This window comes from Bufo bufo, chromosome 8 (genome assembly GCF_905171765.1).
Source record: "Bufo bufo chromosome 8, aBufBuf1.1, whole genome shotgun sequence".
Classification (NCBI taxonomy): Eukaryota; Metazoa; Chordata; class Amphibia; order Anura; family Bufonidae; genus Bufo; species Bufo bufo.
This window is the reverse complement of record NC_053396.1, coordinates 107,660,277-107,916,747: the sequence shown is the minus strand read 5'-3', so window position 1 is coordinate 107,916,747 and position 256,471 is coordinate 107,660,277. Positions and strand designations below refer to the sequence as shown.

The 256,471-nt window shown below is 45.0% G+C and overlaps 1 protein-coding gene and 1 long non-coding RNA gene across 3 annotated transcripts; both read left to right on the top strand.

Moving 5' to 3' along the window:
- The first annotated feature begins 82,187 nt into the window (after nt 1-82,187).
- LOC120977729 (ankyrin repeat and SOCS box protein 12-like) lies at nt 82,188-229,900 on the top strand. 2 transcript variants are annotated; one of them, XM_040405804.1, is made up of 3 exons: nt 82,188-82,982; nt 83,472-83,653; nt 229,764-229,900. In XM_040405804.1, exons 1-3 carry the CDS (start codon nt 82,358-82,360, stop codon nt 229,803-229,805), a joined length of 849 nt encoding a protein of 282 aa, XP_040261738.1. In that variant the 5' UTR covers nt 82,188-82,357; the 3' UTR covers nt 229,806-229,900. The 2 variants fall into 2 exon arrangements, with proteins under 2 accessions (XP_040261738.1, XP_040261739.1); XM_040405805.1 differs by lacking the exon at nt 229,764-229,900 and adding an exon at nt 85,496-85,615.
- A 7,948-nt stretch (nt 229,901-237,848) lies between these two features.
- Nucleotides 237,849-252,423, top strand: LOC121009397. Its single transcript, XR_005780749.1, has 3 exons — nt 237,849-237,983; nt 250,493-250,496; nt 252,413-252,423. It is a non-coding gene; the product is annotated as an uncharacterized LOC121009397 (long non-coding RNA).
- The last annotated feature ends 4,048 nt before the right edge of the window (nt 252,424-256,471 follow it).

The following is a 256,471-nucleotide window of genomic DNA, read 5'->3' as shown; positions in this document are numbered from 1 at the left end:
TTTTGTTATTAATCGAAATTTAACGATTTTTTTGCAAAAAAATGACATTTTTCACTTTCAGTTGTAAAATTTTGCAAAAAAAAACGAGATCCATATATAAATTTTGCTCTAAATTTATTGTTCTACATGTCTTTGATAAAAAAAAAATGTTTGGGTAAAAAAAAAATGGTTTGGGTAAAAGTTATAGCGTTTACAAACTATGGTACAAAAATGTGAATTTCCGCTTTTTGAAGCAGCTCTGACTTTCTGAGCACCTGTCATGTTTCCTGAGGTTCTACAATGCCCAGACAGTACAAACACCCCACAAATCACCCCATTTCAGAAAGTAGACACCCTAAGGTATTCGCTGATGGGCATAGTGAGTTCATAGAACTTTTTATTTTTTGTCACAAGTTAGCGGAAAATTATGATTTTTTTTTTTTTTTCTTACAAAGTCTCATATTCCACTAACTTCGGACAAAAAATAAAAGCTTCCATGAACTCACTATGCCCATCAGCGAATACCTTGGGATGTCTTCTTTCCAAAATGGGGTCACTTGTGGGGTAGTTATACTGCCCTGGCATTCTAGGGGCCCAAATGTGTGGTAAGGAGTTTGAAATCAAATTCTGTAAAAAATGGCTGGTGAAATCCAAAAGGTGCTCTTTGGAATGTGGGCCCCTTTGCCCACCTAGGCTGCAAAAAAGTGTCACACATGTGGTATCTCTGTATTCAGGAGAAGTTGGGGAATGTGTTTTGGGGTGTCATTTTACATATACCCATGCTGGGTGAGAGAAATATCTTGGCAAAAGACAACTTTGTATAAAAAAATGGTAAAAGTTGTCTTTTACCAAAAAAAATTCTAGGAACTCGCCATGCCCCTCACGGAATACCTTGGGGTGTCTTCTTTCCAAAATGGGGTCACTTGTGGGGTAGTTATACTGCCCTGACATTTTCCAGGGGCCCTAATGTGTGGTAAGTAGGTAAATGACCTGTGAAATCCTAAAGGTGCTCTTTGGAATATGGGCCCCTTTGCCCACCTAGGCTGCAAAAAAGTGTCACACATGTGGTATCGCCGTATTCAGGAGAAGTTGGGGAATGTGTTTTGGGGGGTCATTTTACATATACCCATGCTGGGTGAGAGAAATATCTTGGCAAAAGACAACTTTTCCCATTTTTTTATACAAAGTTGGCATTTGACCAAGATATTTCTCTCACCCAGCATGGGTATATGTAAAATGACACCCCAAAACACATTCCCCAACTTCTCCTGATACCAAATGTGTGACACTTTTTTTGCAGCCTAGATGCGCAAAGGTGCCCAAATTCCTTTTAGGAGGGCATTTTTAGACATTTGGATACCAGACTTCTTCTCACGCTTTGGGGCCCCTAGAATGCCAGGGCAGTATAAATACCCCACATGTGACCCCATTTTGGAAAGAAGACACCCCAAGGTATTCAATGAGGGGCATGGCGAGTTCATAGAAAATTTTTTTTTTTGGCACAAGTTAGCGGAAATTGATATTTTTTATTTTTTTCTCACAAAGTCTCCCTTTCCGCTAACTTGGGACAAAAATTTCAATCTTTCATGGACTCAATATGCCCCTCACGGAATATCTGGGGGTGTCTTCTTTCCGAAATGGGGTCACATGTGGGGTATTTATACTGCCCTGGCATTCTAGGGGCCCTAAAGCGTGAGAAGAAGTCTGGAATATAAATGTCTAAAAAATTTTACGCATTTGGATTCCGTGAGGGGTATGGTGAGTTCATGTGAGATTTAATTTTTTGACACAAGTTAGTGGAATATGAGACTTTGTAAGAAAAAAATAATAATTTCCGCTAACTTGGGCCAAATCAACTTGGGGTGATCAATGACAGGGGGGTGATCAATGACAGGGGGGTGATCAATGACAGGGGGGGTGATCAGGGAGTCTATATGGGGTGATCACCCCCCTGTCATTGATCACCCCCCTATAAGGCTCCATTCAGATGTCCGTATGTGTTTTGCGGATCCGATCCATGTATCCGTGGATCCGTAAAAATCATACGGACATCTGAATGCAGCCTGACAGGGGGGGTGATCAATGACAGGGGGGTAATCAATGACAGGGGGGTGATCAGGGAGTCTATATGGGGTGATCACCACAGTCATTGATCATGCCCCTGTAAGGCTCCATTCAGACGTCCGTATGCATTTTGCGGATCCGATCCATCTATCAGTGGATCCGTAAAAATCATGCGGACGTCTGAATGGAGCTTTACAGGGGTGTGATCAATAACAGGGGTGTAATCAATGACAGGGGGGGTGATCAATGACAGGGGGGTGATCAGGGAGTCTATATGGGGTGATCACCCCCCTGTCATTGATCACCCCCCTATAAGGCTCCATTCAGATGTCCGTATGTGTTTTGCGGATCCGATCCATCTATCAGTGGATCCGTAAAAATCATGCGGACGTCTGAATGGAGCTTTACAGGGGTGTGATCAATGACAGGGGGTTGATGAGGGAGTCTATATGGGGTGATCACCACAATCATTGATCACGCCCCTGTAAGGCTCCATTCAGACGTCCGTATGCGTTTTGCGGATCCGATCCATCTATCAGTGGATCCGTAAAAATCATGCGGACATCTGAATGGAGCTTTACAGGGGTGTGATCAATGACAGGGGGGTAATCAATGACAGGGGGGTGATCAGGGAGTCTATATGGGGTGATCACCACAGTCATTGATCACGCCCCTGTAAGGCTCCATTCAGACGTCCGTGTGCGTTTTGCGGATCCGATCCATCTATCAGTGGATCCGTAAAAATCATGCGGACGTCTGAATGGAGCTTTACAGGGGTGTGATCAATGACAGGGGGGTGATGAGGGAGTCTATATGGGGTGATCACCACAGTCATTGATCACGCCCCTGTAAGGCTCCATTCAGACGTCCGTATGCTTTTGCGGATCCAATCCATCTATCAGTGGATCCGTAAAAATCATGCGGACGTCTGAATAGAGCTTTACAGGGGTGTGATCAATGACAGGGGGGTAATCAATGACAGGGGGGTGATCAGGGAGTCTATATGGGGTGATCACCACAGTCATTGATCACGCCCCTGTAAGGCTCCATTCAGACGTCCGTGTGCGTTTTGCGGATCCGATCCATCTATCAGTGGATCCGTAAAAATCATGCGGACGTCTGAATGGAGCTTTACAGCGGTGTGATCAATGACAGGGGGGTAATCAATGACAGGGGGGTGATCAGGGAGTCTATATGGGGTGATCAGGGGTGATCAGGGGCTAATAAGGGGTTAATAAGTGACGGGGGGGGGGGTGTAGTGTAGTGTAGTGGTGCTTGGTGCTACTTTACTGAGCTACCTGTGTCCTCTGGTGGTCGATCCAAACAAAGGGGACCACCAGAGGACCAGGTAGCAGGTATATTAGACGCTGTTATCAAAACAGCGTCTAATATACCTGTTAGGGGTTAAAAAAACACATTTCCAGCCTGCCAGCGAACGATCGCCGCTGGCAGGCTGGAGATCAACTCTCTTACCTTCCGTTCCTGTGAGCGCGCGCGCCTGTGTGCGCGCGCTCACAGGAAATCTCGGCTCACGCGAGATGACGCCTATTGGCGTTAGCGTAGCCTGGGGGAGCCGCCGCAATGACGCCTTTCAGCGTTAGCGTGGCGGCAAGCGGTTAAAACTATGAATTAACACATGTGGAATTATATACATAACAAACAAGTGTGAAACAACTGAAAATATGTCATATTCTAGGTTCTTCAAAGTAGCACCTTTTGCTTTGATTACTGCTTTGCACACTCTTGGCATTCTCTTGATGAGCTTCAAGAGGTAGTCCCCTGAAATGGTTTTCACTTCACAGGTGTGCCCTGTCAGGTTTAATAAGTGGGATTTCTTGCCTTATAAATGGGGTTGGGACCATCAGTTGCGTTGAGGAGAAGTCAGGTGGATACACAGCTGATAGTCCTACTGAATAGACTGTTAGAATTTGTATTATGGCAAGAAAAAAGCAGCTAAGTAAAGAAAAACGAGTGGCCATCATTACTTTAAGAAATGAAGGTCAGTCAGTCAGCCGAAAAATTTGAAAAAACTTTGAAAGTAATGGCTATTTGACCATGAAGGAGAGTGATGGGGTGCTGCGCCAGATGACCTGGCCTCCACAGTCACCGGACCTGAACCCAATCGAGATGCTTTGGGGTGAGCTGGACCGCAAAATAGCCAACAAGTGCTAAGCATCTCTGGGAACTCCTTCAAGACTGTTGGGGAAGGGGTATAACTGTCATAGGGGAAGGGGTATAACTTGACAAAATAGCCCTGGCATACTCTAGCTGCATAAAATCATCAAAATTCATAAATCAATAAAACAACAGGTAGTAAGTAGTAACACACCACATTGGATGAATTAGAATGAAAAAAATAGATAATTAAATAGGCAAATAGGACATTTTGCCCTGAGTGAATAAAAGACAATAAGAGTTCACATGGCAATAATAAACTAAAAAAATTTTTATAAACATTTTTTTATAAAAAAATGAAATGAAAATAAAAGATGTAAATAGAAATGAGAATGACACTGTCAGTGGCATTAGATTTACTAGTAGGGCGATTAGCCCCAAGTGGACGGACAGCATGGCAGATAGATTTGTGTGGATGGTGGGAATGTTATAAAAAGGGGGGGGGGGGACGACTCTGTGTGGCTTTGGATGGAGACCGGATATAGTTTATAAATTGATCTCAAAAGCTTCATTTAGCCCGTATGGGCTTAAACTATTTATTTGAAATATCCAGAACATCTCCCGTCGCCTAATGTATTGTGTGTCTTCCTTTAGGTTTGCCGGTATTTGCTCGATAGGTATAACAAAAAAAACGCACAAACTCCCCTCATGATGAAGTGCTGCATGTCTTGAAACACTGTGCTTGAGATATTTTTTCTTTATATTTGACCGGTGTTTGTTCACTCTATTGCGTAATGTTTGTACGGTGCAGCCAACATACTGTAAGTGACACGGACATTCTAGTAGGTAAATTACGCAAGAGGATTCGCAATTCAAGGTGCTAGAAATGGGAAAAAATTCTCCACTGCTACGACTCTGAAAGGTTGATTTCTGACAGATCATTCTACAGCACAGACATCTTGAGTGGCCGCATTTATAACTGCCCGTAGACATAGATGGGTCATGATTTTCATGGTTTTTAATCGGGCCATCAATTGACCTTAATTTTCTAGGCGCAAGGATGTTCTTCAAGGTTCGTGCTCTTCTATAGGTTAGGCGGGGGACTTTTGGGATAATTTGGTTCAGTATAGGATCGCTTCTCAGGATGTGCCAGTGTTTCAACAATATTGTTTTGACACTATCATTATTTTGATTACAGGTGGTTATAAAATTACAATGAAAAAGATTATCTGTGTCTTTCTCTTTTTTCTGTATGGGTGCTAGGCACTCTAATTGTGAGAGTGCTGAAGCCTCTTTTCTAGCGCCTGAGACAATGTTTGTGGGGTATCCTTTCTGACTGAACCGGGTGGTGAGTATATCGCACTGGTTCACAAAATCCTCATCGGTTGTGCAATTCCGCCGGATTCTCTTAAATTGACTAAAAGGAATGTTAGTTTTCCATTTCCTGTAATGGGTACTCTTAAAATCTAGATAACTATTCCTATCTACCTTCTTAAAAAAAAGTCCTTGTCCTGATTTCATTTCCATGGGTGTAAATCTCGAGATCTAAGAACTCGATTTTGCAAGGATTGTATGTACCTGTGAACGAGATGCCCCAATTGTTTGCATTGAGGTAAGAAATGAACTTCTCAATAGATGTTTGGTCTCCGTTAGAGTTGAGCGAACACCTGGATGTTCGGGTTCGAGAAGTTCGGCCGAACTTCCCGGAAATGTTCGGGTTCGGGATCCGAACCCGAACCGAACTTCGTCCCGAACCCGAACCCCATTGAAGTCAATGGGGACCCGAACTTTTGGGCACTAAAAAGGCTGTAAAACAGCCCAGGAAAGAGCTAGAGGGCTGCAAAAGGCAGCAACATGTAGGTAAATCCCCTGCAAACAAATGTGGATAGGGAAATGAATTAAAATAAAAATTAAAAAAATAAAAATGACCCAATATCAATTGGACAAAGGTCCCATAGCAGAGAATCCGGCTTCACGTCAGCAGAGAATCAGTCTCTTCATGCCATAGCAAAGAATCTGGCTTCATGTCAGCACAGAATCAGTCTCTTCATGCCATAGCAGAGAATCTGTCTTCATGTCAGCACAGAATCTGTCTTCATGTCATAGCAGAGAATCAGGCTTCACGTCACCCACCACTGGAACAGGCCACTGTCACACATTTAGGCCCCGGCACCCAGACAGAGGAGAGCGGTCCCGTAACAGAGAATCTGGCCTTATGTCAGCGCAGAATCTGTCTTCATGTCATAGCAGAGAATCAGGCTTCACGTCACCCACCACTGGAACAGGCCACTGTCACACATTTAGGCCCAGGCACTCAGGCAGAGGAGAGAGGTCGCGTAACAAAGAATCTGGCCTTATGTCAGCACAGAATCTGTCTTCATGTCATAGCAGAGAATCAGGCTTCACGTCACCCACCACTGGAACAGGCCACTGTCACACATTTAGGCCCCGGCACCCAGACAGAGGAGAGCGGTCCCGTAACAGAGAATCTGGCCTTATGTCAGCGCAGAATCAGTCTTCATGTCATAGCAGAGAATCAGGTTTCACGTCACCCACCACTGGAACAGGCCACTGTCACACATTTAGGCCCAGGCACCCAGGCAGAGGAGAGAGGTCGCGTAACAGAGAATCTTGCCTTATGTCAGCACAGAATCTGTCTTCATGTCATAGCAGAGAATCAGGCTTCACGTCACCCACCACTGGAACAGGCCACTGTCACACATTTAGGCCCCGGCACCCAGACAGAGGAGAGCGGTCCCGTAACAGAGAATCTGGCCTTATGTCAGCGCAGAATCAGTCTTCATGTCATAGCAGAGAATCAGGCTTCACGTCACCCACCACTTGAACAGGCCACTGTCACATATTTAGGCCCAGGCACCCAGGCAGAGGAGAGAGGTCGCGTAACAGAGAATCTGGCCTTATGTCAGCACAGAATCTGTCTTCATGTCATAGCAGAGAATCAGGCTTCACGTCACCCACCACTGGAACAGGCCACTGTCACACATTTAGGCCCCGGCACCCAGACAGAGGAGAGCGGTCCCGTAACAGAGAATCTGGCCTTATGTCAGCGCAGAATCTGTCTTCATGTCATAGCAGAGAATCAGGCTTCACGTCACCCACCACTGGAACAGGCCACTGTCACACATTTAGGCCCAGCACCCAGGCAGAGGAGAGAGGTCCCATAACAGAGAATCTGGCCTGATGTCAGCACAGAATCTGTCTTCATGTCATAGCAGAGAATCAGGCTTCACGTCACCCACCACTGGAACAGGCCACTGTCACACATTTAGGCCCCGGCACCCAGACAGAGGAGAGCGGTCCCGTAACAGAGAATCTGGCCTTATGTCAGTGCAGAATCAGTCTACATGTCATAGCAGAGAATCAGGCTTCACGTCACCCACCACTGGAACAGGCCACTGTCACACATTTAGGCCCAGGCACCCAGGCAGAGGAGAGAGGTCCCGTAACAGAGAATCTGGCCTGATGTCAGCACAGAATCTGTCTTCATGTCATAGCAGAGAATCAGGCTTCACGTCACCCACCACTGGAACAGGCCACTGTCACACATTTAGGCCCCGGCACCCAGACAGAGGAGAGCGGTCCCGTAACAGAGAATCTGGCCTTATGTCAGTGCAGAATCTGTCTTCATGTCATAGCAGAGAATCAGGCTTCACGTCACCCACCACTGGAACAGGCCACTGTCACACATTTAGGCCCAGGCACCCAGGCAGAGGAGAGAGGTCCCGTAACAGAGAATCTGGCCTTATGTCAGCACAGAATCTGTCTTCATGTCATAGCAGAGAATCAGGCTTCACGTCACCCACCACTGGAACAGGCCACTGTCACACATTTAGGCCCCGGCACCCAGACAGAGGAGAGCGGTCCCGTAACAGAGAATCTGGCCTTATGTCAGCGCAGAATCTGTCTTCATGTCATAGCAGAGAATCAGGCTTCACGTCACCCACCACTGGAACAGGCCACTGTCACATATTTAGGCCCAGGCAACCAGGCAGAGGAGAGAGGTCGCGTAACAGAGAATCATGTCAGCACAGAATAAGTCTTCATGTCATAGCAGAGAATCATGTCAGATTTGGAAGGCACACCGTTATTTGAGGGAAATATGATTCCCAGAGAGAGGTGCTCAATGGAGGGACAGTCACGTCTCTATATCAATAAAATATATATATCCACGGCACACTCGTTGCTGGTCAAAAAATAGAATTTATTGTATTATCAGCACCAACTGGTTGTATTACATAACAGAAAGGAAAGGGCCAACGTTTCGGTCCAACCTGGACCTTGATCACGGCCTGTAGACAACATAGAGAAGATATATATATATATATATATATATATATTACAACAATCAGGTGCAGGAGAACATTCAAAATAAAAATTGAATAAAATGAATAATCCTCATTTATATAGACAAACAGTAATGTGCCACAAAGGTGGGTTAGTCTGACGAGGAACAGAGTAATGTTTTCTATTTTTCACTACTCTGTTCCTCGTCAGACTAACCCACCTCTGTGGCACATTACTGTTTGTCTATATAAATGAGGATTATTCATTTTATTCAATTTTTATTTTGAATGTTCTCCTGCACCTGATTGTTGTAATATATATATATATATATATATATATATATATATATATATATATATATATATCTTCTCTATGTTGTCTACAGGCCGTGATCAAGGTCCAGGTTGGACCGAAACGTTGGCCCTTTCCTTTCTGTTATGTAATACAACCAGTTGGTGCTGATAATACAATAAATTCTATTTTTTGACCAGCAACGAGTGTGCCGTGGATATATATTTTATTGATATAGCAGAGAATCAGGCTTCACGTCACCCACCACTGGAACAGGCCACTGTCACACATTTAGGCCCCGGCACCCAGACAGAGGAGAGGTTCATTCAACTTTGGGTTGCCCCGCAATATAATGGTAAAATGAAATTAAAAATAGTATTGAATGAGGAAGTGCCCTGGAGTAGAATAATATATTGTTAAGGGGAGATAGTTAATATCTAATCTGCACAAGGGATGGACAGGTCCTGTGGGATCCATGCCTGGTTCATTTTTATGAACGTCAGCTTGTCCACATTGGCTGTAGACAGGCGGCTGCGTTTGTCTGTAATGGCGCCCCCTGCCGTGCGGAATACACGTTCAGACAAAACGCTGGCCGCCGGGCAGGCCAGCACCTCCAAGGCATAAAAGGCTAGCTCTGGCCACGTGGACAATTTGGAGACCCAGAAGTTGAATGGGGCCGAACCATCAGTCAGTACGTGGAGGGGTGTGCACAGGTACTGTTCCACCATGTTAGTGAAATGTTGCCTCCTGCTAACACGTTCTGTATCAGGTGGTGGTGCAGTTAGCTGTGGCGTGGTGACAAAACTTTTCCACATCTCTGCCATGCTAACCCTGCCCTCAGAGGAGCTGGCCGTGACACAGCTGCGTTGGCGACCTCTTGCTCCTCCTCTGCCTTCGCCTTGGGCTTCCACTGGTTCCCCTGTGACATTTGGGAATGCTCTCAGTAGCGCGTCTACCAACGTGCGCTTGTACTCGCGCATCTTCCTATCACGCTCCAGTGTAGGAATTAAGGTGGGCACATTGTCTTTGTACCGGGGATCCAGCAGGGTGGCAACCCAGTAGTCCACACACGTTAAAATGTGGGCAACTCTGCTGTCGTTGCGCAGGCACTGCAGCATGTAGTCGCTCATGTGTGCCAGGCTGCCCAGAGGTAAGGACAAGCTGTCCTCTGTGGGAGGCGTATCGTCGTCGTCCTGTGTTTCCCCCCAGCCACGCACCAGTGATGGGCCCGAGCTGCTTTGGGTGCCACCCCGCTGTGAACATGCTTCATCCTCATCCTCCTCCACCTCCTCCTCATCCTCGTCCTCCTCGTCCTCCAGTAGTGGGCCCTGTCTGGCCACATTTGTATCTGGCCTCTGGTGTTGCAAAAAACCTCCCTCTGAGTCACTTCAAAGAGACTGGCCTGAAAGTGCTAAAAATGACCCCTCTTCCTCCTCTTCCTCCTGGGCCACCTCCTCTTCCATCATCGCCCTAAGTGTTTTCTCAAGGAGACATAGAAGTGGTATTGTAACGCTGATAACGGCGTCATCGCCACTGGCCATGTTGGTGGAGTACTCGAAACAGCGCAACAGGGCACACAGGTCTCGCATGGAGGCCCAGTCATTGGTGGTGAAGTGTGTCTGATCCACAGTGCGACTGACCCGTGCGTGCTGCAGCTGAAACTCCACTATGGCCTGCTGCTGCTCGCACAGTCTGTCCAGCATATGCAAGGTGGAGTTCCACCTGGTGGGTACGTCGCATATGAGGCGGTGAGCGGGAAGGCCGAAGTTACGCTGTAGCGCAGACAGGCGAGCAGCGGCAGGGTGTGAACGCCGGAAGCGCGAACAGACGGCCCGCACTTTATGCAGCAGCTCTGACATGTCGGGGTAGTTGCGAATGAACTTCTGCACCACCAAATTCAGCACATGCGCCAGGCAAGGGATGTGCATCAAACCGGCTAGTCCCAGAGCTGCAACGAGATTTCGCCCATTATCGCACACCACCAGGCCGGGCTTGAGGCTCACCGGCAGCAACCACTCGTCGGTCTGTTGTTCTATACCCCGCCACAACTCCTGTGCGGTGTGGGGCCTGTCCCCCAAACATATGAGTTTCAGAATGGCCTGCTGACGTTTACCCCGGGCTGTGCTGAAGTTGGTGGTGAAGTTGTGTGGCTGACTGGATGAGCAGGTGGAAGAAGAGGAGGAGGAAGCTGAGTAGGAGGAGGAGGAGACAGGAGGCAAAGAATGTTGCCCTGAGATCCTTGGCGGCGGAAGGACGTGCGCCAAACAGCTCTCCGCCTGGGGCCCAGCCGCCACTACATTTACCCAGTGTGCAGTTAGGGAGATATAGCGTCCCTGGCCGTGCTTACTGGTCCACGTATCTGTGGTTAGGTGGACCTTGCCACAGATGGCGTTGCGCAGTGCACACTTGATTTTATCGGACACTTGTTTGTGCAGGGAAGGCACGGCTCTCTTGGAGAAGTAGTGGCGGCTGGGAACAACATACTGTGGGACAGCAAGCGACATGAGCTGTTTGAAGCTGTGTGTGTCCACCAGCCTAAATGACAGCATTTCATAGGCCAGTAGTTTAGAAATGCTGGCATTCAGGGCCAGGGATCGAGGGTGGCTAGGTGGGAATTTACGCTTTCTCTCAAATGTTTGTGAGATGGAGAGCTGAACGCTGCCGTGTGACATGGTTGAGATGCTTGGTGACGCAGGTGGTGGTGTTGGTGGTACATCCCATGTTTGCTGGGCGGCAGGTGCCAACGTTCCTCCAGAGGCAGAGGAAGAGGCTGAGGCGGCGGCGGCAGCAGCAGCAGAAGAGGCTGAGGCGGCGGCAGCAGCAGAAGAGGCCGAGGCGGCAGCAGCAGAAGAGGCAGCAGGGGGAGCCTGAGTGACTTTATTGTTTTTAAGGTGTTGACTCCACTGCAGTTCATGCTTTGCATGCAGGTGCCTGGTCATGCAGGTTGTGCTAAGGTTCAGAACGTTAATGCCTCGCTTCAGGCTCTGATGGCACAGCGTGCAAACCACTCGGGTCTTGTCGTCAGCACATTGTTTGAAGAAGTGCCATGCCAGGGAACTCCTTGAAGCTGCCTTTGGGGTGCTCGGTCCCAGATGGCGGCGGTCAGTAGCAGGCGGAGTCTCTTGGCGGCGGGTGTTCTGATTTTGCCCACTGCTCCCTCTTTTGCTACGCTGTTGGCTCGGTCTCACCACTGCCTCTTCCTCCGAACTGTGAAAGTCAGTGGCACGACCTTCATTCCATGTGGGGTCTAGGACCTCATCGTCCCCTGCATCGTCTTCCACCCAGTCTTGATCCCTGACCTCCTGTTCAGTCTGCACACTGCAGAAAGACGCAGCAGTTGGCACCTGTGTTTCGTCATCATCAGAGACGTGCTGAGGTGGTATTCCCATGTCCTCATCATCAGGAAACATAAGTGGTTGTGCGTTAGTGCATTCTATCTCTTCCACCCCTGGTGAAGAGCTAGGTGGATGCCCTTGGGAAACCCTGGCAGCAGAGTCTTCAAACAGCATAAGAGACTGCTGCATAACTTGAGGCTCAGACAGTTTCCCTGATATGCATGGGGGTGATGTGACAGACTGATGGGCTTGGTTTTCATGCGCCATCTGTGCGCTTTCTGCAGAAGACTGGGTGGGAGATAATGTGAACGTGCTGGATGCACTGTCAGCCACCCAATTGACTAATGCCTGTACCTGCTCAGGCCTTACCATCCTTAGAACGGCATTGGGCCCCACCAAATATCCCTGTAAATTCTGGCGGCTACTGGGACCTGAGGTAGTTGGTACACTAGGACGTGTGGCTGTGGCAGAACGGCCACGTCCTCTCCCAGCACCAGAGGGTCCACTAACACCACCACGACCATGTCCATGTCCGCGTCCATTATTAGATGTTTTCCTCATTGTTCCCGTTCACCACAATTTTGAGAATGGCAAATTTTGGAATAGTTTTTCAACCCAGAAAAATAAAAGTGCTTTTACGGTCACTACAAATAACTTGACCAGCTAAAACAGTACAGATTTGCTTGAATAGAAATGTGAGACCTGTTTTTTTTTGCACTGTGTGACAGGTTAAGGTTTAATCTCAGAATCAGACTTCTATCTGCACGGTAGCGTGTGTCTTAGGTTTTTCTGAATGACACTATCAGTACCTTCAATGTAAGATATCCTTTTTGGGATAGATTTCAAGTAGGCCTCAAATACCAGAAACTAGTTATTTTGAGAATGGCAAATTTGGGAATAGTTTTTCAAACCAGAAAAAAAAAAGTGCTTTTACGGTCGCTACAAATAACTTGACCAGCTAAAACAGTACAGATTTGCTTGAATAGAAATGTGAGACCTGTTTTTTTTTGCACTGTGTGACAGGTTAAGGTTTAATCACAGAATCAGACTTCTATCTGCACGGTAGCGTGTGTCTGAGGTTTTTCTGAATGACACTATCAGTACCTACAATGTAAGATATCCTTTTTGGGATAGATTTCAAGTAGGCCTCAAATACCAGAAACTAGTTATTTTGAGAATGGCAAATTTGGGAATAGTTTTTCAAACCAGAAAAAAAATGTGCTTTTACGGTCGCTACAAATAACTTGACCAGCTAAAACAGTACAGATTTGCTTGAATAGAAATGTGAGACCTGTTTTTTTTTGCACTGTGTGACAGGTTAAGGTTTAATCTCAGAATCAGACTTCTATCTGCACGGTAGCGTGTGTCTTAGGTTTTTCTGAATGACACTATCAGTACCTTCAATGTAAGATATCCTTTTTGGGATAGATTTCAAGTAGGCCTCAAATACCAGAAACTAGTTATTTTGAGAATGGCAAATTTGGGAATAGTTTTTCAACCCAGAAAAAAAAAAGTGCTTTTACGGTCACTACAAATAACTTGACCAGCTAAAACAGTACAGATTTGCTTGAATAGAAATGTGAGACCTGTTTTTTTTGCACTGTGTGACAGGTTAAGGTTTAATCTCAGAATCAGACTTCTATCTGCACGGTAGCGTGTGTCTTAAGTTTTTCTGAATGACACTATCAGTACCTTCAATGCAAGATATCCTTTTTGGGATAGATTTCAAGTAGGCCTCATATACCAGAAACTAGTTATTTTTAGAATGGCAAATTTGGGAATAGTTTTTCAACCCAGAACAAAAAGTGTGCTTTTACGGTCACTACAAATAACTTGACCAGCTAAAACAGTACAGATTTAGTTGAATAGAAATGTCAGGTCTATTTTTTAGGCGCTGGGTGACAGGCTCAACTTGCCCCTGATGTAGTATATGGCCAAAAAATAACCACACTGTTGATGGTTAAATGCACTTGGGTGACACAGGCTCAGCCTGCACCAGATGTAGTATATGGCCAAAAAATAATCAGACTGTTGATGGTTAAATGCACTTCGGTGACACAGGCTCAGCCTGCGGCTGATGTTGTATATGGCCAAAAAATAACCAGACTGTTGATGGTTAAATGCACTTCGGTGACACAGGCTCAGCCTGCAGCTGATGTAGGATATAGCACAAAATAACCACACTATTGATGGTTAAATACACTTGGTGATAGCTTGTGCTGGCGCACCACAAGTCACAAAATGGCCGCCGATCACCCCAGAAAAAAAGTGATCTAAAAACGCTCTGGGCAGCCTCAAAAAAGTGAGCAAGTCAATATTAGCACTTCAATGATCCACAGCTGCAGATCGATCACAGAATGAAGTCTTTTGGAGGAGTTAATCACTGCCTAATCTCGCCCTAACGTCGCAGCTGCAACCTCTCCCTATGCTTCAATCAGCAGAGTGACGTGCAGCGCAACGTGACCCAAGCTTATATAGAGGCTGGGTCACATGCTGCACTGGCCAATCACAGCCATGCCAATAGTAGGCAAGGCTGTGATGGCCTCTTGGGGCAAGTAGTATGACGCTTGTTGATTGGCTGCTTTGCAGCCTTTCAAAAAGCGCCAAGAAAGCGCCGAACACCGAACTCGAACACGGACTTTTACGAAAATGTTCGGGTTCGGGTCCGTGTCACGGACACCCCAAAATTCGGTACGAACCCGAACTATACAGTTCGGGTTCGCTCATCCCTAGTCTTCGTCCCAAATAAAAATCAAGTTATCTATATATCTTTGAAAAAAGACAATGTTTGTAGACCAAAAGGTGGTTTGATAAATGAAAGATTCCTCAAAAGCTCCCATGAAGAGGTAAGCGCGAAGCGCGTCCCCATTGCAGTCCCCCTTACCTGTTTATAAATTTGTTTCTGGAAAAGAAAGACATTATGTGTGAGAATGAACTCAATACTTCTAGTAATTAAATACTTTTGTTGTACGGGCATGTCTTGATCTTTTTCCAAAAAGATAGACGTGCATTTTAAACCCAATTCGTGCGATATATTGGAATACAGAGCCGAAACATCAAGGGTTAGCCACAAATAGTTGGTCTTCCATTCGATATCTTTTAATGATGTGATAAGAGAAGTCGAGTCCCTTAGGTACGATGTTAGACCTAAGACATATTTCTGAAGGTGGACATCGATATAGTAGGATAGATTACGAGTAAAAGCTGAGACCCCAGAGATAATTTGTCTACCGGGTGGGTTCTTCTCATTCTTATGGATTTTGGGGAGGTGGTAGAATGTGACCAGTGTTTCATCTTTTACGAGGATGTAATACGTCATGTGACCCAGCAGTAATGAAATGAATAGGCCGGCATATCCCCGCCCTTCCCAGTGATGTAATATGTCATGTGACCCTACTAGCAGTCACATGACCTCCCCACTCGCTCTGTCACTTTGTTAAAGCTCTCAAATTATTCATTATTATTGTCTTTATTTTTCTAAGTGTCTTTTATCATATGCTAACAATTGACTTCACCATTTTTATGTGGTTTTGATGTGTCCTTTGTAAACTGCCATCAGGATGACACCTAGCACTAGCCCCTCCCACTGTGGGTGGTACATGGGTGCGTCTTTTTGGCATATTTTTTTTTTTTTATGTCTTTTCCCACTATAAATACCCACCTTTATGTATTATAACCTAACCTGATGAAGGGGAACTATTAGTCCCCGAAACGCGTTGTTTACATGGCTATGCACTTAAATAAAAAAAGGAATATCCAGATCGAAGTTTCATGTCCGTTTCCACCAGTGGATTTGTGCCATTGCAGCATCTTTTCTTCTCTTAAGGTGAAATAGGGCTGAGTCTTTAAGGGGTTAAATACTGCAATTAAATTCTGGGTTTAAAAAAAACACCCATTTTTGGCAAGACCCAACATCTGGGGCCTTTGCTGCATTTGTCACAGTGAAATACAAGCTTTAAATACTGTTGCTATATTCTGGTATTAAATAAACCCCACCCATTTTAGGCAAGATAATACATTTGCGGCCTTTGCTGCATTTGTGACAGTCAAATACAAACTTAAATACTATTATATTCTGGTTTTAAAAAAACACCCATTTTGGGCAGGACCCTACTTTTGGGGCCTTTGCTGCATTTGTCACAGTCAAATATAACCAGTCAATACTGCAGTTACATTGACAAAAAAATAAATTTGGGACCGTGAAGTAATTGTATAAAATTTGCCTGTCACACTATTGTGTGACCTCGAGAAATGTTTCCTCTTTATGACACCGGCACTGCCTTACATTGTTGCCTGACATAAACCATCTGTTAGTTTGGTGGGTGAACGCAAAGAATGAGGAGAGCGTCATATAAGGGACAGGCCCCGCTCGTGGTGCTGCTGGTGGAGCTCCTGTTGCAGGGAGAGGACGTGGTCGATCTGTGCCAGCTACACGCACAAGTGAAACACCTTCCTCAGGTGCGAGTAGGCGACAGAACCTTCAGCGTTATTTGGTAGGGCTGAATGCGGCTCTACGAATGGTGAGACCAGAACAAATACAGGCGATAGTAGATTGGGTGGCTGACAGTGCCTCCAGTTACATCAGATTGTCTCCCACCCAGTCTCCTGCTGAAAGATAAGAATTGGCACCTGCAGCCCATGTCCATTAGTCCTTCACCTTACTCCCTTGCAAATCAACCCAGCAGTCTGAGCCCCAAGCCATGGAGCAGTCTCTTCTGCTGAATCTCCTTGAAGAGACCAGTCCTGTATAGAGACTTATTGGCAATGCTGCATGGGAAATGAAAAGGTAAGAGGCATAAGAAGCTACTCTCTGTCCTCATCTTCTCCTTTCAGACCAGCCATCTCTTCTCTCTGCAGAGTTTGACAGACACATCTTAGTTTCCTACTTTTCCATCATCCTCCCACTTTCCTACTTTTCCATCATCCTCCCATCCTGCCACCCCCCACTACTGTGTCCGCTGTGCACATCAATACTATAATTCAGAAACACATAAATCCCCTGAAAATACTAGTACCAAACAGATAGCGCCCCTTCAATAATTATTGGCACACAGTGCCCTAAAAAATAACTGCACCAAGGAAACAGTGTCCCCGAAACTAATGATGCAAAAAATACCCTGTTGTGTGGCAGTAATAAAAATACCTCCTCTTAGTGCCCACTGCCCCCAGTAGAGCCAATGTCCTCATAGTGCCCCATAATTTGCACCAGTATAAAATACTTTTATATAGTGCCCCCTGTAGATGCCCCCATAGTGCTTCTGCAGCGTACTCAAGTTAGGTTTAAAAATGTTCCTGGGTGTTGTAGTGCAATCGTGACTCTAACCTGAGACAGCTGACTCTCTGCAAGGGCAGGTAATGATAAGTAATGTTCGTGACGCCAGTGTCAATTAAACTGTGGCACGCCGTTTGCTGATAGCAGGAATAACTGAGGAACCACGTGATGTTAAAACAGAACTCAAACTTTAGTAGTCATCATACATGGACATAGATGGAAGCGCAGTTCCTTTGAAGACAGTTGGTTTCAATACATTTAATGCAGGCAATATATAGCAAGGTGACTTCAGAGTGTTAAACACAGGACTTGCAGTACAGGCGGCTTGCACTCTATTCCTGACTGATCCTGGAACATAGAAACTCTTCTCCAAGGCCCGATGCCCTAGCTCTGGCGTATATCCTTGGTTTTATAATTATCAAGTACCTCCTTTGTTGTCTTTAGTACCTCTTGCTTTTCTGGACTTGCCTCTGTCTCTCTCAGTTTCCTCAGGCTGGTTAACGGTGGTGTTCCTGCTTCTGCATATATAAACTCAGGAGGGGAACCTTCTCCTTGGATCTGGAACCTGGTTACAGGGACTGCAATACCCTCTCCTGGTCTGCAGGCTCCAGGCCTGGACTTAACTCAGACATGGTCTAATCTCCAACCTCAGCTCCCACTTCAACTCCTCTTCCTTTCCCTGACTGGGCCTTATATAAACTAGGGCTCCCTAGCTCCCTCTAGTGACTAAGAGCTGGAATGACACCCCTAGCAGGCCTGTACATGCACATTTTACAGTAACAGGAAAGTACATAGCATTACATTACATTATATTTTATGAAGATGACTTATACCAACCTCCCCATAAATAAGGGGAAACGACAGCACACAAGTGACCCTTCTGTAGTGACGGGCATTACAGCCCCCGTACACTACATACCCCGCTGCTTTAAGCTGAGTACGACCTCGTACTCCATCAGGACTCGCCCAACTGGAATCTTTACCTGAAACAGAAAAAAAAACACATGCAGGCATACATATATGTCATTCATCTGCATTTACGTTCATATCAGGTCCAATTGGCAAAGGTGAAGGGTAGTGACAAGGGGCGTCGTTCTCTTCTCTCAGGATAGTGAATGGAACTGGGGCGCTGACCTGGCACAGCGTAACATTATTACCAAGATAGTCCATATGTGCAAATTGTCCTTAATAGAACAGCAGAAAAGATAAAACAGTATAAAAGTTCTTGGAGGCTCAAAGAACAAATATGAGTCCGTACCCAGGTTCCTTTCTTATAAATCGCAGAGGCTCTCGTGCAGTGGAGTCCATCTCTGGGTACATTTCCTTGGAGTTCCGTTGCACAATAAAAATGACAGCTAAAAACAAGTGCTGTAATGCCCCTGATCAACCTGAAAAGGGGTTAAGGGTAAAAGGTACAACAACGGAACAGGCACAACTTGGTGTGTGATAGCAGAAGCAGGCAGGAGGTCCTGGAAACAAACTTGGCTTTGTTGACTTTATTATTTCAGTGGGTGACCACTACCACTGAGCCGTGGGTAAACTGGCAGCAGCAACAAAGGACCAGAACAAAGGACTCCTGTCCTGGAAGGTTTAAACTTTCAAAATCATCCCTTGGCGAAATAAATCAAAGGCCTAGCAGGCTAATTCACAAGGGCGCCTCATAGTTGCCCAGCTCTGCTGGCAAATAAGGGCTGTAGTAGTTCTCTACAGGTGGATGTGCCCACATTACAGTGTCAGGGGGCAGCTGCAAAGTGAAGGGACCCCTAATAGGTATTGGCCCCATAGGCCTAGGGGTAAAGACTCTTGTGGACCGTACCGGTCCAGGCATAATTATTGTAGGCTGTGGTGGACTTGATACCGCCGCCGCAAGCGGTCCGGTGGGCTCTGTGCAGCAAGTCACAGGATTAGCGGGACTTCTTTGGGACCTTGACGGAGCAATGTTAGCAGAAGGTGGTTTACGGGTGGTGACAGGCACCCTTACCTCGTCCTTCTTAGGCGGCGTCTGGATCCTGGCGGTGGCAATCTTGCGCAGCTCCCGCAACTTTTCCTCCAGCCGGACGATCTGGTCACCTATACTTTCAGTGTCAGAATCGCTGTCCTCTGCTGGCGCCGCCGGCGCAGGTACAGTGTAGGATGCATCGGACGCGGCCGCTGCAGGCTCCGGTGGCGCATCGGGTCTCCTACCCTTCCGGATATTCTCCAGGGTAACGCGGAGTCCTTTGAGATTCTCCAAGTCCTGGATTGTTTTCTCCCGGCGAGGCAGCTCGGGGGACGGATAGGGACTCACCCATTTCTCCAACACGGTGGGCTGCCAGAATACATTAGGACCAATGAAAGAGCCCCGCTCTTGGAACGCGTGATGGGCTGGTTCTGGAGAGCGTTCAGGTGCCCGCTCGCAGCCAGAATAGTCCTCTTCTGCCTCCCAGTCCTCCGGTTCTCTCTTGGGACGGGACACGGCAGTTGCATATGGGCCTCGCAGGCTCTCGGCAGGGGTGAACTCTACTTCCTCTCCCTCGCGGAGATTATGCAGATGCGCAGGGAGGTAATCTCTCTTGACAGATCTCCGGTTGACGTATAAGTCTCTGCCAGTAACATAGTCCTGTATGAACCCGTAGCCACGGGTCTTGTCAAAGGACACCACCAACCCCTTTCTCCTTTCCAGGCGGGGTTGGGTATTGGTGTGCCGCTCGTGAATATTCTTGGTTAGTTCTTCATAGTATATTTTAGTTTTGGTATTCTTCTTTATGGCGGCCTCCCGGATCTCTGCCATTAATGCGGACCACTTGAAAGAGGGCTGAAAGAAATCTCTCCAAGAGCCATAGTAGTGCTCTGGTTCTTTCCCCGGTGGCGGGCAGGCAGGTCTCTCCGGTCCCGGAGAGTAGGCCGGTGGAGCCTCTTCTGGCTCTACACCAATATCAGTCGTGTTCAGAAACTCAGGCGCGGACATCCCAGCAGAGCCGTCTTCACTCTCCAACATGCTCGATCCTTCTACGGAGAGCGACAGGGTGGCGCCAATAAGTTCAGCCAGATCCTTGCACTGGGAGGCCGCCCCCCAGGTATTCCAGTATGTGGAAGGCGGAGTCCATGCTGGCAGACATGCAAATGTCCAGACAGGCGGTGGCGCCTGACCTTGAACCTTTTCCCGCTTTTTCAGTAAAAAGGCGCCAACTTTTCCCGCCTTTTCGGGATGAAGATGACGTAGCAGTAAATTCAGCAAGCTCAGCAGCCATCTTTTAGCAAAAAACGCTGTCTATTCACTGACAGCAAGCAGGATGGTAAAAAGTCCATAAAACCACACTCCAATGTGGCGATTTCCTTCCTCTTGATAGCGCAACACTGCACAGTGCTTTTTGGAGGTTTTAGGGACACTTTTTTGTATGTTTTTCAGTCCACAAAGTCCACTTTAAATAAGCAGGCAATTTGTCACTTTGGTCACAGGGCAACTGTATAAGGCACAAAGTTCACGCTTCTTGCACTAGAAAGCGTGCGCATCCTGTTCGTGACGCCAAAAGAGAAGTGCAGCGTACTCAAGTTAGGTTTAAAAATGTTCCTGGGTGTTGTAGTGCAATCGTGACTCTAGCCTGAGACAGCTGACTCTCTGCAAGGGCAGGTAATGATAAGTAATGTTCGTGACGCCAGTGCCAATTAAACGGTGGCACGCCGTTTGCTGATAGCAGGAATAACTGAGGAACCACGTGATGTTAAAACAGAACTCAAACTTTAGTAGTCATCATACATGGACATAGATGGAAGTGCAGTTCCTTTGAAGACAGTTGGCTTCAATACATTTGATGCAGGCAATATATAGCAAGGTGACTTCAGAGTGTTAAACACAGGACTTGCAGTACAGGCGGCTTGCACTCTATTCCTGACTGATCCTGGAACATAGAAACTCTTCTCCAAGGCCCGATGCCCTAGCTCTGGCGTATATCCTTGGTTTTATAATTATCAAGTACCTCCTCTGTTGTCTTTAGTACCTCTTGCTTTTCTGGACTTGCCTCTGTCTCTCTCAGTTTCCTCAGGCTGGTTAACGGTGGTGTTCCTGCTTCTGCATATATAAACTCAGGAGGGGAACCTTCTCCTTGGATCTGGAACCCGGTTACAGGGACTGCAATACCCTCTCCTGGTCTGCAGGCTCCAGGCCTGGATTTAACTCAGACATGGTCTAATCTCCAACCTCAGCTCCCACTTCAACTCCTCTTCCTTTCCCTGACTGGGCCTTATATAAACTAGGGCTCCCTAGCTCCCTCTAGTGACTAAGAGCTGGAATGACACCCCTAGCAGGCCTGTACATGCACATTTTACAGTAACAGGAAAGTACATAGCATTACATTACATTATATTTTATGAAGATGACTTATACCAACCTCCCCATAAATAAGGGGAAACGACAGCACACAAGTGACCCTTCTGTAGTGACGGGCATTACAGCCCCCGTACACTACACTTCTCCCCTGTTCCATTATGCCTGACATAATCTGCCAGTATAAAATGCCCATATAGAGTGCCCCAAGTAGATACCCCTATAATGCTCCTCTCCCCCCTTCCCCATAATGTGTGCCAGTATAAAATGCCCCATAGTACTCATCCCCACCCCTATATTGCACATATAGTTTGTGCCCGTATAAAATTCCCCTATATAATGCCCCCCAGTAGATGCCCCCATAGTGCTCCTCTACCCCACTTCTCCATAGTGTCCCCATGTATGACAGTATATAATGTCAATATATAGGGCCCCAGTAGATAACCTCATAGTGCTCCTCTCCCCCCATGTGTGCCAGTATATAATGGCCCCTAGAAGATGCCCCCATAGTCCTCCTCACCCATGTGTACCAGTATATAATGGCCCTAGTAGATGCCCCCATAGTGATCCTCTCCCCCATGTGTGCCAGTAAATAATGCCCCCTAGTAGATGCCTCCATAGTGCTCCTCTCCCCCTATGTGTGCCAGTATATAATGGCCCCTAGTAGATGCCCCTATAGTGCTCCTCTCTCCCCCATGTGTTCCAGTAAATAATTCCCCTAGTAGATGCCTCCATAGTGCTCCTCTCCCCCTATGTGTGCCAGAATATAATGGCCCCTAGTAGATGCCCCCATAGTGCTCCCCTCCCATGTGTTCCAGTAAATAATGCTCTATAGTAGATGCCCCCATAGTGCTCACCCCCACCTGTATCAGTAAATAATGCCCTCTAGTAGATGCCTCTATAGTGCTCCTCTCTCCACATGTGTGCCAGTATAATGACCCCTAGTAGATGCCCCCATAGTGCTCCTCTCCCCCCTTCCCCATACTGGGCAACAGCATAGTGTTAATAAAGAAATAAACACATATACTTACCTCCATGACACTCTCAGTGAAGTGGTGCAGGCCTCTTCCAGCCTCTATAACTCACTGTACGGCTCAGGCGGTGCGATGCACCGGCCTCTGATAGGCTACAGGCAATAGGTAAGGGAAACGCTCATCTCCCTGTGCCCTGCTGCCGAACCTCTCATGGACCCCAGTCCCACACTGGGCCCCTGTGCAGCTGAACCGGCTGCACAGGCGGTATGTCCGCTCCTGGACGTATTCCCTTTGTACTTTAAGCAAAAACTATTTTTTTCATCTTCAAATAACAGAAATTATGCCAAAGCAAAACTTTGGGCACCCTGCATGGTTATTACCTAGTAACACCCCCTTTGGCAAGTATCACAGCTTATAAATGCTTTTTGTAGCCAGCCAAGAGTCTTTCAAGTCTGTGTGGATCAATCATGCTTTGTGGTTGTGTGGCAGCCAATAGCATGGGCAACATTCCATAGGTAGAATGGAATTTTGACCAGGTGTGCCCAAATTTTAAATGCCACTGTATATAGGTGCAAAGGACTCACTAGTTGTCTGAAACCAAAATTAAAATAAAACCATGCTAATCGTTTCAGATCGGCATAATAAATATACAGATATTTACATATATGCCCCAGTTGAAGGAGAGCAATCTGCATGGATTGATGGGGAAACATGCAGTGAAGGAATGACGGGGGCCACTGCACGTGCACATTGAGGTTGACCGAGAATTCTATACACCAAGATATGTTAAGAGGCATCTGCGACTTTACCCGCTAATGGCAGGTCTAAAATTGTGGGCATGGGGTGGGTGGGGAAGGGGATGGGCTGGCAAGCTCATCTGATTTAACTTTTTCTACACCTCTTTCAGCTAGGAAGCTGTCTTATATTTAGAACTGGCGTAGGACCAACCGAAGTTATGAAGAGGCCAATGCCTCTTCATAACTTCAGTGATCCACAACCAGCTATAGGGCTTTATTAAGCTGCTTTGTGAATCAATTGGATATTTGGATGCATTCAGGTCTACAGTATATACAATATTGCCAAGTCTAACAAGTTTCTGTGTGTGAACTGGTATATACAGGTGAAACTCAAAAAAATTAGAATATCGTGCAAAGTTCAATTATTTCAGTAATGCAACTTAAAAAGTGAAACTAATATATGAGATAGACTCATTACATGCAAAGCGAGATATTTCAAGCCTTTATTTGTTATAATTTGGATGATTATGGCTTACAGCTTATGAAACCCCAAAGTCACAATTTTGAGGTACCCTTTGCTCAGGGGGTATGTATTAATTAGCTGACTAGAGTGTAACACTTTGAGCCTAGAATATTGAACCTTTTTGCAAATTTTAAGCTGCATTAATGCAATTCCTTTTAATTTGCATTATATATATACAGTTGCAAGAAAAAGTATGTGAACCCTTTGGAATGATATGGATTTCTGCACAAATTGGTCATAAAATGTGATCTGATCTTCATCTAAGTCACAACAATAGATAATCACAGTCTGCTTAAACTAATAACACACAAATAATTAAATGTTACCATGTTTTTATTAAACACACCATGTAAACATTCACAGTGCAGGTGGAAAAAGTATGTGAACCCATAGACTAATGACATCTCCAAGAGCTAAATGGAGTGAGGTGTCAGCCAACTGGAGTCCAATCAATGAGATGAGATTAGAGTAGTTGGTTACAGCTGCCCTGCCCTATAAAAAACACACACCAGTTCTGGGTTTGCTTTTCACAAGAAGCATTGCCTGATGTGAATGATGCCTCGCACAAAAGAGCTCTCAAAAGACCTACGATTAAGAATTGTTGACTTGCATAAAGCTGGAAAGGTTTATAAAAGTATCTCCAAAAGCCTTGCTGTTCATCAGTCCACGGTAAGACAAATTGTCTATAAATGGAGAAAGTTCAGCACTGCTGCTACTCTCCCTAGGAGTGGCCGTCCTGTAAAGATGACTGCAAGAGCACAGCGCAGACTGCTCAATGAGGTGAAGAATTCTAGAGTATCAGCTAAAGACTTACAAAAGTCTCTGGCATATGCTAACATCCCTGTCAGCAAATTTACGATACGTAAAACACTAAACAAGAATGGATTTCATGGGAGGGTACCACAGAGGACGCCACTGCTGTCCAAAAAAAACATTGCTGCACGTTTACAGTTTGCACAAGAGCACCTGGATGTTCCACAGCAGTACTGGCAAAATATTCGGTGGACAGATGAAACAAAAGTTGAGTTGTTTGGAAGAAACACACAACACTATGTGTGGAGAAAAAGAGGCACAGCACACCAACATCAAAACCTCATCCCAATTGTGAAGTATGATGGTGGGGGAATCATGTTTTGGGGCTGCTTTGCTGCGTCAGGGCCTGGACGGATTGCTATCATCGAAGGAGACATGAATTCCCAAGTTTATTAAGACATTTTGCAGGAGAACTTAAGGCCACCTGTCCACCAGCTGAAGCTCAACAGAAGATGGGTGTTGCAACAGGACAACGATCCAAAGCATAGAAGTAAATCAACAACAGAATGTCTTAAACAGAAGAAAATACGCCTTCTGGAGAGGCCCAGTCAGAGTCCTGACCTCAACCCGATTGAGATGCTGTGGCATGACCTCAAGAAAGCGATTCACACCAGACATCCCAAGAATATTGCTGAACTGAAACAGTTCTGTAAAGAGGAAGGGTCAAGAATTTCTCCTGACCGTTGTGCACGTCTGATCTGCAACTACAGGAAACATTTGGTTGAAGTTATTGCTGCCAAAGGAGGTTCAACCAGTTATTAAATCCAAGGGTTCACATACTTTTTCCACCTGCACTGTGAATGTTTACATGGTGTGTTCAATAAAAACATGGTAACATTTAATTCTTTGTGTGTTATTAGTTTAAGCAGACTGTGATTGTCTATTGTTGTGACTTAGATGAAGATCAGATCACATTTTATGACCAATTTGTGCAGAAATCCATGTCATTCCAAAGGGTTCACATACTTTTTCTTGCAACTGTATATGTATATCTAGAAAAATGGCAGCACTGGCAAATAGTAAAGAGTTGGGTGCACGCTCCTAAGGGAATAGGCTTCTTACCCCAATGAACAGTCCAGAAAATTAACGTCACTCCAGTAAATCATGAACAAATGACTCTTTTATTCACCCGTGCGGTGCAACGTTTCGACTCAATACTAGAGCCTTTTTCAAGCAGAGAACTCATACAAATGGTGACGTATATATAGGTAAAAAAATCAACATGCAAATCATGTGATCCAATCCAGCTAGTGGGTGTGAACCAATAAAAACACAATACAATTGAAAAAAGTGCATGCAATGTATACAAAATACAATATGTAATAAGGACATGGTCATATATTTCAATCGTGATACATGTTATATTAATCTTGTGCCAAAAAACATACTAATCATATTCAGAGCTGACCATGTCAGGTGTTAGATAATGACCTAAAATACAGAGGGAGGAGCTAAAGAAAAGATAGCGCAGACATACCAATCGGGTAAGGCACACAATCCGTGTATCATCTCGGCGTTGTGTACATCCTACTGCGCCTGCTCAGAAGAGTGCCAATCAGGTAGCGCTCAAGCAGCTGTGGGCGTCATGCGTCAAAGGCGATTGCCGACGCATGCACGTTCCCCAGCTACTGCACCAATAATCAGCTTAGGTGTGTTAAATATTCCACGCATGCCCAGTGTGATCCAGGCACACACGCGCCATCTTGATTAATGGAAAACTGCCCTTTCTCTGCGAATCCACACTGCTACTACCTAAAACCAGCTCTATTGTTGAGTATAACGCCGCCGATAAGTAGGGATAGACTCCATCACAGGGCCACTACCCTACTACTCAGGCTAAAAACCCAGAGGACCACCACAAATCACGCGGCTATCCAAGGGGGGGTTATCCTGAGGGTCGTGCGGACATTGTTCCACTCATGAGGGATCTCCTCCAGCCTGTGCGCATGTGACACAGAGGGCAGATCAACTGTTGAAAAAATAATAAAAACTACACCATGAGAGCTAATATAACAATATAGCATGTACCCTATGGTACTCCTCGAGTAGGGCAGTGTGTACTATAAAAAATACTACATATAAAAATGCCTCCTTCCCGAAAGATGTGCTGCGTCCAACTTGACCTTTATTCTCCATCCCTTCTGTCACAATTGTGCAAATAATCTGAAAAAAAGAGGAAAGAAAAATTATCAATAAAACAAGAAATATCCTAATTCTCCATGTATACACACAGGACACCGAAATGCAGATCACGGGTCCGAGGAGGCAAACCACACTTTATGTAATATCCCCAAAATTATATTCAACATTCAGTCCATTGGGTCTAAGACTACCCAACCTATGTATCCACAGTAGCTCCTTACGTTTTAGTAACTTAGATCTATTGCCGCCGCGTCTGGGTTGGGGTATGTGATTAAGAATCCAGCACCTCAAGTCACTTTCCCTATACCCAGCCTGAGCAAAATGTTTGAATACCGGCAGGTCAAGACGTTTTTTTCTGATACTGTACCGGTGATTGTTGAGGCGGGTTTTTAACTCAGTAGATGTCTCACCCACGTAAAGTAAATTGCATGGGCAAGACAACACATATATGACAAAACTTGAATCGCAGGTTAAATGAAACATATCATAAATCATGACTGTAGTTGTATGTATAAATTTCTTCCCTTTGCGGATATATCTACAATTGACACAGCCTAGGCAGGGGAAACAGCCCAGCCCAGGCTGTGTCAACGTAGTCTGTCTAGAGGCCCCCTTGGAACCAATATCAACCTTAGGGCTCTTTCACACTTGCGTTGTCCGGATCCGGCGTGTACTCCATTTGCCGGAATTACAAGCCGGATCCGGAAAAACGCAAGTGAACTGAAAGCATTTGAAGACGGATCCGTCTTCAAAATGCGTTCAGTGTTACTATGGCACCCAGGACGCTATTAAAGTCCTGGCTGCCATAGTAGTAGTGGGGAGCGGGGGAGCAGTATACTTACAGTCCGTGCGGCTCCCGGGGCGCTCCAGAATGACGTCAGAGCGCCCCATGCGCATGGATGACGTGATCCATGCGACACGTCATCCATGCACGTGGGGCGCCCTGATGTCACTCTGAAGCGCCCCGGGAGCCGCACGGACGGTAAGTATACTGCTCCCCCGCTCCCCACTACACTTTACCATGGCAACCAGGACGTTAGCGTCCTGGAAGCCATGGTAACCATTCAGAAAAAGCTAAACGTCGGATCCGGCAATGCGCCGAAACGACGTTTAACTTAAGGCCGGATCCGGATTAATGCCTTTCAATGGGCATTAATTCCGGATCCGGCCTTGCGGCAAGTGTTCAGGATTTTTGGCCGGAGCAAAAAGCGCAGCATGCTGCGGTATTTTCTCCGGCCAAAAAACGTTCCGGTCCGGAACTAAAGACATCCTGATGCATCCTGAACGGATTTCTCTCCATTCAGAATGCATTAGGATAAAACTGATCAGGATTCTTCCGGCATAGAGCCCCGACGACGGAACTCTATGCCGGAAGAAAAGAACACAAGTGTGAAAGAGCCCTTAACCAGCTGGTCACGCAGGTTCCTGGAGCGTTGATATGAAAATAACGGTGGATGTTTGAACTCAGGAATGTTCTTAAAACAGGTACCCAACATATCCCAATGTTTCCTGATGATTCTATTAATGGAGGGACTTAGTTCATTATATACCGAAACAAACAGAATTCTATCGGGTTTCTGAACAATTTTCTGTTTGGATAACATATCTTTCCTATCAAGACTACGAAGCCTATCCATATGTTCCACCAACATGCTTCCTCTTCTGCTGCAGTATCGGCCTCTTCATCTGCCTCTGGAGTGACAGTGGCACGTGCCACCCCGCAAACACAGGATCTGCCAGCAATGCCACCTCCTGGGTCACCAAGCATCTCCACAATGTCCCATGGAAGCGTTCAAATCTCTATCTCCCAGACACTGGAGCGAAAGAGGAAGTACCCCCTTACCCACACTCGATCCCTGGTCCTGAATGCCAGCATTTCAAAATTACTGGCCTTTGAAATGCTGTCATTCCGTCTGGTGGAGACGGAGAGTTTTAAAAGCCTTATGGCGGTGGCTGTCGCACAGTATGCCGTGCCCAGCCGCCACTACTTTTCCAGGCTAGCCATCCCTTCCCTGCACAACTAAGTGGGGGACAAAATCAGGTGTGCACTGCGCAACGCCATCTGTGGCAAGGTCCACCTAACTACGAATACGTGGACCAGGGACGTTACATTTCCCTAACAGCACACTGGGTAAATGCAGTGGCGGCTGGGCCTGAGGCGGATAGCAGTTTGGCGCATGTCCTTCCACCACAGAGGATTGCAAAGGCACTTCTCTTTGCCTCCTGTTGCTTTCTCCTCCTACTCCGCTTCCTCATCCTCTACTGCCTCCTCATCTGGTCAACGTAACACCTTCACCACCAACTTCAGCACAGCCAGGGGTAAATGACAGCAGGCAGTTTTAAAACTTATCTGTTTGGGGGACAAACCCCACACCGCGCAGGAGCTGTGGACGGGTATGGAACAGACTGATGAGTGGTTGGTGCCAGTGAGCCTCAAGTCCCAGAGCTGCTACGATAATGGGTGAAATCTCGTAGCAGCTCTGGGACTAGCCGGTTTGATGCACATCCCTTGCCTGGGGCATGTGCTGAATTTGGTGGTGCAGAGGTTCCTTAAAAATTACCCCAAAATGTCAGAGCTGCTGCAGAAAGTGCCGGCCGTCTGTGCGCGCTTTCGACGTTCTCACCCTGCTGCTGCTCGCCTGTCAGCACTGCAGCGTTTCTTTGGAACTCCACCTTGCACATGCTGGCCAGACTGTGCGAGCAGCAGCAGGAGATAGTGGAGTTTCAGCTGCAGCACGCATGGGTCGCTCTGCGGAACAGCACCACTTCACCACCAATGACTGGGCCTCCATGCGAGACCTGTGTGCCTTGTTGCACTGTTTCGAGTACTCCACCAACATGGCCAGTGCCGATGACGCCGTTCTCAGCGTTACTATCCCACTTCTATGCCTCCTTGAAAAAATGCTTCGGGCCATGATGGAAGAGGATGTGGCACAGGAGGAGTAGGAGGAAGAGGGATCATTTCATAGGGTTTCAGGCCAGTCATTCACAAGTGTCTCCGAGGGTGGGTTCCTGCACCCACAAACGCCAGGTACACAATTGTCCAGCCAGGGCACAATTCTGGAGAATGACAAGGTGGAAGATGAGGAGGAGGAGATGGAGGAAGAGGACCTTCATTGCCTCTGGGCAGCCTGGCACACATGAGCGATTACATGCTGCAGTGTCTCCGCAACGACCGCCGAGTTGCCCACATTCTAACTTGTGCTGATTACTGGGTGGCCACGCTGCTGGATTCCCATTACAAGGACAACGTACTTTCCTTAATTCCATCACTGGAGCATGATCGGAAGATGCGCGAGTACAAGCGCACGCTGGTAGACGCGCTGCTGGTGGCATTCCCACCTGACAGCGGGGGCACAGTGGAAGCACAAGGCGAAGCCAGAGGAGGAGGAAGAGGTCGCCAACGCAGCTGGGGCACCACCAGCACCTCAGAAGGCAGGTTTAGCATGGCCGAAATGTGAAAAAGCTTTGTCAGTAAGCCACAACCAGCACCACCAGCTGATATGGAACATCTTAGCAGAAGGCAGCATTTCAGCAACATGGTGGAGCAGTATGTGTGCACACGCCTACACGTACTGAATGATGGGTCTGCCCCCTTCAACTTCTGGGTCTCGAAATTGGGCACATGGCCTGAGCTTGCCCTTTATGCCTTGGAGGTGCTGGCCTGCCCTGCAGCCAGTGTATTGTCTGAACGTGTGTTTAGCACGGCAGGGGGCGTTATCACAGACAAGCGCAGCTGCCTGTCCAGAGCCAATGTGGACAAGCTCACGTTCATTAAAATGAACCAGGCATGGATCCCACAGGACTTGTCCGTACCTTGTGCAGAATAGACATGTATACCGGCCTTACCCAGCCATTGTTATACTACAGTTGTGGCCAAAAGTTTTGAGAATGACACAAATATTAGTTTTCACAAAGTTTGCTGCTAAACTGCTTTTAGATCTTTGTTTCAGTTGTTTCTGTGATGTAGTGAAATATAATTACACGCACTCCATACGTTTCAAAGGCTTTTATCGACAATTACATGACATTTATACAAAGAGTCAGTATTTGCAGTGTTGGCCCTTCTTTTTCAGGACCTCTGCAATTCGACTGGTCATGCTCTCAATTAACCACTGGGCCAATTCCTGACTGATAGCAACCCATTCTTTCATAATCACTTCTTGGAGTTTGTCAGAATTAGTGGGTTTTTGTTTGTCCACCCACCTCTTTAGGATTGACCACAAGTTCTCAATGGGATTAAGATCTGGGGAGTTTCCAGGCCATGGACCCAAAATGTCAACGTTTTTGTCCCCGAGCCACTTAGTTATCACTTTTGCCTTATGGCACGGTGCTCCATCGTGCTGGAAAATGCATTGTTCTTCACCAAACTGTTGTTGGATTGTTGGAAGAAGTTGCTGTTGGAGGGTGTTTTGGTACCATTCTTTATTCATCGCTGTCTTTTTGGGCAAAATTGTGAGTGAGCCCACTCCCTTGGATGAGAAGCAACCCCACACATGAATGGTCTCAGGATGCTTTACTGTTGGCATGACACAGGACTGATGGTAGCGCTCACCTTTTCTTCTCCGGACAAGCCTTTTTACAGATGCCCCAAACAATCGGAAAGCGGCTTCATCGGAGAATATGACTTTGCCCCAGTCCTCAGCAGTCCATTCACCATACTTTCTGCAGAAGATCAATCTGTCTGATGGTTTTTTTTGGAGAGAAGTGGCTTCTTTGCTGCCCTTCTTGACACCAGGCCATCTTCCAAAAGTCTTCGCCTCACTGTTCGTGCAGATGCGCTCACACCTGCCTGCTGCCATTCCTGAGCAAGCTCTGCACTGGTGGCACTCCGATCCCGCAGCTGAATCCTCTTTAGGAGACGATCCTGGCGCTTGCTGGACTTTCTTGGACGCCCTGAAGCCTTCTTAACAAGAATTGAACCTCTTTCCTTGAAGTTCTTGATGATCCTATAAATTGTTGTTTGAGGTACAATCTTAGTAGCCACAATATCCTTGCCTGTGAAGCCATTTTTATGCAACGCAATGATGGCTGCTTGCGTTTCTTTGCAGGTCACCATGGTTAACAATGGAAGAACAATGATTTCAAACATCACCCTCCTTTTACCATGTCAAGTCTGCCATTTTAACCCAATCAGCCTGACATAATGATCTCCAGCCTTGTGCTCGTCAACATTCTCACCTGAGTTAACAAGACGATTACTGAAATGATCTCAGCAGGTCCTTTAATGACAGCAATGAAATGCAGTGGAAAGTTTTTTTTGGGATTAAGTTAATTTTCATGGCAAAGAAGGACTATGCAATTCATCTGATCACTCTTCATAACATTCTGGAGTATATGCAAATTGCTATTATAAAAACTTAAGCAGCAACTTTTCCAATTTCCAATATTTATGTAATTCTTAAAACTTTTGGCCACGACTGTACAGCGCAATTGCTCATTGTTGTATTTTTGATATTTCCCACTCTTTTGGGGTGTACCCTAATTTAAACAAAAAATTAAAATAAATAAAAAATAAAACAAAAAACCAGTGTTGGCTATCTCGTCCTCCTCCACCGCCACTTCCACCTACACCGCTACCTCATAGATCAAGATTATCTTTTTTAATTTTTACGTATTTTATTTTATTTTAAGGATTTTAACTAATTTGTCTGATACATTGTTGGATTACATATCCCAAATTTTTGGCTGTGATATACCCCTTCCCTACCTAGTAGACAGGTAAATAAATTTCACTAATTTGTCTGTTACATTGTTGGGTTACATATCCCAAATTTTTGGCTGTGATATACCCCTGCTCTACCTAGTAGACAGGGAAATACATTGCACTAATTTGTCTGTTACATTGTCGGGTGAAATTCACCAATGTTTGGCTGTGATATACCCCTGCTCTACCTAGTAGACAGGTAAATAAATTTCACTAATTTGTCTGTTACATTGTCAGGTGAAATTCACCAATTGTTGGCTGTTATATACCTCTGCTCTACCTAGTAGACAGGTAAATAAATTTCACTAATTTGTCTGTTAAATTGTCGGGTAAAATTCACCAATTTTTGGCTGTGATATACCCTGCTCTATGTAGTAGACAGGGAAATACATTGCACTAATTTGTCTGTTACATTGTCGGGTGAAATTCACCAATTTTTGGCTGTGATATACCCCTGCTCTACTTAGTAGACAGGTAAATAAATTTCACTAATTTGTCTGTTACATTGTTGGGTTACATATCCCAAATTTTTGGCTGTGATATACCCCTGCTCTACCTAGTACACAGGGAAATACATTTCAATAATTTGTCTGTTACATTGTTGGGTGAAATTCACCAATTTTTGGCTGTGATATACCCCTGCTCTACATAGTAGACAGGTAAATAAATTTCACTAATTTGTCTGTTACATTGTTGGGTGAAATTAATCAATTTTTGGCTGTGATATACCCCTGATCTGCCTAGTAGACAGGGAAATACATTGCACTAATTTGTCTGTTACATTGTCGGGTGAAATTCACAAATTTTTGGCTGTGATATACCCCTGCTCTACCTAGTAGACAGGGAAATACATTGCACTAATTTGTCTGTTACATTGTCGGGTGAAATTCACCAATTTTTGGCTGTGATATACCCCTGCTCTACTTAGTAGACAGGTAAATAAATTTCACTAATTTGTCTGTTACATTGTTGGGTTACATATCCCAAATTTTTGGCTGTAATATACCCCTGCTCTACCTAGTACACAGGGAAATACATTTCAATAATTTGTCTGTTACATTGTTGGGTGAAATTCACCAATTTTTGGCTGTGATATACCCCTGCTCTACCTAGTAGACAGGTAAATAAATTTCACTAATTTGTCTGTTACATTGTTGGGTGAAATTAACCAATTTTTGGCTGTGATATACCCCTGATCTGCCTAGTAGACAGGGAAATACATTGCACTAATTTGTCTGTTACATTGTCGGGTGAAATTCACAAATTTTTGGCTGTGATATACCCCTGCTCTACCTAGTAGACAGGGAAATACATTGCACTAATTTGTCTGTTACGTTGTCGGGTGAAATTCACCAATTTTTGGATGTGATATACCCCCTGCTCTACCTAGTGGACAAGGAAATACATTGCACTAATTTGTCTGTTACATTGTCGGGTGAAATTCACCAATTTTTGGCTGTGATATACTCCTGCTCTACCTAGTAGACAGGGAAATACATTGCACTAATTTGTCTGTTACATTGTCGGGTGTAATTCACCAATTTCTGGCTGTGATATACCCCTGCTCTACCTAGTAGACAGGTAAATAAATTTCACAAATTTGTCTGTTACATTGTCGGGTGAAATTCAACAATTTTTGGCTGTGATATACCCCTGCTCTACCTAGTAGACAGGTAAATAAATTTCACTAATTTGTCTGTTACATTGTTGGGTGAAATTAACCAATTTTTGGCTGTGATATACCCCTGATCTGCCTAGTAGACAGGGAAATACATTGCACTAATTTGTCTGTTACATTGTCGGGTGAAATTCACAAATTTTTGGCTGTGATATACCCCTGCTCTACCTAGTAGACAGGGAAATACATTGCACTAATTTGTCTGTTACGTTGTCGGGTGAAATTCACCAATTTTTGGATGTGATATACCCCCTGCTCTACCTAGTGGACAAGGAAATACATTGCACTAATTTGTCTGTTACATTGTCGGGTGTAATTCACCAATTTCTGGCTGTGATATACCCCTGCTCTACCTAGTAGACAGGTAAATAAATTTCACTAATTTGTCTGTTACATTGTCCGGTGAAATTTACCAATTTCTGGCTGTGATATACCCCTGCTCTATGTAGTAGACAGGGAAATACATTGCACTAATTTGTCTGTTACATTGTCGGGTGAAATTCAACAATTTTTGGCTGTGATATACCCCTGCTCTACCTAGTAGACAGGTAAATAAATTTCACTAATTTGTCTGTTACATTGTTGGGTTACATATCCCAAATTTTTGGCTGTGATATACCCCTGCTCTACCTAGTAGACAGGGAAATACATTTCAATAATTTGTCTGTTACATTGTTGGGTGAAATTCACCAATTTTTGGCTGTGATATACCCCTGCTCTACCTAGTAGACAGATAAATAAATTTCACTAATTTGTCTGTTACATTGTCGGGTGAAATTCACAAATTTTTGGCTGTGATATACCCCTGCTCTGCTTAGTAGACAGGGAAATACATTGCACTAATTTGTCTGTTACATTGTCGGGTGAAATTCACCAATTTTTGGCTGTGATATACCCCTGCTCTACCTAGTAGACAGGGAAATACATTGCACTAATTTGTCTGTTACATTGTCGGGTGAAATTCACCAATTTTTGGCTGTGATATACCCCTGCTCTACCTGGTAGACAGGGAAATACATTGCACTAATTTGTCTGTTACATTGTCGCGTGAAATTCACCAATTTTTGGCTGTGATATACCCCTGCTCTACCTAGTGGACAAGGAAATACATTGCACTAATTTGTCTGTTACATTGTCGGGTGAAATTCACCAATTTTTGGCTGTGATATACCCCTGCTCTACCTAGTAGACAGGGAAATACATTGCACTAATTTGTCTGTTACATTGTCGGGTGAAATTCACCAATTTTTGGCTGTGATATACCCCTGCTCTACCTAGTGGACAAGGAAATACATTGCACTAATTTGTCTGTTACATTGTCGAGTGAAATTCACCAATTTTTGGCTGTGATATACCCCTGCTCTACCTAGTAGACAGGTAAATAAATTTCAATAATTTGTCTGGTACATTGTTGGGTGAAATTCACCAATTTTTAGCTCTGATATACCCCTGCTCTACCTAGTAGACAGGTAAATAAATTTCACTAATTTGTCTGTTACATTGTCGTGTGAAATTCACCAATTTTTGTCTGTGATATACCCCTGCTCTACCTAGTGTTCAGGTAAATACATTGCACTAATTTGTCTGTTACATAGTCGGGTGAAATTCACCAATTTTTGGCTGTGATATACCCCTGCTCTACCTGGTAGACAGGGAAATACATTGCACTAATTTGTCTGTTACATTGTCGGATGAAATTCACCAATTTTTGGCTGTGATATACCCCTGCTCTACCTAGTGAACAAGGAAATACATTGCACTAATTTGTCTGTTACATTGTCGAGTGAAATTCACCAATTTTTGGCTGTGATATACCCCTGCTCTACCTAGTAGACAGGTAAATAAATTTCAATAATTTGTCTGGTACATTGTTGGGTGAAATTCACCAATTTTTAGCTCTGATATACCCCTGCTCTACCTAGTAGACAGGTAAATAAATTGCACTAATTTGTCTGTTACATTGTCGTGTGAAATTCACCAATTTTTGGCTGTGATATACCCCTGCTCTACCTAGTGGACAGGTAAATACATTGCACTAATTTGTCTGTTACATTGTCGGGTGAAATTCACCAATTTTCAGCTGTGATATACTCCTGCTCTACCTAGTAGACAGGGAAATGCATTGCACTAATTTGTCTGTTACATAGTCGGGTGAAATTCACCAATTTTTGGCTGTGATATACCCCTGCTCTACCTAGTAGACAGGTAAATAAATGTCACTAATTTGTCTGTTACACTGTTGGGTTACATATCCCAAATTTTTGGCTGTGATATACCCCTGCTCTACCTAGTAGACAGGGAAATACATTTCAATAATTTGTCTGTTACATTGTTGGGTGAAGTTCACAAATTTTTGGTGTGATATACCCCTGCTCTACCTAGTAGACAGGTAAATAAATTTCACTCATTTGTCTGTTACATTGTCGGGTGAAATTCACCAATTTATGGCTGTGATATACCCCTGCTCTGCCTAGTAGACAGGTAAATACATTGCACTAATTTGTCTGTTACATTGTCGGGTGAAATTCACCAATTTTTGGCTGTGATATACCCCTGCTCTACCTAGTAGACAGGGAAATAAATTGCACTAATTTGTCTGTTATATTGTCGGGTGAAATTCACCAATTTTTGGTTGTGATATACCCCTACTCTACCTAGTGGCCAGGGAAATACATTGCACTAATTTGTCTGTTACATTGTTGGGTGAGAAAATCGCATCTTTTGCGCTAGAAAGTACCTTTGCGGCCTACACTGCATTTATGACAGTATGAATCAGGTGAGGCCAGAACAAGTACAGACTATAGTAGATTGGGGGGCTGACAGTGCCTACAGTTCCTTCGCATTGTCTACCACCCAGTCCCCTGCTGAAATATCAGAGTTGACACCTAGAGCCCATGGCCATCTGTCTTTCAACTCACCCCCTTGCAAATCAGTCTGAGCCCCAAGTCATGCAGCAGCCTGTTATGCTTTTTGATGACTCTGCTGGCAGTGTTTCCGTGGGCCATCCACATAGCCCTGCACCAGAAGTGGAAGAGAGTGAGTGCACTGATGGCCAACCACTTATGTTTCAGGATGAGGACATTGAAAGACCACCGCAGCAAGTCTCTAATGATGACAAAACACAGGTGCCAACTGCTGTGGCTTTCTGCAGTATGCAGACCGACACGGAGGGCAGGGGTAAAAAGTGGGTGGAAGATGATGTGGAGGATGATGAGATACTAGACCCCACATGGAATCAAAGTCATGCGAGTGAGCTGTCTAGTTTGGAGGAAGAGGCGGTGGTCGCACAGAGGCACCAGCACAGCAAAAGAGGGAGCAGGGTGCAAAACCGTCTGTTACATTCTTGTGTGACATTTTACCATTTTTGCCGTGAATAAACCCCTGCTATGCATAGGTCACAGGGATATAAATTTCCAAAAATCGTCTGTTACATTGTCAGGTGACATTCTGCCAATTTTTACGTATACAAACCCCTGCTCTGCATAGGTGACAAGGACCTAATTTTTGTAAAATCGTCTGTTCAATTGGTGGGTGACATGAACACAGTTTTGCTGTGAATAAACCCCTGCTCTACATAGTTGACAGGGCCCGAAATTTTTTAAAATCGTCTGTTCCATTTTTGCCAATGAAAAATCCCTGCTCTGCATAGGTGACAGGGACTTAAATTTCTAAAATTCGTCTTTAATTGACGCGCACCACCTCCTTTCATTCAATCCTTCCGCTTTAACAACTTGTCCCACATTTCCGCTTAATCACATTTCAGCCTTTGACCTCCCTTGGATGTGGTATCCCTTTCTCACGCTCCCTCTCCGGCGTGGAACTCTGATTCGCCGCTAACCGTAATCCACATGGTAGGCGCAGAAAAGAACATTGAAAGTTTATAGAGAAAATATCCAATTGGATCGTGGACGTCACGGGGACGTGCGATTAGGCAGCAGTTATCTAGAGTCAACAAAGCGGCAGCAGGGCCTCTCCTGTCTAACGTTTCCAAATCCTAAATACCCCAGTGACATTCCCTATAATTTTTTATTAATCATTCCAATAACAGGGCATCTTAAGAGTCCTGTATTGTTGTTTATCGTCACTGTCATGTCTCCGACAGCTTCTTATAAATGTGTGCTAATTCATATAGGGTTTATCCTGTATTAAAACATGGTCAATTAGCGCCACCTTCTGACCACTTCTATATTGTTCTCTGTTATGTTCAGCCTCTTTTGTTCTCCTCCCCTTTGTGTCCTCACTTATCTACAAGAAGGGGAGTAGTCTCCTAGAAGTTGCCATTTTCCTTCACATGCTCTGCTGTACAAGACTATCTAAACTTCTACTATAGGCTGCATAGCCAGTAAGGCATTATTTCTTGCTGTTCTTTCATGCCTACATGATTATTACTAGTTATAGACATGCATTATGTGTATTTCTGTGTAGGCAGCTAGTTAGTAGCTCAGATGTAAAGTAAGGGCCTAGTCAGCTAACCTTGCAGACATGTTGTATGCTGTTCTTCGATATGTATATTTGCAGTTCATGTACTTATTGCATCCTTTATGTTACTGGTTCACAGTTTCACACCAACTTACTTCAGCTCATTAAAGCTACAGATCATTACCTGGTCTCAATTTACTGAGAAGTAGGAGAGTGTTTATCTGCCTGCCAAGCCCATGCACGCCCCAGGGGTACACATGGTAACGAGGACAGGAAAGTGAAACGGCTGCGACCTGGCGAGTGGAAAATAAGATACAGACTTCAGAGGCCACTATCCCACCACGCAGCTACCTGCATATGAGAACGCAGCAGTCTTTTCACAGTCAAGATCCTGAACAGCAGCATCATGTCACAAAGCCAAACTTCTTACAAGACAAGGTCTAAAGCCAGTCGCTCTACAAGATCCTCATCAGTCAGCAATGCCGCCGCCATTGCACGCGCAGAAGCGGAGGCGGCAAAAGCACGCGCTGCCTTTGCAGAGCAAGAGATGCAACTAAAGCTACGACAAGCAACATTTGAAGCTGAAAAGGCAAGTCAGCAAGCGGCACTGGAGAAGCTCTCAGCGCAGAAGGAAGCTGCCGCAGCCATTGCCAAAGCAGAGGCCCTGGAAGCTCTCTTTCACCTAGACAACGAAAGATGCAGCGGTCCAGCCAGCCTAGATCTCATCCATTAAGATTCCCTGCAGCGCACTTCAGAGTATGTCCATCGACATTCCAGAATGATCGACACTCTCCAGCCGACAGAAGATCTTCAACAAGACCTCTTCGATGGATTTCATCGAACTCGCCTCACAGCAACCCCGGAAGTCCAGGATAAGTCTCTAACCTGCAGGCCAGAGGACAATCCAGGAAATTAACTAAGTAGGGACCACCCGCCTTCTCATCAAGAGTTCCAGCCTGCGCATAATGTTCCAGAAACATCCTTTTTCGTGCCTAGAAGGTATGATACAGTCCAACCTAAAAGAGAGACTACTGACAGGTATGATTATACACCATTTTCTCACTATCACAACACACTGCCGGCTTACTCTCCTCCTGATCAAACCAGCATGCCCATTGTTAAGTTCCTCACAAGGCGTGAGCTGGTTGCCAAGGGACTTGGGAAGTTTGATGATCACCCTGAGAGTTATAGGGCCTGGCGTTCTTCCTTTAAGAACACAATCAAAGATGTTGGACTATCCCCCAACGAAGAGATAGACCTCTTAGCTAAGTGGCTAGGGACTGCATCTGCTGAGCATGTAAAAAGAATCAAGTCCATTAATATAAGAAACCCAGAGATCGGACTAAAAATGGTTTGGGACAGACTTGATGAATGTTATGGTTCAGCAGAGGCAATAGAAAACTCTTTCTTTAAAAGGATAAAGATTTCCCTAGAATAGCTCCCAAAGGCTTCCAGAAACTTAGGGAACTTAGTGACTTATTAATGGAACTTCAAGTAGCCAAATCTGAAGGTGATCTGTCGGGACTCACATTCTTTGACACTGCCAGGGGCGTTAACCTCATAGTACAAAAGTTAACCCCCGGCTTACAAAATGAGTGGGTCAAATGTGGTTCTAACTATAAGAAAAAACACCATGTTTCATTTCCTCAATTTTCTGTGTTTGTAGACTTCATACGTGACCAGGCTAAGATAAGAAATGATCCTAGTTTTGATTTTACACTGGCATGTACTTTTGTTCCAGGTCTTCCTTTACGTAGAGCTTCAGTGGCGGTTCACAAGACTGAACTGTTCCCTTTAGACTCTCTCCACAGGTCTGCTGGTTCCTACCATGCAACAAACAAAGTTAAAAACCCTGGTAAGCAGTGTCCTATACACGAAAACCACATTCTCTCCTGACATGTAGGGACTTTAGAGAAAAACCCATCGAGGAGCGTAAAGCCTTCCTTAGAGAAAATAACATCTGCTACAAGTGCTGTTCTTCAACCGCTCATTTAGCCAAAGACTGCAAGGTTAGTGAAAAGTGTAAAGAATGTGATAGCACAGACCATAGTACAGCATTACATCCTGGACCAGCTCCATGGACTTTACAACAGGCTTACAATACCATTCAGCATGGTGGAGAGGAGGGTAACACTGCTATCGCTACCCTGGAGGTCACTCCACAGTGCACTGAGATCTGCAAAGGATCCATAAGCGGAAGATCCTGTTCCAAAATATGTCTAGTCCGAGTCTACCCAACAGGACAAAGAGACAAAGCAGTCAAAATGTATGCTATTCTAGATGATCAAAGCAATAGGTCTCTAGCCACCTCAACCTATTTTGACATATTCAACATTAAAAGCCCCAGCTTCCCATACTCACTAAGGACTTGTGCGGGATTTGTGGAGACGGCGGGGAGAAGAGCATCCGGTTTCCAAGTTGAAGCGATGAACGGAGAGATCAGCTTGCCCTTACCAACTCTAATAGAGTGCAATCAAATTCCTGATCACAGATTTGAAATTCCTACTCCAGATGTCGCAATGCATCATGCACACCTAAAGCATATAGCCCACCTGATCCCAGAAATTGACCCACAGGCTAAGATAATATTGCTACTCGGGAGAGACATACTACGAGTCCATAAAGTGAGACAGCACATAAATGGTCCTGACAACGCTCCTTATGCTCAAAGGCTGGATCTAGGATGGGTCTTAATAGGAGAAGTCTGCCTTGGGAGTGTGCACAAGCCAGAGTCAGTTCACAATATGTTTACAAGCACACTAGCAAGTGAACGCCCCTCACCTTTCCAACCATGTGTCAACAACTTCCTCATAAAGGAGCTACCGTGTGCTTCCCATCTACCTTGTTCCTTCACAGATGCCTCTAGTGACAGCGACCAAGACCACTTAGGATGCACAGTCTTCCAAAGGACAAAAGATGACAATCAGGTGGCACTATCTATCGAAGACGAGCTGTTCTTGGAAATAATGGAACAAGATTTTGTGAAGGACAGCACTAACAGTTGGGTTGCGCCTCTTCCCTTCAGAACTCTGAGGCTACGCCTACCTAACAACAAAGTACAAGTGCTTAAACGTTTCTCTTCTCTTAGACGTAAATTCCAAAGAAGGCCAGAGATGAGAGAACACTTCTTTTCTTTCATGCAGAGAATATTTGAGAACAATCATGAAGAGATTGCACCACCCCTTGAAGCTCATGAAGAATGCTGGCACCTCCCAATTTTCGGAGTATATCATCCAAAAAAAACAGGTCAGATCAGAGTCGTGTTTGACTCTAGTGCTAAATATGAAGGCATCTCCTTAAACGATGTACTCCTGACAGGCCCTGCCTGACCTGAATAACAAACTGCTAGGGATACTCCTCCGTTTCCTCAAGGATTCTATCGGTCTGATTGCTGATATCCAACAGATGTTTCACTGCTTCCTTGTTAGAGAGAAGGATAGAAACTTCCTCAGATTCTTCTGGTTTAAAGACAATGACCCTTTAAAAGATATCATAGAGTACCGCATGAGAGTACACATTTTTGGGAACAGCCCCTCACCTGCTGTTGCTATTTACGGACTCAGACGTTCTCCTCAGGAAGGAGAGAGAGAATATGGGTCAGATACAATACAGTTTGTAGAAAAAGACTTCTACATAAATGACTGTTTGAAATCTTTACCTTCCATTGATTCTGCAATCAGTATCCTCAAAAGTACCCAGAACATGCTCGCCTGTTCCAATTTGAGACTCCACAAGATTGCTTCAAACAGCAAAGAGCTTATGGAAGCCTTCCCTACTGAAGACCATTCCAATGACCTAAGAGATTTGGACCTGGGGTCAGATACTTTACCTGTCCAACGCAGCCTTGGACTTCTATGGGACTTGAAATCCGATACCTTCACCTTTCAAGTTAGCAAGGAAGAAAAACCTTTCACCCGCAGAGGTGTCCTGTCTGCAATCAACAGCCTGTATGATCCTTTGGGTTTTGTAGCTCCTGTCACTATCCAAGGTAAGGCCTTGCTTAGAGATTTAATCCGTGAAACTACTGACTGGGATGTTCCATTATCCCCTGAAAAGAAGAATATGTGGGTAGAATGGAGAAACTCCCTGACAGCTCTGTCTAGCCTTAATGTCTCACGCCCATATGCTCCTGTGCCATCTACTGATGTCCAAGACCATACACGCTGCGTATTTTCCGATGCTTCTGTTAAAGCTATATCTGCTGTAGCCTATCTCAGAACCATGGACACTAACGGACAATACCACGTTGGGTTTATTATGGGCAAGGCAAAACTCGCACCAAAAACTGAACACACTATACCCAGACTTGAACTTTGTGCTGCAGTCTTGGCCGTCGAAATGGCCGAGCTAATCACGTCTGAGATAGACATTGACCTTAAAAAGGTTGAATTCTACACAGACAGCAAGGTGGCCTTGGGTTACATCTATAATGAATCCAGACGATTCTATGTTTATGTCAATATCAGAGTGCTTCGGATTAGAAAATCCACCTGTCCAGAACAATGGCATTATGTGCCTACCGACAATAATCCTGCAGACCATGCTACAAGAGCTGTTGCAGCAAGTCGTCTCAAAAACACGACCTGGCTCACTGGTCCTGCATTCTTGCGTAATCCAGGTTCAGCTGTTCACCAGAACAACATATGCAAACTAGTGGACGAAGACTCGGACACTGAGATCCGTCCCAAAGTGTCTGCACTTCACACAGTGATATCCTTTGACTCCCTTGGTTCTCATCGCTTCAAAAGATTCTCTACTTGGAAATCACTCGTATGAGCCATTACCCGTCTAGCCCACATAGCTCGTGCCTTTAAAGAGACAAATTGTAATGATGTTAGGCAGTGTAAAGGCTGGCACCACTGCCAAGAGGTTTACACTGTGACAGAATTCCAGCAGTCAAAAAAAATCATCATTCATACCATACAACATGAAGTCTTTACCAAAGAGATTGACTGTATCACCAACCATAAGTCTATCCCTAAAAGTAGCTCTTTAAAAAAGCTTGACCCATTCCTGGACGAGGACGGTCTATTGAGAGTAGGAGGTCGTCTTAAACAAGCAAGTCTCGAGCTCGAGGAAAGAAACCCTCTGATAATTCCTGGGAATCATCACGTTACTACTTTGATTGTACAATACTATCACATCCAAGTGAAGCACCAAGGAAGACTGTTTACGGAAGGAGCTCTACATACTGCTGGATTGTGGATAGTTGGGGCGAAGAGATGTGTGAGTAGCATTATCTTCAGATGCGTCATGTGTCGTAAACTTTGTGGTATGTTACAGACACAGAAGATGGCAAATCTACCTGTTGATAGACTCAGTATAGATCCTCCTTTCACCAACGTTGGATTTGATGTATTTGGACCCTGGTCTGTCACAACACATCAAACTAGAGGAGGCCAAGCAAACAGCAAACACTGGGCAGTCTTATTCACGTGTATGACCATCAGAGCTGTTCACATTGAAGTAATCGAATCTATGGATACTTCAAGCTTTATCAACACTCTTAGACGTTTTATTGCAATCAGAGGTCCTGTAAAGCACATTCGCTCTGACAGAGGCTCCAATTTCGTTGGAGCAGCTAAAGAACTACAGATCTCCTCCAATATTGATGGCAAGAGTCTGGAGAGATACCTGAGAGACCAGGATTGCACTTGGACCTTTAACCCACCTCACTCCTCTCATATGGGTGGAGCTTGAGAGAGGATGATTGGTATTGTCTGCAGAATCCTGGATTCCATCTTCTTACAAGTAGGAACAGCTAGACTCACTCATGAGAGCCTTGTAACCTTCATGGCTGAAGTCACAGCCATCATCAATGCTAGACCTTTGACTCCAGTTCTGAGCGATCTAGTGCCTTGCCAATACATTTTGGCACAGGTGGAAGAAACAGTACATATCCACTTTACAACCACGGAACAAATGGCAAACTGTCAGGCCCAACCTGAAACTTGGGGATGTTGTTCTTCTAAAGGACAGTCAGTTGCAAAGAAATGAGTGGCCCCTGGGACTTGTCACAAAGACATTTCCAAGCGAGGATGGGAATGTCCGTAAAGTGGAAGTAAAGGTCTGCAGATCACAAGAGACCAAGCTGTTCCTTAGACCAGTGTGTGAACTCATTCTTCTGTTATCTCCTGATGACTGATAGTGGTATTAATCAATACCAGACGGGGAGTGTCATGTCTCCGACAGCTTCTTATAAATGTGTGGTAATTCATATAGGGTTTATCCTGTATTAAAACATGGTCAATTAGCGCCACCTTCTGACCACTTCTATATTGTTCTCTGTTATGTTCAGCCTCTTTTGTTTCTCCTCCCCTTTGTGTCCTCACTTATCTACAAGAAGGGGAGTAGTCTCCTAGAAGTTACCATTTTCCTTCACATGCTCTGCTGTACAAGACTATCTAAACTTCTACTATAGGCTGCATAGCCAGTAAGGCATTATTTCTTGCTGTTCTTTCATGCCTACATGATTATTACTAGTTATAGACATGCATTATGTGTATTTCTGTGTAGGCAGCTAGTTAGTAGCTCAGATGTAAAGTAAGGGCCTAGTCAGCTATCCTTGCAGACATGTTGTATGTTGTTCTATGATATGTATATTTGCAGTTCATGTACTTATTGCATCCTTTATGTTACTGGCTCACAGTTTCACACCAACTTACTTCGGCTCATTAAAGCTACAGATCATTACCTGGTCTCAATTTACTGAGAAGTAGGAGGGTGTTTATCTGCCTGCCAAGCCCATGCACGCCCCAGGGGTACACGTGGTAACAAGGACAGGAAAGTCACTACCTCCCCAAATCGGGAGTGGGTAATCGCCGCACTCCCCCTCCTTTACTTGGAAGCTTCGGCTTCAATAATTTGTCCCACATTTCCGCTCGATCACATTTAATTTCATACATTGACCTCCCTTGGATGTGGTATCCCTTTCTCATGCTCCCTTTCCAGCGTAAAACCCTGATTCGCCTCTAACCGTGATCAACATGGTAGGCGCAGAAAAGAATATCGAAAGTTGATAGAGCAGATATCCAATTGGATCGTGGACATCACGGGTACGTGCGACATGGTGGAGCAGTATTTGTGCACACGCCTACATGTACTGACTGATGGGTCTGCCCCCTTTAACTTCTGGGTCTCCAAATTTGGCACATGGCCTGAGCGTGCCCTTTACGCCTTGGAGGTGCTGGCCTGCCCTGAAGCCAATGTATTGTCTGAAAATTTGTTTAGCATGGCTGGAGGGGGTTATCACAGGTTATATTTCCCAATGTTTTGGGGTGTACACTAATTTAAACAAAAAAAATAAAAATTAAAACAAAAAAACTGTGTTGGCTACCTCCTCCACCGCCGCTTCCACTTACACCGCCACATCCACCGCCTCCTCAACCTCCTACTCCATATGGACCCCGTCCTCCTAGATCAAGATTATTATTATTTTTTTTATGTATTTTATGTTATTTTAAGTCATTTCCCTATCCACATTTATTTGCAGAGCACTTGCCATGCTCTTAACCACATTTTGCTGCCATTTGCAGCCCTCTAGCCCTTTCCATAACTTTTTTTGAGCCATTTTGGTGCTCCAAAGTTAGGGTCCCTATTGATTTGGGGTTCGGGGTCAAGTTCGGGTCCCGAACTGGAACTTTTTTGTGAAGTTCGGCCGAACCCCTTGAACCCGAACATCCAGGTGTCCGCTCAACTCTAGTTATGAGCCTCCTATTGGATAATTACTCCATGGGTGATTATCTTTCAGCTGGCAATAAGTTATTTAACCCCAACTGGTGCAATGAGTTGCTACTCATTTATTAAACAACCATGTCAAAAGACACATCTCGTGGTCATGGAAAAGATGTTAGTCTGTTTGAGAAGGGTCAAATCATTGGCATGCATCAAGCAGAGAAAACATCTAATGAGATTGAAGAAACTACTAAAATTGGGTTAAGAACTGTCCAACGCATTATTAAAAACTGGAAGGATAGTGGGGACCCATTCTATTCGAGGAAGAAATGTGACGGGAAAAAATCCTCAATGATCTTGATCCGCGATCACTTAAACGCTTGGTGAAATCAAATCGAAGAAAAACAACAGTAGAACTCAGGGCTATGTTTAATGGTGAAAGTAAGAGCATTTCCACACGCACAATACGAATAGAACTCAAGGGATTGGGACTGAACAGCTGTGTAGCCGTAAGAAAACCACTAATCAGTGAGGCAAACCAGAAAAAAAGGCTTCAAATTGGTAGGGAGCATAAAGATTGGACTGTGGAGCAATGGAAGAAGGTCATGTGGTCTGATGAGTCCAGATTTACCCTGTTCTAGAGTGAAGGGCGCATCAGTGTAAAAAGAGAGGCAGATGAAGTGATGCACCCATCATGCCTAGTGCCTACTGTACAAGCCTGTGGGGGCAGTGCTATGATCTGGGGTTGCTGTAGTTGGTCAGGTCTAGGTTCAGCAACGGTATGTGCTCCAAGAATGAGTTCAGCTGACTACCTGAACATACTGAATGACCAGGTTATTCCATCAATGGATTTTTTCTTCCCTGATGGCATGGGCATATTCTAAGATGACAATGCCAGGATTTATCGGGCTCAAATTGTGAAAGAGTGGTTCAGGGAGCATGAGACATCATTTTCACACATGGATTGGCCACCACAGAGTCCAGACCTTAACCCTATTTAACCCTTTTTTTTTTGTGGCGACTTTTTTTTGGGAAAGAAGGAACCGGCTTTGCATGGGTATATTTCATCCATTTCATTTAATGTTTGTGTGTGTCGTTAAAAGATATTGACAGTATCCCCGATAACAGTGACCTCTACAGCACCCCGCCCCCTTAACATTGAACTCCACAGTCCCCCCTCCTTAACACTGACCCTCCCAGAGTGCCCTGCCACCCTAAAATGGGACCTCCATAGCAGCCCATCCCCTTAACTTTGACCTTTACAGCAGCCCTCCCCTTTAACAATGAGTTTCATAGCACCCCACTCCCTTGACAGTGACCTCCTCAGGGGCTCACCCCCTTAATAGTGACCTCTACAGCACCCCGCCCCTTAACACTGACCTCCCTAGCTGACTGTCCCTTTATCTGTGACCTCCACTGTTCCCTGCCCCTTAACATAGACCTCCACAGCACCCGTCCCTTTAACAGTGACCGCCACAGTACCCCATTCTCTTAAGAGTGACCTCCACAGTACCTCGCTCTCTTAACAGTGACCTCATAATACCCTGATGCCTTAACAGTGACCTCCACAGCAGTTGCCCCTTTATTAGTTGCCACTGCCCCCCTTAACAGTGACCTCCACAGTGTTCACCCCTTCAACAGTGACCTCCACAGCGGCCTGCCCCTTTAATAGCGGCCCTTGCCCCCTTAACAGTGACCTCCACAGCGCCCTGCCCCTTTAATGCTAGGGCTACATGACGACATGTGTTGCGTAACATTTTGTCTCAATAAATTTTATAATGATAGGCTATGGTGTCGCACTGCGACATTCTGCGACTGCGACACGACAGTCCCAAAAAATCCATCCAAGATTCGCATTCTCAGGAACGGTATGTCCTAGAGGGCTAAGACCCGGTCTAAAACCTTCCCGGACACCTGATGTACCTGTGTGCCAAATTTGGTGAAGATCGGTTCAGTCGTTTGGTCGCGCATAAAGAACAGACAGACAGATGTCAGGACAGACAGACAGAATTTATTTTAATATACCGTATTTTTCGCCCTATAAGACGCACTCTCCCCCCCAAAAAAAAGGTGGGGGAAAATAGCACTGCGTCTCATGGGGCGAATGCTGCAATTTACACTGATACACCGCCGCCGAGCTGCTGCACAGCGGGGCCGGCGTGTGTATCAGCGGGGAGGGCGGAGGGGCTGGGGGCCGGCATCTTGTTTTGTAATGGCAGCAGGGCCCGGTGCAGTCACTGTATTCTATTACACCGGGCCCTGCTCACTGTAGTAATCATATAGGCAATGTTAAACTGTAGAATTACTCTCCAATCCAGCCTGTAGTACTTACTACAATCTTCCGTAGCAGGCAGGAGGCTACGTTCCCCATTCCCTTAACAGTGACCTCCACAGTATCCCGCTCTTTTAACATTGACCTCACAGTACGATGCTACCTTAACAGTGACCACCACAGCAGTTGCCCCTTTAATAGTGGCCCCTGCCCCTTAACAGTGACCTCCACTGTGTTCGCCCTTTTAACAGTGACCTCCACAGCGGCCTGCCCCTTAACAGTAACATCCACAGTGAACGCCCCTTTAACAGTGACCTCCACAGTGCCCGCTCCTTTACCAGTGACCTCCACAGCAGCCGCCCCTTTAATAGTGGCCCCTGATCCCTTAACAATGACCTCCACAGTGCCTGCCCCTTTAACAGTGACCTCCACAGCAGCCTGCCCCCTTAACAGTAACATCCACGGTGAACGCCCATTTAACAGTGACCTCCACAGTGCCCGCCCCTTTATCAGTGACCTCCACAGTGGCCTGCCCCCTTAACAGTGACCTCCACAGTGAACACCCCTATAGAAGTGACCTCCACAGTGCCTGCCCCTTTAACAGTGACCTCCACAGCAGCTTCCACTTTAATAGTGGCCCCTGCCCCCCTAACAGTGACCTCCACAGCAGCTGCACCTTTAATAGTGGCCCCTTCCTCCTTAATAGTGACCTCCACAGCAGCTGCACCTTTAATAGTGGCCCCTTCCTCCTTAATAGTGACCTCCAGAGCAATTGCCCCCTTAATAGTGGCCCCTGCCCCTTAACAGTGACCTCCATGTCAGCTGCCCCTTTAACATTGGCCCCTGCCTCCTTAACAGTGACCTCCACAGCTCCCTGCCCCTTTAAGGCTAGGGCTACATGATGACATGTGTCACGCAACATTTTGTCGTACCAATGTCACGCAACAATTTTTATAATGATAGGCTATGGAGTCTCACTGCGACATTCAACATGCTGCGACTTCGACACGACAGTTGTTGTGCCATATGACTGAATATTTAAGGACCTACGAACTGCTATTGACTAATACAAGTCATAAATAGCTTGGTTGTGTTCTGGTTATGATCAATGGTCAGGTAGGTTGATACACTGCTCCAAATTAGATAGATAGATACGTGCATGCACGGCGAGAGAAATAACACTGACACTCTATATAAGGTCAAGGTCAAAGCATAACTCTAATTTATTAGGTGGGGGCTTCACATTATATACCCTCCATATAAGTGGGAGGAGTGGGCTCACATGATTGGTTTTTTTAGCAAGAAGGAATGTAAACAGGAAATACGTTTAAGGCATATGTATGATAGACTTTTTTGCTGCCAATAGTTTTAATCATAGAATGCATACTGGGGGTTGTCTCTCGGACAGACACCATTTTGTAAGTGACAAGCAAGTGTCCATTATATTCCATAACAGTCCCCCCTTGGATTCTTGAATGTAGAACTTTCCCTGCCTAGTGAACCCCTGGGAATACCATTCACAATCCTCTTTACCCACAGTGGCGACAACCTACCCCTTTTGGGTAGACTCCCGGTTAATCAGACTTATGATAGTACCCTGGGATTCATCTTTCCCTATCTCGGTACGACATTGCAATTGGTGGGGGAACTTGTGTTGAATTCTTTGGTTTCCATTTCTTCTTCACCATATAGCAGCATGATGGGCTGTTCAGTAGTTGAAGTCACAATTTTTTCACATATTTTTTGGACGCAGGGTACAAAGCAACATAACACTACTGACATTAATACTAGCATCAAGACTATCACCATACCTATCTGGGTGAGGAAGGATTTCCAATTTTTGAACCATTCAACGTACTCATCCCTTGGGTCTGTTATTCCTGAGTTACGTTTTATTCCTCTGAGAGGTTAGTAAGCTTGTTTATTGCTTCAGTTACCTTCCCTTTGGGGCCAGTGTTATCTGGGATATAGGTGCAGCAAGTTTCCCCAATCATTTTACAAACTCCCCCAGTCTCAGCTAGGATCATATCTAGGGCCATCCTGTTCAGAAAGGCCACAGCAGAAGTAGCCTCTAACTGTTCTGCAATTTCTTTTAGGGCATCACAGGTGTAGTTTACAAATCTTTGCTGATTATAATATATGTTGTTTATCCAGTTGACGTTCTTGTTGATTGTCACCTTTGGGAGTAGGGATTCTAATCCAGCTGCCACCTGATCTCTGGCCTTAAACTCGTTGGGACTCCTATTGCGTCTATATACACATGTTGGTCAAAGCTCCCCTGTGGGGAGGCCTCCCTTTTTGACCTCCCTAAATAGGTTTTTTGAGTATACCCTCTAACTGTGGGGTCACCTTCTAATATGTGAAGGGGCATTATGGCTTTAGCTAGAGCGCATTCACCGAAGCAATTGCCTTCTAACCTAGTTCTTATTTTTCAGTCTCCACAGATCCAATAGATGTCCCCCCAAAGATACCCTCTGATTCTGTGTTTCAGTGGACAGGTTGCTGTAGGATGAGCAGTACACCTCAGTGAAGTTGCCCAAGAATCTCTGACTGCCAGGGTTGAAGTAACAGGTGTAGTTACCGGGGTATATGGTTACGCCTTCACCTGGTTTGGGGGTTTTTGCTACCAGGGGGTATTTTCTCTTCCACTTTTCACAGGCAGAGTCATTCACGCTAGTGTTGGTGTATAGGCTGAGGAAGCAGCTTTCAGTCTCAGTAGGCAGATGCAAGGGCACTGTGCCTATGTGTGGGCGTGCCCCCCCGCATATGTAACAGTTCGTCTTATTGTGTGTGTCAGCATTGTATTTCATCCATTCTAACCACAGGTTGGTGTCAGATAATCCTGTCTCAGCGGCCATAGTGTCTTCAAAGGTGGGGTCTGCTATGGCTGTCATCTGCCTAAGTGAGGTAGTGTAGGGTTTGGACAGACCCTTCTCTATCTTTGTGAGATTATGTAGGTCTTTCAGGTGGAACATGCCCATTTCCCCAGCAGTTACCACTACCATCCAGGTGCCTATAAGGTATGTCCCTGCGTCATTGGTGCTGGGGTTTTCTATTGTGAGGGTAAGTGGCATGTTGGAGCCTGTCTGTCAACTTAGGTGGCATCTTCCACTCTTAAACAGTGTCATGCGGGTAAGCAAGGATTTACCCATTTTGTCTTTTTTGTCTCTGGCACTCTGAGGTCTGTATCCCCATGGGTCACCCGTGTTCCACCCAACTGCTCCCCACGAGTTATACTGGTTATCAGTGACACAGATGTATGTGGATCTATGGCTGCCCGTTTGGTACATGCTACATTGCCATGCTGGCATTGGGCACAATACTAGACTGCAGTAATCGAATTTGAAGGTAGCCACGTGAGTACTGGAGGAATTAAACCAGAAAGTGGTCAATATGTAGCCATCCTTCTCTTTTTGTTGGGTGATGGCCACTTGTCCTCCTGTCTTTGGAAGATTCTGTGTATATGTGACCGTGTAGGTGTAGAAAAAAGTAGCAGAGTGATAACTGTTGCAAAAGGCATCATGCAGATTCAGCGGTGGTTTCTTCGATATCTGGAGCTGGCACTAGTATTCTTTTGCAGTGTGAATCCAGTTAGGTCTCCCCTCGAGTTTTACAGAAGTTGGGGTGGTCAGCAGCACCTGGTAAGGTCCCTCGTATCATGGTTCGAGGGTGCTTCTGATATGCTTCTTGACCACCACCCATTCTCAAGGTTTCAGAGTGTGGCTTCCTTCTAGGGAGTTAGGATCTGGAATGGAAGAGAAAACTTGTGCATGTATGTTAGACAATTGTTTACTCAGAGCTATCACATATTTGGCAACAGATTCATAATGCATTTGCAACTATTGCGGGAAATTCTGTTCCATTCTTGGCCCTGTCCCAAATAGCATCTCGTATGGTGTCAGTTTGTGTAGAGGCCTTGGTGTGTGCCTAAATGAAAAAAGTGCTATAGGCAAGCACTGAACCCAATTGAGTCCTGTCTCCCTGGTCATTTTCAAAATTTTTTACTTCAACACCCCGTTCAATCTTTCAACTTTGCCGCTGCTTTGGGGCCTGTAGGGGGTGTGATACGCCAGGTGCGACCCTACCATTTCCCAGACTTCTTGGGTTAATCTGGCAGTGAATGCTGGGGCCTGATCACTCTCAATGACCTCAGGTACTCCGAACCTACAGACAAGCTCCTGCATCAGTTTTTTAGCAGTAGTAGTTGCTGTCTGATTTCGGATGGGGTAGGCTTCTGGCCACCCAGAGAACAAGTCTATCACTACCAGTACATATTGAAACCCTTGGCACATTGGCATCTGGATGTGGTCGATTTGTATCCTCTGAAAGGGATATAAGGCCTTTGGGCGACATTTCCGGGGCGTGGGCTCGGTTCTACCTGGATTATATTCTGCGCAGATGAGACACGCTTGAGTATGTCTCACCAGGACGGGGGTAACCTGGGGCCACCCATATTTTATTAATTAGCTCTTTCATGATGGTTTTGGATTGATGGGTGGGTCCATGAGCTATTGCGGCTATTAGGGGATAGAGAGTTCTGGGTAGGCATACTCTCTTTCCCTGTGTCCAGAGTCCGGATTCTTCATCGAGGGCTGACTCTTTCAACCAGGTTTTATTTTCCCTGAGAGTGGCCTGTTTCTGAATTTGTTTCAGTTGGTCCCAAGTGACTTCCTTTTGCTCCAGATCTTGTACTGTCAGGATCTGTTCTGTCTGGGCTCCTTCCTCTTCCATTGCTGCTCTCTTCGCTGTTTCATCAGCTAGGGCATTTCCTCTGGCCTCAGGAGTGTCAGTTTGTGTACGGGCCTTTACCTTGATCACTGCCACTTGAGTGGGTAGGAGTACTGCTGCCATTAGGGCTGCTACTGCTGAGGCATTTTTGATTGTGGTTCCTGTGGCTGTGATGTAATCCTGTGCCTTCCATATTAGTCCAAATTCATGAACCACTCCAAAGGCATATCTGGAATCCATGTAAATATTAGCGGTGGAATCTTTTGCCATGAGGCAGGCTTCAGTGAGGGCAATGAGTTCAGCCTCCTGTGCTGACTGGTCTGGGCGCAATTGTCTTACACACAGAACTTCATGCTCACTAGTGACTGACTTGCCTGTATGGAATTTCCCTTTGTCATCGGCATACCTTGAGCCATCCACAAAGAGAATCCAATGAGGGTTTGTCAGAGGAGTGTCTTGGACCAATGGTGGTGTCCCTACTTCATCTTCCATCATTGTGATGCAATCATGATCCTGTAACTGGTAAAGAGAGTCAGTTGAGGTCCATAGTTCTTCTTCCTGAAGATCTTCTTCAGCATGCAGATCAATAAATTCTTCAGAAGTTTCTCCTAAATCTCGAGTATACTTCCCCCTTGGAAGAGGAAGGAGTGCAGCAGGGTTAAGGATGTGAAATTTATGAATGGTGACATTATCTGGCAGGAGCAGACTACACTGCAACCGGAGGTGGCGTTGTGCAGTGAGGTGTTTGGGTTGTGTCTGCTGGAGGATGGCAGAGATGTCATGCAGAGCCAAAATAGTGAGGGGTGCCCAAGCACAACGTCAGATGTGATGTCCAGAAGAGAGCTGGCAGCATGGACAGCTCTGACACAGGAAGGTGCAGCTCTGGCTACAGGGTCAAGGCGCTTAGAGAAGTAGTCCAGTGGTCTGTTGCGGCCACCATGAGTTTGGGTAAGAACTCCAGTAGCGTGACCTTGACATTCCATGACATACAGCCTGAAGAGAAGGCTGTAGTTAGGAATCCCAAGGCCGAAGTGGTTGCAATTACTGTCTTCAACTTGTCAAAGGACTCATTAGCCTTAACTGGAACGGAGAGGTTGTATTCCGGGGAATACAGTCATATAGGGGCTGCATCAGCACTGAGGCATCGGGGATCCAGGGTCGCCAGTAGGAAATGAGGCCTAAGGAGGTCTGCAATTGGTGTGGAGTGTCTGGTATCCATATGTTTGAAACTGCCTTTTTCCTGGAATCCGTCAAGTGTTTACTACTTTGGGCAATACAGTGGCCAAGAAAGACTACCTTGGGTAAACACAATTGGAGTTTGGTTTGAGATACTTTGCAGCCCATTTTGGCCAGGAACTGTAGGAGAGAGATTAAGCAGGACAGACATTTCTGAAAGCTTGAAGCACAAAGGAGGAGATCATCCACGTATTGTAGGAGTTCGACCTCCGGGTTGTCTGCATGCCATGGTTGGAGCACGGAGGACATGGATTTGCTAAAGCATGAGGGGCTATTCTGTGCTCCCTGAGGCATCACAGTCCAAGTGTATTGCTTGCCTGCATGTGTGAATGCGACAATCTTTTTTTAATTATCTCTTTGGTCTTGCAGACAGTGTTCTCGCTTATCACACATGCCAATGTCATGACGTCACTCCCCCCTTCCAGCTATTGCCCCCTGTCTTTCACTCTATATTCACCGATCAACAGAGACATGCATGGTGCGGGGCACACAGGCACACAATGCTTCTTGAGTTTCTCCAGAATGAGGCCTGAGTATTCTCCAGTTTTGTTCTCTACTATACTTTGTAGATCTGACCACATACACCCATATATCTTGTATATTTGATCTAATTTATGGTAAAACGGCATGGGGTGGGTCTCGGGGTCCGGCAACTGACTGACAATTGAATACAGCTGATTTGGTGTGAAAGAAACATATCTAGGTGGCCCCCTGGATATTACTTTGGATAAAATGGTCTCATTTGCATATCTTAAAAATTCAGACTGTTCTCCTGCCACATTCTTCATCTGTTCTTTTATCTCATGTAACTCATACTGTATCCGCCGCTCCTCCTTAGTCAAGTCTGACCGCCGTTTTGGAGTGCTAATATCTGCAGGAGAGGGGAAATTTGTATGCACGGGGGGTTCTGCTGGGTTCTCATCCCCATCATCCTCCTCCTTCTTCCCAATGATCCCTTGAACAACCTGCAGTGGCAGACTGAATGTGCCATCAGGATTTATCATGGGATAGAATGCTTGAACTTGTGGGCTTATAGGCAGGACGGAGGGATCTGGGTTACCGGGGGTTAACAGTACAGCCGTGGGCGTCGGCTGGGAATATGATGGTGTCTCATGCAGAGCTGTGGGTAGGAGGTGCAGGGAGCTACAGGAATGTGGCTATGTGGGCATGAAGAACCACATGCAAGGCACGTAACATGGGAGGGAGGATTCTGTTGCCCACATTCGGCACAGGTCCACCCCCACTTCTTCTTGATGACACAATTATTATAAGGTGGCTGCTGACGGGCATACAGTAATATCTTCCTGTCTTTTCATTATATGTCTGTTCTCCCCCCATCTGTTCAAGTTCTTTGCTGCAGTCAAGCCACACCTCCACTGCACTTACTATCTTTTCATCAGTAAGTTTACCTTTCTTCTCATTCAACAATGCTCTCCATATATCAACACAAAGAGTGCCACCTTTACACATCTCATAATGTTTCTCCAACCTGGGTAAACACTTTACGAAGTGTTTCCCTCTTTTGTCTGCCACGTACTGCTCCGGTGAGCAGCATTCCTTCGGGACAATTTCAACATTTCCCATAATGTAATATCTCCTGGAGCCGTCTAGTCCGTAAACTGTGCTTGCACCCTGTGTTCCTGAACTCCTGAGTTCTTCTTTGAGTCAGACATGTAGTACAGCTTTGGACCAGTTCTGACTGCCTCCTCCCCTTCTACTATCCGGACAGACGCCTCTGGCTGTACCGCAATGTAGGCAAATGAGGTAGGCTTCCTTATTTTGTAACTCGGTAGTTTATACACAGGTGCTCAAGGTCATAACGACGTCAGAACAACACATAAAACACAGTGTATCAAAATCTCATCAATTACTGTGGGGTTCTTACTTGCGTGCCCTCAAATGTGCCCCAACTGCTGCCGCACCCCTTCCTCAGACAGATGATGACAAGAGGCTACACCAGGGGACACAGTATAGGCAAGATTACTCAGTTTTATTACCTCATATCAAGGGTAGCGATCCTGGTGTCCATTGGTGCGCCCCTCCTACGTCTGATCTCCGGGGGTACGGGAACAGGGGGGTCCAACCTTTGAGCCCCACGCTGGGCGCCAAAATGTTCTGGTTCTGATCAATGGCCAGGTAGGTTGATACACTGCTCCAAATTAGATAGATAGATACGTGCATGCATGGCGAGAGAAATAACACTGACACTCTATATAAGGTCAAAGCATAACTCTAATTTATTAGGTGGGAGCTTCACATTAAATACCCTTCATATAAGTGGGAGGAGTGGGCTCACATGATTGGTCTGTTAGCAAGAAGGAATGTAAACAGGAAATAAGTTTAAGGCATATGTATGATAGACTTAGAGGAATTCCTGACAGTTTCAAGTTTTTGCTGCAAATAGTTTCAATCATAGACTGCATACTGGGGGTTGTCTCTCAGACAGACACCATTTTGTAAGTGACAAGCAAGTGTCCATTATATTCCATAACAGTTGCTATGGAAACCTGGTGTAAAACTGTGTGTATGTCAAGACTGAAAAACCTGCGAGTTTCCATTGGTCCATAGGCATCATGTGATCATGCGTATGGCAGTCCAGTATAGGTACAGTCTATTTATGGCTGTGTTGTTACGGAAACCCGTTAAATTAAATGTAAACTTATATTGGCTGATACACATCATATGACTGAATTTTTAAAGGGGTTCTGCAGTTTGTTTAAACTGATGATGTATCCTCTGGATAGATCATCAGCATCTGATCGGCGGGGGTCCGACACCCGGGAGCCCCGCCGAGCAGCTGTTTTAGAAGGCAGTGGCGATCCAGGAGTGCCGCGGCCTTCTCACTGTTTATCACAGGCCCAGTGATGTCACGACTTGTATCAACTGGCCTGCGCGGCTAAGCTCTGTTCACTTGGAGCTTAGCCGCACCCAGGCCAGATGCTGATGATCTATGCAGAGGATAGATCATCAGTTTAAACAAACTGCAGAACCCCTTTAAGGACCTGCGAACTGCTATTGATTAATACAAATCATAAATAGATTGGTTGCTATGGAAACCTGGTGTAAAACTGTGTGCATGTCAAGACTGAAGAACCTGCGAGTTTCCATTGGTCCATATGCGTCATTTGATCATGTGTATCTCAGTTTAGATATCAGTTGTTTTAGAAACCTGGAGTAAAACTTAGTGATGAGTGCGAATATTCGAAAAGCGAATTTGGATCGCGAATATCGGCATTTCGTGATTTCGCAAATATTTAGAATATTTGTGATATATATTTTTAAAAACGAATATTAGGTTTTATTTATTACACAAATTCACAGTTCACATTTATTAAATATTCTTGATTGTGTTCCAAAAGTTCTAAGGTTCAATCTTACTTTCATTGACGAGTAAGTGATTGAAGCGCGAATCTTCATAACGCGAATATATTTGTGATGCGAATATCGCTACTTGTACCGGAAGAATGAGGCAAAGACCTTAGCATGTATAGCAACATTTTCTCGAATATTTAGAATATCGAAATATTCGTATTTACGAATATTCTTTTTTTTTCCACAGTACACATTACAAAGATCGGTATTGTGTAAAATAATGTCATCATCCCTCCCTGTTTCTGGATTGTGTCCCAAAAGTCCTAAGGCACCAATCTTACTTTCATTGACGAGTAAGTGATTGAAGCGCGAATCTTCGTAACGTATATATATTTGCGATGCGAATATCGCCACTTCTACCAGAAGAATGAGGCAAAGAGCTTAGCATGTATAGCAACATTTTCACGAATATTTAGAATATCGAAATATTCGTATTTATGAATGTTCAAATTTTTTTTATTTTGGCAGGTATATAAAGCAAATGCTTTATATATATATATATATATATTTATTTTTTTATTTATTTATTTTATTACGGATCAAAAGAAAAATTGTGCAAATGATATTGATCCGCAAGGTGGACATATATACACCTCCAAGAGTTTGATCGAGAATCTAATTATTTTGTGCAATCAGTAAAACAGGGTACAAGCGTCTATGCAAAAATAAAAATGGTTTATTATACAATAGTTTAGAATACTATCAAAAATTTATCAACGTAAATTTCAATAATATGGTAATATGCAGTACCCAGAATTCGCCACTATATGGTGCCAACAAAAAACTTCTCAACCAACACAAGAATATTATGCAATACGGCTTTAAAATTGTGAGAGATATAAAATCTATGGATTATGCACAAAAACTCAATCAAGAAAACGACAGATACGAGACCTTGCTCTGCCCAAAATGATGACCAATCTCAGATATGGGGTAGTATTGCAACAAAACTTATAAATGATTGGCTTGATATCAAACTAGGGAATATAAAGATTCCCAACAGAGAGTTTCTCCAATATTTTCCCCTTTATTCAGTTATATGCATCGTAACTGAAATCAGCGAAGATATTGATGTAGCAACTAACGTTACACGTCCGCAAATGTGCGGGTATCTGGCTAAGTATCAAGCCAATTAATTTAGATCAATACCACATAAAACAAAAACATATATTACCCAAGGGTCAAGTGATGTGCAGAGTCTTGGGGCAGTCAGCTCTCAAGAGTTTTTCCGATAATCCAAATCTTTCTCCCGAGATCTCCCTTTCTTTCTTTGTTTATTTTCTCTTTCTGTCTTTTTTTTCTCTTTTTGGTATCTGGTTTCTTAACCTAAAACTTATCAGATGATCACACCTTCCTAGTTTGGAACTTTCCAATCATTGTTGGAGAGGCGTGTGCATTGATAAGGAATGTGACGTAATAACACTACCCAGAATGCACTTTTGCTACTGGTGTAGTATTAACTGCTCATATCTAGGTGGCACTGTTGTATAAGCTATAAGCATCATACCATTAAGGGTTAACTCATACATGCCTGATATTTTCAATACTACACACCTCTGACATCTGGAGGCCTTGTCTCAGAGCCGAGGGACAAACTTTGATACATGAATGTATACTTTGAGGAACATCTAGACAATTCTCACACTGTGGAATTCATGTTCAGATAAGAAATACAATGAAGCCTCTAAATCTGCAGGTGCCATTTATCTTCTAACTTTCTAAATGTATAATAGATTGTTACAATAACACTAGCTCTTTGAACAGCGCAGTAATCTTCCCATGGACTTAATTCGGCATACATGAAAATCCATACAAAATAGTGAATATAAATCAACATTGCTCTTAAAGGCAATGAATACCCATTATAATTAAAATAACTAGATATAAATGTTTACACTCATCCCCCTTCATTACAAATATAATCTATTGCAATAAGTTGGGTTATGTTGGAATGTCCAAAAAGGCTTTTCATACGAATCCTTCAGAGACATTAGTTCTTGTTTAAACTGTTCGTTACTCTCATAAAGATTTATTGAGTGAGTCAATAACTTTGAGTGTAAGTTGGTGGTGACGATAGTGTCCTCCACAGCGGAATATAGGTCCGATAAATGTTGCTTCTGATTTTCCATCTTTGCATGAATACTTATCAGGTTCCTTTTCAGTGAACCGATCTCAAGTTCCAATGTCTTAATAGAGATGGAATTAACAGCTGATACACCGGTGGCAATGACAGTGCCCACTACACCAAAGATTATGGCGACTGTAATCGCAGAAATGAAGCGCTTTGGTCGTCGACTTGTTGAAAACTGTTCTCTGGTCATGGTTTTTCTTGTCTGTTCCAGGATCTGTGTAACCCTTTCTTGGGAATAACCGATGTGCATTTGATACCACATCTTTATCTCTGGAGACAAAATCTCAGAAATGTTGAACTGTCTTTCGACGAAGACAAGTGGATCCAAACTGACGTAGATCTTTTGGGATAGAACCCTCTTATTCGTCTAGATGAATCCCGTGGTATCCTGCAGCATGATCCCAGATGAAGGGCCTGGTACAGCGATCGGCTCGGCATGGAACTCCTTCCCCAAGATAAGGACGATGTAAATAACGGCAACAACCCTTGATGCCATCTTGCGCCTGTAATATATTGTATGACAAATATAAGTACATACATTTTCCACTTTTTTTATCACTCCTGCAAGAAAAGAGTTCATACCACCATACATCTTTGATTTGGCATAGTTTATTTTCTTTAACAGAGCAAGTTCTCGATTCAAAAGTGAGTAAAAGAGATAATTAGTTACAGAGGAAAATACATGAAGATAGGTTAGTACATTTGAATATTCATACTATACCAATCCTGGGTTTCCGTCTTTAGCTGGAACCTTGATATCCCTTTACTCATTATGCAGTAATCCTTCCATTTAGCGAAGTTGTGACCTAGGATGACAAACACGTAATTGATTAATATGCACCCATTTCTCTAGATAATTCATCCCTCTTAGGAATTTTGATCTTGTAGACCACAGGTGACAATTTGTCAATGTCGACATAGGGTCCCTTCCAGGAAGGCAGGAACTTCCTTTCTTTCACCTGATCTCGGGCGAAGTTATAGAGATAAACCTGATCGTAAATCTGGTACTCCTTTTGAGTAGTCTTCAGATCATACTAGGTTTTAGCGCTCACGGCTGCTTTCTCCAGATTCTTCTGGGCAAATGCAAAAGCATGCTGAAGGTGCTTGCACAGATTCTCCATGTATTGGTGAGCTGTGGAAGCATTTATCAAATTTTTGTCTGTTGTGCGGTAGAGTAAATGCTGGGGTAACACCATCTTCATGCCTGTGATCATTTCGAAAGGAGAAAGTTTGGTTGCTGCGCTTGGGGTAGCCCTGATGGCCATGAGAACCAAAGTCAACTTCACGTCCCAGTCTTTACCGGATTCATTGACAAATTTCTTTAGAATGTTGACAATTGTTTGGTTGTAGCATTCTACTCCACCACTAGAGTCTGGCCGATAAGCTATATGTAGCTTCCTTTTTACCCACAGTATCTCCCACATTTTTGTCATCACCTGTCATGGTAGGTAAGATAAGGGAAGGAAACAGAACACGACAAGGCAAACAAAACAACTGATTAGGCCCCAAATGCTAGGGAACAGTGGGGTCACCTCCTAGCAATCCATAAAACACTTTCCCTAAGCTGCTATGCCCATGTGCATATCTCAATGGTAGATATGCACATGCCAACGTACCTAAGACTATAACACACTGAACCAAGCCCTCAGCTGTAAAGAGGGAAAGAGACACCCAGCTCCTTCAACACCCGAAGGAGCTAGCGTCACCCTAGAGGCCTAGTAAAAACAGACACAGAAGGAAGAAGGAAAAAGGGAAAAGGACTTATCTAAAGATGTTTTGGAGAAGATGATCCACCAAACTTCCAGAGCTCACACAAGGCAGAACTATAACCCGCAAAGGCTGTAGAGAGAGGGAGGAATAAATAGCCTCACCAATTACCTAAAGAACAACAGCTGGGAGGAGGTGGGATTCTGTTCAAACCCACAACAAAACAAACTGTCAGATCGAGTCATGTGCAGCAACTCTGACAGATCGCCTCAGAACACCCACAGGGCAGGGCGTGACAGTACCCCCCCTTCTATGGGTGACCTCCGGACACCCAGGCCCAACTTTATCCGGGTGTGCCCTGTGAAAGGCATTCTCAAGGCGGCTAGCATTAACATCGGTAGCCAGAACCCACATTCTTTCCTCGGGACCGTATCCCCTCCAATGCACCAGGTACTGAAGGGAACCCCGAAGAACACGTGAGTTGAGAATTCTAGAGATCTGAAACTCCAGATTACCATCAACCAAAACAGGAGGAGGAGGCAAAGGAGATGGTTCTGCAGGTTCCACATATTTCTTCAACAAGGACCTGTGAAACACATTATGGATCTTCCAGGCCTGCGGAAGTTCCAGACGAAACGCCACCGGATTGACAATGGCCGAGATTTTGTAAGGGCCAAAAAATCTGGGACCCAATTTCCAAGAGGGTACCTTCAGCTTAATGTTTTTAGTGGACAACCACACCAAATCACCCATACACAGGTCCGGACCAGTCATACGTCTCTTGTCAGCCATCCGTTTATATCTTTCACCCATTTTTTTTTTCAAATTAACTTGAATCTTCCGCCAGATAGATGACAAAGAGAAAGAGAATCTCTCCTCTTCCGGTATCCCAGAAGATTCGGTCCCAGAAAAAGTACCAAACTGAGGGTGAAAACCATATGCGCCAAAAAATGGTGACTTATCAGTTGACTCCTGTCTACGGTTATTCAAGGCAAACTCAGCTAAAGACAAGAACGAGGACTACTCATCCTGATTCTCAGCAACAAAACACCTCAAATAGGTCTCCAGGTTTTGGTTAGTGCGCTCAGTTTGACCATTCGACTGAGGATGAAAAGCCAAAGAGAAAGACAACTGAATACCCAGACGAGAACAAAACGCCCTCCAAAACCTGGAAACAAATTGAGTCCTTCTATCAGACACCACATCAGAGGGAATACCATGTAATTTTACAATGTTATCAATAAAAACCAGAGTGAGAGTTTTCGCATTGGGCAAAGCTGATAATGGTACAAAGTTACCCATCTTGCTGAAGCGATCCACTACCACCAAAATCACAGTTTTCCCAGAGGAACTTGGCAAATCAGTAATGAAGTCCATGGACAAATGCGTCCAAGGATGAGATTGAATGGACAAAGGAAGAAGAGATCCTGATGGCCGAGTGTGAGCCACCTTCGTGCGTGCACAGGTCTCGCAAGCTGCTACATAACCCTCAACACTTTGGGCACCAGAATCTCCGGGAAATAAGATCTAAAGTGGATCTACTTCCAGGATGTCCCGAAAGGACAGTATCGTGATGTTCCTTGAACACCTTGTATCGCAGTTCAGAAGGAACAAACAACTTGCCTGGAGGACAAGAATCAGGTGCCTCCTCTTGAGCCCTCAACACTTCCGTCTCCAGCTCGGGGTAAAGAGCGGAAACCACCACCCCATCAGCCAAAATCGGAGTGGGATCCTCTGAATTCCCCCCCAGGAAAGCTACGTGACAACGCATCCGGTTTGACGTTTTTAATCCCAGGGCGATAGGTGACCACAAAATTGAACCTGGTAAAAAACAATGACCATCTAGCCTGCCTAGGATTTAAACGCTTTGCAGATTGCAGGTAAGCCAGATTTGGTCAGTAAATACCGTAATCAAATAAATAGCCCCTTCTAGCCAATGACGCCACTCTTCAAAGGCCAATTTGATGGCCAACAACTCTTTTCCCAACATCATAATTTCTTTCAGCGGCCGAGAGTTTCTTGGAGAAAAAAAGCACACGGGCGCAATTTGCTAGGAGAAGGACCCTGCGACAAGACTGCTCCAACTCCCACTTCTGACGCGTCAACCTCCACAATAAAGGGTTGAGACACATCAGGTTGCATCAGAATGGGAGCAGAAGAAAAACATTTCTTAATAGCAGAAAAAGCCTGTAATGCCTTATCCGACCAGACAGAGGAGTCAGCACCCTTCCTAGTCATATCTGTTAAAGGTTTGACAATGGTGGAATAATTCAGGATGAATTTTCTGTAGTAATTAGTAAATCCTAAAAACCGCATCAGGGCTTTCTGATTCTCCAGCCGGTCCCATTCCAGTACCGCACGGACCTTTTCGGGATCCATATAAGAAACTGGAGGCAGAAAGCAAGTACCCCAAAAACGTCAGCTCCTAAACAGCAAACACACATTTTTCCAACTTAGCATACAATTTATTCTCCCGAAGGATCAATAACACTTGTCTCAAATAATCCTGATGAGTCTTCATATCGGTTGAGTAAATTAGTATGTCATCGAGGTAAATAACAATGAACGTCCCCACCAAATGATGAAAAATGTCATTGATAAAGCGCTGAAAGACTGCTGGAACATCAGTTAAACCAAAGGGCATGACTAGGTTCTCGAAGTGACCCTCGGTGGTATTAAAGGCCGTTTTCCATTCATCTCCTTCCCTGATTCTGATCAGATTATTAGCTCCTCTTAAATCCAATTAGAAAACACCTTGGCACCAACAATCTGATCAAATAGATCCGGAATCAAGGGAAGGGGATAAGGATCACGGACAGTAATGAGATTCAGTTCCCGGAAATCTAGGCACGGTCTAAGGGATCCGTCCTTCTTCTTTACGAAAAAGAAGCCAGCGGCCATAGGAGACTTAGATGGTCTAATATGTCCCTTTGCCAAACTCTCGGCAATATACTCCCGCATAGCTACTCTTTCGGGTTGAGAAATATTATAAAACCGAGATTTTGTCAATTTTGCTCCGGGGATAAGATTGACCGGACAATCATACTCTCGGTGAGGGGGCAACTCCTGAGCTCCACCCTCCGAGAATACGTTCGAAAAATCTGAAAGAAACTGAGGCAACACCTTAGTGGACACCCCCGAAATAGAGGCACTAAGACAGTTGTTCATACAAAATTCACTCCAATTACTGATTTGTCTTGTTTGCCAGTCAATGGTAGGGTTATGTTTTATCAACCATTGGAAACCCAGAACCATCGGAGCAGGCAAACCTTTCATAACAAAACAAGAAATGAACTCAACATGAGAATCACCCACCCTCAAATGAATATCCTGAACAATATGAGTTAGAAATCTTTGCGAGAGGGGGGGCGGAATCTATAGCAAACACTGGTATCTCTTTGCTTAATGCGCAAGTTTTAAAACCATGCCTCTGAAGAAATTGAAAATCAATAAGATTAACCCCTGCGCCACTGTCAACAAATACCTTTAACAAAAAATTTCCAGAGTCTAGCGCCATCATGGCCGGCAGGAGGAATCGGGAACTGCAGGTAGGATATGAATATGCCTGCTCTGACTCCCCATTCAAACCACCAAGAGTAAGGGAGCTTTTTTTTCCTTTCAAGGAATCCCCTATTTGTTTTTTATTACCACTTTGACGTTTAATAAAATGCACACATTAACGAAATTACCTTCTTTACCGCAGAAGTAACACAGTCTATTCAACTTCCTAAAATTCCTATTAGCAGAGCAAGAAGTAACCTGAACCAATTGCATAGGCTCCTCTCCAGCCCCTAATTCAAGTGTCATAGTACCCCGAGGGACAGGAGGGACTGATTTCCCACCAGACAACACCCCCTGCCTGAGGGGAACCTTGCACCTGTCCCTAAGATGTCTATCAATCCGTACGGCCAAAGACATAGCCGCCTCCAAAGAATCAGGTTTTTCATGAAATGCAAGGGCATCTTTTAATCTCTCAGATAGCCCCTGACAGAACTGACTACTGAGTGCAGGATCATTCCACTCCGAGTCAGTCGCCCATCTTCTAAATTCAGAACAATGCTACTCAGCAATACGTTCTCCCTGGCACAAGCTGGGCAACTTAGATTCAGCCATAGAGACCCGGTCTGGGTCATCATAAATCAGGCCCAGGGCTCTGAAAAATTCATCCATCGACGGGAGGGACTGTGAACCAGTCAGCATAGAAAAAGCCCAAGACTGAGCATAACCTTTTAGCAGAGAAATAATAATCCCTACTCTTATATTTTTGTCTCTAGATGAAAACGGACGCAGACGAAAATACAATTTACAGGACTCCCTGAACCGAACACTTCCCCCGGAAAATCTATCAGGGAGAGCGACCTTAGGTTCCAGGCAGACCTGGTTTCCCCCGGCGGCGCTAGATGCCAAAGTACTCTGACACCGCGCAACCGAATTGAGGAGGTCCGCTACCTCCAAAGACAATTCCTGCATGCGATCAACCAAAGCATCAATAGTTTCCATTTTGCAAACAGCAAGAGAAAAAAATGACGGTATGGAGGGTTATAATGTCACGGTAGGTAAGATAAGGGTGTCACGGATGGTGTACAGGAAACAAGACAATACCATATAAACAATGTCTCTCTGGATCCACAACTAAGGAACAAAGGGAGACCCCTGCAATAGACCTGCCGCTCTCCCTCACTGCTCAGCCTATGCGAACACCCCAAAGGTGGAGGGGCGCATATCCACGTTCCTCGGCTATCTATTACCTGAAGACCCTACAAAAGTGAGGGGACACGACCACCGGCTCCCTACACTGACACGGAGGGAGTCAGGGTCACCTGGATCCAGAAAAGAGAAAATCATAAATACATAAACAGCACTTAACTTGCAGACGACTGACGACTGAGGACTGGGAACTGGGAACAGCATACACACACTCCAGGAAGTTGTATCAGCCGCACACTACTGCATTATGGGGAGGAATTTAAAGGGCAGCAATCAGTCCGACTGCATGACAGCTGAGATAGACTAACGAGATGAGAAACTAAACCAAAACAAAGAAATTCAAGGAGGAGGATCTGAAAAGCTCCTGTGAGCGCTTCTCAGCTGTCTGGCTGTGACAGTACCCCTCCCTCTAGGAGTGGACTCCGGACACTCAGAGCCCACCTTCTCAGGATGGGACCTATGGAAAGCCCTGATGAGACGAGAGGCCTTAATGTCCGTCACTGGGACCCACATCCTCTCCTCAGGACCATAACCCTCCCAATGAACGAGGTACTGGAGGGAACCGCGGACAAGACGAGAATCCACAATCCTAGAGACCTGAAATTCAAGATTTCCATCAACCATAATCGGAGGAGGAGGCAAAGGCGAGGGTACAATAGGTTGAACATAAGGTTTCAATAAGGACTTATGAAAAACATTATGGATCTTCCAAGTCTGAGGAAGATCAAGACGGTAGGCAACAGGATTGATGACAGACAGGATATTGTAAGGCCCAATAAACCTAGGACCCAACTTCCAGGAGGGAACCTTCAATTTGATATTCTTGGTAGACAACCACACCAGATCACCAACATTCAGGTCCGGACCAGGCACACGTCTCTTATCCGCCACACGCTTATATCTCTCACTCATGCTCTTTAGATTATCCTGAATCTTTTGCCAAATAGATGACAAAGACGAGGAGAATCTGTCCTCATCAGGCAAACCAGAAGAGCCCTCTCCCGAGAAAGTCCCAAACTGCGGATGAAACCCATATGCACCAAAAAATGGTGACTTATCAGAGGACTCCTGACGACGGTTATTTAAAGCAAACTCAGCAAGGGACAAAAAAGAACACCAATCCTCCTGATTCTCCGCCACAAAACAGCGCAGATATGTCTCCAGATTCTGATTGACGCGCTCTGTCTGGCCATTCGACTGCGGATGGAAAGCAGAAGAGAATGACAATTGAACCCCCAAGCGAGAACAGAAAGCCTTCCAGAATCTGGAAACAAACTGCGTGCCCCTATCAGAGACTATGTCTGAAGGAATCCCATGCAATTTGACAATGTGGTCAATAAATGCCTGCGCCAGCGTCTTAGCATTGGGCAAACCAGGAAAAGGGATAAAATGCACCATTTTGCTAAAATGGTCCACCACCACCAGAATCACAGACTTCCCCGAGAAACGAGGCAAGTCCGTTATGAAGTCCATGGACAGATGTGTCCAAGGACGGGAAGGAATGGGCAAAGGAAGGAGAGGACCTGATGGCCGTGAATGAGGGACCTTGGCACGAGCGCAAGTCTCGCAAGCTGCCACAAAACCCTCAACCGACTTACGAAGCGCAGGCCACCAGAATCTCCGAGCAATGAGATCCAGTGTGGCTCTTGCCCCCGGGTGCCTAGCAAGGACCGTATCGTGGTGTTCTTTAAAAATCTTGTGTCTAAAAGCGAGAGGCAAAAACAACCTCCCAGGAGGACAAAGATCAGGAGCTTCTGACTGGGCTGCCTGCACCTCTGCCTCCAATTCAGGAAAAAGAGCAGAGACCACCACACCTTCAGCCAAAATGGGACCCGGGTCTTCAAAATTCCCACCTCCCGGAAAACAACGTGACAGGGCATCTGCCTTCACATTCTTAACCCCAGGGCGGAACGTAACAACAAAATTAAACCTTGAAAAGAACAAAGACCATCTGGCCTGTCTCGGGTTCAGACGCTTGGCTGACTCCAAGTAGGCCAGATTTTTATGGTCAGTAAACACGGTAATAGGGTGTCTCGCTACCTCTAGCCAATGGCGCCATTCCTCAAAAGCCAACTTGATGGCCAACAATTCCCTATCTCCCACATCATAATTTCTCTCTGCGGAGGAGAGCTTCTTTGAGAAAAAGGCACACGGTTGCCATTTGGCAGGAGAGGAACCCTGAGACAAGACCACACCCACCCCTACCTCAGAAGCATCAACCTCAACTATGAAGGGTAATGAAATATCAGGTTGTACTAGGATGGGAGCGGAAGCAAAACTCTCCTTGATATTAGAAAAGGCCTTACGCGCCTCTACCGACCAGGAAGAAAAATCTACCCCCTTTCTGGTCATATCAGTGAGTGGTTTAACAACAGAGGAATAATTCAAAATAAATTTCCTGTAATAATTAGCAAAGCCCAAAAAACGCATCAGCGCCTTCTGATTCTCAGGAAGCTCCCACTAAAGCACAGCGCGGACCTTCTCGGTTTCCATGCGAAAACCAGAAGCGGAGACAAGAAACCCCAGAAATTGGATCGCTGGAACCGCAAACACACATTTTTCCAGTTTCGCGTATAATTTATTCTCCCGCAGGATGAGCAAGACCTGACGTAAGTGTTCCTTATGAGTCTTGAAATCAGGAGAAAAAATCAAAATGTCATCCAAATACACTAATACAAATTTTCCCATTAAATGATAAAAAATGCTGTTGACGAAATGCTGAAAACGGCTGGGGCATTCATCAAACCAAAAGGCATAACCAAATTCTCAAAATGGCCCTCAGGGGTATTGAAAGCCGTCTTCCATTCGTCTCCTTCTCTGACCCTAACCAGGTTGTATGCCCCTCTTAGGTCTAATTTGGAAAAGACTTTAGCCCCAACAACCTGGTTAAACAGGTCCGGGATCAGAGGAAGCGGATAAGGATCACGAATAGTGATACTGTTCAGCTCCCTGAAATCCAGACAAGGTCTTAAAGAACCATCTTTTTTCTTAACAAAGAAAAAACCAGCGGCAACAGGTGACTTCGAGGGTCGTATGTGTCCTTTTCTCAGACTCTCAGAGATATAAGCACGCATAGCGACCCTCTCAGGTTGGGAGAGATTGTATAAACGAGATTTAGGCAGCTTGGCGCCTGGGATGAGATTAATAGGGCAATCATACTCCCTGTGCGGAGGTAAACCCTGAACTCCCCTATCAGAGAAGACATCCAAAAATTCAGAGAGGAAAGGTGGTACAGTCTTAGTAGAAACCTCAGAAACAGATGTTATGAGGCAATTCTCTCTGCAAAAGTTACTCCAACCATTTATTTGCCTCGCTTGCCAATCAATGGTGGGGTTATGTTTAGTGAGCCAGGGTAGCCCCAACACTAGAGGAGTAGGCAAACCGCTAAGGACGAAACATGACACATCCTCAACATGAGCATCACTCACAATTAAACGGATATTGTGAACTATGCCCTTTAATGATTTCTGAGAAAGTGGAGCTGAATCAATAGCAAAAACAGGAATATCTTTTCCCAAAGTGCATACCTGGAAACCATGAGTTATTGCAAATTGATTATCAATGAGGTTGACAGCTGCTCCACTATCCACAAAAATCTCACAAAAAATGCTCTTGCTCTCTAGCGCCACCCTAGCAGGCAGGACAAAACGGGAACTACAAGCAAACGGGAAACCTTCAATTTCCGCCTCAACCCTGCCAATAGTAACAGACGGAACATTTTTAAAAGATTTTTTCCTTTTTGTCTCTTTATTACTCCCAGAAAACTGCCTGAATCTCCTAGAGGGACAAACATTTGCCAGATGATTTATACCTCCACAACAAAAACAAACCCTCCCCTGCGGGCTGAATCTTCTATTGTCAGAGGCAATCAACCCCAGCTTCATGGGCTCCTGCTCAGAAGGGGCTGACAGCGACTGAGACCCCTGTGCACAGAATGAGACCGCTGCGCTGTCCCGGGACTGAGTATGACAGGAAGGAGAGATCTCTCCTCTCTCTCTAAGATGCCTGTCAATACGAACAGCCTGAGACATAGCAGAATCCAAGGAGGTAGGTCTTTCATGAAAGGCAAATGCATCTCTCAATCCCTCTGAAAGACCATAGCAAAATTGACTTCGGAGTGCAGCATCATTCCAACCCGTATCTGCTGCCCATCTCCGAAATTCTGAGCAGTATATCTCTGCGGATTGTTTACCCTGGCATAACAGACGTAGTCTAGACTCAGCCAGAGCAATACGATCCGGATCATCATATATCTGACCCAGGGCTAAAAAGAATTCATCCACTGAACGGAGGGGCCGTGCCCCCTCCGGCAGCGAAAAGGCCCAGGACTGAGCGTTACCCCTGAGCAGCGATATAATGATCCCCACCCTCCGTTCTTCATCACCAGAAGAATGGGGAAGAAGGCAAAAATGGAGTTTGCAAGCCTCTCTAAAACGCACAAAATTCTCACTACCCCCGGAGAACGTATCCGGGAGCGAGATCTTAGGCTCAGCACAAACTCCATGAACGCAAGCTGAACCGGTCACTTGAAACTGAGAAAAAGTCTTACGGAGATCAGCTACCTCCAAAGCAAGACCCTGAAGCGTTCAGCCAAAAGTGAAACCGGATCCATGCTTGAGACGGTTTTGGCGGCTGATAATGTCACGGATGGTGTACAGGAAACAAGACAATACCATATAAACAATGTAAAATCAAGGTTTGGTGGCTCTCTCACTGATAGTACTGTGGAATAGGTGCACTACCACACAGCACTCCCTGTTGCTGTTAGAAGTAAAAATTGAGTTGTAAAAAGGTTTGGCGTCACTCAATATCTGGCGTTTATACTGACAGAAAGCAAACTGTAGTTTCAAAAAGTATTATTTAATACCTCACAACATGTTGTATAAAATAAATAAAAGAATACATAAAACACACTAAAAAATACACGTATACCCTATTAGGACCACTATGTAGGTTAGTATTGATTTCTATTGTCCTTGTGAATCATACAGAGTCCATGATGGGTTATACGGTGATAACCATGGGATGAATACAGTTAGTGTTAGTATGGAAAGCACTATATCGATTGCAGGTTATCAATTGCAGGTTTACTTTACCGCTCCTAGTAGTCAAACCGTTGCTTGGCTGTGAGCCGCAGGAATCACTCCTGTTAGCCGTCCGGCTGTTTGGCTGTGAGCTGCAAGGACCTTTGGAGGCGTGGTTGACGATTCCCCTTGTAGCTGAGTATACTCTGACCTTTCAGGACCTGACGGTGGCGTCCCACGTGGTATCAGTCGGATAGGTCAGGTGACTCTTATTTCAAGCGGGGTTTTCAAATGGATATAAAGTTCATTTGTAGTTATAGTCGTCTTCCTTGTCTTGTCCCACACTGTCTGCCGACCAAAGCCAGACAGTGTGGGACAAGACAGTGTGGGACAAGACAAGGAAGACGACTATAACTACAAATGAACTTTATATCCATTTGAAAACCCCGCTTGAAATAAGAGTCACCTGACCTATCCGACTGATACCACGTGGGACGCCACCGTCAGGTCCTGAAAGGTCAGAGTATACTCAGCTACAAGGGGAATCGTCAACCACGCCTCCAAAGGTCCTTGCAGCTCACAGCCGGACGGCTAACAGGAGTGATTCCTGCGGCTCACAGCCAAGCAACGGTTTGACTACTAGGAGCGGTAAAGTAAACCTGCAATTGATAACCTGCAATCGATATAGTGCTTTCCATATTAACACTAACTGTATTCATCCCATGGTTATCACCGTATAACCCATCATGGACTCTGTATGATTCACAAGGACAATAGAAATCAATACTAGCCTACATAGTGGTCCTAATAGGGTATACGTGTATTTTTTAGTGTGTTTTATGTATTCTTTTATTTATTTTATACAACATGTTGTGAGGTATTAAATAATACTTTTTGAAACTACAGTTTGCTTTCTGTCAGTATAAACGCCAGATATTGAGTGACGCCAAACCTTTTTACAACCATATAAACAATGTCTCTCTGGATCCACAACTAAGGAACAAAGGGAGACCCCTGCAATAGACCTGCCGCTCTCCCTCACTGCTCAGCCTATGCGAACACCCCAAAGGTGGATGGGCGCATATCCACGTTCCTCGGCTATCTATTACCTGAAGACCCTACAATAGTGAGGGGACACGACCACCGGTTCCCTACACTGACACGGAGGGAGTCAGGGTCACCTGGATCCAGAAAAGAGAAAATCATAAATACATAAACAGCACTTAACTTGCAGACGACTGACGACTGAGGACTGGGAACTGGGAACTGGGAACAACATACACACACTCCAGGAAGTTGTATCAGCCGCACACTACTGCATTATGGGGAGGAATTTAAAGGGCAGCAATCAGTCCGACTGCATGACAGCTGAGATAGACTAACGAGATGAGAAACTAAACCAAAACAAAGAAATTCAAGGAGGAGGATCTGAAAAGCTCCTGTGAGCGCTTCTCAGCTGTCTGGCTGTGACAAAGGGAGGGAAACAGAACACAGCAAAGCAAACAAAACAACTGGGAGGCTGCTGTGAGAGCAGGACAGAAGGGGGCTTCCAATAGCAAGGAAATCAGGCAAATCTGCTTTAGAAGATATATTAGTAAGTGTAACATCTTCCTACTTTCTTTACAGTTTTAATAAGTGCTAACAGAGTGGCCAACGCCCTGAACTTTACATTTGGTGTAGTCGAAAGGATGACTTCAAATATGATGAGAAAAGGAGCAACTTGCCAAAATGTAATGGAAGACAAATATGTATTTACGGAACAAAACTCACAGCACACGGATCACATAATGTATTGGGGCAGGTATATAGATGACGTTCTGATGTTCTGGAACGGCACTATATCACAATTTGAAAAATTCACCAAGGCCCTCAATGAAAATGACGTAGGGCTACAATTCACAGCGGAGATTCATGAGAAAAGCCTTAACTTTCTAGATCTAAAGATTAATATAGAAAGTAATGGAGAAGTGACCACCGAAATATATAGGAAGGCAACAGCAACGAACAGCCTCCTCCACTGGGAGAACTGTCACCCAAAAGCCCTCAAGAAACGCATACCTGTAGCTCAATACCTGAGAGCAAAAAGAAATAGTACCAATGAGCTAGCCTTCGAAGAGGAATGTAAAATACTATACCAGAGGTTTCTAGCTAGGGGGTACCCTAGAAAGATACTATATAGAGCCTATAGCAGAGTTAAAAAGATGGAGAGAGATAGCTTGTTCAAGAGGAAGGAACCAAAAAATGAAAAAATAATACGCTGTATAGGTACCTTTGACTACCAACATCAGAAAGTCTATGGGATTCTCAAAAGATATTGGCATATATTAAGATCAGATAAAGATCTAAAAGAAGTACTACCCAGTAGCCCATCAGTGACCTACAGGATGGGAAAAAACCTAAAAGACATCATGGTATACAGTCACTTTGAAAAAAAGACATGCACAAAAAATTGGTTATCCACACAGGGGTCGTACCCATGTGGAGGATGTGTATTTTGTAAGTACATGGTGCCAAAAAAGGAGTTTATAAATCCCCATGATGGGAAAAAATATACCATCAAACAATACATCAACTGTAAAACTACCGGGGTAGTCTATGCAATACAATGCAAGTGTCCAAAAATCTATGTAGGAAAAACTATACAGAGAAGGAGAATTTCCAAACATCTAAGTATCCTCAACACCGATGATGACACACCCCTAGTAAGACACATCAATAAATATGATAAAGGTAATCCAACAGATTTAGAAATCTGGGGAATACAGAAGGTCAAGCTAGGCCCCAGACAGGGAGATGTAGATAATAAACTGCAACAGGAGGTTGCCAAGTGGATATACTGGTTAAAATCCCTGTCACCGATTGGAATAAATGAAGGGTTTACCTTCTCACCATTTCTATAGAACAATGTAACAGTAAAAAGAAAAAAGAAAAAGGAAAGAAAAGAAATAAGAATATAAGAGTTACTTTAACAGAATAAATAATAACAGAATATAGACATGAAAAGAATAGATGTAGGAAAGACCATCCTGAAAATACACAATCGAAAGTAAGAACTAGGATAAAAAATAAAAATACTCACCAAGACGAGTGATGAGAGTGTCCATCCTATGGGGCGCGACGTCTACCATGGTGGGGGCGGTTGGAGAGGGGGAGTTCAAATGTATCAATCAGAGATCTGGAAATAACAAAAAGAAAAGTATAATGAACTTAAAATATTGAAGATAAATTAAAACTATAATATACTCAATGGGGTCACCTATTGAAAAGATAAAAAATTGATGCCAGACAAGGAAATCTCTCAACAAGTGAAAAATAAGCCCTCATATATATAGATACACTATGGGAGAAAGTAATTATGATTGATAAGAGAAAACTGAAAATGAACATAAAAGACGCCAAGCCATAGAATGGATTTATTCAAAAACTATACAATAATGCCGGCACCATGAAGAATCGGTGCAGGCAGGAAATGTACAGGATGAATACACAAGAATCACTAAGCAAATCAGTGATTTAAAAAGAATGGGGTACATATACCTTGGTGGATGATACAAAGAAAGAAACCCAGTAAAGGGATTAAAGTTCTTGCGCCTGCGCCAGTGTAAACCCAGGATATAGTGGGGATAAGGAGCGAGGAAAAAGTTACAAAGTGTACGCGCATGCGCGAGATATGTGGAGTAAGCATCGCAAAGTTATAGATGACGACAAATGAACGCCTAAGTCCGTGCGCATGCGCGAATTTACCAAAGACATCGCGAGAATGCGAATAGGAAGTACGAGGAAGATCAGATAATTCCAGGCGCATGCGCGAAGTTTTGAAGCCGCGTCGCACCATTATGAGTCATCAAACCTTGACGACTGGTGACCAATCAGGAAATAGAAGGCGCGGCAATAGGAAAAAAGGAAAGATGACGTATTGGAATATCACTGGTGCACAAGAACACGTGATCCAACACGAGTCTTCAAGAGATGGTCTCCGCCCCTAACACGCATACCTGCATTATCCCCTGAAGACACTGGTTACACAGCGAAACATGTCGGGATGCAGGGTATCTGAGTGTTAAGTTTTAGACAGTGAGAAGCGGGTAAAGCTCAAATATACGAGCGGATGTATAAAGAGACATAGTCGGCAGTAGATATAGGAATAATACAGGCCAACAATATTAGCTGATAGGAAATAAGAGGCGCATATAAGCAGCAGAGGCTGTGACAACAACGACTGGCAACACAGTAAAGATTACATCATTGACCCTAGAGGTCAGGGTAATGATCTATAATATAGGAGCGCCCCCCAAAAAATTATACAGGTGATGGAAGGAGGAACCTTGATAAACTAATAGGCCAGAAATAACTGCATATATATAAAAAATATTAAATAATATAAAGAATAAGACTGAGCGAGCCCGCACCACTGATAGTTTTAAAGAATCTACAGAGAATATATGTTTATATAAAGGCAATAAAGGACAAACCGTATTAAATAAAATAATAAAAGCAAAGTTTTAAACTAAAAAACAGTACTTGATCCAAAAACGTAATTAGGTCCTTAGTGATCACCAGTTAGTAATCTAAAAAAGTAAAACGTTGACATGTACTGTGAGGTGAAATGTAATAAAGTTGTAAATAATGAGATGTATGCCAGCACAAGAGCCGGGGACAGTGTAACGGCCTCGTGCCAGCGTCTGGGGTATCCCTTGCCCCTTAGGAGGTTTCTACTAAATATGTCCCTCTTATAGAGCAAGTAAACGTGACGCCAGTTGCAGTTAAGCAACGGGAACATAGAGTCCCCTTTGTAGATGGTATTGATGGTACCTAAGGTAGGATTGCAAGAGTGGTGTAATGTCTCTGTAAGTGTTGTATGCACGTGTCACTGTGCTCCTACCTGGATATCGGTGGATCCCAGACGTGGTTTAGTCGAAGCAATGCAAAAAGGGTAGTTGAACTTGGATGGTGTAGAAGGTGGGATAAATGGAGTCCAGACTTTGTAGTAACGTTGAACAATTGCTTTTACTTGGCATAAACGGTAATCCAAACAGTTTCCAAACGGTTTCTCGGTCATCAGCAGGTATTAGCTTTACTTTGGCAGGCAAACACTTCTGCAACAATCTCAGGTCTGCTATGCATCAACTCTCTTGGCTCTGCTATGCTAGGCTGGATAAACTATGAACTTTCCTCTTCTGCTGGAACTTAAGTTAGCTGTAGTCTGTCTTTTACTTTATCCTAGGAACTTCTTGTCCTGCCTTTAGAGTACCTCAAGCTTCGGCTCAGCTTGGATGGAGGCATTGCCAGCCCAGGAGGGGACAGGCAACCATGTAGACTTCAGAGGCTAGGCCTCTAGGCCTCTGGGCCTAGCAGAGCAGGAAGTGCTCTGTTAGCCAACACACAACCTCTCCCTAAGGAGGGGGGGGGGGGACTAGACACTGACTTGGGGCTCTTTCACACTTGCGTTGTTCTGTTCCGGCATAGAGTTCCGTCGTCGGGGCTCTATGCCGGAAGAATCCTGATCAGGATTATCCCCATGCATTCTGAATGGAGATAAATCCATTCAGGATGCATCAGGATGCATCAGGATGTCTTCAGTTCCGGAACGGAACGTTTTTTGGCCGGAGAAAATACTGCAGCATGCTGCGCTTTTTGCTCCGGTCAAAAATCCTGAACACTTGCCGCAAGGCCGGATCCGGAATTAATGCCTATTGAAAGGCGTTTAGCTTTTTCTGAATGGTTACCATGGCTGCCAGGACGCTAAAGTCCTGGTTGCCATGGTAAAGTGTAGTGGGGAGCGGGGGAGCAGTATACTTACCGTCCGTGCGGCTCCCGGGGCGCTTCAGAGTGACGTCAGGGCGCCCCACGCGCATGGATGACGTGTTGCATGGATCATGTCATCCATGCGCATGGGGCGCTCTGACGCCATTCTGGAGCGCCCCGGGAGCCGCATGGACTGTAAGTATACTGCTCCCCCGCTCCCCACTACTACTATGGCAACCAGGACTTTAATAGCGTCCTGGGTGCCATAGTAACCCTGAACGCATTTTGAAGACGGATCCGTCTTCAAATGCTTTCAGTTCACTTGCGGTGTTACGGATCCGGCGGGCACTTCCGGCAAATGGAGTACACCACGGATCCGGACAACGCAAGTGTGAAAGAGGCCTTACTGACTAACTAACTAACCCCTCGCTCTCTAGAGAGGGCTTGAAGGAACTAGATGGTTCCTCTCCAGACAACTATCTCTGCCATTGTTTTGCTGCCATCGGCTGGTAGGCCAGGTACATTACATGTAATGCAACAGTTATAGGAATAAATATGCACATTATTAGGAGATGACATGAGGTACATTAGGAGGTATAAATTAGCACATAGGAAAGTGGAGCAAGGTGCCGATGGCACTCCAGGACATTACAACAGCATGATCTCAGCACAAGCAACGGTTTATAGCACAGAGTCAGTCTAAGTCCCCAAGTATAAAGGGCACCTGGTGTAATAGCTGTTTCCTAAACTAAATTGAGTTGCATTACTGTGCCTTTGCACCTAACAAGGGGTAGTGTTTGCCTCGGATCAATAGGGAATCCATGAACAACCGCGTGAGATCCGTTGATCATAGTGACACAGATGGTGAGTGGAGCTTCTTCTGAGGTAGAAAGTGAACGCAGCATAGTGCTCGAGTAATATTGTAAAGTAAGTGTCAGTTAATCAATTGTTCTGGACACTTCATAAACAGCCCCGAGTATTAACCTGTTACTGAAAGGTATATTGTGCAGTGTGTACCGTGAGAGACTACGTATGAGAAAGAGAGAGACTACCCTCACACAGGTATGTGGCTAAAGACAGGGTTAACCTCATAAGGACCCGTGCCGTACATGTACGGCGCTGGTGCCCGTGACTTAAGGACCAGAGCCGTACATGTACAGCGTGCTGATCGGATGGGTGCAGGAGCTGCGCCCGCCCAATCAGCGGCAGGGGTCCGGCAGTCACTGATAGCTGGACCCATGCTCTATGCGTTGGCATTGGTGAAAACACAGATGCCGGCGCATTAACCATAGATGTGCCGTGGTCAGCACTGACCGCGGCACGTGTGATCTATGTGGAGGGAGGGAGCTGCCATCAGGTCCCCGCGCTGCTGTGACGGGGACCCGATGGCAGGGAAAGCAGCCAGATGCCTTCCTTACGCATCGTAGCTGCCTTCCCTGACAGCCTGTGAGATCCAGACCCCTAGATCTCACAGGCAAGCAGGCTGTAAGTGTTACACTGGTAATACACTTACGGCCAATGCATGACAATACAGAAGTATTCAAACAAAATCTAATTTCACAGCTCACGATCCTCGTTCACTCTGCACGAAAAGGGATGATCCCCACGTCAAAGTCCAATAGATAATCCCAGCAGACGTTCTATTTTTCAATTCCTTAATTTGTGCTGTCATTTTGTACTTTTTATGAAATAAAGAATATAACGAATTGAAAAATAGAACATCTGTTAGGATTATTTATTGGAATACAGAAGTATTGTCATAGGCGTGTGCAGCCTATTGCATTAGGGTGTGCACCCTAAAGCACAAACACACACACCCCGCGCACGTGTGTATGTATATATATACAGTATATATTATATACATACACACAGGCCGGGCCTCACCCTAGCGTTGGCATGACTCCGCCTCTGCGCCTAGGAACAATATTTAGGGGGGGGGGGGGGCACATAAGATACCACAGTCAAAAATGGGGGGCACTAATAATTTTCACCACTTAATCATACTACTGAAAAAAACAAAATAAGTATATATAAATAAGATTACAAAATACGAGAGTATTGCGGTATGCAGGGATACCTTTTTATTGTACTATCCTAATAAAAAGACAAGCTTTCAAGAGTTTTCCTTTCTTCCTCGGTATTGCTTCAGACCTGAGAAAGAGAGAAACACTCTCCAAAACTTTTCTTTAGAGTTTAGCAGTTTCAGCACTATAATAAAATAATTTACTTAAAAAAGAAGCTATTCAGTCGCCTGCTGTGCCGTCCTCTGCTTGCTTCCGCGGATCTTCTCCTGCTTTCAGTCTCTCCTCAGTGCACAGGTGCACTGTTATGGGGATCTGTGGATGACACACTGTTATGGGGGATCTGTGGATGACACACTGTTATGGGGGATCTGTGGATGACACACTGTTATGGGGCATCTGTGGATGACACACTGTTATGGGGGCATCTGTGGATGACACACTGTTATGGGGGCATCTGTGGATGACACACTGTTATGGGGGCATCTGTGGATGACACACTGTTATGGGGGCATCTGTGGATGACACACTGTTGTGGGGGCATCTGTGGATGACACACTGTTATGGGGGCATCTGTGGATGACACACTGTTATGGGGGACCTGTGGATTACATATGACTGAGGAGGGCTATCAAGGGATATTATACAGGGGGTAATATAACTGAGGGGTATCAGGGTAAATTATACAGGGGGTAATATAACCAAGGAGTATCAGGGTACATTATACAGGGGTAATATAACTGAGGAGGGCTATCAAGGACATTATACAGGGGTGATATAAGTTATATTACCCCTGTATAATGTCCCCTGATAGCCCTCCTCAATTATGTTACCCCTGTATAATAATGTCCCCTGATACCCCTTAGTTATATTATCCCTGTATAATAATGTCCCTTGATACCCCTTAGTTATATTACCCTGTATAATAATATACACTGATACCCCTTAGTCATATTACCCCGCCCTGTATAATTTAACCTGATACCCCTCAGTTATATTATATAACTGAGGGGTATCAGGGTACATTATACAGGGGTAATATAACTGAGGAGGGCTATCAGGGACATACTACAGGGGTGAGGGGTAAGATAAGTTATATTACCCCTGTATAATGTCTGATAGTAGCCTAGCCCTCCTCAGTTATATTACCCCTCATGTACCCTGATACCCCTAGTTATATTACCCCCTGTATAATATACCCTGATACCCCTCAGATATATTATATAACTGGGGGGTATCAGGGTAATACAGGGGACAACAGAGGAGGCGTAGCACTGTGGGACAGGGGGTTACAAAGGTACATACTTCTTTTTTTATATGCCCCCCGCCCTCACCCCCACCTCACCTCACCTCACCAACTTGCAGGCGCGCTAGGTACACACAGATGCAGCGTGACGAGACGTCACTTTACGTCACGTCAACTCAGCCTGCGCCGCACAGCACGCACCGTACGGCTCCCTCTCTGCCTCCGCTGGGTCCAGGACTCCACCCCCTATGTGAATACTAGCCAGCATAACAGACAGGGGAATCAGCGGGGGGCAGTGAGCACGGAGGTGACCCCGTGCGCACGCCTATGAGTATTGTCATGCATTGTGAAGGGGATCAGACCCCAAAAAGTTGAAGTCCCCGAGTGGGACAAAAAGTATAGTTAAAAATAAGTTTAAAAAATTAAGTTTTACAAAAAAAATGTAAAGGTTTTAAGTAAAAAAAAAAAAAAAAAAAGCGCCTTTTTCCCCAAACAAAGTATTATTTTTTTTTTTTAAATAGGGGGAAAAAAAATGTAGACATATTAGGTATCTCTGAGTCTGTATTTTTTTTTGTTTCAAAAATGTTTTTGTGTTAAATGTAAAAAAAAAAAAAAAAAGTAGACATATTAGGTATCGCCGCGTCCATAACAACCTGCTCTATAAAAATACCACATGATCTAACCCCTCAGGTGAACACCGTAAAAAATTCTAAACGGTGTAAAAAAAGCAATTCTTTGTCACCTTACATCACAAAATGTGTAATACCAAGCGATCAAAAAGTCCTATGCACCCCAAAATAGTGGCAATCAAACCATCATCTCATACTGAAAAAAATGGTTTATTATGTAAAACTGAAACAAACAACCAAAAATATTTGTTATTGTCACGTCCGTAACAACCTGCTCTATAAAAATACCACATGATTTAACCTGTCAGATGCACATTGTAAATAACAAAAATAAAAACGGTGCCAAAACAGCAAATTTTTTGTTACCTTGTGTAGTATAGAGCAACCAAAAATCATATATACACTAAAATAGTACCAACAAAATTGCCACATTATCCCGAAGTTTCCAAAATGGGGTCATTTTTTGAACTTTCTACTCTAGGGGTGCATCAGGGGGTCTTCAAATGTGACATGGCAACTTTAAATTATCCCAGTGAAATCTGCCCTCCAAAAGCCATATGGAGTTCCTTTCCTTCTGCGCCCTGTCGTGTGACCGTACAGCAGTTTACGACCACACATGGGATGTTTCTGTAAACTACAGAATCAGGGTAATAAATATTGAGTTTTGTTAGCGGAAAACAATTGATTAAAATGGAAAATCTGCCAAAAAAGTGAAATTCTGAAATGTCATCTCCATATTCCTTTAATTCTTGTGGAACACATAAAGGGTTAACAAAGTTTGTAAAATCAGTTTTGAATACCTTTAGGGTTAATTCAGGATTGTTTGCTGAATTTGACTTTCTGCTGTTCTAAGTTGTATTCATTGTTTAGTGCAGGTTTCTCAGTAAGGTCTTATCTTACTGCAATATCCTCTCTTCTCCGTGTGCTCATGTCCTACACTTTGCACTTCTACTTCTGCACTTTTGCTTCTGCCCAGCCCATTAGTTTGTGTCTGTCACGTGGCTGTGATGTCACCTAAGGTCCTTTCAGCTCTAAGAATCAGACAGCGCAGGGTAAACACTCAGGAAATAACTCAGAGGATTGCTGGAAGGAATGAAGGAGACTATGCTTTCATCTGACGAGCACACAGACTTGTAATCTGCGGTATTTTGTATCCTACTTATATAATATTTGGTCATATACATTCTGCCGCCATATAAAGAGCCATCATGTTCAATTTTCTCAGGTCTAGAAAGGAGAAGGAGAAGGCGCTGCGTCATAAAGTTCAGGAAGTTATAAGAGCAAATAAGCCAGAAAAACTCCGTATGTTATTGTCTGAGGGGAAAGCTCAGAAACTTATCAGGAAAACTGGTGGGCTTGTGCTACACAGATGTCTGTTTTCTGCTATAAATTTTAGTCATTTTCAGTGTATTGAAGAATTGTTAAAAGCTGGAGTCAAACCATGTTATGAGCGTAGGCGTAACGCTGTAATTCACACCATTTTTAAAGAGCAGGTCAGCGTCCTCAGGCTGCTGTTGGAATATGGAGCAAATCCTGATGTCGACCTCGACATGACTCAACCTTTATACTATGCAGCAAGTTTTGCAGATCTGACTTGTTTTCGAATGTTACTACTTTTTGGCGCTGACCCAGATTACAACTGTTCACACCCTGAATTCTTAAGCAGTGCTCCAGATGTTTCGTCAATATTAGGGATGTGTCTTGCCAACAACTATGAGGTCCAATTTGTGAAACTGCTCATTCAGTTTGGGGCTAATATGTACTTACCTGATATACAGAGAACCCGGATCCAAGTTGATAATGATGCAGCAAAACTTCTGGACAGAGAAATAGGTAAAGACATCTTCTTCTTCTGAGCATTGAATATGTGAAGTCCTGTATTTATTTCCTATAAATATCACCTTGATCTATTCTTACCATTTCATTCTTTGGGTGCCAATCTCTTAAATAATCAAAATCTTTCCTACAAAAGCACAAACTCTGCAAGCTCCTTGATTTTGGGCTCTAAGACGGAAACAATTACACTATACTGCACGCCTGGACAATTTCCCTAGAATGTAAAAAGAGTATAGGAGCTTAAGGAGAAATAAAAAAATCTATAATCTCAATACATACACAATAAAACCGTTTAGGGTGCTTTCAATTAGGTTGCCACAATATGGATTATTGCCTATTTCTATGATTACGTAACTTACTTTGAGCTCATTTTTATTTCTTTGGACTAGTTATGATTTTTATCCAGCATTTATAGATTGTATTACTGGCTGGTATTGTCAACCTACAATCTCATCCTCATGTGTACTATGGTTTTATCTTCTACAGTTCATCCAAGATCCCTGATGTCCCAGTGTCGTATCACTATAAGAAGGCTAATGAAACAAGTGGGGAAACTTGGTCTCATTGATCAGCTAGAAGTCCCTTATGTACTACTGAGATACTTACAGTACCACGATGAGCTGGATTACAAAGAGAAGCTGCCACGACATTATCAAGCAAGATATCCGGTAGTTATCAAAGCGGAAATCCAGTTTTAGGGACATTTAGGGTCTGGGTATTTATAGATGTTCTCTTAAAACAGTGACTGTCTCACCCTGCTATTGATTAACCCTTTCATGACTGAGCCCACAAAAGGCCTGAATGTCCAGGCAACTTTTTGTGATTTTGTGCACGTGGTGGTTTACTAACTCTAGCTTTTTTATTTGTTTGACTACCAAAATAATTTTTGCAATTTTTCTTTTTTACTTGACACTTAGGACTTTTTATTAGAATGTTTTTATAGGTTTAATTTGGAGGCAAACAGCTAATTATTAAAAAGTAATTTTTTTTATATTATAGCTTTTTATTTCTTAATATTAAAAAGGACACAAAAATGAATTATTGCAATGGGTTCCTTATTTTGTGACGATCATTTTCATATATAACATGTATAGGTTTGAGCGAACAGGGCAGCTATGGTGACAGTTTCTGGACTGTATTTAAAAAAAATATATATTTGTATCTTTAATTATTTTTGTTTACTTATTTTTGTCACATAATATGTACTCGCAGAAGGTTATTAAAAGATCTCTGGAGGACAATGACTTTTTTTTTACTTTTTTTTTCACTGTTTCCACTGTAACTGGGGCATCCACAAGAGCCCCAATTATAGGGGAAAACAGTTCCCTTTGGAGGCATTGTACACAGGCAGAGCTGATCAGGGTCTCTTTAGACCCTGCGGCTCTGCTCCTGTCCCTGCCCCAGACACCCTCTGCGGTCATGTGACCACAGGGACTAACAAAGGAAGCGGCTCTGCCTCTTCCTGCTCTCACCCCTGCGCTCATGCAGCGCTGTCCTACCAGCACAAGAGGTGTGTCTCACAGCTGGGACCCAACCTGCTCCTGCTAGATTGCAGGATGCCATAGATATTTAGAGCATAGCTTTAGGATACTCCATAAATGTCTGCTAGGTGGGAGTCCCACATCTGGAACCACATGGAAAAATAAAGGTGCCCTAATGCGCAATCTGCCAGGTCAGTTAGCCCCTGTAAGACAGAGGTTGATTAGGGCAAAGTTATGGACATATTGTGAATATAACAAATGTTATTAGTTAGAAAAACACTTTAACCCCTTCCGGGCAGCCCACGTCCCATCTGCACATGCCCCGTGCAGATAGCACGTATATAAACGTTCAGGTATCGCTTTATTCCCAGGGCTGATCAGTGAAAGTGTTTTTCTAACTAATAACATTTGTCACATCCACAATATGTCCATAGCTTTATTCTAATCAATCTCTGTCTGAAGACAGGGGCTAGCTGACCTGGCAGATTGGGCATTAGGGCACCTTTATTCTTCCATGTGGTCCCAGATGTGGGACCCCCACCTAGCAGACATCTATGGAGTATCCTGTAGCTATGCTCTAAATGTCTCTGGCATCCTTTGATATGTTAACTACTGTGATCATGAACTCTAAGCAGTGTATTGAATTATGGTAGGACAGCACCATACATTTGCCATTCATTTTCATAAAAAATTGCATATACCATGGTTGTATAAATTTCATTGTTTTTGCCTACATTTGTATTTCAAAGCAATTAAGTGCTCTTGAGGCCAATTTATATCAGCCAAATTTATGCTGCAAGGGCGCTCTTATGGTATGCATTTGTATAATTATAGCGTACAGGCATGGAGTTAGAAATGTTAGAAGTAATAAAAGCATAGATTTTCTGTAATAGAAGATAACATGCTTCTCACTCCACATCAGTCTATATATCTGATAGTATTAGTTGTAGCATTTCTCACTTGTTTTACTTTCTTTTCCTCTTCCAATTATCATCACAAAAATAAATGTCTGCTTTTGCTCTTCTACAGGTATTCCATTGTCGGGGCTATCTTTTATGAAACCAATGAGATCAGGAAATGTCCAGTAACCTCCCAGAGTGAACATTCTGAAAGGAGGGGATGATGAGGGTGATTTTGTTACTAAAGAATCGATAACCTACTGTGATAACTAGTGTTGATCGAGCACCAAAGTGCTCGGGTGCTTGAGTAGAACACTTTGGGATGCTCGGGTGCTTGGCAGAGCACCCAAACACAATGGAAGTCAATGGGAGAACCCGAGCATTAAACCAGGAACCCCCTGCTCTGAAGAGGGGACAGTGTCTGGTTAACAGAAAATTTTCAGAAATTGATGGAAACACCACTGAAATGGTTCGGGAACAGCATGGGGAGGATGTCTGGATGCATCTTTGACTCCCAGGTCGCTGCTGTGAACGATGTTGTCCGAGTAGTACGCCACTTTTACAGACTGACAATTATACGCACCAAACCCAAGATAAAATCGATTTTAGAGGAAAAATTGTTAGGAGACATTCTTTCCTGTATATTTACTTGTATATAAAGTGCAAGTGCTGCCAAAAATTACAAGGAAGAGGCACTCCGATACAACCTGTATATCACATAAAGGAGGGCCTCATTCACATTGTGGTACAATTGTTCAGGTAGTGGGACTCCTACACTCATAAAGCCTATGCACTAAGTGAAAGGGCTGCCCGAAATTACAAGGAAACGGCACTCCAAAACACCCTTTGTTACACATAAAGAGGGCATCATACACACCCTTGAAAAATTATGATTGGTGGCTTACTGGTGACCCTCAAAAACATTAGGAGCAAGTGCCTGCTGGTGACCATCTAAAACATTAGGGGCGAGGTCCTGCTGTCAAACTGACCCTCTAAAACATTAGGGGTGAAGGCCTGCTGCTTAGCTGACCCTCTAAAACATTAGGGGCGAGGGCCTGCTGCTGAGCTGACCATCTAAAAAATTAGGGGTGAGGGCCTGCTGCTGAGCTGACCCTCTAAAATATTAGGCGTGAGGGTCTGCTGCTGAGCTGACCCTCTAAACCATAAGGGATGAGGGTATGCTGCTGAGCTGACCCTCTAAAACAGTATGGGCAAGGGCCTGCTGGTGACCCTCTAAAACATTAGGAGCGAGGGCAGCCTAATAAGCATGTTAATACCGTATGATGGAGGAGGAGGACTAGAAAAGGAAGATTGAACCATATCCCTTTTTTTGTGGTGGAAGGAATGCATGGGAATACAGTGTGTTCAATACTCCATTGTATTCGCAAATAAATTAAAGTGCGTTTTTCAAGTGGATCGCACTGCTCCAGAGCAAACAGAAAATCCTCCTTTCCGAATCAAGCAGATATCACTGGATATGGGAAAGCATTTAGGTCACATAGATCCACTTTCTCCTTTCCTTTGTGAACTCCTGTTAAGGATCAAGGTTGCCGCAAATAGTGATGCACAATCACATAATTGAGCTGTGAAGGTTTTATTGTACTTACAAGATAAAGAGGGTTACAAGCAGTGTACAAGAAATCAATCATTAGCAGGTTGCGCTAAAAATATATATTGCTGCCAGACCCAAGAATAGTCCTTAAAGGATTTTTTGGGTCTCTAACACCAACCCTGCCTAACCAAAAAAATAAAGTTCAATTCTCTACACTATCTGTCCCTTTTACAGCAACAGCTCTCCCTGACTAAGACGAACCACGTGATGACGCGTTCGGCCAGCCAATCACTGTAATGCCAGTAACCAACATGGCTACCGCATTACTAGTAGAGTGGCAGTACTTACCTGCATGTTTATTGGCTGCATTAGCAGCCAACAAACGTGCGGGGAGGACACTCGAGCATCGCGCTGGGTGCTTATGACCCCAAATTGATATTTGGGGTCATTAGCAACCTAGTCTAATAATAGCCATTATAATAGGAGGACTATATGGATAATATCTGTGATTAGTGATGGACGAACATCAGCCAGGACAGTTCGCAAACGCGATCAAATGTTCGTGAACCGCAAGTTCGTGACAGGCCCCATTCACTTTAATGGCAGTCGAACCAGAAAAACCTTCAGCTCATATTTGCAACCACCAAATACTTACAAGAAGTGCACAAATCGTCCCACAATATGAACAGTGACATACCAGAGGGGGATCAATGGCAAAAATTCCCCCCCAAAAAAATATGTATTTTAATCAGGGGCCATTTTAATGCGTCTTAAATTGAAACTCTCAAAAATGTGCCCTGCTGGAGCCTAGAAAAATTATATTTAAGGCCACGGACGTACAGGCCCCAAACATTAGGCATTCACTGGACCGAAAAGATCAAGTGATTATGTGGCTGGAGGTATATTAGACGGACATAAGCTATCAATTTTACTGCAGGCCAGTGGAGTACAGGCCCAAAAATTATTCACTTCAATGTACAAAAAAGATCTAGCTTTGTCTTCTCATTGTCTGTCGCTAGTAGAGGCCTCAGCATGGCAGGCATGTTCCCGCCAGAAGTATCTTGCTAGATGAGCAGCCAATACCGCACTTGCATCAATCTTGACAGGATTCGGCTCCAGATGGAGAGTAATATATATTTTTTAATGCTTTCTCCATTGCAACACCACGTCGTTGAATAAACAGAAGACTGGCCGATTCTCTCCCGTCTTACGCAACATTTAATTTTTATTATTAAATTTATTAAATATTTTAACATTGATTTTATTAAACCAAAACTCGATTAAAATTATAAGAAAGTATACTTAAATTTGCCAACACTGGCCTAATAACTCAAGTATGAACTCTGCCTTATAGGTGGATGTTAGTGTCAAGAAGAAGCGCACTACTTTTACACCCTTGTCAGCTGATTCCACATAGATGTCTGCAGAACCTGTTCTATTACACACTTATACAAGTAGAGCCCCACTGACAGAGTGGAGAGGGTGTCAGCAGTAAGTTTGTGTTGACGTCACTGATATAATAGCCCTTCCTCTGAACCGTCAGAACAATAACCCGCAAAAAACGGATCCTGTCTTTGGAGCATACGGCTTCACTCGGTCAGCATTTGCTCAGTATTGCTAATGCCAATAAAAACAGGAGTGGATCTAAAACAGAGATGACAAGTGAATGGAATATTTGCATGTCTTCTGTGTTTTGTACCCACTCCTGCTTTTGTCTACCAAATCATAAGCCATTTCTAGTGGGACCATACAGGCCTTACAGCTGCTACACAGACAGGAACTATTGTGCGTCTCATTTTTCCTTCCTTCTGACAGATCAGGAGAAAGGTCAAACAAATGATGATGTCAGCCAGGCCGAAAGCCAAAATAGTGGCTCAGTCATGAAGTGGGGAGGGTGTGAACAGCTTGAGAAGTCCACAGAGTGTCCCTATAACAAAGTGGTGAAAAAAGTAGTTGTAGAGCAGCACAAAAATGGACCTTCTGGCCTGTATGGAATGCACCAGCCGTGGAGGGACAGCCAATCCAACGCCGTCCCATGGATATAAACGGTTCAAAGAAGGTAGCACAGCAGCATATCCAGTGTGACTTTTATTGGGGACCAGAGTGCACACACAAGTACGACGTTTCGGCTACGCAGTACCCTTTCTCAAGTATACTGGTACAGACACAATCAAACATATAAATAATATAGACGGCCCCCCACATGTGACAACATCTAACCAGTGACCACATACTATCAATCAATGACACCTGTGTGTTAATTAAAATGATCGCTGCTGCCAATAGAAATAATGCTCAATCAATCAAAAGTACCTGGTATATACTAGATCGGTTCCAGCTGCATCCTCATGTTGTCCATACATGCCAGCGTCTCCCTAGGTGTACTGCGCATGTCAGTGACGTCATCACGTCGGTCTGTGGGCGGAGCTACGCTGCCTCACACAGCAAAAGGACAGCATCCAATTGTAAGCAAGCATCACATGTAGACCAATGAAAATCAGTATTCTGGGTCACATGTCCGATGCATCATCGACCATGTGATGGTCATCTGACTCGCAACAGGTCCTAGAACACCACAAAAAATAAAATGCACCAGATCATTGCTATAGACCGCAATTATATATATATATAAAAACAATATAGAGACGGTGCAAATATGTCCCATATGTAACTAGGCAGGACTAACATGGCAGAGGCAGCACAATTAATGTCACCAATCCCCCATATGTCGAAACCCGACCGAGCCATATAGCACTGATACATGATATGGACAACAGAGGGCTATATACACGGGAGCCATCTAATAAAGAAAGGAGCATTGAGATCTATTATGGAGCATGCGATCATATAAAAGGTGTAAATAAATAGGTTGCTAATAGTACAAAAGTGAAAAAGGGGGTGTATTACATACAAATGTATGTATATATATATATATATATATATATTATATATATATATATAGACCTTAAAATCCCAGTAAAAACAAAATACACTGAAAAGGACGTTAACATTGTAAGGAAGTATTTATCTATCTACATTATTAGCATTAAACTCTATATTCATCCCTGGGGTTGTAGAGCTTGTAAGGTAAAGATCCATTTCAGCTCTTTTTTCTTAACATACGTTCCCTGTCACCTCCTCTCTTGGGAATCGGCATCGAGTCGATGACCAGGAATCTCAGTTGGCTCCCCCGACAGAGTGTCCACAGTCAGTGAAATGTTTGGCCACTGGCTTGTCTAACATTTTTTACCTTATGGTGCTTTAGTGTTTTTAATACGTTCCCTCACCTCCATGGTCGTCTCGCCCACATAGATTAAACTGCATGGGCAGACGATCATGTAGAACGACGTACTTGGAGCGCATGTATAATACTCTCTGATGTTGAATTTCTTACCACTATATGAGTGAACAAAGGTATTGCCTTTCAGCATATTGCCACAATTGCAGCATCCCAAACAAGGGAAATTACCCATTGTTGGGGTTTCAAAAATTTCCGCCCGCCTTGCTAACTTCACCTGTATCTGTGTGGATCAACTTGTCATGTAAAATTGGTTCCACGTTTGTATGCATCAATGGTGGTTTTTCAAATTCACTAATTGAAGGAAGCAACTGTGTAGGATATGCCAGTCCTTTCTCAAGATCTGCGCAATATCCCCACTGTGGTACCGTAGGTGGATACAAACGGTATACGTCCCATGTTTTTGTTCCTAGAGGGAACCTGAACAGTGGACACCCTGTCAGCCATGGAGATCCGGGCCCTCGATCTGTGTAACTGTCTGGATGGATATTTTCTCTGGGCGAATTTATTGCACATTTCATCAATACAATTGGTGAACACATTGTCATCTGACACCACTCGTCTCACACGTAGCATCTGGCTCCACGGTAAGGAGTCCAACATGCGGCGTGGGTGGTTACTGTCGTATCTTAGTAAATTGTTTCTGTCTGTAGGCTTTTTATACAGATCTGTTTTAGTTGACCTCCTTCTAGGTATACCCTGACGTCAAGAAACTGCAACTCCTCGGCCGAGCAAGTCACAGTGAATTGTAGCCCGGGTACCCCATGATTGAGGTGTTGGTGAAAATCATTAAAATCCTCCATAGAGCTACTCCAAATCATAAAAATGTCATCGATGTAGCGTCACCAGCACAGGACCCACCGGCGATACTGAGATGCATAAACCAATTTGTCCTCGACCTCCGCCATGAACATGTTGGCATAAGTTGGTGCCACATTGGACCCCCATGGCCACACCGCGTGACTGTTGGTAATAGGTGTTGCCAAAGAGGAAGTAGTTCCTCTTGAGGACCAACTCAAGGAGGTCGAGGACAAAGCGGTGTGCATCACCAGTGAATCCCGTGCTGGCCAGGGCCACATCGAAGACATTTAATCCATAGTCATGCATAATAGACGTGTATAGAGACACCACATCAAAGCTTACCAGAAAGAAATGGGTAGGTAAACTAATGCTGCTGAGCTTACTTAAAAAATGTCCCGTAGCCCTGACATAGGAGGGAGCTGAGGTAGCATGGACACGGAGTAGTTTGTCAAGAAATATGGCAATGTTACTAAAAATGGATCCCCTGCCCGACACAATGGGTCTGCCAGGGGGGTCTATCAGCTGTTTATGAATTTTGGGGAGAACGTAGATGAGCGGAGTGATGGGGAAAGTTATCTTGAGGAACTGACATAGCTCTGAATCAATGAAACCACGTGCCACCGCCGTATCGACGATATTCGCCACCTCTCTGGCTATCTCCCATTTGGGATCATGTTGAAGTTCAACATAGACCTCCCCATCACTCAGCTGTCTACGTATCTCCCTAATATAACCCTCCGTGTCCATGATCACCACAGCTCCCCCCTGGTCGGCTGGTTTGATAGTGATGTCTCTATTAGGACATCAGTGCCTTAAGGGCCCGTCTCTCATCATGTGACAGATTAGGACAAATCTGCTGAGTACATTCCTGCAGGTTTCTGATATGTTTGGTAACAATTTGGATATAGGACTCCACAATGTGGTTAGTGTGTGGCGGCATGAAGCTGCTCTTGTTACTCAGCTCAAATTTGCCAAGACAATTCAGCAGCTTCACGGCCAGACATAACCCTACCGTGGGTCCTATTGTCAAAAAATGCCTTCAATCTAAGGCGCCTAAAAAAGCGCTGTAGGTCGAGTTCTAGCTCGAACCAATCTGTATCAGCTATAGGACAAAAAGAAAGTCCATGTGCAAGGACGTTGATCTGATCATTGTCCAATTCCATAGATGATATGTTCACCACTAGATTGTTTATTTCTTGTGCATGCGTCTCGTCACCCTCTCCCGGGCTCCCTGGTTGTAGATCGGGTACATCGGTGGAGGCTGATCTTTTCTGGACTCTGTGGTGTTTTCTGCCACCACGTCGGAGTTTCCTCCTATGTGTCCCGCTCTCCCTAAAAAAGCCGGTTTCATGGAGTCGTCAGTGGAATTTGACTCGCCTGTTGTAAACCCAAATTGGCTTTGGTCAAACCTCCTCCCTCTGCCCCTTCTCTTGGGCGGTCTGGTGCGGGTTTGTTGGTTCTGCCAATTATATATCCGTCCAGATTGATAGTCCTCCAGATCACGGTGCCACTTGTCTCTTTTTGTTTTTTCCACTTCAACCTTATGTCGTTGCATGTGTGAGGTTAATTTTTCTTTGTGAGCTGCAAAATCATCCGCAGTCATCAAATCAGGGATCTGCGTTTCCAAGGGCACCAACATTCTTTTGATACCCTTGGCCTCTTTTTGCAGGTATTCTATATTAAGCAGCATCAACTCAAAAGAATATTTGTTATTCATAGATTCAAACTTTTAGCAAAATTCCTCATTGGTGGGAAAGAGGTTGGGACGGAGGTGTGATCTTAAACCTCTAGGTACACGTTGTGCTTTATAGTATTCCCTCAGCGTGCTGAGATGCAATTCAATTGTAGCAAGTCTTTTAGACTCATTTTCATGCTTTCTTTTTAACAGGTCAATAGATGGTATAGTGAGGAATGTCGCATCACTGGCATCCTCATTAATCAACTTGTGGATGTCCTCAGTGTATAAGTATGCACTCATATTGGTCCTCTCAGAGGTCTTACCCGGTCCAGGGGGTGTTTCCATCGGTACACAATGACCGTATCCCCAGTGCACGCTGCTCGGATTCAAAGCAGTGAAAAAAGTAGTTGTAGAGCAGCACAAAAATGGACCTTCTGGCCTGTATGGAATGCACCAGCCGTGGAGGGACAGCCAATCCAACGCCGTCCCATGGATATAAACGGTTCAAAGAAGGTAGCACAGCAGCATATCCAGTGTGACTTTTATTGGGGACCAGAGTGCACACACAAGTACGACGTTTCGGCTACGCAGTACCCTTTCTCAAGTATACTGGTACAGACACAATCAAGCATATAAATAATATAGATGGCCCGCCACATGTGACAACATCTAACCAGTGACCACATACTATCAATCAATGACACCTGTGTGTTAATTAAAATGATGGAACTGTCAATGTGGGATTGGCACACTCAAACATGCGGAGCCCCACAGAGTTGAAACAATTAATGAGACTACGTTATGATAAAATTTGTAATAAAAATACAAATATAATAAAATGCAATTGTAAATAAAAATTGAATAAAACAATGGTTTGTAGTTACTCCTATATTGTTAAGATCAACTGATTACAGATACTAATAAGTATCCTAAACTAGTAGGATGCTCTGAGTATTTTCAATGGCGGGTGGGCCTGCAATGATATACAATAGAGTCTGTGTATATTCAATTGCAGATCCTAACAACAAAGTATCATCATACAAATTAATCGCACTCTGTATCACTACAATTCATGCATTTCCTAACTATTATGTACTCAATTTCTCATGAATCTATGTTCAAGTTTTTCGAGAATTACCGAAAATAAATATTCGGAAAAACCTATTCAAATTTTCGAGGGTTGCCGAAATTTTTTTTTCTAAAAAAAATATTTTCGGAAAGATTTTTCACACAAAGTTCCGGTTATATTCACATTCGAAAAACACTAGGAAAGTCTTTATGCAAAGTCGCATGCAATAGTTCTCTATATAGGCACTGTATTACTATCTCTTTGTGCTTTTAATTACTACAGTCCATGCGTTTCCTGGTTGTTGTGTACTCGATTTTTCATGAGAATCTTTGCATACATCTATATTCAAATTTTTTCAAGGATTGCCGAAAAAATTTTTTTCGGAAAGATCTTCGGAAAGATTTTTCTACACAAAGTTCTGATTATATTCGCATTCAGAAGACAACGTTACGAAAGTCTTTATGCGATAATCACATGCAATAGTTCTCTATATAGGCACTGTATTGTTATCTCTTTGTAAGATGTAAGTTTGAAATCAGTACCAATAACCCAAGCTTGTGGGCTTACCTGTTCTTTTTGTTCAGCTGGTTTTTCTGAGTAGTTGTCGCTTCCGACTTTAGGCCGGCATCCCGGTCTTTACTGTGTCGGCGTCTTAGTACTCTGTATTTCGCATGGGGTATATCCCCAATGATGGCTTTCAGCTGGTTAAAGGCAGGTTAATATAGAGCGTCTTGTTTGAATCCTCGATGTCCTTTAGTTTTAACAGTGCACTGTTCGTTCGGGTTCAAATCTTTCCGGGGTGAAGCTTTCGCCAGACGCGTTTCGGGGATAACTCTCCCCTTCCTCAGTGGCATCACCCCCTACAAGTAAATGATGGGTTTTTATACCCCTCGATAGTCTTGTGAAAAAAGGTATCATGGGAAAAAGCTATCATGGGAAAACAGTATCCTGGAAGAAAAGGAATATGGATTCTCCCAGTGTGGATCTTCCTCATCTATACTTCTTTTCTCAATTTTGATGGTATTTTTCTTGTTTTAACTATCCATGATCATTCCAGAGCATGATGCCAAAGGGGCTAAACTCAGAGCTTGAAATTTTCGGCTTTTTATAGACAGTGGGTCGTCCACCCGTATGTTCACAGAGAGTCACATGCCAGGCTGTCTATCAGCACTGTGACTCTCTGTGGACTGCGGGTGTGCGTCCCTTGACTCCTCCCTGAATGTGTCAGATGTATCACCATTTGACCTAATTTGAAGTCAATGTTTTGAAGGTCAATGCCAAAATTGCCTTATAATTTTAATTATGAATGTTATTTTAAGAAAACATGATATGTAGTTGATTTAGAAGTAAAAAATGCAACAAATATCAAAAAAACGCACCAATAGAGAAAAAAACGCATCATAAGAGAAACCGCACAAAAACCGCAACTAAAAACCGCATGTATAAAAACACTTGAAAATCAACAAAATTACATTGTTTATGAATTCTGGAATGATCATGGATAGTTAAAACAAGAAAAATACCATCAAAATTGAGAAAAGAAGTATAGATGAGGAAGATCCACACTGGGAGAATCCATATTCCTTTTCTTCCAGGATACTGTTTTCCCATGATACCTTTTTCCCATGATACCTTTTTTCACAAGACCCATCATTTACTTGTAGGGGGTGATGCCACTGAGGAAGGGGAGAGTTATCCCCGAAACGCGTTTGGCGAAAGTTTCACCCCGGAAAGATTTGAACCCCGAACGAACAGTGCACTGTTAAAACTAAAGGACATCGAGGATTCAAACAAGACGCTCTATATTAACCTGCCTTTAACCAGCTGAAAGCCATCATTGGGGATATACCCCATGCGAAATACAGAGTACTAAGACGCCGACACAGTAAAGACCGGGACACCGGCCTAAAGTCGGAAGCGACAACTACTCAGAAAAACCAGCTGAACAAATAGGACAGGTAAGCCCACAAGCGTGGGTTATTGGTACTGATTTCAAACTTACATCTTACAAAGAGATAACAATACAGTGCCTATATAGAGAACTATTGCATGTGATTATCGCATAAAGACTTTCGTAACGTTGTCTTCTGAATGCGAATATAATCGGAACTTTGTGTGGAAAAATCTTTCCGAAGATCTTTCTGAAAAGATTTTTTTCGGCAATCCTTGAAAAAATTTGAATATAGATGTATGCAAAGATTCTCATGAAAAATCGAGTACACAACAACCAGGAAACGCATGGACTGTAGTGATTAAAAGCACAAAGAGATAGTAATACAGTGCCTATATAGAGAACTATTGCATGCGATTTTGCATAAAGACTTTCCTAGTGTTTTTCGAATGTGAATATAACCGGAACTTTGTGTGAAAAATCTTTCCGAAAAGAATTTTTTTTCCAAAATTTGAATAGGTTTTTCTGAATATTTATTTTCGGTAATTCTCAAAAAACTTGAACATAGATTCATAAGAAATTGAGTACATAATACAGTGATACCTCGGTTCACGAACTTAATTCGTGAACTGACTCTGGTCGCAAACCGAATTGGTCGCGAACCGAGGCACATTTTCCCATAGGGTTCAATGTAAATCCGGTTAATCCGTGCTGACCTTTTTTTGGGTGTTTTTGAAGCACCAAAATATGAAACAAATTACAATACACATTAGTACAGTATAGTAATGTATAAAGAGAGGACACTAACCTTGCTTGACATGACTTCTGGCATGGAGGAAGGCAGGTGGGAGGCAGTTATTGTTTGGAGGGAGAGTCCCCCTCCATAAGGACATCAGGGGGATCTCCTTCAGGGGTTTCCTCTCTCCTTTGTCTCCTAGCTGCAGGCTCAGTTTTTCTGAAAAATCTGTCCAATGTCACTCCCTGCTCTCTTCCTGTGCTGCATTAACCCTCCCGGAAATGAGAGAACCACATTATCATTCATGAGATTTAGCACTCTGTTCACGACAGTTATGTTGGGGTGGTGCTTTTCAAAAAAATCATGGCACTCATTCCATTTTTGCATAATGGATTTTATGGCATCACTGCTAACCTCCTCCCTTTCTTCCTCTTCCTCAGTGGAATGCTCCTCAAGAAGTGCCTTCTGCTGCTCACTGTGGAGTTCAGAAAGTTCTTCCGTGGTCAGCTCCTCCCTATGTTCCTCAACAAGCTCTTCCACATCAGCACCATCAACGTCCAGACCCATACTCTTGCCCATGGACACAATTTCCTCCACTACCTCTGCATCAGACCCTTCAAAGTCATGTTCACGTTCAGCGACACATTCTGGCCACAGTTTCCTCCAGGCTGAATTTAGGGTTCGGGGAGTGACCTCTTCCCAGGCTTTGTCAATGAGGTTAATGCAGTGGACAACATTGAAATGTTTCTTCCAGAAGTCTTTCAAAGTCAAGGACGTCTCTTCAGTGACATTAAAACACCTAGTGAAGAGCGCCTTTGTGTACAGCTTCTTGAAGTTGCAGATGACTTGCTGGTCCATGGGCTGCAGAAGTGGTGTTGTGTTGGGGGGGAGGAACTTTACCTTGATGAAGTCATACTCAGCATCCATATCTCACACCAAGGCTGGAGGGTGTGCCGGGGCCATTGTCCATCAGAAGAAGGCACCTTTCAGGCAGCTGGTTATCAAAAGATATTTTCTGACGGTGGGTGCAACACCTCGTGCAGCCATTCCATAAACAATTGCCTTGTGACCCAAGCTTGGCAATTGGCTCTCCACATGACGGGCAGTCTGGCCCTTGTTCACATTTTGTTGCCTAAATGCACGAGGGGTTTGAGAATGGGTACACCAGTAGTGGTTTAATTTTCAGATCGGCGCTTGCGTTGGCCACACAGCAAAAGGGTCAATCTGTCCTTCATGGGCTTGTGCCCTGGTAGTGCCTTTTCCTCCTGCGTGATATAGGTTCTGTTCGGCATTTTTTTTCAGAAGAGCCCTGTTTCATCACAGTTGAAAACTTGTTGAGGGACGTATCCCTTCTGTCTTCATGAATTCCGCAAAGTCTAACTTGTAGGCTTCTGCTGCGGCCTTGTCAGAACTGGAAGCCTCACCATGTCTAATCACACTGTGGATGCCACTTCTCCTGCGGAATTTTTCAAACCACCCCCTACTGCTTTAAATTCGTCACTTGCTGCACTTGTAGAGGGGCTTCTTTGCAGTAAATCACTGTGCAATTTCCTGGCTTTCTCACAGATCATAGCTTCACTAACGCTATCACCTGCCAGCTGTTTCTCATTCAACCACATCAACAAAAGTTTTTCCACCTCTTCCAGCACTTGAGTCCTCTGCTTGGTTAACATTGTTACTCCTTTTGCAACATCAGCTCCTTTGATGGCGGCTTTGTTTTTCAGAATAGTTGAGATTGTTGACTTTGCCATCTTGTACTCCGAGGCCAGATCAGTCACACGAATACCACGGTCATGCTTTTCTATAATTTCCTTCTTCAGCTCAATGGTTATTTTCTTCACAACCTTGCTGTCACCTTTACTACTGCTCTGCACTTTCTTTTTGCCACCATGCTTGCGCTGCACATTCTTGTCACCTGCATTTCCACTTTGCACATTGTCACTTGCATTTCCACTTTGCACATTGTCACTTGCATTTCCACTTTGCACATTGTCACTTGCATTTCCACTTTGCACATTGTCACCTGCATTGCTGTTCTTATCACCTTCATTGCTGCTCCGCACTTTCTTCTTTCCACTATGCTTCTTGGGAGCCATATTGGGTGTCCAGTGAACTGTATAGTACTGTATGTGCTAAAAAGCACACCAATGTTTGCAGAGTACTCACAGTACTTCTTTCTGTGTCTCTTCTTCTCTCCACGATCTTCCTACAGGAAGTGACGACCATGTGACAGCCTTGGAAATAGCATTAAAATGGCCTGCGGCTCCTGTTTCGTGAACCGAGGCGGAGTTAGTGAACCGGAGCAATATTTTTATGAACTGTTCTGTTCGGGAATCGAGTTGGTCGTGAAACAGAGCGATCGTGAACCGAGGTATCACTGTAGTTAGGAAATGTAGTGATACAGAGTGCGATTAATTTGTATGATGATACTTTGTTGTTAGGATCTGCAATTGAATATACACAGACTCTATTGTATATCATTGCAGGCCCACCCGCCATTGAAAATACTCAGAGCATCCTACTAGTTTAGGATACTTATTAGTATCTGTAATCAGTTGATCTGAACAATATAGGAGTAACTACAACCATTGTTTAATTCAATTTTATTTACAATTGCATTTTATTATATTTGTATTTTATTGTATTTTATTACATTTTATCAAACGTAGTCACAATAAATAGTTTCAACTCCGTCGGGCTCCGCATGTTTGAGTGTGCCAATCCCACATTGACAGTTACACAATTTGAAGGGTGAATTCATCAGATTGCGCACCTCTGATGGTTGTGGGGCTAGTGAGCTATTTCCAAGATACCTACTAAGTTTCTTAATTAAAATGATCGCTGCTGCCAATAGAAATAATGCTCAATCAATCAAAAGTACCTGGTATATACTAGATCGTTTCCATCTGCATCCTCATGTTGTCCATACATGCCGGCGTCTCCCTAGGTGTACTGCGCATGTCAGTGACGTCATCACGTCGGTGTGGGGGCAGAGCTACGCTGCCTCACACAGCAAAAGGACAGCATCTAATTGTAGGCAAGCATCGCATGTAGACCAATGAAAATCAGTATTCTGGGTCACATGTCCGATGCATCATCGACCATGTGATGGTCACCTGACTCGCAACAGGTCCTAGAACACCACAAAAAATAAAAATGCTCCAGATCATTTGCTATAGACCGCAATTATATATATATAAAAACAATATAGAGACGGTGCAAATATGTCCCCATATGTAACTAGGCCAGATTACACATGGCAGAGGCAGCAAATTAATGTCACCAATCCCCATATGTCGAAACCCCGACCGAGCATATAGCACTGATACATGATATGGACAACAGAGGGCTATATACAGGGAGCCATCTAATAAAGAAAGGAGCATTGAGATCTATTATGGAGCATGCGATCATAAAAAGGTGTAAATAAATAGGTTGCTAATAGCACAAAAGTGAAAAAGGGGGTGTATTACCATACAAATGTATATATATAAAAAAATAAATTTGGATGGAGATCCTTGAACTGGCCCTCTCTGATGATGATGGTACCGAGCCTGCAAAATCTACAGTCTTCTCGCTGCGTATTTCAGATATGAAAAAAATTTTTTCATTCAGCTACGCTTTCCTTTAAGAATTCCTCTTATGGCTGTGTTATTTTCAGCAATTAGTTTGGCGGTGACGGCTGGGCACACTGGACGTGTCCCCCCTCTGACACATGCCATCTAGTGGGTAGGATCCATCTCGGCAGAGCTGGTACCTTCTCCACATGCTGATTTATGTAGGATGTACCTACTGCGGCTTAATATACTATACAGGAAAGTGTTTTGCACATTGAAGGTATGCACGGGTGGCACTTACGTAACCGTCTGGGCAATGTTGCCCTCTATCAAAATGGTGCCTTCAGTGTAACTAGGATGAAGCGCATGCGTCACATGAAAGCGCTATGACAGAGAGGATGACACGGATCTGGACATGCGCAGTGAAGGAATGGAGCCGCTCAACGAAACACGATAGTGTATGCTGGCGCCATTTCATCTAGAGGTGCGATTTCTACGATCTTCATCTGATATATTCATGCACTTTATTATACACTTATACTACTTATATATTATATGTTTATGTGATCGATGACCAGGGACGATGTTCTTGTGATGCGGATCTCTAAGCACATGTCACTTTATGCACATGCACTTTGTTTATATGTATCATATGTATTTAATTTAATCATGATTGTAATCACAGTATGATTGGCTAGTCACTTGAGACTTGCCTTTATATGTTGTCATTTTCACTGTTTCTATGCTGGAAGAAGGCTCTTGTGAGCCGAAACGTTGCAAAGTTGCCAAAGTTATGGGTGAATAAAGTTCCACTTATTTTTCACTTTTATCTGGAGTGCAGTCCTGTTTCTCTCAAGCTATATATATATATATATATATATATATATATATATATATATATATATATAGACCTTAAAATCCCAGTAAAAACAAAATACACTGAAAAGGACCTTAACAAGTAAGGAAGTATTCTATCTATCTACACCGTTTGCATTAAATTCTATATTCAGTCCCTGGGGTTGTAGAGCTTGCAAGGTAAAAATCCATTTAAGCTCTTTTTTCTTTAGTAAAAAGAAAAAGATACAGCGGCTCACCCCTGCTCCGTATGCGAGCATCCGGAAACATTGAGGACACCTGCTTAATGACAAAGTGATTGGTCCTTTTTTGAGTGATACACCTAAAATAACGTACACGAGGGCTAGCAATCTAGCTGGAAAAATAGCACCGACCGTAAAAGTCAGGAAGGACAACCATCAACAACAGAAAAACAATTGGTTGACAGTAAATGGGTTCTTCAAGTGTGGCGTATGTGCCAACTGTAGGATTACTAGTTTCCCCAAAAAAACTACAACAGCAGTATCTACAGTAAACTCTTTCAGTTTGGAAATCCAAGAATGCTTGACCTGTGATTCCACTGATGTCATATATTTGCTACAGTGTGGGGTGCAGGAAGCAATATATTGGCAGAACAAAAAAGAACGCTCAAAAAGAGGGTAGCGGAACATGTGGCAAATATCAGGAAAGGTCTAGAAACACACTCTCTATCTAAACACTTTAAAATTAAACACAATTGTGACCCAACTGGCCCTGAAATTTATGGCCATTGAAAGGGTTAAGAAGGTATGGAGAGGGGGTAACCATATTGCACACATGTCAAGACAGGAATCCCGCAGAATCTTTGAGTATGATACAATTATTCCCAGGGGCCTTAACGCCGAGATGGAGGTGTTTGGGTTTCTGTGACTACTGGGGGGGTTGTCCGAAGGGGATGGGACATCGCAGTTTGGTCGATTATCGACACTGTGATCTCCCCTCCCTGCCGGACGGCTCTGCATAGCTACAACTGCTTTAGTCAAAAGATTCAATTCACTATTGGATTCGGATACACACTGATTCATGAAGGGAATGTTGGAGGAAAGATTATGACCGACAGACCATTAACTGCACATAAAACGCAATTCACATTGATGCGTTTTTGATGCGGTTGCCTTCCAAATGATTGCCTGACCTTGCAGTCTTCTTCATAAACCGTTTTTAACTTGAATTATGTATGTGGGGTTATGTATTTATGATTATAATGTTCATTTAATTATATTTTAATTGTGAGGTATGATAATATAAAGAAGTAGCAATCCAATCCATCCCGCAAATTAGGACATGCACAGAAAAGTGGGATTGTGGGTAGGAAAATTTCATTTATAAGGAGTGAGAATCCACTCACTCGGTTGGCCACTGAGGAAGGGGCGTAAGACCCTGAAACGCGTCTGGCACTGCAGAGTGAGCGTGGATTCATAAAAAGGAATAAGGAAGCCCGATATCAAAGGACCAAAGTGCTCGAGATCTATTTTTGATATAGAACCGGAGTGTGAGTCGGACAGCAGTGACGTCAACTTAGCGTCCATCCGGTACCCTAGAAAACCAGGTCACGTGGGACGCCACACACGGCCGAGTACACCACGTGGGATGCTGCGAGTGTACGGCCGCCTGGGAAGCCAGTGCTGCAGGCAGGCAGCGAAGAGGGGTAAGACCGGGATAAGACCGGGTTCGTACTGGAGTATCACAAGTTGCAAGAGACTGTAAGTAACTGGATTGTCAGTCTCACTGTGAAGTCAGCATTAACAACTGCTATATTTTTTTGAACGCTCTGATTATCAGACATTGGTACTGGGTGATACCATCACCACCACTGCTCTATTAGAATTGGCCATAGTGCCATTGCTATATTACCATCACCGCTCTATCAGGATTTGGCCATAGTGCCATTACTACATTACAATTATGGTTCCATCAGGATCTGGCTATAGTGCTATTATTACATTAGGACTCTGATTGGGACATTGTCGGCACTATTATTATACACTCATTGGATTGGGACATTGCTGGTACATTGATCTCAAACGCAGAGGTCATTGTGCAGGATTGCTGCACACAACGTTCTGTATACCATTGATGTGCGTTTTTATGTATCTTTTACATTTATTTTAAGGGTGTGTTTTTAAAGTATTAAATTACTATTGTATCATCCATTATTGTGTTTCCCTTCTGAGTGTGCCCCTTCAAATCTACTTGCACTCCAGTTTCTTTTTTCTTTAGCATGCGTTCCCTGTCACCTCCTCTCTTGGGAATCTTCACCGAGTCGATGACCCGGAATCTCAGTTGGCTGACAGAGTGTCCACAGTCAGCGAAATTACCCATCTGTTGGGGTTTCAAAAATGTCTGCCCGCCTTTGCTAACTTCACCTGTATCTGTGTGGATCAACTTGTCATGTAAATTGGTTCCACGTTTGTATGCCATCAAAGGTCTATATACTGGAAATGTGGCTCCGGCGTATGTGGGCAAGACCACTCGTGAGCTGCGGCGACGAGTGGGGGAACACCTTGGCGATATAAGAAATAAAAGAGAGACACCATTGGCAAAACACATCAACGGGGTACATAATGGTGATTTCTCCAGCCTTAAATTTATAGGGATTGAGGTGGTTCCATGACCAAGACGAGGAGGGGACTGGGACAGGAGGGTCCTTCAGAGAGAAACGTGGTGGATCTTCCAGCTGAATACGGTGTCTCCCATGGGGCTCAATGAACAGCTGTCATTCAGTTGCTACATTGGTCCCTGAGTGCTGTTAATCGCCTCCCCCCCCCCCCCGTCCCTCTGTCTTCTGATACCCTAGTAGGCAATCAGTGATATCACGTCTGGCACCCATTGATGTAGATGTGATCCACTGTTTATACCTAAAATCAGAGGATTACCTATCATTTGGGCTCTAGACTAGGATAGCTGCTGAATTTAGGCTAATGTATAGATAATTGTTATTATGTCAGAAACCACAAGGATTGGCCTTATAAACTCTATAACACCTCCCTGGGGTCTGCGGACCTGGCAAACCCCCAGGGTATTTGTTCTATCGGAGCACTGCATGAGGTGGACTAGTATCGCCCAATGGTCTAACTGAATGTATTGCGACAAGCCCGCCCACTTATGGCGTCGATAGGCAAGAGCGGTTGCCAGGCAGTGAATAGGTATTGGCACCTGGAGCACTAACCCATTGCATCATGATGATCCCGCCCATTGGTGACATATGTATGCTTGAATGGTTGCCTGGTAATGAAGGTATGCCTACATCCTGAATGCTTCCTGGAGCCGCTTGGTCATGTGACCGGGAGAGGAACACATGTCTTTACATGTGATCCGGTCACGTGACGCAAAGGGACGCGAATAGGCGGGGAATGGGTGGAGAAGCGCGGCATTTTAAACGAGCCGCGAATGTATCCCCATTGCTGCTGCCACACGCAGGACGCCGAGGAAAGACATCCGCATCACCTGTCTGTTCACATTGGTCATCCAACATTGAGCAGATAAGTAAATGGTGACTCGCTGTTAAGCGCTTTGTGCACACTTCATTGAACAGCTGATAATATCTATTGGCAATATTTGACCAGGATGGCTGATTCAATGCATGGGAGAGAACACCTTATGAGTTTTGAGTATTGAATGGAATCAGATCTGGGCTGATTTCATCGTATTAGCCTGGATTATAATCAATCTGTGTTTATCTGATACACTTGATCTGACTGGTGACTTGATACCTTGTGGTCAAAAGGACTTGGGCTGATTACACTGTATCAGCCTGGAGTATAACTGACTTGTGTTTACTGTATTTACTTGATTTGAATAGTGACCTGATACCTAGTGGTCATAAGTATATAGTTTAGTCCCCTGAGGGATTGGTAACTACTAAGGAAACGTGTCGGGACATGTTTGATTACTGTTATAAGGGATAGCACAAGGTCCCTAGAGTATTGAGTGATTCTAGTGTTGAAGGCCGGAACTAGCCAGACAGAGACACTGTATTGCCAACCTCATTTTCTGTCAGTTTTTTTTTTTTTGCTTTTTCGGCTGGTAGAGGGTCAGGATCGACCGGACCTGTTCCTATCTGTCGGACGAAGCTGGGCAGTCTATATTTAGGAAGGGTGACTCCAGAGCTAGAAAGTGAGGGAGGGGGTAAGGAAATCGATTTAGGGACACCTAGGGTTTGCGACCCAGCATTGTGTCCTTCTATCTATTTTTTCCTCTCACTCTATTATCACCGCTATCTCTGAAATTGGGTCCCCTCCTCTTCTATGATTATACTGCAGTTGTAGACACTTATGCAGTTTTCTAGTTGTACTCAATGCAACATTTTTTTACTTTAAAAGGGCCTATCATTTTATTTGATATTATTAAATGTTAAGTTTTATTAAGCTACCCACTAGTTGTGAATTATCACATAATATGTCCCCCCAGAAGGTTATTAAAAGACCTCTGGAGGACACTGACTTTTCTTCTTTTTTACTTTTTTTTCCCACTGTTTCCACTGTAATAGGGGCATCCACAGGAACCCCAGTTACAGGGGAAAACAGCCCCCTGTGGAGGCATCACACACAGGCAGAGGTGATCAGGGTCTCCTTAGACCCTGCAGCTCTTCTCCTGTCCCTACCCCAGACACCGCCGGCAGTCATGTGACCACAGGGACTAACAAAGGAAGCGGCTCTGCCTCTTCCTTCTCTCACCCCTGTGCTCGTGCAGTGCTGACTTCCCGGCACAGGTAATAAACCGCTCCTGTCTTCTCCTCAGGGTCAGGACCCGACCTGCTCCTGCTAGATTGCAGGATGCATGAGACATTTAGAGCATAACTACAGCATACTCCATAAATGTCTGCTAGGTGGGAGTCCCACATCTGAGACCATATGGAAGAATAAAGGTGCCCTAATGCCCAATCTGCCAGGTCAGCTAGCCCCTGTCAGACAGAGGTTAATTAGGACAAAGCTATGGACATATTGTGGATATGACAAACAAATGTTATTACTTAGAAAAACACTTTAACCCCTTCCCGACTGCCCACTGGGTATATACGTCCTATCTGCACATGCCCCGTGCAGATAGCACGTATATAAATGTTCAGATATCGCTTTACTCCCAGCGCTGATCAGTGAAAGTGTTTTTCTAACTAATAACATTTGTCACATCTACAATATGTCCATAGCTTTATTCTAATAAATCTCTGTCTGAAGACAGGGGCTAGCTGACCTGGCAGATTGGGCATTAGGGCACCTTTATTCTTCCATGTGGTCCCAGATGTGGGACCCCCACCTAGCAGACATCTATGGAGTATCCTGTAGCTATGCTCTAAATGTCTCTGGCATCCTTTGATATGTTAACTACTGTGATCATGAACTCTATGCAGTGTATTGAATTATGGTAGGACAGCACCATACATTTGCCATTCATTTTCATAAAAAATTGCATATACCATGGTTGTATAATTGTTCATTGTTTTTGCCTACATTTGTATTTAAAGGCATTTCAGTGCTCTTGAGGCCAATTTATATCAGCCAAATTTATGCTGCAAGGGCGCTCTTATGGTATGCATTTGTATAATTATAGCGTACAGGCATGGAGTTAGACATGTTAGAAGTAATAAATGCATAGATTTTCTGTAATAGAAGATAGCATGCTTCTCACTCCACATCAGTCTATATATCTTGTTTAGGGACGTGTTGGATTTAAATATATATGTATATATGCCCTTACATATATGCATGTATATTGGCCCTTTTGCATGGGCCGGTCCAGGTGGTATGGGTGTATACATGGAGATGTATGTATGCCCCCTTGTCAGCATACATCTCTATGTATAATATATCCATATGCAGGTGAACTTATTACTGCCCATTTATGATATTGTGTATATGGACATGCATGTAGATGTGCCCCAAACATCTATATGGATGTATATACCTAAGTGCCCCCAGGTTGGGTAGTATGTATATGTGAACATATATATATATATATTGATCAGCCTGGTTCGTTTATGACGTGGGAGTGTGTGATGTTATGTAGCAGCTGGGGGCTTACAGCTTGTGCAGGAAGTCCTTTGTTTCAGTTCTAGCATTCCGTCACACGACCCCACGATGATGTCATCACCCTCCTGTTGAAGAAGGAGGAGGGGGCTGCTTTTGTGCTATAAAACCCCAAACCGGACAGAGGTGCGGTCTTTTGGATACCTGGACTGCAATGAGAGACACATGGGAGCTGCACCCTGAAGGAAGAGAGGCCACATGACCCTGAGGATGGCTGAGTACCCCTTTCCCTCCAGACCCCTAATACACCTACCCTGATTCACCCCTTCCCTGCCACCAACATACCCCTGTAGCTGCTCTGTAATACCCCTTTACTGCTGACTGCATACCCCAGTAGTAGCTGAGTGTGTGTTTTGGGTGTGCTGCTAAGGAATGTATGTATGTGTATTGTACAGCTAGAGTGTGGGGTGGAATTGGGAATTGTCTAGTGTAGTGAGGTTTGTATTGTGGTGTGTGCGTCTATATGTATATATATTTATAACCATTGATCTATAAATATATATAGATATAGCGTATAATTAGACTTGTATTGTTGTAAGTGATCCCCCCCTGGTTAACCCCTATATCTCTCCCCTGGTTAACCCTGTCACCCCTGGTCCCTTGTCTGCCCCTGATTAACCCCTACATTAGTGTCCTTGTTTGTGTACCTGATGTGCACCCTGGGCCCTGATTAACCCTTGCCTTGTTTGTGTCCTTGATGTGCACCCTGGGCCCTGATTAACTGTGCCTTGTTTGTACCCTTGATCCTGTGCCACTGGTTTACCCTTGTCCCTGATTCCCTGATCCTGTGCCCCTGATATACCCTTGCCCCGATTACCCTTCAATCGAAATTACCTTTCACGGTACCTTACCCCATTACTGTCTTTGTATTTGTGGCTTACTTACACCCCTGTAAGACCACCGTTAACCCTCGTCGTACCCCGTAGGGACAGTGAGTAGCCAGGCGGGTGGGTAACTGATATTTGTGTGTATGTAAGTGTATTATTGCATTGTATAGCTAGTGTGTGGGGTGGAACTTGGGACTGTGTTAGTTTAGTTAGAACCGTATTAGTGCTGTATTTATAGTACTGTATTGTTAGTGTATTGCGTGCGTAGTGTATTGTTGGTAATAATAAATACTGTGTTTTATAAATAACTATCTGTGTAATGTGTGGTTATTAGCGATAGTTAGTTTAGTAAGGCGCATGCAGTTAGCTTAGTGATTAGCGTAAGGTAAAGGCAAAGTATTGTATTATTATTGTTATATAAAGGTATAAATGGGCGGAGTCATCAATAGACGGCTCCTCCCATTTATGAATATTAATTATTGATATTTGCATAAATATCAATAATTTTTGCAATACAGGGATCTGTACTGGGACCGATTTTGTTTAATATCTTCATAAGTGATATTGCAAAAGGCCTCGCTGGTAAGGTTTGTCTTTTTGCTGATGACACAAAGATATGTAACAGGGTAGATGTTCCTGGAGGGAAACGCCAAATGGAAAAGGATTTAGGAAAACTAGAAGAATGGTCAGAACTCTGGAAACTGAAATTTAATGTGGATAAGTGCAAGATAATGCACCTGGGGCGTAAAAACCCAAGGGCAGAATATAGAATATTTGACACAGTCCTGACCTCAGTATCTGAGGAAGGGATTTAGGAGTAATTATTTCAGAAGACTTAAAGGTGGGAAGACAATGTAATAGAGCAGCACGAAATGCCAGCAGAATGCTTGGATGTATAGGGAGAGGTATAAGCAGTAGAAAGAGTGAAGTGCTTATGCCGCTGTACAGAACACTGGTGAGACCTCACTTGGAGTATTGTGCGCAGTACTGGAGGCCATATCTCCAGAAGGATATAGATACTCTAGAGAGAGTTCAGAGAAGAGCTACTAAACTAGTACATGGATTGCAGGATAAAACTTACCAGGAAAGGTTAAAGGACCTTAATATGTATAGCTTGGAAGAAAGAAGAGACAGAGGGGATATGATAGAAACTTTTAAATACATAAGGGAATCAACTCGGTAAAGGAAGAGAGCATATTTAAAAGAAGAAAAACTACCACAAGAGGACACAGTTTTAAATTAGAGGGCAAAGGTTTAAAAGTAATATAAGGAAGTATTACTTTACTGAGAGAGTAGTGGATGCATGGAATAGCCTTCCTGCAGAAGTGGTAGCTGCAAATACAGTGAAGGGGTTTAAGCATGCATGGGATAGGCATAAGGCCATCCTTCATATAGATAGGGCCGGGGGCTATCCATAGTATTCAGTATATTGGGCAGACTAGATGGGCCAAATGGTTCTTATCTGCCGACACATTCTATGTTTCTATGTTTCTATGTTTCTTTACATATCTGATAGTATTAGTTGTAGCATTTCTCACTTGTTTTACTTTCTGTTCCTCTTCCAATTATCATCACTAAATAAATGTCTGCTTTTACTCCTCTACAGGTATCCCATCGTATTGTCCCCAGTTTTATATATAACCAATGAGATCAGGAAATGTCCAGTAACGGCCCAGAGTGATCATTCTGGAAGGAGGGGATGATGAGAGTGATTTTGTTACCAAAGAATTGATAACCTACTATGATAACGTATAATATTGCAAAGACATCTAGCTAAGGAACATCAAAAATGATATTTGGGGTCATTAGCGCCCTAGTCTAATCATAGTCATTATCATACGAGGACTATATGGATAATATCTATGATTATGAGTTCTCAGGCCAGTTACTATAGTGGTCTGTTGCCCAGAAGAACATGATGACATGATGTTTCTGCACTATTCCAATTAACCCTTTGGGATCCTATACTACTGTTATAAGGAATTGCGCAAATCACAATGACATAATATGTCGCTATTATCACAATTACTACCTTTACAAGCCAGAAGTGTTCAACATTCCACTATTACCTTCTTCTCCAGTCCATCCACAGATACAGGACACCTCACATCACCTTGAGTCTTCTGAATCAGGCACTGTACACACCGGCTTGTCTTCTGCTGACAGATTCTCGGGCCAAAAGCTGAGCATTTCAATTGCCTAAACCCTGCAAAACAAATTTTTAATCTGCATTAGATTGCATGTACTATTCACAGCAACACTTCTACATTGCTACGAATAGCGATTTTACTGGGACTATTACACTTAACTGCTATGACAACTGATTGTTACCTTGTGATTTTGCCATGATGAGCCAATCGAAGGACTGTGGGAGCCTCCTCCCTCTGTCTAACCACTCAGATGCCATGGTTGCTATTGACTGTGGCATCTGAGGGTAAAAAGCCAATACTAGGCTAGGGCTGCATAATCACATGTGTCATGCGACCGCAAGTTACAGAAAATTAATGCAACAAAAAATACAGCATGCTGCAGCCGGACCTCCGGCTGCCCCCATGATAGTGAATGGGGCTGGAGCAAACTTCCGGCAGCACGGTGGGCTAGCGGATCCTCTGGGGAAACAGCCTGCTGGACCCTGCTACCACAAGTGTGAAAGTAGCCCTAGAATTGTGATTGGGCTGCAAGAACGTGTGCATCGTGTGTTGCATGCGACTTACATTAAAGTTTATTTATTTATTTATTATTGTGACACCAATGGCAGCCATTAGGCAGAATGTCAAGCGACTTTCTTGTCATGCGATCTCTGATCCCGACTGGAGCAGGAGGGGGTTAGCTGCATAGCAAAGCCTGTTCTGCTGTGTATGGAGCGGACATATCTACCTTTCTTGCATAGTGGTGACATACAGTAATGTCAAGTTCTGCAAGGGGTTGTTATTGCATTATTCCCATATGTAAAGTCAATAATACTGACAATATTGTCACTGTTATATTTCTTTAAAAGCTATGGACACCTTTGTGCATTAAAAATCAATAACCCCATATCTTACTGTAATACTGGTATCAGCTTTGCATCACATGCTCTCAGAAATGCTCTGATATGAGATTCACTCACTGTTTCTCATGTCTCCTCAGGTGGGCGTTCCTGTTGATTTCACAATCTCCACCGCCTGCCCCATGTCCTGTTACATAGCACAACTATCAGCCACTTGTATGCTACGGCTTGTAATCAGCAGATCTATTTCTCTCTTTCCATTCTGTAGAAAGTCCATTATTTGTAGACACAATAGATATTTCTGCTGATAATGTTAGTGCAGTTATCTACAGTCAGAACCATTGCGTTATAAGCAGGATATACTGTAGATCTCATTACTGACAGCTCTCATTACATGCACTCTCTTCTGAATATTGTATTGTGTGCAGTCCGCACAGTGAGCGGTCACTTTTCCCACACAGATTAGTACAGTGTGACGACACACAATGTTATGTACACATATAAGTACACAGTGGGCCACCAAGTATAAGCTGCTGAATTCATTGAGCAAGGACTGAGTAGAAATCTGTAAGTCACAGTACAGAGCCAAAGCTTGAGATGTATAATGGCACAAGAGCCCGGTCCCAGCATGATCTCAGCATAGTGCTTGGGTAATATTGTGAAAGTAAACAGTAGCCAGTTTCATTCATCAAAAGTTAGCAAGTTACTCAATTGTTTGGAAAACTTCATAAGTAGTCCCGAGTATTTGACTTTCGCTGATCTAAGTTTTATTCATTGTTTACTGCCAGTTTCTCATTAAAGTTTTATCTTAAAGAGGTTATCCCATGACTAAATGTAAAAAAATTAAAATCAGACATCATATAGTCATCACAATCTATTTCAAACCTAGAACCAGCGCTGTACCTCACATGGATCCAGAGATCTCCCCATTCATTGCTCTGCAAGATTTATATCAAGCTGACAGCTCAAGCGGAGTGTCTTTCCTGCTGCAGGTAAGGGGGCGTGTCCATGCTCTCCCTATCACAGCTCAGGAGGCGTGTCCATGCTCTCCCTATCACAGCTAAGGGGGCAGTTGAAGGAAGAAACTGAGCATGTGCGGCCATCTCAGTGAGCAGGTCAAAGAACTAAGGAAAAAACAAGCCACAGGTGACGCGATATAGATACAAATTTTTAATTACATGTAATTACAAAAGTATTCAGATCCAGGTGCTGGTTTGAAAACTTTAGAATATTTTTCGTGGAATATTATATGCTCTTATTCTTAAAGTATAACTGTCATTTTATATATTTTTTTTGAGTATTGGATTGTGGTGATTAATATCTCCTTGGTGGCCCTATTTAAACTTTTCACTGTGTATTCAATTACCCCTTAATTCAACAGTTTAGTTCCCTCTACTGCCAGGGGCGTACATAGAAATCACTGGGCCCCATAGCAAGAATCTCAATTGGGCCCCCTAATCCCGCCCACTACCCACCCCTGGTCCATCCCACCTCCTGTCCTGGCTCCTCCCCTGCCACCCCCCCCCCATTTGACAATTAAGAAATGTATACATACATTCGTACGTATTCGTACTGACCCAGAGAATGAAGGGCACAGGTCATTTTTGCGGCAAAGGGAATGTCGTAGGAACAAAACCCTGTGGTATCTGAATCTATGGGACTACTGTGGATATTCCATAAAAGTTTTACCTGCAGTCCTATGTAACATTGCAAATAACACAGTGATAACTCTCTGAGTACAGATAATGTAGTAGAGGCCACCTGTAGTCCTATGTAACACCACAGATAACACAGTGATAGCTCTCTGAATACAGATAACACAGTGATGGCTCTCTGATTACCGAAAATGTAGTAGTGTTACCTGCAGTCCTATGTAAAACCACAGATAACACTAGTGATGATAATGTGGTAGTGTTACCTGCAGTCCTATGTAAAACCACAGATAACACTAGAGTAGATCATGTGGTAGTTTTACCTGTGTCCTTAGTGTTCCTCCCTGTGTCTCTTCCACGGAATCCATGCTGGCGGCGCTGCCTCCTCTTCCATCTTCTTGCTCCGCGCAGAACGTCCTGATGCAGCTGCGTCAAGACATAGGAACATTGTGGGCATGGTGATGGTGACACAAACGCAGACACACACACACATACAGACCTGTCTGCTTTGGTAAAGCCGGGCATAGATGGGCTATGTCAGGTTTTAGCAGAGTGGGCACAGGACAGTGGACACAGGGCGCGATATGTATGCGAGCATAGCTGAACGAGTGCAGGGTCGGAGCCCGCATACACATCGCTCCTCCTGCCTGTGTCCACTGTGCTAAAGCCAGCCCATCCCCCACATCTTAACCCCTTTGCTACCAGCGCCATTTTGTCATCACTTCTCTTACCCCAAACCCCTTTAACTCTTTGCTGCTGATGCTGAGTGTGCACATAGTCACCAATCATATCCCCCCCCCCTCCCAAAGGTGACTGATGTGTTGGGGGATGGGTGGCTTGGGGGAATGTGATTGGTGGCTATGTGCACACTTAGCATCAGCAGCAAGGGGTTTCCTGAGTCCTCTATGAGCCCCTCCAACCCCTAATGCCCCCCAAAATTCTCAGGACAGTGTGCTTTCCTCCTACTTCTCTACCCCCTGGGCATTTTGGGGGGCATTAGGGGTTGGGGGGCTCATAGAGGACAGTGTGCTTTCCTCCTATTACTCCACCCCCCTGGGCATTTTGGGGGGGCATTAGGGGTTGGGGGGACTCATGGGGGGAGGCTCATAGAGGACAGTGTAGGAGGAAAGCACACTGTCCTCTATGAGCCTCCCCTCCCTCCCTAGGAGTTCTCTTGCTGGCATTATCCCTTCCCATAGACAACACAACCACCAACCAATCAATCAACAGACCAGCGTCCGTGTCTGGTCAGGAGCGGGCAGTCCTTCAGTCTGGCCTTCACTCACTAGTGTCACTGCACTTGCTGTCGCCGGGAAACGGCAGGGCAGTGGCAGATGACTTTTTCAGCATGGCTTTGCAGGGGGCCGTGTTCGTCGCCTACTTGCCTTGCATGCTCACGCACTCTGTATGTATGAGCAGCGCCTTGCAGCTCCTGCTGCCTGCAATACACTGGCCAATCAGCAGCTGCCTCCTTGCGCTGATTGGCCAGTGTGAACCAAAACACGCCCACAGCCCAGCCGGATGAATTAAGAGGCAGGTCAGACAAGACTGCAGACGCTGGGGAAGGAGGGGGGGGGGGGGTCTGGGGTGCGGGTGCCGCCAATCAAACGCAAGTGCCGAGGGCCCGCTGCGCCACAAGTCTGTGTACTGTCTAAAATAAACTAAGGGGGCGGGGCCTTCTGTGTGCTCCGGGCCCCTCTGTGCTGCGGGCCCCATAGCAACGGCGTGGTCTGCCTATATTGGCGGTACGCCACTGTCTACTGCCTACTTTTACCAAATCAGGTTGCTATGCAGGTCCGTCTTCTGTGTTGAAGGAGCACTAAGCCTGCAAGGTCAGATTACAGACAGCCAGGGACTGTAAGTAAATGATAAAAGCCAGGTCCTCCCCAGCAGCTGATAACAGTGCCTGGGCTGTGTGCACTTCTCCCTGTCCCTGCACTTGGCAGACACTCCCTCACTCAGCAGAGCTGGAGAATGCAGAGCCGAATCAGCGCACAACAGGGAAGGGAGATCTGCCGTCTGCTCAGTGTATAAATGAAAGCAACATGTGGTAAGAGGACCCCTTTGTGCTGTAGGAGATTAACCCTTTAGGGGGAGGGCTCTGGTTACTGACACTTTTGGGGGCTATTGTTACTGGCTAGTGAGGGCAGGCGGGATTAGCCTCAGGGTGAGGGCAGTGGCGGCCATCTTAACTGAATAGTGAAATTACATTTTTATGCAGACTGGTTGCTAAGGGCTGAATCTTATTAAATATGGGGTAAGTCAGTCTAATAGTAACTGATTCTGGAATATCATGTTATTAGTAACTACATATATGAAAATTGAAATTAGGGTCTAAATGTGACAGTTATCCTTTCAGCACGTGCCCTGAACGTTACATTTGGTGTACATAAAAATGACATTTGGGTTCGTGCTGGAGGCGCTTTAAGTACAGGTCAGTTCACACACAATCCCTTTTCTAGAGCATTTTGCCTCAGTCTCTAGTTTCAGCCCCCTCGATCTCTGAACCAACCGACAGCAGAAACAGTTGTTATCCCTTCAAAAGGGAAAAAACATAGTGCAGACCCGCAAGTACAGATGTAGCATCGCTTGTGCTCACTATTTTCGCATAGCGAGACTAACCAATCGCGACTTCAACTGTTTCAAACACCAATACACAACAAGGCCAGTAGATGGCAGTGCTAACCTATAGTATGTAATGACACTACACTATGCCCGATCATCCTCCGCAACCTTTCAAATTACTAATTACATGGCAGTCATAGCTGAGCTTATCTGCAGCGAGCCTTCCTGCAGCGGGAGTGGGTGCCGTGGCTTCCTTTCTAGCTTGAAGTGGCGGAGATCCTGAGCTCTGCTGCCGCGGTCCGGTGCCGGGAGGACCCGGTGTTCGTGTCACTTATGACCCAGAGGTGTAGGATGTGGAGCCCCCGCTGCTGGAGCTCGGCTGGCCGGCATTCAGCGCTGGCTGGAATCGGGGAGTCATAACAGTGGACGTACACACCCAGCTACGAGAAAACATCTATCTGACGCTGGTTCCACCTCTCCGTGCGCACCACTACCAGTAGCGCTTCACTGTCCCTTCTGCTCTTCCATATTAAAGCACATATTTTCAGATCTTTTTACAATTTAACTATTTAGCAGCAATCATGTATTCTTTCGTACCCATTCATTTATCTAATCGTGTCAGGTACTGCCATATCATGTTATCGTCCCTTCAGTTTTTCCATATTACAACACATTCTTCACCATTCTAATAACGTAGAAGTAATCATTGAGTCAGGTATTACCACATCATATATCTCTCCATTATCATTCATTACCCCTATCACACATCATCCACCCATATCGGCACTTCCCACTATTGCCGCTCCCCCGCTCATAAAACATCAGCATCATCCTTGCGCTCTCCACTCCACCAAGCTAATGGTTCTCCCCACATGACCTTTTATAAAATTTGGGTTATTTATCTATTCCTCATTTACTGGTTCATCATTTATTTATTTATTTGTTAATAATTATATAGTTTTCCACCAATCAATTATCGATCTTATCTTTTTATGGTACTACTATTCTTACTATGTTTTATGGTAGTAATATTACCCCTTCTATTTTATTTATAAATATCTACATATCTGACATATGTCAAAATTATATCTTTTATATAAAATATTAATATCTTATATAAGAGATAAAATGTCAATAAAATATGGAAATCAGTCAGGAAATCCACTAGGCGGACATAAAAACGCATTTTCTTTTATCTTGAGACTCTAAATGTAATTTATGCAATTAATGAAAACAAAGGGGCAATCAATTATGTAAAATATATGTAATAATTTATTTATAAATGAGTAAAAATCCAATATAAAACAGACATAAGATCAATAGATAGATAAATTGACGCAGTACCAACAAACCACCACTAGATGGTGGTGTTACACACTATTGCTTTCTCATCAGCATAAAATTATCCGAAGACTAATGAAATATATATCATACACACTTGAATATAAAAAGGATAAACATGGATTAATACTGGAAGCATAACTGATCCACTGTCTCCTTATGACCAATCAAATATATATATATGATATTAATATAATATAATATTATATCCCACTTGGCAATCATACTATGGAAATATAATTTCCCAAAGGTTTTTCCTCTACTCAGATAATGTCCAATCTCCCATTACCAATATGCATCTTTGCTAAGAGGACAACTAGCATTAGGGAGGTGTTTAACACTATATGTTCCCTCAGTATGGGGACTCTTGACTATATGCCGAGAGGAATATCTTATTAATACCACAACAGGGGTGTGGAAATAAAAAAAAAAACTACTTGTCGAAGGACTAAAGTGAGGGCTCAATCTACTTGTCCCTCATGACCATCTACTTGTCCTGAACTTATACTAACATTATACTGTATGGGGGCGGGGGCCACAAGGCGATGTTATACTGTATGGGGCGGGGGCCACAAGGAGATGTTATGCTGTATGGGGCGGGGGCCACAAGGAGACATTATGCTGTAAGGGGCGGGGGCCACAAGGAGACGTTATGCTGTATGGGGGCAGGGCCACAAGGAGATGTCATGCTGTATGGGGCGGGGGCCACAAGGAGACGTTATGCTGTATGGGGGCGGGGGCCACAGGGAGATGTTATACTGTATGGGGGTGGGGGCCACAGGGAGACGTTATATTGTATGGGGGCGGGGGCCACAGGGTAACGTTATACTGTATGGGGGCAGGGGCCACAGGGTGACGTTATACTGTGCGGGGGCAGCCGCTTAGTGACGTTATACTGTATGGGGCACTAGGGCAGCCCCAAGGTGACGTTATACTGTATGGGGGCACAAGGAGACGTTATACTGTATGTGGGCACAAGGAGACGTTATACTGTATGGGGGCAACAGGGAGACATTATAGTTTATCAAGTGCCACGTGCAGTGCAGATTGCAGGCAGGGCCAGAGCCTCAGAAGACAGACAGCACAACCTTTATTTCTGACACCCCTGCAGATGAGCGTTCCTCCCGGACCTGTCCACATCGCAGCTCCCGGCCTGACCTGCAAGCGCTGACTGGGGTCACATAGCATTATACTGATTTATGATGCTATGTAATCCTTACAGTTCTGGAATGTATTGGATAACACTGACATAATGCTGTCAGTGTTATCCAACACATTCCAGAACTGTAAGGGTTACATAGCATCATAAATCAGTATAATGCTATGTGACCCCAGTCAGCGCTTGCAGGTCAGGCCGGCAGCTGCGATGTGGACAGGCTCCGGGAGGAACGCTCATCTGCAGGGGGCCGTGGGGTCTCTCACGCCTCTTCTCCCATCTTGGCCTGCAATTACTCAGTCTCTGGAGACGGTGTGCTGACTTACTGTGCGCTCCTGTGCTGGCAGGTGGGCGGAGACTTCGATACAGGAGCCGGGAGGTGCGGGGGCCGCCTGCAGGAAGTGATATGTACGGTACTCATATGCACGATGCAGGGGCAGGCTGACATAGATGTAGGAGCGGTCAGCTCTCGGCTAGCATATGACCGCTCCTATTACTGCCCAACCGACATGTCCCTGCTACTTGCCCGCACAGGGCTAAACAACTGTTCAAACTACTTGCCCGGCGCCCGGAACTGCACAATCAGTAAATAGAAATGTACGTTTCGGGTGTGATCAGTTCTCAAAATTCTTCCAGTAGACAAAAATTGATCCAAGTTTATTTTTGTTGTTGAAGTAAGTTGTTAGTTGCAGTTGTTTCAGTTAAAGAGTAGTGCTCCTGTCTAACCTTTTACATGCATACTTTATACCCCATGTTATCTAAGAACTCCCCTTCTAGATTAGGGATCTCCAATCAGACAAGATGGGTGTATTCGTATGCAGATACCAATGATGTCATTTTAACCCCTGTAATACTGGTGAAAATGACATACTATTATCCATCTACCTCTAGATGGCACTGTTGTACCACATAACAATTTCAACATTAATTCTAAATACCTAAAAAAATACGTTCACATGACCTTTTTAACCTCTCCAATATACATCAGTATCAAGGGTTTCTTCCTGACATTTTACTTATCCATAATCTAGACATGTTGGAGTCACTATCCTCTTGTCATGGTCTTACCTTCTTGCTGTTCTCCTTCGTTTGACATGTGCTGGCGGCCATCTTGGTTTCTGGGTTTCTTGTAGCCTTCCACCCTGCGGCTCCTCCTTCCCACTGGGAGGAGCTGGATGCCTAGCTCATATATATAGGAGGTCTGTGGCTTCAGTTCCTTGCTTGGTCCTCCTGTGTTCACATGCTTCTAAGACTGCTGCTGCTTCTGGTTCCTGATCCTGGCTTCGTCTGACTACCCTGCTGGTTCCTGATCCTGGCTTCGTCTGACTACCCTGCTGGTTCCTGATCCTGGCTTCGTCTGACTACCCTTCTGGTTCCTGACCTCTGGCCTCTCAAAGACTCTGCTTCGGTTTCACCATCCGTTTGGACTTTTGCTTTACAGCTTTATTTTCAATAAAGCCTTCTTATTTTCACTTATCTCTTGTTGTACGTCTGGTTCATGGTTCGGTGACATTAGGACCAAGCCATGAATTCTGACGGTACAGGGCCATCCTCGCTACCCATGCTGGTTGCCAGACTTGATCAGCAGGATCACCTGTTGGGTCGGTTCGCTGTGGCGTTGCAAACCCTGCTTGAACGCACGGCTCATTTCGCTCCCGTTGCCGATGGGTCGGTTGTTGCTCCTACTGCCGCTCCGGTTGTTGCGCCAGAGTCTACCCCGACACCTGTTGTTGCGCCTGCGGTGTTTCGGGGTATGACCGGTTCTGCCCCTCTTCCACAGCGCTTTGGGGGAGAGCCAACTCAGTGCCGAGGTTTCCTTAACCAGGTGGGCATTTATTTCGAGTTGCTGCCACATGCCTTTCCTACTGAGAGATCAAAGGTGGGCTTCTTGATCTCGCTGCTCTCGGACAAGGCCTTGGCCTGGGCCAGCCCTTTATGGGAGAACAACAATCCGGTGGTTGCCGAGTTTTCCGGTTTTGTTGCTTCTCTTCGGAAGGTATTCGATGTGCCGGCTCGTGCTGCCTCTGCTGCGAAGCTCCTCATGTCCATCAGACAGGGTTCACGATCCGTAGCTGAATACACCATTGAGTTTCGTACCCTGGCAGCAGAGGTGGGCTGGAATAATGAGGCTCTGGTTGCTGCTTTCTCTCATGGTCTCTCGGATGCCTTGAAGGATGAGGTTGCAGCTAAGGACCTACCAGTGGAGCTCGAGTCTCTTATTTCTTTCCTGATTTTGATTGACACCAGACTCAGGGAGAGACCTTCCTTTAAGGAGAGCCTGCGGAGGTCTTCTAACAGATTGGCGCCTACGTTTGCTGTCCCACCCGTGCCTCCCTCTCCTCCCACGCCTCCTGGGGATGACTTGTCTGGGGGTGAACCCATGCAGCTGGGGTTTGCTCGCCTGTCCGAGGGGGAGAGGGTACTCCGGAGACGCGAGGGCCGATGCATGTACTGTGGTCTCGGTGGGCATTTTCGGTTGGCAGGTCCGAACCGTCCGGGAAACGCTCGTACCTGAGATCCTGTCGGGGGCAGATCTTGGGTGGAGTCTCCTCGTCCCCGGTTTCCCGTGTTGACAAACCACTGATCACTGTTGTCCTCTCCTGGGTCGGGGGCTTGGTGACGACCCAGGCGTTGGTGGACTCTGGTGCTGGTGGGTTGTTCATTGATAGTGTGTTCGCTGCCGCCAATTCCATTCCTCTGCAGGCTCGAGGTTCCCCACTGGCTCTTGAGGCGATAGACGGCAGACCCCTTCTGCTGCCACACGTGACTCATGAGACCCTTCCAGTGGGGATAGCCATTGGTGCCGTTCACAGAGAGTCGGTCTGCCTCCAGGTTTTTTCGTCTCCACACTACTCGGTGGTCTTGGGGTACCCCTGGCTCCAGAAGCATAATCCGACTTTCGATTGGAGATCGGCCGAGATCCTCTCGTGGTCACCGCAGTGTGGGGCTAGTTGCATCCATGGGTCTGTCAAGTTGCTGTGTACTTCCTCGGACTCTCTGTTGCCTCCTGAGTACGAGGAGTACCGGGATGTATTCGATAAGGTGCGCGCGGTTGCCCTACCTCAGCACCGCCCATACGATTGTGCCATAGAGTTACAACCTGGTGCCGTTCCTCCTCGTGGCAAAGTCTATCCACTGTCGGTAGCGGAGAATGAGGCCATGGAGGAGTACGTGAGGGAGGCGCTTTCACGCGGACACATTCGCAAATCCTCGTCCCCGGCAGGAGCTGGATTTTTCTTTGTGAAAAAGAAGGGCGGTGAGTTGAGGCCTTGCATCGATTACAGGGGTCTCAATCGCATCACGATCAAGAACGCTTACCCGATACCCTTGATTTCCGAGCTGTTCGATCGCCTTAAAGGGGCCACTGTTCGACCTGAGGGCGGCATATAACCTGGTAAGGATCAAGGCGGGCGATGAGTGGAAGACCGCGTTTAACACCAGGACCGGTCATTATGAATCCTTGGTTATGCCCTTTGGGTTGTGCAATGCGCCCGCAGTCTTTCAGGAATTCATCAACGATGTTTTCCGTGACCTGTTGCAGCAGTGTGTGGTGGTCTATTTGGATGACATCTTGGTATATTCTGAATCCATGGAGGCCCACATTCTGGATGTCAGACGAGTGTTGCAACGGTTACGAGAGAACAAGCTGTTCGGTAAGCTTGAGAAATGCGAATTTCACCGATCCCAGGTAACCTTCTTAGGTTACATCATTTCCGCTGAGGGGTTCTCCATGGATCCTGAGAAGGTTTCGGCTGTCTTACAGTGGATCCAGCCCAGTGGTCTTCGTTCCCTGCAGCGCTTTTTGGGCTTCGCCAATTATTATCGGAAGTTCATCAGGGACTTTTCCATGCTGGCCAAGCCTCTCACGGATCTGACCAGGAAGGGCAGTAATTCCCAGGTCTGGCCGCTCGAGGCCATCCGAGCTTTTGAGGCCCTAAAGTCCGCTTTTGTGTCGGCTCCGATTCTGTCGCATCCCAACCCTGGGTTGCCCTTTGTCCTCGAGGTGGACGCGTCTGAGACGGGAGTAGGCGCCCTTCTGTCTCAGCGTAGAACACCAGAGGGTCCTCTGCTTCCTTGTGGGTTTTACTCCCGGAAACTGTCTTCCGCGGAGTGCAACTATCAGATTGGTGACAGGGAGTTATTGGCCATCGTGCAGGCCCTTAAAGAATGGAGGCACTTGCTCGAGGGTTCGGTGGTTCCGGTTCTCATCCTGACGGACCATAAGAATCTGACCTACCTTTCTGAGGCCAAGAGATTGACACCACGTCAGGCCAGATGGGCTCTGTTCTTGTCACGTTTTAATTACGTGGTCTCCTACCTACCCGGTTCCAAGAACATCAGGGCGGATGCCTTATCACGGCAGTACTCCGAGCTGTCCAGGGAGGAGTCGATTCCGACTTCGGTCATACCTCCGAATCAGATCCTGGCCGCCATTCGCACCAGCCTGACCTCTCCCCTGGGTGAGCAGATTTTGGCGGCTCAATCTGGTGCTCCCTCTGGGAGACCCAACGGCAGATGTTTTGTGCCTGAGGAGTTGCGCACTCGGTTGTTGCGAACCTACCATAACTCCAAGACCGCGGGGCATCCTGGAAAGAATCAGCTGTCCTGGGCTGTTTCACGTCTGTTCTGGTGGCCTTCCCTACGTTCCGACATCGCCGCATATGTAGCGGCATGCTCCGTTTGTGCCCAGAGTAAGTCCCCTCGGCACCTTCCGTTGGGCCTTCTGCAACCCATAGCCACCGGGGAGCGCCCATGGTCACACCTGGGGATGGATTTCATTGTGGACCTCCCTGCATCCCGAGGCCATACGGTCATTCTCATGATTGTGGATCGGTTTTCCAAAATGTGCCACTGTGTTCCTCTCAAGAAGTTACCCTCTGCACAAGAGTTGGCCACGATTTTTGCCAGGGAGGTCTTCCGGTTGCACGGTTTGCCCAAGGAGATTGTGTCGGATCGGGGGAGTCAGTTTGTGTCCAGGTTCTGGCGCGCCTTTTGCTCCCAGTTGGGGATTCATCTCTCCTTCTCCTCGGCCTACCACCCTCAGTCCAATGGGGCCGCAGAACGATCCAATCAGGCCTTGGAGCAATTCCTTCGTTGCTATGTCTCCGATCACCAAGACAATTGGGTTGACCTCCTGCCTTGGGCTGAGTTTGCCAGGAACACGGCGGTGAACTCTTCCTCTGGGACGTCTCCCTTCATGGCCAATTATGGGTTCCAACCTGCCGTGTTACCGGAGGTATTCTCTCCCCAGGATATTCCGGCTGTGGAGGATCACCTTTCCGTCCTACGTGCTTCTTGGGTACAGATCCAGAAGTCCCTTGAGGTCTCTGCGCAGCGCCAGAGACTCCAGGCTGATCGCAGACGAGCGCCTGCTCCTTCCTACCAGGTCGGAGACCGTGTATGGTTGTCCACCCGCAACCTCAACCTTCGAGTGCTCACTCCCAAGCTGGCTCCTCGCTTTGTTGGTCCCTTCCGAGTGCTTCGCAGGGTAAACCCGGTAGCCTATGCCCTTGCGCTTCCTCCTGGCATGCGGATCTCTAACGTGTTTCATGTCTCCCTGTTGAAGCCACTGGTGTGTAATCGTTTCACTTCCTCGGTTCCTCGGCCTCGTCCGGTCCGAGTGGGCAATCGTGAGGAGTATGAGGTGAGCAATATCCTGGACTCACGCCTGGTCCGCGGTCGGGTGCAGTTTTTGGTCCATTGGCGTGGTTATGGTCCAGAGGAGCGTTCCTGGGTTCCCTCCGCAGATGTCCATGCTCCTGCCTTGCTCCGAGCCTTCCACGCACGCTTCCCTCAGAAACCGTTTTTTGCTCCGCGGAGGAGGGGCCCTTGAGGGGGAGGTACTGTCATGGTCTTACCTTCTTGCTGTTCTCCTTCGTTTGACATGTGCTGGCGGCCATCTTGGTTTCTGGGTTTCTTGTAGCCTTCCACCCTGCGGCTCCTCCTTCCCACTGGGAGGAGCTGGATGGCTAGCTCATATATATTGGAGGTCTGTGGCTTCAGTTCCTTGCTTGGTCCTCCTGTGTTTACATGCTTCTAAGGCTGCTGCTGCTTCTGGTTCCTGATCCTGGCTTCGTCTGACTACCCTGCTGGTTCCTGATCCTGGCTTCGTCTGACTACCCTGCTGGTTCCTGATCCTGGCTTCGTCTGACTACCCTTCTGGTTCCTGACCTCTGGCCTCTCAAAGACTCTGCTTCGGTTTCACCATCCGTTTGGACTTTTGCTTTACAGCTTTATTTTCAATAAAGTCTTCTTATTTTCACTTATCTCTTGTTGTACGTCTGGTTCATGGTTCCGTGACACCTCTACTGTCCTTTAGGGACAATAGGCCTTTTACTTGGCATCCGGGTTTATATAATTAACTTGTTCACATGGCTAACTAATAACATTCAGCTCTCAGAGGAGCATGGGAGCGTCTTATCCTTGACGCTAGGCTCCGCCCCCCCTCCCCTGCTGGCTGGCTGTCCGGTCTGCTCGCTCGCTGCCATCCTGATGCGCCTGTTGGGGACGCCGATACCGATGCTGACACCCGGGTCCTGACTTCTGTCTCTGCTGCCTGGAGGGGTTTGCCGGGGATGCTGCTGTTTGGGTGGTGAATTGCCGGTGGTGAGGAACGGAGGACCAGAGTCAGAGGAGGCTGGCCGTGAGTTAAGAGCTGGAGAGGCTGTGATTGAAGGGAGAAAAGATAGAGACAGACCGCAGCGCCCGTTTAAGGCTTGCAGGGCTGTTCGTCTCCCCTCCTCCTGGGCGGCCTGAAGTGGGAGTCGGTTTTAATGCCAGAGGGGGGGCTATTCAGGGGAGGGGGTATTTTGTAAAAAAGAGGGAGAGGAGACGTGGTTGTGTTTTTTTGTTTGTTTGTTTTTTCCTTCCCTCTCTGCTAGATGGTTAGGATTCTTTCATTGAATGTGAGAGGCTTACGAGAGAGAGTAAAGAGATATGCTATCCTTGAGTAGATGAAGAGGTTCTGCCTCCAAGAGACACACCTAGATAAAGAATCTTTAAGGTGGTTGGAGAAGAGATGGATAGTGGAAGGGTACCATTCGGTATATACTATCTATTCTAGAGGGGTCTCAATTCTGATACATGATAAGATCAAATATGAGTGTGTTGCATACGAGGCCGACGACTGTGGTAGGTACCTCTTTTTACAATGTAATATAGAAGGGGTTAAAATAGTAATCGCAAATATATATATTCCACCACCATATAAGCCAGATGTCTTGTATGAATTGCATAGATTCATGTTGTATAGACAAGAATGTATAATGATTGCGATAGGAGATTATAATGCGGTAATGGACCCACTCAGGGATAGAATGTCTAGCAGAGGGGGAAGAACACAAAATGTAGATTTGTTTAAACTGGCCCAGGAATTTAACTGGATTGATGTTTGGCGCTATCAGAACCCGGAAGAAACCATGTATTCCTGTTATTCTAAATCACATCAAACCTGGTCAAGAATAGATATGGTCTTGGGAAATAAAAATCTAATGTCCCAAAATAGGATTAAGATAAAGTATTTGTGTCACGAGTTGGAGGTCCCAGGAGAGACCGCGTCGTCAAGCAATAAACAAACGGAAATCAGGTACAGACACACAAGAGTTTATTTCACAAACAAAAACCAGGGAAGGCAGCACAGACAAAACATGAGCTCTATGTACCGTCGGCACAGTGGGAGAAAACCCCCACCGCGCCACTGTCTAGTAATACTCCAGAGGGGCATGACTAAGCAACTCCTGGTATTCACTAGGGCCCCAGAAGGTAGGGTTAGGCTTTGCCGCAGGAAGTTGCCAGGGTCCACTCTGGAGCGTGAACTAGACAGTGACAGCAGGAACGAATGGACAACAGGTACCAGAAGGTACCGACGGCACATAGGCAAACATAACAGAAACAGGCAAATACAAAACAGGGCAACTAATAACAAGCAGAGGTACATAGCAAGGAAACAGGAGTGACAATGAGCAGAGAAGGACTTGCTCCACCAGTGATATACTGTGTGGCCTTGCGCATAGCACTCTGCAGCTAGGCGCACTGCAGCAAGGGCTTGCTGAACCGAGACATATGAAAACACACAAGGTAACTAAAAATACAAGCAGGAGTTCACGCAAGGGAGCAGGAGTGGCAATGAGCAGAGAAGGACTTGCTCCACCAGTAGTAAACTGCATGGCCTTGCGCATGCCACTCTGCTGCAAAGAAAGGTGCAGCAAGGGCTTGCTGAACACAGACATATGAATACACATAAAGTAACTAAAACATAACTGGCAGAACAGATAACAGAAAGACAGGAAAGACGACGTCAATGAACAAGTAGGGAAACCCACAGAGCACAGACAGACAGACACGTATCCCATGGGTCAGCAGCATGGGAGAGAGAGTACAAACCAGGAGCAGGACAGGACAAGACAACACACACCAGGAGAGCTGACCCAGAACTGAGGAAACCTCAGCCTTAAATACAGGTTCCATGGGTGCAGCAGAGAGGCCACACCCATGGAGCAGACAGAAAGGATTAACTCCTAATAGGAACACAGGGGAGTTAACCCATACAGAACCACAAATAACACACAGAAACGAAACTTCAGCGAGGAGCTCCGAACGAGCAAGGACGGAAGGTCACAGCCAGAGATAGTGGCTGTGACAATTTGCCTATGGCTTTATCCGATCACAGTGCTGTGGTAATGGAACTGGATTTGAACAGAAAGAATAATTTGCCAATGTTTAAGTTTAATTCTCACTGGTTATCATTGATTTCAGATAAAGAGAGTATAACGGAGGAACAAAATTTTTTTTCCAGGAGAATAACAATTCCGCTAGTAGATTGATCATTTGGGATACTGCCAAGGCATACTTAAGAGGACTGTTGGTTAAAAAGGTGAATTACTGGAAGAAAAGTACTAAAGACAAAGGTAATGTACTGGAAAAAAAACTAGAAGAAGCAAGAATAGCATGTATAACGCACCCCACTGAATACAATAGGAAGGTATGGGAGGAGGAACAGGAAAAGTTAAAAATGCATCAGTTAGATAGAAGCAGGAAAGAATTGCTCTTTCAAGGGTTTCGGTTAGCCTCAGAGGGAGAAAAAGTTGGTAAAATTTTAGCAAGTATTGTAAAAAATCAAAGAGGGAAATCCTAGTTCACCTGAAGGAGTTAAAAAAAAATTGGTGGATTATTTGCAGGGACTTTATAAGTCTAGGGTACAATATTCAAAAATAGATTTGGATTTATATTTAGACCAGATTGCTTTGAGAGAGATATCTCAGGCCCAAAAGGAATATCTGGAAAAAGAAATATTGATTTTAGAAATAAACGAGGTCTTGGGTAAGGTGAAACCCGAAAAAACACCAGGGTGTGATGGCCTCCCCTTTGAAATATATAAAACTTTTGCCCAGGTGTTAATACCAGAACTAAAAATAACACTGTGTGAGGCTCAAAAAATAGGGGACTTACCAGATTCTATGAAAGAGGCAATTATTACATTAATTCCAAAAAAGGGTAAAGAACAATTAGACCCCGGGTCATATAGACCAATATCTTTGTTAAATACGGACGTTAAAATTATGGCAAAGGTCTTGGCAGCTAGGCTTTCTAAGGTGATCAAAACTATAATCCATGAAGATCAGACTGGTTTTATACCTGGTAGAATGATATATTCTAACATAAGAAGGTTGTACCTTAATATTGAGGCTAATAGAATAGAAACTGGTGAGAAAGCTATACTTTCATTGGATGCTCAAAAGGCATTTGATTGTATTGAGTGGGAGTATCTATGGGCAGTCTTGAAAAGGGTCGGCATAGGGGAGGGATTTATAAGATGGATCCAGCTTATATATACCAACCCGAGGGCTAGAGTAATGGTGGATGGGAGCTTGTCCCTGCCTCTTGCCCTCTATCGGGGCACTAGGCAGGGATGCCCTCTCTCCCCATTACTATTTGCTATTGAGCCCTTGGCAAGTATAATAAGAAATGATAGGGAGTTCAAAGGTTTTCAATATGTGGAAGGAGATGAAAAATGATTAATGTACGCTGACGATATTTTACTATTTATGCACAATACTGGGGATCAGTTTAATAGTGTAATATATATAATAGATATTTTTTTTTTTTCTGGTTTAAATATTAATTGGGGGAAATCCCATATGATGTTATTAGGAGATGCGCAATCACAGGGGGATTCAAGGGTGCATGTGCTTGAGAAACACGAGAGTTTTAAATATTTAGGTACACAAATCTCTGGAAATATAGAAGAATATGAAAAGCTAAATGTACTCTCCGTAATAAAAGCACTTAGAACTAAAATACATATTTGGAAAAGATTACCGCTGTCATTTCATGGTGGGATAAACCTAATAAAAATTATTTTTCTCTCAAAAATACTTTATGTCCTACAAAACGCCCCATTGAGATTGCCGCAGAAGATTTTTAGGTTATTAGATAGCCTAATGGGGGATTTTATTTGGAAAGGTGCTATCACTAGGATAAAAAAAGAAGTGCTTCAGCTCCCAGTAAGAGAGGGTGGATTAGTGGTTCCTAACTGTTTATTATTTAATAACACAATATAGTCAGATAAAAGGTAGTTTGAACGGTTTAGTGGGAAGGCAGGAATTAAATAAATTGGGTTGGAGAGAGGAATGGAATCACTTAGAGGTATTGGAATCAGGCACACTAGGGAAAAATATTATAGGAAATAGAATATTGAATTCACTGGAGTATACACTCACCTAAAGAATTATTAGGAACACCATACTAATACGGTGTTGGACCCCCTTTTGCCTTCAGAACTGCCTTAATTCTACGTGGCATTGATTCCACAAGGTGCTGATATCATTCTTTAGAAATGTTGGCCCATATTGATAGGATAGCATCTTGCAGTTGATGGAGATTTGAGGGATGCACATCCAGGGCACGAAGCTCCCATTCCACCACATCCCAAAGATGCTCTATTGCAGGGCTGGCCAACCTGAGGCTTTCCAGCTGTTGTAAAACTACAATTCCCACCATGCCCTGCTGTAGGCTGATATCAGTAGGCAGTCTTTGCATGCTAGGAGTTGTAGTTTTGCAACAGCTGGAGAACCGCAGGTTGGCCATCCCTGCTCTATTGGGTTGAGATCTGGTGACTGTGGGGGCCATTTTAGTACAGTGAATTCATTGTCATGTTCAAGAAACCAATTTGAAATGATTCGAGCTTTGTGACTTGGTGCATTATCCTGCTGGAAGTAGCCATCAGAGGATGGATACATGTTCTCATTCTGTTTACTCCAAATTCGGACTCTACCATTTGAATGTCTCAACAGAAATCGAGACTCATCAGACCAGGCAACATTTTTCCAGTCTTCAACAGTCCAATTTTGGTGAGCTTGTGCAAATTGTAGCCTCTTTTTCCTATTTGTAGTGGAGATGAGTGGTACCCGGTGGGGTCTTCTGCTGTTGTAGCCCATCCGCCTCAAGGTTGTGCGTGTTGTGGCTTCACAAATGCTTTGCTGAATACCTTGGTTGTAACGAGTGGTTATTTCAGTCAACGTTGCTCTTCTATCAGCTTGAATCAGTCGGCCCATTCTCCTCTGACCTCTAGCATCCACAAGGCATTTTTGCAGACAGGACCGCCGCATACTGGATGTTTTTCCCTTTTCACACCATTCTTTGTAAACCCTAGAAATGGTTGTGCGTGAAAATCCCAGTAACTGAGCAGATTGTCAAATACTCAGACCGGCCCGTCTGGCACCAACAACCATGCCACGCTCAAAATTTCTTAAATAACCTTTCTTTCCCATTCTGACATTCAGTTTGGAGTTCAGGAGATTGTCTTGACCAGGACCACACCCCTAAATGCATTGAAGCAACTGCCATGTGATTGGTTGACTAGATAATTGCATTAATGAGAAATAGAACAGGTGTTCCTAATAATTCTTTAGGTGAGTGTATATGGGTGGAAGTAAAAAAAAATATTAGAGATTAAGGTTTTTTTGCAGTATACACCGATTTGGCAAAATTTTAATTGAAAGGAATTGCAAACGATTAGGACTTATATAGACTGGGAAAAAAAGGGGATGAAGTATTTAGGTCAAGTATTTGAGGAAGATAAACTGAAGGACTTCAATACACTGGTTAGGGAGTTTGGGATGCCCCAAAAGGATATCTATAAATATTTTCAGCTTAAGAACGCTTTGGTGACAGCAGTGCATCTAGATAAATATAGAAATGAACAATCCGATAGATTAGACAAATTTACCAACGGAGGAGAAAAAAGAGGAATAACTGCAAAAAGATATGGGTTTTTGATGGAGGGGGAAAAAAACTGATTACATTACTTGCCAGAGGAAAATGGGAAAAAGAACTTCAGTCTTTTACGGAAGAGAAATGGAAAGATGCTCTTAGAAGTTATACTATGGTGTCGGATAGGGGTTCACATAAGATATCACAGTTTTTTATAGTGCATAGACTACATCGATCTCCTTGGATGTTAAAGAGAATGGGTGTGAGAACTTCAGATAAGTGCCCGAAATGTAGGGGAGAAAATGCAGATCTTATACACAGTTTTTGGAGATGCCCTAGACTTTTTAGATATTGGAAAAAAATAGCAGAGATAGTATTAGTACACTGCTCCAAAAAATAAAGGGAACACTTAACCACTTAAGGACCACAGGTTTATACCCCCCTAAAGACCAGGCCCTTTTTTACAAATCGGCACTCCACAACTTTAGCGGTTTATTGCTCGGTCATGCAACTTACCACCCAAATGAATTTTACCTTCTTTTCTTCTCACTAATAGAGCTTTCATTTGGTGGTATTTCATTGCTGCTGACATTTTTACTTTTTTTGTTATTAATCGAAATTTACCGATTTGTTTGCAAAAAAAACGACATCCATATATAAATTTTGCTCTAAATTTATTGTTCTACATGTCTTTGATAAAAAAAAAAATGTTTGGGTAAAAAAAAAATGGTTTGGGTAAAAGTTATAGCGTTTACAAACTATGGTACAAAAATGTGAATTTCCGCTTTTTGAAGCAGCTCTGACTTTCTGAGCACCTGTCATGTTTCCTGAGGTTCTACAATGCCCAGACAGTACAAACACCCCACAAATGACCCCATTTCGGAAAGTAGACACCCTAAGGTATTCGCTGATGGGCATAGTGAGTTCATAGAACTTTTTATTTTTATTATTCCAAAGAGCACCTTTCGGATTTCACTGGTCATCTTTTACAGAATTTGATTTCAAACTCCTTACCACACATTTGGGCCCCTAGAATGCCAGGGCAGTATAACTACCCCACAAGTGACCCTATTTTGGAAAGAAGACACCCCAAGGTATTCGCTGATGGGCATAGTGAGTTCATGGAAGTTTTTATTTTTTGTCACAAGTTAGTGGAATGTGAGACTTTGTAAGAAAAAAATAAAATAAAAAATCATCATTTTCCACTAACTTGTGACAAAAAATAAAAACTTCCATGAACTCACTATGCCCATCAGCGAATACCTTGGGATGTCTTCTTTCCAAAATGGGGTCACTTGTGGGGTAGTTAAACTTCCCTGGCATTCTAGGGGCCCAAATGTGTGGTAAGGAGTTTGAAATCAAATTCTGTAAAAAATGGCCAGTGAAATCCGAAAGGTGCTCTTTGGAATATGGGCCCCTTTGCCCACCTAGGCTGCAAAAAAGTGTCACACATCTGGTATCGCCGTACTCAGGAGAAGTTGGGGAATGTGTTTTGGGGTGTCATTTTACATATACCCATGCTGGGTGAGAGAAATATCTTGGTCAAATGCCAACTTTGTATAAAAAAATGGGAAAAGTTGTCTTTTGCCAAGATATTTCTCTCACCCAGCATGGGTATATGTAAAATGACACCCCAAAACACATTCCCCAACTTCTCCTGAATACGGAGATAACACATGTGTGACACTTTTTTGCAGCCTAGGTGGGCAAAGGGGCCCATATTCCAAAGAGCACCTTTCGGATTTCACTGGTCATTTTTTACAGAATTTGATTTCAAACTCCTTACCACACATTTGGGCCCCTAGAATGCCAGGGCAGTATAACTACCCCACAAGTGACCCCATTTTGGAAAGAAGACACCCCAAGGTATTCGCTGATGGGCATAGTGAGTTCATGGAAGTTTTTATTTTTTGTCACAAGTTAGTGGAATATGAGACTTTGTAAGAAAAAAAAAAAAAAATCATCATATTCCACTAACTTGTGACAAAAAATCTAAAATTCTAGGAACTCGCCATGCCCCTCATGGAATACCTTGGGGTGTCTCCTTTCCAAAATGGGGTCACTTGTGGGGTAGTTATACTGCCCTGGCATTTTCCAGGGGCCCTAATGTGTGGTAAGTAGGTAAATGACCTGTGAAATCCGAAAGGTGCTCTTTGGAATATGGGCCCCTTTGCCCACCTAGGCTGCAAAAAAGTGTCACACATGTGGTATCGCCGTATTCAGGAGAAGTTGGGGAATGTGTTTTGGGGTGTCATTTTACATATACCCATGCTGGGTGAGAGAAATATCTTGGCAAAAGACAACTTTTCCCATTTTTTTTATACAAAGTTGGCATTTGACCAAGATATTTATCTCACCCAGCATGGGTATATGTAAAATGACACCCCAAAACACATTCCCCATCACTTCTCCTGAGTACGGCGATACCAGATGTGTGACACTTTTTTTGCAGCCTAGATGCGCAAAGGTGCCCAAATTCCTTTTAGGAGGGCATTTTTAGACATTTGGATACCAGACTTCTTCTCACGCTTTGGGGCCCCTAGAATGCCAGGGCAGTATAAATACCCCACATGTGACCCCATTTTGGAAAGAAGACACCCCAAGGTATTCAATGAGGGGCATGGCGAGTTCATAGAATTTTTATTTTTTTGGCACAAGTTAGCGGAAATTGATATTTTTTATTTTTTTCTCACAAAGTCTCCCTTTCCGCTAACTTGGGACAAAAATTTCAATCTTTCATGGACTCAATATGCCCCTCACGGAATACCTGGGGGTGTCTTCTTTCCGAAATGGGGTCACATGTGGGGTATTTATACTGCCCTGGCATTCTAGGGGCCCTAAAGCGTGAGAAGAAGTCTGGAATATAAATGTCTAAAAAATTTTACGCATTTGGATTCCGTGAGGGGTATGGTGAGTTCATGTGAGATTTAATTTTTTGACACAAGTTAGTGGAATATGAGACTTTGTAAGAAAAAAATAATAATTTCCGCTAACTTGGGCCAAAAAAATGTCTGAATGGAGCCTTACAGAGGGGTGATCAATGACAAGGGGGTGATCAATGACAGGGGGGTAATCAATGACAGGGGGGTGATCAATGACAGGGGGGGTGATCAATGACAGGGGGGGTGATCAATGACAGGGGGGGTGATCAATGACAGGGGGGTGATCAGGGAGTCTATATGGCGTGATCACCCCCCTGTCATTGATCACCCCCCTATAAGGCTCCATTCAGATGTCCGTATGTGTTTTGCGGATCCGATCCATGTATCTGTGGATCCGTAAAAATCATACGGACATCTGAATGCAGCCTGACAGGGGGGGGATGATCAATGACAGGGGCGGTGATCAATGACAGGGGGGTGATCAGGGAGTCTATATGGGGTGATTACCCCCCCTGGAAGGCTCCAGGGAGACGCCTGTATGTGTTTTGCGGATCCGATCCATCTATCAGTGGATCCGTAAAAATCATGCGGACGTCTGAATGGAGCTTTACAGGGGTGTGATCAATGACAGGGGGGTTATGAGGGAGTCTATATGGGGTGATCACCACAGTTATTGATCACGCCCCTGTAAGGCTCCATTCAGACGTCCGTATGCGTTTTGCGGATCCGATCCATCTATCAGTGGATCCTTAAAAATCATGCGGACGTCTGAATGGAGCTTTACAGGAGGGTGATCAATGACAGGGGGGTAATCAATGACAGGGGGGTGATCAGGGAGTCTATATGGGGTGATCACCACAGTCATTGATCACGCCCCTGTAAGGCTCCATTCAGACGTCCGTATGCGTTTTGCGGATCCGATCCATCTATCAGTGGATCCGTAAAAATCATGCGGACGTCTGAATGGAGCTTTACAGGGGTGTGATCAATGACAGGGGGGTGATGAGGGAGTCTATATGGGGTGATCACCACAGTCATTGATCACGCCCCTGTAAGGCTCCATTCAGACGTCCGTGTGCGTTTTGCGGATCCGATCCATCTATCAGTGGATCCGTAAAAATCATGCGGACATCTGAATGGAGCTTTACAGGGGTGTGATCAATGACAGGGGGGTAATCAATGACAGGGGGGTGATCAGGGAGTCTATATGGGGTGATCACCACAGTCATTGATCACGCCCCTGTAAGGCTCCATTCAGACGTCCGTGTGCGTTTTGCGGATCCGATCCATCTATCAGTGGATCCGTAAAAATCATGCGGACGTCTGAATGGAGCTTTACAGGGGTGTGATCAATGACAGGGGGGTGATGAGGGAGTCTATATGGGGTGATCACCACAGTTATTGATCACGCCCCTGTAAGGCTCCATTCAGACGTCCGTATGCGTTTTGCGGATCCGATCCATCTATCAGTGGATCCGTAAAAATCATGCGGACGTCTGAATGTAGCTTTACAGGGGTGTGATCAATGACAGGGGGGTAATCAATGACAGGGGGGTGATCAGGGAGTCTATATGGGGTGATCAGGGGTGATCAGGGGCTAATAAGGGGTTAATAAGTGACGGGGGGGTGTAGTGTAGTGTAGTGGTGCTTGGTGCTACTTTACTGAGCTGCCTGTGTCCTCTGGTGGTCGATCCAAACAAAGGGGACCACCAGAGGACCAGGTAGCAGGTATATTAGACGCTGTTATCATAACAGCGTCTAATATACCTGTTAGGGGTTAAAAAAATCACATCTCCAGCCTGCCAGCGAACGATCGCCGCTGGCAGGCTGGAGATCAACTCTCTTACCTTCCGTTCCTGTGAGCGCGCGCGCCTGTGTGCGCGCGTTCACAGGAAATCTCGGCTCACGCGAGATGACGCCAATCGGCGTTAGTGTGACCTGGGAGCGCCGCAGAGATGACGCCTTTCGGCGTTAGTGTGACGGTAAGTGGTTAAACAACACAATGTAACTCCAAGTCAATCACACTTCTGTGAAATCAAACTGTCCACTTAGGAAGCAACACTGAGTGACAATCAATTTCACATGCTGTTGTGCAAATGGGATAGACAACAGATGGAAATTATAGGCAATTAGCAAGACACCCCCAATAAAGGAGTGGTTCTGCAGGTGGTGACCACAGACCACTTCTCAGTTCCTATGCTTCCTGGCTGATGTTTTGGTCACTTTTGAATGCTGACTGGGCTTTCATTCTAGTGGTAGCATGAGATGGAGTCTACAACCCACACAAGTGGCTCATGTAGTGCAGCTTATCCAGGATGGCACATCAATGCGAGCTGTGGCAAGAAGGTTTGCTGTGTCTGTCAGCGTAGTGTCCAGAGCATGGAGGCGCTACCAGGAGACAGGTCAGTACATCAGAAGACGTGGAGGAGGCCGTAGGAGGGCAACAACCCAGCAGCAGGACCGCTACCTCCGCCTTTGTGCAAGGAGGAACAGGAGGAGCACTGCCAGAGCCCTGCAAAATGACCTCCAGCAGGCCACAAATGTGCATGTGTCTGCTCAAACGGTCAGAAACAGACTCCATGAGGGTGATATGAGGGCCCGACGTCCACAGGTGGGGGTTGTGCTTACAGCCCAACACCGTGCAGGACGTTTGGCATTTGCCAGAGAACACCAAGATTGGCAAATTCGCCACTGGCGCCCTGTGCTCTTCACAGATGAAAGCAGGTTCACACTGAGCACATGTGACAGACGTGACAGAGTCTGGAGACACCATGGAGAACGTTCTGCTGCCTGCAACATCCTCCAGCATGACCAGTTTGGCATTGGGTCAGTAATGGTGTGGGGTGGCATTTCTTTGGAGGGCCGCACAGCCCTCCATGTGCTCGCCAGAGGTAGCCTGACTGCCATTAGGTACCGAGATGAGATCTTCAGACCCCTTGTGAGACCATATGCTGGTGCGGTTGGCCCTGGGTTCCTCCTAATGCAAGACAATGCTAGATCTCATGTGGCTGGAGTGTGTCAGCAGTTCCTGCAAGACGAAGGCATTGATGCTATGGGCTGGCCCGCCCGTTCCCCAGACCTGAATCCAATTGAGCACATCTGGGACATCATGTCTCGCTCTATCCACCAACGTCACGTTGCACCACAGACTGTCCAGGAGTTGGCAGATGCTTTAGTCCAGGTCTGGGAGGAGATCCCTCAGGAGACCGTCCGCCACCTCATCAGGAGCATGCACAGGCATTATAGGGAGGTCATACAGGCACGTGGAGGCCACACACACTACTGAGCCTCATTTTGACTTGTTTTAAGGACATTACATCAAAGTTGGATCAGCCTGTAATGAGTTTTTCCACTTTAATTTTGAGTGTGACTCCAAATCCAGACCTCCATGGGTTGAAAAATTAGATTTCCATTTTCTTATTTTTGTGCGATTTTGTTGTCAGCACATTCAACTATGTAAAGAACAAAGTATTTCAGAAGAATATTTAATTAACTCAGATCTAGGATGTGTTATTTTTGTGTTCCCTTTATTTTTTTGAGCAGTGTATAATTACACACACTTCATACGTTTCAAAGGCTTTTATTGACAATTACATGACATTTATGCAAAGAGTCAGTATTTGCAGTGTTGGCCCTTCTTTTTCAGGACCTGCAATTCGACTGGGCATGCTCTCAATCAACTTCTGGGCCAATTCCTGACTGATAGCAACCCATTCTTTCATAATCACTTCTTGGAGTTTGTCAGAATTAGTGGGTTTTTGTTTGTCCACCCGCCTCTTGAGGATTGACCACAAGTTCTCAATGGGATTAAGATCTGGGGTGTTTCCAGGCCATGGACCCAAAATGTCAACGTTTTGGTCCCCGAGCCACTTAGTTATCACTTTTGCCAAATGGCACGGTGCTCCATCGTGCTGGAAAATGCATTGTTCTTCACCAAACTGTTGTTGGATTGTTGGAAGAAGTTGCTGTTGGAGGGTGTTTTGGTACCATTCTTTATTCATGGCTGTGTTTTTGGGCGAAATTGTGAGTGAGCCCACTCCCTTGGATGAGAAGCAACCCCACACATGAATGGTCTCAGGATGCTTTACTGTTGGCATGACACAGGACTGATTGTAGCGCTCACCTTTTCTTCTCCGGACAAGCCTTTGTCCAGATGCCCCAAACAATCGAAAAGAGGCTTCATTGGAGAATATGACTTTGCCCCAGTCCTCAGCAGTCCATTCACCATACTTTCTGCAGAAGATCAATCTGTCCCTGATGTTTTTTTTGGAGAGAAGTGGCTTCTTTGCTGGTCTTCTTGACACCAGGCCATCTTCCAAAAGTCTTCGCCTCACTGTGCGTGCAGATGTGCTCACACCTGCCTGCTGCCATTCCTGAGCAAGCTCTGCACTGGTGGCACTCCGATCCCGCAGCTGAATCCTCTTTAGGAGACGATCCTGGCGCTTGCTGGACTTTCTTGGACGCCCTGAAGCCTTCTTAACAAGAATTGAACCTCTTTCCTTGAAGTTCTTGATCCTATAAATTGTTGATTGAGGTGCAATCTTAGTAGCCACAATATCCTTGCCTGTGAAGCCATTTTTATGCAACGCAATGATGGCTGCACGCGTTTCTTTGCAGGTCACCATGGTTAACAATGGAAGAACAATGATTTCAAGCATCACCCTCCTTTTAACATGTCAAGTCTGCCATTTTAACCCAATCAGCCTGACATAATGATCTCCAGTCTTGTGCTCATCAACATTCTCACCTGAGTTAACAAGACGATTACTGAAATGATCTCAGCAGGTCCTTTAATGACAGCAATGAAATGCAGTGGAAATGTTTTTCTGGGATTAAGTTAATTTTCATGGCAAAGAAGGACTATGCAATTCATCTGATCACTCTTCATAACATTCTGGAGTATATGCAAATTGCTATTATAAAAACGTAAGCAGCAACATTTCCAATTTCCAATATTTATGTAATTCTCAAAACTTTTGGCCACCACTGTATATTACGGTAATTGATATGTGGGGAGTATAGTTATATTTATGAATTTCTGTACAGACCTTTGGAGTATTTAAGTATGTTGAACTGTGTGCATTATGTCTTGTTAATAAATGCATGATTTACATGAGCCAGTCATATGGTATTTGATGTTGAAAGCTTTCTAACGCTCTAGTGGTAGGGAGCAGACTGTGCTCCATGTTAGAGGATCTGGTGAGTTAAGCCAATCGTTTATTTAAAAAAAAATATATAGTGTTTTTGTGTCTCTATTTTCTGAAAGCCATCTTTTTTAAAAAAAATTTGACAATTGTCTTAGGTAGCTCTCATTTTTTGCGGAATGAGATAGCGGTTTGATTGATACAATTTTTGTGATGTAAGGTGATAAAAAAAATTGCTTTTTAGGCACATTTTTAGTTTATTTTTTACAGCGTTCACCAGATGCATGATATTTGAAAAAATCTAGTTTGTGTCTCCATTTTCTGAAAGCTATATTTTTTTTATTGTTTAGACGATTGTCTTATGTAGGCTCTCATTTTTTGCGGGACGACGTCACTCTTTGATTGGTACTAATTTTGCGTACATTTAACTTTTTTGACCACTTTTTATACCATTTTTTGGGAAGTGGGGTGGGCAAAAGTGCAATTCCATCATAGTATTTCTTTTTTTTATGATGTTCGCTGTGTGGTAAAAGTAACATTATCCTTTTATAGATCAGGTCCTTATAGATGCGGCGATACCAAACATGTCAGTGGTTTTTATTTCTTACATTTTTAACAATTATGTGTGGGGTCTTTTTACATTTTTTTTCTTTATTTTTTTTCACTTATTTAAAAAAAATTGGACCCAGATCCAGTGGGTCTGATGGCTTACAATACACTACAGTACACTGTAAAGTGTACTGCAGTGTATTGTGGATTTACACTTAGTCTGATTGTGGTAACGAATCACATTTTTTCCTAAAATGTCTGCTGCACATGTTAGGACATCGAGCAAAGAATGGTGGGAATGAGGGATCACCCACAATGCCATGCATGCAGCCAATCAGTAGCCAGCTAGCCCATGTGATGTTACAGCCCTATAAATAGCCTCAGCCATTTTGGATTCAGCCATTTTCCAGTGTACTTCGTGCAGTTAGAGATGTGACAGGCGCTAGGGACAGTGCTCGAAAAGACTTTATTGAGCTGAAAAAATTATTTAGAAGTTCAGGGAAAGATTATTCAAGTTGTAGGGAAAGGATAGGGAGGAATTATCCACGCTATAAAAGGAGAACAGGGTCCAATAGGGGAGTGTACAGCCTGGGAATAGGAGCGATTCTATTACACCTTGCTGCACTAACTTGGGATCCAAATTGCTGTTATACTGCTGCTTTTAGGTTTGCACTATATCATTGAGCAGAACTGTAATTCCAGTAAACCTTGCTTGTTATTGGGGTGCAAGTGCTCTATGATACAGCCATTTACAGGGTGTATTAATAGGAAATATACGTACGTTCTATTAGCCCTTCCTCTGTGATATTAATTATTATACATTTTTTTGGGGGTGTATTAATAGGAAAAAAATACGTCTTATTTGCCGTTCTGCGGTGAAGTTACATTGTACTACAGCCATTTACGGGGTGTATAAATAGAAAATATACGTACGTCCTATTAGCAGTTCTTGGGTGAATTTACATTGTTATACATTTTTTGGGGGGTGTATTAATAGAAAAAAAATTAGTTTTCATTGCCGTTCTGCGGTGAAGTTACATTGTACTACAGTCATTAATGGGGTGTATTAATAGGAAATATACGTACGTTCTTTTAGCCCATCCTTTGTGATATAAATTCTTATAAATTTTTTGGGGGGTGCATTAATAGTAAAAAAAAACTTTTTTTGCCGTTCTGCGGTGAAGTTACATTGTACTACAGCCTTTTTTGGGGTGTATTATTTTATTTTTAATTTAATTATTTTATTATACAGTTTATCAAAAAGACTAGTGACAGGCCCCTCAAAGGGAATGGGCAGTGGCCAAAATGTTTCTGGTGCAGGCACAAGTAGCAGGAGAAGAAGCTGGGGGTGGCAGCAGGAGTCGCAGCGAGAGGCCTGAGCTCCCAGTGTCATCTAGTGGTTGTGTCTTGACCAGCAACCCAGCGGTGCTTGAATGGTTGACTCGGTCTTCGACTTCGTCGCAAGTGACACCTCCAGCCAAGAGTCGATGGGTTCCTCTGACACGACGCTTAGTTGGCATGGCCCAGGAGCAGGCCCTGTGCCACCAACTGTGCGCAACCTGCCACTGTCATTTTCTGATCCCTCAGCGTGAAAAGTATTATATGCCGTATGCTCACCTCCACTTTTCAGCGAGGACAAGCTACTAGAGGACAGTCAGTAGCTACTGCCCAGCCAAGATCTGGAGGAGACATCTGCCGCTTCCTCCAGTAGACAGGCAAGTAGTGATGATGAGAGTCGCATGGTGTTACGAGCGTTCAGGCTCCTGGCCCTGAGACCGTTGAGGGGGACATCAGTGACATGCAGACAGTAGTGGATGATGTATTTGCAACAACACTCTTCTTACTAGTCTGTCTTCATCCTTTTGAACTTCCAGAACTTTGGCTAATTTCCATTGACTTCTAGGTAAATCTTCTTCTTTTACTAAGACTATGTCCCCAACTTGGACATTTTTTCTGGGTGTTTGCCATTTACTTCTTAGCATAATATGAGCTAAGTACTCTTTCCTCCATCTACTCTAAATTGTTCTGATAGATATTGAACTCTTCGCCATCTCCTTTTAGCATATAAATCTTCTTTGGTGAACTTGCCAAGGCGGTGACTGTATGTAATCAGACTTAAAGTGAAGTCAATGGTTGGGAGTTAAGGGGTCCAAACTTGTTGGGTCGTTGATGTTATCAACTGTAAGTGGACGACTGTTAAGAATAGACATTACTTCATAGAATAGGGTCCTAAGTGAAGCATCATCCATTCTTCCGGCACTCTGCTTCAACACTAAACTTAACACACTTCTTACAGTTCTAATTTGTCTCTCATTTGGAGCATTCATGTAAAAAGCACACTGTTTCTCTAGCAAATACTCAGTTAATATTTCTTTATCCATTTGTTTTAGAGCTTTTCTCAATTCGTTCTTCGCTCTGACAAAATTAGATCCTTGGTCAGATTTAAACCCTCTGACAGTACCTCTAATGGGTATGAAACATCTTAATGAATGCATCAGTTGACATATCCTTAGAGTTGAGCGGACACCTGGATGTTCGGGTTCGACGGGTTTGGCTGAACTTCACAAAAAAGTTCGAGTTCGGGACCCGAACTTGACCCCAAACCTCATTGAAGTCAATAGGGACCCTAACTTTTGAGCACTAAAATGGCTGTAAAAATGTCATGGAAAGGGCTAGAGGGCTGCAAATGCCAGCAAAATGTGGTTAATAGCATGGCAAGTGCTCTGCAAACAAAAGTGGATAGGGAAATGACATAAAATAACATAAAATATGTAAAAATAAAAAATCATTTTGATCTAGGAGGACGAGGTCCATATGGAGTAGAAGGTTGAGGAGGCGGTGGAAGTGGCGGCGTAGGTGGAAGCGGCGGTGGAGGAGGAGGAGGTAGCCTACACTGCTTTTTGGTTTTAAATTTATTTTTATTTTTTAGGGTACACCCCAAAACATTGGGGAATATAACCTGTGATAACCCCCTCCAGTCGTGCTAAACACATGTTCAGACAATACACTGGCTGCAGGGCAGGCCAGCACCTCCAAGGTGTAAAGGGCAAGCTCAGGCCATGTGCCCAATTTGGTGACCCAGAAGTTGAAGGGGCTTACCCCTGCCAGTCAGTTCATGTAGGCGTGTGCTCACATACTGTCCCACCATGTCGCACTTCCCTGTGATGTTCACAATCCAATTGGATATCTGCTCTATCAACTTTCGATGTTCTTTTCTGCGCCTACCATGTTGATCACGGTTATTGGCGAATCAGGGTTCCACCCCGGAGAGAGCCACATCCAAGGGAGATCAATGGATGAAATTTTATTGTGATTGAGCGGAAATGTGGGAGAAGCTATTAAAACAGAAGAATTTTGAGGAAAGTAGGGGGCGCGCGGCAATTACCCACTCCCGACTCGGGGAGTTAGTGACGATAAATAACAATACAGGACTCTCAAGATGCCCTGTTATTGGAATTATTAATAAAAAATTATAGGGAATATCACTGTGGTATTTTGGATTTGGAAATGTTAGTCAGGAGAGGCCCTGCTGCCGCTTTGTTGACTCTAGATAACTTCTGCCTGATCGCACGTCCTTGTGACGTCCACCATCCATTTGGATATCTTCTCTATCAACTTTCGATGTTCTTTTGAGCCTACCATGTTGATCACGGTTATCGGCGAATCAGGGTTCCACGCTGGAGAGGGAGCATGAGAAAGAGAGACCACATCCAAGGGAGATAATTGGATTAATTTTTGGGGGGATTGAGAGGAAATATGGGAAAAGTTATTGAGGTGCAAATGTGGGACAAATTATTGAAGCGCTAATGTGGAAAAACTTGTTAAAGTTTAAGCATTGAATGAAAGGAGGTGGCACAATCAATTAAAGAAGAATTTCTTAAATTTTATTCCCTGTCACCTATGCAGAGCAGGGGTTTATTCACGGCAAAATTGTAAAATGTGAAACCAAGAATGTAACAGAAAAATTAGTGAAATTTATTAACCTGTCTACTTGGTAGAGCAGGGGTCTATGACAGAAAAATATTGTTCAATGTCACCCGAAAATGTAAAATAAAAATTTGTGAAATTTATTAAGCTGTCAACCAGGTAAAGGAGGGGTATAATACACCCAAATATTGGTGAATTTCACCTGAAAATGTAACAGAAAAATGTGTGAATTTTTTAAACCTGTCTACTAGGTATAGCAGTGGTAAATCACACCCAAAAATTGGTGAATTTCACACGAAAATGTAACAGACAAATTAGTGAATTTTCTTAACCTGTCTACTAGGTATAGCAGTAGTACATCACACCCAAAAATTGGTGAATTTCACCCGAAAATGTAACAGACAAATGTGTGAATTTTTTTAAACCTGTCTACTAGGTATAGCAGTGGTACATCACACCCAAAAATTTGTGAATTTCACCCGAAAATGTAACAGACAAATTTGTGAATTTTTAAACCTGTCTACTAGGTATAGCAGTTGTACATCACACCCACAAATTGGTGAATTTCCCCCGAAAATGTAACAGATAAATTTGTAAATATTTTTAACCTGTCTACTAGGTATAGCAGTGGTACATCACACCCAAAAATTGATGAATTTCACCGGAAAATGTAACAGACAAAGTAGTGAAATGACCTAAAATAAAATATGTACAAGTAAAATAAAAAAATTATTGATTTATGAGGTGGAGGCCCATATGGAGTTGGAGTTCGAGGAGGCGGTGGACGTAGCGGTGTATGTGGAAGCAGTGTTGGAGGAGGAGGAGGTAGCTAACACTGGTTTTTGTTTTTAATTGTAATTTTTTTTTTTTATTAGGGTACACTCCAAAAGAGTGTAAGCTGTGTACTGGGGTGGGCTCCCCAGGATAAAGCGAAGTCACCGACAAGAAAAGCGACACTGACACCAGCTTTATATGCAAGAACAGAAACTTTACTTTGGAAATAGTACCAACACAAGTATAAACAGGATAAGTAATACCCCAGGCCCACAGTCACGTTCCCTGTCCAAGAGACAGGCCTAGCCCGTTGGTGCACACAGCAGAGCCTACAAATCGTGCTGTGCCGCTACAGAGGACACACCTAACCGGTGGCAGACGCAGCAGAGCCTACAAGACAATTACTGCGCTGCAGTCCAGTACAGTAAGGCCTAACAAAGATATGACCCTAACTATCTAGCTAATACAAGGCCTAGGCTAGTCTGTTACTTTAGGCGCCACACAGTATAGTACAATCAGTAACCAGGTGTACTGACCTGCGTCCGTTCTGGGTCCGAGGATGCCGCTTACCCGGGATGGCCACCAACCTTTCAGCAACCATGCGGCCTTGCTTGGTGATAAGGCTTCTGTCCACACACTGTAAATAGTCTTCCTGAGACAATCTCTCTTACAAAGAGCTGGATCCAGTAAGGGGACGACAGCTACTCTCCTTCCTCTAAGTGTCCATTCCCTGCTGGACATTCACAAGCCAGGATGGAATCGGATTCAGTCTCTCACAGCACAATCCTTCCACCATGTCAGATCAGCTCAGACTTCCTGGTTCACTCAGAAGCAGCCACCATGAGTCATTGTCTGCTTTGCATATGTAAATCCCAGAGTGTGCTGGCTGTAGCTGCAAAACAGTGGCCTCTAGTGCCCGGAATGCCAAATAACAGTTCCAATACAACTTAGGCATAAACATTATACAGGCAGAGCTGTTCCACAATCTCACAAGAGTGTGAAATATCCAAAATACAAGAATGAGCAATTGCGCTGCAGTATAACAATGGCTGGTTAAGACCCATATAAATGTCTATTCTGCACAAGGTACGGACAAGTCCTGTGGGATCCATGCCTGGTTCATTTTAATGAACGTGAGCTTGTCCACATTGGCAGTGGACAGGTGGCTGCGCTTGTCTGTGATAATGCCCCCTGCCGTGCTAAACACACGTTCAGACAATACACTGGCTGCAGGGCAGGCCAGCACCTCTAAGGTGTAAAGGGCAAGCTCAGGCCATGTGCCCAATTTGAAGACCCAGAAGCTGAAGGGGGCAGACCCATCATTCAGTACGTGTAGGCGTGTGCACACATACTGCTCCACCATGTTGGTGAAATGCTGCCTCCTGCTAAGACGTTCCATATCAGCTGGTGGTGCTGGTTGTTGTGGCGTGCTTACAAAGCTTTTCCACATTTCGGCCATGCTAACTCTGCCTTCTGAGGTGCTGGCAGTGCCCCAGCTGCGTTGGCGACCTCTTCCTCGTCCTCTGCCTTCGCCTTGTGCTTCCACTGTGCCCCCGCTGTCAGGTGGGAATGCCACCAGCAGCGCATCTACCAGCGTGCGCTTGTACTCACGCATCTTACGATCACGCTCCAGGGACGGAATTAAGGATGGTACGTTGTCCTTGTAATGTGGATCCAGCAGCGTGGCCACCCAGTAATCAGCACAAGTTAGAATGTGACCAACTCGGTGGTCGTTGCGGAGACACTGCAGCATGTGTGCCAGGCTGCTCATGTGTGCCAGGCTGATCAGAGGCAACGACAAGCTGTCCTCTGTGGGAGGTATATCGTCTGTGTCCTCTGTATCCCCAAAGCCACGCACCAGCGATTGCCATGAGCTGGTTTGGGTGCCACCCTGCTGACAACACGTTTCCTCCTCCTCCATCTCCTCCTCCTCATCCTCCACCTCGTCATCCGCCAGAAGTGTGCCCTGGCTGGACAATTGTGTACCTGGCGTTTGTGGGTGCAGGAACCCACCCTCGGAGCCACGTGTGAATGACTGGCCTGAAACCCTATGAAATGATCCCTCTTCCGCCTCCTCCTCCTGTGCCACATCCTTTTCCATCATCGCCCGAAGCATTTTTTCAAGGAGGCATAGAAGTGGGATAGTAACGCTGAGAACGGAGTTATCGGCACTGGCCATGTTGGTGGAGTACTCGAAACAGCGCAACAAGGCACACAGGTCTCGCATGGAGGCCCACTCATTGCTGGTGAAGTGGTGCTGTTCCGCAGAGCGACTCACCCGTGAGTGCTGCAGCTGAAACTCCACTGTCGCCTGCTGCTGCTCGCACAGTCTGGCCAGCATGTGCAAGGTGGAGTTCCACCTTGTGAGCACGTCGCATATGAGGCGGTGAGCGGGAAGGCCGAAATTGCGCTGCTGCGCTGACAGGCGAGCAGCAGCAGGATAAGAACGCTAAAAGCGCGCACAGACGGCCCGCATTTTCTGCAGCAGCTCTAACATATGGGGGTAATTTTTAAGGAACTTCTGCACCACCAAATTCAGCACATGCGCCAGGCAAGGGATGTGCGTCAAACAGGCTAGTCCCAGAGCTGCTACGAAATTTCGCCCATTATCTCACACTATATTTCTTTTGTTTTTTGTTTTGTAGGTAGCACTAGCCCCGTGTCCCCTGTTGAATCTGGGGCTAAAAAATAGATGGAACGCATAGGGACAAATATATCTATTTATTTGAGCACTTATATGTAGGTTTCATTGCACCCTTTATTATTAGTGGTAGGACTCTTCCCTTTTCCTCTTGCTGCAACATTATACACACACATATACGGAACAGACAGCGAGATATCGGTGTGGTCCCAGTTGGTGGAATACAGCAGAATTCCCACCGCTCCTCTGTGGGAATGGGAACAACCTGATTGGGTGTGAGATTCAAGCAATGCCCTACCTGTACACGTTCTCTGGTAAGAAGTGTACAGGGAGTGCAGAATTATTAGGCAAGTTGTATTTTTGAGGATTAATTTTATTATTGAACAACAACCATGTTCTCAATGAACCCAAAAAACTCATTAATATCAAAGCTGAATATTTTTGGAAGTAGTTTTTAGTTTGTTTTTAGTTTTAGCTATTTTAGGGGGATATCTGTGTGTGCAGGTGACTATTACTGTGCATAATTATTAGGCAGCTTAACAAAAAACAAATATATACCCATTTCAATTATTTATTTTTACCAGTGAAACCAATATAACATCTCAACATTCCCAAATATGCATTTCTGACATTCAAAAACAAAACAAAAACAAATCAGTGACCAATATAGCCACCTTTCTTTGCAAGGACACTCAAAAGCCTGCCATCCATGGATTCTGTCAGTGTTTTGATCTGTTCACCATCAACATTGCGTGCAGCAGCAACCACAGCCTCCCAGACACTGTTCAGAGAGGTGTACTGTTTTCCCTCCTTGTAAATCTCACATTTGATGATGGACCACAGGTTCTCAATGGGGTTCAGATCAGGTGAACAAGGAGGCCATGTCATTAGATTTTCTTCTTTTATACCCTTTCTTGCCAGCCACGCTGTGGAGTACTTGGACGCGTGTGATGGAGCATTGTCCTGCATGAAAATCATGTTTTTCTTGAAGGATGCAGACTTCTTCCTGTACCATTGCTTGAAGAAGGTGTCTTCCAGAAACTGGCAGTAGGACTGGGAGTTGAGCTTGACTCCATCCTCAACCTGAAAAGGCCCCACAATCTCATCTTTGATGATACCAGCCCAAACCAGTACTCCACCTCCACCTTGCTGGCGTCGGAGTCGGACTGGAGCTCTCTGCCCTTTACCAATCCAGCCACGGGCCCATCCATCTGGCCCATCAAGACTCACTCTCATTTCATCAGTCCATAAAACCTTAGAAAAATCAGTCTTGAGATATTTCTTGGCCCAGTCTTGACGTTTCAGCTTGTGTGTCTTGTTCAGTGGTGGTCGTCTTTCAGCCTTTCTTACCTTGGCCATGTCTCTGAGTATTGCACACCTTGTGCTTTTGGGCACTCCAGTGATGTTGCAGCTCTGAAATATGGCCAAACTGGTGGCAAGTGGCATCTTGGCAGCTGCACGCTTGACTTTTCTCAGTTCATGGGCAGTTATTTTGCGCCTTGGTTTTTCCACACGCTTCTTGCGACCCTGTTGACTATTTTGAATGAAACGCTTGATTGTTCGATGATCACGCTTCAGAAGCTTTGCAATTTTAAGAGTGCTGCATCCCTCTGCAAGATATCTCACTATTTTTGACTTTTCTGAGCCTGTCAAGTCCTTCTTTTGACCCATTTTGCCAAAGGAAAGGAAGTTACCTAATAATTATGCACACCTAATATAGGGTGTTGGTGTCATTAGACCACACCCCTTCTCATTACAGAGATGCACATCACCTAATATGCTTAATTGGTAGTAGGCTTTCGAGCCTATACAGCTTGGAGTAAAACAACATGCATAAAGAGGATGATGTGGTCAAAATACTCATTTGCCTAATAATTCTGCACGCAGTGTATACCTTTTTGTATGTTGGTTTACCCTTCTTAGGTATTAACTCACCTCCATGGTAGGGACTGCCGATGGTACTGGCCCATTTAGTGGTGGTGTTTATGAATAGAGTTGAGCGAACACCTGGATGTTCGGGTTCGAGAAGTTCGGCCGAACTTCTCGGAAATGTTCGGGTTCGGGATCCGAACTCGACCCGAACTTCGCCCCGAACCCGAACCCCCTCGAAGTCAATGGGGACCCGAACTTTTTGGCACTAAAAAGGCTGTAAAATAGCACAGGAAAGAGCTAGAGGGCTGCAAAAGGCAGCAAAATGTAGGTAAATCCCCTGCAAACAAACGTGGATAGGGAAATGAATTAAAATAAAAATAAAATAAATTAAAATTAACCAATATTAATTGGAGAGAGATCTCATGGCAGATAATCAGGCTTCATGTCATAGCAGAGAATCAGGCTTCACGTCACCCACCACTGGAACAGGCCATTGTCAGATATTTAGGCCCCGGCACCCAGACAGAGGAGAGAGGTCCCATAGCAGAGAATCAGGCTTCAAGTCATAGCAGAGAATCAGGCTTCATGTCATAGCAGAGAATCAGGCTTCATGTCATAGCAGAGAATCAGGCTTCATGTCACCCACCACTGGAACAGGCCATTGTCAGATATTTAGGCCCCGGCACCCAGACAGAGGAGAGAGGTCCCATAGCAGAGAATCAGGCTTCATGTCATAGCAGAGAATCAGGCTTCAAGTCATAGCAGAGAATCAGGCTTCATGTCATAGCAGAGATCAGGCTTCACGTCACCCACCACTGGAACAGGCCATTGTCAGATATTTAGGCCCCGGCACCCAGACAGAGGAGAGAGGTCCCATAGCAGAGAATCAGGCTTCATGTCATAGCAGAGAATCAGGCTTCATGTCACCCACCACTGGAACAGGCCACTGTCAGATATTTTTAGGCCCCGGCACCCAGACAGAGGAGAGAGGTCCCATAGCAGAGATTCAGGCTTCATGTCATAGCAGAGAATCAGGCTTCATGTCACCCAACACTGGAACAGGCCATTGTCAGATATTTTTAGGCCCCGGCACCCAGACAGAGGAGAGAGGTCCCATAGCAGAGAATCAGGCTTCATCTCATAGCAGAGAATCATGCTTCATGTCACCCAACACTGGAACAGGCCACTGTCAGATATTTTTAGGCCCCAGCACCCAGACAGAGGAGAGGTTCTGTCACGGCGGACATGCACTCAGTCTAACAGATAACGCACCAACCAGGCTCTGGGCGAGAGACAGGGGAAGGGTCACCTCCTAACTAATCCCTGACCTCTTTCCCTGCAATGCTCAGCCCACCTACAGACCTTTAAGGTAGGTATGAGGTGTCCCCGTGCCTGGGCTGACAAAACCCTGAATTCCCTGAGATGGTGAAGTAGGGAAAAAGGAGCAGCCTGCTCGCACAGAACCTGGATGGGATAGATGACACAAAACAACCAAACTTGAAATAGCACTTATCTTCCTGAGCTGGAGCAGACAGCCAACCTTCCTTCCTAGCTTCCAAGACCACAATGATTAGTATAATCCGCTCAGGACACTGGACTAGAGTGATATTTAAACTAATGACCCCACCCAGTGCACCTAATGAGAGGCGGATCCAGCACGGCTCCAAAACAACCACTAAACTCGTGCTGCTATCCTGGCCGACCTCCGCACCTTGTCAGAGTGGGGCATGACAGTACCCCCCCTTCTACGGGTGACCTCCGGACACCCCGGACCAACCTTATCCGGATGGGACCTATGAAAAGCCCTCACCAGTCGGCTGGCGTTGACATCCACCGCCGGAACCCACATCCTCTCCTCAGGACCGTATCCCCTCCAGTGCACCAGGTACTGAAGGGAACCCCGAAGAACTCTCGAGTCGAGAATCCTGGAGATCTCAAACTCCAAGTTTTCCTTGACCAGAACAGGAGGAGGAGGCAATGGCGATGGTTCCACCGGTCTCACGTATTTTTTTAGTAAAGACCTGTGGAACACATCATGGATCCTCCAAGTCTGCGGAAGATCAAGCCGAAACGCCACAGGATTGATCACCGCAGAAATTTTATACGGACCAATAAATCTTGGACCCAGTTTCCAAGATGGCACTCTCAATTTGATATTCTTAGTGGACAACCACACCAGATCACCCACACACAGGTCCGGACCAGTCATACGTCTCTTGTCAGCCATTCGTTTATACCTCTCACCCATCCTCTCCAAATTCCCTTGAATCCTCTGCCAGATAGAGGATAAGGCAGAAGAGAATCTCTCCTCCTCTGGCATCCCAGAGGAACCAGACCCAGAAAAGGTACCAAACTGAGGATGGAAACCGTATGCGCCAAAAAATGGCGACTTACCCGTGGACTCCTGCCTGCGGTTATTCAACGCAAATTCTGCTAAGGACAAGAATGAGGACCAGTCCTCCTGATTCTCAGCCACAAAGCTCCTCAAGTAGGTCTCCAGGTTTTGATTAGTACGCTCCGTCTGACCATTCGACTGCGGATGAAAAGCCGAAGAGAATGAAAGTTGAATGCCAAGCCGAGAGCAGAACGCCCTCCAAAACCTGGAGACAAGCTGCGTGCCCCTATCAGAGACCACATCCGAAGGAATACCATGCAATTTCACAATATTATCCACAAAAATCTGCGCAAGAGTCTTAGTGTTAGGCAGACTCGTTGGTGGTATAAAGTGAGCCATTTTACTGAAACGGTCAACTACCACCAAAATCACGGTTCTCCCGGAGGAACTCGGCAGATCCGTAATAAAGTCCATAGACAAATGCGTCCAAGGACGAGATGGAATAGACAATGGAAGAAGTGAACCAGGCTGTCGAGTGTGAGCAACCTTTGACCGAGCGCAGGTTTCACAAGCTGTCACGTAATTCTCAATGCTCTTACGTAACCCTGGCCACCAGAACCTCCAGGATACTAGATCACAGGTGGACTTACCACCAGGATGTCCAGCGAGAACAGTATCGTGATGTTCCTTGAACACCTTGTATCGTAGGCCCTCAGGAACAAACAACCTCCCTGGGGGACAAGAACCAGGAGCCCCCTCCTGGGCTCCCAACACCTCCATCTCCAATTCAGGGTACAGAGCGGAGACCACCATCCCATCCGCCAAAATCGTCGCCGGATCTTCTGAATCACCTCCCCCAGGAAAGCTGCGAGACAAGGCATCTGCCTTGACGTTCTTGACCCCTGGGCGAAAGGTAACCACGAAATTGAACCTGGTAAAAAACAGTGACCATCTGGCCTGCCTAGGGTTCAGACGCTTGGCAGATTGCAGGTAAGCCAAATTCTTATGGTCAGTATACACCGTAACGGGGTGAGACGCCCCCTCTAACCAGTGACGCAATTCCTCAAAGGCCAACTTGATAGCAAACAACTCTCTATCTCCAACATCATAATTCCTCTCGGCGACCGAGAGCTTCTTGGAGAAGAAGGCACACGGGACCCACTTGCCAGGAGATGAACCCTGTGACAGCACCGCCCCAACCCCCACCTCTGATGCATCAACCTCTACTACGAATGGCTGAGACACATCCGGCTGCACCAGAATGGGAGCAGACGCAAAACGCTCCTTAACAGCCGAAAAGGCCTGCAATGCCTCATCCGACCAGACAGAGACATCGGTGCTCTTCTTGGTCATATCAGTAAGAGGTTTTACTAGGGTAGAATAATTCGAAATAAATTTTCTAAAATAATTCGTAAACCCCAAGAACCGCATCAAAGCTTTCTGATTCTCTGGTCGGTCCCACTCCAGAACCGCCCGGACCTTTTCGGGGTCCATACGAAAACCGGAATCAGAAAGCATGTATCCCAAGAACGGAAGCTCTTGCACCGCAAACAAACATTTCTCCAATTTGGCATATAACTTATACTCCCGAAGGATCGTCAAAACCTGTCTCACATGATCCTGATGGATCTTCAGATCAGGAGAATAAATTAAAATGTCATCCAGGTAAACTACTACGAACCTCCCCACCAAGTGATGAAAAATGTCATTGACGAATCGCTGAAATACTGCTGGCGCGTTCGTCAACCCAAAAGGCATCACCAGGTTCTCAAAATGACCCTCGTGCGTATTGAAGGCCGTTTTCCACTCATCCCCTTCCTTGATCCTGATCAGATTGTAGGCTCCTCTCAAATCCAACTTGGAGAACACCTTGGCTCCAACAATCTGATCAAAAAGATCAGAGATCAAAGGCAGGGGATATGGATCCCAGACTGTAATACAGTTCAATTCCCGGAAATCCAAACACGGTCTCAGTGATCCATCTTTTTTCTTCACAAAGAACAAACCTACTGCCACTGGAGACTTAGATGGTATAATATGACCCTTTGCCAAACTCTCGGCGACATACTTTCGCATGACCTCTCTTTCGGGTTGAGAGAGGTTGTAAAGCCGAGACTTTGGCAACTTAGCCCCAGGAATGTGATTAACTGGACAATCATAGTCTCGATGAGGGGGCAATTCCTGAGCCCCACCCTCCGAAAAGACATCCGCAAAATCCGAGAGATACTGAGGTAAAGCCGTAATGGACACACCAGAGATAGATGTGCCAAGACAATTATCTCGCTCCAACCAATGATTTGTTTCGCTTGCCAGTCTATAATTGGGTTATGTCTAGTCAACCATGGCAACCCCAAAACTATAGGAGCTGGCAAATCCTTCATGACAAAACAAGAAATAATTTCAGCATGTGAATCACCCACCCTTAAGTGAATACCATGAACAATGTGAGTAAGGCTCCTTTGAGAAAGAGGGGAAGAATCAATTGCAAAAACACGAATCTTGTTCTCTAACGTGCAAGTACTTAGTCCCAGGCCTTGAAGAAAAATAAAGTCAATTAGGTTTACCCCAGCACCACAATCAAGGAATACATCAACAAACACATTTTTTGACTCTAGCACCACCATAGCTGAAAGGAGAAAATGGGAACTGCAGGGAGCTTGCATACCTGTCTCCTCCACCACACCATTCATACTACCAAGTGTGAGGGAAGTTTTTTTTTCTTTTTTTCTTCCACCTATGATTTAACATAAGGACAAGAAAAAACTAAATGACCCCTCTTTCCACAATAGTAACATAGATTGTGCACTTTTCTAAAGTCTCTAGTATCAGAATGCCAAGATACCTGACCTAACTGCATGGGTTCCTCCCCTACCCCAGAGTTATGAGTAATATCACCCTGGGCAGTAGGAAAAACAAAACCACACGCAGGAGGGATCCCCTGCACGGAGGGACCCTTACACCTCTCTCTGATACGTCTATCCAACCGTATAGCCAAAGACATTGCATTCTCTAAAGTATCCGGATACTCATAAAAAGCCAGGGCATCCTTCAACCTTTCAGATAACCCCTGACAAAACTGACTACGTAACGCGGGGTCATTCCACCCCGACTCAGTAGCCCACCTCCTAAACTCTGTGCAGTAACCCTCTGCAGTATGTTTACTAGGGATGTCCCGATACCATTTTTTTAACACTGAGTACGAGTACCGATACTTTTATTTAAGTACTCACCGATACCAATTACCGATACTAATTTTAACAATAAAATACACACACACATGTATTTTCTGACCACTGACCAACCAAAAGGCCCAAAAACAGAACTATAACATTCCAAGGAGACATTATACTGTATGTGGGGCAGCCACAAGGAGACGTTATACTGTATGGGGTCAGCCACAAAGAGACATTATACTGTATGGGGGCAGCCACAAGGAGACGTTATACTGTATGGGGGCAGCCACAAGGAGACATTATACTGTATGGGGGCAGCCACAAGGAGACGTTATACTGTATGGGGGCCACAAAGAGACATTATACTGTATGGGGGCAGCCACAAGGAGACGTTATACTGTATGGGGGCAGCCACAAGGAGACGTTATACTGTATGGGGGCAGCCACAAGGAGACGTTATACTGTATGGGGGCAGCCAAAAGGAGACGTTATACTGTATGGGGGCCACAAAGAGACATTATACTGTATGGGGGCAGCCACAAGGAGACATTATACTGTATGGGGGCAGCCACAAGGAGACGTTATACTGTATGGGGGCAGCCACAAGGAGACATTATACTGTATGGGGGCAGCCACAAGGAGATGTTATACTGTATGGGGGCAGCCACAAGGAGACGTTATACTGTATGGGGGGCAGCCACAAGGAGACGTTATACTGTATGGGGGGCAGCCACAAGGAGACATTATACTGTATGGGGGGCAGCCACAAGGAGACGTTATACTGTGTGGGGGGCAGCCACAAGGAGACGTTATACTGTATGGGGGCAGCCACAAGGAGACGTTATACTGTATGGGGGCAGCCACAAGGAGATGTTATACTGTATGGGGGCAGCCACAAGGAGACGTTATACTGTATGGGGGAAGCCACAAGGAGATGTTATACTGTATGGGGGCAGCCACAAGGAGACGTTATACTGTATGGGGGCAGCCACAAGGAGATGTTATACTGTATGGGGTCAGCCACAAAGAGACGTTATACTGTATGGGGGGCAGCCACAAGGAGACGTTATACTGTATGGGGGGCAGCCACAAGGAGACGTTATACTGTATGGGGGGCAGCCACAAGGAGACGTTATACTGTATGGGGGCCACAAGGAGTCGGCTCTCAAGTGAACCGAAGGTCAGGAGGGACACGCTCCTGGCAAACACAGCTCTGCTGCAGTGAATGCAGTGGAGCAGACTGTGATGTAATTACAATGTATAGTTATTGCAGGGACTCAGAGAATCGTCTGAGAGTTTATTAGTTAAAAGAATCAAATGAGTCAGAGACTATCACCGAGTCCCTGCCAGGCTTCCTGCTCTGCTACATGCACCCTGTACACACACAGCACCACTACATGCTATGCTAATAATGCCCCCCCCTTCCCCCCGGACGGACTTACAGGGAGCCGCAGAGCAGGAAGTCTGGCAGGGACTCGGTGACACAGTCTCTGACTCTGTGACTCCCCCTGTGCTGTGAGTCAGTGCTGGCTGCCTCTGATTGGTTGGAGGGCGGGGAGGGGCGGTGCTAGCCTCCACTGTAGGCTCGTATTACACTGCCTGCTGCTGCCTCTGAAGCTGTATCAGCTGTGCGAGATGCAGGAGCAGGCCGCCGACGGACACAGACACATAGAAGCGGTGCACAGGTATCGGCAGTGGTATCGGGGACATTTGCACGAGTACATGTACTCGTGCAAATGTCCGGTATCGGTCCCGATACCGATACTGGTATCGGTATCGGGACATCCCTAATGTTTACCCTGTAGTAAGTTACACAATCTCGATTCTGCCATCGAGACCCGATCTGGGTCATCGTAAATCAATCCCAGGGCTTTGAAAAATTCCTCCACCGACCGGAGAGCCAGAGAACCGGGCGGCAGAGAAAAAGCCCAGGATTGCGCGTCCCCTTTAAGCAAAGACATGATGATACCAACCCTCTGATCTTCATTACCTGACGAAAATGGACGCAATCGAAAGTACAAATTGCATGACTCTTTAAAGCGGAAAAAATCATCCGCACCCCCTGTAAATTTCTCGGGAAGAGGGACTTTAGGCTCCCCACCAATTTGACCTGTACCTGAAGCCAGAACCCTCTGACACTGTGTGACCGAACTACGCAGATCCGCAACCTCTAGGGATAAACCCTGCATGCGGTCAACCAGTGCATCAATTGACACCATCACAAAAGCGCTGAGTGATGGTAGTCACAGTATGGCAGATTATAATGTCACAGCGGACGTGCACTCAGTCTAATAGATAACGCACCAACTAGGCTCTGGGCGAGAGACAGGGGAAGGGTCACCTCCTAACTAATCCCTGACCTCTTTCCCTGCAATGCTCAGCCCACCTACAGACCATTAAGGTAGGTATGAGGTGTCCCCGTGCCTGGGCTGACAAAACCCTGAATTCCCTGAGATGGTGAAGTAGGGAAAAAGGAGCAGCCTGCTCGCACAGAACCTGGATGGGATAGATGACACAAAACAACCAAACTTGAAATAGCACTTATCTTCCTGAGCTGGAGCAGACAGAGAACCTTCCTTCCTAGCTTCCAAGACCACAATGATTAGTATAATCCGCTCAGGACACTGGACTAGAGTGATATTTAAACTAATGACCCCACCCAGTGCACCTGATGAGAGGCGGATCCAGCACAGCTCCAAAACAACCACTAAACTCGTGCTGCTATCCTGGCCGACCTCCGCACCTCATCAGAGTGGGGCATGACAGGTTCATTCAACTTTGGGTTGCCCCGCAATATAATGGTAAAATGAAAATGAAAAAAGGATTGAATGAGGAAGTGCCCTGGAGTACAATAATATATGGTTAAGGGGAGGTAGTTATAAATGTCTAATCTGCACAAGGGATGGACAGGTCCTGTGGGATCCATGCTTGGTTCATTTTTATGAACGTCAGCTTGTCCACATTGGCTGTAGACAGGCGGCTGCGTTTGTCTGTAATGACGCCCCCTGCCGTGCTGAATACACGTTCAGACAAAACGCTGGCCGCCGGGCAGGCCAGCACCTCCAAGGCATAAAAGGCTAGCTTTGGCCACGTGGAAAATTTGGAGACCCAGAAGTTGAATGGGGCCGAACCATCAGTCAGTACGTGGAGGGGTGTGCACACGTACTGTTCCACCATGTTAGTGAAATGTTGCCTCCTGCTAACACGTTCCATATCAGGTGGTGGTGCAGTTAGCTGTGGCGTGGTCACAAAACTTTTCCACATCATATGCGACGTGAGCGGGAAGGCCGAAGTTACGTTGTAGCGCAGACAGGCGAGCAGCGGCAGGATGTGAACGCCGGAAGCGCGCACAGACGGCCCGCACTTTATGCAGCAGCTCTGACATGTCGGGGTAGTTGTGAATGAACTTCTGCACCACCAAATTCAGCACATGCGCCAGGCAAGGGATGTGCGTCAAACCGGCTAGTCCCAGAGCTGCAACGAGATTTCGCCCATTATCGCACACCACCAGGCCGGGCTTGAGGCTCACCGGCAGCAACCACTCATCGGTCTGTTGTTCTATACCCCGCGACAACTCCTGTGCGGTGTGGGGCCTGTCCCCCAAACATATCAGTTTCAGAATGGCCTGCTGACGTTTACCCCGGGCTGTGCTGAAGTTGGTGGTGAAGGTGTGTGGCTGACTGGATGAGCAGGTGGAAGAAGAGGAGGAGGAAGCTGAGTAGGAGGAGGAGGCAACAGGAGGCAAAGAATGTTGCCCTGCGATCCTTGGCGGCGGAAGGACGTGCGCCAAACAGCTCTTCGCCTGGGGCCCAGCCGCCACTACATTTACCCAGTGTGCAGTTAGGGAGATATAGCGTCCCTGGCCGTGCTTACTGGTCCACGTATCTGTGGTTAGGTGTACCTTGCCACAGATGGCGTTGCGCAGTGCACACTTGATTTTATCAGATTCTTGGTTGTGCAGGGAAGGCACGGCTCTCTTGGAGAAGTAGTGGGGGGCTGGGAACAACATACTGTGGGACAGCAAGCGACATGAGCTGTTTGAAGCTGTCTGTGTCCACCAGCCTGAATGACAGCATTTCATAGGCCAGTAGTTTAGAAATGCTGGCATTCAGGGCCAGAGATCGAGGGTGGCTAGGTGGGAATTTACGCTTTCTCTCAAATGTTTGTGAGATGGAGAGCTGAACGCTGCCGTGTGACATGGTTGAGATGCTTGGTGACGGAGGTGGTGGTGTTGGTGGTACATCCTCTGTTTGCTGGGCGGCAGGTGCCAACGTTCCTCCAGAGGCGGAGGAAGAGGCCGAGGCGGCAGCAGCAGAAGAGGTAGCAGGGGGAGCCTGAGTGAGTTCCTTGTTTTTAAGTTGTTTACTCCACTGCAGTTCATGCTTTGCATGCAGGTGCCTGGTCATGCAGGTTGTGCTAAGGTTCAGAACGTTAATGCCTCGCTTCAGGCTCTGATGGCACAGCGTGCAAACCACTCGGGTCTTGTCGTCAGCACATTGTTTGAAGAACTGCCACGCCAGGGAACTCCTTGAAGCTGCCTTTGGGGTGCTCGTTCCCAGATGGCGGTGGCCAGTAGCAGACGGACTCTCTTGGCGGCGTGTGTTCTGCTTTTGCCCACTGCTCCCTCTTTTGCTACGCTGTTGGCTCGGTCTTACCACTGCCTCTTCCTCCGAATTCTGAAAGTCAGTGGCATGACCTTCATTCCATGTGGGGTCTAGGACCTCATCGTCCCCTGCATCGTCTTCCACCCAGTCTTCCTCCCTGACCTCCTGTCCAGTCTGCACACTGCAGAAAGACGCAGCAGTTGGCATCTGTGTTTCGTCATCATCAGAGATGTGCTGAGGTGGTATTCCCATGTCCTCATCAGGAAACATAAGTGGTTGTGCGTTAGTGCATTCTATCTCTTCCACCCCTGGGGAAGGGCTAGGCGGATGCCCTTGGGAAACTCTGCCAGCAGAGTCTTCAAACAGCATAAGAGACTGCTGCATAACTTGAGGCTCAGACAGTTTCCCTGATATGCATGGGGGTGATGTGACAGACTGATGGGCTTGGTTTTCATGCGCCATCTGTGCGCTTTCTGCAGAAGACTGGGTGGGAGATAATGTGAACGTGCTGGATCCACTGTCGGCCACCCAATTGACTAATGCCTTTACCTGCTCAAGCCTTACCATCCTTAGAACGGCATTGGGCCCCACCAAATATCGCTGTAAATTCTGGTGGCTACTGGGACCTGAGGTAGTTGGTTCACTAGGACATGTGGCTGTGGCAGAACGGCCACGTCCTCTCCCAGCACCAGAGGGACCACTAACACCACAACGACCATGTCCGCGTCCCTTACTAGATGTTTTCCTCATTGTTACCGTTCACCACAATAAGAAAAAAATTATTTGGCCCAATGTATTGAATTCAAATTCAGGCCTTTTTTTACAGGCACCTAACACTATCTGGCTATCTATTTAGGTACCGTATTACACTAATACAGGCACAGCAGTAACGACAGATTTAGCTGAATATAAATTGTAGGCCTAGTATTTAGGCGCTGGATGACAGGTATCCCTTTTACAGACAGAATTAGACTTGGAAATGCACGGTAGCTTGTGAAGTTGTTGAGGATGACCCTATCCGCACCTTCAATCTAATATACCCTTTTATGGATAGATTTAACCTTGGCCTGATAGAGCAGAAACCACTAATTTAGGGAATTGCTAAGTTGGGAATTGTATTCAACCCAGAACAAAAACTGTGCTTCGGCAGACAGCAGACAGTATTACAATTGGCTAGCCACAGCTGAAACACCAGATTTAGGGTACTGCTATTTTGGCAATCGTATTTTACCCCTCAATAAAATAGCAAGCACAGCCAAGCCCCTGATGTAGGATATAGCAAAAAAACAACAACACACTATTGATGATTAAAAATGGACTTGGTGGCAGCTTGTGCTGGCGCACCACAAGACACAAAATGGCTGCCGATCACCCCAGAAAAAAGTGACAGAAAAACGCTCTGGGCAGCCTTAAAACAGCGAGCAATTGAATAGCAGAGGTTGTATGATACACAGCTGTATATCGATCACTTCAGTAAATAAATCACTGCCTAATCTCGCCCTAACAGCAGTAGCTGCATCCTATCCCTACACTGATCAGAGCAGAGTGACGTGCGGCGCTACGTGACTCCAGCTTAAATAGAGGCTGGGTCACATGCTGCACTGGCCAATCACAGCCATGCCAATAGTAGGCATGGCTGTGATGGCCTCTTGGGGCAAGAAGTATGACGCTTGTTGATTGGCTGCTTTGCAGCCTTTCAAAAAGCGCCAAGAAAGCGCCGAACACCGAACCCAGACTTTTACCCGGACTATACAGCTCGGGTTCGCTCATCCCTATTTATGAATAGAGTTGTGGGCCTTTCAATTTTAAAGGTATAATTAAAAGTTACATTTTACTACTGCCCGTTTTATTATTATTTTTGTTCTATATATACTGGGGTAGTCTGCTTAGACTGTATGTGTTTAGTATATGGCAAATACAGCCTTTGAAAATATATAGCAAAAAAAAGGCGGCTCTCCACTGGTTTTCTGGAGAAGGTGCTCTTGCTCAATTTGACTCACCCTTGTCAGTTTGTAAATAGATTTAAAATAAAGTATTAGTGAGCAGGCACTCTATTTATGGGCTCATGGAAGGCAATTTTATTAAATATTAAAAATAGAAATATATAGGCATAAAACCATAGAATAACAACAATTAGATATAAATAATTCTAGCAGCAATATCAATATATAAGGCAATTCATAAATAACAACAGTATCAATTGATAAGTAACGGTTGGAGGATAGCAGCGATGTTAGCAGCAATTGATAAAAAATAAATAAAAAACAGGAATATCTTTTAAAATTGGATTAGTGGCAATAGTTCCATGTAGCAATCCCCATATAGTGTATTCCACTGTTTGTTCGGAGATTAGATAGCTATACAGTATGGTAACAATATAGCAGCAATGTTCTTAGTTGTAACAATTTATGAGCATTCCACTATTAGCGTGACTGTAGTTGATCGCTAGGTGTCTTTTTTCTTCCTTATGCAGTGAAGATATTCAAATACAGTCTAGTTTTGTTGTGCACATTAGATGTTTTGTTTACTCACGGTTCGGCTGTTATCAGGTGCAGCGTCCCGCTCTTGTTCTGAGAACAGACTGACCTTTTAGGAAGGAGCGAGTTTGAGCTCCGAAACATGTTTGGGTGAACAAGCATATGAAGATTGAAACTATACTACTGGAGCGCTCCAAGAGGAATTGAACTTAAAGACACTCACTAATATCTACAAAGCGGAACCCCGGCAGCTGAAATAAAGAAGTTAAAAGGCGATCCGAACACTGAAGGGGCGTTACAAACATCAAATAGAGACGCCGCCATAACATGTGGCACGCCGACTTTTTAAACAAGCTGTGACCGGAGGACCCGAACTATAAAGGTCAGTCTGTTCTCAGAACAAGAGCGGGACGCTGCACCTGATAACAGCCGAACCGTGAGTAAACAAAACATCTAATGTGCACAACAAAACTAGACTGTATTTGAATATCTTCACTGCATAAGGAAGAAAAAAGACACCTAGCGATCAACTACAGTCACGCTAATAGCGGAATGCTCATAAATTGTTACAACTAAGAACATTGCTGCTATATTGTTACCATACTGTATAGCTATCTAACCTCCGAACAAACAGTGGAATACACTATATGGGGATTGCTACATGGAACTATTGCCACTAATCCAATTTTAAAAGATATTCCTGCTTTTTATTTATTTATTATCAATTGCTGCTAACATCGCTGCTATCCTCCAACCGTTACTTATCAATTGATACTGTTGTTATTTATGAATTGCCTTATATATTGATATTGCTGCTAGAATTATTTATATCTAATTGTTGTTATTCTATGGTTTTATGCCTATATATTTCTATTTTTAATATTTAATAAAATTGCCTTCCATGAGCCCATAAATAGAGTGCCTGCTCACTAATACTTTATTTTAAATACAGCCTTTGGCTGTATTTGCATTGATGTAGTTTGATTTATGAGTTTAGTATATGGCTGGCTTTCTCGCTGCTGGTCTGAACAAGAGCATATGGTTATCGGAGGCAAAAGCTGTGTTTTCGGGGGAGGCCTTCTTTCAGAAAGAATATACTCCAACACTGAATGGGGCTTTCTCTGAGTTAACTAAATTGTATAAAGAACATACTGTTTCCTGGTGGGAGGTACAGGGACTGAAAAATTATATTAAGCATGGTATTGTTCTTTGGGGTTTGCGCATCACATTAACTCCAGCCACGCGTTGCAGAAATCCTGAACTTATGTGGAAGTGGGAAAAATAAGCAACAAATAGCTCACTTCAGTTTATGCAACTCCTGCTAGAGGAAGAGAGGGTCACACTTGAACAAGTAGAGAAACAACTAGTAGAACAAAGAAGAAATTTAATTAGGAATCTGAGTTTAGTACCAAAGAGAAACAACTAGAAAAAACAATTGATCGATTCCAATATCATTTAAAGGAACGAAAACATAGATTATTTGCAAAAGACCTGCAGGACTTTAAAAGAAAATAGGGCCTACTTGTTCGATAACAATTCTGATCTAACATCAGAGAAGAAGTCAGACCTCTCTTCAACAAAAAACGGATAATTCCGATCCTGACAGGGATAAACAACCCAGACCAAGGGGTAGGGGTATGTCCAGACCGAGAAGGAGGGGTGGACGCTATATACAGAATCAACCTACCCTCTCCCATTTTTTGGATCAGGGAATAAACTACCTTTTACGAAATCAAAGTTTAATCATGGAAGAAAAATTGGTGATCAACCTTTCAGCCTGTAGTTTGACATCAAGTGAAGAAAAAGTCCTGAGAAGAGGTCTATCATTTGTCCCCACGTATAGATTTAACACCTTTGAGTGGACTAAGGATCTCCACCTGTTTGCTCGCAGATTACAGTGGCACAAACATTTTAAAACCATCGCCAAGAAGGAGAGTCGTGAGCTGGGAATACCGGTGGAGATCCTTAAAGATGTTAAATTACTATATAGCTTGGACAAAATACCTGTAAATATAGAGGGCGAGGGACCATTCACAGACTTAAAGAATAAAAGTCGAAAAATGCCCCCACAAGGTGAAGTGTCGTGCATAGATGTTTTTGGTATTTACGCCATCCAGTTACTGCGACATTTTACTGCCTACCCAAACTCCATAAGGGCACTACCCCCTTGAGGGGTAGCCCTATTGTATCAGGGGTGGGCAGTCTGTCGCAGAACTGTGGCATTTATGTTGATAAGATTTTGCGTTCATTTGTACAGAGTCTTCCCTCATATCAGGGACATGGTGGACCTCCTGACGAGATTGGAAGGAATTTCCATTGAACCAGAATGGCTGTTGGCCTCGATTGACGTAGAGGCGCTCTATTCGTCGATTCCACATGAGGTTGGCATTGGGGCTATTGAACATTTTTTGAGGGGCAGAGGGCAGCAATTTATGCCCCATAATACATTTGTGTTGGAACTCTTGAGATACATTCTCACCAGAAACGTCTTTCTCTTTGACAACAAACACTTCCACCAGCTCAGGGGCACAGCGATTGGCAGTTCGTGTGCCCCATCGTATGCAAATCGGCTCCTGGGCTGGTGGGGGGAGACTGTGGTTTTTGGTGAGACTTCCCCAGTAGAACTGGAAAATGTTGTCATCTGGAGCGGGACTGAGGGAGTTTGAGGATCTGGTAGCGAAGCTTAATGTCAATCAAATTAATCTCCACTTTACTTCGGTGGTTGTGGAGGACAAATTACCTTTCCTTTATATCTTAATTTCAATAGATAATCAAGAGGGACTCGATACTACTATTTACCGGAAACCCACCGCGACAAATTCATTACTTAGGTGGGAGAGCAACCATCCAACCCCACTGAAGCGTGGGATACCCATTGGACAATATTTGAGGTTGAAACGTAATTGTACTGACCTAGCCGAGTTTAAGCATCAAGCTAAGGATTTGAGGAATAGGTTTTTGGATTTTGGGGTTATCCTGATAGAACCTTACGCTCCGCCTATCAGCGGGCACTTTCACAAACCCGTATGACATTGTTACACCCAAAAAGGTACCCTGAACGGTGATAAACCTGACAGGATCAGAATAATAGGGACCTATGACGCTGCGGCTAATGAAGTCAGAAGAATTATCAGCCATCATTGGGAGACATTACTAATGGATCCTGATCTTAAGGAGGTACTTGGCACCCAACCTGCGATTACCTACAGGAGGGGGAAAAACCTGAGAGACCAAATGGTACATAGTCACTATGTCCCACCAGAGAGGCCCCTGAGTTGGTTGGAAAATCCTATTAGGGGCTGTCTTAGATGCGGGGACTGTAGCTTCTGCGACTCTATTAAACCTGACAGAAGCTTTACTAGTACCAGTACTCAGAAGTCATATGATATACGTGACTTCATTACATGCGGGGGGTCTATCTAATCACCTGCCTTTGCGGCTTACAGTATGTAGGTAAGACAGGAAGAGAATTATGCCGCCGGGTGGGTGAACACCTTGGGGATGTTCGGAATAACAGAGACCCCGGTGGCCAGACATATTAATGCTGTCCATAATGGACGTTTGATGGTGCTCAAATTCACAGGGATAGAACGAGTTGGCAAACCATTGCGTGGGGTGATTGGGATAGACGTATCCTGGAACGAGAATGTTGGTGGATTTTCAACTTGATACGTCTAGTCCCTGTGGCCTGAATGAACAATTAAATTTTGGCTGCTTTATATAGACCCCCTTGCCCTTTCCGTGATTTAATCTTGTGCTCTTGTATATGACCGCAGCGAGAATAAGGCCAAAATATCCATTGGTATTTATGTCCATTTGGACAGGATCCTATTAAGGATTTCCTAGTATCTAGTCCCCTTTAACCACCTCCCGACCGCCTAACGCACGGATGCGTCCGGAAGGTGGTTCATTCATTCCTCCTGAACGCATCCGTGCGTCATCTCCCTAGATGCGAGATTTCCTGTGAACGCGCGCACACAGGCGCGCGCGTTCACAGGAACGGAAGGTAAGAGAGTGGATCTCCAGCCTGCCAGCGGCGATCGTTCGCTGGCAGGCTGGAGATGCGATTTTTTTTAACCCCTAACAGGTATATTAGACGCTGTTTTGATAACAGCGTCTAATATGCCTACTACCTGGTCCTCTGGTGGTCCCTTTTGTTTGGATCGACCACCAGAGGACACAGGTAGATCAGCAATATGTAGCACCAAGCACCACACTACACTACACCCCCCCCCCGTCACTTATTAACCCCTTATTCACCCCTGATCACCCCATATAGACTCCCTGATCACCCCCCTGTCATTGATCACCCCCCTGTCATTGATCATCCCCCTGTAAGGCTCCATTCAGACATCCGTATGATTTTTACGGATCCACTGATACATGGATCGGATCCGCAAAACGCATACGGACGTCTGAATCCAGCCTTACAGGAGGGTGATCAATGACGGGGGTGATCACCCCATATAGACTCCCTGATCACCCCCCTGTCATTGATCACCCCCTGTCATTGATCACCCCCTTGTAAGGCTGCATTCAGATGTCCGTATGATTTTTACGGATCCACTGATACATGGATCGGATCCGCAAAACGCATACGGACATCTGAATGCAGCCTTACAGGGGGGTGATCAATGACAGGGGTGATCACCCCATATAGACTCCCTGATCACCCCCCTGTCATTGATCACCCCCTGTAAGGCTGCATTCAGATGTCCGTATGATTTTTACGGATCCACTGATACATGGATCGGATCCGCAAAACGCATACGGACATCTGAATGCAGCCTTACAGGGGGGTGATCAATGACAGGGGTGATCACCCCATATAGACTCCCTGATCACCCCCCTGTCATTGATCACCCCCCTGTAAGGCTGCATTCAGATGTCCGTATGATTTTTACGGATCCACTGATACATGGATCGGATCCGCAAAACGCATACAGACATCTGAATGCAGCCTTACAGGGGGGTGATCAATGACAGGGGTGATCACCCCATATAGACTCCCTGATCACCCCCCTGTCATTGATCACCCCCCTGTAAGGCTGCATTCAGATGTCCGAATTATTTTTACGGATCCACTGATACATGGATCAGATCCGCAAAACGCATACGGACATCTGAATGCAGCCTTACAGGGGGGTGATCAATGACAGGGGTGATCACCCCATATAGACTCCCTGATCACCCCCCTGTCATTGATCACCCCCCTGTAAGGCTGCATTCAGATGTCGTATGATTTTTACGGATCCACTGATACATGGATCGGATCCGCAAAACGCATACGGACATCTGAATGCAGCCCTACAGGGGGGTGATCAATGACGGGGGTGATCACCCCATATAGACTCCCTGATCACCCCCTTGTCATTGATCACCCCCCTGTAAGGCTGCATTCAGATGTCCGTATGATTTTTACGGATCCACTGATACATGGATCGGATCCGCAAAACACATACGGACGTCTGAATGGAGCCTTACAGGGGGGTGATCAATGACAGAGGGGGATCACCCCATATAGACTCCCTGATCACCCCCCTGTCATTGATCACCCCCCTGTCATTGATCACCCCCCTGTAAGGCTGCATTCAGATGTCCGTATGATTTTTACGGATCCACTGATACATGGATCGGATCCGCAAAACACATACGGACATCTGAATGGAGCCTTATAGGGGGGTGATCAATGACAGGGGGGTGATCACCCCATATAGACTCCTTGATCACCCCCCTGTCATTGATCACCCCCCTGTCATTGATCACCCCCCTGTCATTGATCACCCCACTGTAAGGCTCCATTCAGACATTTTTTTGTTAGTTAGCGGAAATATATATAGTTAGCGGAAATATATATATTTTTTCTTACAAAGTCTCATATTCCACTAACTTGTGTCAAAAAAGAAAATCTCACATGAACTCACCATACCCCTCACGGAATCCAAATGCGTAAAAAAAATTTGACATTTATATTCCAGACTTCTTCTCACGCTTTAGGGCCCCTAGAATGCCAGGGCAGTATAAATACCCCACATGTGACCCCATTTCGGAAAGAAGACACCCCAAGGTATTCCGTGAGGGGCATATTGAGTCCATGAAAGATTGAAATTTTTGTCCCAAGTTAGCAGAAAGGGAGACTTTGTGAGAAAAAAAAAAATATATCAATTTCCGCTAACTTGTGCCAAAAAAATAATAATCTTGAAATCAAAAATTTTGAAATCAAAATGTGTAAAAAATGACCGGTGAAATCTGAAAGGTGCTCTTTGGAATGTGGGCCCCTTTGCCCACCTAGGCTGCAAAAAAGTGCCACACATGTGGTATCGCCGTACTCAGGAGAAGTTGGGCAATGTGTTTTGGGGTGTCATTTTACATATACCCATGCTGGGTGAGAGAAATATCTTGGCAAAAGACAACTTTTCCAATTTTTTTATACAAAGTTGGAATTTGACCAAGATATTTATCTCACCCAGCATGGGTATATGTAAAATGACACCCCAAAACACATTCCCCAACTTCTCCTGAGTACGGCGATACCACATGTGTGGCACTTTTTTGCAGCCTAGGTGGGCAAAAGGGCCCACATTCCAAAGAGCACCTTTCGGATTTCACCGGTCATTTTTTTACACATTTTGATTTCAAACTTCTTACCACACATTTGGGCCCCTAGAATGCCAGGGCAGTATAACTACCCCACAAGTGACCCCATTTTGGAAAGAATACACCCCAAGGTATTCGCTGATGGGCATAGTGAGTTCATGGAAGTTTTTATTTTTTGTCACAAGTTAGTGGAATATGAGACTTTGTAAGAAAAAAAAAAATCATCATTTTCTGCTAACTTGTGACAAAAAATAAAAAATTCTAGAAACTCACCATGCCCCTCACGGAATACCTTGGGGTGTCTTCTTTCCAAAATGGGGTCACTTGTGGGGTAGTTATACTGCCCTGGCATTCTAGGGGCCCAAATGTGTGGTAAGAAGTTTGAAATCAAAATGTGTAAAAAATGACCGGTGAAATCCGAAAGGTGCTCTTTGGAATGTGGGCCCCTTTGAAAAGTTGTCTTTTGCCAAGATATTTCTCTCACCCAGCATGGGTATATGTAAAATGACACCCCAAAACACATTGCCAAACTTCTCCTGAGTACGGCGATACCACATGTGTGGCACTTTTCTTGCAGCCTAGGGGACTTTGTAAGAAAAAAAAAGAAAAAAAATCATCATTTCCCACTAACTTGTGACAAAAAATAAAAAGTTCTATGAACTCACTATGCCCATCAGCGAATACCTTAGGGTGTCTACTTTCCGAAATAGGGTCATTTGTGGGGTGTTTGTACTGTCTGGGCATTGTAGAACCTCAGGAAACATGACAGGTGCTCAGAAAGTCAGAGCTGCTTCAAAAGGCGGAAATTCACATTTTTTTTGTACCATAGTTTGTAAACGCTATAACTTTTACCCAAACCATTTTTTTTTTACCCAAACATTTTTTTTTATTAAAGACATGTAGAACAATAAATTTTGAGAAAAATTGATATATGGATGTCGTTTTTTTTGCAAAATTTTACAACTGAAAGTGAAAATTTTCATTTTTTTGCAAAAAAATCGTTAAATTTCGATTAATAACAAAAAAAGTAAAAATGGCAGCAGCAATGAAATACCACCAAATGAAAGCTCTATTAGTGAGAAGAAAAGGAGGTAAAATTCATTTGGGTGGTAAGTTGCATGACCGAGCAATAAACGGTCAAAGTAGTGTAGGTCAGAAGTGTAAAAAATGGCCTGGTCATTAAGGGTGTTTAAGCTATAGGGGCTGAGGTGGTTAATTGGGCATTTGCTATAGGTTGGTGTAATATACTATGGTAATAGCGATGTCACGCCCCTTTATGTCACTCTTACGCTACCAGTGTTTTACTGACCTTCAAGGACCTGGATACTGGAGGTATCTTTCAGGACCTGCCAGCCCTTGTCCCCGCCCCTTGGGCGTGACTAGCATACCCACATGACGCTCCCCGGGTGTGCAATGACGCACGGGCGGTGCGTGATGACGTCAGCACAAGTCGGGAGGCGGTAATTTCAGTTTAAAAGGACGTGCGCCCTGGCGTACGGTTGCTAAGACGCCACATGTAATAGGGGATGCCATACATCGCTAATGCCGTGAACCCATACAACAGTACCCACATCTTATAAGGGGTAATAGATCCGGAAGTGCGACCATACATCGTCCAGGACGGCTACATCAGGGACTAACCAGCCCATATAGATGTAAGTGAGTGGTGTATTGGAGGCCCTGAATGGTGATAATAGGCTATCCAATTACCCCTAATTTTAAATATACATATAGGTTAATAAGCACAAATATATATATTTCCTTTGTTTTTTTGTTTTGTAGGTAGCACTAGCCCCGTGTCCCCTGATGAATCTGGGGCTAAAAAATAGAAGAAACGCATAGGGACACATATATCTATTTATTTGAGCACTTATATGTAGGTTTTATTGCACCCTTTATTATTAGTGGTAGGACTCTACCCTTTTGCTCTTTCTGCAACATTATACACACACATACGGACCAGACGGCGAGATATCGGTGTGGTCCCAGTTGGTGGAATACAGCAGAATTCCCACCGCTCATCTGTGTGAATGGGAACAACCTGATTGGGTGTGAGATTCAAGCAAGGCACTACTTGTACAAGTTCTCTGGTAAGAAGTGTATGCCTTTTTGTATGTTGGTTTACCCTTCTTAGGTATTGACACACCTCCATGGTAGGGACTGCCGATGGTACTGGCCCATTTAGTGGTGGTGTCTAAATAGAACTGTGGGCCTTTCAATTTTAAAGGTATAATTAAAAGTTACATTTTACTACTGCCCGTTTTATTATTATTTTTGTTCTATATATACTGCGGTAGTCTGCTTGGACTGTATGTGGTCTTAAAAGTGGAACAGCCTTTGGTTTGCATTGATTTAGTTTGAAATGCAGCAGAGACCCCAGATGTAGGGTCTTCCGCAAAATGGTTGTTTTTTTAAAACCAGAATATAACAGCGGTATCTAACGCTTGTATTTGACTGTGACAAATGCAGCAAAGGCCCCAGATGTAGGGTCTTGCCCAAAATGGGTGTTTTTTTAAAACCAGCATATAACAGCGGTATCTAACGCTTGTATTTGACTGTGACAAATGCAGCAAAGGCCCCAGATGTAGGGTCTTGCCCAAAATGGGTGTTTTTTTAAAACCAGCATATAACAGCAGTATCTAACGCTAGTATTTGACTGTGACAAATGCAGCAAAGGCCCCAGATGTAGGGTCTTGCAAAAAATTTGTGTTTTTTTTTAAACCCAGAATATAACTGCAGTATTTAAAGAGGACCTTTCACCTGTATAAACTATGTGAACTGAGTATGCTGCCATATAGAGCGGCGCCCGGGGATCTCACTGCACTTACTATTATCCCCGGGCGCCGCTCCGTTCTCCCGTTATAGGCTCCGGTACCTTTGCTTTTTAAGTTATAGTAGGCGGGTCTTCCCTTGTCCTGTGGGCGTCTCCTTCTCCTAGGCTGCAGCGCTGGCCAATCTCAGCGCACAGCTCACAGCCTGAGAGGTTTTTTTCTCCCAGGCTGTGAGCTGTGCGCTGCGATTGGCCAGCGCTGCAGCCTAGGAGAAGGAGACGCCCACAGGACAAGGGAAGACCCGCCTACTATAACTTAAAAAGCAAAGGTACCGGAGCCTATAACGGGAGAACGGAGCGGCGCCCGGAGATAATAGTAAGTGCAGTGAGATCACCGGGCGCCGCTCTATATGGCAGCATACTCAGTTCACATAGTTTATACAGGTGAAAGGTCCTCTTTAAAGTTTGTATTTGACTGTCACAAATGAAACAAAGGCCGCAAATGTATTATCTTGCCCAAAATTGGTGTTTTTTAAATACCAGAATATAACAGCAGTATCTCACGCTTGTATTTGACTGTGACAAATGCAGCAAAGGCCCCAGACATAGGGTCTTGCAAAAAATATGTGTTTTTTTAAACCCAGAATATAACTGCAGTATTTAAAGTTTGTATTTGACTTTCACAAATGCAACATAGGCCGCAAATGTATTATCTTACCCAAAATGGGTGTTTTTTTAATACCAGAATATAACAGCAGTATCTACACTTGTATTGGACTGTCAGAAATGCAGCAAAGGCTGCAAATTTATTATCTTGCCCAAAATGGGTGTTTTTTTAAAACAAGAATATAACAGCAGTATCTAACGTATCTAAATGCAGCAAAGGCCCCAGATGTAGGGTCTTTCAAAAAATGGGTGTTTTTTTAAACACAGAAAATAACTGCAGTATTTAAAGTTTGTATTTGACTGTAACAAATGCTACAAAGGCCACAAATGTATTATCTTGCAAAAAATGGGTGTTTTTTTAAACCCAGAATATACTTGCAGTATTTAAAGCTTGTATTTCACTGTGACAAATGCAGCAAAGGCCCCAGATATAGGGTCTTGCAAAAAATGGATGTTTTTTTAAACCCAGAATATAACTGCAGTATTTAAAGTTTGTTTTTAACTTTCACAATTCAGCAAAGGACCCAAAATGTATTATCTTGCAAAAAATGGGTGTTTTTTTAAACCCTGAATATAGATAACTGCAGTATTTAAAGCTTGTATTTGACTGTCACAAATGCACATATGCTGTGCTGGTGCACTAAACCTGTATAAAATGGCCGCTGACGCCCACCTAACTAACAGACAGATAAAAGTTATTTTTCTGTGTCACTGGGATCAAGTCAGGGTAAAGAAAATGTACTGCACCCACAAAACAAAATCACTGTAGATCGCAGAGTTAACAAGCACTTTTGATAACAGATTCTTTCCTATTCTCTCCCTCACAGCAGCAGCATCCTATCCCTACACTAGTAAGAGCAGAGTGACGTCCATGTCCATCGCTACGTGACTCTAATCTATATAGAGCCTGGGTCACATGCTGCACTGGCCAATCACAGCCATGCAATTAGTAGGCATGGCTGTGATGGATTCTATGGGCACATGAGTTAAACGCTTGTTGATTGGCTGCTCTGCAGCCTTTCAAAAAGTGCCATTAACTCGCCGAACACTGAACTCGAACCTGAACTTTTACTGAAAAGTTCGGGTTCGTGGTCCAAAAATCCTAATGTTCGGTACGAACCCGAACTTTACAGTTCGGGTTCGCTCAACCCTATTGGTAAAAGGTAAATTGAGTTAGGGATTCCGTTACCACGGACCATAATGCAATTCTATGACTGAATGCATAACAGAATGCCTTTAGAGGCATTCCGTTATTCATTCCATCATAGTAGAAGTCTATGGGCTGCAAAACGGATCCGTTCTATTTCCGTTGTGCAGGGGAGGACGGATACATTTTGCAAACCCATAGACTTCTATTATGACAGAATAAATTATTTGGGCGATTGCCTTAGGTAGGGGCTAATTTTTTGCGGGATGAGGTGACGGTTAGATTGGTACTATTTTGGGGGGCATACGCCTTTTTGATCACTTGGTGTTGCACTTTTTGTGATGTAAGGTGACAAAAATAGAATTTTTTTACACCGCTTGTATTATTATTTTATTTGGTATTTATCGAACAGGGTGGATCATGTGATAGGGGCGTTTTTTCTTTTCTTTTTATTACTTTATAAATTTTATTAGTTTATCAAAAAAAATTTTTTTTGATTTTTAACTTTTTTTTCTTTACTTTATTTCTGATGTTCACTTTTGGGGGTCTGATCCTCTCTGCAATGCATTACAATACATCTGTATTGTAATGCATTGCCTGTTAGTGTATTACACAGAGTATTACACTAACAGGTTGCCTAGGAGACCCAGCCTGAGGCTGGATCTCCTCGGCTCCTGTAAAAGGCAGTTCCTGATGCCATGCAAGGCATTGGGCAGCCTCTGCACAGCATCGGGCTGCCTTGTGAGACATCAAGTCCCCGCCACAGCAGCGCGGGGACTCGATGGGCCCCCTCAAACACAAACCCCTTCTATGCCGCGGTAGCGGCATAGAAGGGGTTAATCCGCAGCGATCGCCGATACAAGGGGGGGGGTCACAGGACTCGGCATTGACCCAGGGTGCCTGCTGATTGATTTCAGCAGGCACCCAGTTCCGATCACCGCCCGCCGCGCGGCAGTGATCGGAAATACACAGGGCGTACAGGTACGCCCTGTGTCCTTAAGTACCTGGATATCGGGGCGTACCTGTTTGCCCTGTGTCCGTAAGAGGTTAAATGCTTTAGAGTCCGTGTACTACAAACTGTCCTTTGTTTTACTTTAAAGTTTTTTAATCCTTAACAAGAAAATGTCTCTTTATGCCAATGCCTATGTGCAATGATAAGTAATAAAAGGAAAGCTCTGACCTTTTTCTGAAGAGCATGATACTGCGATCTGAACGTTGCTGGAACAAATGTCAGTCTTAAAGGAGACGTATCTTTTCTTGCTTGAACTTGCTCAATCAGCTTTTCTTGATATACAGTATATGTGATTCTGAAGCTAGGGTAGGATGCTCTAATTTGTGATTGACTTGCGATGATTGCGATGCGCTTGCTTGGATACTCTGCTGCAGGCTTTGGGCCTAGTAGCGGGATACTAGCTGGCTGCAATATGTGGCCTCTTCGTGGATAGCGGTGCAGGCACTCTGGCTCTGGACTTTGGCCTCCCACCATTCGTCTCCTTCTCTCTTTAGCAGACATCCCAACCTGCAAAAACTCATTTCAGGGAGGTTTTCTTTTTTTTTCTATCACAAACTTTTTATTACATTTTCCAAACATATGCAGTATCTGCACACTTTGCTCTATGGTGTGGAGGACTGGGCTCATTACCCTGCCCCAAATTATCATATTTATGTATATGATTAAAGGGATTCTGTCACCACCTATAAGCCCTGTGAGCGAAACATATGCTCATGTCCAGGGTAGCATTCTGATTTCTAAGATGGCCTTATAAAAGCTATTTGTGGCTTTATTCTGCAGAAAAACAGGTTTTACTAACCTGTCAATCATTGAATTAAGGTGCCCAAGCAGGCCGCAAGCAGGTCTGTGGATGCATGGTGCCCGGCCGCATGCATTGCCGTTCATGCCCAGCGCCGCCTTCTACTCCTCAGTGCCGCATCTCCCTCTCCCTCCCTCCCGCTTTGAGATCCCGCGCGTGCGCACAGGCTCAGCCTGATGCGCCATTGCGGACTGCTGGCATCGGCTTCTTCTTGCACTGTGCGCACGCGCTGAGAAGGGGACACTGCTACAGGGTGCCGGAAAGGTTTACTGGGAGTAAACTAGAGATGGGAAGTTCGGATCTTTCACATGAATCGGTTCATTCGCTGAGCTGACAAGAAGCAAGTGAACCAAAGCTGAGGTTGCGCAATGCGCATGCGCGGATGCTTCGATTCACTTGCTGACTCGCTGAGTCGGCTCTTGGTCTGAGTCAGGAAGTTTATTCTTTAAAACCCTGTGTGTAATTATCTACCCCACTGTAGGAAAAAAAACAAGCATCCAGGGGTGTGAATTTAACACTGGGGTAAATAATATAATTAAAATGGAGGGTTAAATGTGTAAATGTATTAAAAAAAAATACATCTCTCTCAATAGTTATATAGCTACTGAATGAGACAGAAGAAGGGATGCCTTTAACATATACACTCACCTAAAGAATTATTAGGAACACCATACTAATACGGTGTTGGACCCCCTTTTGCCTTCAGAACTGCCTTAATTCTACTTGGCATTGATTCAACAAGGTGCTGATAGCATTCTTTAGAAATGTTGGCCCATATTGATAGGATAGCATCTTGCAGTTGATGGAGATTTGAGGGATGCACATCCAGGGCACGAAGCTCCCGTTCCACCACATCCCAAAGATGCTCTATTGGGTTGAGATCTGGTGACTGTGGGGGCCATTTTAGTACAGTGAACTCATTGTCATGTTCAAGAAACCAATTTGAAATGATTCGAGCTTTGTGACATGGTGCATTATCCTGCTGGAAGTAGCCATCAGAGGATGGATACATGTTCTCATTCAGTTTACGCCAAATTCGGAATCTACCATTTGAATGTCTCAACAGAAATCAAGACTCATCAGACCAGGCAACATTTTTCCAGTCTTCAACAGTCCAATTTTGGTGAGCTCGTGCAAATTGTAGCCTCTTTTTCCTATTTGTAGTGGAGATGAGTGGTACCCGGTGGGGTCTTCTGCTGTTGTAGCCCATCCGCCTCAAGGTTGTGCATGTTGTGGCTTCACAAATGCTTTGCTGCATACCTCGGTTGTAACGAGTGGTTATTTCAGTCAACGTTGCTCTTCTATCAGCTTGAATCAGTCGGCCCATTCTCCTCTGACCTCTAGCATCCACACGGCATTTTTGTCCACAGGACTGCCGCATACTGGATGTTTTTCCCTTTTCACACCATTTTTTGTAAACCCTAGAAATGGTTGTGCGTGAAAATCCCAGTAACTGAGCAGATTGTGAAATACTCAGACCGGCCCGTCTGGCACCAACAACCATGCCACGCTCAAAATTGCTTAAATCACCTTTCTTTCCCATTCTGACATTCAGTTTGGAGTTCAGGAGATTGTCTTGACCAGGACCACACCCCTAAATGCATTGAAGCAACTGTCATGTGATTGGTTGACTAGATAATTGCATTAATGAGAAATAGAACAGGTGTTCCTAATAATTCTTTAGGTGAGTGTATATCTCCTTGAGAAGCCAATTTGACCCTAAAGGGTTAATTCAACCTGTAATGTAAGCTCTGTCTTGTCACTTCTCTTATCTCTCTGCTCTGCTATCAGTAAACCTTTACGGGATGTATTGTCTCACATGCGGGTGTCAGGGAGCCGCTATCTAATTGCGGGAGACTCCCTGAACCTCCGGGAGACTTGAGATCCCTGCTTTAGGGATCGTAGGAGGGCTTGTTTTCTCTCTGACTATCTTGCCTTTGCCATTCTGCCACTTTAAGGGTCAGCTACAGTTTGACTAATATACACCTTCTATGGCTTCTGTGGTAGCTCTGCTGAGATGTCTTTACTTGCTCGCTCAGGGAACAGTTGCTATATTATGCTGGCGCTCCGCTACTCAAATGCGCTCTTACTGTGCTAGTTGAAGAGCGCTTTCGCTTCGCCCTCTGAGGATAATAGTTCCACTATGACAGGCGCAACACTATTAAGCGCCTTTTGCGCTGTGGCATTAGAAGAATTTGATATCTCTAACTTTTTAGTCCAACCAGACTGTCTGTTACTCTGCAACAGTCTTTTTTCCTTTGAGCTAATTTTTCTAGCGCCGTTCTATGGAAATGGTAGGCTTAAAGAGCACGCCAAATGCTTAAAATAACTTCTTTATTAACTTCAAATTTTCTTCAATGTATTACACTACCACCTCCACAGCAGAGAGTCTATGTACAAACACGTGTTGCATAAAGTATCACAAAATGGCAGTTTGCACAAAATGGTGGTTTAACTTTTCAATCTTGTCATTCAACATAAATGGTGGATATATATCTCTCTTCAGTATCTGTACTTTCGCTTTAAGTTATTTAAGCACTTTATAATCGCTCTGAGAAGCATATCTGAGATTTAACCAGTAGTTCTATTAAACCGATAATGCTCTGATAAGCAGTTTGTACTGTTTGCGATATGAGTTGTGCAATTTGGTGGAACTATTTGACCTCTTGTTCCCATAAAACACAGCTCTGACTGGAAGGGACTGTTCAGCTCCTATTCTGTGGTCTATATTAACTTCAGAAAATTCTACTAGGGAGTTTCCCACTCATGCTCAGTATGAGGTTGACTGTGATTGGTCAAGACTCTTTGGCAGTAACAACAGTTTAGGGGTCCATTCACATGTCCGCAAGTGTTTTGCGGTCCGCAAATTGCGGATCTGCAAAACACAGACACCGGCCATGTGCGTTATGCATTTTGTGGACCGCACATGGCCGGCACTATTATAGAAATGCCTTTTCTTGTCTGTAGACAAGAATAGGACATGTTCTGTAATTCCTCTAGCGCCGTTCTATGGAAACAGTAGGTTTAAAGAGCACGCCAAATGCTTGAAATAACTTCTTTATTAACAACTTCAACTTTTCTTCATATATAACACTGCCGCCTCCGCAGCAGATAGTCCATATACAAAACAAGTGTCAAAAAGATTTTTAAAAATGGCGGTATGCATAAGATGGTGGTTCAACTGTTCAATCTTGTCATTTAACATAAAATGGTGGATATATTTCTCTCTTCAGTATCTGTACTGTCACTTTAAGTTATTTAAGCACTTTATGATCTCTCTGAGAGCTATATCTGAGATTTAACAGTTTTATTGGCTAAGCTGGGTTTGCAGTTTGCAGTAACTATTTGCAGATTGGTTGAGTATAATCTGGTATGGCTGTGTAACGGGGTGCCAAAGGCACACTCGGTCTCCCATCAGCCGCAGACCTGCTGCTTAGCTTCGGGAGCGAGGATCTGTGTTTGACCTCGTTCCCAGGGCGGCTTTGCTAGCTGGGAGGCTCCCTGCTGCTAGGTCTGCCTTGAGCGCCGAACTGATCACTCGCTGCTCGACTCGTCGGTCTGGTGACGCTGGCCACATCACATGACCCTCACTCCCCACTATAAATACAGGCAGCCTGCTGGCCACAGGTTGCCTGTTAATTTAGGTTCCTGGCAGTTGTTGGATACCTGTGTACTTACCTGATCATGTTCCCTGACGATCCTTTGCCTGCTCCTCCTGTACTGCGCATGCTTCCTGGTATATTGACCTCGGCTTCCACCTGACTATTCTTTGCGGACTCCTTTGGTACTTCTCGACTCTCCTGGTATTTATGACCCCGGCTTCTCCTGACCTTTCTTTGCTTATCCCTCTGTACTGCGTTGTCCTCTTGGTTTTGACCCGGTCCGTTCACTATCCGTTATTTGTCTTGTCTGTCCTTCCCGCACGTATACTAAGTTAGGGACTGCCGTCCAGTTGTCCCCTGTCATGAGGACTCGTGAGGCAAGTAGGCAGGGCCAGGGGTGAGGGTGGAGCGCAGTGGTCACTATCCTCCCCCCTGTGTGTGGGTGTACGTGACCGTCACAGGTTGTATGCAATTTGGATTGCAATATGGAATTTGAATTTGGATTGTGAACTTTGTAGTTTGCAATTGTAGCTTGCAATTTGTAGCTTGCAATTTGGTGTAACTGTTAGTAAACACACATATAACTGGTTCAGTATACAGTTCACTATACTAACAGTATGAACATTATATAACTGATCTAAATACCTATTTTGGCCTCTTGTTCCCATACAACTGGACTCTGTGTCTGTTCAGCTCCTCTCTCTGGTGAGTAATGATTGCAGCAGCTCCTGCTAGGGGAATTCCCAGACAGGCTGTGTGTGAGGCTGGCTGTGATTGGTGAAAACTCTTGCTGTGTGAGAAGCTGGCTGTGATTGGTCTAGACTTCTGCCCAGCAACAACAGATTAACACTATGCTTTCTGTTGTTTCTGCTGTGTCACTGAGCTTACCTTTCATTACAAAATGAATCTTAAAGGCATATTATATTTTTCTGCTTCTGTGAACACAAAATATAACAGTTATCTCTAGAGCGTGCTCTTCCTGAAGCTTGCTCTACTAAGAGGGCTTCTTATTAAGTGGAGTTAAAAAAAAGAGTTTAAGTTTAAGAAAAGGAGTTGGAAACTAAGGTTGGATATAATTTCCTTGTGCGTTGTTGCCTTAATTCTAGGTAGTCCTTCAACTACAGCAGACAGGGTCTAATTCTAAATCATATTTACTGTTTTACTTTTTTACTGTTGTAATCCCCATTTAGTATGTGTTGCACAATTGACAACGCAGTCCAGTGCACATCTTGTATGATGTATGCAGTCCTGGAACAGCCGTTCGAGGGTGTATATCTTTGTTCAAGATGTGAGCAAATTACCCGTTTGGAATCGCAAATCGAGTATTTAAACGGGCAAGTTGCAACACTGAGAGGCATTGACAATTTGCAAAAGAGTTTGCTTCTCACCAAGCAAGCACAATTTGGGGTAGATGAGGGGGAGGGTGACAGAGAGGAGGCTGAGGAAAGTGAGGTAGCTAGCTGGGTAACAGTTAGAAAGCGGGGTAGAGGGAAGAGTGCCAGGGAGGCTAGCCCTGATCTGACAGACCCCAACAAGTTTGCACGTTTGGCAGATGAGGGGGATGTCAGTCCAGGGACCGCACTGCTGCAGCCGGACACTTCCTCTGCCAGTCAAGGGAATGTCAGCTCCAGTAAGCAGGGAACCAGGAGAGCAGGGCAGGCCAGACAGGTGCTGGTAGTGGGAGACTCCATTATTAGGGGAACAGATAGGGAAATCTGTCACATAGACCGTGATCGCCGAACAGTGTGCTGTCTTCCTGGCGCTAGAGTTCGACACATCGCGGATCGGGTTGACAGATTACTGGGAGGGGCTGGAAAAGATCCAGCGGTCATGGTCCATATCGGAACCAATGACAAAGTTAGAGGTAGGTGGAGAGTCCTTAAAAATGATTTCAGGGATTTAGGTCAAAAGCTTAGGGCAAGGACCTCAAACGTAGAGATGTCCCGAACTATTCGCCGGCGAATAGTTCCCGGCGAACATAACTTTAACCCTGTACCTCACAGTCAGCAGACACATTCCCGCCAATCAGCAGCAGACCCTCCCTCCCAGACCCTCCCATCTCCTGGACAGCATCCATTTTAGATTCATTCGGAAGCTGCATTCTTAGTGAGAGGAGGGACAGTGTAGCTGCTGCTGATTTAATCGGGAAATCGATAGCTAGGCTAGTGTATTCAGTGTCCACTCCAGTCCTGAAATACTCATCTGATCTCTGCTGTAAGGACAGCACCCCAAAAAGCCCTTTTTAGGGCTAGAACATCAGTCTGCTTTTTTTTTTTTTCTGTGTAATCTAATTGCAGTTGCCTGCCTGCCAGTGTGTGTGTCAGGCTCACAGCGTATACTGTGCCCACTTGCCCAGTGCCACCACACATATCTGGTGTCACAGTAGCTTGCATTTAAAAAAAACCAAAAACTTTTTTGACTGTAATATAATAGCAGTCAGTTGCCGGCACGCGCGTGTGTTTCATGCCCTGCAAGTGCATAGTGTCACCAGCGCAACTCATATCTGGTGTCACATTCGATTACATTTAAAGAAAAACAACAATTTTGACTGTGAATAAATAGTAGTCAGTTGCACACACGTGTTTGTGTGTTTAATCAGCTCAGGACCGCCGTACGCAGGATTGCGTCCTGGCGGCGGCCCTGTTATTCCTCCTGGACGCTCCGGCGCGTCCTCTCGCGAGAGGCGAGATTTCCTGTGAACGCGCGCACACAGGCGCGCGCGTTCACAGGAACCTAAGGTAAGCGAGTGGATCTACAGCCTGCCAGCGGCGATCGTTCGCTGGCAGGCTGTAGATGAATTTTTTTAACCCCTAAAAGTTATATTAGACGCTGTTTTGATAACAGCATCTAATATACCTGCTACCTGGTCCTCTGGTGGTCCCTTTTGCTTGGATCAACCACCAGAGGACACAGGCAGCTCTGTAATAAGTAGCACCAAACACCACTACACTACACCCCCCCTGACACTTATTAACCCCTTATTAAACCCTGATCACCCCATATTAGACTCCCTGATCACCCCCCTGTCATTGATCACCCCCCTGTCATTAATCACTCCCCTGTAAGGCTCCATTCAGACGTCCGTATGTGTTTTGCGGATCCGATCCATGGATCGGATCTGCAAAACACATGCGACATCTGAATGGAGCCTTACAGGGGGGTGATCAATGACATATAGCCCATATAGACTCCCTGATCACCCCCCTGTCATTGATCACCCCCCTGTAAGTCTGGCTCCATTCAGAGGTCCGTATGTGTTTTGTGGATCCACGGATCCATGGATCGGATCTGCAAAACACATGCGACGTCTGAATGGAGCCTTACAGGGGGGTGATCACCCCATATAGACTCCCTGATCACCCCCTGTCATTGATCACCCCCTTGTAAGGCTGGCTCCATTCAGAGGTCCGTATGTGTTTTGCGGATCCACGGATCCATGGATCGGATCCGCAAAACACATACGGACGTCTGAATGGAGCCTTACAGGGGAGTGATCAATGACAGGGGGGTGATCACCCTATATAGACTCCCTGATCACCCCCCTGTCATTGATCACCCCCCTGTCATTGATCACCCCCTTGTAAGGCTCAATTCAGACGTCCGTATGTGTTTTGCAGATCCGATCCATGGATCCGTGGATCTGCAAAACACATACGGACCTATGAATGGAGCCTTACAGGGGGGTGATCACCCCATATAGACTCCCTGATCACCCCCCTGTCATTGATCACCCCCTGTAAGGCTCCATTCAGACGTCCGTATGTGTTTTGCGGATCCGATCCATGGATCTATGGATCCGCAAAACACATACGGACGTCTGAATGGAGCCTTACAGGGGGTAATCAATTACAAGGGGGTGATCAATGACAGGGTGGTGATCACCCCATATAGACTCCCTGATCACCCCCCTGTCATTAATCACCCCCCTGTAAGGCTCCATTCAGACGTCCGTATGTGTTTTGCGGATCCGATCCATGGATCCGTGGATCCGCAAAACACATACGGACCTCTGAATGGAGCCTTACAGGGGGGTGATCAATGACAGGGGGGTGATCAATGACAGAGTGGTGATCACCCCATATAGACTCCCTGATCACCCCCCTGTCATTGATCATCCCCCTGTAAGGCTCCATTCAGACATTTTTTTGGCACAAGTTAGCAGAAATTAATATTTTTTTATCTATTATTTTTTTTGTTTTTTCTTACAAAGTCTCATATTCCACTAACTTGTGACAAAAAATAAAATCTCACATGAACTCACCATACCCCTCACAGAATCCAAATGGGTATAATTTTTTAGACATTTATATTCCAGACTTCTTCTCACTCTTTAGGGCCCATAAAATGCCAGGGCAGTATAAATACCCCACATGTGACCCCATTTTGGAAAGAAGACACCTCAAGGTATTTTGTGAGGGGCATGGCGAGTTCATGTAAAATTGTATTTTTTGTCACAAGTTAGCGGAGAGGGACACTTTGTGAGAAAAAACAAAAAAATATAAATTTCCGCTAACTTGTGCCCAAAAAAAAAACTTCTATGAACTTGCCATGCCCCTCATGGAATACCTTGGGGTGTTTTCTTTCAAAAATGGGGTCACATGTGGGGTATTTATACTGCCCTGGCATTTTAGGGGCCCTAAAGCGTGAGAAGAAGTCTGGAATCCAAATGCCCTCCTAAAAGATACTTATTGGAATTTGGGCCCCTTTGCGCACCTAGGCTGCAAAAAAGTGTCACACATGTGGTATCGCTGTACTCAGGATAAGTTGGGCAATGTGTTTTGGGGTGTCTTTTTACATATACCCATGCTGGGTGAGAGAAATATCTCTCTATAATGACAACTTTGTATAAAAAAATGGGAAAAGTTGACATTTAGAGAGATATTTCTCTCACCAAGCATGGGTATATGTAAAAATACACCACAAAACACATTGCCCTACTTCTCCTGAGTACGGTTGTAACGGTCGCGTACACACACACACACAGGGGGGAGGGAAGTGACCACTGCGCTCCACCCTTACCCCTGGCCCTGCCTACTTGCCTCGCGAGTCCTAATGACAGAGGACAACTGGACGGCAATCCCTAACTTGGAGTAAGTGCAGGTATGACAGACAGACAAACAACAGGACGTGAACGGACCGAGTCAATACCAGGAAAGCTACAAAGTACAAAGGATTAAGCAAAGAATGGTCAGGAGAAGCCGGGGTCAAATACCAGGAGAGCAGAGAAGTACAAGAGGAGTCCTAAGAGAGTAGTCAGGTGGGAGCCGAGGTCACAATACCAGGACGGATGCGCAGTACAGGAGGATCAGGCAAAAGGATGGTCAAGGAACAGGATCAGGTAAGTATTCAGCAGTCCAACAAATAGCCAGGAACCTAGAAATTAACAGGCAACCTGTAGCCAGCAGGCTGCCTGTATTTATAGTGGGGAGTGAGGGTCATGGGACGTGGCCAGCGTTACATGACCGACAGACCAACCAGTCGAGCACCGAGTGATCAGCTCGGCGCTCAAGGCAGACTTAGGAGCAGGGAACCACCCAGCTAGTAAAGCCGCCCTGGGAATCAGGTCAAACACAGATCCTCATTCCCAAAGCTAAGCAACAGGTCTGCGGGTGATGGGGGACCGAGTGCACCTTCGGAACCCCGTGACAACGGTGATACCACATGTGTGACACTTTTTTGCAGCCTAGGTGGGCAAAGGGGCCCAAATTCCAATGAGTACTTTTAGGATTTTACAGGGCATTTTTTACACATTTGGATTCCAGACTTCTTCTCACGCATTAGGGTCCCTAAAATGCCAGGGCAGTATAACTACCCCACAAGTGACCCCATTTTGGAAAGAAGACACCCCAAGGTATTTCGTGATGGGCATAGTGAGTTCATGGAAGTTTTTATTTTTTGTCACAAGTTAGTGGAATATGAGACTTTGTAAGGAAAAAAAAAATCATCATTTTCCGCTAACTTGTGACAAAAAATAAAAAGTTCTATGAACTCACTATGCCCATCAGCGAATACCTTAGGGTGTCTACTTTCCGAAATGGGGTCATTTGTGGGGTGTTTGTACTGTCTGGCCATTGTAGAACCTCAGGAAACATGACAGGTGCTCAGAAAGTCAGAGTTGCTTCAAAATGCGGAAATTCACATTTTTGTACCATAGTTTGTAAACGCTATAAATTTTACCCAAACCATTTTTTTTTTTATCAAAGACATGTAGAACAATAAATTTAGAGAAAAATGTATATAGAAATGTATTTTTTTAAAAAAAAATTTACAACTGAAAGTGAAAAATGTCATTTTTTTTAAAAAAATTTCGTTAAATTTCGATTAATAACAAAAAAAGTAAAAATGTCAGCAGCAATGAAATACCACCAAATGAAAGCTCTATTAGTGAGAAGAAAAGGAGGTAAAATTAATTTAGGTGGTAAGTTGTATGACCGAGCAATAAACCGTGAAAGTAGTGTAGTGCAGAATTGTAAAAAGTGGTCTGGTCATTAAGGGTGTTTAAGCTAGGGGGGGTGAAGTGGTTAAGGCCCAGCTGCCAATGCATAGTGTCACTTCAGCGCCATTCATATCTGGAGTCACATGCGATTACATTTAAAGAAAAACAACAATTTTGACTGTGAATAAATAGCAGTCAGTTGCACACATGTGTTTATGTGTTTGAGGCCCAGCTGCAAGTCCATAGTGTCACTTCAGCGCAACTCATATCTGGTGTCACATTCGATTACATTTAAATAAAAACAACAATTTTGACTGTTAATAAATAGCAGTCAGTTGCACACACGTGTTTGTGTGTTTAAGGCCCAGCTGAAAGTCCATGGTGTCACTTCAGCGCCATTCATATCTGGTGTCACATGCGATTACATTTAAAGAAAAACAACAATTTTGACTGTGAATAAATAGCAGTCAGTTGCACACACGTGTTTGTGTGTTTAAGGCCCAGCTGCAAGTCCATAGTGTCACTTCAGCGCCATTCATATCTGGTGTCACATGCGATTACATTTAAAGAAAAACAACAATTTTGACTGTGAATAAATAACAGTCAGTTGCACACACGTGTTTGTGTGTTTAAGGCCCAGCTGCAAGTCCATAGTGTCACTTCAGCGCAACTCATATCTGGTGTCACATGCGATTACATTTAAAGAAAAACAACAATTTTGACTGTGAATAAATAGCAGTCAGTTGCACACACGTGTTTGTGTGTTTAAGGCCCAGCTGCAAGTCCATAGTGTCACTTCAGCGCCATTCATATCTGGTGTCACATTCGATTACATTTAAAGAAAAACAACAATTTTGACTGTGAATAAATAGCAGTTAGTTGCACACACGTGTTTGTGTGTTTAAGGCCCACCTGCAAGTGCATAGTGTCACCAGCGCAACTCATATCTGGTGTCACAGTAGCTTGCACACATAGTACAACTTAAAGGGCTTCTGTCACCCCACTAAACTCTTTTTATTTTTTTTGTGTACTTATAATCCCTATCCTGCCATTTACTTCTCTTTCGTTGACGTCATCGGCGCAGGCGCACTGAGGGAGTGCTGAGGAGGCGAGCCTCCTTATCTCAGAGCGCCTGCCCCGAATCAACACAGGCGCGCAATTTTTGAAATGCTGTCAGGGCTGGCTGGAGGAGAAGATCGCGGCTGGCCCTGTCAATCAACAGAAGGAGGGGGTGGTTTTCTGCGGCTGCTACCAGCAAGTAGACGCCCTACTTGTTGGTAGAAAGGTAATTAGCATATCATAAAAGTAAGTTTTTTGCTAAATCTACTGAACAAAAATTATTAATAACATAATGTATGGCAATATCGCAGGATAGGGATTATAAGTACACCAAAAAAAAAAAAAAGAGTTTAGTGGGGTGACAGAAGCCCTTTAACTAATCGAAAAAAAATGACAAGCAGAAGCAGACCACCCTGCAGGGGCCGTCGTGGTTGTGGTGCTGTGATTCCCTGTGGCCCTTTGCTGAGGTGTCAGATACAAGTGAAGCGGTTGAGGATGACGATGTGTCCGTGGATGTCACGTGGGTGCCCGCTCGAAGAGAAGAAGAACAGGGGGAAAGTTCAGATGGGGAGACAGAGAGGAGGAGGAGACGAGTTGGAAGCAGGGGGAGGTCGTCGCAAGGAGCTAGTGGCACAGTCAGACAGCATGCATCGGCACCCTGGGTCAGCCAGACAGCACGCCAATCAACGCATGCTGTTGCCACCACCAGAATGCCGTCATTGCAGAGCTCAGTAGTGTGGCATTTTTTTTGTGTGTCTGCCTCTGACAACAGCGATGCCAGTTGCAACCTGTGCCAAAAGAAACTGAGTCGTAGGAAGTCCAACACCCACCTAGGTACAACTGCTTTGCGAAGGCACATGATCGCACATCACAAACGCCTATGGGATCAACACATGAGTACAAGCAGCACACAAACTCAAAGCTGCCATCCTCCTCCTGGTCCAGCATCTTCAGCCGCGTCAACCACTGCTGTCCTCCTTGCCCCCTCTCAACCATACGCCACTCTGTCTCTCGCCTTGAGCAGTTCCTGCTCATCTGCCCACAGTCAGGTGTCTGTCAAGGACATGTTTGAGCGTAAGAAGCCAATGTCACAAAGTCACCCCCTTGCCCAGCGTCTGACAGCTGGCTTGTCTGAACTCTTAGCCTGCCAGGTTTTACCATACAAGCTGGTAGAGTCTGAGGCGTTCAAAAAATGTGTAGCTATTGGGACACCGTAGTGGAAGGTACCTGGCCGAAATTTCTTTGCACAAAAGGCAATCCCCAACCTGTACTCGATTGTGCAAAAGGAAGTAATGGCATGTCTGGCACACAGTGTTGGGGCAAGGGACCATCTGACCACTGATACCTGGTCTGCAGGTATATCACCTACACTGCACATTGGGTAAACCTGCTGACGGCTGGCAAGCATGGAATGCGTGGCTCTGCAGAGGAGTTGGTGACACCGCCACGACTTGCAAGCAGGCCTGCTGCCACCTACTCTACTCCTCCTACTCCATCCTCTTCCATAACCTCCTCGGCTGAGTCCTCTTCTGCTGCTGTGTCTTGCTCCACATCAACGGCACCCCCCCAGCTCCCCAGGGGCTATTCCACATTCCGGATATGACAGTGTCACGCCGTCTTGGGGTTGACATGCCTGAAAGCAGAGAGTCACACTGGACCAGCACTCCTGTCCGCCCTGAACACACAGGTGGATCAGTGGCTGACTCCGCATCAACTGAAGATCGGCAAAGTGGTGTGTGACAACAGAAGCAATTTGTTGGCGGCATTGAATTTGGGCAAGTTGACACATGTGCCGTGCATGGCACATGTGTGTAATCTGATCGTACAACGCTTTGTGCATAAGTACCCAGGCTTACAGGACGTCCTCAAGCAGGCCAGGAAGGTGTGTGGCCATTTCAGGCGTTCCTACTAGTGATGTCGCGAACATAAAATTTTCAGTTCGCGAACGCTGAACGCGAATTTCTGCAAATGTTCGCGAACGGGCGAATCGCCACAGACTTCAATAGGCAGGCGAATTTTAAAACCCACAGGGACTCTTTCTAGCCACAGTAGTGATGGAAAAGTTGTTTCAAGGGGACTAACAACTGGACTGTGGCATGCCGGAGGGGGATCCATGGCAAAAACTCCCATGGAAAATGATGTAGTTGTCGCAGAGTTGGATTTTAATCCATAAAGGGCATAAATCACCTAACAATCCAATTTTTTTTTGAAGAACGTGGTTTAAAACATCCAGTGTGTGTATACGATCAGGTATGATGTTGTATCGATCAGGTAGTGTAAGGGTTACGCCCGCTTCACAGACATTGACAGACCAAACTCCCCTTTTAATGCACCGCAAACAACCGCAAACAGTCCATTTGCCCAACCGCAAACTCCCCATTTGTTCAAGGTTGGATACCAAGCTAGCCATGTCCCGTTGATGTCATTGAAGGTTTCTTCCTCCCCCCAGCCACGTACAACACCAAGGGTCCCCGAAAGGTGAATTGAATTGATTTTTCGAACGGGGAGATGGTTAAAAAAATGCTGGCTCCCTCCCCTTTGTTTGAATCCACGGTCACTGCGTCTGTGCTGTGCAATTTACTGCCCCACCCGATATGAGTGGTATTTTCTGTAGTTCTTTCTTCTCATCAGTTTAATCCCTGTTACGGTCCCCAATCTGGGGTCAATTTATTAAATAGATTTTCCGAACGGGGAGATGGTTAAAAAAAATGCTGGCTCCTTCCCCTTTGTTTGAATCCACGCCACGGTCACTGCGTCTGCGCCGTGCAATTTACTGCCCCACCCGATATGAGTGGTATTTCCGGTAGTTCTCTCTTCTCATCAGTTTAATCCTTGTTACGTCCCCAATCTGGGGTCAATTTATTAAATAGATTTTTCGAACGGGGAGATGGTTAAAAAAATGCTGGATCCCTCTCCTTTGTTTGAATCCACGCCACGGTCACTGCGTCGGCGCCGTGAAATTTACTGCCCCACCGGATATGAGTGGTATTTTCTGTAGTACTATTCTCATCAGTTTAATCCCTGTTACGTCCCCAATCTGGGGTAAAATTATTAAATAGATTTTTCGAACGGGGAGATGGTTAAAAAATATGCTGGCTCCCTCCCCTTTGTTTGAATCCACGCCACGGTCACTGTGTCTGCGCCGTGCAATTTGCTGCCCCACCGGATATGAGTGGTATTTTCTGTAGTTCTCTCATCTCATCAGTTTAATCCCTGTTACGTCCCCAATCTGGGGTCAATTTATTAAATAGATTTTTCGAACGGGGAGATGGTTAAAAAAATGCTGGCTCCCTCCTCTTTGTTTGAATCTACGCCACGGTCACTGCGTCTGCGCCGTGCAATTTACTGTCACACCCGATATGAGTGCTATTTTCTGTAGTACTATTCTCATCAGTTTAATCCCTGTTACGTCCCATATCAGGGTGGGATTGCCTTTTGTGAAAAAAAATTTAGGCCGGGTACCTTCGACTGCCTTCACAGTGACAGACCAAACTCTGATACACCAAAATGAATTGATTTTAGGAACCGGGAGATGGAAAAAACAGCTTGGTCGGTCCTCTTACTCAGTCCCAAGTTGGGGCACTGCGCGTGCACGGAGCAATGTGCTGTGACACCCTATATGAGTGGTGTCTTAACTAGTACTATTCCTATCAGTTTAATCCCTGTTACGTCCCCTATCCGGGGACGTGTGTCGAATTGATTAACCATTGTCGAAAAACGAACCATTACGACATCCTGGAATAATTTAGTTCTGAGCTTTGTACTTGTTTTGTATTGGAATTGATGGGGATTTTTTAAATTGTCTGCATTATTTATAATAAACTATTAAGAGACTTTATTATGATTTTTTTTTTTGTATTAAAAACCCACCCATACAACTTAAAAAAAATATATAAAAAAATGTATGTTTTTTCTATGAAAAATTATCCAGCCGATCGCTTTTGGTCTGATCATAATGAAGCAACGGCCTTATCATCTGGGGTGTGGCAACATTGCCAACAAACTCATAGAGGTGATGATCGCTTCATTGTGATATGCAAGCCCCTTCACCACAACAAGGTAACGATCACGAAGGGGAATTGACACTTGTATGTGCCTTTTTTTGTTTGTTTTGTTTTTGCAGCCACAGTGCAGCACCAGAGGCCAGAAAAATTAGGCTGTTTCTGGTGGTGATGGTGACCACAACTCTTCCTCTTCACGCTCATCTACAGCCTGATCCAGCACTCTTCGCAGGGCACGCTCCAGGAAGAAAACAAATGGGATGAGGTCGCTGATGGTGCCTTCGGTGCGACTGACTAGGTTTGTCACCTCCTCAAAAGGACGCATGAGCCTACAGGCATTGCGCATGAGCGTCCAGTAACGTGGCAAAAAAATCCCAGCTCCGCAGAGGCTGTCCTAGCACCCCGGTCATACAAATACTCGTTGACGGCTTTTTCTTGTTGGAGCAGGCGGTCGAACATTAGGAGTGTTGAATTCCAACGTGTCGGGCTGTCGCAAATCAAGCGCCTCACTGGCATGTTGTTTCGGCGCTGAATGTCTGAAAAGTGCGCCATGGCCGTGTAGGAACGCCTGAAATGGCAACACACCTTCCTGGCCTGCTTGAGGACGTCCTGAGATTCAACACGTGTGCCAATGCACGGCACATGTGACAACTTGCCCAAATTCAATGCCGCCAACAAATTGCTTCCATTGTCACACACCACTTTACCGATCTCCAGTTGGTGCGGGGTCAGCCACTGATCCACCTGTACGTTCAGGGCGGACAGGAGTGCTGGTCCAGTGTGGCTCTCTGCTTTCAGGCAAGTCAACCCCAAGATAGCGTGACACTGTCGTATCCGGGATGTGAAATAGCCCCTGGGGAGCTGGGGGGATTCAGTTGATGTGCAGCCAGATGCCGCAGCAGAAGAGGACTCAGCCGAGGAGGTTATGGAAGAGGATGGAGTAGGAGGAGTAGAGGAGGTGGCAGTAGGCCTGCCTGCAAGTCGTGGCGGTGTCACCAACTCCGCTGCAGAGACACGCATTCCATGCTTGTCAGCCGTCAGCAGGTTGACCAAATGCGCAGTGTAGGCGATATACCTGCCCTGACCGTGCTTTGAAGACCAGGTATCAGTGGTCATATGGACCCTTGCCCCAACACTGTATGCCAGAGATGCCATGACTTCCTTTTCAATCACTGAGTAGAGGTTTGGGATTGCCTTTTTTGAAAAAAAAAATTGTCCGGGTACCTTCCACTGTGGTGTCCCAATAGCGACAAATTTTTTGAAGGCCTCAGACTCCACCAGCTGGTATGGTAAAAGCTGGTGGGCTAAGAGTTCCGTCAAGCCAGCTGTCAGACGCCGGGCAAGGGGGTGACTCTGGGACATTGGCTTCCTACGCTCAAACATTTCCTTTACAGACACCTGACTGTGGGCAGATGAGATGGAACTGCTGAAGGTGAGAGGCGGAATGGCGGGTGGTTGAGAGGGGGCAAGGAGGACAGCAGTGGTTGACGCGGCTGAAGATGCTGGACCAGGAGGAGGATGGTGGCTTTGAGCTTGTGTGCTGCTTCTACTCGTCATCATGTGTTGATCCCATAGGCGTTTGTGATGTGCGATCATGTGCCTTCGCAAAGCAGTTGTACCTAGGTGGGTGTTGGATTTCCCACGACTCAGTTTCTTTTGGCACAGGTTGCAAATGGCATCGCTGTTGTCAGAGGCAGACACACAAAAAAAATGCCACACTGCTGAGCTTTGCAATGACGGCATTCTGGTGGTGCAGCAGCATGTGTTGATTGGCGTGCTGTCTGGCTGACCCCGGGTGCCGATACATGCTGTCTGACTGTGCCACTAGCTCCTTGCGACGACCTCCTTGCGACGACCTAGCTCCTTGCGACGACCTGCTTCCAACTCGTCTCCTCCTTCTCTCTGTCTCCCCTTCTGAACTTTCCCCCTCTTCTTCTTCTCTTCGAGCAGGCACCCACATGGCATCCACGGACACATCGTCATCATCAACCACTTCACTTGTATATGACACCTCAGCAAAGAAAGCAGCAGCGGGTACAACATCATCATCATCATCACACTGTACGTCCATGTGTGTAATGCTGCCTGACTGAGACATATCCCTGTTATCTCCATCCTCTAACAATAATGGTTGCGCATCACAAATTTCATCCAAATGATGTGTAAATAACTCCTCTGAGGGATCAAGTGAAGCGGCTGTGGTGGCTGTGGTGGTGGCGGGCGGGAGAGTGGTAACTTGAGAGCAGGTGACCAAAGCTGAGCTGGAGGAGGATGGTGCGTCAAGGTTCTTAGCGGAAGCTGTTGAAGATTGGGTGTCCTGTGTAAGCCAGTCAACTATTTTCTCCGAATTATTTGGGTTCAGGGTACGTGGCCTCTGAACACTGGGCATTATTCCAGGGCCAGTAGAAATTACAGCACCACGAACACGACGGCCCCTGCGGCGTGGCCTGCCTCTGCCTGTCATTTTTTATTAGATAAGTGTTACTATGCATGCAAGGTACTGTGCCACCCTATATAAGTAGTGGGCAGTGGGCACAGTACAGTCTGTGTGGGCCTGACACACACTGGCTTGCAACTGTGATTATATCACGGAAAAATATTAAATAGAATTTTTATTTATCTGCGAGGTATTTGTGAGTGAATAATACCCTGTAACAGTATAAGTGGAAGTCTAGCCACTAGCCAGCGGACACAATACAGTCTGTGTGGGCCTGACACACACGGGCTTGCAAATGGGATTAGATCACAGAAAAATATTAAATAGAATTTTTTTTTATCTGCGAGGTATTTGTGAGTAAATGACACCCTGTAACGGTATAAGTGGAGGTCTAGCCACTAGCCAGTGGCCACAATACAGTCTGTTTGGGCCTGACACACACTGGCTTGCAAATGGGATTAGATCACAGAAAAAAATTAAATAGAATTTTTATTTATCTGCGAGGTATTTGTGAGTGAATGACACCCTGTAACAGTATAAGTGGAAGTCTAGCCACTAGCCAGCGGACACAATACAGTCTGTGTGGGCCTGACACACACGGGCTTGCAAATAGGATTAGATCACAGAAAAATATTAAATAGATTTTTTTTTTATCTGCAAGGTATTTGTGAGTAAATGACACCCTGTAACGGTATAAGTGGAGGTCTAGCCACTAGCCAGTGGCCACAATACAGTCTGTGTGGGCCTGACACACATGGGCTTGCAAATGGGATTAGATCACAGAAAAATATTAAATATATATTTTTTTATCTGCGAGGTATTTTCTGTCACACCCTGTATGAATGGTGTGCACACAGTGCTGTCTGTGACTGAGCCTGCAGCCTCTCACACACGGGCAGGCAACTGCAATATATGTATATATAAAATAAAATAAAAAAAGTAGACTGATGTACCAGCCCTGAAAAGGGCTTTCTGGGATGCTGTCAGGACGCTGTCCTTACAGCAGATGAGTCTGTGGACACAGAACAATGCCCTAGCTAACGCTTTTCCTATTGAATCAGCAGCAGCAGCACTCTCCCTCCTCTCACTGAGAATGCAGATTCCGAATGAATCTAAAATGGATGCTGTCCGGGAGGTGGGAGGGTCTGGGAGGGAGGGTCTGCTGCTGATTGGCTGAAATGTGTCTGCTGACTGTGAGGTACAGGGTCAAAGTTTACTAAATGATGATGTATAGGGGGCGGACCGAACATCACATATGTTCGCCCGCCGCGGCGAACGCGAACAAGCTATGTTCGCCGGGAACTATTCGCCGGCAAACTATTCGGGCCATCTCTAATTCCTACACGGCCGTGGCGCACTTTTCAGATATCCAGCGGCGAAACAACATGCCAGTGAGGCGCTTGATTTGCGACAGCCCGACACGTTGGAATTCAACACTCCTAATGTTCGACCGCCTGCTCCAACAAGAAAAAGCCGTCAACGAGTATTTGTATGACCGGGGTGCTAGGACAGCCTCTGTGGAGCTGTGAATTTTTTTGCCACGTTACTGGACGCTCATGCGCAATGCCTGTAGGCTCATGCGTCCTTTTGAGGAGGTGACAAACCTAGTCAGTCGCACCGAAGGCACCATCAGCGACATCATCCCATTTGTTTTCTTCCTGGAGCGTGCCCTGCGAAAAGTGCTGGATAAGGCCGTAGATGAGCGTGAAGAGGAAGAGGAAGAGTTGTGGTTACCATCACCACCAGAAACAGCCTTATCAGCATCGCTTGCTGGACCTGCGGCAACGCTGGAAGAGGAGTGTGAGGAAGAGGAGTCAGAGGAGGAATGTGGCTTTGAGGAGGAGGAGGAAGACCAACCACAACAGGCATCCCAGGGTGCTCGTTGTCACCTATCTGGTACCCATGGTGTTGTACGTGGCTGGGGGGAAGAACATACCTTCAGTGAGATCACTGAGGACGAGGAACGGGGCATGAGTAGCTCGGCATCCAACCTTGTGCAAATGGGGTCTTTCATGCTGTCGTGCCTGTTGAGGGACCCTCGTATAAAAAGGCTGAAGGAGAACGACCTGTACTGGGTGGCCACGCTACTATACCCCCGGTATAAGCAGAAAGTGTCTGAAATGTTACCGAATTACCGCAAGTCGGAAAGGATGCAGCAGTTCCAAAATAAATTAAAAAGTATGCTTTACACAGCATATAAGGGTGATGTCACAGCACAACGGGAATCTAACAGGGGAATAGGTGAAAGTAATCCTCCTCCTCCCACGACCACTTCGGCAAGGACAGGACGCTTTACAGACGTGTTGTTGATGGAGGACATGCAGAGCTTTTTAAGTCCTACGCATTGCCACAGCCCTTCGGGGTTCACCCTCAGAGAACGACTCGACCGACAGGTAGCAGACTACCTCGCCTTAACTGCAGATATTGACACTCTGAGGAGCGATGAACCCCTTGACTACTGAGTGTGCAGGCTTGACCTGTGGCCTGAGCTATCACAATTTGCGATAGAACTTCTGGCCTGCCCCGCTTCAAGTGCCCTGTCAGAAAGGACCTTCAGTGCAGCAGGAGGTATTGTCACTGAGAAGAGAAGTCGCCTAGGTCAAAAAAGTCTAGATTACCTCACCTTTATTAAGATGAATGAGGGATGTATCCCGAAGGGACTGACAGTGGGCGATTTGACTAAAAAAGGCCTGATGAGATGAGCTGCCTTGGGCTAAAAATGGTCCACACGCTGCTGTATTTTATCTCTGAATGCCGGATGACTTGCGTGACTTATCCGCCAACCAACTAGGGTTCAAGCCGCAATGTTTTAGGGCACTTTCTGCCTGGGAAATATCAATTTTTCTGGCCGCTGCTACAGTACTGTAGCAGCGTAGCAGCGGCTGCAACAATACCAAATTTTTCAGGCATGAGTACATGCCTAATTTTTCTGGCCTCTGGTGCTGCACTGTGGCTTTAAAAAAAAAAGGCACATACATGTGTCAATTCCCCTTCGTGATCGTTACCTTGTTGTCGTGAAGGGGCTTGCATATCACAATGAAGCGACCACCTCTATGAGTGTGTTGGCAATGGCAATGTTGGCACACCCCAGATGATAAGGTCGTTGCTTCATTGTGAACAGACCAAAAGCGATCGGCTGGATAATTTTGCATAGAAAAAACATTAATTTTCTTGGTGATCATCTAAGGTGATCATTAAAGCCTACTAGGCCAACAATGGGCCCACACTGCAGAATGATTGTTTTCTGGGTCACTTAACGGTCACTGACCTACCTCAGTAAGACCATAGGCTTTGAAAAACCCCCATCGCCTGCAATCTCCCAAACGTGCGCACGAGCACAGTCATCACTACACCAAGATTGACACATAGAGGTATAAAATTAATGTCATGAGTGTGTCAACTATTGACAACTCTTTGCGGTTGTCTAAAATCTATTCCATACACGTCCCCTGATAGGGGACCTAACAGGGATTAAACTGATAGGAATAGTACTACTTAACACACCTTATGATAATAATAATAATAATAATAATAATAATAATAATAATACTAGTGGACGTAACAGGGATTAAACTGATAGGAATAGTACTACTTAACACACCGCTCCTATCTGGTGGCACAGTAGATTGCACGCGCAGTGCCCCAAATTGGAAGTAGGAGGACCGACCAAGCATCTTTTTCCATCTTCCGGTTCCTAAAATCGATTCCATATGCACTTACCCTTATATGGGATGTAACAGGGATTAAACTCATAAGAATAGTACTACTTAACACACCGCTCCTATCTGGTGGCACAGTAGATTGCACGCGCAGTGCCCCAAATTGGACGTAGGAGGACCGACCAAGCATCTTTTTCCATCTCCCGGTTTCTAAAATCGATTCTATATACACGTCCCCTGAATGGGGACGTAACAAGGATTAAACTGATAAGAATAGTACTACTTAACACACCACTCCTATCTGGTGGCACAGTAGATTGGACGCGCAGTGCCCCAAATTGGACGTAGGAGGACCAACCAAGCATCTTTTTCCATCTCCCGGTTCCTAAAATCGATTCCATATGCACGTCCCCTGATAGGGGACGTAACAGGGATTAAACTGATAAGAATAGTACTACTTAACACACCGCTCCTATCTGGTGGCACAGTAGATTGCACGCGCAGTGCCCCAAATTGGACGTAGGAGGACCGACCAAGCATCTTTTTCCATCTCCCGGTTCCTAAAATCGATTCCATATACACGTCCCCTGATAGGGGACGTAACAGGGATTAAACTGATAGGAATAGTACTACTTAACACACCTTATAATAACGCAGAGAGAGGAGTCTGAAGAAGAGGAGTCAGAGGAGGAAGGTGGCTTTGAGGAGGTGGAAGACCAACCACAGCAGGCGTCCCAGGCGGCTTGTTGTCACCTTTCGGGGACCCTTGGCTTTGTACGTGGCTGGCTGGAGGAAGAGACCTTCAATGACGTCAGTGAGGACAAGGAACGGGACATGGCTAGCTTGGTATCCACGCCTTGTGCAAATGGGGAGTTTGCGGTTGTGCAAATGGACTGTTTGTGGTTGTTTGCGGTGCGTTAAACGGGGAGTTTGGTCTGTCACTGTGAAGCGGGCGTAACCCTTACACTACTTGATCGATACAACATCATACCTGATGTTTTAAAGCACGTTATTCCAAACAATTTAGGAATGTTAGGTGATTTATGCCCTTTATGGATTAAAACCCGACTCTGCGTCAACTACGTATTTTTCCATGGGAGTTTTGCCATGGATCCCCCTCCGGCATGCCACAGTCCAGGTGTTAGTCCCCTTGAAACAACTTTTCCATCACTATTGTGACCAGAAAGAGTCCCTGTGGGTTTTAAAATTTGCGTGCCTATTGAAGTCTATGGCGGTTTGCCCGGTTCGCCCGTTCGCGAACATTTGCGAAAATTCGCGTTCGCCGCTCGCGAACGGAAAATTTTATGTTCGCGACATCTCTACTCAAAGGTAGTATTTTCTGAAATACTGCCTGTACCACAAGACACACAAGAAAGGCAGTGGGAGATTAGGGAGATTAACAAGTGGCTCAAGAACTGGTGTAGGAAGGAGTGGTTTGGGTTCCTGGAGAACTGGGCCGACTTCTCTATCGGCTACAGACTCTATAGTAGGGACAGGCTGCACCTCAATGGGGAAGGGGCAGCTGTGCTGGGGAGAAAGATGGCTAGAAGGTTGGAGGAGTGTTTAAACTAGGGACTGGGGGGGAGGGGAATTACACTATAGGAGGGGAAGATAGTGCAGATGGAGACCGGGGGCAAGGTAGTGGGACTGGGGGAGGAATGGAAGGAGGGACTAGAACAGTTCAGAAGGAAAGGTGCAGGGTAAAAAATATACATAAACCTCTCAAACGTATGCATACTAATGCCAGAAGCCTGACTAATAAAACTAGGGAGCTGGAATTAGTGATGTGTGAGGAGAACTATGACATAGTGGGAATAACTGAGACATGGCTGGATGATAGCTATGACTGGGCAGTTAATGTACAAGGTTACAGTCTGTTTAGAAAGGATCATCAAAACCGGAGAGGGGGAGGGGTTTGCCTTTATGTAAAGTCTTGTCTAAAGCCCACACTCCGTGAAGATATAAGTGAGGGACATGAACATGTGGAATCACTGTGGGTAGAGATTCATGGAGCTAAAGAAAACAATAAATTACTAATAGGAGTTTACTATAAACCACCTAATATACCAGAGTCCACAGAAAATCTACTACTAAATGAGATAGACAAGGCGGCAAATCATAATAAGGTGCTTATTATGGGGGACTTCAACTACCTGGATATAGACTGGGAAACTGAAACTTGTATATCTCATAAAGGAAACAGATTCTTGGCAATAACCAAAGACAATTATCTCTCCCAACTGGTTCAGGACCCGACTAGAGGGACGGCTATACTGGACTTAGTATTAACCAATAGGCCTGACAGAACAACAGACATGCAGGTTGGTGGACACCTGGGAAATAGTGACCATAAAGTAATAACCTTCCAATTATCATTCAAAAGAGCGTTTCTACAGGGAGGAACAAAAATACCAAACTTCAAAAAAGCTAAATTTAGCCAACTAAGAGAGGCCATAGGCCTAACTAACTGGGACAAAGTCCTCAAAAATAAAAATACAGCCACAAAATGGGATATCTTTAAAAACATCCTAAAATCTTATTTTGAGAGGTACATACCGTATGGGAATAAAAGGTTAAGGAACAAAAAGAAACCAACGTGGATAAATAGCACTGTAAAGAAAGCAATAAATGACAAAAAAAAAGCATATAAATCACTAAAACAGGAGGGTAGCACGGAAGCACTGAAAAACTATAAATAAAAAAATAGAACATGTAAAAAACAAATGAAAAGCGGCCAAACTAGAGACCAAGAGATTAATTGCCAAAGAGAGTAAAACTAACCCTAAAATGTTCTTCAATTATATAAATGTTAAAAAGTATAAAGCTGAAGGTGTTGGCCCTTTAAAGAGTAATGAGGGGAGAGTCGCAGAGAGCGACGAGGAGAAAGCAAAGCTGTTAAAGAGGACCTTTCACCTGTATAAACTATATGAACTGAGTATGCTGCCATATAGAGCGGCGCCCGGGGATCTCACTGCACTTACTATTATCCCCGGGCGCCGCTCCGTTCTCCGGTTATAGGCTCCGGTACCTTTGCTTTTTAAGTTATAGTAGGCCGGTCTTCCCTTGTCCAGTGGGCGTCTCCTTCTCCTAGGCTGCAGCGCTGGCCAATCGCAGCGCACAGCTCACAGCCTGGGAGAAACAAACCTCCCAGGCTGTGAGCTGTGTGCTGCGATTGGCCAGCGCTGCAGCCTAGGAGAAGGAGACGCCCACAGGACAGGGGAAGACCCGCCTACTATAACTTAAAAAGCAAAGGTATTGGAGCCTATAACGGGAGAACGGAGCGGCGCCTGGGGATAATAGTAAGTGCAGTGAGATCCCCGGGCGCCGCTCTATATGGCAGCATACTCGGTTCATATAGTTTATACAGGTGAAAGGTCCTCTTTAAATATTTTTTTCTCCAATGTATTCACTGAGGAAAATAAAATGTCAGATGACATGCAAAATGTAAAAAATAATTCCCCATTAAAAGTGTCCTGTCTGACCCAGGAAGAAGTACATCAGCGACTTAAAAAGATTAAAATAGACAAATCGCCAGGACCGGATGGCATACACCCCCGTATCCTAAGGGAATTAAGTAATGTCATAGCCAGACCCTTATTTCTGATATTTGCGGACTCTATAGTGACAGGGAATGTCCCACAGGATTGGCGCATGGCAAATGTGGTGCCAATATTCAAAAAGGGTCCAAAAACAGAGGCTGGAAACTATAGGCCGGTAAGTTTAACATCTGTTGTGGGTAAACTGTTTGAAGGTTTTCTGAGAGATGCTATCTTAGAGCATCTCAACGGAAATAAGCAAATAACGCCATATCAGCATGGCTTCATGAGGGATCGGTCATGCCAAACTAATTTAATCAGTTTCTATGAGGAGGTAAGTTCTAGACTTGACAGCAGCGAATCAATGGATGTCGTATATCTGGACTTCTCCAAAGCATTTGACACTGTACCACATAAAAGGTTAGTATATAAAATGAGAATGCTCAGACTGGGAGAAAACGTCTGTATGTGGGTAAGTAACTGGCTCAATGATAGAAAACAGAGGGTGGTTTTTAACGGTACACACTCAGATTGGGTCACTGTCACTAGTGGGGTACCTCAGGGGTCAGTATTGTGCCCTATTCTCTTCAATATATTTATTAATGATCTTGTAGAAGGCTTCCATAGTAAAGTATCAATTTTCGCAGATGACACTAAACTGTGTAAAGTAATTTACACTGAAGAGGACAGTATACTACTACAGAGGGATCTGGATAGATTGGAGGCTTGGGCAGATAAGTGGCAGATGAGGTTTAACACTGACAAATGTAAAGTTATGCACATGGGAAGGAATAATGCAAGTCACCCGTACATACTAAATGATAAAACACTCGGTAACACTGACATGGAAAAGGATCTAGGAATTTTAATAAACAGCAAACTAAGCTGCAAAAACCAGTGTCAGGCAGCTGCTGCCAAGGCCAATAAGATAATGGGTTGCATCAGAAGGGGCATAGATGCCCGTGATAAGAACATAGTCCTACCACTTTACAAATTGCTAGTCAGACCACACATGGAGTACTGTGTACAGTTCTGGGCTCCTGTAAACAAGGCAGACATAGCAGAGCTGGAGAAGGTCCAGAGGAGGGCAACTAAAGTAATAACTGGAATGGGGCAACTACAGTACCCTGAAAGATTACCAAAATTAGGGTTATTCACTTTAGAAAAAAGACGACTGAGGGGAGATCTAATTAATATGTATAAATATATCAGGGGTCAGTATAGAGATCTATCCCATCATCTATTTATCCACAGGACTGTGACTATGACGAGGGGACATCCTCTGCGTCTGGAGGAAAGAAGGTTTGTACACAAACACGGAAAAGAATTCTTTACGGTAAGAGCAGTGAGTCTATGGAACTCTCTGCCTGAGGAGGTGGTGATGGTGAGTACAATAAAGGAATTCAAGAGGGGCCTGGATGTATTTCTGGAGCGTAATAATATTAAAGGCTATAGCTACTAGAGACGGGTCGTTGATCCAGGGAGTTATTCTGATTGCCTGATTGGAGTCGGGAAGGAATTTTTTATTCCCCTAAAGTGGGGAAAATTGGCTTCTACCTCACAGGGTTTTTCTTTTGCCTTCCTCTGGATCAACTTGCAGGATAACAGGCCGAACTGGATGGACAAATGTCTTTTTTCGGCCTTATGTACTATGTTACTATGTTAGTTATATGACATCCAAAACATGATGTCACAGTAAATAACTCTGCTTTTGTCTTTAACACATAAACATAGGAACTGTATTAAGGCTATTGGCAGGTCTAGCTGTATACACAGATAAAAGAAGAGAAAAGGGGAGAGGAGGCAGCGCCTCATGTGTAAAACCTTACAAATATAGATAATATGAATACAATGATTGTGCTTACCAGATTGGGTTGTGATAAGTCACAACACCTATAAAGCACCTTGCTGGATTTTTACCGTCCAGCTTGCGGGGAAGTCTGCGTCTGCTGCCCGGGTCTCTGCCCTTATCCGTGAGTCACGGTTAATGGGATAAAGAGAAATGCAGTAAAGGAAGAATTTGAGACCGTTCCATGCGGCGCTGATGCAGAAAGGACTCTGTATTGTAATGTTACCAAACCGGTAATCTTTTATTCAAAGTCGATGCCCTTACCCCATATGGACTAAACGAGATGTGTGAGACTGTATTGTAACCTGCCGCAGCACAAAAATAGCCAGGCAGTATGCTTAAGTTGTATTACGCCCTTATATACCGTATTTTTCGCCCCATAATGGGGGGGAAATGCCCCTGCCTCTTATGGGGCGAATGCTGACAATTTTACATCGCAGGCTGCGATGTACGGGCGAGCGGGGAGGGACTGGGAGGAGGAGCTGGGGGCCGGCGGGGCGGTGCAGTCACTGTACTATAGCCCCGCCGCTCCAGTGCTGCAATATTCAAATATAAAATGTCTTATTCAATTGAAAGTGATTACACATGCCCCCTCACTCCTAATATTACCGTACATCCTAACTGCTTCAGTAGACTGCAGGCAGGCAGGCCGGGCGGGCGGCAGCGTAACTCCCTGATGTCACGTGCCAGCGCCGCCTACTTTATGAATGAAGCAGGCGGCGCAGGCAAGTGACGTCAGTGAGTGACGCGCCGGCCGCCCGGCCTGCCTGGGTTGTACAGAAGCTGTTAGGATGTACGGTACTATTAGAAGTGAGGGGGCATGTGTAATCACTTTTAATTGAATAAGACATTTTATATTTGTATACTGGAGCGGCGGGGGGGGGGAACTGTGGATAAAAGTTTTATGGGGAACATCTGTGGATGGCACAGTTAAGGGGTGGGGGGTCTGTGGATGGCACTGTTATGGGCTGGGGGGTCTGTGGATGGCACTGTTATGGGGTGGGGGGTCTGTGGATGGCACATATATAACAGTGCCACCCACAGATCCCCCATAACAGTGCCACCCACAGATCCCCCCTCTAACAGTGCCACCCACAGATCCCCCCTCTAACAGTGCCACCCACAGATCCCTCCTCTAACAGTGCCATCCACAGATCCCGCCTGTAACAGTGCCAGCCACAGATCCCCCCTTTAACAGTGCCAGCCACAGATCACCCTGTAACAGTGCAAGCCACAGATCTCCCTGTAACAGTGCAAGCCACAGATCCCCCCATAACAGTGTCCGTCACAGATCCCCCCTATAACAGTTTCCGTCATCCACAGATCCCCCCATAAAAGTGTCCGTCATCCACAGTTTCCCCCATAACAGTGTCCGTCATCCACAGATCCCCCCATAACAGTGTCCGTCATCCACAGATCCCCCATAACAGTGTCCGCCATCCACAGATCCCCCCATAACAGTGTCCGTCATCCACAGATCCCCCCATAACAGTGCGTCATCCACAGATCCCCCATAACAGTGTCCGTCATCCACAGATCCCCCCATAACAGTGCGTCATCCACAGATCCCCCCATAACAGTGCGTCATCCACAGATCCCCCCATAACAGTGCGTCATCCACAGATCCCCCCATAACTGTGTCCTTCACAGATCCCCAGTAATAGTGCCATCCACAGACCACCATTAGTTCCAAACACACCAAAAGCACACCCTTTGGTTCAAAACATTTTTTTTCTTATTTTCCGCCCAAAAAACCTAGGTGCGTCTTATGCGCCGGTGCGTCTTATAGGGCGAAAAATACGGTATATGTTCCTTTTATTTTTTATTTATTTATTATTTATTATTTTTTATGTATTTATTTATCTTTTTATACATTTATTTATTTATTGATTCTCTTGATTTTAGCCCTATCTTATGTGTTTTGATCTTTTGATTTTATGCATTCCGGTTATTACCAAATTGCACTATATTGCAATATTTTTGCCAATACCCATTGCACTGTATTGCGGCACACTTTATATGCTGATAGCAATTCCATACCGGGTTTCTAGATCTATTGATGGTAGCAACAGCACACGTATCCACGTCATAGATAACACACCTTTCATATCACTCTTGCTGTATGCTCCTCCCCGATGCCAGCCAGTAACATACCAGTTAATCGCTTTCGGTAATACCAAATGAGCGGACTATAGTGCACGCCCAATCAAGCGTCAGAAATAGATCACGGTCTCAAATTCTTCCTTTACTGCATTTGTATACACATATAAGCTATGCTAGCAACCAAGGACAGGTCTTAGCTGGCCAGCTACACTCCCACCAAAATTACTTATAATTCTATGTTCTTGGTGGTAGGACTTGTACATGAATTTGAGGAATTTTCCATCAGGTTCTCAACTTCCAAGTGTCTAACTTCTGTATAGGACGTTCCAACTTAAGTGGAGTAGTGAGACATTTTCCTTTTTTGTCAAGTTTTTGACTCTCCTATTTGTAACAACACTCTTCTTACTAGTTTGTCTTCATCCTTTTGAACTTCTAGACCTTTGGCTAATTTCCATTGACTTCTAGGTAAATCTTCTTCTTTTACTAACACTATGTCACCAACTTGGACATTTCTTCTGGGTGTTTGCCATTTGCTTCTTAGCATAAGATTGGCTAAGTACTCTTTGCTCCATCAATTCCAAAACTGTTCTGATAGATATTGAACTCTTCGCCATCTCCTTTTGGCATATAAATCCTCTTTGGTGAACTTGCCAGGAGGTGGCTGTATGTAATCAGACTAAAGGTGAAGTCTATGGTCGGTAGTTAAAGGGTCCAAACTTGCTGGATCGTTGATGTTATCAAATATAAGTGGACGACTGTTAACAATAGACATTACTTCATAGAATAGGGTCCTAAGTGAAGCATCATCTATTCTTCCAGCATTCTTTTTCAACACTGAACTTAACACATTTCTTACAGTTCTAATTTGTCTTTCCCAAACTCCTCCTGTATGGCTTGCATGTGGAGCATTCATATGAAAATCACACTGTTTCTCTAACAAATACTCAGTTACTTTTTCTTTATCGATCGCTTTTAGAGCTTTCTTCAATTCATTCTTTGCTCCGACAAAATTAGATCCTTGGTCAGATCTAAGCTCTCTGACGGTACCTCTAATGGCTATGAAACATCTTAAGGCGTTGATGAATGCATCAGTTGACATATCCTCTAACATTTCCAGGTGAATTGCTCTGGAGCACAGACATGTAAATTGCTCTGGAGCACAGACATGTAAATATTAGTCCATATCTCTTGTACTCCTTGCGAATTTGCTTGGTGATGAATGGGCCAAAGCAATCCATTCCGATATAAAGAAATGGTGGTGATGGGTTTACACGATCTGCCATTCTTTGTTCTTCTGTAGGGCTATGTGCCTTTCTGCAGACTATACATTTACTTATATACTTTGCTATAACTTTGCTTCCTTTCACAATCCAGTAACCACCTTCTCTCAAACAGCTTTGGGTAAAGCTTCGTCCTTGATGCAAGGATATGTTGTGGTAGGGATCAATAATAAATCTTGTGAAGGTAGAGTTTTTGGGTAGAATTGCTGGATGCTTCACTCTGCTAGGTAACAATGCATTTTCCAGTCTCCCTTCCACCTTCAGTATACCATCCTGCAGAACAAGATTAAGCTGTACAATGGGTGAGTGTTTGGAAGCCTTTTAGGTTCTTGACTAAGTCTCTTTAACTCTTCACTGTAGAATCTCTGTTGAATGAGTCTTATGTCTGCTTCTTCAGCTTTCATTCTTTCTTATACATTCAACAATTCCTTCTTTCTGATTCCCTTGGCAGCAGTGCTCAATGTTTGTACAACTTTTACTTCTAGATCACCCATAGACAATTCTACAGGGTGGGCCATTTATATGGATACACCTTAATAAAATGGGAATTGTTGGTGATATTAACTTCCTGTTTGTGGCACATTAGTATATGTGAGGGGGGAAACTTTTTAAGATGGGTGGTGACCATGGCGGCCATTTTGAAGTCGGCCATTTTGAATCCAACTTTTGTTTTTTCAATAGGAAGAGGGTCATGTGACACATCAAACTTATTAGGAATTTCACAAGAAAAACAATGGTGTGGTTGGTTTTAAGGTCACTTTATTCTTTCATGAGTTATTTACAAGTTTCTGACCACTTAAAAAATGTGTTCAATGTGCTGCCCATTGTGTTGGATTGTCAATGCAACCCTCTTCTCCCACTCTTCACACACTGATAGCAACACCGCAGGAGAAATGCTAGCACAGGCTTCCAGTATCCGTAGTTTCAGGTGCTGCACATCTTGTATCTTCACAGATAGTGAAGATACAAAGATAGTGGGGCCATTCTTCATTAATGGAAACCTCAAGGCCACTGGATATGCGAAATTGCTACATGATGATGTGTTTCCCTCTTTATGCACTGAACCTGGCACGTTCCCTGAGTTTTTCCAGCAAGATGGTGCACCACCACATTATGGGTTTTAGGTCCGAGCATTCCTAGATGAACAGTTTCCTGGAAAGTGGATTGGTCATCGTGGGCCAGTTGAATGGCCCCCAAGGTCTCCCGATATGACCCCCTTAGACTTTTATCTTTGGGGTCATCTGAAGGCAATTGTCTATGCTGTGAAGATACGAGATGTGCAGCACCTGAAACTACGGATACTGGAAGCCTGTGCTAGCATTTCTCCTGCGGTGTTGCTATCAGTGTGTGAAGAGTGGGAGAAGAGGGTTGCATTGACAATCCAACACAATGGGCAGCACATTGAACACATTTTATAAGTGGTCAGAAACTTGTAAATAACTCATGAAAGAATAAAGTTACATTAAAACCAAGCACACCATTGTTTTTCTTGTGAAATTCCCAATAAGTTTTATGTGTCACATGACCATCTTCCTATTGAAAAAACAAAAGTTGGATTCAAAATGTCTGACTTCAAAATGGCCGCCATGGTCACCACCCATCTTGAAAAGTTTACCCCCTCACATATACTAATGTGCCACAAACAGGAAGTTAATATCACCAACCATTCCCATTTTATTAAGGTGTATCCATATAAATGGCCCACCCTGTATGTAACCTTTACTGGGTGTGATTTTCTTTTCCCAAAGGAACTCTGGGCATGTGAAACAATAATAATTTTTAAATTCTGTTACATTCAGGCCTCTTGAAGCCTGATCTGCTGGGTTATGCTTTGTGTCAATGGGATGCCAATGTTACGGATTTGTTATTTCCTGAATTTTCTCAACTCTGTTGGCGACAAAGATATGGAATCTTCGAGCTTCGTTGTTTATGTATCCTGGGACAACTTGTGAGTCTGTCCAAAAATATTCTTCATCTATTTCCAATTCCAATTCTTCTCTCAGAAACTTGCCTACTGTTGCTGAAACTACGGTTGCTGTCAGTTCAAGTCTTGGTGTTGTTTGAATACTGGTAGGTGCAACTCTGGCCTTCCCCATAACCAGGGCACAGTGCATCTTTTCTTCTCCTATTACTCTGATGTAGGAGCACTGACCATAACCATAACTACTGGCATCTGAAAAGTGATGAAGTTCTATTTTCTTGTACTTTCCGAAATCATGAGGTACAAAACATCTGGGTATCTGAACTTCTCTCAAGTTTTGCAAGTCTCTTATCCAACTCTCCCACCTTGGCCTCAAATTTTCAGGTATGGGCTCATCCCATCCCAACTTCTGTCTGCATAATTCTTGCAGTATTTCTTTTGCTCTGAGGATTACTGGGGCCAAGAATCCCAATGGATCAAATATAGAAGCCACTGCAGAAAGAATGGTTTGTCTAGTTGCAACTTTCTCTTCAATAGATACTTCAAAGAAGAACTTGTCGTTCTTTACATTCCATCCAAATCCAAGTACGTTTTGAACTGGAAGATGATCATAATTGAGATCTACATTCTTCATTATTGCTGCACGTTCAGAGTCACTGATAGAATCCAGTACCTCTCTGTTGTTTGAGATGAATTTGTGAAGGCGCAGGTTTCCTCTTGCGCATAACTCTTGGCTTTCTTTCACTAGTTTGATTGCAGATTCTGTTCACTCTAGACTTCTGAGACCATCATCTACATAAAAAAAATTCTTCAGAAAATTTGCTGCTGATGGGCAATCCTTTTCATTCTGATTGGCCAGGTATTTCATACCATAATTGGCACAACCTGGAGATGATGATGCTCCAAACAAGTGTACTTTCATTCTGTATTCTGCTGGCTCTGTATCTGTATCTCCATCCTCCCACCATAGAAACCTCAGGAAGTCTCTATCTTTATTCTTCACATGAAACTGGTGGAACATATTTTCAACGTCACACATAACCGCTACGGGATACTTTCTGAATCTACAGAGTGCTCCAGGCAGAGTGTTTGTAAGATCTGGTCCTTTGAGTAGATGATCATTCAATACAACACCATTGTACTTTGCTGATCAATCAAATACTACTCTAATCTTAACTGGTTTCTTTGAGTGGTAAACACCTTGATGTCGGTTGTACCACACTTCTTTAGGTTTGTTATTAACTTTCTCTGCATGTCCTTCTTTGAGGATGCCTTCCATGAATTTCAAATAATCATTCTTGAGTTTGGGATCTCTTCCCAACCTTTTCTTCAAACATTTCAATCTTGCTAGGGCAAGACTTCTGTTATTTGGCAGACGAGGTTGTTCTCTGAAAGGTAAGAGCATTTCAAGATGACCTTGTTGATTTTGCTGAATAATTTCTTCTAATGTGTGTACGAACTTTATGTCTTCTTGGGATACACTTCTTTCTTTAGAACTTATATCTGCAAAGTCTGATTCAAGGATCTTGTTTACTTTTGCTGGACCTATAGTTGGTAACTCTTGGACAGATATTCGATGACATAATCCTGTCACCTGTCTTGAGGTTGTGATCTGCTGTTTTCCTCCAACAACACCCCATCCTAGATCAGTTTAAACAGCGTAGGGTTCACCCTTTCCTCCTGTGACTACTTTTTGTGGTACCAAGGCTTCGGGACAATCGTAACCTATCAACAGTCCAACACCAAACTCCTTCAGCGGGGACATTTCATGAGATATGACAGATAGGCGCTCCCATTCATTGGCTGTTTCACAGGTAGGTATGCAATCTCGATCTAGAGGTATATCGTCTTTTGTATAAGCTGGAGGTAGATCTAATGTGCAGTTCGAATGAAGTCCTCTAACAATCAGTCCTTTGACTCTTTGACTGTTCACTAATGTGTCTCTCCTTGTCATTGTGGTGAGTTTGTGCTTCACTGGTTCTGTAGCCACTTGTAATTTCTAGCAGATTTTTTGATCAATGAAGGTGATGTCAGTCTGGGCATCCAGTAGCGCATAGGCGTATACCTTCTTGTTCCTCCTTTTAGGATTTGAAATGCACACTGGTACAACCATTGATGTGCCATTGCTTTATCCTTCCCTCACTCTGCAAGATAATACCGATACTATATCTTTCGGTATTGAGGATTTATCTTTCTTTGCACGTTCTTCATGTAGTGGTGTAGGATGGCGTCCTTTGCAAACGCTGCATGTGGCCTTTTTCTTACACTCCTTAGTAATATGGCCTTTTCTTAGACATCCGAAACACAGTTGGTTATCCAGCACAAATTTTTTATTTTCTTCTGGGGACTTCGCCTTCAATTGTTGACACTTATGTATGGAGTGGTTCTCTCCACAGAACATACATTTGAAGGTAGTATGAAGATTTGTCGGTTCTGTCTCTCTACTGATCCCAGTAGTGACTTTGAACTTGCTCTTGTAGGTATCTGGACCTTTAGCTGCTGTGTTGGTTGTAAAGCTAGTTGCTCTTGCAAGTCTTATATCTCTCACAGGCCTTTCTTCTAAGGATTTTAAGATGTAAGATTCTGTTACTGGATTACATGCTATCCGTGCTTACTTATTGATGAACTCAGAACTTTTTAAAACTTGGGAAGTTCTTACCTACATCTAACTGTTTAGTCACATAGCGATTCCATCTAGAAGCCACTTCTTCAGGTAGCTTAGTTAGCATCCTGTGGTTTTCTAGATGGTCGTTCAGTATTTCCAGTCCTTGAACATGTGGGATGGCATTGCTGCATGCTTGCATGAAGTCACCCTACTTTTGGAGTCTGAAGTGTTCTTTAGGACCTATTTTAGGCCAGTTATTCAGTTTCTCTCTAAAAGCTATTTGTACTAAGAAAAGGCTTCTTCGTCTTTTCAATAGAAGTTACCTTCAAGAATTTCCTTGGCTCCTCCACCAACATATCTCTGAAGGTAGAATAACTTGTCAACTGGACTAAAGCAATGATGCTCAAGTATCATTTCAAAACTTGCCTTCCACTCTATGAACTTCAGTACATCTTCTGAAAATACAGTGGGTTCCAGAACGGGAAGTCTAGCTAGGACTGTTCTCTGTGGTCTTGCTGGCACAATGGTTGTAACACTCTCCTGAGCATTGCCATGACATCTAGGAATAGAATCATCCGAAGATGCTGAAGATTTCCTTCCATTCTCCTGGGAGTATGTAGGAAAGTAGGAGTCCATTTCTTCATTTAGTACAGATTTGAACCTATGACAACTCTGACTCATATCCTCCTCATGTACTCTGAGTCTGGCTTCTATGATCTTAACTTCTTTCTGTCTTTCAAGACTTTTCATCTGTTGGCACTGTGCCTCGATTTCAGCTTCCATCTGATTGCGTTGTGCATCCTTTTAAGCTTCCTTTTCAGCCATCAGTTGGTGCTGCACCTCAATGGCAGCTTCCATTTAAATTTCTGCTCTCCTGACATTAAGTTGTTCAGCTAATTCCTTTCTTTTGGCTGAAGTATTTGAGGACTTTGATATACGGGTGGCACTTCTGCTAGAGAAGAAAGTCACACTTGAGATTGTGGTACCACCTAAGGACCTAGCATAGTCTCTCATAAAAAGCTCATTCATTCTACTTCTTGCTTAAACTTCATCATAGTTTTCTGTAGATGATAGTTCTCTCATGAGCTTTACCAAATCTTTAGTGACCGCAGCACATGTGTCCATGTTCCTTACAATATCCAGGGAAGGTGTCGTAAATGACCGCAGGTTGACATATGCTGCCATAAGCTCTGATTCAGATTCTTCTACCGTCTCTACCATATCACTCAAGTTCCCTTTTATACTTTCTTGCTTTAGCTTTTTACGAATGTCTTTAATGTATAATTTCCATTTATCATACATTCTGGTGAACTTTTTTCCTTTCAGTGCTGCTTCTTGCTCCAAAGTTTCCAGCATCTTTGGGATCGGTTTTCTGGCACATGATGAACATCTTAGTTCATCTGTTTGGGCTATGGTAATACTAGGCTCAGACATTTTACTTTAAATGCAATACTGACAATCAATACGACTATTGGCAGGTCTAGCTGTATACACATATAAGCTATACTAGCAACCTAGGATAGGTCTTAGCTGGCCATCTACAGTGTCATTGAGCTTACCTTACATCCACTTACTGAATCTTAAAGGTATATTATCTTTCTGTTTCTGTAAACACAATACATAACTGTTATATGACATCCAGAACATTAAGTCACTGTACATTACTCTCTGTCTCTAATATATATATAAACATAGGAACTGTATTAAAATTACTGGCAAGTCTAGCTGTATAAACATGTAAGCCATATTAGCAACCTAGGACAGGTCTTAACTGGCCAGCTTCAGGGTGCTTCTAAGACCCAGAAAGTAGCACAGGCTTCAGGCATGTACGAGCTAGCTCCTCCATGGCAGGTGCAGGGATGTAGAAAGGAGGCAGCTGTGAGAACAGGACAGGAGGGGGCATGGCTTCCAATAACAAGCAAACTAGGCAGATCTGCTTAAGAAGATATATTAGTTAGGGTCTATTCACACGCCCACAACTGTTTTGCAGATCGCAAATTGCGGATTCGCAAAACACGGACACTGGTCATGTGATGTGCGTTCCACATTTTGCAGACCGCACATGGACGGCACTATAATAGAAATGCCTTGTCCGTGTCTGCAGAGAAGAATAGGACATGCGCTATTTTTTTGCGGGGCCGTGAAACGGAAGTGTGGATGCGGACAGCACACTGTGTGCTGTCCGCATCTTTTTCAGCCCCATTGAAAATAAATGGGTCTGCAAATGCGGACCCATTTTGCGGATGTGTAAATGGACCCTTGAAGGGCAGCCCAGTTGTTCAATGTGAATCTACTTTTGAAGGCTGAACTGGCCCCAAGCACATTAGAAGGGAAAGTAAGAAAGACAGTGTTACTGCATCCTTCATAGAAAAACATTCAAACAGTTTTTCTGTGTCCTGAAAGATGTGTATGGCTATACAACATCTGTAGCTATGGTTAGGAAGACGTTGTTTGGCTGGTAAAGAAAATGAACTACTGTCCTAGTTTGCAAACAGTCTGCAGGAATTGATGACCACAGTATTGAAAATGGAAGCTCTGGGTGCCACATCATTCAGAGGGGTCTGCAGACTTAGGTTGGAGAACCTGGCCACCAAGTATAAGCTGCTGAATTCAGAGAGCATGGGCTATGTAGTAATCTGCAAGTCACAGCACAGAGCCAGATCATAAGATGTATGCCAGCACAAGAGCCGGGGACAGCATGATCTCAGCACAAGCAACGGTTTATAGCACAGAGTCAAAGTCCACAAGTATAAAGGGCACCTGGTGTAATAGCTGTTTTATAAACTAAATTAAGTTGCATTACTGTGCCTTTGTGCGGTGAGCTGGACCGGGGTATGCACTCTGACGCCAAATTATGCAATGGTTAGGTCAGATGTAGGTGATAGTTTATAGCTTAGTTCGTGACGCCAATTGAAGTGTGCGCAGGGTACAGTCACAGGGGCCTTTAAGGTGTTGTAACTCACGTACCAGGTTAGGAATGCCAGAGTGGTGTAATGTCTCTGTATGGTAGTGGCAATAGTGTCAACAGTGTCTCCTACCTGGGTACGGCTGGACTCCTGGATCCTGGCTCACTTGCAATAAAATGAGTGTGGTGCTAGTAGAAGTAATAGAGGGATTTTCAGCAGTAATTGAGATCCAGACCTTAGGTAAAGTTACTGGTAGTAATTCTGATCCAAGCAAGGTACAGCAATAGTCTTTGGTTCCTGCTGGTATTGGCAATGTGTGGCACAAAATTATCTTCTGCTGTATCATGTGCCTGGAGCTTTTGCAGGAAAAGGACGTCTGCTTGTTAGCTCTAGCTTTCTTGGGGACTGAGTAGCTGAGGAGGAATTTGGCTTCTCCTGGGGTTTCTGGTCTCTACTCACAGTAATCTCCTCTTCCTGGAGGTCTGGAGTTTGTCTGCTTGCTTCTACCAGCTGAGGCTGAAGGACTCAGGCTGGGGATGATGATCAATGTCTCAGCCGAGACAAGATCCTGGCTTGGATCCCTATATCTGGGAGCTCCTACACGCACAGCCTTCCCCTAGCCGGGGTGGCTGGCACACTGACTTAACTTCCTTTCCTTCCCATGAGGCAGGACATGGGCCAGCCCACTTCTGCTCATAGAGGGGGAGCTGAACTGATATGAACTATTCCAGTTCAGAAACACTAAACTGTAGCAAAGTCCTTGCTGAACACATTGCTGCCACCTGCTGGTGAACATGAAAATTACAACAATATACATTTAACAAGGATTAGAATGCACAATTGTGAGGAAATTACATGAAATTGCACAAGATGACAATGTTAATGCCCTTAACCTCTTCAGGACACAGGGCGTACAGGTACGCCCTTATGTCCTGGTACTTAAGGACACAGGGCGTACCTGTACGCCCTGTGTATTTTCGATCACCGCCGCGCAGCAAATCATTGAGCAGGCACCTGGGGCAAATGCGCCGGGGGGTCCTGTGACCCCCCCATGTATCAATTCAGACCTGCGTTTTTTTGCGTTTCCGGGTTATTCGGGTCTCTGAAGACCCGATACCCCGGAACAGGATGGTGATAGTGGTGTGATTTTAGCACACCAATCACCATCCAGCGATCCTGAGTGGTGATGGTGACATCAACTCTCAGGATCGCGTCTGATTGGTCTGTGGGCGGGCCAGCGGGAGATTCAAAAGATGCAGGCGCTTCTCTCCTCCTCCATTTGTGTTCCGGAGCCGGAGGAGAGAGGAGCTGCCTGCACGTGTCGTCCATCGGTGCCAGCATCACCCCATCTGTGCCCCCCAGGACCCGATCTGTGCCCCAGCACCCCCCATCTGAACTTCAGGTACTTAGGGAAAGTATAGGGAAAGTTCGGGTTAGGCAGGGAAAAAAAAGGGAAAGATAGTTTGTAAAACTTTTATTGCATCACCCTAAGTTAGGGTGTCTGGGGTCCACAGCACAGCTGTGCGACCCTAGACCCCCCCAGGGCTCCCCCCCAACTTTTTTGGGGTGCAGGATTTATTTATTTTTTGTGTACGCTGACTGTGGCCGGCACTCTTAGCGTCTGGCCACTGTTAGCGCATCGCACACCCCACCGCTGATCAACTTCGGACAGTTGATCAGCGGTTTTGAATTTTTTTCCCCACATTTCTTGCCTTTTTTTTTTTTTCTGTTAGTTTTAGGGTGAGTTTGTGAACACCCGTGCCCCCACACACACGCACACCAAATAAAGTTTTACACACACGCACATACACACACAGGCACACACTCCCCTATGGCCCGCCGGACGTTCTCGGCCGAGTAGGCATACGCCCAGCTTGCCTCCGACTCCGAGAGTCCCAGTGAGGACGAGGATGACCCCACATTCCTGTTGTCATCCGCGTCCTCCTCATCATCTAGCGATGATGAGCCCCCAAGGCGGCGGAGACGCCGCCAGGTGGAGCAAGGGGACCGCCATTTTAGGGACCCTGTGGAGTACCCTGCCGGTGAACTAGTCTGGTGTAGCCCAGAGCGATATGAGCCCGTGATTCCTGATTTTGTAGGCCAATCAGGAATCCAGATTTCCACAGTGGGCTACACTGAATATGACTTTTTTTGTAATTTTTTCAGTGACCCACTGGTAAATCTGATGGTGGAGCAGACGAACCTGTACGCCCAACAGTTCGTTGCTCAACACCTGGGCTCCTTTTTGACATTACTGGAGTGGGAACGTCCTCTACCAGGCCCCACTTTACAGTACGGCCATGACACGCTCCCGGTTTGAGGCCATCCGGAAATGTCTGCATTATTCAGATAATGCAGCATGTCCACCCCAAGGTGATCCTGCCTATGACCGTCTGTATAAGATACGGCCGGTCATCGATCACTTTGGGGCCAAATTCATGGAGGCCTATGTACCTGGAAGGGAGGTCGCGGTTGAGGAGTCTCTCATTGCGTTCAAGGGGAGACTCATTTTCCGCCAGTATGTGCCCTCCAAGCGGGCGAGGTATGGCGTGAAGCTATACAAAATTTGTGAGAGTACCTCAGGGTACACTTATAAATTTCGTGTATACGAGGGGCGAGATTCCCGGATTCAACCCCCAGAATGTCCCCCCACTCTGGTTGTTACCGGGAAACTTGTGTGGGACCTTATGTACCCACTGCTGGATAAGGGTTACCACCTTTACGTGGATAACTTTTCTACCAGTATCCCCTTGTTCCAGTCCCTTTCCGCCAGATCCACGTCCGCTTGTGGGACCGTGCGGAAAAATCAACGCGGCCTCCCTGCCCACCCCCTCCAGGTACCTATCCCCAGGGGTGAGACCCGTGCCCTTACCACTGGAAACCTGTTGCTGGTCAGGTATAAGGACAAGAGGGATGTCCTTATGCTGTCCACAATTCATGGTAACGGCATCACCCCTGTCCCTGTGCGAGGTACCGCGGCAACGGTCCTCAAGCCCGATTGTATCGTCGACTACAATCGGCATATGGGAGGAGTTGATCTCTCGGATCAAGTCCTCAAGCCATATAACGCCATGCGCAAAACCCGGGCATGGTACAAAAAAGTTGCGGTCTACTTGGTACAGGTTGCCTTGTACAACTCTTTTGTGCTGTCCCGGATCGCTGGCAACACAGGGACATTCCTCCAGTTCTATGAGGCAGTCCTCAAGGCCCTGATCTTTTCGGACCGGGAAAGAGCAGGCCAGAGTACCTCGGGAACTGTAGGCGCCTGGATCGTCCCTGGCCAACACTTTCCAGGTGTGGTCCCCTATACTGGAAAGAAGGGACGAACCCCAAAAAAGTGTAGAGTGTGTCGCAGGAGGGGGATACGGAAGGACACCACTACTCAGTGCGACACATGCCCCGATCATCCGGGCCTCTGCATTGACGGTTGCTTCAGGGAGTATCACACTTCCATGGAGTACTAAATTTATATCCCAATTTAGCACTGACATCGGATAAAAAAAACTGGTTCTCAGACTTGAGACACCCAAAATAACTAAAATAATTTATTAAAAGTAGACTTATTAGGTATCGCCGCGTCCGTAAGAATCTCCTCTATAAAAATACCCCATGACCCAACCCCCCAGATAAACACGGTCAAAAAAAAAAAAAAAAAGGTGCAAAAAAAGATTTATTTTGTCACCTTACATAACAAAAAGTTTAATAGAAAGCGATCAAAAAGTCATATAGCCCCCAAAATAGTGCCAATAACCAAAACCGTCCGCTCATCCGGCAAAAAATGAGCCCCCACAAAAGATAATTGGATAAAAAAAAAAATTACACTTAGACTTTAGAGATACAAAAAAAATTAGACTTATTAGGTATCGCCGCGTCCGTAAGAATATCCTCTATAAAAATATCCCATGACCTAACCCCCCAGATTAACACGGTTAAAAAAAAAAAAAAGTGCCAAAACCGCTATTTTTGGCACTTTTCCATTTCAATACGTTTTTCTGGTAACAAAACAAGGGTTAACAACCAAACAAAAGTTTATATTTATTACCCTGATACTTCAGTTTACAGAAACGCCACATTTGTGGTCGTAAACTCCTGTATCAGTAAAAGGGAGGCCGCAAAAGGAAAGGACCGACATGGTTTCTGGAAGGCCGATTTTGATGGCCTTTTTTATTGACACCATGTCCCTTTTGAAGCCCCCCTGATGCCCCCCTAGAGTAAAAACTCTCTAAAAGTGACCCAATCTAAGAAACTACACCCCTCAAGCCATTATACCACTCTGGCATTCCTAATCTGGGACGTGCGTTATAACACCTAGGAAGGGCCCTGGGGTAGTACCTTGCGCACACTGCAATTGGCGTCACAACAAATACTGAACTTTAAATACCCGTACCTGCCCACTGCATAGGTGGCGTCAGCGTACCTGTTCCTGATCAATGCAGCTCCGCTTCGTCAGGCAACAGCAAAACGCTGCAGGCAGCGTTATGGTGTCCGCCTGCAGAGAGTAATGGTGACTGAACGGAGGCAAACTGATGCATTCTGAGCGGATCATTTTCCATTCCGAATGCATTAGGGCAAAACTGATCAATTTTGGACCGCTTGTGAGAGCCCTGAATGGATCTCACAAACGGAAAGCCAAAAAGCTAGTGTGAAAGTAGCCTTAATCAATTGTTCTGGACACTTTATAAACAGACCAGAGTATTAGTGAATGGGTCCGCGATCCGCATGCAGCTGCCCCACGGTGGGGTCCGCACACGTTCGTGGGCATGCGCCTTAAGGGTCCATTCACACGTCCGTTGTTTCTTTCCTGATCTGTTCCGTTTTTTGCGGAACAGATCTGGACCAGATCTGGACCCATTCATTTTCAATGGGTCCTGAAAAAAAATCAGACATTGAGCTGTCTGATTTTTTTCAGGACCCATTGACAATGAATGGGTCCAGATCTGGTCCAGATCTGTTCCGCAAAAAACGGAACAGATCAAGAAAGAAACAACGGACGTGTGAATGGACCCTTTACCTGTTACTGAAAGGTATATTGTGCAGTGTGAACCGTGAGAGACTACGTATCAGAGAGAGGGAGACTACCCTCACACAGGTATGTGGCTGAAGACAGGGTTAATCCAGGATTGTTTGCTGAATTTGACTTTCTGCTGTTCTAAGCTTTATTCATTGTTTACTGCAATATCCTCTCTTATCCGTGTGCTCATGTTCTACACTTTGCACTTTTATTACTGCACTTTTGCTTCTGCCCAGCCTATTAGTTTGTGTCTGTCACGTGGCTGTGATGTCACCTAAGGTCCTTTGAGCTATAAGAATCAGACAGTGCAGGATAAACACTCAGGAAATAACTCAGAGGATTGTTGGAAGGAATGAAGGAGACTGCTTTCATCTGACGAGCACACAGACTTGTAATCTGTAGTATTTTGTATCCTACTTATATAATATTTGGTCATATACATTCTGCCGCCATATAAAGAGCCATCATGTTAAGGTTTCTCAGGTCTAGAAAGAATAAGAAGAGGGAGCTGCGTCTAAAAGTTCAGGAAGTCATAGAAGCAAATAAGCCAAAAAAACTCTGTAGGTTATTGTCTGAGAGAATAGCTCAGAAACATATCAGGAGAACTGGTGGGCTTGTGCTACACAGATGTCTGTTTCGTGCTATAAATTTTAGTAATTTTGAGTGTATTGAAGAATTGTTAAAAGCTGGAGTCAAACCATGTTATGAGCGTAGGCGTAACCCTGTAATTCACACAATTTTTAAAGAGCAGGTCAGCGTCCTCAGGCTGCTGTTGGAATATGGAGCAAATCCTGATGTTGACTTCGACCTGACTAAACCTTTATACTATGCAGCAAGTTTTGCAGATCTGACTTGTTTTCGAATGTTACTACTTTTTGGCGCTGACCCAGATTACAACTGTTCACACCCTGAATTCTTAAGCAGTGCTCCAGATGTTTCGTCAATATTAGGGATGTGTCTTGCCAACAACTATGAGGTCCAATTTGTAAAACTGCTCATTCAGTTTGGGGCTAATATGTACTTACCTGATATACAGAGAACCCGGATCCAAGTTGATAATGATGTAGCAAAACTTCTGGACAGAGAAATAGGTAAAGACATCTTCTTCTTCTGAGCACTAAATATGTGAAATCCTGTATTAATTTCCTATAAATATCACCTTGATCTATTCATAATAAAAAATTTATAATCTTAATACATACACAATAAAACCGTTTAGGGTGCTTTTAATTAGGTTGCCACAATATGGATTATTGCTTATTTCTATGATTACGTAACTTACCTTTAGCTCATTTTTATTTCTTTGGACTAGTTATGATTTTTATCCAGCATTTAAAGATTGTATTACTGTCTGGTAGTGTCAACCTGCAATCTCATCCTCATGTGTAATATGGTTTTATCTTCTACAGTTCATCCAAGATCCCTGATGTCTCAGTGTCGTATCACTATAAGAAGGCTAATGAAACAAGTGGGGAAACTTGGCCTCATTGATCAACTAGAAGTCCCTGATGTACTACTGAGATACTTACAGTACCACGATGAGCTGGATTACAAAGAGAAGCTGCCACGATATTATCAAGTAAGATTGTAAGAAACAGTCATGTAATGTCTCTAAGTTTCATTATCCTGGTAAACTGTGTTAAAATTTAATGCAAAATGCCTGCAGTATTCGTTTGGTCAGTAGATGGCAGCATAGGACCAATTTGCATTAGAGTTTACCATAGAGAAAGTGTATTACTGTGATACTGGTTCTTTAAGGCAGCAGCTAAGTGTTGAAGGGACACGCCCCTTATGATGTCAACCTGCCTCAGTGTGAGCAGGAAGAATGAGGAAGAGAAACTTGAACTGCAGGTGCCGCCATATTGGCAAGATAGAAAACAAGTTCTGTGTTGTGTAAGACGCGTGTGGAGATACTAAAGGACTTGTGTGGCCAAGCTGTGTGAACTTCGGTCTAGAGACGGATGGAGTACAAAGAAACCGTGCATTTAGTGAAGCCAAGTTAAAAAGGACTGTGTGCAGCAACTAACCTGTGGAGCCGACATTGGGCTGGACATTGGACTGAGTGGATTGCCCCAAACAGTAAAGAGACTCACAGTGCTGTCGAGGTACCGGACAGTAACTGTAAAATTCTGGATTATATTCAACTGGTTTTCTGGCCTGCTGAGGAGGACTTCTTTGTTGCGGATCCTGCGTTGGTTCAAGGAAAAGGACGACATCGGGCCCCACCGTGCACTTCCACAAACTGTAAGCGGTCCACTTGGACCACTGGGATAAGGGGGGTGCGCACCCGCTTGAAAGTTAGGGTCAGTTAGGGACAGTTTCTGGGACTATTATTTCTTAGTGTCCGCACTGCGAATACGGACACAGCAAAGGTGAAAATTGTTGCAGTGTTTAACTTGTATTGTTTATACTGTTTTGAATATTTTGCTTGTCCTTACCTCTGTAACTTCACTGTTAACCTGCTTTTATTAATTTATAGTAAATGCAATTTTCTTAATCTTGACTTTTGCGTACGCACTCTTTTCTGGTGGCGGAGTCAAATCACCTGCCTTGCTCTCGGTTCACAAATTGGCGTAGTTCGGCAGGATCCGCCTACCAGAATGGACGGCGACGCACCCGTTAGGAGGGATGGCGCTGGAGGAAGAATGCCAGCAGGGGCTGTAATGAGTCAGTTAGCAAAGTTTGATGGCAATAATATGTCTGTGAGTGTGTGGGCAGAGCAGATACGAATGGTACAGCGCATGTACCAGACCGCACCAGAAGCACTAGTAGAGCTAGCCATATTGACTTTACAAGGAGATGCTAAGACTACAGTGATATTGCGGCCATTTGAACAAAGACAGACATTTGAGCAAGTTGTCCAGATTCTAGAAACTATTTATGGAGAAACCGCATTGCTGGGGTCCCTGCAGGCACAGTTCTTCCAGAGGGTACAAAGAGAATGAAAGTATCCCTCAGTATGCAAATGTCCTACAAGAACTGCTCCGAGATATTCAAGGGAAGGAAAGAGGGGGCTCACCAGCCTTCTGTAACCCTGATCGGACACTCCGTGACCAGTTTATTCTGGGGATCCATGATGGCAGTTTGACTGTTGCTATGCAGGACTTTATACGACGGGAGACTGATGCTAAATTTCATGACGTACAGGTAGAGGCCATTTCACGTGCCAATAGTATGGTTCAGAAGCCTCAGACCGCAGTTGGAGTTACATTGTCGCAGGGGGCTAGCTCTGGCCCAGAAACAGTGGAAAAAGGGACAGTAAGGCCTCATGCACACGACCGTATTTTTTTGCGGTCCGCAAAAACGGGTTCCGTTTTTCCGTGATCCATGACCGTTTTTTCGTCCGTGGGTCTTCCTTGATTTTTGGAGGATCCACGAACATGAAAAAAAAGTCGTTTTGGTGTCCACCTGGCCGTACGGAGCCAAATGGATCCGTCCTGAATTACAATGCAAGTCAATGGGGACGGATCCGTTTGACGTTGACACAATATGGTGCAATTTCAAACGGATCCGTCCCCCATTGACTTTCAATGTAAAGTCAGGAGTTAATATACCATCGGATCGGAGTTTTCTCCAATCCGATGGTATATTTTAACTTGAAGCGTCCCCATCACCATGGGAACGCCTCTACGTTAGAATATACTGTCGGATATGAGTTACATCTGAAACTCAAATCCGACAGTATATTCTAACACAGAGGCGTTCCCATGGTGATGGGGACGCTTCAGGTTAGAATACACTAAAAGAACTGTGTACATGACTGCCCCCTGCTGCCTGGTAGGTGCTGCCAGGCAGCAGGGGGCAGCCCCCCCTGTAGTTAACACATTGGTTGCCAGTGCAGCCGGCCCCCCCCTCCCCTGTAGTTAACTCATTGGTGGCCAGTGGGCCCCCCCCTCCCCTGTAGTTAACTCATTGGTGGCCAGTGGGCCCCCCCTCCCTCCCCTGTAGTTAACTCGTTGGTGGCCAGTGGGCCCCCCCCTCCCTCCCCTGTAGTTAACTCGTTGGTGGCCAGTGGGCCCTCCCTCCCCCTCCTAATTAAAATCTCCCCCCCATCATTGATGGCAGCGGAGAGTACCGATCGGAGTCCCAGTTTAATCGCTGGGGCTCCGATCGGTAACCATGGCAACCAGGACGCTACTGCAGTCCCGGTTGCCATGGTTACTTAGCAATTTGTAGAATTTGTAGAAGCATTATACTTACCTGCGAGCTCCGATGTCTGCGTCCGGCTGGGAGCTCCTCCTACTTCTCCTACTGGTAAGTGACACATTGCTACAGGGGAGGGAGGGGGGGCCCACTGGCCACCAACGAGTTAACTACAGGGGAGGGAGGGGGGCCGGCCGCACTGGCCACCAATGAGTTAACTACAGGGGGGCTGCCCCCTGCTGCCTGGCAGGGGGCAGTCATGTACACAGTTCTTTTAGTATATTCTAACCTGAAGCGTCCCCATCACCATGGGAACGCCTCTGTGTTAGAATATACTGTCGGTTCTGATGCCAATCTTGTGTGCATCCGTGTTTTTTCACGGACCCATTGACTTGAATGGGTCCGTGAACCATTGTCCGTCCAAAAAATAGGACAGGTCATATTTTTTTGACGGACAGGATACACGGATCACCGTCTTGGCTGCAAAACGGTGCATTTTCCGATTTTTCCACAGACCCATTGAAAGTCAATGGGTCCGTGAAAAAAAACGGAAAACGGCACAACGGCGACGGATGCACACAACGGTCGTGTGCATGAGGCCTTAAAGAGATACTTACAGTAATGCAGAAATTGCAAGAGCAAATGGAACACCTACAAACCAATTGTAATGAGAATTCTATGAGAATTGCAGGCCTCCAGAAAACTAGAGATGAAGGGGTGGGCCGTTCACACCAAGAAGGTCAGAATCACCCACAACCCCGCTGGAGGGATGAGGATAGGACCTACCAAAGGGGTCCCAATAAACAACTCTCAGGAGAGACCGATGGGGCTTACCGAAGGGGCCCAAACCGATGGCCAGAGCGACGGGAAATACGCTGCTGGGAGTGTGGACGCGTGGGCCACGTTGCTGCTAGATGTCCAGAGCAGCGACAAGCTTATGAGAGACCGCCGTTAAACTGAAATCCCCTGCTGCAGTACGGCGGGCAGTAGGGGAAACTGAGAAGGAGACTATGAGGGGAGAATGCCCTGAAGAGGACCTGATCGCTGCAAGTCCCATCATACAGATGAAATTGGAAGGTATTCCGGTTACCGGGATGATTGACACGGGTTCCCAAGTAACGACCCTGAGTAGAGACTGCTACGAACGGTACTTTCAGCAACATGTGAAATTTGATCCCCATACATTCGTACGAGTGGTCGCAGCTAATCAGTTACCAGTACCGGTGGTGGGAGTGGCCTGGATGAATGTCAGATTATGTGGCCAAGATCTAGGCAAGAAAGGCATTGTGGTGGTACAGGAGTCACATGAAGTAAAGGTTCCTGTCATCTTGGGGATGAATGTGTTAAAAGAATTGGATCAGATTCTCTTTGAAAAGAAAGGTCACGGTTATTGGAGAGAAACCACTAGCCATCGGCCTACTCAAACGGCCTTCCAGCGGCTGGTCCGAACATGTGGCTTACAGAAAAGTTCAGATGCACAGTGTCCTCTTGCTCGAATTTCGGTCCCTCTGCATACAAAAGTTACGTTGCCACCCAGATGGGAGATGATAGTGTCCATGCCTGTAGGCACCTGTAGGAAACTAGAGGGCATAGCTGTGTTGATAGAACCACTGCCGACAGCCGGAAGAAGTGTTGATCCACTAGTAGCCCGTTCCTTGGCAGTAGTCCGCAATGGGAGAGTACCCCTCCGATGTGTGAACACCCAGGATCAGAGTGTAGACCTAGCCCCAGGAAGGCTGCTGGCTAACCTCTATGTGACTCCGGAGGAAGTGATGAAAGCGACCCCGATGCAGTTGAGGCCGGCTGAACGAGGTGAATGGACCGTATCCGTGTCTATGGGGGAAGGCGAGTACCCCACCCCTAAATGGAATGGCGGTGCAATTCGAGAACAGATGAAGATAGAGACTTCTTCGTGTTCTCTGGAACAGATCCGGAAGGTAGATGAACTGTTATGGGAAAAACGCACAACCTTTGCACGTCATGCTGAATATTTTGGATGTACAACAGGGATCTACCATGAGATTCCCACAGGAGACACCCCTCCAATCAGAGAGCGCTACCGACAAATTCCTCCACAGATGTATTAGGAAGTGAAAGAACTGTTGACCAAGATGCTTCAGAGTGGGATCATTCAAGAAAGCCAAAGTCCCTGGGCAGCTCCAGTAGTACTAGTAAGGAAGAAAGATGGGTCCATTCGGTTTTGCGTAGACTATCGAAAGTTGAATACCTGCACAGTACAAGATTCCTACCCCTTACCTCGGATTGAGGAGTCCCTTTCGGCACTAGGAAGAGCCCGGTACTTCTCCTCGCTAGACCTGGCTAGTGGGTATTGGCAGGTGCCAATGGCTGAGAAAGGTAAGGAAAAGACAGCCTTTATCTTGCCCATGGGACTATACGAATTTAACCGGATGCCCTTTGGGTTGACAAATGCACCTGGAACGTTTCAACGATTGATGGAGAAATGTCTTGGTGACTTCAACTTTGAGTTCACTCTCATCTACTTGGACGACATTATAGTGTACTCTGCAACCTTTGAGGACCATCTCCACCAGTTTGGACAAGTATTTCAACGATTGCAGGAACATGGGCTCAAACTGAAACCCAGTAAATGTCGGTTGTTCCAATCTGAAATTGATTACTTGGGTCATTGTGTATCAGGAGAAGGGGTAAGGCCGTCAAGGGACAAGATAGCGGCTGTTCAAGATTGGCCGACACCGACTACCCTGCGAGAGGTGAGGGCGTTCCTGGGAGTAGCCGGCTACTATCGACGGTTTATTAAGGACTTTGCTAGGGTAGCAGCACCACTTAATGCTCTCCTGCGAGGCACCTCGGGGGTCCGAAGAACCGGTCCGTGAAATGGGGCCCTGAACAAGAACACGCCTTCCAGGCATTGAAGGATGCTCTTACAATGGCCCCAATCTTGGCGTATGCTGATTACCACTTGCCCTTCCAGCTATATACAGATACAAGCCTGTATGGTCTCGGAGCGGTGGTCTCTCAGTTCCAGGATGGCCAAGAGCGTGTCATAGCGTATGCCAGCCGATCCTTGCAAGATTCTGAAAGAAACCCTGACAATTATAGTTAATTTAAGTTAGAACTGTTGGCACTGGTATGGGCCATGACTGAGAAATTCTCTGAGTATTTGACCGGAGCTGAAGTCTTAGTACTGACTGACAACAACCCATTAGCTCACCTGGAAAATGCCAAGCTCGGGGCTTTGGAGCAGAGGTGGATAGCCCGAATGTCTAAGTTCAATTACTAGGTTTTGGCGCCTAGTACGTGTTTCCTCTTCCTTTTAATGTGTGCGAAGGGTTCCCCTTTCCTCTTTCTCTCCGCACCGCCTCTAAGTTCAATTACCGCATTAAGTATCGGTCCAAGACAGAGAACCAAAATGCTGATGGACTTTCTAGGGTAACTACCCAGGCCCCCAGCGGAGACGTGGATCATGAGTTAGAGCATGTGGAGGCGCCTGACTTCAGCAGATTTTCACAAGCCTTGGTCATTGCTATGCAGTGTGCGGTGGAAGGGACCGAAACGGCTCCTTTCTTTGGCCCCTCACGACAGGAATGGGTGAAAATACATCAGGCCCATGAGGGGTTGGCGAAAATGATCAAGTGTGATGAGAAAGGCAAGAAGCCCTGTAAAGCGGAAAGAGAACGACTGACACGTGAAATGCTATCAGTCCTGAGTCAGTGGGAAAAGTTAGAGATGAAAAATGGAGTGCTATGACGAAAGGTATATCTACCTTCTGAAATTGACATTCGTTACCAAATCGTAGTGCCTAGTGAACTGGCTCAATCAGTGGCTCTTGAGGCTCATAATAAGAATGGACATTTTGGTCATGAGAAGACCTTTCGTTGGCTACAGCGACTGATTTACTGCCCAGGCCTCCGTCAAATGGTCGAAGAAGTATGTCATAGATGTCGAACTTGTGAGATCCATAAGGCGATAGAACAAAGAGCTCTCCTGCAAACCATAGTGACCCAGGAACCTTTTGAGATCGTCATGATAGACTACCTAATGGTGGGCCCATCCAACAGTGGGCACCAGTACTGCCTCGTAATGGTGGCACCGCTTCACCAAATTTGCGGTGGTGACCGCCACCAAGGACCAGACCGCTGAGTCGGCAGCTCGAGCCCTATGCAAAGATTTCATCCTAGTGTACGGGTTTCCACAACGCATCCACTCTGACCAAGGGGCTTGCTTTGAGGGACATGTAATGAAAGAGGTTCAACGTATCTACGGGATAAAGAAGTTGAACACGACTCCATACCATCCCCAAGGAAACGGAGCCTGCGAACAATTCAATAGAACTCTGCTACAGATGGTTCGGGCTTTGGAGGAGGACAGTGCCCTCAGTTTTTGTCTGAGATGGTGTGGGCCTATAATAATCAGGTCCATTCTACAACAGGGTATTCTCCTTATACTCTCCTCTTTGGATGGTCTAGGCGAAGTGTCGGAGAGTTACAGTTAAATGATGTAGATGGGTTCCCTCCAAGAGATCCAGCCTCCTGGGTGCGGGCACACCGGCAGAGACTTGAGACAGTTCATCGGTTGGTGCGGCAGCGTCTGCAAGAAAATTCTCATCCTGATAAGACCCCGGTGCAGAGGGCAGAGGGCACTATTTAAGGCAGCAGCTAAGTGTTGAAGGGACACGCCCCTTATGATGTCAGCCTGCCTCAGTGTGAGCAGGAAGAATGAGGAAGAGAGACTTGAACTGCAGCTGCCGCCATATTGGCAAGATAGAAAACAAGTTCTGTGTTGTGTAAGACATGTGTGGAGATACTAAAGGACTTCCCTGTGTGGCCAAGCTGTGTGAACTTTGGTCTAGAGACGGATGGAGTACAAAGAAACCGTGCATTTAGTAAAGACAAGGGTAAAAGGACTGTGTGCAGCAACTAACCTGTCGAGCCGACATTCGGCTGAGTGGATTGCCCCAAACAGTAAAGAGACTCACAGTGCTGTTGAGGTACCGGACAGTAACTGTAAAATTCTGGATTATATTCAACTGGTTTTACGGCCTGCTGAGGAGGACTTCTTTGTTGCGGATCCTGCGTTGGTTCAAGGAAAAGGACGTCATTGGGCCCCACCGTGCTCTTCCACAAACTGTAAGCGGTCCACTTGGACCACTGGGAAAGGGGGGTGCGTACCCGCTTGAAAGTTAGGGTCAGTTAGGGACAGTTTCTGAGACTATTAATTCTTAGTGTCCGCTCTGCGAATACAGACACAGCAAAGGTGAAAATTGTTGCAGTGTTTAACTTGTATTGTTTATACTGTTTTGAATATTTTGCTTGTCTTTACCTATGTAACTTCACTGTTAACCTGCTTTTATTAATTTATAGTAAATGCAATTTTCTTAATCTTGACTTTTGCGTACGCACTCTTTTCTGGTGCGAGAGTCAAATCACCTGCCTTGCTCTCGGTTCACAAGATATCCGGTAGTTATCAAAGTGGAAATCCAGTTTTAGGGACATTTAGGGTCTGGGTATTTATAGATGTTCTCTTAATACAGTGACTGTCACACCCTGCTATTGATTAATCCTTTCATGACCGGGCCCAAAAAAGGCCTAAATGTCCAGTCAACTTTTAGTGATTTTGTGCATGTGGTGGTTTAGTGACCCTAGCTTTTTTATTTGTTTGACTACCAAAATAATGTTTGCAATTTTTTTTTTACTTTACACTTTTTATTTATTTGTCTCTTTAATTATTATTATTTTTACTTATATTTTAATTTATTTTTGGCACATAATATGTCCCTCCAGTAGGTTATTAAAAGACCTCTGGAGGACACAGACATCCACAGGAGCCCCAGTTACAGGGGAAAACACAAGGGGCATTACACATAGGCAGAGCTGATCAGGGTCTGCTTAGACCCTGCAGCTCTGCTCCTGTCCCTGCCTCATATGACCGCATGGACTAACAAAGGAAGCGGCTCTGCCTCTTCCTGCTCTCACCCCTGCGCTCATGCAGCGCTGTCCTACCAGCACAAGAGGTGTGTCTCACAGCTGGGACCCAACCTGCTCCTGCTAGATTGCAAGATGACAGAGACTTTTAGAGCATAGCTTCAGGATAGTCCATAAATGTCTGCTAGGTGGGAGTCCCACATTTTGAACCACATGGAAGAATAAAGGTGCCCTAATGCGCAATCTGCCAGGTCAGTTAGCCCCTGTAAGACAGAGGTTGATTAGGACAAAGCTATTGTGGATATGACAAATGTTATTAGTTAAAAAAAAAAACACTTTAACCCCTTCCCGACTGCCCACTGGGTATATACGTCCTATCTGCACATGCCCTGTGCAGATAGCACATATATAAATGTTCAGGTATCGCTTTATTCCCAGCGCTGATCAGTGAAAGTATTTTTCTAACTAATAACTTTGTCATATCCACAGACATCCCAACCTGCAAAAACTCATTTCAGGGAGGTGCACTTCTCATTTCAGGGAGGTTTTCTTTTTTTTTCTTTCACAAACTTTTTATTACATTTTCCAGACATATGCAATATCTGCACACTTTGCTCTATGGTGTGGAGGACTGGGCTCATTACCCTGCCCCAAATTATCATATTTATGTATATGATTAAAGGGATTCTGTCACCACCTATAAGCCCTGTGAGCTAAACATATGCTCATGTCCAGGGTAGCATTCTGATTTCTAAGGTGGTCTTATAAAAGCTATTTGTGGCTTTATTCTGCGGAAAAACAGGTTTTACTAACCTGTCAATCATTGAATTAAGGTGCCCAAGCAGGGGGAGGTCTGTGGATGCATGGTGCCCGGCCGCACACATCGCCGTTCATGCCCAGCACCGCCTTCTACTCCTCATTGCCGCCTCTCAGTGCCATCTTAAGAGCATTATAGGCCCCCGGGCAATACAGTGCACTGGGGCCCTGTCTACACAATCACGCACTAGAATAAAAATGCAAATTATCAATAAGGCGATATTTATTGGGCATTTCCTCTTGTGGATTTTCCCCAGCAGTAGGATCAGGTAATGATACCATTGGTATTTCTGCTGGAATTGGAGTGCATGTAGATGTGGATGCTACATCTGGAGGAGCAGAACTACTGGCTGACGTTGCACCTGGATTGAGCCAAGATGTTAGTTTTGGAAGTTTGCACATTTTCTCTTTCTCCTCTGCAGCCTTTTTCCTCTTCTGTGCTCCACTCAAAACATTACGTTTCATTTCTGCACTAAAGGTTATTTTCACCAACACGTAATAAACTTTATTTTTCCTCACCTTTTTTACACTTCCTCGAACGAGTGGCAACTCTAAGATTGCTATATAAGGGGGACACATAAGATATTACAGTCAAAACTTGAGGGGCACTAATAACTTAAAGTGGATGTAAACCCAAACATTTTTTTTTTTTGTGATGTCACAATGTAGAGTACCCAGGCAGTACACACGCCACTCCAACATTAATACCCACCAGCACCAGCAGTACCCACACCAGCATTACCCACCAGCACCAGAGTGTGTGTACATTTATATATATATCTATATTTATTTCGTTTTTTTAGTTGTATGATTAAAGTGGATGTAAACCCCCAAGTATGCAGTATAGCACCCTATAGTATACAGCACCACACAGTATGCAGTATAGCACCCTATAGTATACAGCACCACACAGTATGCAGTATAGCACCCTATAGTATACAGCACCACACAGTATGCAGTATAGCACCCTATAGTATACAGCACCACACAGTATGCAGTATAGCACCCTATAGTATACAGCACCACACAGTATGCAGTATAGCACCCTATAGTATACAGCACCACACAGTATGCAGTATAGCACCCTATAGTATACAGCACCACACAGTATGCAGTATAGCACCCTATAGTATACAGCACCACACAGTATGCAGTATAGCACCCTATAGTATACAGCACCACACAGTATGCAGTATAGCACCCTATAGTATACAGCACCACACAGTATGCAGTTTAGCACCCCACACTATACAGTACCCCACAGTATATAGTAGAGCAGTATAGACCCCCACACTATACAGCACCTCACTGTATACAGCACCCCAAACTATACACGATACAGCCCCCCACACTATACAGTACAGCACTCTACACTATACCGTACCCACAGTATACAGCCCCCCACACTATACAGTACAGCAGTATAGCACTCCCCCCACTATACAGCCCCCCCCACACTATACAGGCCCCCCACACTATACAGGCCCCCCACACTATACAGCCCACCACACAGTATACAGGCCACCCCCCCCCCACACACAGTATACAGCCCACCACACAATATACAGCCCATTACACAATATATAGCCCACCACACAATATACAGCCCACCACACAGTATACAGGCCCCCACACAGTATACAGCCCCCCACACAGTACACAGCACCCCACTATACAGTAGTTTACAGTATATTAAAATAACAACCCCATGTCACCTTTTTCTGATGTAATCTTTACACAGAAAAGCTCCACAGTTAACTTCTGCAACACTCCTGATAGGACCTGTGATGACTTCATAGCCATGTGACCAGTAATTGCTAGGTTACTGGTCACATGGTAATGATGTCATTAAGGTCCTAGATCAAAACTCATTAAGGTCCTAGAATTAAGATCATTAACACAGTACGATCATGATGCCTGTGTAGCCGACAGCCTGACACCCGGGGCAGTAGCTAGCAGGGCTCAAGAGGCAGCTGCCTTGGGCCCCCCCAGGAGCAACTGGGCCCAGGGCAGCTGCCCCTTTTGCCCCTTGGTAAAGACGGCCCTGGCGGCAACGCTGCTAAATGACGGTTGGGAAGTTGGCTGGTGGGTTCACTGGGCAGGCGGGCCCCCAGGCAAGTGGGGCCCCCGGGCAACTGCCCAGCGTGCCCATTCGAAAAGACGGCCCTGCCGCCTCTCCCTCCCTCCCCCTCCTCCCGCTTTGAGATCCCGCACGTGCGCACAGGCTCAGCCTGATGCGCCGTTGCGGACTGCTGGCATCGGCTTCTTCTTGCACTGTGCGCACGCGCCGAGAAGGGGTCACTGCTACAGGTTGCCGGAAAGGTTTACTGCGAGTAAACTAGAGATGGGAAGTTCAGATCTTTCACATGAACCGATTCATGAATCGAATCTTCGGTTCATTTGCTGAGATGACAAGAAGCAAGTGAACCGAAGCTTAGGTTGCGCAATGCGCATGCGCGGATGCTTCTATTCACTTGCTGACTCGCTGAGTCGGCTCTTGGTCTGAGTCAGTAAGTTTATTCTTTAAAACCCTGTGTGTAATTATCTACCCCACTGTAGGAAAAAAACAAGCATCGGGGGGGGGGGGGGGGAATTTAACACTGGGGTAAATAATAGAATTAAAATGGAGGGTTAAATGTGTAAATGTATTTAAAAAAAATACATCTCTCTCAATAGTTATATAGCTACTGAATGAGACAGAAGAAGGGATTCCTTTAACATATATATCTCCTTGAGAAGCCAATTTGACCCTAAAGGGTTAATTCAACCTGTAATCTAAACTCTGTGTCCTGTCACTTCTCTTATCTCTCTGCTCTGCTATCTGACTGAGATAAACCTTTCCGGGAGATATTGTCTCACATGCGGGTGTCAGGGAGCCGCTATCTAATAGCGGGAGACTCCCTGAACCTCCGGGAAACTTGAGATCCCTGTATCCACATATGTCCATAGCTTTATTCTAATCAACCTCTGTCTGACAGGGGCTAGCTGACCTGGCAGATTGGGCATTAGGGCACCTTTATTCTTCCATGTGGTCCCAGATGTGGGACCCCCACCTAGCAGACATCTATGGAGTATCCTGTAGCTATGCTCTAAATGTCTCTGGCTTCCTTTGATATGTTAACTACTGTGATCATGAACTCTATGCAGTGTATTGAATTATGGTAGGACAGCACCATACATTTGCCATTAATTTTCATAAAAAATTGCATATACCATGGTTGTATAATTGTTCATTGTTTTTGCCTACATTTGTATTTAAAGGCATTTCAGTGCTCTTGAGGCCAATTTATATCAGCCAAATTTATGCTGCAAGGGCGCTCTTATGGTATGCATTTGTATAATTATAGCGTATAGGCATGGAGTTAGAAATGTTAGAAGTAATAAAAGCATAGATTTTCTGTAATAGAAGATAACATGCTTCTCACTCCACATCAGTCTATATATCTGATAGTATTAGTTGTAGCATTTCCCACTTGTTTTACTTTTTGTTCCTCTTCCAATTATCATCACTAAATAAATGTCTGCTTTTGCTTCTCTACAGGTATTCCATTGTCGGGATCTCTGTCTTATATCAAACCAATGAGATCAGGAAATGTCCAGTAACTGCCCAGAGTGATCATTCTGGAAGGAGGGGAATATGAAGATGATTTTGTTACCAAAGAATCGATAACCTACTGTGATAACGTCTAATATTGCAAAGACATCTAGCTAAGGAACATCAAAGAATGATATTTAGGGTTATTAGCGCCCTAGTCTAATCATAGTCATTATCATACGAGGACTATATGGATAATATCTATGATTATGAGTTCTCATGCCAGTTACTATAGTGGTCTCTTGCCCAGAAGAACATGATGACATGATGTTTCTGCACTAATCCAATTAACCCTTTGGGATCCAATACTACTGTTATAAGGAATTGCGCAAATCAAAATGACATAATATGTCGCTATTATCACAATTACCACCTTTACAAGCCAGAAGTGTTTAACATTCCACTGTTGCCTTCTTCTCCGGTCCATCCACAGATACAGGACACTTCACATCACCTTGTGTCTGCTGAATCATGCACTGTACACACCGGCTTGTCTTCTGCTGACAGATTCTCGGGCCAAAAGCTGAGCATTTCAATTGCCCAAACCCTGCAAATCAAATTTTTATTCTGCAATCCTGCCTTTGATGTTTACACCAAATTTACAAATTTTTTATTTTATTTTTCTAATAAAAAAAAAACTAAAAACTTTTTGTCACCATATTTCTGACACCCATAACTTTTTTTTTCTTTACCATCCATGCAGGTGTGTGAGAGCCCGTTTTGTTCAGGGTTTGCTGTAGGGTTTTATTGATATCATTTTAAAAATGTTCTTTATTTTATTTTTTGTGGGGAGGTGACAACAAAAGCAATTCTGGCGTTGTTTTTTTTCCTAATGCATTTACTGTGTGGGATAAATAACTTGATGGTGAACGTGTTAATATCAGTTATGTACATTTTTATTGCTTTTTATCTTTACGGTGATAAATGTGAAAAAGTTTTTACATTTTTTATACAACTGATTTTTACTTTTTTTGGTCTCCTTAGGAGACGAGCCTGGAATCATTAGATTGCATGTACTATTCACAGCAACACTTCTACTTTGCTATGAATAGCGATTTTACTGGGACTATTATACTTAACTGCTATGACAACTGATTGTTACCTTGTGATTTTGCCATGGTGAGCCAATCGAAGGACTGTGGGAGCCTCCTCCCTCTGTCTAACCACTCAGATGCCAAGGTTGCTATTGACTGTGGCATCTGAGGGTAAAAAGCCAATACTAGGCTAGGGCGACCGCAAGTTACAGAAATTCATGCAACAAAAAATATGTGCGACTTGTCTGCAACTTGCTGCCAAATGACTGTTTCAGGCTACTGTCACACTTGCGGTAGCAGGGTCCGGCAGGCTGATCTGTGCTAACGCTAGCCCACTGTGCCGCCGGAAGACCACTCCGGCCCCATTCACTAAAATGAGGGCGGGCCGGAGATCCAGCCGCAGCACAGCAAACATGCCGTGAAGCGGCCGGACAAAAACTACAGCATGCTGCAGCCGGACCTCCGGCTGCCCCCATGATAGTGAATGGGGCTGGAGCAAACTTCCGGCAGCACGGTGGGCTAGCGGATCCTCTGGGGAAACAGCCTGCCGGACCCTGCTACCACAAGTGTGAAAGTAGCCCTAGAATTGTGATTGGGCTGCAAGAACGTGTGCATCGTGTGTTGCATGCGACTTACATTAAAGTTGATTTTTTTTTAATTACTGTGACACCAATGGCAGCCATTAGGCAGAATGTCTGTCAAGCGACTTACTTGTCATGCGATCTCTGATCCCGACTGGAGCAGGAGGGGGTTAGCTGCATAGCAAAGCCTGTTCTGCTGTGTATGGAGCGGACATATCTACCTTTCTTGCATAGTGGTGACATACAGTTATGTCAAGTTCTGCAAGGGGTTGTTATTGCATTATTCCCATATGTAAAGTCAATAATACTGACAATATAGCAATGTCCGGACTGAGGGGGGGCGGAGCCCCCTTTAGGGGAGGCCCCATGATGGGGGTTTGGTTTAGTGAGCTGGGGGAAGGAGTGGTCGGGCTAGGGGAGAAGGAGGGGGCTATGGCAGGGAGAAAGGTTAGGATAGGTTAGGTTGAGTGAGGGGGTGGAGTTAAGGGGTTAAATAGGCAGGGAAGAGGAAGGCAGGGGGCCATTTTGGGAAAGAGGAAAAGCTGAGTGTTAGCTTACCGGAGAGATGCAGCAACTGGAAGCCATGATCGGTGAATTGCGGGCAGCGGCGGAGGTGAGGGGCCCAGTGTGGGCTCAAGAGCAGATTCAGCTGCTGCTGAGGGGGCCGGGTGAGGTGTCCGTTCTGCCCCACTCAACTGTTTTACGGCCGCGGCGGGCCAGGCCACCGGCGCGCCTTTCTCCATCGGCTTCCCCCCCTCGGGCTCAGCGCCGTATTAGGAGCCCCTCGCGGGACCCTCCACGTCAGGTGCCGCCGACACCAGCTTCCTCCAGGCCCAGACGTGGGAGGAATCCTCAATGTAGACGGAGCCTAGTGGGTGGCCGGACATTTACTCCTGCAAGCGGCGACGGCGTGGGAGCGGGACCGAGTACTGCGGGCGCCTCTGTAACTCCGGGCACAGAGGCGGCCCCTCGGTGTGGGAGGTCAGGCGTACAGCGCGGGGCTGCTGCAGGTGGATCCATCGGTGGCAGCAGGCCCCAGGAGGCAAGCAGCGCGAGAGGCTCCGCCCCCAGGAGCAGTTCGGAAGCGACCGTTAACCCCGGGGTCCCTGGTCTGTGTGGGGCCAGGGGACAGGAGTCGGCCGATCCCAGGAGATGTCTCCGGGCTGTGGAGGGATCCTGCTGCACCGCGCGTTCCTGCCTTGCCAGGAGGCAAGGTGAACATGAGGGTTCCAGCTTCATGGTCTATCCTGGAAAGGACGTCCCTGGTCCCAGCGGGTCCAGGGGACAGAGGGACGGCGACGGCGTGACGCAGAGGAGAGATCTTCAGGAGTCCGGACTTGCGGCTGATGGGAACACAGCGCCCAGGCAGCCAGGTGAGATTGCATGGGGACCACTTGCGCAGGTAGTGCAGGGTGTGGGGGCTGGGGTGGGGGGTGTCTCCCAGTTAGAGTTGAGTAAGGGCCTGGGGCAATTGTTGGGGGGTTTGGCAGGGTTGGTTGCTAGTTGGGGGTTGAGTGGGGGGACGCCGTTACAGGGCACGGTTTGGCTGCGAGTGCAGGGTCATCGGGGGAGCAGCAGCGGGGGTTGACGTGTGTGGGGGTGTCAGTGCAGACGCAGGCGGGAGCGGAGGGGGAGGAGGATTCTGTTTGGGTGGATGATAAGGTGAAAGGGGAGGTTTATGTTTGCTTTGAGGGCCCGTTGGGGGCGCATTTGAAGTCGGAGGTGAGGGAGAGGATTTGGAAGGGGGAATATGTGGAGATATTTTCCCTGCTTCCTTTGGAGCGCTTCAATTTGGATAGGGTGCGAAGGGAGGATGGTAAGCGGGAGGAGGAGGAGAAGCGCCGTTATAGGTTAATACCGAGGACGTTCACAAACTGGTTGCAGGCGTTCGCGATATTGGCGAGTGTGATTGGGGAGAAGACGCCAGAGGCTTGTTCGGAGTTGTTTTGTTATTTGGACGCAATCGGTGAAGCGTATCGGGTGTATGGGGGAGTGGCGTGGTTGCGTTACGATGAACAGTTCCGGCAGCGGAAGGCGGTTTTCCCTGAGATGCGGTGGGACCATAAGGATATTGCCTTGTGGCTGAAGGTTACGGCCCCAGTGCGTTCGGGGAAGCCCTTTCGTGGGGAAGGTAGTAGTGGGGGGACGGGCAATACAGCGGTTGCCTCAGCGAGGGGACTGTGTTTTGCCTTCAATGAAGGCAACTGTAGGTTCGGGGCTAAATGTAAATTTAAGCACGAATGCTCAGGCTGTGGAGGGAATCATGGGGCAGCGAGGTGTTTTAAGGGAGGCAAGCAGAGAGGGGGGGATGGTTTTGGAAAAGGGGGTGACGCCGGTTCGGCTGGAAAGGATGCAACCGTACTTAGATAGGTACCCCAATAGGGAGGCGGCGGGTTTGTTAGTTTTGGGTTTTGCGGAAGGGTTTCGAATTCCGTTCGTGCCGGGGGAGGCGGTGTTGCTCAGGAAGAATTTGCGGTCTGCTAGGGAGCATCCGGAGGTGGTGGGGGAGAAGTTGGGGAAGGAGGTGATGCTTGGGCGGAATGCGGGTCCGTTTTTAGAGCCACCTGTTTGCAATTTGCGGGTGTCACCGTTGGGGGTTGTACCAAAGAAGGAGGCGAATAAGTTTCGCCTGATCCATCATCTGTCGTTCCCGAGGGGCTCCTCGGTCAATGATGGTATTGACCCGGCGGTTTGTTCTGTTGTTCCACGCGGCGGTGAGTTGGGTGAGGCGTTTTGGGGCGGGGGCATTAAAGGCAAAGACGGATATTGAGGCGGCGTTTAGGTTGTTGCCGGTTCATCCGGAGTATCAGCATTTGTTGGGATGTTTTTGGGCTGGGGGGTTCTTTGTGGATCGTTGTTTACCCATGGGGTGTTCGCTGTCGTGCGCCTACTTCGAAACTTTCAGCTCGTTTTTGGAGTGGGCGGTTGTGGACTCGTCAGGTTGTGAATCGCTGATTCATTACCTGGACGATTTTTTGTGTATTGGTCCCCCGGGGTCGCCGGTTTGCGCGTTGTTGTTGGCGACGTTGAGCTCGATTTTTGAGAAGTTTGGGGTCCCGCTGGCGGAGGGCAAGACGGTGGGGCCGGTAACGGAATTGAGTTTCCTTGGCATAGTGATTGATGCGGTGAGGATTGAGTGTCGGTTGCCGGGTGATAAGCTGGAAGATCTGAAAGGTTTGGTGGCTAGGGCGATTCGGGCGAAAAAGTTGCAGTTGAGGGAGCTTCAGTCACTGTTGGGGAAGCTTAATTTCGCTTGCCGGATAATGCCCATGGGCGAGTGTTCTGTAGGCGATTGGCGCAGGCGACCGGGGGGGTGGTGGCTCCGCATCATTATATTCGGTTAGGGAGGGAGCTGCGGGCGGACTTACAGGTTTGGAGTTCTTTTCTGGACCAGTACAACGGTCGCTCGCTGTTTATGGGGGGAGTTGTTGAGGCTTTTGATTTTGAGTTATTCACTGATGCGGCGGGGGGTTCAGGTTTTGGGGTGTTTTGTGGAGGTCATTGGTGCGCTGGGGTGTGGCCAGCTGTTTGGGTGGAACGGGGCTGGGTGGGGAATTTAGCTTTGTTGGAGTTGTTCCCTATTGTGCTGGCGGTTGCGTTGTGGGGAGAGCGGTTCCGGGACAGAAAGGTTCATTTTCACTGCGACAATATGGGGGTAGTTCAAGCGATAAATGGGCTGTCGGCATCGTCGCCATTGGTGGTGCGGCTGCTGCAGCGGTTAGTGTTGGAGTGCTTGTCGCTTAATGCTTGGGTTGTAGCGGTACATGTGCCAGGGGTAGACAATTGTATTGCTAAAGCCCTTTCTCGTTCGCAGTGGAATCGTTTTCGGCAGTTGGCACCGGAGGCGGATACGGTTGGATTGGAGTGTCCGGCTTGCCTGTGGGAGCTGTTGGAGGAGCATTGATGGGGCTTATTCGGGCATCATTGGCTCCGGGTACGTGGGATACGTATATGAGGGCTTGGAGGGCCTGGGAGGACTGGTGTGCCGTTTTGGGAGAGGGGATGGAGGAGCCGGAGTTGGCGTTGTTAATGTTTTTGGGTCATGGTAGGGAGCAGGGTTGGTCGGTTAGCAAGGTTAACAGTTACATGGCTGAGTTGGCTTTTGGTTTTAAGGCTCGGCGGATGGTGGATATTACGAAGTCCTTTTTGGTGGTGCAGGCATTAAAAGGATGGAGGAGGATGGGTGCTGGGGTGGATGGGAGGAGGCCAGTCTCATTTGGGTTGTTGCTTAAGTTGGGGGGGCAGTTGCGGACGGTTTGTAGGTCGGAGGGGGAAACGCGGTTGTTTCGGTTGGCTTTCTCGCTGGCGTTTTTTGGGGCAATGCGTGTGGGGGAGTTGGTTTGTCCGTCGGTGAGTCGGGTAGGGGGACTTTTGAGGAGGGATGTTGAGTTGTTTGAGGATAGGGTGGAGTTTGTTATACGGCGGTCGAAGACGGATACGTTGGGTAGAGGGAAGAAGGTGGTGCTTTTCCGGGTGGAGGGTTGTGATATGTGCCCGGTTCAATGTTTGCGGGATTATGGGATAGGTGGAGGGGACGGGTCCCCGTTGTTGGTTCATGCGGATGGCACCTTTTTGTCTTGCTTCCAGTTTTCTCCTTTTTTTTAAGGTGTTTGAGCCGGGTGGGGGTGGATAAGGTGGGGTATTCTAGCCACTCCTTTAGGATTGGGGCAGCGACAGAAGCGGCTAGATGGGGTCTTGGTGAGGATGTTATTAAGAGGATTGGCCGTTGGGAGTCGGCGAGGTTTAAGTCTTATGTTTGTTTGGATCGCCTATAGAGAAACGGGGGGTGGTTGGTGTTAGGGTTTGTTGTGTTGGTGCAAAGCTGCGGTATTGTTCTTTTGTTTCTCTCGTTGCAGATGCGGCGCTCGCTCTGGTGTGGATTTTGGGGCATTCTTATGTCTTCTGGGGGGCTGTCCGGGCAGCGGTTCGGCCGGACGGTCAACAGCTAGGATTTGACAGGGAGTCTGCGGTGGTAAGGTGGATTGGGAGGAGGGGTATGGTTTGGAAGGGGGTGCTGCCTGAAATTCATAGGTTCGTGAGAATGGATAGGGCACCGGATGTGTTGGTGGTACATGCGGGGCGCAATGATTTAGCGGCGAAGCCTATTCGGGAGTTGATTAAGAAAGTCAAGTGGGATTTCTTACAGTTGTGGTCGTTATTTCCGGGTATGGTGACCGTATGGTCTGATATTGTTCCCGGCAGGTGTGGAGGGAGGCTCGGTCTGTGGATGCGGTGAATAAGGCAAGGGTAAAGGTGAATAGGGCAAAGGGGGCGTTTTATGGCAAGGAACGGGGTGGTGGTAGTCAGGCATAGGGATTTAGAGGCTGGAACGGGGGCTTTTTGGAGATCGGACGGAGTGCATTTGAATGCGGTGGGGCTGAATATGTGGAGTTTGGCGTTGCAGGAGGGCATTGAGGTGGCCCTGAGGTTGTGGAGGAACGCCCGGAGTTGAGGTGGTCAAGTCCGGTCGTTGGTGGCGGTGGGGGGGGGGTCCTTGGAGTTGGGCACGGTGGAATCTGAGGACAATTGGGGGGGACCCCACGGTGGGGGCTGGACTCCCAGGTGGACCGAGCGATTGTGGTGAATCGAGGGGGGGTCATTCGGTGGTGCCTTTGAGCTGGGCGTTACGGCTGGAGGCAAGAATGGCTCACCCCGGGTCGACAGCTCGATGTTTTTGGGGCTTCAAGGACCTTCCCCCATTGGGGTTTACAGTATTATGTTATGTTATGGTTGTAATTGTTATGTAATAAACGGCTGCTGTGGCCATTACATTTCCAGTTGGTGGTCCGAGTTTTTATTGAGATTGGGGCTCTGTGGCAGGGAGGTGTAATGGTGGTTAAAGGTGTAAAAGAAGGGTATGAAGGTAAAGCAATGGCCGGACTGAGGGAGGGCGGAGCCCCCTTTAGGGGAGGCCCCTATGACGGGGGTTTGGTTTAGTGAGCTGGGGGGGGAGTGGTCGGGCTAGGGGAGAGGGAGGGGGCCATGGCAGGGAGAAAGGTTAGGATAGGTTAGGTTGAGTGAGGGGGTGGAGTTAAGGGGTTAAATAGGCAGGGAAGAGGAAGGCAGGGGCCATTTTGGGAAAGAGGAAAAGCTCCCACCCACCCTTCCCCTTTTTTCTGGTTTGGAGTTGAAGGGATCGGGGTTGTGGTATTGGGAGGTTTGTGGGGATTGGTTTTGTCATGGCGGCTTGTGACAGTGGGGGGGGGGGTCCTTGGAGTTGGGCACGGTGGAATCTGAGGACAATTGGGGGGGCCCCACGGTGGGGGCTGGACTCCCAAGTGGACCGAGCGGTTGTGGTGAATCGAGGGGGGGTCATTCGGTGGTGCCTTTGAGCTGGGCGTTACGGCTGGAGGCAAGAATGGCTCACCCCGGTTCGACAGCTCGATGTTTTTGGGGCTTCAAGGACCTTCCCCGATTGGGGTTTACAGTATTATGTTATGTTATGGTTGTAATTGTTATTTAATAAACGGCTGCTGTGGCCATTACATTTCCAGTTGGTGGTCCGAGTTTTTATTGGGATTGGGGCTCTGTGGCCGGGAGGTGTAATGGTGGTTAAAGGTGTAAAGAAGGGTATGTAGGTAAATGGCGAACAGAGATAACCAACACCCTCGTCATGTCACTGTTATATTTCTTTAAAAGCTATGGACACCTTGTGCATCAAAAATCATTTACCCCATATCTTACTGTAATACAGCACATAATAAAATTGCACTTGTTTGTTTACTGGTATCAGCTTTGCATCACATGCTCTCAGAAATTCTCTGATATGAGATTCACTACTGTTTCTCATGTCTCCTCAGGCTCTGTGGGCGTTCCTGTTGATGTCACATGCACCAGCACAATCTCCACCGCCCGCCCCCATATCCTGTTACATAGCACAACTATCAGCCACTTGTATGCTACGGCTTGTAATCAGCAGATCTATTTCTCACTTTCCATTCTGTAGAAAGTCCAATATTTGTAGACACAATTGGGCCAGATTTATCATTACTCTGACAGCTCACTCCACTTTCACATATGGCTAAAGTAGCCAAGTCAGATTTATGATCGGCCCTTTAAGACTGTAATAAATGTGGTTTGACGGTAGCAGTTTATCCGTCAGTAAGCAGCTTTACAAAAGTCGCACGTTTTTACGAAAAAGTCGCATGTTCTATTAAAAAGTCTCATAAGAAAAGCATGGTCCTCACTGGAGTGAAATTGCGCTTTTTTTTTTGCAACTTTTTTGCAACTTTTTAAATAGTCCCAATAGTAAATCTGTCTAGAGATTCATTTACATAAGAAAACACGCCCACTTTCCTGAAAACTGGCGAGCATAGTGCAGAGCAGAAAAAAGTCGCAAATTTGTGCGCAGTTTTAGTGTTTGCGCATTTTTTTGCGACTTTTTCACTCCATTATTCTGACTTGAGCTAATGATAAATCTGGCCCAATATATATTTCTGCTGATAATGTTAGTGCAGTTATCTACAGTCAGAACCATTGCGTTATAAGCAGGATATGCTGTAGATCTCATTACTGACAGCTCTCATTACATGCACTCTCTTCTGAATATTGTATTGTGTGCAGTCCGCACAGTGAGCGGTCACTTTTCCCACACAGATTAGTACAGTGTGACGACACACAATGTTATGTACACATATTAGTACACAGTGGGCCACCAAGTATAAGCTGCTGAATTCATTGAGCAAGGACTGAGTAGAAATCTGTAAGTCACAGCACAGAGCCAAAGCTTGAGATGTATAACGGCACAAGAGCCCGGTCCCAGCATGATCTCAGCATAGTGCTTGGGTAATATTGTGAAAGTAAACAGTAGCCAGTTTCATTCATCTAAAGTCAGCCAGTTACTCAATTGTTTGGAAAACTTCATAAGCAATCCAGAGTATTTGACTTTCGCTGATGTAAGTTTTATTCATTGTTTACTGCCAGTTTCTCATTAAAGTTTTATCTTAAAGGGGTTATCCCATGACTAAAGTAAAAAAATGAAAATCAGACATCATATAGTCATCACAATCTATTTCAATCCTAGAACCAGCCGTGTACCTCACATGGATCCAGAGATCTCCCCATTCATTGCTCTGCTAGATTTATATCAAGCTGACATCTCAAAGGGAGTGTCTTTTCTGCTGCAGCTAAGGGGGCATGTCCATGCTCTCCCTATCACAGAGCAGGTCAAAGAAATAAGGAAAAAACAAACCGCAGGTGACGCTATATAGATACAAATTTTTAATTACATGTAATTACAAAAGTATTCAGATCCAGGTGCTGGTTTGAAAACTTTAGAATATTTTTTGTGTAATATTATATGCTCTTATTCTTAAAGGGGTTGGCCATTCTAAGTATCAAGTCGTACTTTTATTCTGGCCACCGCTCGGCATGTTTGCCGTGCTGCTGCCTGAACTCCGGCCCGTCCCCATTATAGTCAATGGGGCCGAAGCAATAGTCGGGGGGCACGTGTGCACTAGCGGCAGCACGGATCCGACAGGCTGTTCACCCACCGGAACAGCCTGCTGGAGTTCCTTGCTCTAGTGTGAAACTAGCCTAAAACTAAATGTACTGGCTATATATAATGTTTCTAACCTGTTCACCATGACACACTTCCCTGGAGGAACTCCTCAGACCAGATGTTTGGGAGGAACAGCTGTAAAGTGAAAGTAAAAATCCCAGCATGCATTGTAGCAAGCATGTCCAGAGAAACCCACCCACCTGTGTTTTCTCATAGAGACAAGAGCCCCTCAGACATTTAATCAAAACCGCTGTACATACATAGTAATAGAAAGAATGCCCCAGTCCCAGCAGTAAGGTGTACAGACATAGCAAGAGAAAGAACACCCCAGTTCCAGCAGTAAGCTGTTGTCACGGTCCCGCCTGGGACCGGGATCAGAAGATCGAGGAGACTGGCTGCACGTGATTGACAGCCTCTTTGGTTTCAATTTGCTGTGTTGTTGCTAGGGATGACCACACCTCTTGTCTCAGGTGTAACTTAAGTGGTCATTTCTTCTCCTCTATTTAGTCTGGCCTCCCCCATCATGCTATGCGTTTGATAGCTCCTTTTGGCTGTGGAAGCGCTGGCGTTGGTTCTCCTCAGAGTTCCTGCTCGTGACGTGACAGCTGTACAGACATAGTAATAGAAGGAACGCCCCAGTCCCAGCAGTAAGCTGTATAGACATAGCAATAGAAGGAACGCCCCAGTCCCAGCAGTAAGCTGTACAGACATAGTAATAGAAAGAATGCCCCAGTTCCAGCAGTAAGCTGTTGTCACAGTCCCGCCTGGGACCGGGACCAGAAGATCGAGGAGACTGGCTGCACGTGATTGACAGCCCCTTTGGTTTCACTTTGCTGTGTTGTTGCTGAGGATGACCACACCTCATGTCTCAGGTGTAACTTAAGTGGTCATTTCTTCTCCTCTATTTAGTCTGGCCTCCCCCATCATGCTATGCGTTTGATAGCTTCTTTTGGCTGGGGAAGCGCTGGTGTTGGTTCTCCTCAGAGTTCCTGCTCGTGACGTGACAGCTGTACAGACATAGTAATAGAAGGAACGCCCCAGTCCCAGCAGTAAGCTGTATAGACATAGCAATAGAAGGAACGCCCCAGTCCCAGCAGTAAGCTGTACAGACATAGTAATAGAAAGAATTCCCCAGTCCCAGCAGTGAGCTGTACAGATATAGTAATAGAAAGAATTCCCCAGTCCCAGCAGTAAGCTGTACAGACATAGTAATAAAAGGAACGCCCCAGTCCCAGCAGTAAGCTGTACAGACATAGTAATAAAAGGAACGCCCCAGTCCCAGCAGTAAGCTGTACAGACATCGCAATAGAAGGAACGCCTCAGTCCCAGCAGTACGCTGTACAGACATAGTAATAGAAAGAATTCCCCAATCCCAGCAGTAAGCTGTACAGACATAGCAATAGAAGGAACGCCTCAGTCCCAGCAGTAAACTGTACAGATAAAGCAATAGAAGGAATGCCCCAATCCCGGGAGTAAGCTTTACAGACACAGTAATAGAATGAACACCCCAGTCCTAGCAGTAGGCTGTACAGACATAGCAATAGAAGGAATGCCCCAGTCCCAGCAGTAAGCTGTACAGACATAGTAATAGAAGGAACGCCCCAGTCCCAGCAGTAAGATGTACAGAGATAGTAATAGAAGGAACGCCCCAGTCCCAGCAGTAAGCTGTACAGACATAGCAATAGAAGGAATGCCCCAGTCCCAGCAGTAAGCTATCACAGCTTCTCCTCAGTCTCCCTTCCTCCTGTAAAAGTTTCTTTATTTCTGCTGTTAGGAATCTTCCTGCTAAGCCCCTCCTGCACAGCCAGGAGAGGCAGAAAGCACTTCTAATACAAGTGCAGTACGCAACCCTGCAGGGTGAGCGAATGTGAGGTCACGGTTAATAGGCAGAACGAGGGTTGCTCTTGGTACTCACAGTTTTTATATACCCTGGGCAGGCGTACAGCAGTGATGGAGAGGTTGGCACATGGATCCTCTGGGGCACTCTCTGTGCATAGGGACCAGGCCAGGTGGTAGGTGAGGTGCCCTAGGTGTTGTAGGTTTAGTGTTCCTGTGGCAAGATCCCTTAAAGTTCGTGACGCCAGGGCCGGTAACAGTGGCACACCTATTTCTTGTGGTAATAAGTGAGGAACACACGTTGCAGTGAACCAAAACTTCCTTTTTACTGAACAGGTTAACTATTTACAGTCTTTGGTCAGTTCCACATGTAAAAGATGGTGACAGGCGGGCTTTACATCAAATGGCAGGCAATGTTCTTTGCAAGATACTCAGAGGGTTAAACACTTACAGATCAGGCTGCACTTTTCCTCAGGATCCTGTCTGTCTTTCTCCAAGGCCTGTATGCCCCATTGCTGGCTTTATCCTTGGTTAGGAAAAACTTCCTCTCGTATATGTCTCCTTGCTTTAAATATATCCTTCTGCCCTTCAGCTCTCTGTTTGGCTGGAATAAACTTGGCTCTGCACTGTATTTTTGTAGGAACTTGGTTTCTCAGGAGGCAGACTCTTCTCCTGGTGCAACTTCTGAGCTTTTTTTGCTCAGGACCCTGGAATATACTGCACTAACTCCTTCCTGTCTGGGCCTAACTATATATACTAGGGGGTTCCCTAGCTCCCTCTACAGCTTGGGAGGAGAAACTACACCCCTGACAGGCCTGGTACACAGGAATTAACATGGCATTACAATGCAATACAAAATACCATTCTCCCACAGGAGGTGGGAGCAACATAACCCTTAGTAGTGCCCACATTTGCAGAGTGGGACACTACACAAGCAGGGTGCTTCTAGGACCCAGACAGCAGCATTCCTTTAGGCATGGAGGAGGTAGCCCCTCCATGGCAGGTGCAGGGATGGAGGAGGGAGGCAGCTGTGAGAGCAGGACAGGATGGGGCTTCAATAGCGAAGAAACCCGGCAGATCTGCTTAATAAAATATCATAGTGTAGCTGGCCAGCTAGGACCTGTCCTAGGTTGCTAGTATAGCTTATATGTGTATACAGCTAGACATGCCAATAGCCTTAATACAGTTCCTATGTTTATGTGTTAAAGACAAAAGCAGAGTTATTTACCGTGACATCATGTTTTGGATGTCATATAACTGTTATATTTTGTGTTCACTGAAGCAGAAAAAGATAATATGCCTTTAAGATTCATTTTGTAATGTAAGGTAAGCTCAGTGACACAGCCGAAACAACAGAAATTATAGTGTTAATCTGTTGTTGCTGGGCAGAAGTCTAGACCAATCACAGCCAGATTCTCACACAGCAAGAGTTTTCACCAATCACAGCCAGCCTCACACACAGCCTGTCTGGGAATTCCCCTAGCAGGAGCGGCTGGAATTATTGATCACCAGAGACAGGAGCTGAAGAGACATTCACTTCACTGAGAGCTGAGTGTTTCGGGAACAAGAGGTCAAAATATGTATTTAAAACAGTTATATAATGTTCCTATTGTTAGTATTGTGTTTAGAACTGTATACTGAACTATATATATATATATGTGTTTACTTACAGTTCCACCAATAGCAAATACAATTGCAAATACAATTGCAAATACAAATTGCAAGCTACAAGTTGCAAGCATTCAGATTCCATATTGCAATACAAATTGCATACAACCATACTAGATCATACTCAACCAATCTGCAAATAGTCACTGCTAACTGCATACTGCAAGTTAACTATTAGTTCGACCTCAGATATACCTCTCAGAGAGATCATAACTTAGTGAGAGTACAGATACTCAAGCGAGAAATATATCCACCACTTTATGTTGAAAGATTGAACAGTTAAACCACCATCTTAATCATACCGACATTTTGTGATATCTTTTCAACACGTGTTATGTACATGGACTATCTGCTGCGGAGGCGGCAGTGTTATATATGAAGAAAAGTTGAAGTTAATAAAAAAGTTATTTGAAGCATTTGGTGTGCTCTTTAAATCTACTGTTTCCATAGAACGGCGCTAGAGGAATTACAGAGTAAGGCCTCATGCACACTACAGTATTTTTTCACGGTCCGCAAAACGGGGTTCCGTTGGTCCGTGATCCGTGACCGTTTTTTCGTCCGTGGGTCTTCCTTGATTTTTGGAGGATCCACGGACATGAAAAAAAAGTTTGATGGTGTCCGCCCGGCAGTGCGGAGCCAAACGGATCCGTCCTGACTTACAATGCAAGTCAATGTGGACAGATCCGTTTGACGTTGACACAATATGGTGCAATTGCAAACGGATCCGTTCCCAATTGACTTTCAATGTAAAGTCAGGAGTTAATATACCATAGGATCAGAGTTTTCTCCAATCCGATGGTATATTTTAACTTCAAGCGTCCCCATCACCATGGGAACGCCTCTATGTTAGAATATACCATCGGATTTGAGTTAGATCGTGAAACTCATATCCGACAGTATATTCTAACACAGAGGCGTTCCCATAGTGATGGGGATGCTTCAAGTTAGAATATCCTACGAACTGTGTACATGACTGCCCCCTGCTGCCTGGTAGCACCCGATCTTTTACAGGGGGCTGTGATCCGCACAATTAACCCCCTCCCTCCCCAATATTATATTCATTGGTGGCCAGTGCGGCCTCCCCTCTCCCCCCCCAGTTAAAATCACGTTCCGAATCCCCCATCATTGGTGGCCAGTGCGGCCTCACATCTCCTCCCCCCCTTGTTAAAATCACGTTCCGAATCCCCCATCATTGGTGGCCAGTGCGGCCTTCACATCTCCCCCCCTTGTTAAAATCACGTTCCGAATCCACCATCATTGGTGGCCAGTTCGGCCTCACATCTCCCCTCCCCCCCTAGTTAAAATCACGTTCCCCCATCATTGGTGGCAGTGGAGAGTTCCGATCGGAGTCCCAGTTTAATAGCTGGGGCTCCGATCGGTAACCATGGCAACCAGGACGCTACTGCAGTCCTGGTTGCCATGGTTACTTAGCAATTTTTAGAAGCATTATACTTACCTGCGAGCTGCGATGTCTGTGACCGGCCGGGCGCTCCTCCTACTGGTAAGTGAAAGGTCTGTGCGGCGCATTGCTTATAGCACAGACCTGTCACTTACCAGTAGGAGGAGCGCCCGGCCGGTCACAGACATCGCAGCTCGCAGGTAAGTATAATGCTTCTAAAAATTGCTAAGTAACCATGGCAACCAGGACTGCAGTAGCGTCCTGGTTGCCATGGTTACCGATCGGAGCCCCAGCGATTAAACTGGGACTCCGATCGGAACTCTCCACTGCCACCAATGATGGGGGAACGTGATTTTAACTAGGGGGGGGGGGGGGATGTGAGGCCGCACTGGCCACCAATGATAGGGGATTCGGAACGTGATTTTAACAAGGGGGGGGAGATGTGAGGCTGCACTGGCCACCAATGATGGGGGATTCGAAACGTGATTTTAACAAGGGGGGGGGAGATGTGAGGCTGCACTGGCCACTAATGATGGGGGATTCGAAACGTGATTTTAACTGGGGGGGGGGGGGGGGGGGGGGAGGCCACACTGGCCACCAATGAATATAACCCCTCCTGCCTGGCAGCACCTGATCTCTTACAGGGGGCTATGATACGCACAATTAACCCTTTAGGTGCGGCACCTGAGGGGTTAATTGTGCAGATCACAGCCCCCTGTAAAAGATCGGGTGCTGCCAGGCAGCAGGGGGCAGTCATGTACACAGTTCTCAGTATATTCTAACTTGAAGCGTCCCCATCACTATGGGAACGCCTCTGTGTTAGAATATACTGTCGGATATGAGTTTTCACGAAGTCTGCGATCCGTCTGTGTGAAAGTTGCCAACGGCCACGGATCACGGACGCGGATGCCAATCTTGTGTGCATCCGTGTTTTTTCACGGACCCATTGACTTGAATGGGTCCGTGAACCGTTGTCCGTCAAAAAAATAGGACAGGTCCTATTTTTTTGACGGATGAACAACGGTGCATTTTCCGAGTTTTTAACGGACCCATTGAAAGTCAATTGGTCCGCAGAAAATCATGGAAAACGGAACAACGGCCACGGATGCACACAACGGTCGTGTGCATGAGGCCTAATAGACAGTCTGGTTAGACTAAAAGCCAGAGATACAAAAATTATTCTAATGCCACAGCGCAAAAGGCACTTCATAGTGCTGCGCCTGCCACAGTAAAACTATTGCCCTCAGAGGGTGAAGCGATAGTGCTCCTCAACTTGCACAGTAAAGAGCGCATTAGAGCAGCGAGGAGCCAGCATATACCACCCCGCAGCAACTGTTCCCTGAGTGAGCAAGCAAAGACATCTCAGCGGAGCTACCATAAAGGCCATAGAATGTGTGCATTAGTCAAACTGCAGCCGACTCTTAAAGTGGCAGAACGGCAAAGCCAAAATAGTCAGAGAAAGAGCGCCAATCCTCCTGCGATCCCTAGAGAGAGAAATAGACGCATGGTGGGAGGCTAAAGTCCAAAGCTAGAGTGCCTGCACCGCTAGCCACGGGGAGACACAACGTACTGCAGCCAGCTAGTTTCCTGCCACTAGGCCCAAAGCCTGCAGCAGCGTATCCAAGCCAGCGCATCGCAAGTCATCACAAAGCATCGCAAGTCTGCACAGAGCATCGCAACTCAGCACAGAGCATTGCATCATTTCAAGAAAAGACACGTTTCCCTTAAGATTGACATTTGTTCCTGCTCTTCAGAATAAGGTCAGAGCTTTCCTTTTATTACTTATCATGGCATATAGGCTTTGGCATAAAGAGACATTTTTGTGTTCAGATAAAGACTGTAAAGTAAAACAAAGGACAGTTTGTATTACACGGACTCTATTGCATTTAAAGTAAAAGTCATTTATTGCCTGCATTTATCGCTGTTATATTTAAAGTGAAAGTAATTTATTTCTGCATTTTTCAATATTGCATTTAAACTGAAAGGACTCTTAATATTTGTATTGATTGTTATAGCATTTAAAGTAAAATGGCTGAGCCTAGTATTACCATGCTACTGTTAGAAGATACAAAGATAGATAGATAGATAGATAGATAGATAGATAGATAGATAGATAGATAGATAGATAGAGGGGGAAGAGCAAGGAAACCTGTCTGAGGTAGAAGAGTCTGATGCAGCATTAGTCTTGCCTCAAACAAATATCGCACAAGCAGATGAACCCTTTGGAATAATATGGATTTCTGCACAAATTGGTCATAAAATGTGATCTGATCTTCATCTAAGTCACAACAATAGACAATCACAGTCTGCTTAAACTAATAAACTAATAACTGCTTAAACTAATAACACACAAAGAATTAAATGTTTTTATTGAACACACCATGTAAACATTCACAGTGCAGGTGGAAAAAGTATGTGAACCCCTAGACTAATGACATCTCCAAGAGCTAATTGGAGTGAGGTGTCAGCCACCTGGAGTCCAATCAATGAGATGAGATTGGAGGTGTTTGTTACAGCTGCCCTGCACTATAAAAAAACACACACCAGTTCTGGGTTTGCTTTTCGCAAGAAGCAAAACCTGACGTGAATGATGACTCGCACAAAAGAGCTCTCAGAAGACCTACGATAAAGAATTCTTGACTTGTATAAAGCTGAAAAGGGTTATAAAAGTATCTCCAAAAGCCTTGCTGTTCATCAGTCCACGGTAAGACAAATTGTCTATAAATGGAGAAAGTTCAGCACTGCTGCTACTCTACCTAGGAGTGGCCGTCCTGTAAAGATCACTGCAAGAGCACAGCGCAGACTGCTCAATGAGGTGAAGAAGAATCCTAGAGTGTCAGCTAAAGACTTACAAAAGTCTCTGGCATATGCTAACATCCCTGTTAGCGAATCTACGATATGTAAAATACTAAACAAGAATGGATTTCATGGGAGGATACCACAGAGGAAGCCACTGCTGTGCCAAAAAAAATTGCTGCACATTTACAGTTTGCACAAGAGCACCTGGATGTTCCACAGCAGTACTGGCAAAATATTCTGTGGACAGATGAAACCAAAGTTGAGTTGTTTGGAAGAAACACACAACACTAATGTGTGGAGAAAAAGAGGCACAGCACACCAACATCAAAACCTCATCCCCACTGTGAAGTATGGTGGTGGGGGCATTATGGTTTGGGGCTGCTTTGCTGCAACAGGGCCTGGATGGATTGCTATCATCAAAGGAAAAATGAATTCCCAAGTTTATCAAGACATTTTGCAGGAGAACTTAAGGCCATCTGTCCACCAGCTGAAGTTCAAAAGAAGATGGGTGTTGCAACAGGACAACGACCCAAAGCATAGAAGTAAATCCACAACAGAATGGCTTAAACAGAAGAAAATACGTCTTCTGGAGTGGCAAGAATATTGCTGAACTGAAACAGTTCTGTAAAGAGGAATGGTCAAGAATTACTCCTGACCGTTGTGCACGTCTGATCTACAACTACAGGAAACGTTTGGTTGTAGTTATTGCTGCCAAAGGAGGTTCAACCAGTTATTAAATCCAAGGGTTCACATACTTTTTCCACCTGCACTGTGAATGTTTACATGATGTGTTCAATAAAAACATGGCAACATTTAATTCTTTGTGTGCTATTAGTTTAAGCAGACTGTGATTGTCTATTGTTAGATGAAGATCAGATGAAGATCAGATTGAAACAAATCTAACGCCCTATTTAGGGACCTTCGGGATGTCGTAATCAATGTAACATATGTTCAGAAGACAAAAAAATCCCTTTACGCTTAGGACACCACTTCCCCTGACGAAGCCACAGCAGTGGCGAAACATGTCGGGAGGGGTGCCATAGTGAAGCGATAAGTTTTAGACAGAATACGGAGAGCGAATTAGCAGGTGAATATAGGACCAGCTATAGACCAGATAGCGGCTGTGCAAAGGCACCTTGTCAACATCCAGCAAGTTCAAGCATAGCTGTATAGCAACATGAGGCATAGTTTAGAGTGAATTGCATATTAGAAGCGACTATCAAACTCAGTCACCGTGATACAAATCAACTGTCAGTATGCAGGAACACCAACATAGGAGAGAGATTTGTTGCCAACTGGTGGACAACATTGCCAGTTGTTGCAACAAGATACAATCTCCTCCCAGATAATAAGTGGTAGACAATACTGGATGCGTCTGAACAGTTGAGACAAACATTCCACTATATAAGTGGCTACTGTGTAGGAACACGGTGTACCGAGTGATACAGTACAAACTATATATAATAAAAATAAACCAACTCATAACTGGCCCACTATTGAGGGGTATGACATACAGTGGTAGCCATATGCATTCCTGGTCCAACTGGATACATATGAGCACATCAAATTGATTCCCTGCACCGACTACCTTCCTGGTTCAAATACCAAGACAGGAATATATATGAATACACACTCCATCTAGCTACCCCACAAGCTGTTGCTATCCCAAAGCAACAGTGGATAGTTTAATACAGGAGAAAAATATAGATCCAAAATATAGATCCAAAATCTCTACTGTATAATAGTATAGTATTAATAATTAAAAAAAAATATATATTTTAATATTAGTTAGAGACCCCTAAAGGGATTTTTTGGTCTTCTGACCGTATGTTACATTGATTAGATGAAGATCAGACCACATTTTATGAACAATTTGTGCAGAAATCCATATCATTCCAAAGGGTTCACATACTTTTTCTTCCAACTGTAAGACGTTCATCACGTGCCAGAAAACCGACCCCAAAGATGCTGGATAATTTGGAGCAAGAAGCAGCACTGAAAGGAAAAAAGTTCACCAGAATCTATGATAAATGGAAATTATACATTAAAGACATTCGTAAAAATCTAAAGCAAGAAAGTATAAAAGGGAACTTGAGTGATATGGTAGAGAGGGTAGAAGAATCTGAATCAGAGCTTATGGCAGCATATGTCAACCTGCGGTCATTTACGACACCTTCCCAGGATATTGTAAGGAACATGGACACATATACTGCGGTCACTAAAGATTTGGTAAAGCTCATGAGAGAACTATCTGCAGAAAACTATGATGAAGTTACAGCAAGAAGTAGAATGAATGAGCTTTTTAGGAGAGACTATGCTAGGTCCTTAGGTGGTACCACAATCTCAAGTGTGACTTCCTTCGCTAGCAGAAGTGCCACCAGTATATCAGAGTCCTAAAATACTTCAGCCAAAAGAAAGGAATTAGCTGAACAACTTGCTGTCAAGAGAGAAGAAATTCAAATGGAAGCTGCCATCGAGGCGCAGCGCCAACTGATGGCTGAAAAGGAAGCTGAAAAGGATGCACAACACCATCAGATGGAAGCTGAAATCGAGGCACAGCGCCAAAAGATGAAAAGTCTGGAAAGGCATAAAGAAGTTAAGATCATAGAAGCCAGACTCAGAGTACATGAGGAGGATATGAGTCAGAGTAGTCAGACTCCTACTTTCCTACATACTCCAGGAGAATGGAAGGAAATCTCCAGCACTTAGTGAGGAAATAATTCTATTCCTAGATGTCACGGCATTGCTCAGGAGAGTGTTACAACCATTGTCCCAGCAAGACCACAGTCCTAGCTAGACTTCCCATTCCGGAACCCACTGTATTTTCAGGAGACGTACTGAAGTTTATAGTGTGGAAGGCAAGTTTTGAAATGATCATTGAGCATCATTGCTTCAGTCCAGTTGACAAGTTATTCTACCTTCAGAGACATGTTGGTGGAGAAGCAAAGGAAATTCTTGAAGGTAACTTCTATAGAAAAGACGAAGAAGCCTACACACAAGCTTGGGAAAAATTGAATGCAAGATATGGTCATCCTTTCTTAGTACAAAGAGCCTTTAGAGAGAAACTGAATAACTGGCCTAAAATAGGTCCTAAAGAACACTTCAGACTCCAAAAGTATGGTGACTTCCTGCAAGCATGCAGAAATGCCATCCCACATGTTCAAAAACTGGAAGTACTGAATGACTATCTAGAAAACCACAGGATGCTAACTAAGCTACCTGAAGAAGTGGCTTCTAGATGGAATCGATATGTGACTAAACAGTTAGATCTAGGTAAGAACTTCCCAAGTTTTAAAAAGTTTTCTGAGTTTGTCAATGAGGAAGCACGAATAGCATGTAATCCAGTAACATCATCATACGTCTTAAAATCCTTAGAAGAAAGGCCTGTGAGAGATATAAGATGCGCAAGAGCAACTAGCTTTGCAACCAACACAGCAGCTAAAGGTCTAGATACCTATGAGAGCAAGTTCAAAGTCACTACTGGGATCAGTAGAGAGACAGAACCAACAAATCTTCAGACTACCTTCAAATGTATATTCTGTGGAGAGAACCACTCCATACACAAGTGCCAACAATTGAAGAAGTCCCCAGATGAAAAGAAAAAAATTGTACTGGATAACCAACTGTGTTTCGGATGTCTAAGAAAAGGCCATGTTACTAAGGAGTGTAAGAAAAAGGCCACATGCAGCGTTTGCAAAGGACGCCATCCTACACCACTACATGAAGAACGTCCAAAGAAAGATAAATCCTCAATATCCAAAGGTACTGAGGAAGAAAATAAAGTATCGGTATTAACCTGCTGAGTGAGGGAAGGAGAAAGCAATGGCACATCAATGGTTGTACCAGTGTGCATTTCAAATCCTAAATGGAGGAACAAGAAGGTATACGACTATCCGCTACTGGATGCACAGAGTGACGTCACCTTCATTGAGAAAAAAATCTGCAAGGAATTACAAGTGGCTACAGAACCAGTAAAGCACAAACTCACCACAATGACAGAGAGAGACACATTAGTGAACAGTCAAAGAGTCAAAGGACTGAGAGTTAGAGGACTTCATTCTAACTGCACATTAGATCTACCTCCAGCTTATACAAAAGACGATATTCCTCTAGATCGAGAATGCATACCTACCTATGAAACAGCCAATTAATGGGAGCGCCTATCTGTCATATCTCATGAAATGTCCCCGCAAAAGGGGTTTGGTGTTGGACTGTTGATAGGTTAAGATTGTCCCGAAGCCTTGGTACCACGAAAAGTAGTCACAGGAGAAAAGGGTGTACCCTACGCTGTTCAAACTGATCTAGGATGGGGTGTTGTTGGAAGAAAAAAGGCAGATCACAAACTCAAGACGGGTGACAGGATTGTGTCATCGAATATCTGTCCAAGTGTTACCAACTATAAGTCCAGCAAAAGTAAACAAGATCCTTGAATCTGTCTTTGCAGATATAAGCTTTAAAGAAAAGAGTGTTTCCCAAGAAGACATAAAGTTCGTACACACTCTAGAAGAAATTATTCAGCAGAATCAACAAGGTCATCTTGAAATGCCCTTACCTTTTAGAGAAAGACCTCGTCTGCCAAATAACAGTCTTGCCCTAGCATGATTGAAATGTTTGAAGAAAAGGTTGGGAAGAGATCCCAAACTCAAGAATGATTATTTGAAATTCATGGAAGGCATCCTCAAAGAAGGACATGCAGAGAAAGTTAATAACAAACCTAAAGAAGTGTGGTGCAACCCACATCAAGGTGTTTACCACTCAAATAAACCAGATAAGATTAGAGTAGTATTTGATTGATCAGCAAAGTACAATGGTGTTGCATTGAATTATCATCTACTAAAAGGACCAGATCTTACAAACACTCTGCCTGGAGCACTCTGTAGATTCAGAAAGTATCCCGTAGCGGTTATGTGTGACGTTGAAAATATGTTCCACCAGTTTCATGTGAAGAATAAAGATATAAACATAGAAACTTCCTGAGGTTTCTATGGTGGGAGGATGGAGATACAGATACAGAGGCAGCAAAATACAGAATGAAAGTACACTTTAAAGCAGCATCGTCTCCAGGTTGCGCCAATTATGGTATGAAGTACAGAAGAGACAGAGAAGGCAAGAAAGGAGGAGGAGTGGCCCTGTATTTGAAAGATAGCATTAAATCTAACCTAATACAAGTTGGTGAGGCCAACATAGAGTCAGTTTGGGTTACGTTGCAGTTTGCTAACCATGCAGTAACTCGTGTAGGTGTGATATATAGACCACCTGGTCAAGTTAAAGAACTAGATGATCTACTAGTTGAAGAAATAGCTAAAATGACAATGAAAGGAGAAGTTATCATTATGGGAGATTTTAATCTCCCAGATATAAACTGGAAAACCAAAATAGCAAGTTCTACCAGGAGTACAGATATTCTAAATTCCCTACTGGGGTTATCTCTACAACAAGTGGTTGAGGAGCCAACCCGGAGGGAGGCCATTTTGGATTTGGTATTCACAAACGGGGATTCGGTATATGATGTCATTGTAGGCGAAACCTTGGGGTCTAGTGATCACCAGTCAGTGTGGTTTAATATAAGAACTGTGAAAGAGTCCCACCACACAAAAACAAAAGTTTTAGATTTTAGAAAAACAGACTTTTCAAAAATGAAATTAGTCATAAATGAGTCCTTATCAGACTGGAACGGATTACATGGAGTCCAGGAGAAATGGGACTACTTAAAAGGTGCATTATTGAAGGCAACAGAAAATTGCATTAGACTTGTCAGTAAAAGCAAAAAAAGGAGGAGACCACTGTGGTACTCAGCAGAAGTGGCCCAAATCATTAAAAATAAAAAGCTAGCATTTTGTAATTATAAAAAAACCCAGAGCAATGAAGATAAGGAAATCTACAAGATTAGGCAGAGAGAGGCCAAGCAAGTTATAAGAACTTCTAAAGCGCAGGCAGAAGAAAAACTAGCTCAGTCTATGAAAAAAGGGGATAAGACATTCTTCAGATATATAAATGAAAAAAAGGAAATTAAAACAAGGAATAACTAAATTAAAAACAAAGGACGGAAGGTATGTAGAAGAGAATAAAGGGCTAGCCGACTGCCTTAATGAATACTTCTGTTCAGTTTTTACAAAAGAAAAAGGAGAAGGACCTCCACTAGAAAGAATGACTAATAAATCGTTTGATGCATGTATCTTTACAGAGGAAGATGTTCTAAGTTTGCTGTCTAAGGTGAAGACAAATAAGTCACAGGGGCCTGATGAGATACACCCAAAATTATTAAAAGAGCTTAGTGGTGAGCTGGCAAAACCGTTAACAGATTTATTTAACCAATCATTAGTAACAGGAGTCGTCCCGGAAGATTGGAAATTGGCTAATGTCGTGCCCATTCACAAGAAAGGTAGTAGGGAGGAATCGAGCAACTATAGACCAGTGAGTCTGACATCAATAGTAGGCAAATTAATGGAAACCCTATTAAAGGATAGGATTGTGGAACATCTAAAATCCCATGGATTGCAAGATGAAAAACAACATGGGTTTACTTCAGGGAGATCATGTCAAACAAATCTTATAGATTTTTTTGACTGGGTGAATAAAATAATAGACGGTGGAGGTGCAGTAGACATCGCATATCTAGATTTTAGTAAGGCTTTTGACACTGTCCCACATAGAAGACTTATCAATAAACTGCAGTCATTGAGCATGGACTCCCATATTGTTGAGTGGATTAGGCAGTGGCTGAGTGACAGACAACAGAGGGTGGTAGTCAATGGAGAACATTCAAAACAAGGTCATGTTACCAGTGGGGTTCCACAGGGATCTGTACTGGGACCGATTTTGTTTAATATCTTCATAAGTGATATTGTAAAAGGCCTCGATGGTAAGGTTTGTCTTTTTGCTGATGACACAAAGATAGGTAACAGGGTTGATGTTCCTGGAGGGAAACGCCAAATGGAAAAGGATTTAGGAAAACTAGAAGAATGGTCAGAACTCTGGAAACTGAAATTTAATGTGGATAAGTGCAAGATAATGCACCTGGGGCGTAAAAACCCAAGGGCAGAATATAGAATATTTGACACAGTCCTGACCTCAGTATCTGAGGAAAGGGATTTAGGAGTAATTATTTCAGAAGACTTAAAGGTGGGAAGACAATGTAATAGAGCAGCACGAAATGCCAGCAGAATGCTTGGATGTATAGGGAGAGGTATAAGCAGTAGAAAGAGTGAAGTGCTTATGCCGCTGTACAGAACACTGGTGAGACCTCACTTGGAGTATTGTGCGCAGTACTGGAGGCCATATCTCCAGAAGGATATAGATACTCTAGAGAGAGTTCAGAGAAGAGCTACTAAACTAGTACATGGATTGCAGGATAAAACTTACCAGGAAAGGTTAAAGGACCTTAATATGTATAGCTTGGAAGAAAGAAGAGACAGAGGGGATATGATAGAAACTTTTAAATACATAAAGGGAATCAACTCGGTAAAGGAAGAGAGCATATTTAAAAGAAGAAAAACTACCACAAGAGGACACAGTTTTAAATTAGAGGGGCAAAGGTTTAAAAGTAATATAAGGAAGTATTACTTTACTGAGAGAGTAGTGGATGCATGGAATAGCCTTCCTGCAGAAGTGGTAGCTGCAAATACAGTGAAGGGGTTTAAGCATGCATGGGATAGGAATAAGGCCATCCTTCATATAAGATAGGGCCGGGGGCTATCCATAGTACTCAGTATATGGGGCAGACTAGATGGGCCAAATGGTTCTTATCTGCCGACACATTCTATGTTTCTAAGTACCTAGCCAATCAGAATGAAAAGAATTGCCCATCAGTAGAAAATTTTCTGAAGAAAAACTTTTATGTAGATGATGGTCTCATAAGTCTAGAGTCCACAGAATCTGCAATCAAACTAGTGAAAGAAAGCCAAGAGTGATGCGCAAGTGGAAACCTGTGCCTTTACAAATTAATCTCAAACAACAGAGAGGTACGGGATTCCATCAATGACTCTGAACGTGCAGCAACAATGAAGAATGTAGATCTCAATTGTGATCATCTTCCAGTTCAGAACGTACTTGGATTGGGATGGAATGTAGAGAACGACTAATTCTTTTTTGAAGTATCTATTGAAGAGAAAGTTGCAACTAGATAAACCATTCTTTCTGCAGTGGCTTCTATATTTGATCCATTGGGATTCTTGGCCCCAGTAATCCTCAGAGCAAAAGAAATACTGCAAGAATTATGCAGACAGAAGTTGGGATGGGATGAGTTCATACCTGAAAATTTGAGGCCAAGGTGGGAAAGTTGGATAAGACACTTGCAAAACTTGAGAGAAGTTCGGATACCCACATGTTTTGTACCTCATGATTTCGGAAAGTACAAGAAAATAGAACTTCAGCACTTTTCAGATGCCAGTAGTTATGGTTATGGTCAGTGCCCCTACATCAGAGTAAAGATACAGCAGAAGAAAAGATACACTGTGCCCTGGTTATGGGGAAGGCCAGAGTTGCACCTACCAGTATTCAGACAATACCAAGACTTGAACTGACAGCAGATGTTGTTTCAGCATCAGTAAGCAAGTTTCTGAGAGAAGAATTGGAATTCAAGATAGATGAAGAATGTTTTTGGACAAACTGACAAGTTGTACTAGGATACATTAACAACGAAGCTTGAAGATTCCATATATTTGTCACCAACAGAGTTGAGAAAATTCGGGAAATAACAAATCCGGAACATTGGCATCACATTGACACAAAGCATAACCCAGCAGATCATGCTTCAAGAGGCCTGAATGTAACAGAATTGAAAAATTTAAACTGGTTCACTGGTCCAGAGTTCCTTTGCGAAAAGGAAATCACGCCCA

Excerpts from the sequence above, each read along its gene's own strand:
- LOC120977729 (XM_040405804.1), top strand. The coding sequence starts at position 82,358 with ATGTTCAATTTTCTCAGGTCTAGAAAGGAGAAGGAGAAGGCGCTGCGT. Across the intron at positions 82,983-83,471 it reads ACTTCTGGACAGAGAAATAG|TTCATCCAAGATCCCTGATG; the intron begins GTAAAGACATCT and ends TATCTTCTACAG. Across the intron at positions 83,654-229,763 it reads ATTATCAAGCAAGATATCCG|GTATTCCATTGTCGGGATCT; the intron begins GTAGTTATCAAA and ends GCTTCTCTACAG.